The sequence below is a fragment of the Pan troglodytes genome, chromosome 6 (assembly GCF_028858775.2).
Source record: "Pan troglodytes isolate AG18354 chromosome 6, NHGRI_mPanTro3-v2.0_pri, whole genome shotgun sequence".
Taxonomy (NCBI): domain Eukaryota; kingdom Metazoa; phylum Chordata; class Mammalia; order Primates; family Hominidae; genus Pan; species Pan troglodytes.
The window spans coordinates 96668736-96957093 of record NC_072404.2 but is presented as its reverse complement, the minus strand read 5'-3'; the positions used below and the strand labels follow the sequence as shown (position 1 = coordinate 96957093).

The 288358-nt window shown below is 38.5% G+C and overlaps 3 protein-coding genes and 2 long non-coding RNA genes across 20 annotated transcripts in view; 4 read left to right on the top strand and 1 right to left on the bottom strand.

The window, feature by feature from the left end:
* The window catches only part of ABCB1 (ATP binding cassette subfamily B member 1), a 98956-nt gene extending 18162 nt beyond the window's left edge, over positions 1–80794 (top strand). For 2 of the 6 annotated variants that reach the window (XM_009453497.5, XM_063814645.1), the window contains 24 exons: positions 14357–14408; positions 17614–17805; positions 18349–18520; positions 23196–23320; positions 30653–30824; positions 33739–33852; positions 33999–34109; positions 34281–34406; positions 34524–34727; positions 35060–35230; positions 38594–38755; positions 39639–39815; positions 40362–40508; positions 43197–43304; positions 45330–45407; positions 48134–48217; positions 53178–53381; positions 63785–63885; positions 65197–65337; positions 67993–68149; positions 69232–69429; positions 75182–75388; positions 78608–78754; positions 80203–80794. In XM_009453497.5, the coding sequence (XP_009451772.3) occupies positions 14357–14408; positions 17614–17805; positions 18349–18520; positions 23196–23320; positions 30653–30824; positions 33739–33852; positions 33999–34109; positions 34281–34406; positions 34524–34727; positions 35060–35230; positions 38594–38755; positions 39639–39815; positions 40362–40508; positions 43197–43304; positions 45330–45407; positions 48134–48217; positions 53178–53381; positions 63785–63885; positions 65197–65337; positions 67993–68149; positions 69232–69429; positions 75182–75388; positions 78608–78754; positions 80203–80409 (3557 nt within the window). In that variant the 3' untranslated portion in view covers positions 80410–80794. Of the gene's footprint in view, positions 1–14356; positions 14409–17613; positions 17806–18348; positions 18521–23195; positions 23321–30652; positions 30825–33738; positions 33853–33998; positions 34110–34280; positions 34407–34523; positions 34728–35059; positions 35231–38593; positions 38756–39638; positions 39816–40361; positions 40509–42489; positions 42660–43196; positions 43305–45329; positions 45408–48133; positions 48218–53177; positions 53382–60083; positions 60250–63784; positions 63886–64291; positions 64505–65196; positions 65338–67992; positions 68150–69231; positions 69430–75181; positions 75389–78607; positions 78755–80202 lie in introns of those variants that run through there. The other 4 variants (XR_010158572.1, XM_063814646.1, XM_063814647.1 and 1 more) reach the window with 4 other exon arrangements.
* Positions 80795–108504: 27710 nt separating this feature from the next.
* On the top strand, positions 108505–194458 carry ABCB4 (ATP binding cassette subfamily B member 4). Of its 8 annotated transcripts, none has more exons than XM_016957668.4 (30): positions 108505–108711; positions 109011–109096; positions 111831–111885; positions 121600–121750; positions 129871–129928; positions 131338–131529; positions 132678–132849; positions 134391–134515; positions 137278–137449; positions 139480–139593; positions 140681–140791; positions 141010–141135; positions 144057–144260; positions 144622–144792; positions 152910–153071; positions 157525–157695; positions 160390–160536; positions 162217–162321; positions 164367–164444; positions 165818–165901; positions 166925–167128; positions 170734–170834; positions 172422–172562; positions 175065–175221; positions 176222–176419; positions 177988–178194; positions 181197–181343; positions 182172–182345; positions 182496–182641; positions 194317–194458. In XM_016957668.4, the coding sequence occupies exons 2-29, from the start codon at positions 109017–109019 to the stop codon at positions 182550–182552; spliced, it is 3864 nt and encodes a 1287-aa protein (XP_016813157.4). In that variant the 5' UTR covers positions 108505–108711; positions 109011–109016; the 3' UTR covers positions 182553–182641; positions 194317–194458. The 8 variants fall into 8 exon arrangements, with proteins under 8 accessions (XP_016813157.4, XP_063670719.1, XP_016813158.4 ...); XM_016957669.4 differs by lacking the exon at positions 108505–108711 and adding an exon at positions 108741–108848 and having other exon boundaries at positions 132755–132849; XM_001160982.8 differs by lacking the exon at positions 108505–108711 and adding an exon at positions 108746–108848.
* On the bottom strand, positions 184684–238921 carry CROT (carnitine O-octanoyltransferase). 4 transcript variants are annotated; one of them, XM_016957671.3, is made up of 19 exons: positions 238726–238854; positions 238043–238133; positions 235292–235427; positions 226886–226969; positions 225149–225273; positions 222908–223089; positions 222627–222751; positions 215001–215109; positions 208775–208868; positions 208547–208672; positions 207045–207146; positions 202505–202588; positions 202317–202424; positions 201955–202085; positions 192764–192887; positions 191834–191912; positions 191655–191748; positions 191411–191530; positions 184684–185954 (listed from the first exon to the last, which is right to left on the bottom strand). In XM_016957671.3, exons 3-19 carry the CDS (start codon positions 235404–235406, stop codon positions 185834–185836), a joined length of 1923 nt encoding a protein of 640 aa, XP_016813160.1. In that variant the 5' UTR covers positions 235407–235427; positions 238043–238133; positions 238726–238854; the 3' UTR covers positions 184684–185833. The 4 variants fall into 4 exon arrangements, with proteins under 4 accessions (XP_016813160.1, XP_519181.2, XP_054511884.1 ...); XM_519181.6 differs by lacking the exon at positions 226886–226969 and having other exon boundaries at positions 238726–238921; XM_016957670.3 differs by lacking the exons at positions 184684–185954; positions 226886–226969 and adding an exon at positions 186004–188562 and having other exon boundaries at positions 238726–238874.
* On the top strand, positions 215770–232886 carry LOC112209790 (uncharacterized). The gene is made up of 3 exons (XR_002944678.3): positions 215770–215852; positions 230794–230892; positions 232799–232886. It is a non-coding gene; the product is annotated as an uncharacterized LOC112209790 (long non-coding RNA).
* Positions 238922–254423: 15502 nt separating the features above from the next.
* On the top strand, positions 254424–259140 carry LOC746222 (uncharacterized). Its single transcript, XR_010158573.1, has 2 exons — positions 254424–254553; positions 259043–259140. It is a non-coding gene; the product is annotated as an uncharacterized LOC746222 (long non-coding RNA).
* The last annotated feature ends 29218 nt before the right edge of the window (positions 259141–288358 follow it).

The following is a 288358-nucleotide window of genomic DNA, read 5'->3' as shown; positions in this document are numbered from 1 at the left end:
AGAAAGGAGAAAGTGATGTTTGAATGAAAGATGGAAGAGATTTGCTGAGTGATATCCTTGAGAAAGAATGGAATCCAGTGCTGAGGAGGAAAACAGTAACAGGTGGGAAAAGTGAATTTGAGTGTCAGTACCCAGTGGTGGGTAGATGAGAAGGTGAGAATCTGTGGAATTTTTCTCCTGATAACTTTAGTTTTCTCAATGAAGTGGGAAGCAGGAGAATTGGCTGATAGAGACAGAGAAAACAGATGTAACACAGCTCTCAAGGAAAGTGGGAAAGTGAATAGACTACAGAAATAATCTGGGTGTAACATACATATTCTTTCCTCTCTCTCTGTCTCTCTCTCTCTCTTTCTCGATTGGGGAGGAATGGGTTGATATCTCTGAGTTTCCTAGGTTACCTCTGGTCAAGCCTAGATTGATTTAAACTGAGCTACTCAAAAACTTACAATCCAGTTTGCACTCAGGTGGTCAAATGTTGAAAATGCCTGTTTGAGAACATACTTGAAAATGTAGTGATACCACTTAGCTTACAAGGACCTTTCAACTTTTGAACTTTCAAATTTCTGATGAATGCAATGAATTGCTTCCCCAGAAACATGCACATGAATATTCATACCAATCTCGGGTATATACGGATCTTTTGATATTTGTCAGTGGGTCCTCAGAACCACTTCGTGATCCTAAAAAGTACATTGTTTACCCTGAGATAGAACTACTTCAATTCTGTGGATGCAGGTAATGAGCTGGGCCAGAAAAATTTTTGTATGTTTGAGCTATGTAAAATTCTTATGCTTTATTACATCCTTTCACGGCATTCAAAGGGACCTGCAGAAAGATGCTGCACCACCTCTGAACTGGTACCTTTCTTTTACACCATTCACCAGAGGAAGTCCTCAATGCTTTCTGAATTCATTAGTTCCTATACTTGCTATATTGGCCAATATTCTGTGGCGTTAGCTCTCTTACTGCTTCATAGTGGAAGAATCAAATACTTCATCACTCTCTGGTGGCTCAGCAGACCTAATGGGTACATCTCTGTCCATCCAGATCTTGCTCACTTTTTAATGACTTCCCAGCCTTCAGAACTGTGGGAAATAAATTTCTATTGTTTGTATGTTAATACATACAGTTTATGTATTTTGTTATATCATCCCAAATGGACTAAGACACACAGTAAACTCACTTACTTAATAGCATGCATGAGTTCCCAAACAGATGATGATCTAGTTGTGAAGACTAGCTCCTTTCTGGATAGGCCCATGTGTCTGTATGCCTATCAAAATCTCCTAGGTTAAACAGGGGCCACATCACCACAGCTTGCCAGCTGGTAATTTAGATTTCCATCTTCATAGATATCTAGTTTCTAGGTGAGGTTGTAATTCACATTGCAGTCCTTGCCAGTCATTCTCATTCAGCTCACTCTTCTAGTCTCGAGAACGGGAAAGAGAAAGCTTAGAGAAATATTTGAAAGTTTACTTTTGTTATTCTCTTAAGAGGTGGTATATTTAGTGGTTAGCGAACATACTCTGGAGTTGGACTGCCTGGCTCAAAAACCACACCCTTACCAATTTTTAATTTTGAGGTTTAGGGAATTTATTCATACTTTAGTTATTAAGTTGGATAACAATAGAACCTACTTCTCAGGATGGTTGTGATATTTAAGTGGATTCATTCATTGAAGAATCACAGAACAAAGTCTAGTCATAAGAAGTACTCAACAAATATTAGTTACTGTTATTATCAACAGGCTTTCATGTTCCTCACAAATGAAATTACATAACTTGCAATGATGATATGGTTCCTTATATAATTTCTTCTTTACAAAATTCTGTGATACTACCTCAATTTTCATAGTTGTTGAAAGTTTGGGACATACCCAAAGTTACTCAGTACCTATTATATGATGTGAATAATCATCCCTTTAAGTAGAATTTCCTTGGTTACCAGCCATGCCTTTCAGGGAAGGTAGGTATCCTCCAACTATGACCCCTGGGCTAATTTGGCCTGCTGCCTCTTTTTGTACAGGGTGTGAACTAAGAATGGATTTTACATTTTGAAATCATTGAAAAAAAATCAAAAGAAGAAATTATATTTTGTGACCCGTGGAAATTATGTGAAATTTAAATTTCAGTACCTGTAAATAAAGTTTAATGAAATGTAGCTACACCTATTCATTTACATTTTATGAATGTAAGCAGCCTATGGCTGCTTCTATGCCACAATGACACAGTAGAGTAGTTGTGCAAACCGTATGGTCTGCAGAGCCTAAGATATTTACTATCTGGCCCTTTATAGAAAAAGGTTGCCGATCTCTGAAGTAGGGTATTGAGTGAGGGGTTGTTATCTTCAGTCAATCCATCAATTAATTTGTATTAGAGCATTCTGTGTGCCAGTCACAGTACATGCCCTCATCATTCCCAACTCTTGAGGAGCTTAGTGTAGTGGGAGGGATGGACAAGGGTGAACCATAAATACAGTCGAATTTGATTAGTGATATAATACAGAGATAAATAAAATTCATTGGAAAAAGAGAGAAAGGACACCTGACTCCATATAGAGGAATCATGGGAGGCTTCCAAGAGGAGGTGATAACCAAATATGGTCAGCATCTATCTCCTACACAAAGTGTACCTATTCTGTGTAACAGATGAAACCATTTCAAAATAAAGATTAAATAAGTAAGATTAATATCCTTCCCTCACTGCCACTCCTTATTTCCACTCCCCTCACCATTATCTATCCTTCCACGCCTTTCCAAAGACAGCATGCTATCTTTACTGTGATTTTCACTTTAGGACGCTTACTACACTATCACTAATCTGCTTGTCTGCAGATTCAGACTGCCAGATACCCTCAAGTCTGCCTGGAAAACAGGGAATAGCATCAAAGGTTTTGATGCTTGTCCCAGAGATGAGGGCAAACATGCTCTGTCATGCCTGTGGAGGGAGAACCAGCCTACTAAATTCTTGGGGCCCGAGATACAGTCAGATCATTCTTTTTGCCCTTCCCTAGGCAGAACCTCATTATCTCTCCATGGGGGTGGACTAGATACCAGAGCCTCCTTATTGGAGAAGTAGTCCTTGCTTAAGGGGACTTGGACTTGCGGAGGCTCTTGAAAGCCTGGGGGTTTTTACAATAAACATAGGATCTAATTAGACAGCTCTAAAACCTTCTTCAGTAAGCAGATCCTTCTCTGTTGCTGCAATAGAACCCTTGTAAGTTTTCTCGTCCCAATACTTTGCCTTAATTAACAGACATCAGCTTTTGTTCTGCTGTTTTACTGTGGACCAGATTTCCTGACAGCCACTCCCATCTATCTCTGGTTTAATTATAGAATATGTGTAGCCTTTGCCTTAAAATCTCTGATGACTGGAGCCTAGGAAACTCTCTGATTCTGTCATATCGCTTTTTTTTTTTGTAAACAAAGCTTAATCACTGATGAATTTCTGTAGTATTCTGTGAATTCTCATCTTCCTAATGAGACTGGCCACTATCTGGAAATGATCCTAGATAAAGGCGATTGTGGTTTTAAATGTGTTGTGGTGAAGACGGCAGGTGGGGTGCATGTAAAATGACATCCAGGCAGTTGAAGAAATGACACTAAATCTTGGCATAAAGAACAGGACTAGAAGCTGGGTGTGGTGGTGTGTGCCTGCAGTACCAGCTATTGGAGAGGCTGAGGTGGGAGGATCACTTGAGGTCAGAAGTTCAAGGCTAGCCTGGGCAAGATAGTGAGAGTTTGTCTCTAATAAAACTTAAAAGGTTAAAAAATGATAAAATGTAAGGAGGAGGTGGAACAAGATAGCCAAACAAAGGCCTCCAGAAATCATCCCCCCCTCCCCCATCCCTACAGGAACACCAAATTGAACAACTATTCACAAAACAAAGCACCTTCATAAGAACTAAAAACCAGGTGAGCGACCACACTATTTGGTTTTAACATCATATTAAGGAAAGAGGCACTGAAGAAGGTAGGAAAGAGAGTCTTGAATTGCCTGCACCACTCTTCCCCTCCCTCACCAGCAGCACATACTGAAGAATCAATCACAGTCTCTTAATAGCAAAATTGATCAAGCAGAAGGAAGAATTAGTGAGCTTGAAGACAGGCTATTTGAAATACACACACTCAGAGGAGACAAAAGAAAAAAGAATAAAAAAGAATGAAGCATGCCCACAAGACCTACAAAATAGCCTTAAAAGGGTAAATCCAAGAGTTATTGGCCTTAAAGAGGAGGTAGACAGAGAGATTAGAGTAGAAAGTTTATTTAAAAGGGTAATAACACAGAATTTCCCAAGCCTACAGAAAGATACCAGTATTCAAGTACGAGAATGTTGTGGAACACCAAGCATATTTAACTCAAATAAGACTACCTCAAGATATTTAACAATCAAATTCCCAAAAGTCAAGGATAAAGAAAGGATCCTAAAAGGAGCAAGAGAAAAGGAACAAATAACATACAAAGGAGCTCCAACATGTCTGGAAGCAGACTTCTCAGTGGAAACTTTACAGGTCTGAAGAGAGTAGCGTGACATATTTAAAGTGCTGAAAGAAAAACACTTTTTATCCTAAAATAGTATATCCAATGAAAATATCCTTCAAACATGAAGGAGAAATAAATACTTTCCCAGATGAACAAAAGCTGAGGGATTTATTCAACACCAGACCTGTCTAGACAAGAAATGCTAAAGGGAGTTCTTTAATCAGAAAGAAAATGATGTTAATGAACAATAAGAAATCATCTGAAGGTACAAAACTCACTGGTAATAATAAGTACTCAGAAAAACACAGAATATTACAACACTGTAATTGTGGTGTATAACTTACTCATATCTTGAGTAGAAAGGCTAAAAAATGAACCTATCATAAATAATAACTACAATAACTGTTCAAGACACAGTCTAATAAGATATAAACAGATACACATATAAAAAGTAGGGAGCTGAAGTTAAAGTGTAGAGTTTGTATTAGTTTTCCCTTTGCTTGTTTGTGTATGTAATCAGCATTAAGTTGCCATCAGTTTAAAAATGAGTTATATGATATCATTGGCACACCTGATGGTAACCTCAAATAAAATAACATACAGCAGATACATAAAAAATTAAAAGCAAGACATTAAAACATACCACCAGAGAAGATCACCTTCACTAAAAGGAAGACAAGAAAGAAGGAAAGAAGGAAGAGAAGATCACAAAAAACAACAAACAAAATGGCAGGAGTAAGTCTTTACTTATCAATAATAACATTGAATCTAAATGGACTAAATTCTCTAATCAAAAGACATAGAGTGGCTGAATGGATTAAAAAAACACATTAAAATATTATTCAAGACCAAATGGGGTTTATCCCAGGGATGCAAGGATTGTTCATCGTATGCAAACTAATCAATGTGATATGTCATATCAATAGAATGAAGGATATAAAATATATGATAATTTCAGTTGATGATGAAAAGGCCTTTGATAAAATTCACCACCCTTCATGATAAAAACTGGGTATAGAAGGAACATTCATAAACAAAATAAAAGCCACATACAACAGACCCACAGCTAGTATCACAGCAAATGAGGAAAAACTGATCTGGAACAAGACAAGGATGCTCACTTTCACTAGTTATTCAGCATAATACTCAAAGTCCTAGCGAGGGCAATCAGACAAGAGAAAGAAAAAAAAAGGCATCTGAATTGGAAAGGAAGAAGTCAAATTATCCCTGTTGGCAGATGATACAATCTTATATTTGGAAAAACCTAAAGACTCCAACAAATAACTATTAGGAGTGATAAATGAATTCAGTTAAGTTGCAAGATACAAAATCAACATACAACAATCAGTAGCATTTCTACATGGTGACAGCAAACAATCTGAAAAGGTAATCAAGAAAGTAATCTCATTTACTATTGCTACAAATGAAATAAATACCTAGGAATAACTTTTACTCAATAAATGAGAGATCTCTACAATGAAAACTGTAAAACATTGATGTAAAAAATTGAAGAGGACACAAAAAATGGAAAGATACTCCATGTTCATTGATTGGAAGAATGGATATTTTTAAAATGTCCATACTACCAAAGCAATCTACAGACAGTGCAATCGCTATCAAAATACCAGTGACATTCTTCACAGAAATAGAAAAAAGAATCCTAAAATTTACATGGAACCACGAAAAAACCAGAATAGCCAAAGCTATCCTCAGCAAAAAGAACAAAACTGGAGAAATCACATTACCTGACTTCAAATTATACTACAGAGCTAGTAACCAAAACACCATGGTACAAAGAAAAGAGACACATAGACCAATGGAACAGAATAGAGAATGCAGACATAAATCCATAAATCTACAGTGAACTCATTTTCGACGAAGTTTCTAAGAATGTATATTGGGGAAAAGACCGTCTCTTCAAAAAATGGTGGTGGGAGAACTGGATATCCATATGCATAAAAATGAAACTAAATCCCTTTCTCTCACCATATACAAAAATAAAATCAATATGGATTAAAGACTTAAATCTATGACCTGAAACTATGAAACTACTAAAAGAAGACACTGGAGAAACTCTCTAGGACATTAGATTGGGCAAAGATTTCTTGAGTAATACCCGTACAAGCACAGGGAACCAAAACAAAAATGGACAAATGGATCACATCAAGTTAAAAACCTTCTGGACTGCAGAGGAAACAATCAGCAAAGTGAAGAGACAACCTGCAAAATGGGAGAAAGTATTTGCAAGCTATCCATCTGACATCAGATTAATAACCAGAATATATGAGGAACTCAAACAACTCAATAGGAAAAATCTCCAATTAACAAATGGGCAAAAGATCTGAATAGACATTTCTCAAAAGAAGCTATACAAATGGCAAACAGGTATATGAAAATATGCTCAACATCATTGATCACCAGAGAAATGCAAGTCAAAACTACAATGCGATATCATTTCACCCCAGTTAAAATGGCTTTTAGCCAAAGATAGGCAATAACAAATGCTGGCGAGGATGTGGAGAAAAGAAAACCCTTGTACACTGTTGTACAACTTGTACATTTTTGAGAATGTAAATTAGTACAACCATGATGGAGAACAGTATGGGGGTTCCTCAAAAAATGGAAAATTAAACTACCATATGATCCAGTTATCCCTCTGCTGGGGAAATACTCAAAAGAAAGGAAACCAGTATATCGAACCTGCACTCCCATGTTTCTTGCATCACTATTCACAATAGCCAGGATTTGGGAGCAACCTAAGTGTCCATCAGCAAGTAAATGGATGAAGAAATTATGATACATACACACAATGGAGTACTATTCATCCTTAAAAAAATGAGATCCTGTCATTTGCAACAATAAAAATGGAACCGGAGGAGATTATATTAAGTGAAATAAGCCAGGCACAGAAAGACGAACTTCACATTTCTCACTTATTTGTGGGAGCTAAAAAATTAAAACAATTGGACTTACAGAGATAGTAGAATGACATTTACCAGAGGCCGGGAAGTGTAGTGGGGTGGCAGAGGTAGAAGTGGAGATGGTTAAAGGATACAAAAATATATAGTTAGCTAGAATGAATATCATCTAGTATTTGATCACACAACAGGGTGACTACAGTCAACAACAATTTATTGCACATTTAAAAATAACTAAAAGGGTATAACTGGATTGTTTGTAACACAAAGAAAGGATAAATTTTTGAGGTGATAGATACCCCATTCACCCTAATGTGATTATTATCCATTGTATGCCTATGTCAAAATATCTCATACACCCTGTAAATATATACATCTACTATGTACCACCCAAATTAAAAATAAATTAAAATTAAAATTAAATAAATTTAAAAATAAAACTAAAAAAACCAGGACTATCAACTTGGCTTTCTTTAAGTTGAATGTGATGTTAAATCCTCTGGGATAGAATATGGAGAAAAGTAGAAAGAATGGGAGCCCCAAGCCTTGAGGAAGAACTCAACTGTTAGCAATAACTGAAGCCAACCCTCACTGAACATTTACTATTTGCTGGGTCTTGTTCTTAGAGCTTTACATGCAGTAACTCTTTTAATTCTTAAATACACATGAGATTAATACTATTATATATGTGTGTAAAAGTATCTATATATACTTACATATAATTATATTTTATATATAATATATACTTACACACACACTTATATATAGTGTGTGTGTATATGTATAGCTCTGTGAAACCATTTGCAAATTTTTTGAATAGGCTAAGTTATAGCAGATACAACAGGTTGGGCACTGGATATATAAAGATAAACAAAATATAGTACAGTTTTCTAAGACCATAATAATATATGGTATAATAGTATTTTTGGTTAAGGGTTTTCAAGCCAAAAAGTAGAATTAGTTACAATGTAATCTCTGCAATATATTAGAAAAACAGCAAAAAAAAAAAAAAAAAAGATCAATATACAGACAGTACCTAACCCATTCTAGGTGCTTAAGAAATTGGATGAATAAATAAAAGACTGAATAATAGAATTTTGTAGGTGAAAAGGGGCTTAGATGTTATCTAGCCTGAACCCATAATTTATAGACATACGTGCCCAGGAGGTTGAATTAATGTGGCCATAATGGAATTGCTTGTGGGTTGACAGAGCTGAATTCCTGGGCCAGGAATCCTACTTTTTAGTCTGGTATCTTTTCCACTCTGCTAGTGGTTTTCACACTCTGCCTAAATTGGAAGCAAATGCCAGCACTTGGTCTATTAAATCTCTTGGATGCTGCCCTGTAAGTTTGATTTTTAGTGTGTCAGGAAGGTCAGGCAAGAGGCACAGCTCTTCAGGCCAGAGGTATATAAACAGCTCACATAAAAAGACTGTAGTTCCTGGAATCATCTCTGTCACCTGCAGTAAGCCCAACTACACTGAGTCACAGGCTTCAGTTTGGGCCAATGCCATAGGGATTTATCATTTAGGCAAAAGATCCAAATTCCCCTTCCCTGTGGTTGATGGAGCTTTCTGCACAAGAAGAGTAGTTTATTGGTTTATTAGAGCTTCTTAAATGGGTAGAAAAGCTAAATGAAAAAAAAAACGGAAGTTCCTGGGAAAAACTGTGCTAAATAGGTCAGCAGTGTTACCCTGTCACCTGAAGTTTGAGGCCTAAAAGTGAAAGGATTTCTTACTTGAACAGAAATCCGATGATATTAGAGAAAGTGGCTCTCATTCTGGGTTTATCTTCAGTGTCTGGAATGATGCCTGGCATGAAGTCTCTGTGGAAGACAGTTTGAAAACCACCTTTTCAATGTAATTTCAGTTTACCAATTAGGGAATTATCAATGCATCATCAAAGGATAAGACTATACTAATGTATCCATGTTATATATTTTTTATTCATACTGTTGTTAAGTGTTCAGTTATTAAAGTTACTAAATGTACTGAAGTATTTAGGTCAAATAAAAAATCCCTAAATGGTACAGTCTTATTCTTTAAAGTCTTGCTTGGGTTTAGAAAAGGCTTTTCTTGCCAGGTAGAAAGGTCTAATGTATCTCTCTTTAATCTTAAAATATGTGAGACACTTGTATACAAAGTAGGAGAATGGTTGGATGGAATATTTTGATAAATGGTCTGGCTTGTGTAGTAGCTCTGTGAAACCACTCGTAAATTTTTTGAATATGCTAAGTTATAGCAGATACAACAGGTTGGGCACTGGATATATAAAGATAAACTAGATATAGTTCAGTTTTCTATGACCTCACACCAGTGGGAGTGGGAGGAGGAGATAGGTATAAATAGTCATACTTCTATTTTTGTATGACTTAGTAAGTTGAATCATCTGTCAATTACTACGGAGTTCTATTGCAAGATGAGTCACCCTGCTAGGGGTAAGATGATGTAATACTTTAGTTTATTCATGGAGGAAGAGTATATTCCAGGAGAAAAATTTTGATAAAGGGCATTCCAGTTAGAGAAAGCAGAATGGATAAAGCCTTGAAGGAAGCAAATAGGATAGTTAGGGAACAGTAAACTCTTCGGTGTGCTTACAGCCAGGGCTACACAGAAGTGAGGAAAGCTGGTGAAGATGGGGATCGGGGAGTGAAGTGAGTTGACGCTAGAAAGGGATGTAGCAAATGTAACTATTATTCCAGAATCCAAGTGTGCAAAAATCATAACTTTTATTTTGTATAACATAATTTCTATTTTGAGTCCCTCTTCAGTAAATGTGGCAAAAACCCAATCTCAGTTATTTTGGGGTAGCCCTCACCTTTCCCTGGGGTGTGTCTTGGAGGCCAACATAGTTTCAGATGAGTGAGAAGGCCAAGTGTTGTTCAGCATCATCATCTACACAGGCATTCCGTCAAGCTCTCTCGTCCTCCTCTCTTAGAAGCTTTGATGTCATTCTGTTCCTTCCGTGTCTCTCTAGGTCCAAGGAGATTCTTGGAAGCTGTTCTAAAGCCGTCCCTTCAACTCACTACATGTTTCCTTTTCTGAGGTCTTGCTCTAGGGTCTGCTTAGGTGGAAGGAGGCAGGCTTCTTTTACCTGGACCCTCCAGTGCCTATGTAGTCAGCAATTCTCAACTACTTATTTTCTTCTCAGCATGTGGAAAATATTTTTTCAGTCTAAAGGGTGGAGCTTAATCTCATGAAATTTAAACAAAATATTCTGTCATGCTCAGTTTCCTCTCCAACCCTCAAAGGCATAGGCTTTGGGAACATTATATATATATATATATCGTGTAGGTTTCTTCTTGGCTTTTATTACATATATAAATTTTTTTAATGCAGCAGCAGCCCTCTCTGAAGACAGTGACTGCACAGTGCTCTAGCTACTGAAATGAGGAGATAGGTGTGGGGGTAAAGGAAATATCTGGTAAATCATAGTTGGTACTTCAAACATATTTTCTTTCATGTGTATATTGTGGCAAGATTGCAAAAGAACTAATATGATGTATCATGGATCTTGATCTTTATCCTTTATGCAGTGGACTGTCATTGAAGGTTATCAATGGAAGCACTATGATTATACTTTTGCTTTCAAATATAAAATCTGGGGACAATATGAAGACCTAACTGGGGTAGAAAGATTAGTTACAGTAGTCTTGTTACAGGAGAGGTAAGAAATGATGGGGACTTGAACCAGAGCATTAACTGTGAAGAGGGAGAGGATTTGAATAGCTCTAGATATATTTTGGAGTCACTGAAGCTGTGGAAGTGGCTGAGGTCAGCCTGGAGCCTGCACAGAGTTCTGGGAAACATCAGTGTGTAGGAAAGAGGGAGAGCATAAGGGGTCAATAACTGAGACTAAGGGAGAAGCATCAGAGTGGTAGAAGTAGGAGAACCAGGATAATGAGGTCCTACAAACTGGTGACAACCTTCAATGACAGTCCACTGCATAAAGGATGATGGTTTTATTAATGGGAGTTCCCCTGCATGTGCCCTCTTGACTGTCGTCATGTAAGACATGCCTTTGCCCCTCCTTTGCCTTCTGCCATGATTGTGAGGCCTCCCCAGCCATGTGGAACTGTGAGTGCATTAAACCTCTTTTTCTTTATAAATTACCCGGTCTCAGGTATGTTTTTATCAGCAGCATACGAATAGACTAATATAGTTACATAGGTAAATGTGTGTCATGGGGTTTTTTTGTAGAGATTATTTCATCACCGAGGTATTAAGCCTAGTACCCACTAGTTATTTTTCCTGATTCTCTCCCTCCCCCCACCCTCCACACTCCAAAAGTCTCCAGTGTGTGTTGTTTCCCTCTGTGTGTCCATGTGTTCTCATCATTTAGATCCTACTTATAAGTGAAAACGTGGTATTTGGTTTTCTCTTCCTGTGTTAGTTTGCTAAGGATAATGGCCTCCAGCCCTCTCCCTGTCCCTGCAAAGGACATGATCTCATTCTTTTTTTATGGCTGCATAGTATTCCATGGCGTCTATGTACCACATTTTCTTTATCCAGTCTGTCATTGATTGGCATTTAGGTTTATTGCTTTTGTGAATAGTGCTACAATGAACATATGCATGCATGTGTCTTTATAATAGAATTATTTATACTTCTTTGTTGAATGCCCAATTTTTATTTTGACTGGTACACTTTGAAAGGTGAAGCACAAATAAAAGGAACTTGGTGCTAGACTTGTTTTCTATGTATTTTGATGGCTGAAGCTATAGGTATGGTGTAATTGGACATACAAACATAAAGGAGGCAATTTTGACCTTGAACAAAATTTTTTACTTTTTGAGCTATTTAGAAATGACTGTAGACTTAGAAGACATCATTGCTGAAGAACATTTATTTAAATTATCTTGGTTTCTTATCTTAAGAATTAAGAAAACTGGTAGAAACAATGAGTAGAAAACAGATATTTAGTTAGACTTGAAAACTGGTCTTCATTTGGTAGTGACATACTGGCAACAATTAATACTATATAGAGACATTTCCTGGTAAATACAGAAGATAGATAATGTAAGGTTTCCCAAGATTGATTTGGAGAAAAATCCTCACCTGACTATTCAATGTCCTGTTTCATTTTTGAAAACGTGGAGCAGAAGAAATCTCACAACTGATTTAAATAAAAATTCAATCTGAAAAAGTTTATTGTTGTATTGACATAAGGCAAAGCAGTCAAGAATCCCTCTTGCATGTTTTTCTAAGCTTCTGCATCTCTTTGTTTCTTCCTTACCTTCTGTCTTACCCTTTAATGGAGTTTTCTCCAGGATTCTGTGCTTGGCCTGCTGTTTTCTCCCTATCTGCTGGCCTGTCCTTATGGGTAAGGAGAGATGGATTTAGCTATGGCCTCTAGCACATGAATCCTAAATCTTTAGATCTGAACTGTCTCTAAAACTGGAAAGTTACAGTCTGAATACTTATTGGACATCTTCAATTGAATGTGCCAGGCACTGCAAAACAAAAATGTTCAAGACCAAACTAATAATCTCTCCTCTGACCAGGGTAGCTCTTTTTGCTGACTTCTTATTTCCCACCATGACACTAGCATTCTCCAAATGCTTAGGCTTGATGTTTTGATCATTTTTAAAATTTTTACTCTCTCTACTTCTATTCTATCAGTTGCTAAGTCCTGTAACTTCTTCCTCTATAAATCTCGTAAGTATTTGCTTTCTTTTCTATTCTCATTTAGACTCTCTTTCCCTACATAGTTATAGTAGCTCAAGTCCCTTAGTCTCTCCACATTCCAGTTAATCGTATACATTGCTGGTGGCTAAACTCTCGTAGAACATACTTCTAATTATATCCTATTTTGCTCAAAACTGTGGAACAACTGCTGGTCTGTTTTCTTGCACCATACCTGCAGGACCCAGATTATCTTTCCAGCTACATAACCACCTCCCTCCATCCACACAACACACTTCCTACCCCTGTCAAAAACAGACTTACCCATTCTTCAAACTTGCCGTTGACTTTTGTCCATATTGTTCACTTTGCTAGAAATAGTTTTTCCCCTCTTTTCCATACCTGTCGAAATCAGACTCAACTGAAACAAGCCCTTTCATTTTAACATAACTTTTTGCAGTCTCGATTGTGATAATTTATCCTAGAAAATATTTACTATTTGTACATTTATAACATATGTGTATAAGTATGTTTAACACAGCATTGCTTGTAACAGTAAAATATTGGAAACAAGTGAAATAGTTGCAACATTGAAAAAATAGATACACACATATATATACTGACAGGAAAAAATTTGGCTACTAAATGTAAACTATGACTCCATTGTTAAAAAATAAGTGTGTGTGCTTGTGTGTATATACATGCATACATAAAAGAAAATCTGAAAATGTACATATAAAAATGTTGAACTGTGCTCATGTGTGTATATGTGTCTGAGTGTGTGTGTGTGTCTGTGTGTTGGGGTAAAGTTATGAAATACTTTTATAATGTACTTTTTATCCAAAAATGTTAGCATTTGCTAATATTGGGTGATGAGCTCACCGGTGTTTATTACACTGTTCTTTGTATTTGATATTTTTAAATAAGAATAAAACTGGAAAAATGCTTAGATTTTAAATATATACCTTAGTACCAAGTACTCAATGGCATTTATCAGGACAAAAGATTTTTCTTTAGTGGGATCTTGGAGTGATATTCCAAAAAATATTTTAATTCAAGGACACTGATATTTCTGCTGACAGACTACCTCTTACCAAATGTGGGTTTCTTCTTGCAAATAAACATCACTGAGTTAGTGTATATGTGGTTGCACACAGTCAGCAGAGAAGTATTTGAATGAATGCCATAATGCTTACACACAATTAAAACTGAGTCAGTTCGACCTATTTTTATGTAAATCATTAAGTGAAATGAGTTTGATTCATTTTTACATGTTTATTTTTAATGGAGACTAAAGAGACATAAATGGTATGTTTGTTTTGTGGTGGTCTAGGTGATATCAATGATACAGGGTTCTTCATGAATCTGGAGGAAGACATGACCAGGTAATTAGACATTCTCCTTACTATTGTTAAGTTTTTCTATATTCATCAAGTTGTAGAAATGTTTAAAACTTTGCATTATCATCACAGAAATTTTAAGGAGAACAATACTCTTGATAGTTTTTAGAAGAGTATATGTAGACTTTTTAAGAAAAGAATTGGCTGCATAAAGTATACAAAAGTTAGAGTTAAGCTTAAAATGGACATATATGCATTGATCAATGTAGAATATCATATTAATATATAAGGAAATTAGAGGAGTTTAAGGTAGTCTTTTAAAATGCAGTTGAATTAAGAATCATTATTTTCTATAATATATATGTGCCAGGTGTGGTGGCACATAGCTACAGTCCTAGCTACTTGGGAGGCTGATGTGAGAGGATTGCTTGAGCCCAGGAGTTCAAAGCTGCAGTGAGCTATGATCACATCACTGCACTCCAGCCTGGGGGAAAGAGCAGGACCCTGTCCCCCACACCCCCCCACAAAAAAAGAGAGAGACAGAATAATTATTTTCAATGGCTTATAATTATTAATTTGTTTCCTGGATGTTTTCATACGACATGACAATGAAAGCAGCCAAAAGAAAATTTTTTTAAACTCAACATCTGATTCTGAACAATAAAATAAAACATCCCAGAAAAAATACAGTCTCTCTATTCTTAACTCACACTGGAGAAGCTTTTGGTTAATGATTTACATATCTTGAAGTTTATTCTCCAGAACAGCTTATAACAGATGTCCAAAGGTACGTGTAGGTGAATCAGAAGAAAATGATTTTACATTACTGTGTAAATGATCTGGGTACATTTGAAAAAAATAGATTTTTTTTTTTTTTTTGAGACAGAGTCTCACTCTGTCCCCCAGGCTGGAGTGCAGTGGTGCGATCTCGGCTCACTGCGACCTTCGATTCCTGGCTTCAAGCGATTCTTGTGTCTCAGCTTCCCAAGTGGCTGGGATTACAGGCGTGTGTCACTACACCCAGCTAATTTTTGTATTTTTAGTAGAGATGGGGTTTCACCATGTTACCCAGGCTGGCCTTGAACTTCTGACCTCAGGTGATCCACCCGCCTTGGCCTTCCAAAGTGCTGGGATTACGGGTGTGAGCCGCCATGCCCTGCCGAAAATGGAGACACTTTATCATATTTTGAAAGCTGAGGAGCAAATACCTCCAAATATTCCTGTGGAGAGGCATTGTTTTTTACATTGGGGAAAATGGAACAGAATGTCTTTTAATCATCATGTACATGCTTTTGAGTAAACATACACTGACAGTTTAAAATACATTAACTTATTCTCAAAGCATGAGTTCTCCTTGTGATGTGGGGTTTCTATTAGCTATCTCTTGCTATATAATGAACACTTAGATAGAATACTATCTCTTGTTGTATCATGAACACTTAGATAGTAATTAGTTATTGAGTTATCTGTTAACTAAAACTTAAGTGTTCTAATTACATCTTCCTTGATAAATGCATTGTAAGTTACAAGGTAGAGTTTGGGGAAAACTTGTTTCCCAAGATTCCTGATGGGCTGAGTGCTGAATTGTGAACAGCAATGTCAGAGACTGTCTGCTTGTTACCTAGCCATCTTTATAGCTTCTGCATGATTCAAACACACAGTTTAATTTGAAGATGGTAAGTAGTGAAGTTTAAAAAGTGGGAATATCGGAATACTGTATTTTATTTTAGAATGTTTGCCTTTAACCTAAAAATTAATTGTTTAGTGAAGCCCAAGAATTGTTTGCATTTTTTTTTTTTTTTGAGATGGAGTTTTGCTCTGTCACCCAGGTTGGAGTGTAGTGGCACGATCTCTGTGCACTGCAACTTCTGCCTTCAAGCGATTCTCGTGCCTCAGCCTCCTGAGTAGCTGGGATTACAGGTGTGCACCACCACACCCGGCTAATTTTATTATTATTATTATTATTATTATTATTATTATTATTGTCGTATTTTTAGTAGAGACGGGATTTCACCACTTTGGTCAGGCTGGTCTCGAACTCCTGACTTCGTGATCCGCCCACCTTGGCCTCCCGAAGTGCTGGGATTACAGGTGTGAATTGTTTGCTTTTTTTTTTTTTTTTTTGAGATGGAGTCTAGCTCTGTCGCCCAGGCTGGAGTGCAGTGGCACGATCTCGGCTCCCGGCAACCTCCGCTTCCTGGGCTCAAGCGATTCTTCTGCCTCAGCCTCCCAAGTAACCAAGTAGCTGGGACTACAGTCGCACGCCACCACGCTTGGCTAATTTTTTTGTATTGTTTGTAGAGACAGGGTTTCATCATATTGGCCAGGGTGGTCTCCAACTCCTGACCTTGTGATCTGTCTGCCTCGGCCTCCCAAAGTGCGGGGATTATAGGTGTGAGCCACCACACCTGGCCTGTTTGCTTTTTTAAATATGAAAACTCAGAGCAAGGAAACATTAATTCAGGATTTCTAGATTGATTAAGGGTCTATTTTTTAAGACAATACTCGTGTTTTTTAATGCTAGAATTTAAATTGGAAGGGCCACTATTTGATTCGTTAAGCATTTTAGGATAACTCACGGTGGCCAGTTGGGCAAATGAAATAAAACTACTTTTTAAAAATTTCATTTGTCTCTTGGCATCTAAACTCTACTAGATTAATAGCCCAAGGGATAATCCCTAGCCCAAAAGGCCAAGGGATTATTTCCATTTCTTGATCCCACTTTCTGACAAGTTCTGTCACTTCTTTTCATCCCCAATGTACAGAGACCAACCCAATGCACTTATCAACTGATGCTGATGTAATAAAAATATTACAGTGGTGGGTCTTACCTGATGCTGTGATTCCCCAATATACCACACCATCTTTCACAGTAACTGGCATTCTCTGAGTGCTTACTATGTGCTGGGCACTGGTCCAAGTATATTTCATGCATGAGTATTTTTATCTCTGTTTTACCAATTAGAAAACTGAGGCTTAGAAAAGTTAAGCAGCTTGCCTAAGATTACATAACAGTGAAGTGAAGAGCTGGGATTTGAGCCAAAGCAGAAATCATTCTTAACCATTCCACCATATTGGTGCAAACATAGTTGGATGGTGACTATCAACTCTGCTTGTTACAACCCCTTCTTATTTGTTAAGGATGGCGAGATACCCAGATAAGTGAAAAAATAGGAATGAGTGGTCTCTTTGGAAAAGGTACATTGATTAGGAAACAGAGAGCATGTGCAGTGTTCTTGTTGTTTTTCAGGTATGCCTATTATTACAGTGGAATTGGTGCTGGGGTGCTGGTTGCTGCTTACATTCAGGTTTCATTTTGGTGCCTGGCAGCTGGAAGACAAATACACAAAATTAGAAAACAGTTTTTTCATGCTATAATGCGACAGGAGATAGGCTGGTTTGATGTGCACGATGTTGGGGAGCTTAACACCCGACTTACAGAGTAAGTATTTAGTTTTATGTTGAACTTGGGTGTGGTTCTTATCCTTAGTAAAATGAAATAGATGTCATCACATCTGTTAGGAGGTGTTAGTGTATCATTCAAAGGTACTTATGAGACAAAATTCCTTCTAAGCACCAACAATGTCGTGTGCATCCTTTTGTTCCCAGTGCCTTGACAGGGTATGGGGGGACCTGCATGACTAGCATTAAATGAAGGACTGGGCTTTGCCAGAATGAAGAAATCCTCTGAGAATGTGCAGTAGAGTAAAACAAGATACTTTCTGAGGAAATTTCTGAGCAATTTGAAATTCCTAGGTTGAATACTTCTTGTGTACACGATGTCCATTTCCTGGGGCCATGTGGGCTATGGATTTTTGTTGTTAATGACAAATATCCTAGTAGAAACTTCTACCCTGCTAAATAAAACAAAGCATAGGCACAAAATACTCTAGCCATAAACTACCCTACACTCAAAACAGGCTTCACGAGAAAAGTTGATGTTTACAATTCTGACAATTATTTCTAACACTATCTGTTCTTTTAGTGATGTCTCCAAGATTAATGAAGGAATTGGTGACAAAATTGGAATGTTCTTTCAGTCAATGGCAACATTTTTCACTGGGTTTATAGTAGGATTTACACGTGGTTGGAAGCTAACCCTTGTGATTTTGGCCATCAGTCCTGTTCTTGGACTGTCAGCTGCTGTCTGGGCAAAGGTAGGTGAAGCCTGTGAATCCAGATTTTGAACTGCACCTTCTCCCTTCCTGCTCTCACCCTACGGAAAGGTCTTTTTACTACATGATGACTCTGATTCTGTACTTGTTACTTTTACGTTTTCTGTTCAAAATCAACTGGATAAGCATATCCAGCCTCACTGAGTACTACCCCTGCCAAGACTCCATGCTGTTCTTGGCCATGTGATTATTTGGGGAAGGGAAGAGAAAGAAGAATGTAGCTCTCATATCTACCTTCTGCCTTTGTAAGAAAACGAGCAAATAAACAAACAAAAACAAAAACAAAACAAAAAAAAAAACTTGAACTCCAAAGAACCATGCTCTCTAGTGGATGATGCCCCATTCACACGGCAAGTAGAGACTCAAGTTTAGTGAACAACAGATGTCCCATTCAATTAACATTTTTTTTTACTTTAATGTTTTTGGCTTTCTAGATTTTTGTTTAAGTTTTAAATTGATTTTACAGTTTTGTCAGCATTCAAACACAGTTAAATTTTTGGTTATAAAATAATTTAAGAAAACAGATACTTTCTAGTCCCTAAGGATGCATATAAATCCTTGGCCTTCAGCTCTCTCTCCTGTCATGAAGGCAGAGAGGTAGAAGTGGCCCTCTCTACCCCAGCACACGTTTCCAGTGATCTTTTAAAACTTATTTTCCATTTCAAGGTGAACATGGTGTTAATTTTAAACTGATTTGATATGAGTGTATTTTCAGTAGAGAAATTGGCCCAGTATGTAATTTTTGTGGAGTTCAACACAACTCAGATAAGGCAATATAAATTCATGTAGCAAAAGTAATGAATGGACAACCAAAACCAAGCATCATACAAAATAAGTCAGGTAGTAAGTATTAAGAAACTGTAGAAATTTTAACCTGTATAATGGATATTATTTTGTTTCTGCAAATAATAATTATCATTTATTGAGCATTTATTGTCACGCAAATGCCTGTGTTATCTTTCTGAAGTATAGGTATTATCTCACTTTACAGAGAAAGAAACTGAAGTTCTCAGGTCTCTGTTAATTTTTTGCTCAGAGTAACATAGAGTTCAAATAATGTTTCTGGGGATTATCAGTTAACTAAAATATTTGGCAAAAGCTTCTTGTCAATTGATTTTTCTGTATACTAGCATGTTAAGCAAGTTAGGTGGCAAACTCTTCACATCAGTATTTGTTGAAAAATTACTTAAAATGTTTTGATGTCTGTTTTAAGATTAAAAACAGACCATGAGTTAATCTTTTAATGATTAATTATGCATTGCTTCACATGTCATTTATTTAGTAAAAGGAGCCCCAGGCTGGCTGCTAGAGACCTAAGCTTTAATCCTCACTCAGCATTACACTTTTGATATCATTTCAAACAAATTTCTTAAATTCTTTGGATGTCAATCATATCAAAAAAGAAATGTAGTTCACTCTGTGTCTGGGAAGCCTCTTTGTGTCTGTGAGCCTGAGGCTCTACCTTCAAACCTAGAGACACAGAAGCAAATAGATATAGCAGAAAGGGACCCAATCACAGCAAGTGACCTGGCCCAGGAAGCCTCTTTTGTACTTTGTGCCCAAGACTGTCTTCCCAGCGCCCAGAGACACTGGGCCACTAGAGGGCATTGGTACAGGAAACCACCACACTCTTCCCGACCTGGCAGTCTGATCTTGAAAAACCACTTTCACTCCCTCAAGCAGCAGAAGCAGGGGCCAGTGGGAGCCCCAGAAGCTTCACATAAATCAAGCCGACCAAAATAATACTACAAACACTCTGAATATTAAACCGCTCCTGGAACCACAGCTCACAAAAGTAGGCCAATACTATCATGCTAAACTTCAATGGAACAACTGCCGGCTAGAGTAAGGCAGGTTTATTTTATTTTAACTTTTTAAAACTTTTATTTTAAGTTCAGGGGTGTAAGTGCAGGTCTGTTCCATAGGAAACTTGTGTCATGGGCATTTGTTATACAGATTATTTCATTACCCAAGTATTAAGCCTAGTACCCATTAGTTATTTTTAATGACTGTCTCCCTCCTCCCACTCTCCACCCTCTAATAGGCCCCAGTGTGTGTTGTTCCCCTCTATGTATCCATGTGTTCTCATCATTTAGCTCCCACTTATAAGTGAGAACATGCAGTATTTAGTTTTCTGTTCCTGAGTTAGTTTGCTAAGGATAATGGCCTCCAGCTCCATCCATGTCCCTGCAAAGGACATGATCTCATTTTTTTTATGGCTGCGTAGTATTCCATGGTGTCTATGTACCACATTTTTTTTTATCCAGTCTATCATAGATGGGCATTTAGGTTGATTCCATCCTAGTTTTGTGCCAGTTTTCAAGGGGAATGCTTCCAGCTTTTGCCCATTCAGTATAATGTTAGCTGTAAGTTTGTCATAGATGGCTTTTATTATTTTGAGGTGTGTTCCTTTAGTACCTTGTTTGTTGAGAGTTTTGATCATGAGTGGATGTTGCATTTTATTGAAAGACTTTTTGCATCTATTGAGATAAGCATGTGCTTTTGTTTATGTGATGAATCACATTTATTGATTTACATCTGTTGAGCCAAACTTGCATCCTGAGGATAAAGCCTACTTGATCATGGTAGATAAGCTTTTTGATGTGCTGCTGAATTCAGTTTGCCAGGATTTTGTTGAGGATATTTGTATCAATGTTCATCAAGGATACTGGCCCAAAGTTTTTTTGTTGTTGTATCTCTGCCAGGTTTTGGTATCAGGATTATTCTGGCCTCATAGAATGGGTCAGAGAGGAGTCCCTCCACCTAAATTTTTTGGAACATTTTCAGTAGGAATGGTATCAGCTCTTCTTTTTACATTTGGCAGAATTCAGCCATGAATTCATCTGGTCCTGGGCTTTTTTAGGGGGTGGTAAGCTATTATTACTGCCTCAATTTCAGAACTCTTTATTGGTCTGTTCAGGGATTCTATTTCTTCCTGGTTCAGTCTTGGGAGGATGTATGTGTTCAGTAATTTATCCATTTATTCTAGATTTTCTAGTTTATGTGCACAGAAGCATTCATAATATTCTCTGATGGGATCCTTGTGACTGAATTGTTCTGCGTCATGACTGTGTTGTGTACTACCATGTCCAGCTAGTTTTTAATTTTTTTGTAGAGATGGGGTTTCTATGTGTTGCCCAGGCTGGTCGTGAACTCTTGGCCACAAGTGATTCTCCCACTTGTCACCCCAAAGTCCTGGGACTATAGGTGTGAGTCATCACACCTGGCCTTTTCATATCCTTGATAATAGGATAGGTTAGAGGGTCTTTTTTTTTTTTTTCTTTTCACAGACATGATCTCCTGAAAAACACAACACTTAATGAAGATTCAACCATACTTTTGTCTGCTTATAATGATGGAAGGTCATAGAAGGAAAAGGGAGCTAGATTTGTAGAATTCATTGTGGTGTTTGATATATTAATAATAAATTAAAATAACATTTTTAAAAACTCCTAACTTTAAAGTATTTCTTTAAAGTATCACTTTGAAGTGATCTTCCTATTTTTGGTTGCCTCCATTGTGGCAATTGTTGTGGCACCATGAGGTTTCAGAAGGAGCAGAAAAACATTCCTAAAGCATGTTGTATGAGCCTCCTCTATTCTACAGATGTTTGTTAAGGGATGGCGCTGGCCACCCTATCTCAGACCTCCTACCGTGAATGGTTCTGCAAATATGGTGGGACAGCCCCAGGAAGATTGCTTTGAGAAGTCAGGAATGTCTAGTGAATCAATGGAATATTATTTTGGGTACTAAAGAGGCTAGGTACGTGCAGCACAATGTCTGCACTTAGAACATAACTAATCAATGTTCATTTGCCTTCATCCACCCATTCCTCTAGCTGTCATAGCTCCTTTTACTTTGACACACAGGAAAGGGAGAAATCCACTGTCAAAACCCAAACAACTTTGAGCTTTTTATGCCAAGAAGGGATAGATCAATGTTACTTACATAAATGAGTCCACAAGTGCCTATGAATTTTTTATTGAAAGAATATAATTCTATTTAATCAGAATTTTAAAAATAAATTGGTTTTGTGTAATTTTGGGGGAGGGGTGGGGAGGACAGGGTCTCACTCTGTTGCCCAGGCTGGACTGCAGTGGCACAACCACTGCTCACGGCAGCCTCGTCCTCCTAGGCTCAAACGATCCTCCCACCTCAGCCTCCTGAGTAGCTGAGACAATAGGCATGTGCCACCACACCTAGCTAATTTTTAAATTTTTTGTAGAGGCGGGGTCTTACCATGTTGCCCAGGCTGGTCTAGAATTCCTGGGCTCAAGCGATTATTCATCTTTGGCATCCTAAAATGTTAGGATTACAAGTGTGAGCCACCACACCTGGCCTGTCATGTGTAATCTTTATTTAGGTAGTTGACCACTTCAGCATTCTAGGTACAATAACGTTAGCCCTTTTCCCATTGCAATTGATCCAGCTTTCATAATAGGACCCTCTGGGACCCAAGTTCATGCATCAGTGGCTGGTTTCAGGGAGAGGTTTACTTCAGTGGCTGTTAATACAGACCAAAGCAAGTAAAAGACAGATTTTGCTCTACACACGCATTAATGTATAAGCAGCATTTATGTATACATTTATTTTTACTTTACAAAAGATAAAATTAACGTGTTTTTTTTTCATGATCCAAAATTGTATTTTTAAACAGATACTGTCTTCATTTACTGATAAAGAACTCTTAGCTTATGCAAAAGCTGGAGCAGTAGCTGAAGAGGTCTTGGCAGCAATTAGAACTGTGATTGCATTTGGAGGACAAAAGAAAGAACTTGAAAGGTTTGAGTTTCTTTTTTAAATGGATAGATATGTTAAATTCTGTCTTCTCAAATGCCCTTCAGATTGATAGTGTTAATTATAAGCATTTTCTCCCATATATATGTTTTCTTAAATAGCTTAATGGATATATTACAGCATAACTAATATTTTGGAGAAGTTGCAATTCTAATTGTACCTTTCTTTTATCTGCTAATTCAAAGAGTTTTCTAGATGGGCAATAACATAAAAATAGTTTCCTAAGACTGAAATGTATTTTATACCTCTGATTTTTTTCCTCTATCAAGTTAATTAGTGATTCTCTAAGATTGACTGAATATTTTGTGTAAGATCTATGGGGACATTTGAATCTGTGGTTCATTTTCCTTTCTGCCCCTATTCAGCTGACATATGCTACATGATTTGGAAGATAAAAATATAACCAAAAAGCACTTATGTGTACAAAAGTTCAAAATCTTTTATATTATGTGTTGTTTAGTATTATGCTTACAACTGTTCCCTTTTATTAGATTTCTGAAAGCATAGATGGTAATTTATTGAAATTTAGAATATAAATCAGATTACTGATTTCTAAGCAGCAACAGATTTTATGTAAAATTGAATATAAATTATAATATTCTGATGCTATAACACTTCAATCTTATGAATATACATATCTTTGAAAGTATGAAAAAGTAAACTGTATTGGTTAAGGGGGTTATACATTGTTTGGTACAGCCATAAGGAAAACCAAGGGAATTTTCAGAAATCAGAATAATGGTTAGCTCTGGGGAAGATGAGAAGTTGTGTAAGGAGAGCCGAACACACAGCAGGGGATTCTGTGGTTCTGGCAGTGTTCTGTTTCTTGATCTCAGGTATACTTACATGAGTATTCATTGCATAATTTTTTTAACTGTGCATATGTGTTTGGAGTACTTTTGTTCTATGGTATATTCACACATATAAATATATGTCTTCTGAGAATAATTTATAATGGTTAAGTGCCATAGTTCAAAGGAAAGCAATATCTATGTTCCATTTTGATTTTTGCTAAAGTCTTTGCTTTTGCTTTAAAAGATGTCTGGCTAATAAAATGAGGAGTCCTGCTTAATGACTGAGCAAATATTCAATGAAATAAATCCCCGGCTCTCATGGAGCTTAAATTCTAATGGGGGTGGTAAGGTTACAGACAACCACAAATAATCAAATAGGTAATACACCAGTTGGGGTAAATATTATTTGGGGAAATAAAATAAGAGAATCATGAGGATACTATTTAGATAAGTTATTCAGAAAAATATTTTCTGATTAGTTGATATTTGAGCAGAGACATAATGAAGTTTTGAGTTTGGAATTCTTTTCCAGTTTTCCTCAGAGAAAAGGTGGACCAGAAAAATAATATGCCCAACAGCCCAACAGCATTGGAAGACAGACAAAACTTAACAGCTTCTTCCTGGTTTCTCAGCTGGAGGAAAACATCTCCCCATAGAAGTTAGATTCTCAGGCCTGACTGCTATCTGCAGTTGGGGTCTGAATTTATACTACTCTGTGAACTAGGAAACAATCTCTCTCCAAAGCTGAGGATTTCACATTAAAAATGAGTCCTAATCCAGTGATACCAGAGTATCTGGTAGAAGAAATACAAAATTATTGAAAATTAAAGAACTAAACATCTAAATCAAGAAGTTAGAGAAAGAAAAATAAAATATTAGAAGGAAATAATAAGGGTAAGAGCAAAAATTAATTTAATAGAAAATAAAGGCAAAAGAGTGGAAGATTGACAAATCCATAAACTAATTCTTTAAAAAGACTTATAAATAACTATTTTATATGTTTAATCAGGAACAAAAAAAGAATGAATAGGGAAAACTTGTAACAGATTAAAAAATCTATTTTTAAATTGCAGCTTTATACCAATAAATTTAAAAACCCTCATGATATAGATAATGTGCTAGAAAAATGTAGGTTAAAACTCTCACTTAAGAAGGAGAAAATCTGAGTAAACCCATAATCGTTAAAAGAATTGAATTCAAAGTTAAAAATCTCCATTTTCCACTGCTTATCTCCCACAAGCAGAAATCACAAAACAAGTCTGGATAATTTTGTAGGCAAGTTCTACCACAACTTCAAGAAACAGATAACCCTATCTTACATAAATTGTTGTAGAAAATGGAAAAAAAAAGTTGTGAGTTCATTTTATGGGGCTAGTGTAACTTTGATACTATATTATCAGGCAGATATAATATGAGAAAGGAAAACTAAAGGACAGTTTCACCTAAAACATAGATGCAGAAATTATAAATAAATAAATAATTAGCTAAATAAATCCATGTGAAAAATACCAAATTGAAAACATCCTGAACATGTTGGCTTTATCCTATGAATGGAAAGATGGTTTTAACATTAGGAAATCTATTAATATAATTAACCATATTAATAGACTAAAAGAAAAAATTTGCTGTGATGTAAGGGGAAAAGCATGAATTATATATGATTCATGACAAAAACTCGTAAAACTAGGAATAAGAAACAACCTTCTTAATATATTAGAGACCCGCAGGAAACATTTAGTGGTGAAACATTAAAAATATTTTAACACTTAAAATAATGAATGAAATAAATACATACTATTTTGTCTGTCAATTTAAAAAATAAAAAACAAATAATGAATGAGGCAAATGTGTTTACTATCGTTTCTATGTACTGTTGTACTAGTACTAGATAATAAGACCAATAAAACAAATAAGAGTAAGAATGAAAAAAAGGAAACGAAAAAGAAAAACAGTAAGGATTGGAAAATAGGAAGAAAACTGTCATTATTCACAGACGATAAGATTGTCTACACAGAAATTCCAGTAGGTTTTATAAGCTAACAAAATACAATAAGATCTCTGGGTACCTATCATTATTCAGAATAAATGGCATTCCTGTAAACCAGGAATGAACAATTAGAAAATATATAGTATTTCATCCATTCAGAATGAATCCATCATCTCTGAAATTGAAATAAACCTAATAGTCAGTGCCATCTTAAATTTGCTATGGATCTGGATTGAAGTCCAATTCTATCAGGCAGGATTTATGTTTGCTTCTGCTATTCACCAAGGGCACTGCTAACCTGAGACCACCTTACATTAAATTATGTGTCTAGTTGTTTTTGGACAACACTGGTAGTGTGAATTCATGCTCAGACTTGCATGAGTCCTACTTTGTGGTCCAGATTCTCAGGGAGGTTTTTTTCCTTCCTTCACCTGGTTGGTGCCAAGATTGAGACATGCAAGTTCTGCTGTGTGTTGCTTAATATACTGAGGTATAGCCCTTTGAGTCCTAGCTGCATATGGAATGTTCTATTAAACTCATTTCTTAATGCTTTATAAAATGACAGAATACCAGTACTTGCTACAATTAAAGACATCTTAAATTTGAGGAACTGACAATATTTTTAAGGACATTATTAGCAACAAAAACTATAATGATGGATGGAATAAAACCTGAGAAGGAGGAAATGGACATTGTGGGAGTGAAGCCCAACATTTATAACTTAGATAAATCTGATATTTTAGTTCACTGAAAGTTTAAAGGAATTCAGATTTAATGGAGTGCTTTAATTAGTTAGATATGAAAATATTTTTCCCAGCAAAAATGATCAAATTTTAATTATAAGAATAAACAAATGGACTTACACAGCTGTATCCAGAGATTCCTATATTTGCTCTAAGTAGTATTTTACATGTGGAATCATTTCTTCAGAAAATATAAGTTACTTGAATGTATCTTTGAAAGGGCAGTCTCCTTCAGAGAACTGAAACTAATTTTGCTTGGAGATCAAGAGTTGACGTAAGACTACAAACTGATGGCCTAATGTCCTTCCCAAGTTGGCCATTTCTTTAAAGTTTATTTATTTGACAAATTTATTCAGCACCTACAACATGCCAGGCACTGTGCTAGGTTCTAGGTTTTCCTTTTCTTTTCTTTTTTATTTTATAAAGTTCTAAACAAAGCTAGGGCTCTAGGTTTTCAGCTGTGAATCAGAAACAGAGGATATTTTGTGATCTTCAGTCAAAATAGTAAAATGGATAAAAATGGAAGGAATGGAGAAAGGGAGGAAGAAATATAAGGAATCGTCAAAGAAAAAAATAAAAATATTGATTTAAAAATGTGATCTGAAAGAATCAAAGAGTGTGAGGATGATGAATGGTCAAGTTAACTTTAAATACGGTGGTTGGGGCAGGCCTCTTTGAGGAGGTTTCATCTCAGCTGAGACCTGAGGGATGAGAAAAAGCAAGCCATGGTGGGGACAGAGATGGGATGGGTTTGAAGAAGAGTCTTCCAAATTTCCTGGGGTGGCCAAGACTTTAGTATGTTCTAGGAAACGTCATAAGGCTTGCATGACTGAAGCTCAGTTGAATGAGGGGAGATTGGGGTGGGCAGGGGCCAGAATGTGGGGATGGTGGGCCATGATGAAGAGTTAGGATTGTATTCTAAGGGCACAGGGGAGTGGTTGAGGGTGTTAAAAAGAGGAATGACTATCCACGTTATGTTTTCAGATTGTTTGTCTGTAATGGGTCTCATGAATGGATGCGAGAAGTCAAAGGGTGGAAGCAGGGAGACCAGTGGGGAGGCTGGCAGAATGGTCCAGGCCAGAGCATCTCCCTGATCTGGAGCAGAGGCAGGAGAGGGGTGACAGGTACCTAGATTTGGGATATAACTTGGAAGTAGAATTGATGACTATTCTTAGACCAGACATAATCAGTTTTCTTTCCTGTTCTTCTCCTTCCCTTCTCTGCTTCTACATAAAGTAATTGAGGTCTTAATCTGGCTTTCTCTTCAAATTAGCAGTGCAGGAGGGAAGCTGGCTCTCTTTGAATGGAAATTTAACCAGAAGTTAAAATAAATTCCATTCAATCGTATAGAATAGTTTTGTTCCTTTTCACTTAAAAATATTTTTCTCTCTTTTATGTGCCTTGAAAATATATTTATCTATTAATATTTATTTCTGTTTGCTTAACCAAAATTGTTCCTTATTCTTAAAGTAGTTACGTGCATTATTGATGAATATTTTCACAATATTTAAGAAGAGTCATATTTCCTACATACCAATGGTTTTGTTATATAACTTTAGTCTCTTTTAGTCATTCCTACTTTCATGACCATTTCTGTACTAAAGCCTTTGATGAATGGATGATTTTAATATCTAGTTTTATGTATGGCATTTGTATGGAAAAACAACAAAGAGCTTATGGAAAAGGAGTATTGTTTATATCTCATTTCCCTTTGCCCCCTTCTTTCCTTTATTTCTCCTTTCTGATGTCTAAATGATTTTCTTCCTTGTGCTTCTGTGCAAATGTTTCCTCTGGCTGCATAGGACAACATCAGACTGGTTTCTACGTTAGTCTTGGTAAGCGAGAACTGAAATAAAGGAGATAACAGAGTATAGTACATATGTATTAAATGTCCTTAAATATATTCTTATGTAAGTTATGCCCAGTGGTAGCTTTTACCTCAGATCAACTCATAAAGTGAGAGATACGTATGTGTCTGTGTGTTGTGTGTGTGTGCATGTGTGTATATAAGTAATTGAAACGTTTCTCAAAAATAATTTTTCTGTTCAGATGATAACTGGCAAGTTGAGGATTTACATTTTGGGGGGTAGAAACTAATGATGTGTTGCTATGTTGTCACTATGAAGTTCTGTTTAAATTTCATCTTTAGTGAACATGGTAGTGATGTAAATTTCACTTGGCATGCTTTTGTAACTCTGTAATGTACCTAGTTAAAGTAGTCATGAAAGCAAGAAACAATGCATGTTCATATCTGGACAGTGCTTGAGCTCTGCTGTACATGTTAATGGAACAAGTTCTCCAAAGGAAATTAATATAATACTATATAATATTTATATAGTTGTGAATTTATGGATCAAAGACCTTAAAGTATGACTTTTATATGGAAGTAAGTTCATGAATTTCAACCATTATTAGCTCCTCCTCTATCCAAGGCAATGCTCTAGGTTCGGCAGGGAGTTGCGATTAAGAAAATACAGACGGATTTAAGGCAATCTGTCCTGTTTCTCTAATCCTTTTACCTTGGTTCTACATTTGCAAAATTCCTTATTTTTCTTTAACTCTGGGCTCCATTAGCTTATCTCCATAGCTATCCTCTTAAACAGAGTAGTCTTCTCTGTTCCTTTCAAATGAAGGTCGAGTTATAGACATCATCTCCTTTAACTTTACCGTCAAAAATTGACCACCCTCTGAGGGTTTAAAAAATATTTGAATTATCAGTTGGGAATAACCTGTAAGTCATTAGAACTGCAGAAATAAAATCTGTCAGTGACTCCAACATTGTTTTTTGATTTTTTTTATTTGCTCATTTTTGCCCCTTTTGTACAATTTCCTATATTTGCTCTAAGAAGTATTAATGGGTCCTCACCAGGTTTGGTTAATGTAGGGTAGGCCTTTGTGCTATGAATGGGTTCAGGGCTATAGATATGCTAATAATTTAATTTTTCTCAGCCCTTGAGTTAGCCAGAAGCCGTGGATGGCCCAAGCCACCAGGTCAGATCCTGTTAGTTCAGCAGCTGGCAGCTATGGCATGACAAGTGTTGGGAGCATTAATAGAGGGAAGGACACATAGTCAATATGTAGAAAGGAGAAGGAAGAGAGGGAATGCTGATGAATAATGATGTGCTTTTATAAACCTGTAAGCCAAATAATTTTTGTAGGTCAGTGATTTTTAAAATAAATGTCTACGGAAGTAAGATAAATTGTACAGCTTATTTAAATGTAAAAAGTATTACATGGCAATTCAGAACTCTCAAAATGCTCTCACACATGTAACCTCTCAGTTGGTCATTCCGACAGTCCTAGAGGAAGGCAGGACAGAGAGCAAACTGTCTCCAAACTTCCTTAATGTTCAGAGATTTAAATGACTGTCCCTTTTTTTTTTTTTTTTTAGTACTTTATAACATTATCTCTCCATTTTATTAATTAAAGAGGCATGCAGATTTTGAAGGAAAGACACAGGTTTTTTCCATGGCTTTTACTTTGTCTTGTGTATGAAACAATGTAAGTTTTAGAAGTTTGCTAAATATTGCTTCACTTATTTGCTATTGCTAAAGCCAGAGAAGGAAATTTTAGAAGACTCCCCCACAAATAAGTTAATCTCTATAAATGTCAGTTTCTTCTTCTGCAAAAAGGGAGTAAAACAGTACTACTATATAGGGTCAATGTATGAGCAGCAGGACAAAATGCATGTATATCACAGGACTGAACACATCCTAGCCACTCTGTAACTATCATGCTTTATCGACATGTTTTCATAAAATGTATATGTGATCATTTTTGTTCTTTTTCTCAGGTACAACAAAAATTTAGAAGAAGCTAAAAGAATTGGGATAAAGAAAGCTATTACAGCCAATATTTCTATAGGTGCTGCTTTCCTGCTGATCTATGCATCTTATGCTCTGGCCTTCTGGTATGGGACCACCTTGGTCCTGTCAGGGGAATATTCTATTGGACAAGTACTCACTGTAAGTGGTTTACATTGAGAAATGAACCATTATTATAAAATGCCAATGAAATCCAGTAATGTTGGCTTGACTTTAGAAGAATATATTTTGAACAACTGTTGAATACTACAGACATATGCACTACTAGGTTAAAAAGTGGAAGGCCAGGCACGGTGACTCACACCTGTAATCCCAGCACTTTGGGAGGCCGAGGTGGGCAGATCACGAGGTCAGGAGATCGAGACCATCCTGGCTAACATGGTGAAACCCCATCTCTACAAAAAATACAAAAAATTAGCCGGGCGTGGTGGCGGGCGTCTGTAGTCCCAGCTACTCAGGAGGCTGAGGCAAGAGAATGGCCTTAACCCGGGAGGCGGAGCTTGCAGTGACCCGAGATTGCGCTACTGCACCGCAGCCTGGGTGACACAGCTAGACTGTCTCAAAAAAAAAAAAAAAAAAAAAAGTGGAAAAAAATTAGATGTATCCGACAACCAGTTTTTTGTTTATTTGCTTGTTTGTTTTTGCAGATATCTTGCACAATTTATCCTGTAGCCTAAATAATATTAACATTAGCAATCTCAATAGCATGAACTTTTATTTGTTGAGATTATTTGTGCCAAACTTGTTGCTAAACACTTCACTTTTATTTTCTGATTTACTATTCACAAAAATGGCAAAATACACATTTTGACTTCTTTTCAAATTATTTCGAATGGCAGCTAATCCACCTCACAAATTATGGAAGTATAAATTGTTCCTCTTCCTAAAAGATTGTTTGGAAGTTTTCTGCATTATAGACCTTTGTGCAAGCACAGAAGTCTTGCCATTTAATGTTATCCTCTTTTATTTTAAAGACAATGAAATAATTTGCAAACCAAACTCAATTCATATCTGGATCTAATAAAATACACTGTTAGAAGAGTCACTTAGTTCCTTTTTCGTAGGCCAAGCAGAAATAGATTGAGGCAATGAGAGATGATATTTTGTAGAATCCCTTAAAACAGTTCCCTTTTTCAGGAGCCAGATTTGTAATATGGATTCAATAATCACTTCTTTTTTTTTTTTTTTCAAATTTGCCTTATCCAACATTGCTCAGTGGGGAATGGCTTTTCCCATGAAGTTTTTTTTTTTTTAGTATAGTGATGCTGTGGGTGATCCTTGGTTGTCATAACAGATGTTTTCTGTTTAACTGTGATTGAGATAAGCAGTTTAAATCCAGTGTTCACTGGGCATGAATATACTTCACAAACTGGAGGCATCCAAAATAGGGAGTGTGGGGTTTGATATCAGACCAACTTGATTCAAATGGCAGCTTTGTCACTTATTAGCTGTATGATTTGGGCAGCCAGCTAAACTTTTCAAGCCTCTGCTACCTCTTCTGTCAAATGATATGACAGGAATGAACCCTAACTTTCGGCGTGTTTTGAGGACTGAGATAATGAATATAGAATCACTTAGCAAAGTTCCTTCTGTGTAAATTATTGAGCAATATAATTCCATGTGATTTAGAAAAAATGAATAATGACATTAATTCTCATCAACCCCAAAGAGAAACACAGTTAAGTCTTTACCAATAAGAAACTGATTTGCACAAAACAAAAAAACAAAAGGCCTAAAGAGAACACGGCCTTGTGGCAAAAAAGACAACCTGATAAAGGATCAGTGCCTTAGGTGTGTGTGCTTTATAATTAACAAAAAATGTTCATATATGCTGTTTTATCATGATAGAACATCTCTATGATTGCTGGGTAGGGAGAACAGATAGAATCTTGCCTGTTTTTGCCAATGAAGAAATTGAAGCCAAAGATTCTAAGAGAATGGCCTAACAACATATAACTAGTTATTACTAATTTAGGATTCAGAACTGGGTCTTCTGACTCCTCTGCTAGCATTTATTTCCACTTTACCTTACTGATGATCTAAATAAAAAAAAAACTAGACATTGAAGAAATATAAAAATATCCTATTAATATTCTAGCCCTGTGAAATTTAAATCATTGTTTATTGAGCAAGTAAGACTAATTCTGCATTCTAAATTGAAAAGTATTTATATTTCCAAAATATTTTTAGTATGGGCAACATAGTGAGATCTCATCTCTATAATTTTTTTTTTTAATTAGCCAGATATGGTGGCACTTGTCTGTAGTCCCAGCTACTTCGGAGACTAAGGTGAGAGGGTTGTCTGAACCCAGAGGTTGAAGTTGCAGTGAGCCAAGATTGCACCACTGCAGTCCAGGCTGGGCAACAAAGCAAGACCTTGTCTTAAAATTTTTTTAAAAAAATTTTATGCTATTTTTAATTGACAAATCATAATTGCATTACACTTACGGAATACAATGTGATGTTTATGTATACACACACATACACACAAAATGTGGAGTGATCAGAGCAAGCTAATTAACATATCTATCACCTCACTTGACACCTTTTGAGGTGACACATTTGAAATTTACTCTTGGCTGGGTGTGGTGGCCCATGCCTGTGATCCCAGCACTTTTGCAGGCTGAGGCAGGAGGATTGCTTGAGGCCAGGAGACCAGGCTGGGACACGTAGCGAGACCCTGTCTCTAGAAAAAATAAAAAAAATTAGTCAGGTGTGATGGTGCATGCTTGTAGTCCTAGCTACTTGGGAGACTGAGGCAGGAGGATTGCTTGAGCCCAGGAGGTAGAGGTTATGACGAGCTATGATTGCACCACTGCACTCCATCCTGGGTGACAGAATGAGACCCTGTCTCTTAAAAAGGAAAAAAAATGAAAAAAGGAATTAAATGTACTGTTAGTTACAAACTTTTAAAATATTTTTAACACCTAGTATTTATATGTTGCCTCGCCATTTTAAATTTTAATTACCTATGTTAGAAAAAGACAGAAGAAGTATGAAAAAAAATTGCTATCACTATCTCAGTAGCCTGATGGTTTTTCTTCACATTCCTCAGGTATTCTTTTCTGTATTAATTGGGGCTTTTAGTGTTGGACAGGCATCTCCAAGCATTGAAGCATTTGCAAATGCAAGAGGAGCAGCTTATGAAATCTTCAAGATAATTGATAATGTAAGTCTGAGTTGGCCATCTATCCACCTATCTAAAAGATTGTCCAGTTAAGTCAATTTCTTTGTCACTTTATCCAGCTCTCCACAAAATATCACTAAAAGTAGTTATTGTAACCTAGTAATCTCTTAAAATTTGATTCTGTTTAGAAGCCAAGTATTGACAGCTATTCGAAGAGTGGGCACAAACCAGATAATATTAAGGGAAATTTGGAATTCAGAAATGTTCACTTCAGTTACCCATCTCGAAAACAAGTTAAGGTACAGTGATAAATGATTAATCAACAATTAATCTATTGAATGAAGAGTTTCTGATGTTTTCTTGTAGAGATTATAAAAAAGTGCATGTATATTTAAACCTAGTGAACAGTCAGTTCCTATATCCTGTGTCTGTGAATTGCCTTGAAGTTTTTTTCTCACTCGTCCTGGTAGATCTTGAAGGGCCTGAACCTGAAGGTGCAGAGTGGGCAGACGGTGGCCCTGGTTGGAAACAGTGGCTGTGGGAAGAGCACAACAGTCCAGCTGATGCAGAGGCTCTATGACCCCACAGAGGGGATGGTGAGATGACCCATGCTGAGCTAGACCCTGCGGTGATCAGCAGTCACATTGCACATCTTTCTGATGTTGCCCTTTCAATTACAAATGTATGAAAGTCACACTTACTTTTTATTCCAGGTCAGTGTTGATGGACAGGATATTAGGACCATAAACGTAAGGTTTCTACGGGAAATCATTGGTGTGGTGAGTCAGGAACCTGTATTGTTTGCCACCACGATAGCTGAAAACATTCGCTATGGCCGTGAAAATGTCACCATGGATGAGATTGAGAAAGCTGTCAAGGAAGCCAATGCCTATGACTTTATCATGAAACTGCCTCATGTAAGTTGTCCTTGCCCTTTGCCTTTCTAGAGGTGCAAAAAATAAAATGCAGGCCTACTATGCAGGAAGTTAGGAAACTACTATAAATCGGAGGAAGGGAAATCCTAAGAAGGGAAAGTAAGATTACTTCAGATTTGAAAGCTCTAGCAGTATCAACTGGTCGTAGATACATTTTTAAAAACTGAGGTTGGTTATTGTGTTAAATAAGATTTAAAGAACTGGACCTGTATTACTTGTGAGACTTGGGCTGTGTATAGGATTCCTTACCAATTTAAAATATGAGCTGAGATAGCTTGTCCTTATGCTAAATCATTCTGGGTTTTCTGTGGTAGAAATTTGACACCCTGGTTGGAGAGAGAGGGGCCCAGTTGAGTGGTGGGCAGAAGCAGAGGATCGCCATTGCACGTGCCCTGGTTCGCAACCCCAAGATCCTCCTGCTGGATGAGGCCACGTCAGCCTTGGACACAGAAAGCGAAGCAGTGGTTCAGGTGGCTCTGGATAAGGTCAGTGAGGCTTAGTTCAAACCAACCTGATTTATAAGCATAAGAACATTCTACTACTAATTCTTGTTAATATTGGTCTTAGAAAAGGAAATTTCTGATAGCTTCTAGGTGATTCCTTCAGCTATTAAAATAAAAGCATTGGGCCTCTTTGAAATCTTTTTCTATTTGTTTGTTTTATTGTTCAATTTCTATTTATTTCTCTGATCTTATTTTAAATGTTGATGAATACATTTTCATTTGAAGACACTTGCTAATCTTTTAAATTAAAAAATAGAAATATAGACACATGTGAAAGTTCATCTTCATTGTGATCTTCAAAACTTGACTATGTGAATAACCCTGTTATTTAGGTTTTGAGAGTTTGTAATATTGCCAAGAAGAGAAAAATACAACCTGAAGGTCCGTATATAATTTTCAAGGTGTTGAATGCCACTTGAAGACTCTATGGGAAATAAGAAACCTCTTATTTCCAGGAAAGGGGCAGATAGCCTGTGATACTGAAAACCTACCTAAGCCATGACAGGTTATTGACTATCAACAGAGTTTGACTGTCCTGCAATTCTGGAGTCCATATGACTCATTCACCAAATAGCATTTGAGTGTTTGCCGTGTGCCGGGCACTGTGCATTTGATCTCCAGCACGTGATAGTAACGGGGATAATTCTGTGAGGACCGAGAATGTGGAGATGGAGACATTATAACCAAAGGTGTTCCAAGTTGAGATGTCACAGTAGAATTCAAAGATGAACTCATATTTGTTTCAACTCTCCCTGTCTCTAATAAAACAACACTTGAATGTTCCTTAACATCCTGTCAATGTGCTTAATAAATTTTTGAGAGAGAAAAAAAGCAGCTTACTAAACATTCTGTGAACCAAAATAGAGGCAGATGGGATTCTGGTTACTATTTTTCCCCTCATTTTGCTTAATCTGTGATTTCACCTCTGTGTTTTTCTTTTTCTTTCTTTATTTCCTTCCTTCCTTCCTTCCTTCCTTCCCTCCCTCCCTCAATCCCTCCCTCTCTTGCTCTTCCTCTTCCTTTCCTTTCTTTCCTGACCTTCCCTTCCTTTCATTTCCTTTCCCTTCCCTTCCCTTCCCTTTCTTTCCCTTCCCTTCCCTTCCTTTCCCTTCCCTTCCCTTCCTTTCCCTTCCCTTCCCTTCCTTTCCCTTCCCTTCCCTTCCTTTCCCTTCCCTTCCCTTCCTTTCCCTTCCCTTCCCTTCCTTTCCCTTCCCTTCCCTTCCTTTCCCTTCCCTTCCCTTCCCTCCCCTTCCCTCCCCTCCCATCCCCTCCCCTCCCTTTTCTTTTTTCTCTTCTCTTCTCTTCTCTTCCTCTCCTCTCCTGTCTTTTCTTTTCTTATCTTATCTTTTCTTTTCTTGTTTCTTCTCTCACTCTGTCACCAGGCTGAAGTGCAGTTGTGCCATCATGGCCACTACAACCTCTGCTACCCAGTCTCAAGTGATCCTTCCACCTCAGCCTCACAAGTAGCTGGGACCACAGGTGTGTGCCACCATGCCAAGGTTTTTGTTTTTTTTTTTTTTTTGAGATGGAGTCTCGCTCTGTCGCCCAGGCTGGAGTGCAGTGGGACAATCTTGGCTCACTGCAACCTCTGCCTCCTGCCTCAGCCTCCTGAGTAGCTAGGATTACAGGCATGCACCGCCACACCTGGCTAATTTTTGTATTTTTAGTAAAGACAGGGTTTCGTCATGTGGCCCACGCTGGTCTTGAACTCCTGACCTCAGGTGATCCACCTGCCTCGGCCTCCCAAAGTGCTGGGATTACACGCGTGAGCTACCGTGCCCAGCCCCCAGCTATTTTTTGATATATTTGTAGAGATGAGGTCTCACTATCTTGCCCCGACTGGTCTCAGACTCCTGGGCTCAAGCAATCCTCCCGCCTCAGCCTCCCAAAGTGCTGGAATTATAGGAGTGAGCCACCGCTTACTGGTTTGCTTATCTGTGTTTCCTTATTAATCTATAGTGAAACTATGTATTAAATTATAAATAAAAACAATTTTAGAGGATTATATTTTAAAATACTTTAGGGTGTAAATTTTGAGGGGAAATTCCACATACCCCTTTTTTCTTAAAAAGATACAAAAATTGATCTATTTTCTTCTGTATTTTCTAGTTTCTACCACCTAATTTTTCCTTGTGTATTTTTTCTTTTTGAAGTTTTCCACTTCTACTTATCCTATGGATCCTGAAAATGTTGTGTGGTTTTGAGAATTGTATTGCTAGTTACTAGAGAGAAATATAGAGTAACAAAAATTATGAGCATTGGGAAAGTTACAAAGGTTAGAGAAGTCTCAGACAAGGCCTGGATATCTGGCTCTGTTCCTTTATGAAAATAAAAGAGACTTACGTGACTCTTCAATTTTTCCATAATTCTTCAACCTAGGAATAAGTATCACTAACTATGGATAAGGCCCAGTGTTGAGTACTTTATGTGCTTTATTTTATTTAGTCATCACAACTACACTAAGAAGTAAATACTATTATTATCCCCATTTTACATATGAATAAATTGAGTCTCACACAGTTTCCTTGGATAAAATATTTTATTGGATAAAATAAATTCATAAATTTATTTCAGGTCAGTGTGACACTGAGGTCTGGACTTTGCTGCCTCACATTTATTGTCTGTCTTGTTCATCCAGGGGGTCATGCGGGATAGGATATTATAATTCCTAGGGCTGATTACTTGCCGGTGTGTATCAGTACAGCACAATGGCCTGTGTTTGTTTTGATTGGCCAACGCCTGGGCTGTAGGAATTTGTTGGTTTGTACAAGCCCCTGATTATTATTTATTTTTTATTTTTTATTTTTTATTTTTGAGATGGAGTCTCACTCTGTCACCCAGGCTGGAGTGCAGTGGTGTGATCTTGGCTCACTGCAAGCTCCACCTCCCAAGTAGCGGGGACTACAGGCACCCGCCACCATGCCCAGCTAATTTTTTGTATTTTTAGTAGAGATGGGGTTTCACTGTGTTAGCCAGGATGGTCTTGATCTCCTGACCTTGTGATCCACCCACCTTGGCCTCCCAAAGTGCTGGGATTACAGGCGTGAGCCACCACGCCCGGCCCAAGCCCCTGATTATTACTGCAAATTTAGGTTAAATAAAATATTTGGGGGCTTACATAATATTAATATGTGACTGTTATATTTGTGTTTGTATTTATTACAAGGAAACATCATTTTTAACTATTGTCAATTGTCTATACATTTATTGAAGTCAGAGGCTATCTTATATAGATTTGATGGTTTTACAATGCCCACAGCATTGGTTCAGTAAATATATGTTGAACGGTTAAGTTTCTTCAGGTAATTGTTAATGTATTCAAAAACCAAATTTCTCTCTCTTTAGGCCAGAAAAGGTCGGACCACCATTGTGATAGCTCATCGTTTGTCTACAGTTCGTAATGCTGACGTCATCGCTGGTTTCGATGATGGAGTCATTGTGGAGAAAGGAAATCATGATGAACTCATGAAAGAGAAAGGCATTTACTTCAAACTTGTCACAATGCAGGTATAGTTTAACTTCAGAATTTTCCTAAGTCATCTCAGTGATAAACTGATTTTGCGTTTAATGCTAAAAATAAATATTATTTGATTTGATTACCTTACAAAGTAGGAAACAACACCTGGGGGATTCAGGATGAGACCAGTGTTTAAGATTTTTTTTCTCTCTTGAAAGAGGGGAAAATAAAGAAGGATAAACAGATAAAAAAATTAAAAGGTTTCAAGGTGAGTTATCCGTTATAGTAGTCAGTAGCCACATGTGCCTGTACAGCATTTAAACGGTAGTGAATCTGAATTGGAATGTTTTAAGTAGAGTGTGCACATCTTGTTCTGAAGACTTAGTACAAAAAATGCAAAATATCTCAATTTTTATATTGATTACATGTTGAAATGATATCATGGGATATCAATAATATATTGGATATATTAGGTGAAATAAAATATATAATTAAAATTAATTTCACTTCTTTCTTTTTACATTTGTTAACATGGCTTCTAGAAAATTTAAAATAACATGGCTCATAGCATGGCTTGCGCCATATTTCTGTTGAAAGCACTGATCCAGAGTAAACTTGATTGAGTCAAAACACCCACAAAAAATGGCGTGAGAAGATAAGATACATGGAATGAATGCCAGATTATTTCAGTATATGCAGTGGGAATTCTTCTTTGGTGGTTTTCGTTTTCAAATATCACACACACACACAGACACACACAGACACACACACACACACACAGACACACATAAAACAACACAGCAGATTAGCTTTATCCTTTTCTGCAGTTACTAAACAAATTACTGTTTTCCTTGATAGCTGACATTCAGTGATTAGCTTTCATTGGTTAACACACAGCCTAATGAGCTTTTGCATATTTCTTATTTATTTTAGACAGCAGGAAATGAAGTTGAATTAGAAAATGCAGCTGATGAATCCAAAAGTGAAATTGATGCCTTGGAAATGTCTTCAAATGATTCAAGATCCAGTCTAATAAGAAAAAGATCAACTCGTAGGAGTGTCCGTGGATCACAAGCCCAAGACAGAAAGCTTAGTACCAAAGAGGCTCTGGTATGAAGGGAGATGCGGAGTTTGTTTTAATCTCACTAACTGTGGTTCCCTAGTTTGGTGGGCTAGGGCTACGGTAGGAGTGGGAACAAGGAAGGTTATCCAGAATCCTCCTGTCCTATCCCCCAGAATGTCAACATTTTAGAATCAGGTTAGAATTTAAGAGTGTTAATTTACACAGCAGAATTTTATAATTAAAATTTATAGTGTAAAGAGACTATAGCGGGTCTTCAAATATCAAAATTTCCATTCTGTTTACTCCTGCTTATAAATACTCTTGTCAGGTTCTGAGTACCAAATAAAAGTAAGTGTTTGTGGAAACATCATTTATTTTTTAAAAAATAAAGGAGTGTTGTAGCAAAATCTGTCAGCATTTTTTTGAAGCTAAATAATAATCACTATGACATTTTTTAAAGCAAAATTGTCATCACTTATTCATTGATAAGGAATAAGGATAGGATATATTCCTTTACAAATTTTTGTGCGTATGTAAGAATTGTACATATAAAAGTTTTTAACTAGCCTGTTGTAATAATTTGTGTTTTCTAGGATGAAAGTATACCTCCAGTTTCCTTTTGGAGGATTATGAAGCTAAATTTAACTGAATGGCCTTATTTTGTTGTTGGTGTATTTTGTGCCATTATAAATGGAGGCCTGCAACCAGCATTTGCAATAATATTTTCAAAGATTATAGGGGTAAGTGTGATGCCCATTTGTGTGATTTACTTGTGAATCCTGACAGAAGAATGAACGAATAAAGTGCTTGTGTCTGAACTGGGATACAAAAGCAACAAAATCCATGTATCTCCATATGAAACTAATTGGCTTGTAGATGTAAGAATAGCAGTCTGGTTTGTGATAGGAGAGCTAACTTTGTGAACCTTCCTTTGTCATCACAGTTGGTTTCTAACCTGGGCAACTAAAGACCAGCTTCCTGAAATAGTCAATGAAAGTGATGAGATGACTTTCTCATACCTGCCAACATTTGGCTCTGAACAAATCTTGTGAACTTTCATTTCACCAATGTGCAAAGAGAGTTCCTCAAATGTTTGTCAGGCTGGCTTGAGAATGCACTGTTCTCTAACATACATACTTTCCAGGACATGAGTAAGCCTAGCATGCTTCTTTTGTAAGATGTAATTTTCATCCCACTTGCTAAGATTAAAACAAATAGGAATGGCTTCCTAAAGATTGAGGTTGACATGTGTTAGTTCCACCTCATCTTAATGGTGGCATTTTCAACAATAAAGTTACAATCTGAAAGGAATGCTCTCTGTTTAGTGACATATGTCCAAACATCAAGCTGAGGACACCCTTGCCATAACTGCTGAAAACATTGTGGAGAAAGAGATTGATCACCACAAGAAGCATAAGCTAAACACTGACTTTTGATTCTACAAAATATATATGACTATTCAGGTCTACTCATGCCTGGTTAGCTTATTTCAGTTTAATATATTCATTCATGAATTCATGTTTAATGACATTCATGCTTAATATTAAATATTTTATTCAAGAATTGTTATTATTTTTTGAGTCTCGCTCACTCTCGCCCAGGCTAGAGTGCAGTGGTGCGAACTCGGCTCACTGCAGCCTCTGCCTCCTGGGTTCAAGCGATTCTCCTGCCTCAGCTTCCTGTGTAGCTGGGATTATAGGCCTGCACCACCACGCCTGGCTAATTTTTGTATTTTTAGTAGAGATAGGACTTCACCATGTTGGCCAGGGTGGTCTCGAACTCCTAACCTCAAGTGATCCACCTGCCTCGGCCTCCCAAAGTGCTGGATTACTGGCATGAGCTGCCATGCCTGGCCTCTAGAATTATTTTTTGTGTCTGCTCTGTGCCAGATATTTTTCTAGTAGTTGAAAAAATTCTGAGAATGTGATCAAATGTCTGATTCTGTAGAGTATATGGTCCAGGGCAGGAGTCAGCAAACTTTTTCTATTAACAGTAAGATGGTAAATATTTTAGGCTTTGCATGCCACATGATTTCTGTTGCAGATACTCAACTCTGACCTAGTAGTACACAACGGCAATGTGGAAATGAATGAACACGACTGTGTTCCATTAAAACTTTATATAAACATTTGGCCAGTGGCCCATAGTTTGCTGAGCCTTGCACTAACATGTGTCTTGCAGGTTTTGGGGGTTGGCGGGGGGTAGACTGTGATGTCATCAGAGAAAAAAAAAAAGGAAATGGTTAAGTTAGGAATGGGTTTGGTTGTAACAAAACCTCAACTTATGATTTTATACTTTTCTCATTCTTCATATAACAATAAGTCTGGAGGTAAGTGACCCAGGGCTGGGATATTAGCTCTTAGATGTTGAGTAGGCAACCAGACATCTGCCTCATTGAAGATAGTGGGCTCTGCATCGGATTGCCTGGATTTATATCCTTGAGTCATCCCTTGCTGGCTGTGTTAACTTGAGCAAATTAATTACCTTCTCTGTACTTCAGTTTCTATCTGTGTAAAACCGTGATGATAATAAATCATACTTCTGGAGTTGGTTGCCAGGATTAGAGGAATAGTATATATGAATTTGCTTAGAATAATGCCTGGCATAGAGTAAGAATTTGGTAATTGTTATTATTTTTGTTGGACTGACTAGTCAAAAAAAATTATTTAATCTCTTCAAAAATCCTTGTTGTTGTTTTTATTTGTTTTTTTTTTTATGAAGGATAAAGTTGTCTGTCCTGGGCTAGGAATGTTACTATCTTACAAGACTGATTTTGGCCCACTGTGAAGGGAGATACGTGTTTTCTTTCCCTGAGGAATGGTTATTCTCTGTGTTCCTTGAGTCCAAAACATCCTATTAGCCCTTATAACTATCTCTGGAAAAAATTTCAGGTATGGTGCTAGGTCAGGTAGCTGTAGTTTCCAACTGGCTCTCTTAACTGGCCATCCTACCAAGAAGGCAGGCTCAAGGAAATTCCTTTCATTTTGAAAGGCCTGGGCTGAGTGAATGACCACCACTCTGTGGTTCACCAAAAAACCACATCAGGTTTTCCCCAGACACCTTGGGACAGTTTGAAATGTCCAAATAGTAAAGCAATGAACTGCCATAAATGTAGTTCCCCACCAAGGGAAGAGGAGAGTATTTGTTCTGATTTCAACTTTACACAGTTGAGGTGGCACTCATGACTCCAAGAGGGAATCCGAACAGAAAAAATACTGGATCAATTTATGAATGATAGACCTATCCTTGGCCTCCACAGAAGGGAGAATGCAGACACCTTTAAGGCTGGCAATAGGAAAGCCAACCCCAATTTCCAGCGTACTAAGGCTCTCCTGACCCCTGAATACTGGGCCAGATGGGAAATGGGTCAGGTCCAGGATGGGTTCTTCACTGATTGAACTAAAAATCCTTTAAATGTTTTCTCACAGGTTTTTACAAGAATTGATGATCCTGAAACAAAACGACAGAATAGTAACTTGTTTTCACTATTGTTTCTAGTCCTTGGAATTATTTCTTTTATTACATTTTTCCTTCAGGTAAATGTTTCCATTTTCACTATATTCATTTTGAGAAATGCATCATTATTCAACTGGGGGGATTTATAAACATCAGTGTAATTGGCCTTTTAGTAGAACTTCTCTATTAACATGGCTACTAACAGCCAAGTTTTTCTGACATAGCGAAAAAAGATGTTTGCCTCCTCTGGCTCCCTTGCTTACCTTCTCCTCTCCACCCTTACCTACCTTCTCCTCTCCACCCTTACCTCCCACAATGAAACCAGGGGGAACAGAGTGTTTGGCCTGATATGATGATTGGAGGCGAAAGGCAGGGACTTAAATATGGGGTGTGGGGGAGCCCTGGATGTAAGTTTGGATATAAGTATTGCCAGTAAATGTAAATACTCAAAGAAATGTCTTCCCGTGTTCTAAAAGCAACAAAAAACAAACAAAACCCCATAAGCGGGTCACATGGGTTTAAAAAGGGTTTGAAGAGTTTATCATTCAACTTTTGTTCAAGGAGAAAGAATCATTTCAGTGATGGAAGAATGTCAATCCTCCAACAAAAAATGTAGGAAACATTTGTAAAGAGTCAGATTTTTACAGCTTGAAAATCATTTGGCTGAAATGAAATGGCAAGGAATTAAGCACTCTAAAAGTTTAGTATGAGGGCCAGGTGTGGTGGCTTATGCCTGTAATCCCAGCACTTTGGGAGGCCGAGGTGAGTGGATCACCTGAGGTCAGGAGTTTGAGACCAGACTGGCCAACATGGCGGAACTCTGTCTCCGCTAAAAATACAAAAATTAACAGGGTGTGGTGGTCCACACCTGTAGTCTCAGCTACTCAGGAGGCTGAAGCAGGAAATGTCTCAGGAACCCAGGAGGCCAGGAGGAGGAGGTTGCTGTGAGCCATGATCGTGCCACTGCACTCCAGCCTGGGCAACAGAGTGAGTCTCTGTCTCTAAATAAATAAATAAATAAATAAATACTGTTTGGTATGGCAAGACAGTATTGGTTTTGGTTCAAGTGCTCCTTGTACCTGTTTCTGATTTTGTGTCCTTGGCCACATAAGTAAACTGTCTAAGCCTCTGTTTCCTTAGCTGTAAACTAGGGATACAGGTACCTGCCTCTTGATGATTAAAAGGATCATGTGACCAAGTGCTCAGGCCTGCATGAGGCAGTAGTAGGTAATCACTTATTAATTGAATGATTAGCCACCTGTAATTTTTAAAGATAAAACTGTGACTAGATCTCTTTATTTAACATGTAAGCATGTATTACATTTTTAAAAAATAGAATGTTTTTCTGGACATTATAAGAGGTGCAAAAGAAAAAACAGACTGAATTCTTTCTTTACTGAGTACTTACAGCCTGACCTTACTAGAATAAATGTGACACTCTAACTACTTATAGGATTGCCATACCAACTATTAATACCACAGGTGTTTGGAGGAGGTAAAGATTGCTCAATGTAAATTTGGTTAAGAAAGTTGGAGTGAGGTGGGCTTTGAGCTGGTCCCTTAAATGTTGACGATTTGAATTGGTGAAGCAAAAGAAGTTAGAGGACTACCTTCATAACATCATGGTGCTTGGGGGGACTGGAACCTAGCTTGCCTAGAAAACAGGTGAGAACAAAGTCTATGAGTTATAGGACCTTAGAAGTCTAGAGATAGCAAAATGCCTAAAGATGTTAGACCACCCAACTCCTCATCTTAGTAACATGGGGAGGGAGTCCAGTGGGTAATTAAAAGCTCAGGCTCTGGATTCCCATTCTGGCTAGGATTCTCATGGATCTGGATTAAGATTCCAACTCTGTGACCTTATAACTGTGGCCTGTGGATCTTATCAGGCTCTCTAAGCCTCAGTTTCTTCTGTAAAGTGGGCTTTTCTGTCTACACCACCCGTACAGCCTTGTGCCATGGCACACAGTCACAGAAACATAGCAAGCCCTTGAAATCAGGCTTTCTGACTTTGTCTAATCTCCTGCTTTAGCAAAGACATCAATTCTCCCTCCTTTTATTTAAATGGTGGCTGGGTCCCTGACAAGGTATGTTCCTGCCCACAGGGTTTCACATTTGGCAAAGCTGGAGAGATCCTCACCAAGCGGCTCCGATACATGGTTTTCCGATCCATGCTCAGACAGGTATGTCTATCGAGGGCTGTGCCCTGGGATGTGTAGAACTCCCCATGTGTGCCCCTTGGACTCAGACAGTGGGAGCTCTGTCATGTTTCCCAGGCCTAGCTCCTGTATTGGTTGTCCCTCAGTCTCACGTCAGAGATGCGGTTGAACCACCCACTAGGCACAGGCGAGGCTCTCCTGTCTGTCAGGTCTGGGTGGGCACAAGGAACTGGACCAGTTTGAGACAGAGCCTCCAGAGTGGATTCACCTCCAGCCTGTGTCTCAGCAGTGGTGGGCAGTGCAGGCAGAAGGCATCTTTGATACCCCTCATCCCTTTCCTCTCTTTCCTTCTTTCTCCTGGCAAACCCAGGGCACGAGTGTTTCTTCCCACCAAGAGATGCCCTCTGTACTCTTTCTTTCCGCAAATCAAAACTCATCCCTGTGTCCTATTCCTCACTGTCCATTTTCTTTTCTGAGGCTAGTCTGAAATACTAGTTCAAGCTGTAGTGTTACTGGCTGATAATGGGTTTAATGGAATGCTTCTCACATTTTGCAGCTTCAAAACCCTAACCATTGACACGTGTGAATGTTTTCCTGGGGAAATGGGGAAGGAAATTAGAGGAATGTAACTCAGAGCAGCCCGGTTCAAAGGGGAAAGTTCCTTTAACAATCATGAAAATTTTGTATGTGACCTAATAACTTTCCATTTTAAAAATCACTAATCACTTGCCATTGAGTAAAATGATGCTTTAGAAGTCTGCCCCAGATGTGCCAGGGGTACTCGAACCCTGGCTAAGAGGCATCAGTTTGGTGTGTTAGGCTTTCTAGAGGGCATTCACATTTTGCCAGCTGTCTCTGGTTCCTCAGTTCTTCCCCATTCCTCCCATCACCATTTAGAAAGAAAATGTATTTATGGGAATTGCTAGCTAGTGACTGACAGAGCCAGGACTGAATCTAAGTGAGAGAGCACAGTTTGATGGGAAACCCTGTCCTTGGACTGTCAGGTCGAACTGTATTTATAAGTCAGATTCCACTTAGGTCTACACTGACCTTGCTCCAGGGCCAAATTTCCCATTACCCAACCAGCCTCCAGGCCAACTGCTATGTCCATTATACTTTGGCAGCTGAGCTGATGGTTTGTGGAATGTCTCCTCCATAAATTGTTAAGTAGGGCAAGCATTTATAAAGTGCCTTCTGCTTACAAGGTCTAGTACTTAGTATTGTAAGGCATTCAAACCTGAATGGTCCCTGTGTTCAAGGAAGTTACATTCCTGTGTGGAGACACTTTTAACCACTTAAGAATATTGAAAAGCAAGTTGATACATACTATAATAAATTATAGCACTATTTTTTCTTAAATATTTTTGGGAAAAATGATAGATACTTTTTTAATGTAAATAACCAGTTTAGATAACTTCTTAGGGACCACAGTTATTTGTAAAACACATAAATTCATACTTCAAATTCACAATCATGTTAGTATCTGTGTATTTAAAAATATAAATGGTTTTACAAAGAAAATCTTATTTTATGTTGAATGTTATATTTTAATCTGGATTACTTTTGCTGATTTGTTTTTGACTCAAATCATTTATACTGCCCTGAGCTACATTTATCTAACTGCTTATTCAACCTCTCTATTGGATGTCTAATAAGAGTTTCACTGTTTAACATTTCCAAAATGGAGCTTTTGACTCTTCCCCTCCCCACCAGCCTTATTCCTTACCCACTCTTCCCCCATATCAGTAAGCGACAGCTCCGTTCTACTAGTTGTTTGGGCTAAAAACCTTGAAGCCATCTTTGACTCTTCTCTTTCTGTTAACATTGCAAAAGCTTCCTAACTGATCTCCCTACCTCCATTTTTATCCCAATCCTGTAGGTTCACCTAAAAACAGCCACAGTCATTTTTCTAAAATAGAAATCAAATCATATCCCACTGCCCAAACCTGCTGAAGGCTGCCTGTAGCTCTCAGGGTAAAGTCTGGAATCTTGACAGTCGCCTGTAAGACCATACACTATGTGGCCCCCACTCTCTCTCAAATCTCATCTCCTATAACCGCCTTTTTCCAACACACCGTCTACTCCATAAACAGTGGCTCACTGCCCAAGAATAGGGGAGGGGAGGATCAGAGGAGCCAAATCAGAACACAAATCTGTCCAGAGGAAAGGGGCGGCTTTTACAAATTCACACAAAGGTTCTTTTTAGGCTGCTGGCAGCCTTTAAGGCTTTCTTGCTGGTGTATGAACAGATTAGGTATGCCTTTGCCTCAGGGTCTTTGCACATGCTGTTTCTGCTTTCCCTGAGGTATTCTCATCCTTTCCTTCATTCAGGCCTCTGTTCAGATGTCCCCTTAGAAAGGCCTTCTGTTTCCCCTCCCCAGTCTCTAAAATAGCACCTCCCCTCACTTTTCTGTTCTTCTTACCCTGCTCAATTTTTCTTTTATTTGTACCTTCCATCTCTAGAATCTAAACTTCATGAAAGCAGCTACTTTGTCTTTTTTGTTCGTACAGGTCCAACACTTAGAAATCATGCGTAGGAGAAAGTAGGCACTCAGAAATTTTTCTGACAAATGAAATGATCTATTTATGTGTTTTTATATTAAGTTTCTTTCTTGTGTATTGAATGTCACATCCTGAGTACTAAATGCAGGGGGTATAAGTATAAACAAAACTGACCCCATCGCTGCCCTCTTGGAGCTGAGAGTCTCATAAACAGCTTTAAGGTAATAAAATCATTTTCTGTGCCACAGGATGTGAGTTGGTTTGATGACCCTAAAAACACCACTGGAGCATTGACTACGAGGCTCGCCAATGATGCTGCTCAAGTTAAAGGGGTACGTGCCTCCTTTCTACTGGTGTTTGTCTTAATTGGCCCTTTTGGACCCCAGCATGAAACTAATTTTCTCCTTACGGGTGTTAGTTATCATCATTAAGAAAATGTTGAATAAATATCTAACCTACGAATATATCACATGCTTTTTGTAGCAACATGTTAACTATTTAAACATTATATACTGTAGAGCATATAGATAACTTATAAACCATTTGCTATTGCTGTTATTCATGCTATTAACAAGATGCATATAGAATAGTTATTTAGAAAAGAGAGTATAAAGTGCTCAATCAACATAAAACAGTAATTGCTACTGAAGAAAGGATGTATTTAATTGCTGTAAGAAAGTTTAGAGTCACTATGGTTACAGAAGGGAGGGAAGACAATCCTCTAAAATATAGGTTGAAGGAAATGAAAAGCACATTAAAAAATTAAGGCAAGAATAGAATAACTTCAGTCTTTATCTTTAATAACTTTAAACTTTAATAATTTTAATAACTTAAATTTTGCTACTGTATGAATCTCTTGATATAACTAGATACTATTGAACCAGCAGGTTTTGATTTTTGGCTGAAGTGACAATTTCTTCTACAACTGTTTATGGCAAAAGTCCACAAAATGATGTAGAATTTGAAAAAATTCATGTAATCTCTGGTGTGTCTTTTCCCTTCTTGAACCTTATCCATCTTTATCTTTAAATCTTTTCTGTAAGATAGTACTATACTAACATTTCTTCTATCTAATATATGGGGCTTCTTTAAGAATAAATTAAGCTATAAATGAGGAAACACATAGAGTTATAACGTTGAAATATAAACCTTAGGAGTCCCTCTTTTTCTATTGTTTGGAATAGTTTCAGAAGGCATAGTACCAGCTCCTCTTTGTAATTGTTGTTTTAATACAAACTTCTTTGCCTAAAGCAAACAAAACAATAAAAATCAAGGTTTAGATCAAGTTGTATAGAATGTAATTATAGGTGCACGCCTGTAATCCCAGCTACTCGGGAGGCTGAGGTACGAGAATTACTTGAACTCAGGAGGTGGAGGTTGCAGAGCTGAGATTGCACCACTGCACTCCAGCCTGGGTGACAAAGCAAGACTATGTCTCAAAAAAAAAAAAATGCAAAGAAGACAGAGTGGCTGGAATAAAGTGAGTGAAAAGAAGAGTCATAAGTGTGTTAAGGTCAGCATTATATCCAGAAGTAGATGGAAAACCACTGTAGGGTTTTGAACACAGAAGTGACATGATCTGAAATTTTGAAAGGATCACTATAGAAACTGTGTGAATAGGCCGAAGGGGGCAAGCATAGAAGGAGTCTGTTGCAGTAATCCAGGAGGAGATGATAGTGTTTTAGACTAATTTGGTTATACAAAAGGCTATAAGATATAATTAATTCTGGATATATTTTAGATGTACAGCCAACAATGTGTTGGTTGGATTAGATGATGGATATGAGAGAAAGGGTATTTAAAGATGACTCCAAATTCTTTTACCTGCACAGTGGAAAAAAAAATGGAGTTGATTTTTTTTTTTTTTTTTTTAAAGAGACAGGGTCTCTCTTTGTAGCCCAGGCCAGACTGCAGTGGCATGATTACAGCTCACTATAACCTAGAACTCATGGGCTCAAGCAATCCTCCCTTCTCAGCCTTCCTGGTAGCTGGGACCACAGGTGTGCACCACCATGTCGAGCTAATTTTTAAATTTTTTGTAGAGGCAGGTTCTCCCTATGCTGCCCAGTCTGGTCTTGAACTCCTGGGCTCAAGTGATCCTCCCTGCCTCAGCCTCCCAAAGTGTTGAGATTACAGGTGTGAGCTGCCATGCCCAGCTGGAGTTGATCTTTATGAAATTCAGAAGCCTGTTGGAGAAGCAGGCTTGGGGGAGAATGGAGAGTTCTGTATGAGACATGGTAAGTTTGTGACGTCTGTATTAGACATCCATATGTAGATGTCAAGAAGGCTGAAGTTTGCACTGCTAACTTTAGTAAACTTTTTTTATAATTGGTTTACTAAATAAGTTTTACTATGCTTCTCCATTCATTTTGGTCCTCACAACTCTATAGACTCCTACTCTGTAGGAGGAATATACATGAGACAGTGAGCATTAGTCTTTGGAATAAAGGAACAGTAACCAGTGCAATGTGACATTGCACAATATGACACAGACCCTGTGGTATGGGCTCATGTGCTTTGATGGACAAATATCCCGCATCACATTTGACGTGGAAGACACAATTCTGGAGGCAACTCAGTCTTTTGCAGCAGAACCCAGAGCAGATGTATTCAGGGCATTCTGTATTGCAGTTTTTCTTCCTGCCTCTTAAATTCCTCTGGTGTTATGACCTGCCTTAGGCCACAGTGAGTTCCTATATTTGTAAAATTGGTGGTCACTTTTTCCCTCCATAGTGCTGTTTGTGAGGCCCTTTGCCATATTCACTGTCTCTAATTGCCTGCTGGGGTCAACCTTCTGCTTTTCACTTGTTTCCTCAAAGACACCTCGAACTTGGCCCTGCCAAGATGGCTGCACTCACCTTATATGAGCCACTCAAGCAAAACTGTTTTCCAGAACTTAAAACAGTGGCTAAAAAGGAAAGACCAGGGAAGAGGAAATGAGCAGGTTGGCAAACATTGTCAACCTAGGAAAGCCCAATGTAGCTGTTATCACAGATTGACTGAGAGAGGACTGTTGGATCTACTTTACACCACTAGCTGACCTGTTTTTGGCTGACAGGTTTTAGTTCCTCCCCTCAACCCTAGTCTTTACAATGAAAATTTTCTGGCTACTAATCTGTGCTCTTCCATTCATCTTAGTCCCCATATTTCTATAGACTCCTACTCTGTAGAAATAGATGTAGGACAGTGAGTGTTAATCTTCAGAATAAAGGAATAGTAATCAGTGTAATGTCTGAAGTGCTAAATCAAATGAAGCCGAGGGGTTAAATCTCCTTGCAGTTTAAGGTCTTAGACTTCTTAGTTACTCTTTTTGGTACATTAAAGAATTTGCCATCTTTGATCCATCTTATTTATTTCTGTGGCCCTTCACTACTATCCAAAGCTGCACATTTATATGTCTGAAAGGTTAAATAGCTAGGTAATTCCTCTGCCATGAACTCACACCTAGAAGTGATTCTAGGTGATATTCTAAGAGCTTCTCTCACAAGCCCATAAGTCAGTAGCTGCAGTGGGAAATGAGCTCTGAGTAGAACTTGTAGATACTGAGAACAGGAGCAACTTATATCATCCCTGTGCCACAGCCATTCTCCAGCTTGCATCCTTTGACCTTCAAACTAAAGATGTGAAATGCAGAGAGCTGGCTTTGAAAACCATTCCAGTCTGATTTATCCCAAATTTGGCAAATCATCCCTTTAATATAAGCTCAATGATTGCATCAACAAAATATACAGGTGTTCTATTATTTATGATACCTCTTTCAGCCCTGGTGCAGCTCCATGGTATGGAATTTAATGTATTTAAAGGCTACTGATAGTTATAGCACTCTTTTCCTAAGTACTAGTCTGGTGTTTATATCAGACAGGTGTTAAATGATTTTGTAGGGATTAATGTAGGGAATTATAAAGGATTCTATTGTTGCTAGAAAGGAGTCCCGATGCAGACCTTGAAAGAGGGTTCTTGGATCTTGTACAAGAAAGAATTCAAGGAGAATCCACAGAGTAAAGTGAAAGCAAGTTTATTAAGAAAGTGAAAAAATAAAGAATGGCTACTTCATAGGCAGAACAGCAGCATGGGATGCTCAGCTGCTTATACTTATTGTTACTTCTTGATTACATGCTAAACAAGGGGTGGATTATTCATGAGTTTCCCAGGAAAAGGGGTGGGCTCTTCTCAGAACTGAGGGTTCCTCCCATTTTTAGACCATATAGGGTAACGTTGCCATGGCATTTGTAAATTGTCATGGCGCTGGTGTGTCTTTGAGCATGCTAATACATTATAATTAGCGTATAATGAGCAGTGAGAACAACCAGAGGTCACTTTTGTCACCATCTTGATTTTGGTAGGATTTGGCTGGCTTCTTTACCACAGCTTGTTTTATCAGCAAGGTCTTAGCGACCTGTATCTTGTGCTGACCTCCTGTCACATCCTGTGACTTAGAATGCCTAACCTCCTGGGAATGTAGCCCAGTAGATCTCAGCCTTATTTTACCCAGCCCCTTTTCAGAAAAAGCAGATCTGGGGCCAGGGCAGGCATTTGGAATGGCTTGAGGGCACAGAATATTTCCAGGGTAGAGGAGATGTGCTGGACTAAATTATAGAGTGATGGACTAAACTGACTTTGTAGCTTGACTTTTGGTTTCAGAGTTGGAAATCTGGTTTACAGTTGGACATTATACAGTGGTGGATTAAATTCACTTTGCAGTTTGACTTCTGGCTTTAGAGCTGGAACTCAGTGCACACTAGTGAAAGTCATGCTTCAGACTCCCTCTGGAATTCAAGGGGAAGATAATAATGCGTGCTTACTATCTTAAATTAAATTCCATAATTTTCAGCTCTGTATTTTTTCCAAATTAAACATTATATCTCAAACAGACCCAGATGTATTTGAATATTATTAATGACAAACATTAGGCTTAAATTACAAATAATAATATACCTAACGTTGGAAATTTCCATCATTCCTAGTTTGTCAGACTCCTTTATCTTGCTAATTTGCAGATATTGCTTTAGTAATGTTGCCGTGATTAATGAAGGTTTTCTTGGTATTAAAAGATCCAAAGAGATAGGAATATATAATTGAACTCTAGATTGTTGATATTCTACTTTCAGCATTCTGAAGTCATGGAAATTCTTACTGTAGAAACTCAATAAACTTACAAGTAGACCTTTACTTTTTAGTTCATTACTGAGAAAATAATGAATATAGTCTCATGAAGGTGAGTTTTCAGAAAATAGAAGCATGAGTTGTGAAGATAATATTTTTAAAATTTCTCTAATTTGTTTTGTTTTGCAGGCTATAGGTTCCAGGCTTGCTGTAATTACCCAGAATATAGCAAATCTTGGGACAGGAATAATTATATCCTTCATCTATGGTTGGCAACTAACACTGTTACTCTTAGCAATTGTACCCATCATTGCAATAGCAGGAGTTGTTGAAATGAAAATGTTGTCTGGACAAGCACTGAAAGATAAGAAAGAACTAGAAGGTGCTGGGAAGGTGAGTCAAACTAAATATGATTGATTAATTAAGTAGAGTAAAGTATTCTAATCAGTGTTATTTTGTTACTCCCTACTGCTTACTATGCTCTAAGAATGTGTTTATAACCATTCCTCAAAGCAATCTTTTTCATGCTTATTCAGTAAATTAGAAACTTACAGAAAGTAGCAAAGCCAGTTCTTGGACTCAAAAACTGATAATTAACTTTAACAGACTTTTTCAGTTTTCAGGCCATTGTCTTCACACTGTTCTTCCTTCCTCCCCACTTTCCTCCTTCCCTTAGTTATTTTCTTCTTTCTTTTCTCTCACTTTCACTCTCTCTCCACTCCTTCCTTCCTTCTTTCCTTCCTTCCTTCTTTCCTTCTTTTCTTTCCTTTTTTCCTTCCTTCCCTTCTTCCTTCTTTTCTTTCCTTTCTTTCTTTCTTTCTTTCTTTCTTTCTTTCTTTCTTTCTTGCTTGCTTGCTTGCTTGCTTTCTTGCTTTCTTTCTTTTCTTTCAAGCTTAAATCCATTCCTTTATTGAGGAAAGTAAGCCCATTTTATTTGTACATGTGAGGGGGGAGATTAAATATGGAAAAATGCTAGGGGTATTTATTATATCTGTTTTAAATTACTACCACTCTTTCTTTTTTTTTTTTTGTCATGCTCCTCCCTTCATCCTATTTCTGTTTATCTTTACCCGTTTTTTACTTCTTTTTTTTCCCCTGCATACTTGTCTATTTTTTCCCATTATTTAACAAATGCTTATGTGGCATTTACTGTGTTTCCTGGCAAATGTCTTATTCCTTATAGCAACCATATGGGGTCTATTATCTCATTTTTCTAGTGGGGCTGAGGCACAGGCAGGTCATGGCTCTGGACTTTAGAGCTGATAGGTCTTGGAGCTGGGATTCAAACTCAGACAGTTGTGCTCCAAAGTTGTTTCTCTTTCTGTTATAAAACAAAGAGTTCCTCTGATGGCAGAATGCAGTCTGATATCACATGATCTGTATCATAGTGGAAATGAGAGGTCAGAGCAGGGCTGACTGCCGTAACTAACATTTAGGACAGGGATATATGTGTGATGAACATTCTGAGATTCCCAGGAGTTAGGGCAGGGACTCACACAGATCGGAGTGGCTCTGGTTGTCAGTAGGCCCAGCTACCTCACCAAGTGAATGATGAAGAAGGCCCCAGATGTTGGTCATTGCCACTAATGCTTTGTCCTTTACCACTCTGCTATCTCTTCAGACTCTTTATCCCATTTTTGGGGGGTTCCCTCTGGAAAATCTTTTGGGCCAGCTGTAGTACCTCCCCAGCCAGTGTCTGTAGGGGACAAACCTCATGCGAGGCATCCTATCAGGCTCCCGGAGGCCTATTTCTGGAGGTACATCAGGATGGTGCTGACCCACAGGGGTCTATTGTGGTCTGGCTCAAGTAACGTTGGCCCCTGCCAGGGAATACATTCTGTGCCAATGACTTCCTTTAATATTGTACTTTGGGGGTCTCCCCCATGGTGTTGACTCTTCCCCTGAGAAGATGGAAAAATCTAGGACAAAATATAAAAAAAGGAGAAAGCATTCTAGTTAACAGTGTCATTATTTAATGAGGTATTTGAAATGTCCCAGAAGGGAGTCTTAGATTGCTTTTAGGAAGAAGATGATACAATCTGATCCTAAGCTAATTCATGCAAACCACAGGTTAGCACCTTTGTAGTGACACATGAGATTTAAGACTCTTGGAGTTCTGTCAGAGGGGCCAAAGGAAGGGGAGCAGATGGAAATGAATTATGTGTGGATATGGCAGATTTTCTGAGCAAAGGTCAGGGATGTGATACATTTTCTAATTCAGGGGTGGCTCATGAGAGGGACAGAAGTAGGTAGGGAAAGTAGTGGATCTTCACCAACCAGTCCACATAATATTGAAAATCAACTTCCACCTGATCACAATTCTCAAGCTGCTATTTAGTCCTTCTTATATAACAAGTATCCTTCTAACAGCTCTAAATACTTGATCTAATTTAATGCTGTCAATAACCCTGTTGAATTATCCCTGTTGGATAGATAATGAAACCCAAGATTCAGAGAGATCAAGTAACTTGCTCACAGTCACACAGCAACAGCCTCCTAACCAATCTCCCTGCTTCAACTTCTTCCATTCTTGTCCAACTATAGTCTACATTCTTACAGAAGTCATTCTGACCTCTCATAAATAAAAATCTAATAATGCCAACCCTTACTTAAAACTCCCAAATGGCTTCTGATCACACTTGGAACAAAATCTAATCTTTTATCATGGATTATCAAACTCTGTATGATCTAACTCCTGATGACCTTTATGGCCTTATCTGGCATCACAGTCTCTTATGCCTGTGTGCCCTGGCCCAGTGGGCATTCTTGCAATTCCTGGAATGTTTTAAGCTGATTGCCTCTGATCTTCTCTTGGCTGACTTTACGTTATTCATATCCCAAAATTATTACCTCTTCAGAGAGGCCATTCCTGACACCTGAATTAATTCATGATACTTCGCAGCCCTTGATGTTTCTTTCCTATTTCTTTGTTTATTGGTTAATGGTGTACCATTTGTTTATTGATTAATGGTGTATGTGACATTAGAGCCCACACTTATTCTGACTGCATGATGTCAAAACCTGCTCATAACCTCTACCCTGCCTGTGATCTGTGCTCTGCAGTTTTTCAGCACATTATTGTGGACTAGTGAGCATCTTTATAAAATACAGGTGACCCTTGAACAGCACGGGTTTGAACTGAGTGGGTCCACTTATATGTAGGTTTTTTTCAATAAATGTATTGGAAAATTTTTTGAAGATTTGCAACAATTTGAAAAAACTCACAAGCCATGTAGCCTAGAAATATCAAAAAATTAAGAAAAAGTTAAGTATGTTATAAATGCATAAAATATATGTAGTTACTAGTCTTATTATTTACTACCATAAGATATACACAAACCTATTATAAAAAAAAGTTAAAAGTGATCAAATTTTATGCACACAAACACTTATAGACCATATAAGTCACCATTCACAGTCAAGACACATGTCAACAACTGTAAAGATACAGTGTTACATGTTTTGGCTCTGTGTCCTCATCCAAATCTCACCTTGAATGGTAATAATCTTCACATGTTATGGGAGGGTCCCAGTGGGAGGTAAATGAATCCTGGGAGTGGGTTTTTCCCATGCTATTCTCATGATAGTGAATAAGTCTCATGAGATCTGATGATTTTATAAAGGGGAGTTCCCCTGCATATGCTGTCTTGCCTGCTGCCATGTGAGATGTCCCTCTGCTCTTCCTTCATCTTCCGCCATGATTGTGAGGCCTCCCCAGCTATGTGGAACTGTGAGTCCATTAAACCTCTTTCCTTTATAAATTACCCAATCTTGGGCATGTCTTTATTAGCAGCATGAGAACAGACTAATACATAGTGTTAAATCATAAAATAAAACCATAGTATGTACTGTACTACCCCAGTAATTTTGTAGCCACTTCCTGTTGCTACTGCAGTGAGTTCAAGTGTTGTATCTGCTTAAAATGCAGTGACACTAATAATCTCAGCAGGAGCAGTTCATCTCTCCAGTAAACTGCATACTGCAATAAAAAGTGATCTCTCATGATTCTTGCGTATTTTAAAAATCATGTTTAGTGCAATATCATAAACATTAAATAACACCAGGGAACCCATATCAAGTGACACTAGTGTTGCTGGAAGTGCTCCCAACAAGCAGAGAAAAGTCATGACATTACAGGAAAAAGTTGAACTGCTTGATACATACTATAGATGTGAGGTCTGCAGCTGCAGTTAGTTGCCTGCCATTTCAAGATAAATGAATCTAGCATAAGAACCATTGTAAAAGAAAACAAAACAAAACAAAAACAAAATTCATAAAAGCCATCACTGCAGCTACAACAGCAGGTGCAAAAACCTTGCACTTTTTGTACAATACATTTATCTCATATTGAAAATGCAGCTTTCACATGGGTGCAGGATTGCTGTAAGAAAGGCATACCTATAGACTCTAATATGATTAGAGGAAAAGCAAAGTCAATTCAAATTAAAAGTAAGATGAAGGATCAGAGCTGGATCATTTAATGCCAGCAAAGGATGGTTTGATAATTTTAGAAAGATATTTGGCTTTAAAAAAACGTCAAGATAGCAGGAGAAGCAGCTTCTGCCAGTCAAGAGGCAGCAGAAATGTTCCTAGATGCTATTAAAAAAAATCATTGAGAAGAAAGGATATCTGCCTGAAAAGGTTTTTAATGCAGTTGAAAGTACCCTATTTTAGAAAAAAAAATGCCACAAAGGACTTTTATTAATAAGGAAGAGAAGCAAGTCCAAGGATTTATGTCAGAAAGGAGTAGGCTAACTCTACTGTTTTGTATAAATGCAATCCGGTTTAGGATGAGTCCATATCTATAGATATGCTCTTATGTGTAAAGCTGCTCATCCCTGATCCTTGAAGGGAAAAGATAAGCCTCAGCTGCCAGTATTTTGGTTGTACAAGAAGGCGTGGACAATGAGAGCACTTTTTCCGGATTGGTTACATTGATGCTTTCTTTGTTCTTGAAGTCAGAAAGTACTTAGACAGCAACGGACTGCCTTTTAAAGTTCTTTTGATATTAGACAATGCTCCTGGCCACCCAGAACCCATGAGTTTAACATCAAAGGTATTGAAGTGGTCTGCTTGCCTCCTAAACATGTCTCTAATTCAGCCTTTAGATGAGGGGGTTATAAGAATCTTTTTTTTTTAAATAAATTTTTTGTAGACATGAGGTCTCACTGTGTTGCCTGGGCTGGTCTCGAACTCCTGAGCTTAAGCGATCCTCCTGCCTTAGTCTCCCAAAGTGCTAGGATTACAGGTGTGAGCCACTGTGCCTCGCCACTCATAAGGATTTTTAAGGCTCATCACAAAGCACATGGTACTCTACAGAAAGGATTGTTAATGCTATGGTAGAGAGCCACCAGAGAGAAGAACATCATGCAAGTCTGTAATCCTAAAATGATAAATTTCTGCTGGAGAAAACTGTGTCTAGATGTACATGATTTCACAGGATTTATGACAGAGCCAATCAAGGAAACCACAAAAAGAAATAGGAGATATGAAAAAAAAAAAAGGTGGTGGGTGAAGGCTTTCAAGGTATAGATTTTGGAGAACTTCAAGAGCAAATAAACATCACACCAGAGGAATTAACAGAAGATGACTAGATAAAGATGAGTGTTTCCAAACCACTGCCAAACAATGCGGAAGAAGATATAGGAGAAGCAGTGCCAGAAAACTAACTTTACACAATCTGGCAAAAGAGTTTCAGTTATTCAGGACTGCTTTTAACTTCTTTTATGACATGGACCCTTCTGTGATACAGGCACTGAAACTGAAGCAAACAGTGGAGGAAGGATTGGTACCATATTGAAACATTTTTAGAGAAATGAAAAAGGAAAAAGTCAGACAGAGACCACAATGCATGTCAGTCACACCAGGTGTGCCTGCCTTTCCCGCCTCCCCTTCCACTTCCTCTGCCTCTTCCCCTCTGCCACCCCTGAGACAGCAAGACCAATCCCTCTTCTTCCTCCTTTTCCTTAGCCTATTCAATATAAAGATGATGAAGATAAAGACCTTTAAATGATCCACTTCCGCTTAATGAATAGTAAATATATTTTCTCTTCCTTGTGATTTTCTTAATAACATTTTCTTCCCTCTAGCTCACTTTATTATAAAAATACAAATATATATTACATATAACATACAAAATACATGTTAATTGACTGTTTATGTTATTGGTAAGACTTCTGGTTGACAGCAGGCTATCAGTAGTTAAGTTTCTGGGGATTCAGAAGCTATATGTGAATTTTCAACTGCACGAGGGGTCAGTCTCCCTAACCCCCATGTTGTCCAAGGCTCCATTGTAGATGCTTTTTTACTTTTCAGAAATAAAAGCCGTAAACTTGTTTATTTGAGGGTAGGAAGAGTAATGTCAGGAGGCTGTTTTTTCTTTCTAGAAACATACATTTTTATTTCTTCAAAATTATTTAGTACACAACAGTTTCCGAGGGAAACTCGATGCTATTTGTTCTTGGATTAGAAATTCTCTCTCCTGATGGTGATTACTGAGTCTCCATTTAAAACTCTTGGAATAAACGAAGCTGTGAGGATGCGGGGTGCTAATTAAGCCTTTTCCTAATTGCTTCATTGTGCGTCAAGATGAAGACAGTCCTGAAGTTATTATACTGTTTTACTCACCACTTTTAGGTCTGTGACTCAAACTCCCACTTTTATTGGGCTATATACACACTAAAAAGCAATGACATTTACAAACCAATCTCAGACAAGACACTCCTGCCTTAGAAAATGGTGCACAGAAAATATTTCTTAAAACCATTACACTGAAATATACAGTAAAATCTGCTTTTCAGCAGACATTGTTATAGTCTGTTGAATTTTCTTACTAATCTAGAAAACCTGTTTGTTAGAATTCCGATAATTAGAAATATTTCTTTTTTTTTTTTGCTTGTGAAACTTCAGCTTTTATTTTATTTTATTTTTTTATTTTTATTATACTTTAAGTTTTAGGATACATGTGCACAACGTGCAGGTTAGTTACATATGTATACATGTGCCATGTTGGGGTTCTGTACCCACCAACTTGTCATTTAACATTAGGTATATCTCCTAATGCTATCCCTCCCCCCTCCCTCTACCCCACAACAGGCCCCAGTGTGTGATGTTCCGCTTCCTGTGTCCATGTGTTCTCATTGTTCAGTTCCCACCTATGAGTGAGAACATGCGGTGTTTGGTTTTTTGTCCTTGCGATAGTTTGCTGAGAATGATGGTTCTAATGTGTCTGACAAAAGGATTGTCTTTGGGAATTTGAAGGTGAATTTTTTCTCCTCACCTTTTGCTTTCTGCACTTTTACGATTTTCTAAAGTGACTATATATCATTTTTATAATGTGTAAAAGAAGTTTATACAATATTTTAAAATAAACCTGCCATTTTCCTAATTTTCTAAGTATCTTATGGTAAACATAATTCAACCTTCTTGGCCTGTCAGTGTAAGAATAATATTTAAAATTTTATTTTTAAATAAGTTTTTGTTTCTAAGAATGTTACTAATTTTTTTTTTACTTCTAATAGATTTTGATATTAGTCTTCAAAACTGACTTAATGTCTTATGAAATGCTTGCTGTTATGTTTGAAGTTAGGTAATTTATGTAAGATTCAGTGAAGAATAAGTGGAATTTCATGTTTATGATTTTAAGCTATAAAACACTCTAAATTAAATGTGTCTTTATTAGAATCTGTTCTGACCAGTGCAGAGGCCAGAGAGAGGAAGAACATCTTAAACAATAAAGAGTCATTTCTCTTGGTGACTTATAATTCTGGAAATTATTTCTCTTAAAATCATAGCATTAAAAGGGACTTTAGAGACCCTCTAGTCCATCGTCCTCATTTTGCAAATGAGGAAAATGAGACAGCATGTTGGTTCAAGGTGGTGCGGCTGATGTAGGCTGAAATCTCATCTTGTACACTGGTGTTCTTTGCTTTTTCCATATCCCTTTACTCAGACTCCAGAGGTGCTGAAGGATGTATGTTTCCTAATCAAATTGCCTTGTTGGAAGTAACATTTGATTACAACATAATTGAATGATGGAAACTTTCTTTTTAAGATGGAGTCTCACTCTGTTGCCCAGGCTAGAGTGCAGTGACGCCATCTTGACTCACTGCAATCTCTGTCTCGCCAGTTCAAGCGCTTCCTCTGCCTCCCAGTAGCGTGGGATTAAGGCATGTGCCACCATGCCCAGCTAATTTTTGTATTTTTAGTAGAGATGGGGTTTCACCATGTTGATGGTGGCTGGTCTCAAACTCCTTACTTCAAATGATCCACCTGCCTCCATCTCCCAAACTGCTGGGATTACAGGCATGAGTCACCATACCCAGCCCAAAACTTTCTGGAAAACAGATTGATAGTATGTGCCACATTCCTTAAAAAATTAAAAAATTTAATTCAAGCCAGGTGTAGTGCCATGTGCTTGTAGTCTTAGCTACTTGGCAGACTGAGGCAGGAGGATTGCTTACCCAGGTGTGTGAGGCTGCAGTGAGCTATGATGATCACACCAGTGAATTGCCACTGCACTGCAGCCTGGGCAACAGAGCAAGACCCCGTTTCTAAAAAAAAAAGTTAGTTTTCTTTGACTTATTAATTTCACCTTAAGAAATTTTCCTAATAAACCAATTCAATATGGACAAATGTTTAGGTACAAAGATGTTTATCTCACCACTATTTTTAATAAAAAAGGAATTGAAAACCTGGCTCAACAATAAAGGAATACTTAATTGGTTATGATATTAAAGGACTCATTACACATCTCATTATTAATGTGTATTTAATGAACTTGGAAAATGCTTTTGATATGGAGGTAAAAAATAATGATATAGAGCTAAATATAGAGTTTCATTCCAATCTTTTTAAATATATTTATGCACTTAGGAAAAAAACAATGTGGAAATGTGTAAAATATACTTTTTTTTTTTATAAAAAGGACACATTTATTCAGCATCATGATTAGACTATTACATTTAACAATCAACAGCATGGGTGCCAAAAAAAATCTACATTAAAACCCTTTGTTGTAATGCTTTACACTTTCCACAGAACAGAAACTAAAAGAATCTGTTATACAATTAGTCACAAATATAGTCCTCGAGTTTTTTACCCATACACGTGAGTATTTGTCTAAAACATGTCTTCTTGTAGCAGTTAGGCCCTGCCACCACTGTGCTTGTCTGAGTTCACAAATCTGTTGTAAACTGTAGCTTCCCTGTCACTTCTCTGGCTCTTATCTCCCGCTAAGCTTTGTTTCCTGGCAGTAATTTAAAATCTTCTGCCACTGCTGTAGCTACTGCTGCTACTGGAACTGCCATAGCCACCTTGGTTTCATGGTTTGGCAAAGTACTGGCCTGTACCAGCATAGGGGCCAGAGCTTCTGCCTCCAAAGTTTCCTCCCTTCATGGGTCCAAAATGTAAAACTAATTGTTGTAATTGCCAAAATCATTACACCACCTCCAAAATTGCTTCCATCATTACCAAATCCATTATAGCCATCCCCACTGCCACTATATCCACCACCACCACAGCTGCCACCAAAGCCACCATGACCACTGAAGTTTCCTCCATGACCAAAGTTGTCATTCCCACCGAAACTACCTCCACGACCACCACCAAAGTTCCCAGAGCTGCTTTGCCTCTTTGGCTGGATGAAGCACTCACCATCTCTTGCTTTGACAGGGCTTTCCTAACTTCACAAGTGTGGCCATTCACAGTATGGGTATTTCTCAGTGACAGTCTTACCCATGGAGTCATGGTCGTCAAAAGTTACTAAAGCAAAGCCCCTTTTCTTATCACTGCCTTGGTCAGTCATGATTTCAATCACTTCAATTTTTCCATGCTATTCAAAATAATCTCCTAGGTGATGTTCTTCAGTGTCTTTAATGCCACCAACAAATATCTTTTTCGCAGTTGGGTGGGCATCTGGTCTTTGAGAATCTTCTCTTGAGACAGCTCTCTTTGGTTCCACAACTCTTCCATCCACCTTGTATGGCCTGCATTCATGGCTGCATCCACCTCCTCCACAGTGGCATATGTGACAAACCCAAAGTCCCTTGAGCGCTTGGTATTTGGATCTCTCATTACCACGCAATCCATGAGCATTCCCCATTGCTCAAAATGGCTCCTCAGGCTCTCATTGGTCAACCAATGTAGAGCTCAACCTCCAATGAAGAATTTCCTCAGCTGTTTGGGCTCATTAGGAGACTCTGACTTAGACATGACGGCAGGGGAAAGAGAGACTTTAAGGATGCTTCCTTGGTGGCGTCCACGGGCAGAAAGGGGTAAGCCTCCACAGGCAGAGAGGAGTAAGCCTTCGAATGTATCTAAAATTTACTTTTTATTGCCTGCATTCTTTCACTATTTTCCAAACATTCTTCAATTGTCACAAATGGCAATGATAAAGAGAAAAATATAAACATCACATTTTAAAAATAAGTGTAAAATAACTGTGAACTTAAAATGTGATCATCATAGAAGAAAGAGCACTGCAATAGAAGTACTGTGAGTTCTCTGGTTAATTTTGCGAAGCCACGTAAAGCTGTGTGGCTTTAAGCAATGCCTTAATCCATTTAAGTCTTAGCTTCTATTTCTGCAAAGGAGAAGTTTAAATTAGTCAATCTTCCTTCCAGATCCATAACTCAGTTTGATAAATTACTTAGTATCTTTTTCTACAGAGAAAATGCTCATACATAATAATAAATATGTAATCATAAAATTATTTTCATTAGTCTGTTTTATAGAATTCAAATTAATCACCACTATTTACTCTTGTGCCTCTTGGTGATCGGTGCTGTCTGTTACAGATCGCTTCTGAAGCAATAGAAAACTTCCGAACCGTTGTTTCTTTGACTCAGGAGCAGAAGTTTGAACATATGTATGCTCAGAGTTTGCAGGTACCATACAGGTAATAACCGCTGAAGAGTGGGAGGAGAGTGTGAATAATTTTTCAATCATCATATTTGTTTTCAGAGGGATTACTTTGGCTAGAAGGTAGGGAGCAAGTGGAGAAAGTGCTCGAAGGTAACCCATTGAGAAACAGTTGTAATTATGCAAGAGAGAAAGTACAAGACCCTGAACTAAGGCAGGGACATCTCTGAGGTAGAACCTGTAAGAATGGGTCACTGATGAGAAGGGAGGGAGACATGATGCTGAGAATGACTATCTGATGTCCAGATAGGATATGACCCTATAATTTGCTCTAGTTGAAAATGAGTTATTTATGGAACCTGAAATTTGAGGTACCTGTGGGACACAGAGAGGATGGTGCTTCCTGGATTTACCTGTCTTTCTGCTTTTTACCCCTTCTCCAGTGCAGACCTTCTTCCTTTAACACAGTCATCCCAGTGAAGGCTCTAATAAGTGGTGTGAACATAAGCAAGCCCAAGCTTTCTGAGTCTGTTTCTTATAATAAAAGGAGAGAGCTGGACCTTATTGATGGATTTTTAAGCTTTTATTTTAAAAAAATGATGGCAGAGCCTTTTTGTCTAAAAAAAAATTATTTGAAATCTTCATATGTGATGAAGGTAAAAGCAGAGTTGATCTGGTAGCAGGAGGGGTTGGAAGCCCAGGGCTGCCCACTTGCTAACCTGCCCCCACCCACACCTCCATATCACTGAGCTGGATCCATATCATGATTCTAGAATGTCAACCCCCTTTTAAAGCCTTCTCTAAGACCCCTGAAGAATTTAGTGCTTCTCCTTTCTTCCTATAACAGATTATTCATAAGGCACCTCTAATGCATAAATAGTAATTCAACTCAAGTCAGGTCTCCTAAGTCAAGAACATGCCTGTTTCCTCTATGTCAACCCATCATGGCCCCTTCACCTTGTAGGTGTTGGGTAACTGTGTGCGGAATGAATATTTACGTAGAGTACTTCCATACTATGTGTCCAAAAGTGGGGAGAAAGGGAGATAACTTTTACTTATCGATCCCTAACCGGCTCTTTACAGTCATTGGATTATTTTCTCTTTACATCAACACTTTGAGGTGTAGTTAATTCTACATTAAAGATAAAAACACTGAGTCTCAGAGGTTAGGCAGTTTCCCAAATTTGCACAACTGTTAAGTGTAAAGTGAGGACCAAACTTAGTTCTTTGGAAACGAAACTCATTTTTGTCGGTCATGCCTCTGTGCCCTACTGCCAACCTATCAAAAGTTACATTTTAAGGACTGAGAAATGAAAGTGGAATGAGTTTTCAAATGTCTTCTTTTCAGAAACTCTTTGAGGAAAGCACACATCTTTGGAATTACATTTTCCTTCACCCAGGCAATGATGTATTTTTCCTATGCTGGATGTTTCCGGTTTGGAGCCTACTTGGTGGCACATAAACTCATGAGCTTTGAGGATGTTCTGTTGTAAGTATTGGGCTATTATTTAGTTAAACTCTAAAAATAAAGCTGGGATGAACATGCTTCATGTCTAGATAGGAAACCCTACTGTGAAGCCTCATGAAGAGATTCTGGTGATTCCTAAATCGGCATTTTTGCCTCCGAGTCTTCATGTGCCACCATTGAAGCACCCCCTTTCATTTGGAGGAGCAGTAACTTCTTTCCTCATTGCTGGCTCACACATAGCTGACCTTTCCAAATCTGTGACTGAGTGGAGTGATTCCATTCGGAGATTTTGAGAAGGCCTTGGCATTTGGGAAGAAGCCTAGCCCTGAGCAAGGAGTCTGACTGGCTCCTTTTAAAGGACTTTCTTACAGAGCAAGTAAAATACAGATGTGTTGTACTAAGTTCTGCAAGCCTTTGGCAATTCCAGGATAGGTTTACTTTCCCTTGATAAGAGAGGAGTTGGAAGGTAAGGCCAAATGAATTCAGAAATGACAAAGGAAAAGTTATATTGGGATTTTTCTGCTACATTGTTCTGAATGTAGATAATTGTACCTCGGTCAGAGGAAGATAAGCCTGAAGCAATTATACTACAAAAGTACCCAAATATGCAATTTGGCGGTCAAAAGTATGTGTAATCTTTCTGAGCTTCTAGATTTGGAGGTGGGTAAGATTCTGCCTCTTGATAGCATAACGTAATTAGTAGCGATATAATTTTATATTTAAACCAGAATCATATAAGCCTGGCAGTATAATGTGTTAGTATAGTATTTCTGTCCTTTTTAAACATTGAGTTGTCCATGCATTACAGTTTGCTCAGGATGACCCCCAAAAAGACATCTAAATTTCCATTAAAGATGTACATTGGACAAATGATATGCAGGTGCTATTTGTGATTATGGCCTAGAGATCAAAACCAAGTATCACTGGCATTGGGGCTTTGATTAGATAATTATTTGATATATTGCTTTACTCCAAAAAATTGAATTGATGAAAGTTGCTGACATTGGGGCATTTAGGTTTGCAAAATCAACCTTCCAAGTTAAGGAAAAGGAAGACCTGTCTGAAGAACAGTGCATTAGAAAAAGGTCCCATAGGTTTAAATGATCACAAGTCCAAGATTAACTATCGGTGTTTTATTTAGTGCTAGTTAAACAAACAAACAAACAAAAACTAATGACACAATATGCTACACAAACATAGGCATAGAGTCCAGAGGAAAGAAAGCGATGAATTCCCTGTATTCTGGGAGGGTTCCCAAGTATTATGTCTGTTCCAGGCTTGTGTTTAAAAAAAGCATATTAATAAATGTGTCCAGAGAAGGGCAGTGAAAGGAGTTATCAAAGAAGCAAAGGAGTTTTTAGCAATATTTCAAGACTTGTAGGCCTGTCTTATGTAAAAGGAAGTAAATTTTTTCTTCAGTTTGAAAAAGAACTGTTTAACAATAGACAATCAAACATGCTACTTCCTAAAACAGAGGATGGAAGCCAATTTAGGGGAGGTGTCCAGGCACGAACATGGAGAGCTGGTCTTGATACCTGTAAGGTCCTTCCCAACTTTAAGTTGCTGTGATTCCCATGTCATAGATAAGAACGTCAGTGCATCTTAAGAGCAACATGATATCTGGCTCTGTAAGAAACTTTCTTTTTGTTGCACAATTCATAGGTTTTTAAGAATCTGATGTAATTCCAACATCACTGACTGTATCCGTTGTTGATTACCACAATAATGCTGTGTAACAATCAGCCACTAAACCTCAGAGACATACATATTTTTGCCCACAAACCTGTGGGTTAGCTGTGAAGTTCTACTGATCTGGATTAGGCATAGTGGATCTCAGCTGGACTTACTCATGTGTCTGTAGTGGATTGTGTCTGTAGCTGGTTGGTTGGGATTCAGACAGCTCTCCTCCATGTGTGCCTCATCCTCCAGCAGGCTATCCTGGGTTTGAGACAGTGGCAGAATTCTGAGAGAGAGAGAGAGAAAGAGAGAGAGAACACATGCATGCATGCTCACAAAGCATATAAGGCCCCCTGAGTCATAGGCTTGGAACTGGCAAAAGTGATTTCTACCATATCCTGTTGGCCAAAGCAAGTCACAAGGCCATCCCAGATTCAAAGAGTGCTGCAAAGGTCACAGTGCAAGAAGATGAGGATACAGAGAGAGGTATACAGAGGGAAAAAAATGGGCCATTTTGCAATCAATCTATCACATTGACATGAACTTATAAGGAAATGTGTTTGTTTTATTTTTAACATCTGTTTTATAACTATTAGAGGCAAAGCTCTCTGGTTATAGAAGTGTCAACTTTTGGCCAGGCATGGTGGCTCACACCTATAATCCCGGCACTTTTGGAGGCTGAAGCAGGAGGTTCACTTCAGCCCGGTAGTTCGAGACCAGCCTGGGCAATATAGGGAGACCCCCATCTCTACAAAAAATAAAAAATTAGCTGGTGTGGTCATGCACAGTTGTAGTCCCAGCTACTACAGAGGCTGAGGTGGGAAGATCGCTTAAGCCCTGGAGATCATATCTTTAGTGAGCTCTGATTGCACTACTGCACTCCAGCCTGGGCAACACAGGAAGACCCCACCTCAAAAAAAAAAAAAAAAAAAAGGAGTGTCAGCTTTCTAGCATTGTGATGGTAATGCTGTGCACATGTTTTGTGTTTGTGCTTTCCAGAGTATTTTCAGCTGTTGTCTTTGGTGCCATGGCCGTGGGGCAAGTCAGTTCATTTGCTCCTGACTATGCCAAAGCCAAAATATCAGCAGCCCACATCATCATGATCATTGAAAAAACCCCTTTGATTGACAGCTACAGCACGGAAGGCCTAACGCCGGTGAGTTTGATGTTTCAACTGTTTGATCTACTCCTGACTCCTGAATGAAAGTATTTTAAGTGGAAACTTAATAAAATTTGTACTTTCAAATATGCTGATGATAAAATAAAACTTCCTAGATCATAGATTCCTTTCAATAACTGCTAATAATATACATCAACATTCAGTACTTTTACATAGCAAAGGTTATAGGGAAATAGGAATACTGCTCACTTTATAAGCAAAATCTATTAATCAGATTTTTTAAAAACAATTTTTTTTAGAGACAGAGTCTTACTCTGTCATCCAGGCTGGAGTGCAGCAGTATGATCATAGCTCACTGCAGCCTTGATCTTCTGGGCTCAAGCGATCCTCCTGCCTCAGCCTCCCAAGTAACTGGGACTACAAGCGCGTGCCATCATGCCCAGCTAATTTTTTAATTATTTGTAGAGACAGGGTCTCGTTATGTTGCCCAGGCTGGTTATCAGATTTTATTGTATGTAAGTTACTGTATTCCTGAGGAACAGATTTGAGTTATTGTAGCTGTATTGCATATTCATATTGTCTTAACAACACATGCTATGAAAGCTTTTACTCTTTTAGATCTCATTTATTAAATTCTAGCAGTCTGAGGTCAAGCACAGTGGCTCATGCCTGTAATCCCAGCACTTTGGGAGGCCAAGGTGGGTGGATCACTTGAGGTCAGGAGTTCGAGACCAGCTTGGCCAATATGGTGAAACTCCATCTCAAATAAAAATTTAAAAAAAAGATTAGCTGGGTGTGGTGGCACACGCCTGTAATCCCAGCTACTTGGGAGGCTGAGGTACGATAATTGCTTGAACCTGGGGGGTGGAGGTTGCAGTGAGCTGAGATCATGCCACTGCACTCCAGCCTGGGTGACAGAGTGAGACTCTGTCTCAAAAAAATAAAAAATAAATAAATAATAAAATTAAAATAAAATAAATAAATTCTAGCAGTTTGAAGTGAAGCCAATTGTAACACAAATTAATTATCTTCTGACACCTGGTAATCGAGAGAGTTAGCTATACACTTTATTTTCAGTATTGCAGCATTCAAATTTACTGTTATTCTTCTCATTGCAGAACACATTGGAAGGAAATGTCACATTTGGTGAAGTTGTATTCAACTATCCCACCCGACCGGACATCCCAGTGCTTCAGGGACTGAGCCTGGAAGTGAAGAAGGGCCAGACGCTGGCTCTGGTGGGCAGCAGTGGCTGTGGGAAGAGCACAGTGGTCCAGCTCCTGGAGCGGTTCTACGACCCCTTGGCAGGGAAAGTGGTGAGCACACTTTCACATTTAGCTCAGTTCAGGTTTTCATCATCCAAATGTCTGAATGTATTTAATTCTCAACTATAAGCCATGTTTTTTCAAACCTTTAAACAACAGTCCCACTTGGATAAAGTCTGACAGCCTAAATATGGTCTCCAAGTGGTGTCATCTGTCCCAGCCAACTTCTCCAGGCTCCCCTCAACACTACCCCTCTACCCTCCTTTGCAAGCACCCTTTGTACCACCTGTCTCCCTTGCTGTACTTAGGTTTCAGCTGACTTGAGAAGAACCAACAAAAATGGAAGTAGCCAGAAAGATACAGGACAGGTGCTAGGAGTGAGATGAAAGCCAAGGATGGAGACTGTTTCAAAGATGGTGGTCAGCAATGACAGATGGTATAGAGAGATTGGGTAAGGAGGAGACTGAGAAGACATGATAGAATCTAGCAATGAATGGGCTATTTCTGACATTTTAAAATATTCTTAGTGAAGTAGTGATGGTAGGAAACAGTTAAGGGTGGCTGAAGTATGGTTAGGGGAAGAAATGGAGATGTAAGTGAGCATAGATTATCAAGAAGATGGAAAGTAAAAGAAAGGCAAATAAGGACAGCACTTGAGTGGGGAGGCAGAGTCCAGGGAAAATGTTTAGGGGTTGAACTCTTGAGCATTTTTATGACTGGGGATGAGACAAAATCATTGATGGAGAGAGGGCATTGAAACATCATCTGAGGAAAAAAAAGTAGAATCAACAAATTTGGGAAATGTAAAAAGAACATGGAAGTGTGCCCTTTTGTCTTAGTTGCTGGGGATGAGGGAGGTGTCTGGCAGGGAGTAGTGAGTTTAAACAACTATGATGGGGGATAGGAAAGAAGACAAACTAGGAAGGAATAGAATTAAGAGCAAGACATTTTCATTATGTAGGCACGTAATTAGTTGTACTGAGAAGTGATATTTAAAATTCTTAACAATGGGAACAGCATGGACACTGACCAATCAGAATGGATGCCTGCTAGTACAAGTCAGATGGATGCCCACCCGCTGTGTATGGACGCTAGTAGCATTTAATGACTCAAATGAAAAGAGAGTTTTCAATCTTTAGTCTAGGACTCTTTTTACTTCCTCACAGCGGTCACTCTTACTCATAAATGTTTGTTATTGTATTCAAAGACAGTTATGCCTTTATTCAGTTTACTCTTAAATCATTACAAGCTTGTTCCCTACTTTTACTCTCTTGCTTTATATTTTCTGTGAACTCTGATTGTGTCCTTCAATTTTTGTGGTGAGCTTAAAAACAGGACTCTAAATAAAGACGTCGCTGACAGCCAAAGCAATTAGAGGAGGAAATGTTAGCTCTCAGACACTGATTATGGCCCTCAACAGACAGTTATTAAGTGGTGTGTTAAAGATCATGCTATAATGAATTGTAGGGCATGATATCTGCCCTCAAATACTTTAACTGAGCAGATGGGGCATATACTTTTGTGAGTTAAAGGAGATAGGCCTAGAGCTAGTTCTTAAGAGATAAGGATTTGCATATGGGTGAACAGTAGGGATGACATTCAATGTAAGAGAAAATACAAGCTGCAATCAGTGATTTGTTCCCAATGCAGCAAATAGGACACTTTGGCTGAAATGGGAGTTTAGTTTGAGTAGTGGTTCTCAAACTTCTCTGATGAGAACTCATGTAGGAAAGATTTAAAAATGTCACCATCCACTAATGTACTCATAGTCACTTTCCAGTGGGAAAAACACTTGGTGATAACAAAATGTTGGAGTTGAAAACAACAATACAATACAGCACAATAATGATACAATAAGGAATAATTAATGATTATTCTGCAAGTATATAAACACAAGCAGAACATAATAAAACATGGACAGCATCAGTTACAGTTCAGAGTAGGAAACAGAAACTGCCCTAGGTATTTCAAGTAGATAAGTATTTAATAAAGGGAATTACATGCTTACAAAATCTTTGGAAGGGCTGGAAGAGTGAAAGAAAGGAGGCTATTTGCTCCCAGACTTCCAAATCACAGCACTGCAGCTGTGATTCTGTAACCAAGAAGCTGCAGAAAATTATGCCGATATCACAGCTGTTCCAAATTTAAAGACACGAGACTAGAATCTGGCTGTTGCAGAAATTCTTGTCTGCCAAAGATGAGTTAAGCCGTTAGCTTACCACAGCTGCTGAAGGAGAGCTGGTGTCTACCTCCCAGATTTTACATTGTGCATCTCCCTGGTAGACCCTGACTTACTTCCAGAACCAAGGGAAACTGGGAAATAGTTTTTAGCCTTCTAGTCCCTTGATGTATAAAAGGTCAGACACAGAAGTATATGAAAATGAATGCTGAGTGCATAGGACAGTAAGCATCCCAAGACATTATTGATAATGCACTGAAAACAAAGTGTCCTCATTTATTGCAGGAATATCCATTATCTTCTCCTGTGCATTTGCACTAGGGCTTGGAAATACTGCCAGATGGTGCACTGCAGCCAGACTTCTCAGCAGAAAGTGTCCACAATAAACTCTAGTAAATGTACAAAGTTTTGTTTATGGACATCAATGAGTAGCCCTGAATAACTCAGTGGATTACTACTAATTAGTTTTTATTGCCATGTAAAAATGAGTCTGTGGATTTGAGCATAAGAATTAAAGAAAGGATTGGACCCTAAGGACCCCCTGAAGTCATGAAATTCTCGTGACCATCAGTAGACCTTGAATCCCATGTTGAAAAACATTGACCTGAAGTGGTGGTTCTAAAGCTTCGGTGAATATTAGAATGGCCTCAAGAGCTAGTAAAAAACACAGCCGGCCTGGATTATTCAAGTAGGCTAGGGTTTGGCCTTTTATTTTTATAATATTCCGAGGTGATTCTGATGCCAACCATCATTCGAGAGCCACTGAACTGGTAAATTTGAAGAAAGATTTAGGTTAAATTGTGGAGAGTCTTGAATAATTAAGCTATGAAATTGTGAAGACGGGAGGATCCTCCAAGTTTTGAGGGACCTGAAGGTTATACAATTGTAGGGATTCAACTTAAAGTAAAAAAAAAAAATTTTTTTGAATGCTAAATTAGATACAAAAGTGGATATTTACTTCAAATGAAAAAAAAATCATAACCAAATACTGGAAGCTTAAAGATTTTGGTCCCTTTTCATTTTTAGGCAATTTATCATCAATACTTACAGGGAAGAGCTTCCTGACTACAGCCTTGCCTCCCTCCCACCCAGAAAACTGTTCGACTTCCCAGAATTTACATGTAATTGAGGGCTCTTGAAGCTTAACCTTCATCAGCGTCACTGTTAAATCACCCCTGCTTTGAGGCTTCCCCTTACCTTTCCTTTCTCCCCTTTCCAGTCTCTCCCATATACAGCAGTCAGAACCCCCTTTGGGATACAATTAGAAGCTGCTTGTCATTGTCTGGTTATAACCCAAGAAGTGCCTGAGGCAAGATGGGGGCATTCCCCTTTCAAGGGGGGACACAAAATATCTTTCAGTTGTGAGGTATTAGTGTTACCAAAACCCAATCTATAGTGTTTAGATCCAGTCTTGGTTTTCCCCCAATTACTAATTGTGTGACCTTGTATAAGTTACTTAACTTTGCTCATTTCCTTATCAGTAAAATGGGAATTAACATCACAGTGACCTTATAAGTGTTGCTATGAAGGTTAAACAAGAGACTGTATGAGACATGCTTATCACAGAACCTACAACGTTGTCAGTGCTTGATTTTTAAAAATCAATTATTATTTCACAGTAAATATGCATAGAAGAATACACATTTAACATTTACATTTTTGCGCTAATGAAAGCAAGCAATAGACTTAACAATCTACAATAGAGATAGCCAATCATTTTAATCTGGCCTTTCATTATTTCTTACCAATAGGTTTACTTTCCTAGTTATATTTTTATTTAGGCCAGGATTTTTTGAGCACTTCTCATAGATTCCCCAGAGTTCCTTGGTCTTTCCTCAGACCAACACCATTCCTCAGCCAAAGAAGCTCTGCTTCTTTGATCTGTTTTACATTCTAGGCATCTAAACTTGTTTTACTTAAAGAAAGAATTCTTCAGTCAACACAGGTTTTAAATAGTTTGGAATTCTAGGGTATTATGTGGGGACGAGGAGGCCCAAGAGTGTATTCAGTGTAATGAAGAAACTCGTTATAACTTGCTGAGATTATTCAGATTTGCCTGTGATTATATTAGTTAGGCAGTGTCTGTTTTCCTCCCAGGGGTGTAAACCTGGAAAATTACAACAAAAACAAAAGCAAAAACCAAACTCCTCCTTTCCTTAAATTTCCACTTCTCAAGTACAGTGTTTTATCTAACAAGATCTGCTGCTTAGCCACATCCTTGTTTGGCTTTCACTGTCTCTCTCCACCCTCTATTTTCCACCTTCATTTATTAACATTGTAAGGAAGCCTGGAGCATACATGTGTGGAATAGTCTCCATGGCAACTCAGCTTGGAACTAATAAGGTTATGGGAGAGCTTCCATCCCTGCACCTGCCAGTGTCACAAGCAGAAGCCATGTTCCTGTAGCAAAGATTGTACTCTACTGCTAGCCAGCTGTCCCCTTGAGCCACCCAGCCAGGCACATGGGATACAGAGAGTATATGGCTCAGCACGCACTAGTCACTACTATTAGAAAAGCTCAAAGCTGAGTCACTGGTGCCTTCTTCAGAAGGGATGAACAACTCTCTCACTTGAATGCCAGAAAATTATCTTGCAAAGCAGACCTATCTGGTAGACATATTTGCATCAGAGTAGGGCTTGTTATCAGCAAGGCTGTAAGGTGCCCTCCCCAGTCTTCTGCAGGATAATCCAGGGAGCCAGATTATAGAGAAAGGGCAGCCCTCTGTTCCTACTCATCTGGCTCAGTATTGAGGATCTCCATTCACCCTTTCCTACCCCTGTTCACCTATCCATCCCCTGTAGTTCCTGACCTGCAAAGCTATTATGTGGTCATAGTTGTTATTTATTTCCATGCTAATCCTGGGCACTGTGTCTCTGAAAAATGGAGATTTAAGAATAAGGCTGTCAGGATACATCTCAGAATTATTAGGCGTTGTATTAGTGTGGCTGCTATAACCACTTGCCACAAATTCAGTGGCTTAAAACAACACCAATTTATGACTTTACACTTCTGGAGGTCAGAAGTCTAAAATAGGTCTCAGTGGGCCCATATCAAGTGTCAGGAGGGCTGTGTTCCTTCTAGAGGCTCCAAAGGACGATCTGTTTTCTTGCTTGTGGCCCCTTCCTCCATTTTCAAAACGAGCAGTGGCTGGTTGAGTCTTTCTCACACTGCATTTGCTGATACTCTCCTCCCTCCTTCTTCTTCAGTTAAAAGCCCTTATGATTACATTAGGTTCACCAAGATAATTCAGGATAATCTTATTTTACAGTCAGCTGATTAGCAACCTTACATCTACTACTTTAGTTTCTTTTTGCCATGTAACATAACACATTCACAGGATCCAGGGATTAGGACACAGATGTCTTGTGGGAGAGGGAACATTATTCTGCCTACCACATGCATACATCAGAAACCATGGTTGAAACACAGGAAACATGACAGTTCCTCAAGGCATACAATTATGACCTTGTTGCGTTAACCTTAACTATCCAAATTTTAATCACACAAACTTTTCCTTGATCTCACAGTAACTTGGCAGTTTCAGTGTAAGAAATAATGATGTTAATTGTGCTACATTCAAAGTGTGCTGGTCCTGAAGTTGATCTGTGAACTCTTGTTTTCAGCTGCTTGATGGCAAAGAAATAAAGCGACTGAATGTTCAGTGGCTCCGAGCACACCTGGGCATCGTGTCCCAGGAGCCCATCCTGTTTGACTGCAGCATTGCTGAGAACATTGCCTATGGAGACAACAGCCGGGTGGTGTCACAGGAAGAGATCGTGAGGGCAGCCAAGGAGGCCAACATACATGCCTTCATTGAGTCACTGCCTAATGTAAGTCTCTCTTCAAATAAACAGCCTGGGAGCATGTGGCAGCCTCTCTGGCCTATAGTTTGATTAATAAGGGGCTGGTTTCCCAGAAGTGAAGAGAAATTAGCAACCAAATCACACCCTTACCTGTATACAAGCATCTGGCCACACTTCCTGTTTGGGTTAGTTGTTACCTTTACCTGATCACCTGACCCTCCTTGTGAGGAAGGGATGAAAGTGTTCGACCACTTCAGGTTTAGGAGAGAGGAACATTTCTGGGATAGGAGAACTGGAAAAATTGTCTCAATCCAAAGCTATAGGCTTGAGGCTCCACCTTTTTCAGCCTTAGGGGTAAGTACAATATCTGGAAAGCCTTTCACTTTAAGTCCAAGTACAGAGTCTGGGTCCCCACCTGCACATGCTGCTTCTGGCCTGCTGAGGAAGTAGGCATGATTGTCTCTCCCCATGTCTCTCCCCTATTTCTCTTCCTTCTTCCTCCTTGCAGCTCTCTCCCAAGCCTCAAAACTCACTGTGGAGTCAGTCCAGTCCAGAGGGCTGAACCCATGCCAGAAAGAGTGCTCTCTCTGAATAAGGGTTGAGCCATTAAAGTGACCATGGTATCATGTAATCTCTCATCATCATACATTTCATGGGCCCCAAACTTTGTTTACAGTGAATGGTTGAAATCTTTTCTAGGGCTCCCTGGGCTGTGGTCCTATGGGTGTCCTCTGAATTCCTCCTAGGAAGTTGGATAAATGGAACCTCTCATCCTCTCTCAAGCCCCCCTAGGTCCTGTGTATTAGTTTTTGCAAGTTGAATATTCCTTTTCCAAAATACTTGGGACCAGAAGTGTTTTGGATTTTGGAATATTTGCATATACATAATTCACTTATATTTCATGTATACCTTATACACATAGCCAGAAGGCAATTTTATACAAATTTTTAATAACTTTGAGCATGAAACAAAGTTTTGACTGTGTTTTGACTGTGACCTGTCACATGAGATCATGTGTGAAATTTTCCACTTGTGGCATCATGTTGGTGCTCAAAAAGTTTCAGAATTTCAGATTTTGAATTTTTTGGATTATGGATGTTCAACCTGTATTAAAAGTCCAAAATTAGATTTTTTCCAACCTTTATTTTAGACTTAGGGGGTACATGTACAGGTTTATTATACCTGGGTATATTGCATGATGCTGAGGTTTCAGGGTACAAATGATCCTGTCACCTAGGTACTGAGCACAGAACCCAATAGGTAGTTTTTCAACACTTACCCCCCTTCCCTCCCTACACTAATAGTCCTCAGTTTCTATTGTTGCCACTTTTCATCTATGAGTACCTGATGTTTAGCTGCCACTTATAAGTGAGAACATGCAGTATTTGGCTTTCTGTTCCTGCATTACTTTGCTTGGGATAATGGCCTCCAGCTGCATCCATGTTGCTGCAAAAGTTAGGTCCTATATTTTGAAGTGCTTCTCAACCTAGGTAATCTACCTCACCCATTATCACCAGTTATGCTCTTTATTCTAAGGAAGTGCCCCCTAAAACAAAGCTCAGGAGCCTCAACCCGGCAGGGAAGACAGTTTCCTCATGAGGCAGGCAAGCAACACCAGGTGGCTCTCTTTCCCAAGATTCCCTTCTTCCATAGGCTCTTCTTTGGATAACTGCTGACACCAATCTCATTAAGTCCCAGGGAGGTGGCCTTGTCTCCCACTCTCCTTTCACAGTCTAGCCCAACTAGATAATTGACCCTTCTCCAGGCTCAAACATTTAAAACAGAAAGCTCCAATCCCCTTTACTGATGAGAGGATAGTGGTTCTCAAGTATAGACACGGATCAGCATCACCTGGGAACCTGTTAGGACTGCAGATCCAGCAATCCACGTTTTAAGAGCCCAGGTAATACTGTTGCAGGCTCAAGTTGGGGAACCACTGGGCTAGGGGTTAATAAAACACAAACACAGAGAGTAACTATTATCTATCTTTTTAAATATACTTTGCCCCTCTGGCATTTGTCTACCACAGGACAAATCCTGGTCTCTAATCTGTCACACAGAACACACCTGTAGACACCATAATTCTCTTCCTCAGTGTCTAGACCAGGAGAGAAAAGGTAAAACCCCTAAGTCCTATTACCTAAGGATCCACTTCTCCTAAGTGATTAATACTAGGATTTACCTCACCCTGTAGGTGGCTGGTTTAGTTACCTCCTTGTAAGACTGCCGCACTGCCTTTATCTGCCTCAACAGGATCAGTACTATATCAAGAGTGCAACTAGTAAACCCTCCACTCACATGAGACACACTTCAGTGCTCCTGCCTTCTGAGACAGCCACAGCTCTGGGGTAGAGCCAGTCCCAAGCATCTGCCAAAACCTCATCTGGCGTCTTCTCCCTCTATTTACAGGGGGAAACCCAGGGCTGAGTGCCACAAAACTAGGGTTGCCAGATACAGCAAATAAAAATAGGCAACCCTGTACTAAAATTTCAGCCTGGCAAGGGCCTAGAAATAATAAGATAGTATTGTTTTCTAGGTTACAAGTGCAGTCACATCCTGTTTCTGCTCTCTCCTGAGTAACCTTTAACTGCTGTCCCTATCGTCATAGTGAATAGCTGGTGACAATTATCCATTGTGGGAAACAACACGGGAAGAATTTTGGGAGCACTCTAACAACAAAAATGTTTAAAAAGGAGATGTTCATTTTCAAAGTTAGATATCAAAATGGAATCCTTTAAGTAGCATCCATTAAAATTGTTTAAGTGTTGGAGATACTTTCATAAAAACAGACACTAAAAGGCTGATATCCCAAGAATGTCTTTCCTCAATTTAAAATCATGCAGAGAGTGTCACCTGCTGGTTACAAGTAAGATGAGCTTCAATTATTTTATTATGAATCCTTTGTTCAAATCAAATTTCCTTTCTCCTGCCAATCTTTGTCCCAAATATAATGAAACCAGAAGATGGAAGATACTAATGTTGCAACAATATTCTTCTTCATTAAAATGCTGACCTGTTTACACTAAAACATATCATCTTAAGGCCCAAACATTTATTTTCAAATAGATAGTAAACCTGCCATTTTGGGCTTTTTTACTGTTCTTTCCTTAATTATTCATGAACCATTCTTAGCTTCTGAACCTAAATTTTTGGAGTATATAGAATCGTCTATCCTACTTTCTATAAGCAAGCTGTTAGAACTTTACTTTCAGTTCTACTTTCATAACAACAAAACCTTATTTACAGAAATATAGCACTAGAGTAGGAGACAAAGGAACTCAGCTCTCTGGTGGCCAGAAACAACGCATTGCCATAGCTCGTGCCCTTGTTAGACAGCCTCATATTTTGCTTTTGGATGAAGCCACATCAGCTCTGGATACAGAAAGTGAAAAGGTAAGAATTTAAATTGGGTTCATCCATACTTGAATCAGTCATCCTTAAAAATGCTGTATTCTCCATAGTAAAGAACAAAATGTAGCCAGATTATTGACTGTTACTTACATCACCTTTCAGTAAAATGTAAACACTTTCTGTAGCTGTTATTCAGGAGAGTAAAGATGACACAAGGCAGATTAGTCTTACAGCACATATGCTTCACAAACCATCACTAGATCACTTTGCGTTGACCTAAGAAGCTGCTTTCAGGAGCCGTATTTCCTACTTCTACTGGCAGCATCTCTTCAGCAACCATAAGGAAAAGTGGTAGTGTAAGACAATGTTAAAATCTGGCTGTAACTTTTAAGATAAATATTAGCAATCATTTCTAGTCAGAGAAAACGTTAAAAATTCAGATTATCTGAAAGACGAACTCAGTATGAGGTATTCTCTACTTTACAATAAAAACATTCGGGAGTCTGTATTTGGCCTTTGCTCAGGCTTCTTGAATTTACTGTGAGCTGGATTTGAGGTCTGTTTTCAAGGATGTTGTAACATCCTTGAAACTAAGGTAAACACATTAGTAAATGTTTTTAAATGAGTCAGTGAACTGTATTTACTGCCTTAACTTTAAGAGTAGATGACTGCTGGCCGGCACCTACTGCCGTGGCTCACACCTGTGACCCCAACACTTTGGAAGGCTGAGGTGGGAGGATCACTTGAGCCCAGGAGTTTTGAGACCAGCCTGGGTAACACGGAGAGACATTGTCTCTACAAAAAATAAAATAATTAGCTAGGCATGGTGGTGGGAACTTGTAGTCCCAGCTACTCAGGAGGCTGAGGTGGAAGAATCACTTGAGCCCAGGAGGTTGAGGCTGCAGTAAGCCATGATTGTACCACTACACTCCACCCTGGTGACAGAGTGAGGCCCTGTTTCAAATAAAAAAAAAAGTTAGGGGTAGATAACTGCTGCCTTGGAACTAACCCAAATTAGGGTTCAGTCATCTGATATGACAAATCCTTTGTTTTCAAAAACCTGTTCTATTTCACTGACACCTTGTTAAGAAGGATCTATTGTTGTATTGTTGTGGAGCTTTTTTTTTTTTTTCTTGAGATGGAGTCTCGCTCTGTCACCCAGGCTGGAGCACAGTGGCGCAATCTTGGCTCCCTGCAAGCTCTGCCTCCTGGCTTCACACCATTCTCCTGCCTCAGCCTCCTGACTAGCTGGGACTACAGGCACCCACCACCAAGCCCGGCTCATTTTTTGTATTTTTGATAGAGACGGGGTTTCACCGTGTTAGCCAGGATGGTCTCGATCTGACCTTGTAATCTGCCCGCCTTGGCCTCCCAAAGTGCTGGGATTACAAGCGTGAGCCACCGTGCCCGTCCTACTGTGGAGCTTTTTATGGAAGAGGAATTAGGGAAAAGAACTATTATGAGAATTAATCTGTGTGATTATGAAATAGGTTGTCCAAGAAGCCCTGGACAAAGCCAGAGAAGGCCGCACCTGCATTGTGATTGCTCACCGCCTGTCCACCATCCAGAATGCAGACTTAATAGTGGTGTTTCAGAATGGCAGAGTCAAGGAGCATGGCACGCATCAGCAGCTGCTGGCACAGAAAGGCATCTATTTTTCAATGGTCAGTGTCCAGGCTGGAACAAAGCGCCAGTGAACTCTGACTGTATGAGACGTTAAATACTTTTTAATATTTGTTTAGATATTGCATTTATTCAAAGTTAAAAGCAAACACTTACAGAATTATGAAGAGGTATCTGTTTAACATTTCCTCAATCAAGTTCAGAGTCTTCAGAGACTTCGTAATTAAAGGAACAGAGTGAGAGACATCATCAAGTGGAGAGAAATCATAGTTTAAACTGCTTTATAAATTTTATAACAGAATTAAAGTAGATTTTAAAAGATAAAATGTGTAATTTTGTTTATATTTTCCCATTTGTACTGTAACTGACTGCCTTGCTTAAAGATTATAGAAGTAGCAAAAAGTATTGAAATGTTTGCATAAAGTGTCTATAATAAAACTAAAGTTTCATATGACCGGAGTCATCTTGTCCAAACTGCCTGTGAATATATCTTCTCTCAACTGGAATATTGTAGATAACTTCTGCTTTAAAAAAGTTTTCTTTAAATATACCTACTCATTTTTGTGGGAATGGTTAAGCAGTTTAAATAATTCCTGTTGTATATGTCTATTCACATTGGGTCTTACAGAACCATCTGGCTTCATTCTTCTTGGACTTGATCCTGCTGATTCCTGCATTTCCACATTAAGGTGGCTCTCAAACCCAAAACACAGATCAATATAAGATTTTAGGAGGTGGGGTGAGGCACAATTATGAAGTGCATATTATTCAGATGTATAGTAAATACTTTGCATTGCTTTTATAAAGGGTTCTTTAAGAATTTTTTAAGATTTTTACACTTCAAAGTACATTTACTTTTTGTCTTGATAATGAATCACTTTTGCCAGTAATTGGCCTCTTCCAAAAGTGATCCTTCTGACTTACAGATGTTTAAAATGTGCCATGAGTTTAACTACATCTTGATACAAACATGATAAAAAAAGAAAAAAATATATTCCAAAGGTTGGGAATCTGGATGACAAATTTTTAAAAATTAGCCAAAAAGCATTATTAACATTATAAACTGTATTTACTATAAACAATTGCTATCTTAAATAAGCAACTTCTAAAAATAAAAAAAAGAAGCCATCACCTCCAGGAAAAAAAAATTAGGAAAGGATATAATCAGGTAATTCTCAAAGAAGAAATGCATGAGAAAAATGTATACAGTTTCAACAATCAAATAAATGCAAATTAAAACAAAATATCATTTTTTTGCCTTGTAATTTAATGATGAATAAAAAAATCTAATGTGATATTCCTTATTAGTTGAATTGGTTGATATAAACTTCTTTGTTATTTGATAATGTAAGTAAAAAATGTAAATGTATATCCTTCAAGACAGCAATTGTAATTATAAGGATTTAAGAGATATGTAAAAGGATACTTTTAGTAGCATTACTTATAATATTGAAAATTGGAAAGTTCTAAATATTTAACAGTAAGAAATTATACATTAAGTTTTGGTGCATTCACAAAATGGAATACCATATAATCATTAGAAAATTAAGTTGAAGAATATTACAAAATATAATTTGTATAAAGAAAAAATGGTTGCCAAATGGCTTGAACAATATGGTGGCTTTTTTATATTATATATATAATATAAATCTATATTTAGGTATCTATAGTTATCTATATTTATGTATCTGTAACTATAGATACAGTTTATATATAATATATCTAATTTTATAATAATATATAATTATATATAAAATATATATATTTAAACTTCTGAGAGACAGTCCAAAATAAACCAGAATTAGAAACAATTTTATCTCCTAAGTTTTCAGCTTTTGTTTTAAAATTTTAAGGCTTTAAAAAGTGTGCTTAGTTTAGGAAATTTCGATAAATTTATGTGAATAGAAGCATAAAACCATGTCACTTGGTTTGACTTCTTAAAGATTTTTCCCTCAACCGTTTGTATGTCTGCTGTAAGGACACTTTCTTTTTTTTTTTTTTCTGAAGAAGAGTCTTGCTCTGTTGACCAGGCTAGACTAGAGTGCAGTGGTGATCTCGGCTCACTGCAACCTCCACCTCTGGGTTCAAGCGATTCTCCTGCCTCAGCCCCCTGAGTAGCTGGGATAAAAATTCTTAGATGTCTATAAAAAGAAAAATAAAAGTATTTTTTACTGTCATTTGCACAGTCTAGTTGCTGTAGTCGGTGACACTCGCTGGCTCTCTCTGAACCATGTTTCCCTATTCACTGTTTTGCCCTGGCTGGAGTTGCATGGAGGTGGAGCCCGTCCCAGGGCCTCCAGCTTTTTCTACTTGAGTATATTGCTGCCCCTTTAGCATTAAAGGCTGGCAGAGAGGGGGTGCTCTTTTTCACACCATTTATTTTCTCCAAATTTACCTCACAGGGTCAATTACCACATTCAACCAGCGATCTCAGATGCAACAAATGATTTTAGTACAAGCAAAGTCTCACATGAAGACATGTACACCATTATTTGTAACACTCTTATAATAACTCTGGTAAAAAGTAAGAGAAGCAGAAGTTCTTATGTTTAAGAAACATTTTCTTGAGTGACACAAAAGGTGATTACAGTAGTGAAGCTGTAGGACTATGTGATTAAGTACCAAACTGTGTCACACATCGTGGCTAATAGTTAAAAGCATGTGATATGGTTTGGCTCTGTGCCTCCACCCAAATCTCATGTTGAATTGTAATCCCCAGCGTTGGGGAATGGACATGGTGGGAGGTGATTGGATTGTGGCAGCAGAACAGCAAGCTCTCATGATAGTGAGTGAGTTCTCCGAAGATCTGATTGTTTAAAAGTGTGTAGCACTTCCTGCTTCCCTCTCTCTCTCTCCTGCCACCATGGGAAGATGTTCTTGCTTCCCCTTCACCCTTCTGCCATGATTATAAGCTTCCTGAGGCCTCCTCACCCATGCCTGCTGTACAGCCTGTGGAGTTGTGAGTCAATTAAACCTCTTTTCTTTATAAATGACCAAGTGTTGGTCTTCATAGCAGTGTGAGAATGGATGAATGCAGCAGAGTAGCGGGAGTGTGCATAGTGCAGAGGCTGCCTGGTGGGAAGGGACTGTGTTGTTTGTTGTGTTGTGTTTCATAGTCAGCTGTGTAAATTTGTCTCCTCAGCAGAGCCACATGCTCTGTGAAGGCTGGGTGACACTGTATTTATCTTGGTGTCCCCAAAAGCCTAGAAACAATGTCTTAGGCATAGTAGACACTCACTAAATGTCTGGTGAAGTAAGTTATGGGATGTTAGTGGGGTACCAAATTTAGGTGGGGCCAAATTGTGGTAAGCCTAGAATGCCAGGCAGAGGAATTCAGATTTGAAGAGAGAGAAAATGAAAAACCATTGATGACTCTGAATAGGAGCATAATGTGGTGAAAATACCAGTACCCACCCAGAGGGATTGGACAGGAAAAGCCCTGCAGTGAGTTGAATGGTGGCCTCCAAAAAGGCATCTCCGCATCCTAATCCTCAGAAACTATGAATGTGACTTTACTTGTAGAAAAGGTCTTTACAGATATAAAGATCTTGAGGAGATCATCCTGGATTATTCTGGTGAGCCCTAAATCCAAGGTCCAGTGTCCTTATAAAAGTGAGGCACAAGAAGTTTTGACACAGAAGAAGAGGAGGTGATGTGATCATGGGAGCAGAAATCGGAGTGATGCAGCCACAGGTAAAGAAATGCCAGCAGCCACCAAAAGCTGGAAGAGACAAAAAAATGGATTATCCCCTAGAGTCCATGAAGGAATTGTAGTCCTGCTGGATTTTGGATTTCTGGCTTCCAGAACTAGGAGAGGAGAATCTTCTGTTGTTTTAACCCACCATGCTTGTGGTAATTTGTCACAGTAGTCTCAGGAAACTAATACATGCCTCAAATCAATGAAGCTAAATAAGATGCTTTTATTTAAGAGAAAACATGCAAGCGACGAGGGTAATGTGGCTCTGAGTTGGGCTGGTAAAAGCAGAGAACAGGTAGCTATGAGAAACACTCACAGCCTAATAAGAGGGGGAGGGAGAATAGAGGCCGGCTGGGAAATGCTGTGACAGTGAGGGAGATGAGGAACTCTTTAGAAGGAGGAGGATTTGTTTGTATGGCTTGAAGATGACATCAAAGTAATAGATGTTTGAGGTGTGGCCCTCAAGATATAGGCAAAACACAGATGGATCCCAGCATGTGCGAGTTGTTTGAGTTCAATCCTTTTCTAGCCCAGGCTTCTTTATTTTCTTAGTTCCACCCCAGATTATCCAGTTATACCCAACTTTAACAATGGTGGTTCTTCTGTTTGGTTCACCAGAATCAACTCCTGATGTTGGGACAAAATGTGCTTCAGTCTCTTTCCTGACACATAATGCAGCCATTTGTCCCCAGGTCTCAATAAGAGGTCTTTTTTAGAAATGCGTTTTTCTTATATCTCAGCTTAAGGTTCATGCTCTGATGTGTGAACCCTTTGAGAGAGGACTGTCTTTGCGTCACTGTGTTCCGGTGTTTGGCAAAGTCCTTGGCATATAGCAGAGGCTCAATAAGTGTCTGTTCTTTTGCCAATTTTTTTTTTGTGTGTGAAAAAGTGTGTACTTTTTCTGGGTCAGTTTCATTTTTCACAAATTAATAACTAAAAAGGCTTTTGTTAATATAAAATATATAAAGAAGATTCCTATCTAAAGCCATGTAATTGTACATGAAAAATAGGGGAGCCCATCATTACAGTAACACCTGAGGACTGAGCCTTACCCACTATACAGAATAAAAGAGAAAAGACTTATGCAAATTGTGTGCTCTTAATTTTAGAAAAGAAAATATATATATATGAAAGTTGTAGTAGTACAGTAACAGTATTGTACCAATTTCAGTGTTCTGGATTTGATTTTGAACTACAGTCACTACATGTCATCATTGAAGAAAGTTGGGTGACAGGTACACAGGATGCTATGTAGGAGCCCCCTTCTCACCTCACCTCCCAGAAAGAAGTAAAGAACAAGCCTAGCGATGGGAGGAGGGGGAGGGGTAAGACATGGAGGAAGAGACATAACAGGGGGTGGGCAGGAGGGGAGGGAGTTTTTACTTCACTACCCTTGTTCAAAAAGCACAGCCATCAACAGCAGATGTCTGACACCCTTTAAGTCTGAACAATCAGATGATGTATATGAAAGTCATTTGTAAAAGTTTTAAGAGTTACATAATACAAGGAATGTTATACAACAGAGATATTTATTGAATCTCCCCTGCACAAAGAGAAGAGAGCACTTTTCAAGACAGCGTTTTCTTCCTGAATCTGTTCCAAAAGGAGCCTCAGTGACATTCCTCGAGGCCACTTAACACTTGCTCCAAGGTCAGAACTGGATGCAAGACCCTTCAAAGAAGCCTCCAAAACAAAGGCCTTCAAAGGCATCAACCGATTTTTACAACTTCTTTCCATGGGTGAACTTGGCCCTGCTGATTCACATGTAATGGAAAAGCCAGTGGCTGCTGGGCATACATCTGCTGATGCCCAGTTCAAAGTCGCCCTCCACTCTCCCAGGGCGCCAGGCTGTTCCATTCCTTGCCACCTCAAGATCCACTTCAGCCTGGGGAAAAACCACAGCCTCAGGTCCAAGTGTACCTGCTCACTTGCTCCAGCTTTCAAGGGACAACCAGCTTCTTTGCAGCCCCCACCTGAGGGCCCCGAGCTGGACGCATGGGTCACAGGACCAGGGGGGATCCTCCCGGTGAAGGTTCTGCTGCTCCTGTCCTGTGCCCACCATCTCCAGGGTCTCCCTCTGAGACCCCTGCTTGACAAAATAGGTTTCAGGGTATTTTAAGCCAAGGACCAGATCCTGAACTGTGATGATCCTGCACTGTCAGAGTCCAGTGACTATTCTATGAAAAGCCCATGTTACATGGGGTGACTATGTAACCTGACCTAGCCCACTGCCAGCATTAAGTGCCAGCCCCCAAGATGGACCCAATAAGCATCTGACCACAACCTCATGAGATGAGAACCCTCAGCAGAGCCCAGTCAATCTATACAACTAGAAGATATCATAAAAACCATTTGTTTTAAGCCAATTCATAACCAGAACAAGTAATAACCCTCCTAGTTCCAGAGCCTATCAAGGACTTTCAGTGACCTTAACTCTCTTGATCTTCAAAAAAATCCCTCTTAGCTGCAATATCATGGTGGGCACCTGGTTTATCATTGTATACATCAATACCTCTATCAATACTTGGCATATCAAAAGTCTTCAATAAAAATATTTGTTAAATGAAAAAAAATAAGAGATTTGTTGCTCTTGGGAAAAAACAAAGATTAAACACAAGATTTTCAGGGAGCACTTCCTGCAACTGTAGTCCTTTGTCCCAGCTGGAACTTCCCACACTGAGGTGAAAGACCTCTGCCCTTGCAGTTTGGAGAAATCAGAATAGCAAAGAGAAAAGCAGGAATGCTTACAGATATGTGCAAGGGCAAAGATATATGATGAAATATTTTTACCTGGGCTCTTTCAAAAGAGTCAGTTTGGGTCAAAAGGAAAAGTGACCTTTGAGTTGAAACCCAGTTTTCGCTTTCTCAACTGGGTGGCTAAATTTAAATGATTTCCTTCTCTACACAAGACGCTGTGTAAAGAGTATGATTATGCTTGGTGTATAGCCAAGCTCCTAGGCTCTCCAGTCAGAGAAACCTGGGCTTCTGTTCTGGCTGCCAGTTTGCTAAAATGTGTGGCTTCTTGGGCAAGTTACTTACTTTTTTTAAGCCCCTATTTCTGCATTGGAAAAAATGGAATTTCAATGTCTACCTCATTGAATTAGTTGAGCACTAAATACTGTAATGAAGTATTTAAGACAATACCCAATACGTAAGATATAAGCAAAAAAAAAGCTGATTGCCTTCATTTCATATTTTTCTTGCTCTTCAAAGCTACCACTTCTCTTGCATGAAAAGGAATTTTTGTATTTATCCATGTAGCAATTATTTTAAGTGCCTACTGGCCTAGATATTGGGAGCACAATGATTAGACAAGGAGCTTACAGCTTAGGAGACAGGACATAAGTTTAGTAATGTGCATTGATGCCATGATGCAAGATGGTGGGGTGTGGTAGTGGGGACCAAGAAAAGAGCAGTTACCTCTCTGGAGAGTGGTTTAAGGGCTAAAAAAATATTCCAGGGCAACGAAGATGTCCTTTGGAAGGTGAATAGATGAAAAACTGTGTTACATCAAGACAATGAAATATCACGCAATGCTAAAGAGAAATGAGCCATGAAAAGCCACAGAGGAAAATTAAATGCATATTACTAAGTGAAAGAACCCAATCTGAAAAGGTTCAAACTGTATAATTCCAACTACATCACATTCTGGAAAAGGCAAGACTATGGAGATAGTAAAAACATCAGTGGTTGCTAGAGATTGGGGGAGTGAGGGATGAAGCACAGATAATTTTTTAGGGCAGTAAAACTACTCTATAAGATACTACAGTGGTAGACACATATCATTATGCATTTGTCCAAACCCACTGAATGTACAATACCAAGAGTGAACCCTAAAATAAACTATTTGGACTTTGGGTGATGATGTGTCAGTGTAGAGGAATCATTGCAATAAATGTGCCACTCTGGTGGGAAGGCAATCAATGTGTAGAAATAGGAGGTACATGGGAAGTCTCTCTACCTTCCACTCAATTTTGCTGTGAATCTAAAAAATGCTCGAAAAAAGAAAGTCTATTAAATAAAAAGCTTCCTGGATAATGGAATAGATGCATGTCAGATGGACAATAGAGGAGGAGCGTGGATGTGGAGAGCAGTATAGAACAGTTTAGAAGGCTGGAACCAGAAGTGATTCAGTGCAGTCAGAGTTTTAAATGTTGGGTGTGAGGAAGGGTGGGTAGAGGCCCCAAGGAATGGGGCAGGGCCAGGCAGGACCTGAGCCTGAAGGATATTGTGTGCCAGAATAGCTTTTATTATTTTTATTTTTGTTGTGATTCTTTTGAAATAATGTGAGTGTTGAGATATGCCTCACTTTAGAGTGGCCTTATTCTTTCAAATGTACCTGTGCGGTGAAATTTTGTAAAATAAATCACATTTTACTTTTTCCATTTCCATTATAAAGATGAAAATATAACACTTTACAAATTCCATAAGTAAAGGGAAAAAAGGACCAACTTCAGACACCTGCCTTGTGACTCCTGAATGTGTGGGTAGACTGCAAGAGAGCTTTTGTATCTGTAGAATTTCAACCACAAGCATGGGGGTTGGTGCACACAGCATTCTAATATCATAGGCAGGGAATCACATTATTCTATTTGGGGATGGGGGGAAAGGCAAGGTGAGGGAAGGAATATATATGTATGTTTGTGTGTGTAAATATATATATTATATATATATAATTTTAAATCAAGAATAGAAAGACAAAACTAAACAATATTATCTAAGTCATAAATATAATATTTTAGTTATATATTCAAGCCAGTTTGCAGTTGAGGCTTTCTATTTCCATCAAGATTTTAGTACAAATTATTTTTTAATTTCCGAAAGAGTTCATTGTCCTTTGTCAACTCTCTCTTGTGCAAAACGTCTCGATCAGCATGGGCAATGATACCGTTATCCCAATTCTTCAGTTTAAACAGATGACTCATGCAGGACTTATCAGTGATTTTCCATGTTATTTTGGGATAGTGCCAGGTCTAGCCAAAATATGGCTGAGACTTCCCGAATTATTTGAAAAACCCCATGACCACAATATTCTACCTCTTTTAATTAAAGAATGGTATAAAGTTCTTTGGATTCAGAGAGTCCAGGTCAAGAACATATGCATATAGACAAAGCCTGGAGAGAAATATGCCAAAAAGGAAATAGGTTAAAGTTTATTTAAAACAATACTAAGGATTTCCTTTACGAGAACAAATATTTTTAGGACTGTTTAAAAGTGTCAGAGACTAAACACAAAATGCTGGTATTTCACCAAAAAATTAGCATTTATGAATTTGTGTTTATCATATACTTTACTTCAGAAAGCAACTTTTTTGAGTAGCTAAAATTTTGATTATGGATTATTTTTTGTTATAATAATGAAATTAAATTCATTCATTGATAGCTGAAATTAGATTTAAATACTTCTTTTAAAATTCTTGATATTTGCATTTATGCTAGAAAGGCTACCTTAGCCAACAATTTTATTGCATTGCCCATCAAGGCTAAAGTCATAAGTTAGCTATGAAAATTCTCTGCACTGAACTCCCTTATGCTTTCTGTATTTCTTTATGTTTCACTCTATATTTTAATTATTTCCTATTTTCACTCTGTTTATAGCTATTTTACATACCTAAGGGCTAGTCTCTATCTTACTATCTTTGTGTCTTCACTGTCTCAACACAATGTCTTGACACAATGGGTGCTGTCTTTCAAAGTGTTGCATAAAGCACTAGTCACTATAGCAAAGAAATGGAATCAATGGAGATGCCCATCAATGTTGGATTAGATAACAAAAATTTGGTGAATATATACTATGGAATACTATGCAGCCATAAAAAATGAAGTCATGTCCTTTGCAGCAACATGGATGCAGGTGGAAGCCCTTATCCTAAGCAAACTAACGCAGGAACAGAAAACCAAATACCGCATATTCTCACTTATAATTTGTAGCTAAGCATTGAATATACATGAACACAAAGATGGGAACAATAGACACTGGGGCCTACTTGAGAGGGAAAGGTGGGGGCATGTGTGCTTTGGAAGACTACCTATTGTGTACTATGCTCACTAGCTAGATGACAGGATCATTTGTACACCAAGCCTCAGCAACACACAATTTACCTATGTAGGAAATCTGCACATGTACCCCTGGATCCTAAAGTAAAAGTAGAGGAAGAAGGAAGGACAAAACAAATAAAAGTGTTGCATGAATCATGAACAGACATAGCTAGTCAGGAAATGGTAGAGTTAAAATACCTGCTGGCAGTTTCCAGATTCTTCAGCTTCAGACATGTGCCAGATATCTTCCTTTTGCCATTCCATATCTATTCTCCACCCTCCCCTCCACACTGCTGTTTACTTTAGGAAGTTGACTTCTGTGGGTTCAGCTGAAGGGGGGGCCTGGAGACAGTTGGGGTGGATCACTGCTCTTCTTGAAGCAGTTCTATCTACATGATGCTCAAAATGGCTTCTGGGAACTTCTCCTTTCCCTCATCCATGCTGGCCTAGGGAAGGCCATACACCTCCCCAATGTTTGTGGCCCCAAGATATTTTGCTATCTATTATGGTATATCCACTATGCCCTATGTTCTACTCCTACCTTTCTAAATAGTTCCTTCATTACATCCTCCTTGAATATCCTAATTTGAATATGCCATTTGTTTCATGCTGAGACCTTGACTGATACATGACAATTCAAATTATGGCAAAAGAATCCACCATTCTTGACCAGTATAATCATTGCTTTCTCAAATCCTCTCAATAAACTCTGAAAGTCTAAATTCCTCCTAGTTTTTAGCCTCTACTGTATCAAATCTCTTTTATATTCCACCATATCCTTATCTACTTTTTGACTCAGTCAAATTAACATCACACCTTCTTTATTCCATGTCTCCATTCTTCACCTGCATCTGTCTTTGGCATTGTTTCCCTGCTCTTGGAATTGTTAGGATTATTTCTCTTAGGAGTAGCTTTATGAATAAGTTTAAAGAAATTATTAATATTGTGCTTTCAGTGAGTATTTTGCAGTGTCAGGAAAGGGGGAAACACTGGAAACAAAGTTAAAAGACTTTTTTTTAACTATAGAGCTTCTCAGAATCTGTGATGTGCATTGTGATCTTCTGAGTGTGGTAAGCAGCATTTCTCAAACTTACTTCATCATGGAACACTCGTTATTACTAAGCACCTGTTGGCATTCCTCAGGTCACAGTTTGGAAAACCTTGCCTGTGGGTATGCTTTTCACTCCATCCTGCTCTTCCTCCATAAGTATTTATTGTACAAATGAATAAATATTGACAAAATTGGCCAGAACTCTAAAAGAGGGAAGTGGAAGACAGGGTACCGCAACCCTTCCTTCCAATCATTGGTGTCTGCATAAATCAGGATCTCCAAAGATGTATGGGGTCAGGTGAAAGGTGGCCAGCACCTCCTGCAAGATCCAGCTTGAAGGACTGATGGAGACCTACCTGGTTATTCATTCAGAGGTCTTCTTCAAGCCTTCAAGCCCAGATTAGTTGTGGATGTTTCTCCCCTGGTCTTTCTGCCTTAATTCCTGAACTAGCTGGTGGTGGAAAAGGGAGTGGGAAACAAGAGAAAGAAGAGCATTTATCAGGGGCTTGCAATGTTCCAGATAACCGATTTGGTTCATCCTCTTCCCTGAAGGAGCTCATTGTCAAATAGAAGAGTAAAGATGCAAAATAGGTATAACAAATGTAGTATAATATAATGTAACATCATATAATTAATGCAATTAGTGTAGTTAGTATATAAATTATGGCTACACAAATGAAGAGCACATCCTCTCATTTTTTAACATTGCCTATTGTCCTGCTATGGCGAGGTCTATAATTATTGGCATCTGATTTCATGTTTTACTGTGGAGTAAGCATGAGGCTGGACTGAGACAATGTCCACCCACCTTCATGTCTTATCTAGAAAAATACACAGATTTGTGTAAGTAGCTGAAATAGATAGGATGTTACTGAGAGGGTAAGAGAGTGAGAAGGAGGAAAATGAGCAGATGACTTAGATAAATCTTGTTATCTAATACTTTGCAGCCCTTCTTCTATTGATGAACAAACGCAAAGATTGGCTAATTTGATTTTAGAATATTCATCCTTTGCCTCTGTACCCTATTAGAGAAATGTGGATTTAAAAAATTAGGCAGCAACTTCTGGGAAAATGGAGTAGACATACTTTTTCCTATTTGTCCTACTAAGTACAATTAAAAACACTGAACATTATAAATAAAACAAACATAAGACAATGGAAATGTGGAGAGAATAAGACAGACTAGCTAAGGATCCTGGGATCTGAGGAATGACACATGGTGGTGAGTTTCTGGTTTGTTTGTTTGCCTCCTATATCTCAGACTTGGAGCAAAAGAAGGCAAAAATCCAAAAATGCCAATGTACACAGACAAAAATGTCCTGCCCTTCCTAGTAAAAGGACCCAGAAAGGGAGAGCCTAGCAAGAGAGAACACGTTGAAACAGCAGTCACTCTACTCTAGCCAAACATTGTAGAAAAAACTGTGACACCACCCAGACTCACTCCAGCAAAAGCAAAGTAGGGAGACTTGACTTCCTCCCTTGCCAGGCATGTCAACCTCACTCTCTGTCTACCCCCACCCCAGGGTAGTGTCAGACAAGGCCAAGTAGAGAGCAGATGTTTCATTCCCACCTTGTAGTAATGAGGCACCCCACCCACTTCCCTCTGGGGTAATGGAAGAGGAAGCCTAGTGGAGACTTAGGACTTACCACACTACCTGATGGTAACAGGATCATCTCCCCAACACCATAGAGGCCACGTGGGGGGACTAACAGTGCACTTCTACTCCTTCCAGCCAGAAAGACATCAGTAGAGGGCCAGTGGGGAATCAGAACTGTCACTTCTGCCCAGCAATAACAAGGACCACCTCCCTCAACCCCAAGTGTCATTGGAGATCATGCAAGAAACCTGAACTTCTACCCCTATCTGTGGAAATGAGGCAGTACACTTCTTTCACTGCTGAAGCAGTGTAAAAAAATCCATTTTGATTTATTTGTGGTGTTCTTTTTTTATTTTTTAATTTTGTGTGTACACAGTGGGGGTATAAATTTATTATTTTTTGATACAGACATGCAATATGTAATAATCCCATCAGGGTGAATGGGGAATCCATTCCCTCAAGCATTTATCTTTTGTGTTACAATAAAATTATACTCTTTTGTTATTTTAAAACGTACAATTAAATTATTTTGACTATAATCACCCTATTGTGCTATCAAATACTAGGTTTTATTTATTCTTTCTAACTGTCTTTATATATCCATTAACTGCCCCAGTTTCCCGTAACACTGTCTTCCACTACCCTTCATAGCCTCTGGTAGTCATCCTTCTACTTCCTACCTCCATGAGTTCAATTGTTACATTTTTTAGCTTCCTCAAATATGTGAGAACATGCGAAGTTTGTCTTTCTGTGCCTGGCTTATTTCATTCAATATGACAACCTCTAGTTCCATCCATGTTGTTACAAATGACAGAATCTCATTTTTTATGATTGAATAGTACTCCATTTTGTATATGTACCACAATTTCTTTATCCAGTCATCTGCTGATGGACACTTAGGTTGCTGCAATATCTTCGCTATTGTGAATTGTGCTGTAGTAAACTTGAAAGTGCAAATATCTCTTTGATATACTGATTTCCTTTCTTTTGGGTATATTCCTAGGAGTGGGATTGCTGGATTATATATTAGTTCTAATTTTAGTTTTCAGAGACACCTCCATACTGTTTTCCATAGTGGGTGTACTAATTCCCACCAACAGCATACAAGAGTTCCCTTTTCTCCACATCCTCACCAGCATTCATTATTACCTGTCATCTGGATAAAAGTCATTTTAACTGGGGTAAGATGATATCACATTGTAGTTTTTATTTGCTTTTCTCTGATGATCAATGATGCTCATATGTCTCTTTGCCATTTGTGTGCCTTCTTTTGAGAAATGTCTATTCAGATCTTTTGCCCATTTTTAAATCGGATTATGAGTTTTTTTTTCTATAGGTTTGTTTGAACTTCTTATATATTCTGGTTATTAATCCCTTGTCAGATGGATAGTTTGCAGATATTTTCTACCATTCTGTGGGTGTCTCATCACTTTTTAGATTGTTTCCTATGCTCTGGAGAAGCTTTTTAACTTGATGTGATCCCATTTATACATTTTTGCTTTGGTTGACTGTGCTTATGGAATATTACTGAAAAAAAATATTTGCCCAGTCCAGTGTCCTGGACAGTTTCCCCAATGCTTTCTTTTGGCAGTTTCTTAGTTTCATTCCTTAGATTTAAGTCTTTAGTCCACTTTGATTTGATTTTTGCATAAGGTGAGAGATAGAGGCCTTTATTCATTCTTCTGCGTATGGATATCCAGTTTTCCCAGACCATTTATTGAAAAGACTGTCCTTTCTCCAGTGTATATTCTTGGCATCTTTGCTGAAAATGAGTTCCCTGTAGATGTATGGATTTATTTTGGGGTTCTTTATTCTGTTCCAGTGCCGTATGGGGCCAGCTTTTATGACAGTACCATGTTGCTTTGGTTACTTTAGCTCTGTAGCATAATTTGAAGTCAGGTAATGTGATTCCTCCAGTTTTGTTCTTTTTGCTCAGGATAGCTTTGGCTATTCTAGGTCTTGTGTTTCCTTATGAATTTTAGGATTTTTTTTTTCTGCGAAGAATTTCACTGGTGTTTTGATATAGATTGCATTAAATCTGTAGATCACTTTAGATAGTATGGACATTTTAATAACATTGATTCTTCCAATCCATAAACATGGGGTATCTTTTCATTTTTTGGTGTCCTTTTCAATTTCTTGCATTGATGATTTATAACACTTATTTTAGAGATCTTTCCCTTCTTAAGTTACTTTTCAGGTGTTTGATTTTATTTGTAGCTATCGTAAATGGGATTGCTTTCTTGATTTCTTTTTCAGATTGTTTGCAGTTGGCATATAGAAATGTTACTGATTTTTGTATGTTGATTTTGTATGCTGCAACTTTACTGAATTTATCTATCAGTTTGAATAGTTTTTTGATGGACTCTTTAGGTTTTCCCAAATATAAAATCATACCATCTGCAAACAAGGATAATTTGACTTCTTCCTTTCCAATTTGGATGTCCTTTCTTTTCCTTGTCTGATTGCTCTAGCTAGGACTTACAGTCCTATGTTGAATAACAGTGGTGAAAGTGGGCATCCTTGTCTTGTTCCACATCTTAGAGGAAAGATTTTCAGTTTTTCACTATTCACTATGATACTAGCCATGCATCTGTCACATATGGCTTTTTTGTGTGTGTTGAGGTATGTTTCTTCTATACTCAGTGTTTTGATGGTTTTTGTCATGAAGGGATGTTGAAATTTGTCAAATGCTTTTTCTGTATCAATCAAAATGTTCATATAGCTTTTCTTCATTCTGTTGATATGATGTATCACATTGATTGATTTGTGTATGTTGAACCATCTTTCTTCCCTGGGAAAAATACCACTTGGTCATGATGAATGATCTTTTTAATGTGTTGTTAAAATAAGTTTGCTAGTATTTTGTTGAGGATTTTTTTCATCAATACTCATCAGTGATATTGGCTTGTAGTTTTTTCTTTTTTATGTGTCTTTTGTTTTGGTAGCAGGATAATACTGGCCTTGTAGAATGAGTATGGAAGTATTCCCTCCTCCTTATTTTTCAGGATAGTTTAAATAGAATTGGTATTAGTTATTCTTTAAATGCTTGGCAGAATTGAGCAGTGAAGCCATTGGGTCCCAAGATTTTCTTTGCTGAGAGACTTTTTATTACGGCTTTGATCTTGTTACTTATTATTGGTCTGTTCAGGTTTTGGATTTCTTTACGGTTCAGTCTTGGTAAGTTCTGTCTAGGAACTTATCTTTTTTTTTTTTTTTTAGATTTTCCAATTTATTGTCATGTAGTTGCTCCTAGTAGCCAGCAATGATCCTTTGAATTTCTATGGTATAGTTGTAATATTGCCCTTTTCATCTCTGATTTTGTTTGCTTGGATCTTCTTTTTTCTTAGTCTGGCTAAATGTTTGTCAATTTTGTTTATCTTTTCAAAAAACTAATTTTTGTCTTTCATTGATCTTTTTTCATTGTTTTCTTCATCTCTGTTTCATTTATTTTTGCTCTCATCTTTATTATCTCTTTTCTTCTACTAATTTTTGGTTTGGTGTGCTCTTGTTTCTCTAGTTCTTTAAGATGCACCATTAGGTTACTTATTTGAAGTTTTTCCTTTTTTTGATATGGGTACTTACAGCTTCAAACTTCCCTCTTAGTACTACTTTTGCTGTATTCCATAGGTTTTGGTGTGTTGTGTTTCCATTTTCATTTGTTTAATAAATTTTTCAATTTTCTTCTTAATTTCTTCATTGATCCATTAGTCTTTCAAGAGCATATTGTTTAATTTCTATGTGTTTGCACAGTTTCCAAAATTCCTGTTGTTATTGATTTCTAGTTTTATTCCATCATGGTCAGAGAAGATGCTTAATATTATTTCAATGTTTTTGAATGTTTTAAGACTTATTTTGTGATCTAACATATGGTCTATCCTTGAATGATCCATGTGCTGAGAAGAAGAATGTGTATTCTGCACCTGTTGGATGAAATGTTCTGTAACTATCTATCAGGTCCCTTTGGTCTATAGTGCAGATTAAGTCCAATGTTTCTTTGTTAATTTTCTGTCTGGAAGTTCTGTTCAATGCTGAAAGTGGGAAGTTGAAGTCTTCAAGTATTATTGTATTAGGATCTATCTCTCTCTTCAGTTCTAAAGATATGTGCTTTATATATCTGGATGCTCCAGTGTTGGGTGCATATATATTTAAAATTGTTATATCCTCTTGCTGAATCAACCCCTTTATCATTATATAGTAACCTTGTTTCTTCTTACAGTTTTCGTCTTGAAATCTATTTTGTCTGATACATGTATAGCTACTCCTCCTCTTTTTTTTTGTTTCCATTGGCATGGAATATCTTTTTCCATCCCTTAATTTTCAGTCTATGTGTATCTTTATGGATTAAGTGTGTTTCTTGTGGACAACAGATCATTCGGTCTTGTTTTGTATTGTTTTGTTTTGTTTTAATCCATTCAGTGACTCTATGACTTTTGATTGGAGAGTCTAGGCCATTTATATTCAATGTTATTATTGATAAGTAAAGACTTACTCCTGCCATTTTATTATTTGTTTTCTGGTTTTGTGATCTTCTCTTTTTTCTTTCCTGTCTTCCTTTTAGTGAAGGTAGTTTCTCTGAAGATACGTTTTAATTTCTTGCTTTATATCTTTTGTGTACCTGTTGTAGGTTTGTTGATTTGAGGTTACTCTGGGGCTTGTAAATACTATCTTATAACTGATTATTTTAAGCTGATAACAACTTAACACTGCACAAACAAGCAAAAAGAAAACTGAAAAAACCTTTACACCTTAAACTCATTCTCTGCTTTTTAATTTTTTATTGTTTCTATTTATATGTTATTGTGCTGCCTATGTCTTGAAAAAAGATTGGTTCACCTTTTAGTCTTTCTACTTAAGATAAGAGTAGTTTACACACCACAGTTACATTGTTAAAATAGTCTGTGTTCCATGTGCTTATTACTACCATGAGTTTTGTAGCTTCAGATGATCTTACTGCTCATTAACATCCCTTTCTTTCTGATTGTAGTACTCCCTTCAGCATTTCTTGTGGGACCGATCCAGTGTTGATGAAATCCCTCTTATGATTCCTTTGAATAAACTTTCTACCCCATCACTCTCTCTACCTCCTTTTTAAGGCCAATAACTATTAGATTTGCCCTTTTGATGCTATTTTCTAGATCTTATAGTTGTGTTTCATTTTTTAAATTCTTTTTGTGTGTGTAGTTTTTTGTATTCACTGTGTATTTTCAAATAACTCACTAATTCTTTCTTCTGCTTGATCAATTCTGCCATTAAAAGACCTCGATGCATTTTCAGTAAGTCAATTGCATTTTTCAACTCCAGAATTTCTGCTTGACTGTTTTAAATTATTTCAATCTCTTTGTCAACTTTATCTGATAGAAATCTGAATTCCTTCTCTGTGTTATCTTGACTTTCTTTGAGTTTTCTCAAAACAGCTATTTTATTTATTTATTTTTTACTTAAAGTTCTGGGAGATAAGTACAGAATGTGTAGGTTTGTTACACAGGTGTACGTATGCCATGGTGGTTTGCTGCACCTATCAATCCATCATTCTAGGTTTTAAGCCCTGCATGCATTAGCTATTTGTCCTAATACACTCCCTCTTCTTGCCCCCCCACCCCCAATTGGCTCTAGTGTGTGTTGTTCCCCTTCCTGTGTCCATGTGTTCTCATTGTTCAACTCCAACTTATGAGTGAGAATATGCAGTGTTTAGTTTTCTGTTCCTATGTTAGTTTGCTGAGAATGATGGCTTCCAGCTTCATCCATGTCCCTGCAAAGGACATGATCTCATTCCTTTTTATGGTTGCATAGTATTCCATGGTGCATATGTTCCACATTTTCTTTATCCAGTCTATTATTGATGGGCATTTGGGTTGGTTCCATGTCTTTGCTATTGTAAATAGTGCTGCAATAAACATATGTGTGCACGTGTCTTTATAGTAGAATGATTTATATTCCTTTGGGTGTATACCTAGTAATGGGATTGCTGGGTCAAATGGTATTTCTGGTTCTAGATCCTTGAGGAATCACCACACTGTCTTCCACAATGATTGAACTAACTTACATTCTCACCAACGGTGTAAAAGTGTTCCTATTTCTCCACAGCCTCACTAGCATCCACTGTCTCTTGACTTTTTAATGATCACTATTCAGACTGGCATGAGATGGTATCTCATTGTGGTTTTGATTTGCATTTCTCTAGTGATCAGTGATGTTGAGCTTCTTTTTATGTTTGTTGGCTGCATAAATGTCTTCTTTGGAGAAGTGTCTGTTCATATCCTTTGCCAACTTTTTTATGGGGTTATTTGTTTTTTCCTTGTAAATTTGTTTAAGTTCCTTGTAGATTCTGGATATTTGACCTTTGTCAGATTCTATAGGTTGCCTGTTAACTCTGATGATAGTTTCTTTTGCTGTGCAGAGCTCTTTAGTTTAATTAGATCCCATTGGTCAGTTTTGGCTTTTGTTGCAATTCCTTTTGGCATTTTCATCATGAAGTCTTTGCCCATTCCTATGTCCTGAATGGTATTGCCTAGGTTTTCTTCTAGTGTTTTATGGTTTTGGGTTTTAAGTCTTTAATCCATCTTGAGTTAACTTTTGTATAAGTTGTAAGGAAGGAGTCCACTTTCAGTTTTCTGCATATGGCTAGCCAGTTTTCCCAGCACTATTTATTGAATAGGAGATCCTTTCCCCCATTGCTTGTTTTTGTCAGGTTTGTCAAAGATCAGATGGTTGTAGATGTGCGATATTATTTCTGAGGTCTCTGTTCTGTTTCATTGGTCTATATGTCAAAAGAGCTATTTTGAATTCTCTGCCTGACAGGTCACATATCTCTTTCTTCAGTATTGTTCCCTGGTGACTTATTTAGTTCATTTGGTGAGGTCATGTTTTCCTGGATGGTATTGATACTTGTAGGTATCGGTCAGTATATGGGCATTGAAGTGTTAGGTATTTATTTTGGTCTTTGCAGCCTGAGCTTGTTTGTACCCATCTTTCTTGAGAAGGCTTTTCTAGGTGTTTGAAAGTACTTGGGTATTTTGATCTAAGCTGTATCTGCATTAGGGAGCACCCTAAGCCCAGTAACATTGTGGTTTCTTACAGACTTATAGAGGTACTGCCTTGATGGTCTTGGATAAGATCCAGAAAATTTCTTACCAGGCAGAGACTCTTGTTCTCTTCTTTTACTTTCTCCCAAACAAACAAATTCTCTCTCTCTCTCTCTCCCTCTCTCTTTTTCTGTGCTGGACATCCTGGAGCTTGGGGTGGGATGACACAAGTTCCTCTGTGGCTACACCACTGGGGCTGCACTAGGACAGACCTGAAATCAGCACAGTACTGCGTCTTGCTCAAGGCCTGATGTAACCACTACCTGGCTACCAATGTGTGCTCAAGACCTTGGGGCTCTATAATCAGCTGGTAGTAAATCTAGCCACGTTTGTGTCCTTCCCTTCAGGGTGGTGAGTTCCCCCAGGCCCTGGGTAGGTTGAGAGGTGTAGTCTGAGAGCCAGAGACTGGAGTCAGAATCCTTAGAAATCTACTTGGTGTGCAGTTTAGTTGGCACTCAAACCACTAGACACATTCTTCCCTCCCCTTTCCACAGGCAGGAGAGCCTTGCCCCCTGGCCTTCACCACCACAGGCCCAGGGGAGTACTTCCAGGCTACTGCCACGGTTCACTTAAGGCACAAAGGCTTTTCAATCAGCTTGTGGTGAATGCTGCCCGGCCTGGAACTCATTCTTTAGGGCAGTGGGCACCCTCTGCTCATGGCGGGTCCAGAAATGCCATAAAAGAGCCAAGGCCTGGATTCCAAGAGCCTGCTTGGTGCTTTGACCCTGTGGCCGAATTGGTACCTAAGGTGCAATACAAAGTCTCCTTTACTTTTCCACCTGCTTTTCTCAAGCAAAGAGTCTCTCACCACCGCCACCATAGCGGGTAATGTGCTGGATCTTACCTAAAGCCAGCACATCTCAGAGTCCTACCCAAGGTCCATGTCCATGGCATACTATCTGGGCATCACTGATGGTTATTCAGGGCCCAAAGGTCAGCAAGTAATGAGTCCTGCTAGGACTGGTTCCTTCCCTTCAAAGCAGTAGATTCCCTTCTTGTCCAGCGTATGTCTAGAAATGTCCAGGAGCTAGGGCCTGGGATGTGAGTCTCATGACTCTGACCAGTCCCCTATCCTACTGTGGCTAAGCTGGTAACCAAGATGCAAAATAAAGTCCTCTTTACTCTTCCCTTTCCTCTCCTCAAGCAGAAGGAACGAATCTCTTTTGGAGCCATGAGCTATGCTGCCTGGGGTTGGGGGAAGGGTGGTGCAAGCCATTTCCTTAGCTGCCCCAGCTGGTGTCTCCGTAGGTCATGTGCCTCCCCAAGTCCACTGGCTCTGAGCCCAGCTTAGCACTAGAAATCACCTAGGAGTTGCAGTCCTTGTGGCCTACACTGACTTGCAAGTTTATTTAGAGCCCCAAGGCATTTTAGCCCACAGTGATGAAGCTTGATGGAACTCAAGTTCCGACAGCTGGGATGGTGATTCCCCTCTGGCTAGGCCTGATCTAAATGCTCCCTCTGTGGGCAGGTGTCAACTGAGTTCAGCCCAGCTTTGCTTTATACTGTGACAGGGAAGCACTGAGTTCAATGCACAGTCTCACAATCTCTGTGCTCTCCCTCTCCAAAACACATAGCTTTTCTCTCCGCACAATGTGGCCACTGCTGGGAGGATGAAGGGTGGCATCAGCAATTCAAGACTGTCTTTCCTACCCTCTTCAATGCCTCTTTCAGCGATATGAAGTTAAAACTAGGAACTATGAGTGCTCATCTGATTTTTGGCTTTTATAAAGTTGCTTTTTGTGTATAGATAGTTGTTTAAATTTAGTGTTCTTGCAGAGAGGGACAATCAGTAGATCCTTCTATTCAGCCATCTTGCCCTGCCCTTCTTCTCTACCTGTGGTAGTCTTGACTATATCTATTTGTGTAGATTTTTTAGTGGTCCTCTGAGTATTGCATTATATATAAATAACTTATCATACTTTACTATTTTCATCATTTTACCTGTTTGAGTGAAGTGTAGAAATCTTATCTCCCTTATATCCCTTTACTCTCTCTCATTCACTTATAATTGTCTTATGTATTTCCCTTACTTATATTTAGAACCACATCAGACAGTGATATAATTTTTGCTTCACCCATAAAAAATAATTTAGAAAACTCAATAGGAAGAGGAAAGTTTCTTGTATTTACCAATATTTTTCTTGACCATGTTCTTTATTCTAGATATTCTAAGTTTCTCCTGTTTATAATTTTCTATTTAGAGAACTTCCTTTAGTCATTCTTTTATTTTGAAAAGCGTTAGCTTTAGAATAACTTTAAGAGTTAGTAAATGTCAATAACCTTAAGCCTAGTGACCCTACTCTTGCTTATCCATTTCATCGTTGGCCTTGGCACCTTGCAGCCCTCCCTGTCCACCCAGTGGTTCTCATTACTCTCACAGAACACAAGAATTTCATTAGGCAATGTGACCTTGGAACTCTCAATGTGCCCATTAATCCACGTTGGCAGAAATGATATAACATAGTGATTAATAGCAAATTCTTCTAACTACTTCTTGTCATGGTACCTTTGCAAGTCCACCCTAGTTTATGAAGGTATAAGGAAGAGTTTAGTGGAAAACAGAGAGAGAGAGAGCTGAATCAGTATTACCCTTGTCTTCAACATCTTTATGAGTGCCTTTGGGTGTGCTGGGCCGAATTAGATGAATTTTATAATGAACAAAAGAAGAATGAAACCAAAAGGAAATAATATTTTTAAGAGAAAGGTCAAAGGCAAAGCAAAAAATTTCTGAGTCAAGCAATGAGAAGAGTTTTTTAAAAAAGAAAAAATAACTTTGGGAGAAGTGTAAGATGTAACATGGGTTGAAGGAAGTAAAGGCAGGAAAAATTAAGATCTATAAACTCTGAGAAGGTAGTTTGAGAAGAAGTAAAAAACATTAGTGACCGAAAGTTTGGAAATGATTCAAGAGTAGTTAAGTGCAGCCAAGTGCAAACAGAATAGTCAAATTTTCACTATCTTCAGACATGAAAATTTGGAGAATTGTTAGATAGCCACAAATGCAATATAGTGGGGGAAAAGACCACAGAGCATATTTGTCAAGATATAAGTCAACAGGACAGAGAATAGAGTCCATCATAGCACCCTCTTTAGGAAAAATTGTTGCTAATTAATTTATATTTGAATATAATTTGAAAATACTTTGGTAGATGGAATTTGTTATTCTCTGTTGACTCTTACTTATAGGAAATTCTTTTTTTACAAACCGTTTTATGCTATAGTTCAAAAATATTGATCTATTCAATACACATTTACTGAGCCCACTGGTGCTGTGGGCACTAGAAATACAACAGGTAAGGCTTCTGTCTAACAGTGGTCTTCAATAGGAATACAGAATGAGAAGCTGAAGTCACATGGCCAGAGCTGGAAGCCTAATTCCATTGTTTACTAGCTGTGTAAAATTCACTTTGATATCCCCACCTCTAAACTGAGAATAATAGTTCCTCACTTGTTTACCTTGAACATGCTCCTTGTTTTGAGAATCAAATGAGATGATACATATGTGTGATAGGCTCTGTAAATTCATAAAATACTATATAATCTGAGTAACTTTTGCATTAGCCTTGTTTAAATCCTTCTTTATATGCCTAAAACTTTTTATCCTAAAACCTTAGCCCAGATCCTTGCACATAGTAAGTGTGGGCAGCAATTATTGGATATTCCAGCGAATGAAATGAAAACATATTAATATTTTTACTCTCATGGCTCTTACGTGCTACTAAGATGACAAGAGACAATAAGCATAATAAATTCTTTAATTATATAGTATACTAGAAGGTGATAAATGCTGTGGAAAAGAAAATCAAAGTAGGATAAGAGGAACTGAGAGTCCTGAGGGTACAAAATCCAACTTCTAATTGAGAAGAGATTTTTAGGAGGTGAGAGTGTCCTCCATGTCAGTATTTTGGGGAGGATAATTTTGGACAGGGGGAACAACTAGTACAAACACCCTGAGGTGGAGTGCTGCCTCTCTTGTTTGAGTAATATCCAAGAGGCCAGTGTGGCTGGAGTGGAGTTAGGCAAAGACAAAATAAATAAAAATGAGATCAGAGAGGTCACGGAGAGGGCACAGCATTATAGGCCATGACTGAGTGAATTGGGGGCCACCACAGAAATGTGAAGAGAAGAGTGACGTGATGTGACTCACATTTCAAAAGAATCATCCAGGCCATGCTTTTGACAATGGACAAAGGCAGAAGAGGAGGAAAGGACAGAGGCAGAGAGACAATTAACAAGCTATTATAGAAAATCAGGTGAGAGATGATAGTGGCTTGCATGATGGTGGTAGACCTGGAGGTGCAGGGCAAAGGTCAGATTCTGAATATATTTTGAAAGTAAAGGCAACAAGATTTCCTGACAGACTGATTATGGTGTGTCAAAGAAAGAGAGGAATGCAGGATGATTCCAGTGTTTTTGTTGACAACTGTAAGTCTGGAGCTGCCAACTGGATGCAGAAGTTCACTGGAGGGCCCAGCCTGGGGAAAGGATCAGGAGCAGGTTAGGCATGTTAAGCTTGAGATGTCTGTTAAACATCCAGATAGGAATGTCAAAGATGCACTTGTGTTTAAGAGTCAGGAATGCAAGAGGGAATTTTAGGCTAGAAACGAAAAGTTAGAAATTATTCGATACAGATGGTATTTAAAGCTGTGTGACTGACTGACATGACAGAAGTGGCGAGAATAGACTGAGAAGTCCAAGGAATGAGCCTTGGACCACTCCAGTGTTAGGTAAGTAGTTGAAAAAAAAAGAGAGAGAGAGAGAGAAGGCATCAGAGGAGACTGAGGAAGAGTGATCAGGAAAGCATAGGAAAATCCGAGAAACATATTGTGTCCTGGAATCTATATGAAAAAGGTATATTCAGAAAGACAGAGTGATAAATCTGTCAAATTATTGAATTTGTCAGGTAAAATAAGAACAGAGAATTGATCTTTGGACTTAGCAAAGCAGAGATTATCAGTGACTTTTATAAAAATAGTTTCGGTAGTGTGGAAAGATCAAACTTCTGTTTAGAGTGGGTTTCAGAGAGAACAACGGGAATTGAAGAAAGTAATAAACTTTGTTAAGCAGTTTAGCTCCAAAGGAAAAGAGGGAAATATGATGGTAGCTGGCAGGGGAAGTGTGGTCAAGAGAGGTTTTTTGTTTGTTTTTCAAGATGGAAGAAATAACAGTATGTATGTAAGCTCACAGGCGGGATCCAGCAGGGATGGGGAAATTGATGATATAGGACAGAAAGGGAAGAATGGCTCCCTGTGAAAGTGAAAGGGGATGGGATCTACAGGATGAACGTGCAAACAAAGACTGGCTGCAAAGAGAGGCATGAATAGTTCATTTACAGAAACAGCAAAGGCAGAGTGTTGGTACAGATGCTGGTAAGTGGGAAAATATCATGGTAGGAGGTTACGGAGTTCCATTCTAAACACTTCAATTTCATCAGTGAAATAAGCACGGTAATTTAGCAGAATGTGAAGATGTAAAAGAACAGAATTTGAGAAAACAGACGATATGAAGTAATTATTAGAAAAGCAGGTGAGTGAATGAACTAAGAAAACATCTTATGACTATTGGGCAGTAAACGTTGGGATACATAGTGAATTTTACAAAATCTTTGCCCTCATAAGTCTTTCATCCCACAGAGTGGGCAATAAATAATAAACATAAGTACATTATGTATACAGTATAGGGCCATGTAAGTTCATGGCGAGGCAAGTCAGATGACTTTGTATTTTTCTTCAGACATGTTCTGCTGCATGGTGTAGGTTCACAGTAGCTCAGTAACTTGAATTATCCAGGATTGTGGTTTTACTAAGCAAGCCTGATAAAGAGAGAGGGCTAGAGGGTTGTGGGTGTTTTCAGGCTGAGTTAAGAGAGAAGACATGAAGGAGGTGAGGAACAGTAAAAAGGTGGTAAGATCAGTGGACTGAAGGATGCATTAAAGAATGACTGTGTTTAACTCTCTGATACATCTGACGTATGTTCTCCATCTCCACTTCCCTGCTAGTCATAGTGGATAAGGATACTCCCTGGATTTGAAATCTAGTTCCATCAGTTATAAGATATTGATTCCGTTTTACTTTGTCTGTCTCATTCCAAAACACATATCCCTAATTACCATAGTTTGATAATGAGTTTTGATATTTATTTAGTAAGGCAAACCCATAAATAACTGATAATTTTTCAAGATAAAAGTGAAATAAATTTTCAGGGAAAAAAAGCTGAGAAAATTTGTCACAAACTAAAGAAAACAAGAAAGAGACAGTAGATGAAAGAGTGCTCATTAGGTGAAAGGAAAATGATCCAAGAGGGTAGCTTTGAGATGTAGGAAGAAACAAAAAGCAAGAAAATGATAAATGTCTTGATAAAGCTAAATAAGTATCAACTCATAAAGAAATAATATTCCCAGAAGAGTCATGAATATACAGAGAAAATTAAAGTACATGACAATGGCAATGTAAAAGTTAGGGGTGAATAAAAAAGAGACTTAAGAGTTCTAAAATGCTTGCATTGTCCTGGAAGAGGAAAAAGTACAATGATTAGTCAAAGATACATGTCATAATCCCTAGAAAGGAGATAATTATTAAATAGAAAATAAAAGAATACATCTTATAGAAAGGAAATCTAAATGATAATATTAAACAGATCTAAAATAAGGCAAAAGTGAGGATAAAAAAGAAAGATGGAACCAATGGGGCAAATAGAAAAAGTAAGATAGCGTGGTAGGGCATTAATTCCAGTCTTACATCAATGCGTAAGTATCTCAATATTCTACTGTAAAGGGAAAGTAAAGATTTCTTACAGCCTGAGTGTAATGGAGAAATCCGGTTTATCATAGTGCTTTAAATATTGTAAGTCTTCAACTTCTAGTTGATGAATAAATGATGGAATTCTCAGTGATACTGCATTGTTATCAAATAAATATAAAAGGAGCTCCTGGAATTGGATGTAATACAGGTAAAGAAGTAAACACAGCCATATAGGCATGGCTTCTTGCAGGGACAACTTTGTGAATCAGCTCAGACAGACAGACAGGCAAATACACCTCATTGCCTCATACATGTTATTTGCTTTAGTTTTTGTTCTGAACCTTCCTACTCCTTCAAGTATCTGCATTTACTTTATCAAATTCTCTTTTATTAGAGACTGAAGAAACTGTCATCTCCTTATGTGCTAATGAGTTTAATAATGTCCTCCAGTCACCACAAGCCTTCTTTCAAACTACACAATTCCAACTGCTTCAGTCTGAGTATCTTGAAATAATGATCTGACCGCCTGTTAGACCAGTGAAGGGAAGGAATTTGGGTTGATTTAAGAAGAGAATCCTCATGGTCATGGTAGACTGATATTGAGAGAAAACATTTTGAGGAAAAATACTCAGCTAAATTCATTTCTACTCCAGCATGCAGTTTCAAGTCAAGTTCCACCTTAGCTCCAGGTGGCAGGCAGAGCAGGATGCAGAGGCACGGCACAAGTAAGGGGTGAGTGCCGAAGCTGCTGGCTCCTGTTCCAGTCTTTCTTCCTTGGCCTCGCCTGAACTTTTACTATAATAATAGTCACCATTTATTAGGTGTCTCCTATGTGCAGGACACTTTACACACAGTATCCCTAATCCTAATAACACCCTTATTTTATAGATTCAATGACTGAGTCAAGAATTACATAACCTGGCCAGACAGCTGGTACATGGGAAAGGTGAGATTCACACCAGGGTCCACCCAGCATCTCTACTTATACCATGCTCTGCTTTAAGGTTCTCTGAGAACTCAGACAAGCCTTGGGCTAACAATTGTGTTAACAGGACATAGCAGGTGCAAGGACCCACTGGTCATCCTGCTACCTGATCAGAAGGAAGGAAAGTTGTATTTGTTGTTCACCTACTATGTTTTAGGCATAGTACTAGGTGCCTTTACCTAGTACTTAATTCACTTATCCTCAACTCATTTATTCCTCGCAATAACCTGATAAGGGAGATGTTTTTATCCTCATTTTACATATAAGGAAACAGGCCTAGAGAAATGAGCACAGTGTCCAAAGTCACATAGTTAATAAGATGTGAAGCTCTGAGTTTGAAAGTCTCTGGTTTCAAAGCCATGAAACTTATGGCTCGCCGTTTTAGACACTTCCTTTTGGGAAGAGTGTGGAGGAATTAATCAGAAAGAAGAAAGTCATACTCAAATAGGTGGTAGGAGTAGAGACAATTCAATACAGACAGAAGTCTCAGATGAGAGCAGTGAGCCAGGGCACTGGACTGGGACTCAGGAGGTCTCCCCTAGACTCTGGTTCCACCGATGCAGCCTCAGGCAAGACTTCACCTCTCTGGGCATCCGTTTCTTCATATGTTAAACATACGGGGTTTTAATTAGATGATCGCTGAAGACCCCTCTAGCCCTAAAGCTCTGTGTCTCTTAAGAGCTAAGAGGGCACCAACAGCGTTCCTCCTCCCCAAGGAGCATAATGTGATGGTTCCTGCCGGCCCTGGCTGACTCTCGCCGTCCTTGGAGATAACTGGGTTCAGTGCCACCTGGACCAGAACTGGGGATGCGGAAGCAAGAGGCGAGTCTATTGCTCTCTCTCGGTCCTGGGCCGCCCTGTGATTGTTGGGCGTCCGGAAACTGTCTCCCCTATGGGTTTAAAAACAAAACTGAGCGCCCAGGGGGTGTGACAGTCATCTGCAGGGGCTTGGGTGGCCCATCAGGCGAGGCTTTCTCGGCACCCGAGGCTCCAGGCTGATCTCGGTCTTATCCTGCGACCGGGCTGGTTCTGGCGGGTCGCCAGGGTGGGCGGCGGCCCCAGTCGGGCGCCCCGGCGGCAAGAGCGGCAGGCTGGGCCCCTGGCCCGCGCCTAGCCTGAGGAGAGAGCTGGGCGGGCGGCGGGAGCTGCTCTTGCGGGCCGCGGCCCTCGCCCTGGCTGCAACGGTAGGCGTTTCCCGGGCCGGACGCGCGTGGGGGGCGGGGGCGGGGGCGGGGGCGAGGCCGCGGCGAGCAAAGTCCAGGCCCCTCTTCTGCAGCGCCCGCGCGTCCAGAGGCCCTGCCAGACACGCGCGAGGTTCGAGGTGAGAGAGGTCCGGGCGCGTCTGGCCTCGAAGGGAGACCCGGGACGTGGGGCGCGGGGCGGGAGTGGCCGGACCTCCACCCAGTGCCCCCGGGCCCCGCGACTCGTGCGCCGGGCCGCCGGAGAGGGTGCACTTGGTTCTGAGGCTGTGGTTTCTCCTCAGGCTGAGATGGATCTTGAGGCGGCAAAGAACGGAACAGCCTGGCGCCCCACGAGCGCGGAGGGCGACTTTGAACTGGGCAACAGCAGGTACATCCCCAGCAGCCACTGGCTTTTCCGTTACACGCCAATCAGCAGGACCAAGTTCACCCTTGGAAAGAAGTTGTAAAAATCGGTTGATGCCTTTGAAGACCTTTGTTTTGGAGGCTTCTTTGAAGGGTCTTGCATCCGGTTCTGACATTGGAGCAAACGTGTTGTGTGGCCTCAAAGAATGTCACTGAGGCTCCTTTTGGAACAGATTCAGGAAGAAAAGGCTGTCTTGAAAAGTGCTCCCTTCCCTTTGTGCAGGGGGGATTCAATGAATATCTGCATTGTATAACATTCATTGTATTACGTAACTCTTGAAACTTTTACAAATGACTTTCATATACATCATCTGATTGTTCAGACTTAAAGGGTGTCAGACATCTGCTGTCGATGGCTGTGCTTTTTGAACAAGGGCAGTGAAGCAAAAACTCCCTCCCCTCCTGCCCATCCCCTGTTATGTCTCTTCCTCCTTGTCTTACCCCTCCCCCTTGTCTTACCCCTCCCCCTCCTCTCATCGCCAGGCTTATTTGTATTTCTCCTTTCTGGGAGGATAGGTGGGGAGGGGGAACTTCTGTACATCCGAATCAGTTTTGTTCAAGTGGTAGGGGGAAGCAGAGCTTCCTTTGCCTTCACGTCTTTCTCGGTTCCCCTGGCCCTTGTTAAACTCACTTCACAGGCTTTATGAGCGGGGCAGAAGTTCCCAGTCAATGGCGTGTGTCTTTGTTTCCTCTTTCACTGTGGGAATAGTGAATCATTTTCGCCTTTAGCCTGAAATAGTTTATGAGGCTATTACGGTCTCTGAGTTCATACCAGGCTACCCAGAAAAAATTGACCTGTGTCAAGTGATCACCCAGAGGGACAAATTTATCAGTTTCTGTAGTTTGTCCTCAAGCTGCTAGGGGCTTGATTAGCTAACTGAAAACATGCCTACCTGATGCTTAAACTGAAGCATTATTTTAGCCTGTTAATGTGGTTGTGCAGTAACCTTGCTGTATTTCTTCTAAGCACCATTGTATTTTTTCATAGAAAATTTAGTTTTGCCATGTAGAATTGAAAAAGTGATAGATGGTGTTACTTCCAACGGAAGTACTTATACACGCAATAGAAAAATATGGTTTTCATCAGCTGGCTGTTTAGGCAGGGATTGACTGTGAGTCTATTAATAGATGGCATTTTCATGAAGAAGTCTATTTATGTATTGCACTGGCTTAACATTTGATGCGTGTGCAAAGGAGCTATTCCTACAAAAGGTGTAGTAACACTTCAGAACCCAGGAAAGTCCTCAGAGGGGAAGCCCACAGCTTCTGCTGGAAAGAAGAAAGCAGCTCAAAAGAGAAATACAGAAAGTTAACAATAAGTTAAGACCACATGATTATGAAATCAAATGTAGTGAAACTAATTTTTATAAAAGCAGACCAAAGATAATATATTTAAAGGAAGTTAAGCCTGCTTCAATCAAGTTAGTTATATTCTTGTTCTAATTATGTTGCTATTGCCCATGGCACATTCTTTTGAACATATTTAGTGGCAGATGTTTGTCCAGTGATTTTAGTCAATACTTTACATAATTTGGAATCATCTTATGAGTAAAACTTTATCATTTACCTGGATAAATGCATCATATATATGTAAAAATCATCATATATATAAAAATCATCATACACACACACACACACACACACACACTCCCTCATAGAGTTTATATTATAGTACGGAGGACAGACATAAATAATGCACATACTAAATAAGTAAACCACAGCCAATGTTAGAAGGTAATTAATGCCGTGGAAAAAAGCATTAATCCAGGTTAAGGGGATCAGGAGTACAAAAGGGGAGTACTTTGTAATTTTAAGTAGGGTCGTTAGGGTAGATCTTATTTTAAAGGTAATATTTGAGCAAAGACTTGAAAGAAATGAGAGGAGACCGCTGTGTGGGTATCTAAGGGGAGAGCATTCCTGGAAAAGGTAACTGGCAATGCAAAGACCCTGAGTCAGGTACATGTTTGGTGAGTTCATGGAACAGCAGAGAGTCCAGGCTGGTTGGAGCAGAGTAAGCAGGTTTGGGAGTAGGGATGTGGTCAGAGAGGAAATAAGCAAACAGATCGTGTAGGACCTCAGAGGTTAATGCAAGGATTTTGGCTTTTATTGTAAGAAAAAGGAAAGCCATTGTAGGTTTTTGAGCAAAGAAGTAGTGTATGGCTTGGCATTTTGAAATAATTACTCTGACTGCTAGTTGAAGATAGACTGAAGCGGCATAGGTGGAAGTGGAGAGACTAGGCAGGAGGCTGCCCTACTGGTGACAGCAATGAAACTGGTGATAAGTGGTTAAATTCTAGATGTACTTTGAATGTATCACCAACAAGATTGCCTGACACCACTCTCCACAATCCTTCAGAAGAATAGACATTCCTAATTTTAAATCATGATTTTTTTTAATTTTAGAAAACAAATAACTTAATTGACTTAGCGACACTGTTAACATACTTATCTTTCCTGTGTATGTGAGCTCTGTAAGGCAGGCGACCATTTCTTATGTATCCATGTATCTTTGTAGTACCTTCGACAGTTACTTTTGTGCTTGCTATGTTTGTTGAACTGAATAATTTTGACATTTTGTGAACATCACTCTTATATTTGAAAATATAATAGTTGAATATTGTAACTAAACATATTTATGTTCAATTGATTGTAAAACATTTTGTAACAGTTTTAAATTGAAGCAATTCTATTTTTTACAGCAAACAAAAAAGGAAAAAAACGAAGACAGTGAAAATGATTGGAGTATTAACATTGGTAAGCTGTGAAATGTTAAATGTGAATAATCCTACCTTTTATTCAAATTTGAGGTATTGAATCAATTACCTTTAAAGCAAATACTTTAAGATTGTCTAGCTAGGCGAGCTGACTCATACTTGTAATCCCAGCACTTTGGGAGACTGAGGTGGGAGGGTTGCTTGAGCACAAGAGTTTGAGACCAGCCTGGACAACATAGTGAGATCTCATCTCTACAAAATAATAAAAATAAAAATCTTAAAAAATAGCATATGTCATGGCATGAACCTGTAGTCCCAGCTACTTGGGAGGCTGAGGCAGGAGGGTCTTAGGAGTCTGAGGCTGCAGTGAGTTATGATCACACCACTGCACTCCAGCCTGGGTGGCAGAGCAAGACCCTGTCTCAAAAACAACGACAACAAAAAACTGTCTGCAGGCAGCAATAAATTGTCCTTGCTGCACCTGTGCTGTCTAAGTTTGGCTTATTATAGTCAATGACCCACATTCTCAAGATGGATGAATTTTTAAAAAGTAGAGACAGGCTGGCGATGACACCGGACAGAGCAAACTGGTGTGCAAGGAAAGTGAAAATGGGAATTGTGTTAGTAGCACAATGCAAACTCAACAATTTCAGGAAAATGCATTTCTGCATTTGCTTCACAGACCCCCACCCCAAATTTAGCTTAAAATAAGCTTGCATTTCAAGAAAGTAATTGTTAAGTACATAAATTTTAATTTAAGGAATCTACATTCACATTTGGTTTCCAAAAAATTGGCTAAATAGGGGTAACTATTAGGGATTCTGATTATGCTTAAAACAGTTTTCGGTGCTTTTCTGTTGGTACAAGACAAGACAATATTTTTGGAAGAAGTCTCCTCATCTGGTTTTCATTTGAAATATGTCTTACAGAGGCAGCTCAAGAAAGCATTTGCCCATTTTTGGTAAATATGACGTGTTTCAAACTGTGACAGCCATTATTTGGTAGCAAAGAAGTTAGAATTAAGTGTCATGTCAGCTGAAATCCAACTTAGTAATTAAATGGATAAAAAGACACCAAAACATCCACACTCTCAAACACTGCTGCATACTTCTCATGTAACCAAAAGCCCCTATTCATTGTCTTCTCTCCTCTTTTTTTATTTGTTTAAAAAGCCTCAGTAAGGGCAATTTAAAAAAAAAATTAGCACTTTGGAGAATAAATTGTTTATCAAATGAAAGCTGGTTTTATTTATTTTTTTTTAGAAGTTTTTTTTTCTTTATTTTTTAAAATTTGTTTAAATTATACTTTAAGTTCTAGGGTACATGTGCATAACGTGCAGGTTTGTTACATATGTATACATGTGCCATGTTGGTGTGCTGCACCCATTAACTTGTCATTTACATTAGGTATATCTCCTAATGCTATCCCTCCCCCATCCCCCCACCCCACAATAGGCCCCGGTATGTGATGTTCCCTTTCCTGTGTCCAAGTGTTCTCATTGTTCAGTTCCCACCTGTGAGTGAGAACATGAGGTGTTTGGTTTTTTGTCCTTGTGATAGTTTGCTGAGGATGGTTTCCAGCTTCATCCATGTCCCTACAAAGGACATGAACTCATCATTTTTTATGGCTGCATAGTATTCCATGGTGTATATGTGCCACATTTTCTTAATCCAGTCTATCATTGTTGGACATTTGGGTTGGTTCCAAATCTTTGCTATTGTGAATAGTGCTGCAATAAACATACTTGTGCATGTGTCTGTATAGCAGCATGATTTATATTCCTTTGGGTATATACCCAGTAATGGGATGGCTGGGTCAAATGATATTTCTAGTTCTAGATCCTTGAGGAATCACCACACTGTCTTCCACAATGGTTGAACTAGTTTACAGTCCCACCAATAGTGTAAAAGTGTTCCTATTTCTCCACATCCTCTCTAGCACCTGTTGTTTCCTGACTTTTTAATGATTGCCATTCTAACTGGTGTGAGATGGTATCTCATTGTGGTTTTGATTTGCATTTCTCTGATGGCCAGTGATGATGAGCATTTTTTCATGTGTCTATTGGCTGCATAAATGTCTTCTTTTGAGAAGTGTCTGTTCATATCCTTCACCCACTTGTTGGTGGGGTTGTTTATTTCTTGTAAATTTGTTTGAGTTCTTTGTAGATTCTGGATACTAGCCCTTTGTCAGATGAGTAGATTGCAAAAATTTTCTCCCATTCTGTAGGTTGCCAGTTCACTCTAATGATAGTTTCTTTTGCTGTGCAGAAGTTCTTTAGTTTAATTAGATCCCATTTTTGTCACTTTTGGCTTTTGTTGCCTTTGCTTTTGGTGTTTTAGACATGAACTCCTTGACCATGCCTATGTCCTGAATGGTATTGCCTAGGTTTTCTTCTAGGGTTTTTATGGTTTTAGGTCTAACATGTAAGTCTTTAATCCATCTTGAATTAATGTTTGTATAAGGTGTAAGGAAGGGATCCAGTTTCAGCTTTCTACATATGGCTAGCCAGTTTTCCCAGCCCCATTTGTTAAATAGGGAATCCTTTTCCCATTTCTTGTTTTTGTCAGGTTTGTCAAAGATCAGACAGTTGCAGATGTATGGTATTATTTCTGAGGGCTCTGTTCTGTTCCATTGGTCTATATCTCTGTTTTGGTACCAGTACCATGCTGTTTTGGTTACTGTAGCCTTGTAGTATAGTTTGAAGTCAGGTAGCATGATGCCTCCAGCTTTGTTCTTTTAGCTTAGGATTGACTTGCCAATGCAGGCTCTTTTTTGGTTCCATATTAACTTTAAAGTAGTTTTTTCCAATTCTGTGAAGAAAGTCATTGGTAGCTTGATGGGGATGGCATCGAATCTGTAAATTACTTTGGGCAGTATGGCCATTTTCACGATATTGATTCTTCCTATCCATGAGCATGGAATGTTCTTCCATTTGTTTGTGTCCTCTTTTATTTCATTGAGCAGTGGTTTGTAGTTCTCCTTAAAGAGGTCCTTCACATCCCTTGTAAGTTGGATTCCTAGGTATTTTATTCTCTTTGAAGCAATTGTGAATGGGAGTTCACTCATGATTTGGCTCTCTGTCTGTTATTGATGTATAAGAATGCTTGTGATTTTTGCACATTGATTTTGTATCCTGAGACTTTGCTGAAGTTGCTTATCAGCTTAAGGAGGTTTTGGGCTGAGACAATGGGGTTTTCTAGATATACAGTCATGTCATCTGCAAACAGGGACAGTTTGACTTCCTCTTTTCCTAATTGAATACCCTTTCTTTCTTTCTCCTGCCTGATTGCCCTGGCCAGAACTTCCAACACTATGTTGAATAGGAGTGGTTAGAGAGGGCATCCTGTCTTTTGCCAATTTTCAAAGGGAATGCTTCCAATTTTTCCCGTTCAGTATGATATTGGCTATGGGTTTGTCATAAATAGCTCTTATTATGTTTAGATACCTCCCATCAATACGTAATTTATTGAGAGTTTTTAGCATGAAGGGCTGTTGAATTTTGTCAAAGGCCTTTTCTGCATCTATTGAGATAATAATGTGGTTTTTTTCTTTGGTTCTGTTTATATGCTGTATTACGTTTATTGATTTGTGTATGTTGAACCAGCCTTGCATCCCAGGGGTGAAGCCCACTTGATCATGGTGGATAAGCTTTTTGATGTGCTGCTGGATTCGGTTTGCCAGTATTTTATTTTATTTTGTTTTATTTATTTATTTATTTTTTGAGACGGAGTTGCGCTCTTTCGCCCAGGCCGGACTGTAGTGGCACTATCTGGGCTCACTGCAAGCTGCGCCTCCCGGGTTCACGCCATTCTCCTGCCTCAGCCTCTCGAGTAGCTGAGACTACAGGTGCCCACCACCACGCCCGGCTAGTTTTTGTATTTTTAGTAGAGACAGGGTTTCACCATGTTAGCCAGGATGGTCTTGATCTACTGACCTTGTGATCCGCCCGCCTCAGCCTCCCAAAATGGTGCGATTACAGGCATGAGCCACCACGCCCACGGTTTGCCAGTATTTTATTGAGGATTTTTGCATCGATGTTCGTCAGGGATATTGGTCTAAAATTCTCTTTTTTTGTTGTGACTCTGCCAGGCTTTGGTATCAGGATGATGCTGGCCTCATAAAATGAGTTAGGGAGGATTCCCTCTTTTTCTATTGATTGGAATAGTTTCAGAAGGAATGGTACCAGTTCCTCCTTGTACCTCTGGTAGAATTTGGCTGTGATTCTGTCTGGTCCTGGACTTTTTTTGGTTGGTAAGCTATTAATTATTGCCTCAATTTCAGAGCCCGTTATTGGTCTATTCAGAGATTCAACTTCTTCCTGGTTTAGTCTTGGGAGGGTGTATGTGTTGAGGAATTTATCCATTTCTTCTAGATTTTCTAGTTTATTTATGTAGGGGTGTTTATAGTATTCTCTGATGGTAGTTTGTATTTCTGTGATATCGGTGGTGATATCCCCTTTATCATTTTTTATTGCGTGTATTTGATTCTTCTCTCTTTTCTTCTTTATTGGTTTTGCTAGCAGTCAATCAATTTTGTTGATCTTTTCAAAAAACCAGCTCCTGGATTCATTGACTTTTTGAAGGGTTTTTTGTGTCTCTATCTACTTCAGTTCTGCTCTGATCTTAGTTATTTCTTGCCTTCTGCTAGCTTTTGAATGTGTTTGCTCATGCTTCTCTAGTTCTTTTAATTGTGATGTTAGGGTGTCAATTTTACACCTTTCCTGCTTTCTCTTGTGGGCATTTAGTGCTATAAATTTCCCTCTACCCACTGCTTTAAATGTGTCCCAGAGATTCTGGTATGTTGTGTCTTTGTTCTCGTTGGTTTCAAAGAACATCTTTATTTCTGCCTTCATTTCGTTATGTATCCAGTAGTTGTTCAGGAGCAGGTTGTTCAGTTTCCATGTAGTTGAGTGGTTTTGAGTGAGTTTCTTAATCCTCAGTTCTAGTTTGATTGCACTGTGGTCTGAGAGACAGTTTGTTATAATTTCTGTTCTTTTACATTTGCTGAGGAGAGCTTTACTTCCAACTATGTGGTCAATTTTGGAGTAAGTGCAGTGTGGTGCTGAGAAGAATGTATATTCTGTTGATTTGGGGTGGAGAGTTCTGTAGATGTCTCTTAGGTCCACTTGGTGCAGAGCTGAGTTCAATTCCTGGATATCCTTGTTAACATTCTGTCTCGTTGATCTGTCTAATGCTGACAGTGGGGTCTTAAAGTCTCCCATTATTATTGTGTGGGAGTCTCTTTGTAGGTATCTAAGGACTTGCTTTATGAATCTTGGTGCTCCTGTATTGGGTGCATATATATTTAGGATAGTTAGTTCTTCTTGTTGAATTGATCCCTTTACCATTATGTAATGGCCTTCTTTGTATCTTTTGATCTTTGTTGGTTTAAATTCTGTTTTATCAGAGACTAGGATTGCAATCCCTGCCTTTTTTTGTTCTCCATTTGCTTGGTAGATCTTCCTCCATCCCTTTCTTTTGAGCCTATGTGTGTCTCTGCACGTGAGATGGGTTTCCTGAATACAGCACACTGATGGGTCTTGACTCTTTATCCAGTTTGCCAGTATGTGTCTTTTAATTGGAGCATTTAGCCCATTTACATTTAAGGTTAATATAGTTATGTGTGGATTTGATCCTGTCATTATGATTTTAGCTGGTTATTTTGCTCATTAGTTGATGCAGTTTCTTCCTAGCCTTGATGGTCTTTACAATTTGGTATGTTTTTGCAGTGACTGGTACTGGCTGTTCCTTTCCACGTTTAGTGCTTCCTTCAGGACCTCTTTTAGGGCAGGCCTGGTGGTAACAAAATCTCTCAGCATTTGCTTGTCTGTAAAGTATTTTATTTCTCCTTCACTTATGAAGCTTAGTTTGGCTGGATGTGAAATTCTGGGTTGAAAATTCTTTTCTTTAAGAATGTTGAATATTGGCCCCCACTCTCTTCTGGCTTGTAGAGTTTCTGCCGAGAGATCAGCTGTTAGTCTGATGGGCTTCCCTTTGTGGGTAACCTGACCTTTCTCTCTGCATGCTCTTAACATTTTTTCCTTCATTTCAACTTTGGCGAATCTGACAATTATATTTCTTGGAGTTGCTGTTCTCGAGGAGTATCTTTGTGGTGTTCTCTGTATTTCCTGAATTTGAATGTTGGCCTGCCTTGCTAGATTGGGGAAGTTCTCCTGGATAATATCCTGCAGAATGTTTTCCAACTTGGTTCCATTAATCCTGTCACTTTCAGGTACACCAATCACACATAGATTTGGTCTTTTCACATAGTCCCATATTTCTTGGAGGCTTTGTTCATTTCTTTTTATTCTTTTTTCTCTAAACTCCTCTTCTTGTTTCATTTCATTCATTTAATCTTCAATCACTGATACCCTTTCTTCCAGTTGATCGAATTGGCTACTGAAGCTTGTGCTTTCATCACGTAGTTCTTGTGCCATGGTTTTCAGCTCCATCAGGTCCTTTAAGGACTTCTCTGCATTGGTTATTCTAGTTAGCCATTCATCTATTCTTTTTTCTAGGTTTTTAACTTCTTTGCCATGAGTTCGAACTTCCGTCTTTAGCTCAGAGAAGTTTGATCATCTGTAGCCTTCTTCTCTCAACTCATCAAAGTCATTCTCCGTCCTGCTTTGTTCCATTGCTGGTGAGGAGCTGCATTCCTTTGGAGGAGGAGAGGCGCTCTGATTTTTAGAATTTTCAGTTTTTCTGCTCTGTTTTTTCCCCATCTTTGTGGTTTTATCTACATTTGGTTTTTGATGATGGTGACGTACAGATGGGTTTTGGCATGGATGTCCTTTCTGTTTGTTAGTTTTCCTTCTAACAGTCAGGACCCTCAGCTGCAGGTCTGTTGGAGTTTGCTGGAGGTCCACTCCAGACCCTGTTTTCCTGGGTATCAGCAGCGGAGGCTGCAGAACAGCGAATATTGATGAACAGCGAATGTTGCTGCCTGATTGTTCCTCTGGAAGTTTCGTCTCAGAGGGCTGCCCGGCCATGTGAGGTGTCAGTCTGCCCCTACTGGGTGGTGCCTCCCAGTTAGGCTACTCGGGGGTCAGGGACCCACTTGAGAAGGCAGTCTGTCCATTCTCAGATCTCAAATGCTGTGCTGGGAGAACCACTACTCTCTTCAAACCTGTCAGACAGGGACATTTAAGTCTGCAGAGGTTTCTGCTGCCTTTTGTTCAGCTATGCCCTACCCCTAGAGGCAGAGTCTACAGAGGCAGGCAGGTCTCCTTGAGCTGTGGTGGGCTCCACCCAGTTCCTGGCCGCTTTGTTTACCTACTCAAGAGCTTCCTGGCCGCTTTGTTTACCTACTCAAGCCTCAGCTATGGAGGGCACCCTTCCCCCAGCCTCGCTGCCACCTTGCAGATTGATTTCAGACTGCTGTGCTAGCAATGAGCGAGGCTTCGTGGGTGTGGGACCCTCTGAGCCAGGCGTGGGATGTAATCTCCTGATGTGCCGTTTGCTAAGACCATTGGAAAAGCGCAGTATTAGGGTGAGAGTGACCCGATTTTCCAGGTGCCGTCTGTCACAGCTTTGCTTGGCTAGGAAAGGGAATTCCCTGACCTCTTGTGCTTCCCGGGTGAGGGGATGCTTCCCCCTGCTTTGGCTCATGCTCGGTGCGCTGCACCTACTGTCCTGCACCCACTGTCCGACAAGCCGCAGTGAGATGAACCTGGTACCTCAGTAGGAAATGCAGAAATCACCTGTTATCTGTGTCACTTGCACTGGGAGCTGTAGACTGGAGCTGTTCCTAATCAGCTATCTTGGAACCGCCTCTGAAAGCTGGTTTTAATGCATAGGTTTTAAATCTGCCTCCTACAGAAAATACAATCCTACAAACCTTAATGTAGGAACAGAAATTTTCATTTGAATTTAGAAGTTTTAGCTTAAGTTAAACTTAAATTTAATCTTTATTTTCACCTCTTACTAGATATCTTAATAGATATTTTTTGTCCTGAAAGAGGTTGAGGATAAAACTGTGCTCTAATAGGAGTTAGAAATATATTATTTTCTGGAAAATCACTGAAAACAAACCTAGGTTTACTTAGGATGTTGCTGTGAAATTCACCTCGTTTTAAATTTATGCTTAGAGGCTGTAAAATTGTATTCAATTAATATGAAAACATTTAAAATGCTTTTTAATGTTAACAACCTGACCCTGTGCTTTTAACTATAGCTGACAGACTCAAGTGTTCTGTTTTCCTTTTCCCAGAACCACTAAAAATGAACCTTTGGGACCCTGGTCCCTTTGTGACAATTTTAGGGACCCAGCTCCATTGGCTCTTGACTTTAGCTGCTCCCATTGTTTTATCCAAGCTCTGCCTGGTTTCTGACCCTTTGTCTCTTTTTGTTCTCTTGCTTGCCCTGTGTGTTTGATGATGGAGTTTGTCCCTGTCCCTGAAACCTTGCCTGAACTCCTGGAAATCTTTGAGAATGGTGTACACACATATCCACTTTCCACCATGTGCCTCTAACCTCAGCCTCACCCGGGTTATTGACCCAGTCTGACCTAGCTTCAGCCCTCAAAGGCTCCACTGTGCCAAGCCTGGCTCATCACCCTCTCTCCCAATAACTGTTCCTTGTCCCCAAAAGGGGCTGAGGTGGGGGGAATGGGCAGAATAAAGCATTTTAAAAGAGAGGAGAGAAAAAAAAGATAGGAAGCTATAGAAATGGAAATGTAAGAGGAGGAAAATGTAGTCTAGAAGGCAGAGGAGGAAAGAAGAACAAAGAGAAAGAGAGCCATAAATGGGTCAATCAAAAACAGAAAGAAAAGGTGAGAAATGGAAGAGGACTAATAAGACAGTAACAAAGTCCTTTGAAGTGTTAGAACACTGATCTGCTGGTTAGTTCTTGAGGGTTGTGCACTTCACTGTGACAACTGGTATCACCCTTCCCCTCTGTAGGTAGTACTGTGTCCAAGATTCTTGGTGTGGCCCACTAGCGCAGGCCTTCTATCTCTCTCCAACATCCTCTCCCACACTTTGTACTGTGCCCTTCAGGAATTCCACTGCCAGGGGTTACTTAAGCATTCCATGTAGTTTCTAGTTACCTTCTTATTCTAAGCCTAAATTCTTCCTACTTCTTCTACACTCGCCGATTCTTCTCCAGCGAACTCCCTCTTACCCTTCAAGGTTCTGCATACTTGGCAGGTGACACTGGTGAAAACTAAATTTTTAAAAAAGGTTCTGCATAAGGATCTCCATAGGCAAGACTTCCGTAAGGTGCATATATAGACACACTGTAATGTTTATTGTGCTTCACTACTGAGTTGCCTTTTTAAAGCTAACTTAAACCTTCTAAAGGGATCTTATCTCAAAACTCAGAGCATCTATTTTCCTCTATTTTAAATTCTCCCTCTGAAATATTCTGAATGCTTTTTTAAAGGATGTGGTGTGTGTGTGTGTGTGTGTGTGTGTGTGTTTAAACTTAATGTCTTTCCCTAGCCGTTCTTTATTACCACAGGAGCTCTGGGAGATCAAATAATATTTCTTAAACCTTTATCCCTTTTGATTGTATAGTAATTATTTATTCAAATCAGATACCAATTAAACATAATTAGATTGATTTCTTCACAGAATACAAAATAAACAGAATCATGAAATTAAGCTGTTAATGATTTGAAGGCCTCCTTTTCTAAGACATTCATTTACAACTCTTAAAAAAGTACTGACTTTAAATAAAAATCCAAAGAATATATAATTATGGAAGAGGAGAAATTCCATTCCACAGCTAAGTATTATTTTATTTCCTTTTTTTAGTTTCGATACTCCGATTGGCAGGATAAATTGTTTATGTCGCTGGGTACCATCATGGCCATAGCTCACGGATCAGGTCTCCCCCTCATGATGATAGTATTTGGAGAGATGACTGACAAATTTGTTGATACTGCAGGAAACTTCTCCTTTCCAGGTAAGCATTTCTTTACCTTTTAAAAAAATCCATAGCATTTCTTTAACTGGGTAAAAATTTGGGAGTTGATTTTGCTATTCATTACCATCTTATTTAATGATTTGGATATCTGGTTGACTCCAGATATCATAGAAGGAGTTGTAAAATTCTCAGAAAATTGTTCAAATACTCATTTAAATTTAAAGAAATACGTGTATTGTTGTTTGACTTTTAATACAGGTGAAGGAAATACACAGGAAGCTTCTAAATGAAGTAAGGAAGTCACTGTACTTGAGAACAGTGGAAATGTAATGAGAGTATCTCTATGCAGTATCCATCCCATTAGTAATTGCTGATGAGTTTCAAAGCACATCAGTTAAACATGGCAGTACTTCTTAGCTGTGTTTAGCTTGTAGATCTGTTTCTGGGTTTTCTTTTCTTCTCTCCCCTTCACCTTAAAAAAAATTATACCCATTTTCTGTCTCTAATTTTGGATCAACTAGATTGACTGGAACTTGAGATGGCATTTCACTAAAGAGTGAATGGATTCAATACATCCCTTGGAATTCACCCAAAGGACTATGATTACTGAAGAGCCAAAAGTGTCCCATAAGTTAATGTTATCAATACGAGAGGCCCTGACAATAGCATTAGAGTGGGGCTCCAATAGACATGGTTATTTTCATAGTAACGAAATTCAACATAGAAAGGAAAATTTTCATGCTTTCTACCAAGCCTGAAGCCTCTTTTCTCTAAGAGACCTTGTGGGCACTGGGCTGGAGAAGACTGAGTGAAGCTTTACTGTTGCACAGATGGTAGAATATTTTCAAAACACTGGTAAAGGAAAGGCAGCTTTCTTAGCAAAGATATGTAAGAAAAATTACTCTATCATTTAGACAGCATTGAATAAGAATTTACAGTGTTCACTGACTGAGAACTACATATTTAGTTACTATTGTAGGCCTTACGTGTAATTTCCTAAGAGAATAGGATTGTTTAATTAATACAGCAGAATATGTTTACATAAATATTGATATAATATTAATGCCTTTTAAAAATCCAGTAAAAGCATCCTTTGAATATTTAAAGCAAACTCCTATAAAAGTTTATTTATTTATTCTCAAGAAATATAGTTTCTGAAAAAAAACTCTTTATAATAAAAATAACAATAATGGTGATTTTTCATTGTGCTTACTATGTGCTAGGTCCTATGCTGAGCACTTTACATACATTATTCCACTTTACCCTCACAAGAACAATACTACACAGTAGGTAATGTTATCTTCTGTGATAGATGACAAAACCAAGGCTTGGAGAGGGCAAATAACTTTTCCATAGTTACACTGCTGGTCTTTCTGCCATCCAAACCATGCTTATTATCATATATAGTATAGTGTCAATATAGATGATTCAGAAAAAAAAGTGCTTGGGAAAGTTTTAAATGGATTGCTTATTTGTGACTAGTGACCATAACTTTAACATAAACATTGTGAAGTTGTGGTAGGACAGATAGTTTAAAAAGTCTTTAAAGAGGCTGGGTGTCGGTGGTTCACACCTGTAATCCCAGCACTTTGGGAGGCAATTAAGTTTTGAGTTTGGGAGTTCGAGACCAGCCTGACCATTGTGGAGAAACCCCATCTCTACTAAAAATACAAAATTAGCCAGGCATGGTGGCTCATGCCTGTAATCCCAGCTACTCTGGAGGCTGAGGCAGAGGAATCGCTTGAACCCAGGGGGCGGAGGTTGCCATTGCACTACAGCCTGGGCAACAAGAGCAAAACTCCGTCTCAAGAAAAAAAAAGTCTTTAAAGAAATGGGAGAGGTAGGAATTTTCTATTGTCTATTTGTTTTCCTAGAAAATCTACAGATCTACAACATATTAATTTTGTATACATATAGAGCAGGATGATGCCCATATTAAGACACCTCAGTTAAAAATCTATTTCTTATGGAATACTACACACCTATAAATAATACGAAATCACCAGCTACTTGGGAAGCTGAGGCTGGAGAGTTGCTTGAACCCAGGAGGTGGAGGTTGTAGTGAGCCGAGATGGCGCCACTGCACTCCAGCCTGGGCGACAGTGCAAGACCTTGTCTCAAAATAAATAAATATATACAAAATTGTGTCCTTTCCAGCAACATGGATACAGCTGGAGGCAATTATCCTAAGCAAATTAACACAAGAATAGAAAACCAAATACTGCATATTCTCACTTATAAGTGGGAGCTAAGCATTGGGTAACACATTGACATAAAGATGAGAACAATAGACACTGAGATCTACTAGAGAGGGGAGGGAGGGCAGCAAGTGTTGAAAAACCAAATACTAGGTATTATGCTCACTACCTGGGTGACAGGATCATTCATGTCCCAAACCTCAGCATCACACAGTATCCCCATGTAACAGAACTGCACATATACCCCCTGAATCTAAAATAAAAATTGAAATTATTTTAAAAAGAAAAGAAAAAAGAAATGCAGACTCCCAGGCCACATCCTGGACCCACTGAATTAGCAATGGTATTTTAGCAAGACATTTCCTTCCCCACAGTGAATCAGAGATGCATTTATGCACATTAATGCTCAAGGGTCTATTAAATGGTCTGACCTTCCAGATGCGGAGCTGGGTTTCTCACCCATCCCTTTAGTAGCAGGACAATGACTGTATAGGAACTTACACCAGCTGCCTTTGATTTCCATCTTATTTCATCTGGAAAAAAAAAATCAAAGAAACTACAAAGACGTTTCTCCAACTCCTGAATTGTCAGCACCATATCTCCACTGCCCCTACTTTGAAATTATCTTTGGGTTTCACATTTCCTGATCTTCAAACCATAAAGCACCATTTATTAGAGCACCAATGGAATATTTTTGTGGAATAAGACCCAACTTTATCTGTGCATGTATGGTCTAGCACCTCTTTTCAAGTGTCGCAGATATTATCTCTTGGTGACTCACATTAGCCTTCCAGCGAAGCACTTATATGTCCATAAAATATCTGTGAAATAATGTAGAGAAACTGATGATTACTTCTAGGGAGAGAAAGTGAGTGGCTTTGAAAATGGGTGGGTGTGATGTCTCCCTGTATTCTCGCTTGTAACTGTTGACGTATACACCTTTACCAAGAAAAAATAAATTTAAAGTAAAAAAAAAATTTTAAATGGCTTCTACACAGGGTTAAAAAATCAGATTAACAGATGAATGGAAAAATAAGATATGGTAGATACATACAATGGAATATTATTCAGCCTTTTGAAGGGAAATAACTTCTGACATATGCTACGTCATAGATGAACCTTGAGGACATGACGCTAAATGAAATGAGCCACTCAAAAAAAGATAAATACTGTTCGATTCTACTTTTATGAGGTATCTAGAGTAAAATTCATAAGAACGCAAGTGGAATGGTGGTTAATAGGGGTTGTGGGGAGGAGCAGTGGGGAGCTGTTGTTTAATGGGCATAGAATTTCAATTTTGCAAGATGAAAAAGTTCTGGAGGTTGGCTGGACAACAGTGTGAATATACTTAACAGTACTGAACTGTACACTTAAAAATAGTTAACATGGTAAACTTTATGTAAGGTATTTTATCACAATTAAAATTTTTAAAGTCAGATTAAAGCAATGCAATTCACTTATCACACATCATTTCTCTTTTGGACCAATTTTATTAGTTCTGTTTTTGTTTTTACTAATACCAGAATAATTCCCAACTTTCTTATTTGGAGCAGTTGGCTTTTTTTTTTTTTTTAACTTGTGCCTAATTATGAAACTGAATGGCTTTAAGCTGGACATGGCAGAGAGGTGCCAAATTCAAGGTCTCTCTGGGGAATGGCACAAGCAAGTCACTTACAGAACTGTGATTGACACAGAGATAAACTCGCGAGAGTTGCCAACTTTGTTTTGGTAGCCTCCGAATTATAAACACTCCTGTTATGATGCTTGGTACCCTGTAGCCATGTTTCTCATTAGGCTTACTGGATGCTGTGGAATATTTAGAATGGAAAGTTCCTCAAATGTTATGAATTTCCAGCATCCACTCTTTGGTCGTTTGTAAAAATAATATTCTCATACCTCTTAGAAGACAATGAAATCTTTAAAGGATACTCACTCTAAATCCAGACTGCTTATTGATGTGTTGAGAGTTGTAGAGTTTAACAAAAATCATGGGGGTTGGGAACAGATAGAGTGAGGTACTTAGCTGAAGTTCCAGCTTATCTCATAGAGATGTTTACTTAGTCTATTCTTTAGAATTGTTGGATGCTTGGACAACCAGACTTAATAGGAGCCAAATGAGAAAGGCATGTTAGAAGAAAAAAAGGTTTATATTACAAGAGGGTCTGACAATGACTTATTGTGAGCAAAGCTCGTCCTTGTCAACAGAATAAAGCCACTCCATGACAGGGTTGTTCCCTCACAATGAGTCAGTTGTGCAGAAAGTATGCACACAACATTCTGCATCCAAAACATTAAGGACAGAGTTGGAGAAAACAGTTTTTCTGCAGAGTGTCAAGGACTTGATATCTTTTATGCTGTCTCTGTGACTATAATAGTCTAGAAAATTCTGCGGGGAAATAGCTGCACCCTGATTGTCCTTGCATTGCCTCTTGGTTGAGGGGAAAAATGCCATTTTGAGCCCCCAAGATATCTTCATAACTGTCCATAGTGCGTAGGGTGCCTGAACAAACACCAGCTCTTTATTTTATAATGAATAGTTATATGTGTTAAAAGAAGTCCTAGGCAACATTTAAAAATAACTAAAAGCATATAATTGGATTGTTTGTAACACAAAGAAAGGAGAGATGCTTGAGGTGATGGATACCTCTCGTTCTTCCCCTTTGAAAAAAAAAGAAGTCTTGGGCAGAATCAGGGAAGGCAGACATTGATTTACTTTGAGACTCAAAAGTGAAAATGAAGACTATGTTTCCCTATCTAATCCTTAATGTATACACTGCTTATTCAGACCCTTCACCCATAAGCTGTGTGACCATGAGCAAGTCTCTTAACCTCTATAATCCTTACTGTTCTCACCTTTGAGAGGTAAGCATCAATTTACTGATAGAATTAAGTGAGATGATTTGTGTAAAGTGTCTGGAACATAGTAAATGATCAATAAATATTGGGAGAAACTAGCTATAAGAACTTGGAAATGAAACAACCCACTCTGTCTCTTCATCTGTAAAATGGATAGGTTATATAGGTACTCTCTAAAATGAACAGGCAGCTTCAGGAGTTCCCCAGTTCCTTACTACGGGAGGCATTCAGGTGGACTGGGGTGTAAGTTCTCCATCCTGGCATATTAGAATCAACCAGGGTACGTTTTCTTTTTTGAGACAGGGTCTTGCTCTGTTGCCCAGGCTAGAGTGCAGTGAAGTGATCATAGCTCACTCCAGCCTTGAGCTCCTGGGCTCAAGTAATCCTCCTGCTTCAGTCTCCTGAGTAGCTGGGACTACAGGCACCTGCCACCATGCCCGGCCAACTTTTTGTAAAGGTGGATTTCACCACATTGCCCAGGCTGGTCTCAAACTCCTGGCCTCAAGTGATCCTCCCGCTTCAGCCTCCCAAAGTGCTGTAATTATAGGTGTGAGCCACCAGGCCTGGCAGGGGACACTTTATAAAAATGTGATGCTCTGGACTCAACCAGAGATTCTGGCTGCATTGGGCTTGAGTGGAGCCTGAACATCTGTAATTCTTAAGCTCCCCATGTAATTCTAATGCACAGACAACGTTAAGTACCACCAAGCCAAATGACCATGTAGATATCGTTTATGAGACTGAAGCAGAATAGGTAGCATCTGACAAGACCAGGAGTAGGCTCTTTTCAGATCTAGCAGGCCATGACTTTTCAGGCAACACACCAACATACATTTAGTTCACCTTTGTCCCAGGCAGCAGAAACTCTGAGTTTCCCCGGGGACTCTGGAGCTCCTCAGGTTACTAACCCAGCACTAGATTTCCATTCTTGGGACTCTGAGAAAGGAGCGGGTCCAATCTGGAACGCTCATAGATTCTTTCCTAGGAGGGAGAGTCAATTTGAGTTGGTATCTGTGTTAGTCCATTTTGTGTTGCTAGGAAGGAATACCTGAGACTGGGTAATTTATGAAGAAAATATGTTTATTTGGCTCATGGTTCAGCAGGCTGTAAAAGTATGGTACCCACATCTGTTTGGGGCTTCTGGCAAAGCCTCAGGAAGCTTTTACTCAGTGAGGGAAGGTGAATGGGGAGCAGATGTGTCACATGGAGAGAGAGGGAGCAGGAGGGAGAGGCCAGGCTCTCTTTAACAACCAGCTGTCACATGAACTGAGTGAGAACTCGCTCATTATCTCAGGGAGGGCACCAAGCCATTCATGTGGGATCTGTCCCCTTGACCCAAACACCTCCCATCAGGCCCCACCTCCAACACTGAGGATCACATTTCAACGTGAGATTTGGAGGGAACAAACATCCAAACCATATCAGTATCCTTATTGAGAGAATTTAAAAGTTTGAGGTAGGTGTTGAAAGACAGGAAAAACTTATTTAAGATTTCACCCAATTTTTCAGTTCAGGGAAATAAAAAAACCACAATGATTTTTACAAATGCCACAGCTTTAGAATAGCTTGCCTGCCTCTAGTTCCAAATACTCTTCCAATTTGCCCTATTTAAAACTTCAGGATGGAAATGAACACACAGAAATGAACTGATAAGATGAAAAGTAAAATAGGGTATGAATCTTCAAGGTTCTGATAGCTTATAAAGAGCTAGATTAATAATCAGAAATTTCACTGTGAACATCAGTAGAAATTATAATCCTGGGGAAAAGATGATGCTGCAGTTGGGGCCAGATGCCTGGTAACTGATCCTGACAGTAGTTTGAGTTTTAAATAAGTTTCGACCTTATCTTTCTTTGGAAAAAGATAAGGAGGATACACAGCACCACGAAAACATGACCCCTGGGCTATTTACACATGGCAAAGGAACCAAGAGACCAATTTCTCTCCTAGGACCATGGAAAATGAGAAATGTGTACCCTGATGTGTTTTCTCAACAATGCTGTGGTGATATTTTATCCTATTATTTTGTGAATGCAGTAGATGTAGGCTGTTTCTTATTTTTTCATTTGTGTTTTCTAAAAAGTAAAAATAAGTCATTGTCACATGAATAAATCAGTATAGTATAGTGTTATGAGCATAGGCCAAATTGCCTGGGCTGACTTTCAGCTCTGCCACTTACTAGCTGTATGACATTGAGTAAGTTACTTTATTTATCTGTGCCTCCATTTCCTATTCTATAAAATGGGGTTTGTAAAATAGTCTCACCTCATAAGATAATTAAATGAATTAACACACCTAAAGTATTCAGAGCAGTGCCTGGTATTTAATAAATGCTCAATAAATATTAGCTATTATTAAAACATGGAAATCAGGAAAGATACATTGACATTTTATCAAATTAGCTCAAATTAATAGACAATAGATTTCTTTCCAATTAATACTGCTTCAAAAATACTAGAATACAGCAGTGCTGGTAAACAAGAGGTGGAATGCAGGATGTTCACTAATTGCCAGTGATCACTGACATGCCTTTGAGCAACTAAGTTATCTTCCCTGTCTAGTTTTTCCTCCTTTGCGATGGATGTAACTTAGCCTTTCCCTTACTTATGTCATATGAGACATGTCAAGAAAAAACACACAGATATAAAAATAAAATTTATTGAAGTATCTATAAAGTGCTTTGAGCCACCAAAAAAAAAAAATGCCTCTTAAATCCTGTGTTTTCTATTTTAAATATTTCTTATTCCCTCCTCTGTCTTCTGTGTGTTTTGTGGCTTCCTTGTCTCTTCAGTGGCTCCTCTGTGCCTCCTTAGAAGGCTGCTTTGCTAAAGGCTGAGACCGCCAGGATGGGGGAAAGACCTGGGAGGGCTTATCTTCCCCTTTCTTGGCCCTTAATGTCCAGTACCTAAATCCTTGGGCTCTTTACTTGAGTAAAGTGAAAAGAATGCACTTAAGTGTGCAAAGAAAAATGTTTTTTAAAGAGAAACTTAACAATAGCATCTTCTAGCTTTCATACATTTAAATTATTAACAGATTTTTTTAAACCTGGCAATGCCTATTAATAGTTTGATCTTTTAACATGTTTTATTTTATTTTTTAATTTAGTGAACTTTTCCTTGTCGCGGCTAAATCCAGGCAAAATTCTGGAAGAAGAAATGACTAGGTAACTCATATATATGGTGTACTTTTTAAAAGTTTCATTTGAAGATAATTTGCAATTACAGAGTTATAAGAATATACAAATAACGTGTACTCTTTACCCAGATTCACCTATTGTTATCATTTTTGCTCCCAAATCCCAATTTAAAGTAAGATGCACACATCATGGCCCTTTACTGCAGTGTGACTCCTAAGAATAAGGATATTTTCTTACATAATCACAGTACAGCTATTAGCTTCAGTAAATTTCAGTACTTTTATCTAATATAACATCTATATTCCAATTTTGTCATTTGATCCAATAATGTCATTTATGGCATTTTCTCCTCCTTCTAGTTTCTCAATAGAAATCTCTAAAGCCTGTAAGCATGATGTTTGTATGTCTGCATAGCAGTGTTGCTGATTGTAACGAGTGCTGTCTGTATGCTAAAAGGCCTGAAAGGTGTCTATCTGGAAGCAGTTTGTAAAATTAGATAATAAAAATTTGAAAGTATTGATATGTACTTATTATTTTTAAAAATACTAACTTTCTACTAATTTGGTAAAACATTCCAAATTCGTTCGAATTCATGACATTTTATCATATCTTTTTTTAAAATATTTCAAATTCTGACAAATAGGAACAAAGTTTTTTGGTTCTTTTTATAAAGAATGCGGAAAAATCAATATGGAAAGGGCGATTTCACATGTTCAATCTGCTTATTACTATATTTGCAATATGTAAATAGTAGTGAACTTTTCAGTACAATAAGATATACAAGTCTAGAATATAATTATTAAAGAGGAGTTAAATTGTATCCACAAGTTATCAATATCAGTTAAAAACAAATCATTAACTTTTTTGCAGTTAACAACAAAAATTTATCCATTTTCTTTGGCTAACAGTTCAAGTAAATAGATTTGCCATCATGGAGCTCATCACTTTATAATTTAAAAAAAGAAAAATGTAATGTCTGTTTGTTATAATGTCCTATACAGTTTTTGTTATAAGTTTAGTAAATTGATTAATTTCCAGTTCTGAAAATTTCTCCTGAAAGAGATGAATAAAGGATGGTAGGGTGGGGGCGGTGGCTCATGCTATAATCCCAGCACTTTGGGAGGCGGAGGTGAGCAGATCACCTGAGGTCAGGAGTTCGAGACCAGCCTGGCCAACATGGTGAAACCCCATCTCCACTAAAAATACAAAAATTAGCCAGGTATGGTGGTGCATGCCTGTAATCCCAGCTACTCGGGAGGCTGAGGCAGGAGAATCACTTGAATCCAGGAGGCGGAGGTTGCAGTGAGCTGAGATGGTGCCACTGCACTCTAGCCTGGGTGACAGAGTGAGACTCAGTTTCAGAAAAGAAAAGAAAAGAAAAGAAAAGAAAAAAGAAAAGAGAAGGTATTTAATAGAGCCTTTCTCTTTTTTTTCAGATATGCATATTACTACTCAGGATTGGGTGCTGGAGTTCTTGTTGCTGCCTATATACAAGTTTCATTTTGGACTTTGGCAGCTGGTCGACAGATCAGGAAAATTAGGCAGAAGTTTTTTCATGCTATTCTACGACAGGAAATAGGATGGTTTGACATCAACGACACCACTGAACTCAATACGCGGCTAACAGAGTAGGTACATTGTTAATGTCACACTTTCATATAGAAATTAATTACTGTGTGAAAATATGTCAAGGAAAGATTTTAAATGAAAAATGTTACTAGATTGAGCATCTGATCTATATTAGAAATCGATCATCTGGCAGCCATGTCTAGCAGCACCTATAGCCTATGCCATTGCATGTTGGCTTTCCCCCAAGGTGCATAGTAGGTTTATTTGAGGACTGAACTCACATCTTATACCTGTTTATTTCTCATGGAACTTTCTACTGCAGGACCTGACAGGTGCTAGACTGTCAGTAAAGATGGTTGAATCAATGAATAGATGATTGAATTAATTTACAAAGAGACTTGCTTTAGTAATTGTCGACTCTTCACTTATTCAACAAATATTTGAGGGTGTTTCATGTGTGAAGTACCATTCTGTGTGTTCGTAATATATCAGTGAACAAAGCACAGATCTCTGTCCTTTTGGTGCTTACATTCCAGTAGAGGGAGATAGATGATAAACTTTCCTGACTGGGAGTCCTGGCAAAGGCATCCTGAGCAAATAAGTCAAAAAAAAAAAAAAAAAAAGGGAAAAGCAAGACATTTAGGGCCTTGTAAACCTCCACAAAGACTTCAAGACTTCAGCTTTCACCCAGTGAAATGGCAGCCGCTGGAAGTTTCTGAGCTGAGGAGTAGCATGGTCAGACTTGCATTTTCAAAGCATCCCACTGGCTGCTGTGTTGAGAATAGACTTGGTTGAGAATAGGGGCAAGAGTAGAAGCAAAGATCTCTTCCCTATTACTTCCCTATAAGAAGAAATGCAGTAATACTTCCCTATTACTGTTGCTTATTATTGTTGCAATGTTCTTCTTAATTCTTGCTTTTAAACAGATACATTTGTATGCTCAAAATGTTAATGCTTCTCTCATAGGATTGACTCATTTAATAGTATCAACTTAATGGTACTAACTTATTAGAAGCATTGATTAATCCTGAATTTCTTCCTTTGTGCGGTGTTTAGGTGGGGAAGATGTTATTCAAGAGGCTAAGACTCTGAAAGAGGCTTGCAGTCAGTGAACAAATTTTACTTGTCTATGTGTTTGTTGGATGTCTACTTCATCTTTCTAACTGAAACCTCCTGCCTGTAACCACTTAGGTGTGATCTTTTTTAGTGACATCTCCAAAATCAGTGAAGGAATTGGTGACAAGGTTGGAATGTTCTTTCAAGCAGTAGCCACGTTTTTTGCAGGATTCATAGTGGGATTCATCAGAGGATGGAAGCTCACCCTTGTGATAATGGCCATCAGCCCTATTCTGGGACTCTCTGCAGCCGTTTGGGCAAAGGTATGTGAAAGCTGGGCCTTTTTATGTGTGTTAACCCCTGCACACGGTAATCTTTAATATGCAGAAGTCTCGTACTTGTACCTGTGCAGGTCTACATTAAATGTCAGTTGAAACTACATCCAGTAACATGGTGTTAATATGATGCTTTCATAAGGAAATTAATTTTTAACATAATTCAAAATGTCACAGGCTGGGTGTGGTGACTCATTCCTGTATCCCAGCACTTTGGGAGGCCAAGGTGCGTAAGTCACTTGAGGTCAGGAGTTCCAGACCAGCCTGGACAACATGGCAAAACTCTGTCTCTACTAAAAATATGAAAAACTAGCCTTGCATGGTGGTGCATGACTGTAATCCCAGCTACTTGGGAGGCTGAGACAGGAGAATCGCTGAACTCAGGAGGTGGAGGTCGCAGTGAGCCCAGATCATGCCACTTCACTCCAGCTTGGGTGACAGAGTGAGACTTCATCTCAAAAAAAAAAAAAAAAAATTCACAGTTCTTACTTCGATTACCCTTAGTTAAGGAAGTGCAACTTTAAAATATAACATTTCCCTCAAATTATTGCATGAACATAAAAATTTTAAATAGAGTTTGGATTTGTTCTATTTATTTTAATCATTACCTGTGATGGTTAAGTGGCACTCTGCCAGTTTTGCCTGGCAATAAAATACACAAAATGTATTCTGCTTTAGCCAACACTTCAGAGTTGAGAAATTTTACTGGCAATTTTTGCTCATCCTGGCGTTGATGATTTACACAGTGAACTACCTGTATCTCTTTTGTTTTGATTCTTCCTTTGCTTTTCTCCTGAAACATCTTGTTTGGCTATCTTATTATTCAGCAGAATGCCCATGAGGAGGTCTGGAAGTATTGTTTTTATAGTAATTAAAAATTGTGACACAAGTCCAAAGTGGGTGGATCACGAGGTCAGGAGATTGAGACCATCCTGGCTAACACAGTGAAACCCTGTCTCTACTAAAAATACAAATAATTAACCAGGCATGGTGGTGTGCACTTGTAGTCCCAGCTACTCGGGAGGCTGAGGCAGAAGAATCGCTTGAAACCGGGAGGTGGAGGTTACAGTGAGCCGAGATCGTGCCACTGCACTCCAGTCTGGGCAACAGAGTGAGACTCCGTCTCAAAAAAAAAAAAAAAAAAAAAAAAAAATTGTGACACAATAAAGTTAAGAATGGTAAATTCTTTCAAAGCAGTAAAGTTTTATTTTATTTTACCTTACAACTAACAAAGAAAAACAGTAGATGTGGAACTTGACAGTGTTCCCAAGAGTGCTATTTAGAGAATTATGTGTGGATTTTCTTTTTTCCTGAGTACTCTTGGGGAGCCTATCACCAGGATGGGTCAGATATAGCCTTTGAGGGATGTGGACGCAGCCATTGGATCCAGAACACTGGCATTTGCTACATGACTTTAATATTTGTTAAAGGAGAGGGTTTGGGAAGAAAAAGTAGGTTAAAGAGTTGACCAGAGTGCCTTTAAACTTTTCTCCCTATACAAAAGTGATCACTGTTTCTTTTCTGTCCAGATACTCTCGGCATTTAGTGACAAAGAACTAGCTGCTTATGCAAAAGCAGGCGCCGTGGCAGAAGAGGCTCTGGGGGCCATCAGGACTGTGATAGCTTTCGGGGGCCAGAACAAAGAGCTGGAAAGGTCAGGAAGGTTCTTTAGCCACTGGTTTAAAGAATGTGTTTTTACATTTTGTTGCTTCTTCTTTTGTGGTATGTGTTTTTTACCTTCCCTTTCCTAATATTAACCCTTCTCGCATAAATTATAAGCACCCTTTACTGATGGCTATAGTTGAATGTCAGACTCTAAAGCAAGATTCTTAATCTTTTATGCTCCATGGACTCTTTTGGCTATGTGATAATACAAATGGACTCCCTTGTTTTTAAATGCATAAACCAAAATATGCTAGCCCTTTGGGAAGCCAAGGCAGGAGGGTAGCTGGAATCCAGGAGTTCAAGACCAGCCTGGGCAATGTAGTAAGACCCTGGCTCTACAATTTTTTTTTTTAATAAGCTGAGTGTGGTGGTGTGCACCTGTGGTCCCAGCTACTCAGGAGGCTGAGGCAGGAGAATCCCTTGAGCCCAGAATGTCAAGGGTGCAGTGAGCTGAACTCCAGCCTGGATGATAGAGTGAGCCTCTATCACAAAAAAAGAGTAAACATTTTTTAAAAACCAAAAAATAAATAAATAAAAGCCCCCAAAAACAAAATAAGTAGGGTTACAAAGGAAAATAATTATATTAAAAATACTTATCAAAATATTTTTTATTTTATTTTACTCCCTTAATGACTATGAACTGGAATATAGAAGAGAAAAACCTGAGAAAACATCGACTTGCTAGTTATAGCCCAGAATTCTTTGTAGGGCCTTGTGGGTCCTCCATAACAATGAGGCAGGGCTTCCCACCCAGGCCTCTGGCTTTCAACTTTAATGATCCAGGATAAGCCTGGAAAATTGACCAGTATCTGGAGGCATGTTGCAAACTCTTCTCTGAAAAAATTATCAAGGCATGATTGACATATGAAAAGCTGTGTATACATCTTTAGTGTGTATATCTCAATGAGTTTGGGGATAAGAATACACCTATGAAAAAGGCTATTCTGCTCTACTTAAATGAAAATAATTACTTAGGGTTTTATTTAAATAACAATATCCCCTACTGTAGTTGAAGTATGATTCCATATAAAGTATTTTCTTTGGCTATTCTATGGGACTCTTGATACTCACAACTCTTGGATATAAAAATTCTCTGGAAATTCTCTAGCATTAAAGACAAAGTTTCCCTTATTCCCCCCATTTAATTTTCTACTTTTCTATTCCTTAATCCCTCTTCAAAGCCAACATGTTTCTGGTCCTCTAACCTCTTCCTTTTTTCTCTCTCACTGCTGCTTCCTGTACACAATAGTCCACACAGACCACACTAACCCTCAGTTGGACCTCAGGATGTCAGTGTAATCTGTGCCGCTCCATTAGCCCCGGTAAGCGAGCCACCTAAACAAAGGTAATTACAGTGTGTCCGCTGCTGTCACTGGAGCTGTGTGTCACACTGGGCAGACACAAGTCTTCCTGCCACGCCTTGAGGCTCAGCCACACAGGAGAAATCACAGCACTAGCTGTGGCCTGCTGGCTACCCCCAGAGATGCAGCTGTGCTCTATGAACGCAGCCCCCAACCAGAGGAAAGCACCCTGAAGACCTGGGTGCTTTACGCAATAAAAAAGACAAACCTTCTGATGGCAGAATATGTTTTTTAAAAGACTAATGAATTCTCATGTTTTATTTGGTTCAACACTAAAACTGGTGTTGCTGTGTTTTGTTTTTTGTTTTTTTTTTTGTCACAAAGAAAAATATCCTAGTTTGTGTGATATTTTCCCCTCGAAGTGTCATTGCATACCCATTGGATTTTTCTTTAAATTTCAGGGAGCCCAAATTAAATTTTACATACCCTCTGGGTCTAGTATGGAAAAGTAGATTTGATTTAACTTGATGAAAAAAAATTGTAATTTAACAGAATCATTCTAGATATTTTAAACTTTATATCAAATGCCAGCAGCCAGTAATAATGCATTTGAATTATGATTCAAAGATATGATAGTAATAGAATGAGCAAAACTCAGGAAGAGATAAAAGTTGAACACAATGATACTAATATAATAGTAAGAGAAATGATCAGGCTTGCTAACTATGAACCAGCTACTATACTACTTTCTACAATTATCTACCAACCTCACAATTATCTTGCAAATTAGGCATTATTAAATCCATTTTTCATATATGAAACTAAAGTCTGGAAAAATTGAATAAGAACTCATATTCCATAAGTAGTGACTACCTTATAACCTGTATCTAGCTTGACAGATGAAGGTCAGCCTGATTTTTAAAAAAGTCAAAGAGAGAAGCCTATGTTTATGTACAACAACATGAAAATTTTCATCCCTCACCCAGTGGACAATAGAGGGACGATTTTCTTTTCTCCAGAGAAGAGACATTGACCAGAGTTAAGAATCTAACTGTTTATGAGTTCCAGTGGCATTTACAATCAGTTCTGGTTTGGCTTGGTTTCTCTCATTCCCTCTTAACCCTGACTTGTGATATTGCCGTGAAGGTGATGGAGAAGCTCTTCCATATCCCAGGGTGAGCCCTCAATTCTGGAATAACCACAGGAATGTTGGTTGGCTTGGAATGGATGAAGGGAAATGGAACCGGGCCAGTAAAGAGAAGGCTTGGATCTGTTCTAGGCCTGGCTGATCCTGAATTAGTTCAATTCCCAAAGATCTGGGTCTCACCATGGGTTCATTACCTTGACTGACTTTGTTACTTAAACCTCCAACTATATAGGAGCCGAGTGTGACTCGGACTATGGATTGTTATTCTTAATTATAACGTTTTCCCTCTCATTTTTCTGGTAGGTATCAGAAACATTTAGAAAATGCCAAAGAGATTGGAATTAAAAAAGCTATTTCAGCAAACATTTCCATGGGTATTGCCTTCCTGTTAATATATGCATCATATGCACTGGCCTTCTGGTATGGATCCACTCTAGTCATATCAAAAGAATATACTATTGGAAATGCAATGACAGTAAGTAGTTCTCCTAACATTTATGAAGAATATGAAAATCTTATTTCTCCATCTACCTTCTCTTTTCTTTGATATCGCTCCTTTTTGAAAGATGAACATGATTATAGGTTTTTGTTTTTAGTGAATCTTTCCACTGTCCAGTGGGCAGAGCTGACTTTCTAGTATATACAAGTCATAATTATGAGTGTGGATAAGAAAATAGCATGTGGTTAGACCATTTGTGAAACATATACAATGTATAAAAGGAAATAAAAATGGGATGAATTTAGGAATAAACAAATATGGATGGGAGCCATCCTCCCTCTGCAGTTGAGTTTTATTGTATAAGAAAGTAAGCATCATTATTACAGAATAGGTCATTGCACAAGAAAATGTTACATTTATATCACTTAAAACAATCAGCTCTCTGAAATACAAGATGTTATGTTAGTTTGTTTTTATTTATCAAAATGAAGATAGCTTCATTTTATGATTGTTAAAATAATATATACTAATTTTACAAAGGATTAGGATACAGAATTTAAAATTACTTACAATCTAATAATTTATATTCTCTTGATGATAATTTTTGGCATATATCTTCCAGGTCATTTTCTGTATATATACACATTGTTTTCTTTCAAAACTGGGATCATACTATGTATATCTTTTTGTAACCACATTTATGAACTACCAATATTTTGTGACCATCTTTTCATGTCAGAGACTCAGAACAATATGTAACTATTTAAATAGAAATCTTTTAATATCTTGCTAAAATGAGGATACTGAGCATAATTTGGCCCTTTGATGATGACTTGGGGTCATTATGAAAGTGAATATTTTCAGAATGCTTTATGCAGTGGTATCTTCAGACTTCATTGAGAGGTCGTGGGTGTTCGACTTGGTGAGCCCTCATTAATGCTGAGTCTAATTTTTCTCACTTCCATCTTCTCTCTGGCAGTCGGTTTGGAAGCTTGCCACCCTTTCTTCACTTCCTCATTTACTATTGATGTTTTATGAAGAAGGGAGGTTGAATCCTGACAACCGTTCACCTTTGGTGATGAGTTTGTCCTCTCTGGCCTTAATTTCCTCATTTGTAGTATGTGGATAATGACACCTATCCGGTAGGGCTGAGAGTGCTATCCCCAGAGGGAGCCCAAGCAAAGCCCTCTGCATAAAGGGCAGGGACTGTATTGCATTAACCTTATGGCAACTATTTTGGTCAACATTATTTTTCTTTCTTACTGGTCCTTATCTGTATTGCAGATGGGGGATAGATATTTAACTGATATTTGAGTTATGGGTAACATGAAGTGTTGCTGTGTTTTGAGAAAAGCCAAATTATATGTAGAAGTTTTACCATGCCCTGAGAGAAAAAAATAATTTATCTTCACTTATGTTTTTCTCAGTTAAGTTATGCTAATAATCTGGATTCCTGAAGCTGTATTCTGAGCTTCTTTATATCAATTCATTTTCCTAGTGAAAAAATACTGTGAAGGGAAATGTGTTAAGTGTTGTATGCTACAGTACAGAATAACTGTGTAAAGGAATTGCTAACCAGTGCACACTGGAGTGATTTTATGTTTTATGATGTGCAAACTGTTACTTTTTATGTTAAAAATCTTTAAAAATATATGTGACATGGTGCTTTTTAGGAGCATTACATGGGGCCAAAATCTGCCATGTTTTATATCGAACCGTCTATGTAATTCCATGCATAGTTAGAGAAAATCATATAGGATGGAATAATAATACTGATTGAAAATGTTTCTTTCTGGTGGCATTTGTGAGTGAGTCAATGAAATAGGTTTGAAAAATCATTTTAACTCTGTATGTATTCAGGAGAACAACAGGTAGTTTGAGAAAATAGACCCACTCAGGCAATAAAATGCTATATTAGCCTTGCAAATGTTGCTCTTCTGCAAAAAAAAAGGAAAGGATAAACCTAAACTTAATCCTTTATGTAGTATGTTACATATACATCACATTTTAGATAATAATGAATGCCAGAATGTGACTTAAACTTTTCCTCATGTTATTTTGCTCAGGTTTTTTTTTCAATCCTAATTGGAGCTTTCAGTGTTGGTCAGGCTGCCCCATGTATTGATGCTTTTGCCAATGCAAGAGGAGCAGCATATGTGATCTTTGATATTATTGATAATGTAAGTCATTTATTATTTTAGTGCCAAAAGAAGTCTTTGAGCTTGTATAATTAAATCTGGCTTTAGTTTGCATATTTTTGAATCAACTACATTGAATAAGTTGTACTGACTAAAGTGACATTTAATTATATGAAATGAATGACCTGTTAGTAATAAATGAAAGAAAATACCTCTTATTAATATTTTTAAATGTATCTTTAGATAACATAATAATACTGATCTCATTTTGGAAAAGGACATCTGCACTAGTGCAGAGCAAAGACGTTTCTCTTCCTAGTTTTTATCTTTTTCACTTTCATGTTGTAGCCAGACTGAGAATCTTATGATTTCTATATGGGATGGGGGGTAGATAAATTATCGGTGGGACCAAAATTGACAGTATATTTTGCTGTGGGTTCCCCCTCTCCAAAAAATTATCACTGCATGTTTGGTATGATTTTAAATAAACTACATTAAATAAACTGACTACAGTGAAAAAGAAAAAGTTTTGACGTAAAAAAGTAAGTCACTGCATTCAAATATTGCAAGGTAGCTAAGTGAAATTTGATCATTTAATCTAAGCAATTTCCTTTTTCATTGATCCAAGTCGTGAGAAAAGTGCTCAGTTTCTGATTGTATTAAAAGTTTACATTATTTCTAAATAACTGCTATAATCAACCATTCAATCTTCTCAGTTCAATCTATTACATTTATTATTTAGGAATGAGCTAATTTTCACTAAATGCTGAAATACTTGGCTATAATATATATCAATTATAGCATATTTTTGTTATTGCACTTGTATAAATATGCATATCCGACCATTTAGAAAATTTATGAGGATATGCCAAAAACTTAAAGGGAAATATTATATGAAATGAGATGAATATCTCTTATGTACTTTTCAGGAAAACACTATTTTCTGAAAAGGAGTATTTCTTTAAACAGCACACATACATATACACACAATCTTCATCTTGGGTTTTTCTTATGTAAAGGGGATTGTGACATTCCAGGTTCTATTTTTGGAATTTGCTGAATCATATTCCTTAAAAATGCAACTTGTTTGTGCTATGATGGAATAGTCATTACATTTTGTTTTATTTAGAATCCTAAAATTGACAGTTTTTCAGAGAGAGGACACAAACCAGACAGCATTCAAGGGAATTTGGAGTTCAATGATGTTCACTTTTCTTACCCTTCTCGAGCTAACGTCAAGGTACTGTAAGTAATATTTATAGGAATTCCTAACTGAGGTTGATTGTTGAATCATTTTAAAGAATAAAGTCTCTATTATTTTGATACTTATGTGCCTTTTCCTTTGGGGGTTATATTCCCTTATTTGATACTTTTTTTTCAAATTTCAAACTGAATCGAATTATTCCCATTTTAGGGCTTTGTTGTGAAGTGTGTTCTTTTTTCTCATTTTCCTTACAGATCTTGAAGGGCCTCAACCTGAAGGTGCAGAGTGGGCAGACGGTGGCCCTGGTTGGAAGTAGTGGCTGTGGGAAGAGCACAACGGTCCAGCTGATACAGAGGCTCTATGACCCTGATGAGGGCACAGTAAGTGGGAAGAACCAAGCTTTCCAGAGTGGGAAGCTGGATACAAATTGGCCCTTTGAAATTGGTTTTTCAGTAACAAATTTGCATGTGAATCCAGTTTTGGTAAAAAGCCTACAAAATGGCAATGCCTATGGGTAATGCCTTCACAACCTTGGGCTGGTTTCACAAATGCATTAAATAAAAGTCATAAAAGCTGTGGAAGCTGGACAAAGCTCTCCTCTGTTCTGACTAAGCTTTCATAACACATTAAATTACTGCAAAGCAGTCTACAAACCACTGAGAGGATTACTTTCAATGAGTTAGAGTTTGGTCAAACATATTCCATATAGCAATTGTTGGCAACAATTGATGACAATTAGGGTCACCAGATATTTTAGGACAGCAATTAAATTCATCCAAGACAGTTGAGTTTTCTTAAACTTTGGAATATCTAAGGGAGAAAGTGGGATGGTCTCTTAAGAAACTAGTCTCTTGAGAAAATTCTAGAAACACAGGGACAGTAATAGCCTAGGGTATGTTTTTTTGCCATTTAAAAGTTTTGCTATAAATTTGACTTTACAGAAAATTATAACTAGAGAACTCACAGATCCTTCACCCAGATTTAGATTGTTTATATTTTGACCCACTTGCTTTATCATCTTCTCTTTCTCCGTGTGTGTGTGTATGTGTGTGTTTATGTGTGTGTGTGTGTATTATGTATACCCTTATACTTCAGAATACATTCCTAAAAAGGACATTCTCTTAGATTACCACAAAACAATGATAAAAATCAGTAAATTTAACATTAATGCAATATACAAGTCCATGAGCTATATTCAGAATTTCCTCAGTTGTCCCAATTTTAGAGCATTGAGTTTATCTGATATTAAAATGGATTATAATTCAATAATTGTGAAAACAGAAGATTATAAGGTAAAAAGTAAAAATAATGGCATGCCAAAACCAGAAATCATGAAAAGGCATTGGGACAGAACAGAGATCTCCAGAATTAATATATAATTTTCTACAATACATGGAACTATTTATTTAATTTAATAAAATTAATATTATTGGAAAAATCTGATATTACTATGGGGGAACATAGGCCCATTCTCATTTACTAAAGTAAACTCTGGGTTGGTTCAAGTGTAAATATTTTCTTTATTTTTTAAAAAGAACCTGGTAAAATACCAACCATTGAGAATTAAATTATTATTGAAACGATTGACATTTTTAAAGAAAGCATATGTTAACAGAAAAAAAAGATCTTCAGAAATTCTATAACTCAGAGATATTCACTGTTAACATCACGATTTAACAATTTTCTTACCACTGAAATAATAGAAAAAAATGCCCAGTGGCATAATTGATTAATTCAGTTGTTCCTTAAGCCTCTTTCCAATAAAAACCAATAAAACTATGATGAAAGAAAGCAATAAAGGCCTGACATGGTGGCTAATGCTTGTGATCTCAGCACTTTGGGAGATTGAGGTGGGAGGTTCACTCGAGGCCAGGAGTTTGAAATCATCCTGGGCAACTAATGAGAATCTGTCTCTACAAAATATTTTTTAAAATAGCCAGGCCTGGTGGTGTGCACCCATAGTCCTAGCTACTTGGGAGGCTGAGGCAGGAGGATCACTTGAGCCCAGGAGTTCAAGGCTGCAGTGAGCTATTGTTGCACCAATGGTTGCACCACTATGCTCCTCCAAAGCCTGGGTGACAGAATGAAACTCTGTCTCTAAATTGAAAAAAAAAAAAGGACAAAAATAAAGTAATGAATTGGAACAAAAGATTTATTATATATGGAAAAAGTATTATATTTATTATTAGAGAAGTTAATATGAATATATGAAGGTAACCCTGCTCATTATGAACATGCGACTCTCTGGAATATATAAAGATTTGTAAAAAGTTTCAAGAAATGGTCAACTTTATTTATAAATGTATACAAATGAAAACAGATATAAGCTATCACCTCATACCTATTAATTGGAAGAAAACAGATTAAAATGATAAAACCCAGTGCTAGTAAATTACAATGAAACAGATATATTTATATATTCCTGTTGACAATGTAAGTTATTAAAATGTTTTAAGATAATTATTTAGCCTTTTATTAACAAGCAACAAATGCCCAGCAAATCCAGTCATTGTATATGTAAGCAATTGTTGTCAAGGGAGAAAAAATAAATCATAATCTTCAACTTAGTAATTCTCTACTCTTGCAATAAATATTGAAGTAAGTCAAATATTTAAGAAGAAAGGAAGTAAATTAAGCATGTAAAAAATAGCAAAACATGGGCCGGGCGCAGTGGCTCACGCCTGTAATCCTGTAATCCCAGCACTTTGGGAGGCCAAGGCGGGCGGTCACGAGGTCAGGAGATCAAGATCATCCTGGCTAACATGGTGAAACACCGTCTCTACTAAAAAATACAGAAAATTAGCCGGGCATGGTGGTGGGCGCCTGTAGTCCCAGCTACTCTCGAGGCTGAGGCAGGAGAACAGTGTGAACCCGGGAGGTGGAGCTTGCAGTGAGTGGAGACGGGCCACTGCACTCCAGCCTGGGCGACAGAGCGAGACTCCATTTCAAAAAAAAAGCAGAACGCCATAAGCTATCAAAATTATATGTAGACCAGGAAGGTTAAGTGTGCATTTTTATTTAAATTTAATATTGGAACATAAAAATAATGGTATGCCAAAAACATAAAACCCAAAATTGTTTATGGCAAATAATCCTTCCATGAAAAAACTGTATATATGAAAATAAATATCAGGAGAGAGCATAAGTTTTTTATTTTTGTTCTTGCATATTGCTGTTTATTTCTAATTATTATTTCTAAACACTGAACCAAGTTAAATATTAGGTAGGATGTTTTTCATGAATGGTCCTGATACTTCAGCTATTAGATGGTTAAATACTTAATAGGAAATCTTTCTTTCAGATTAACATTGATGGGCAGGATATTAGGAACTTTAATGTAAACTATCTGAGGGAAATCATTGGTGTGGTGAGTCAGGAGCCGGTGCTGTTTTCCACCACAATTGCTGAAAATATTCGTTATGGCCGTGGAAATGTAACCATGGATGAGATAAAGAAAGCTGTCAAAGAGGCCAACGCCTATGAGTTTATCATGAAATTACCACAGGTAAAGCCTCTGATAAAGTAGCTGTCCTTGAAATTAGAATTTCACCTCATAGGACTGAGTTTATTCTTCAAAGGTTTAGCTAATAATGTTTGAGATGCAAGATTGTCCAACTTTGCTAGATAAGTCCCCTGAATGACTCAGTTAGGGGTTAAAGGATTATAGCCTGGTAGATGATTAATATAAAATTTTATACAGCATATGTCAGTTTTTTATAATTCAGAATTCATTTATCTTATCATACTTTATGATACATTAAAATAGTTAAGACAAAGCTCCATGTTGTCTTTATGTAGTTCTATAGAATTCCTAGCCTTTTAAAATTTAAGTTACTTCAAGAGCTGATCCATGTTTTCTGTGTTAGAAATTTGACACCCTGGTTGGAGAGAGAGGGGCCCAGCTGAGTGGTGGGCAGAAGCAGAGGATCGCCATTGCACGTGCCCTGGTTCGCAACCCCAAGATCCTCCTGCTGGATGAGGCCACGTCAGCATTGGACACAGAAAGTGAAGCTGAGGTACAGGCAGCTCTGGATAAGGTCAGTAGACTCTAAAAAGCTGAAGGACCACCACATTGAAACCTATTGAAAATTCTTGCCAGTGCTTCCGGAGTCTGGGCTGAGAAACAGAAACATAGCAAATGAAGCTACCTCATGGAGCTGTATTGATTTCTCCTTTCTGTCAGGTTACATTGTCTTCAGAGACAGGTGAAGGGTACTGACTTGTTTTGACCATGGTGCAGTGAGCCCAGATCCAGGTCTTTATAACAAGCCATTTAGCTTTGTTTATTTCTTGCACATGGGCTATTGCAAGACTACTTTTGACCAAAAGTAGTCATGTTAAAATATATATATATTTAAATCCGGTTACCCAGACACTGGTCCAGCTGAAAACTAATTCAGAATACTCATCCTATTTTGTAGGCAGTGACATCATCTTTATCTATTCATGTAGGTGACCAGGTGCTTTTCTGGAAATAAAGTTCAACTCTGTACTTGTCTAAGCATATAAATAAACAATTCATTTTAAGGGTGCTGAGTTCATCTGTCCAGCTCAGATATTTCTAAGTCTCTCATTAGCATTTTTACTAAGCTGAAGTGTCACAGGAAAGACCTTATCTTGGTACACTTTTGGGGGTAATGCTGATGTCATCTGTATTAACAACACAATGTAAATACCAGAGTCAGATGACACCATAGAAATTAGTTTCAAACACATAAATATCATAAATATATTTGATTTAAGACAGTTCAGTAATAACATGTGCAAGTTCCTTAAGGAATTCTATCTGAACCACCTCTTACAATTTAAGAGACAAGCTGCACGAACCTTATTTTCTCAGGAAAATTTATATCTGAATCCTAAGTTAACCTAACTCCCTTTTATGCTGTAAACTGTAGTTAATTAATGCCTCATGGTTTATCAGCTTAATATCTTGACTCTTTTTGTTGTTTTTTAAGACAGGGTCTTGCTCTGTCACCCAGGGTGGAGTGCAGTCGTGTGATCATGGCTCCCTGCAGCCTCCACCTCCTGGGCTCAAGCCATCCTTCCACCTCAGCCTCCTGAGTAGCTGGGACTGCAGGTGTGCGCCACCACACCTAGCTAATTTTTGTATTTTTGGTAGAGATGGGTTTTTGCCATGTTGCCCAGGCTGGTCTCAAACTCCTGAGTTCAAGTGATCATCCTGCCTCAACCTCCCAAAGTGCTAGGATTTATAGATGTGAGCCACTGCACCTAACCAATATCTTGACTTATTTTATATAATTTAATAATGATTAATAAGACAATAATAATTATTCCTTACAAATTCTTGCACTGAATTATACTGCTTTTGTGTATATTAAATCATGATATTAAGGAGTCAAAATATAATGCATATGAGACTGGTATATGGTTGGTTATTCTGAAGTTACTTAAAGCAGTACATCATAAAGTAATACATGCATAAGTTATTCTAACTTAAAAATATAATTAGACATTCATGTATTGGCATAGACTTTTTAGAGTAAAGTCGGGTAGAATGAGAGATATATTTACCAAAAAATCAAAAACAAAAAAGAGTCCTATTCAGCCCTGGGGTCTAGGTTCCAGGTCCATTTCCAGGATACAGATATTCAATATACAATATAGTTCTTGCTGTGCTAAAATAATAGAATTATTGGAGATGACCAGTATGTATTGTTTTTCATAATATGACCTCTGCCAGAAAAACTATGACCTTGCAAGTTTTAGTACGTATTTGGACAAGTCAATTCATTCAATTTTAGCTGTTTCTTCGTGTTCTATAGGATCACAGCACACTCCTCAGTTGATAACCTTTTTTATATTTACTTTAAAAATAGCTGATGAACTACTCATAATTTTTTAAAGTCTCCAGGAAAAGCCATTAGCAGCTTAGGGTGATGGTTAAGAGCACAGGCTTTGATGCTAGGCTGGGATTGGAGTCCTGGCTCTGTTCTTTTCTAGCTGTGTCCTTGGGCACATTAACTAACCTCTCTAAGCCTGAGACACCTCTGAAGTAATAGGGGAAGAGGGGACAGAAATAGTATCATAGGATTATTTAAAGAATAACCAAGATACTGCATGTAAAGTTATTAGCACATGCCTAGCACATATGAAACACTTGATATTGTTGGCTGCTGCTATTATTATGGTGATTACCATTACCAGGATTATTATTATTATTATTTTTTGGTTGCTAAATTGGTTACCTATTGCTATGTAAGAAACTATCTTGAGTCCACGCTTAAAACAATTCAGTGTATTGGCTGAGTAGATCCTCTGTTCTTTCCACCTGAGCACATGGCTGCATTTACCTGGAGGGCTGGCTTCATTAAAATGGTCCATGGTGGCCTCACTCACACGCTGGCTGTTGGCTGGCCATCTCAATTCTCCATGTGACTTCTCACACTCATACAATAGGCTAACCTGGCTTCCTTATATGAAAGTTTCAGGGCAGTGTACCCAGAGAGCAAAGACTAATGTGTGAAGTGTCCAGAGGATTAGACTCCAGAACTCATCTTGTTGGTCACAGCAAGTCATAGGCTAGCCCAGATTTGAGGAGATAACAGACTGTGCCTCTTAATGGGTGAGAAGTAAAAAATCTGTGACCATATTGAATCTTCTAAAGCATGCCCTCTGTCACAATTATTTACATTTCTTCCACATGCAAAAGAAGGTCACCTCTTCCTCAGACCCTCAAAATTTTCATACAGTGATAGCATCTGGCTCAAAGACCAGTATCTGAAGATCTGCATGTGGTCTAATACAGATGAGGGTCTTCATTTTCAGCTCATCTTGACCCACAGACCTATGAAAAAGACAAGTTATCATCAACACATACTCTCAACATAGAGTGGCGGTGCAGGGACAGGATAATCATAGCAGATACTCATTCAAAAAGGATGAGAACAGAAAGCTCATAGCAGTCCTTGGCCATAGCGATTCTGACATGCAGCCAATTACCCCACTACTCCAGGGAAATGGGATGTTTCTTGATTAAGGCCTGATTCTGCTCCCCAGGAGTGGGTTCCCTAGTCCATTGTTCTCTTTAGTTCCAGGGTCTTTTACCTTCCCTCTAAGAGGGCTTTCCTTTTTCATAAGAAATGATCTGTATCTCCAGCTGAGTGGATTTCTTTGCATGTTTCTGCCCATAGAAATTTGGGGCCCTTTTCATTTTGTATTTTTTTCAGTCTCTTTTAGACTAAGCTGAAGGACTGTCTTAAAGACTTTGTGAGTTTACTTAGAATCTAGCTGTCATTTACTCAAGCCCCAGAAGTTATGCCTATATATTTTATTTTGAGACAGGCTCCTCTCTTCTTTGGGCTGCAAGTGAACCTGCCATCAGAAAACTCTTAAATAGTTTTTAAGGCTTTTTTTTTTTTTTTTTTTGTAGCTGAAAGTGTCCACTAGGCTCTGCCTAAAATCTTTCAGAGATTTTTGCTAAAAATCTTACACCTACACACTCTGATTTTTGCCCTAATTTTATTGGATGACTAACAACTTCATTTTCCAGCTGAGTACTGGGGTCTGCTTTGTTGTCTTAAATTCTCCTTGTAACCAAGTAGCTCATTCTTTAGCTGATCATTCTCTTCCCAAACCTCATTGTACACAGCTAGGGGAATCCACTTGTCTCTCCTATAGTCTGTCTAGAGATGTCTGAAATCTCCTCAGCCAGATGTACAGGTTCATTAAGTAAAATGTCTTTCTTCCAAGTCACTGCAGGAAATATTTTTGTCAAATTTTCCAAGGTTACATAATGAAGGTACTCCTTTTCTATCCTCTAATAGCAATTTCTTTACTCTTGTTTCAGTCTCCACAAACAATATTATCACCTTCCTTTCAACCACCACCTACCACTCAATCCCAAAGCCAATGTCACATGTTTTAGGTTTTTGTTACAGCAGCATCTCAATCTAATTACTAATTTCCGTATCAGTTGTTTTAAGCCAAGAATTTAGTGACTTAAAATACAACTTTTATTGCCCACAAATTTGTGGGTTGGTAAAGTGGTTTTCCTGTTGGTTTTGCCTAGTCTTATTTCAGCTCAGGGTCACCTGGGCTGGAATATTCAAAGTGGCCTCACTCATGAGCCTGGCAGTTGGGGATGGCTGTTGCCTAAGGCAGGTTGCTTTTCCTCCCTGAAGCCAGTTATCCTTCAGGAGGCTAGAGAAACTTCCTTTCACCGCGGTTCCAGGGTAACATCCGAAGATGGCAAACAGACGAGCTGTGTGAGATCCCTTGAGGCCTGGGCTCCAGAAATTGTAGAAATCAATTTCTTTACATTTTCTTTGTCAAAACAAGTTACAGGGCCTGCCCAGATATGAGGAGGCAGAGAAATTGGCTCCACTTCTGTATAGGAGAAGCTGCAAAGTGTTTGTGGCCATATTAATCTGCCATAGTTACTATGAAAACAGTTTATAATCTGCACTAATTGGCTCCACACTGCAAGGTAATTATGCTAATATTTTTACAGACAATAAACCATACCTTTAAAGATAAACCCTTTATTACTATGTCCCCAAAGATGATACCAATCAATCAGTTAGCCAGTCACTCTAACTTACAATCCAACTCTCTTTTTAATGATGAAAAGTTGAATTTCATAAATTGTAGTCTTGCCTCTGAGGACCATAACGATGTATCACTATTATATCTACTGTTATTTCTACCCAATTACCCATCCTGGAAGAATAATATTTTTATTTTGTGGATCCTTTATACATTGATCAGGCCTTCCTTGTGTGGCAACAGCTTACTGTAGTTACCTACTTATTTTTATGCCTTCTCTTTCCTAGGAAGAATAAACCACTCCAGGAAGCAGAATTAATAAAAAGATTCATATTTGAATCTCTTCAACAGCCCAGTGCCTTGCACATAGTAGAGGCTAAATAAATATTTACTAAATTGAATATGATGGCCCAGCTCATTGAGAAAATATGTCTACATTAAAATAATTTTTTTTTTTGAGATGGAGTCTCGCTGTATCTCCAGGCTGGAGTGCAGTGGTGTGATCTTGGCTCACTGCAACCTCCGCTTCCCAGGTTCAGGCAATTCTCCTGCCTCAGCCTCCTGGGTATCTGGGACTACAGTCACATGCAACCACGCCCAGCTAATTTCTGTATTTTTAGTAGAGATGGGGTTTCCCCATGTTGGCCAGGATGGTCTCAATGTCTTGATCTCGTGATTCGCCTGCCTCGGCCTCCCAAAGTTCTGGGATTACAGGCGTGAGCCACCGCGCCCGGCCCTAAAATAAATTTTAATAGTGATGACCATATTAGCTTTTGACTCTACAGAGCAACTATTTGTCAAAATAAATAAAATGCTATTAAATATAAGATCTTGAAGAAAGATATAACAGCAGATTTTGTATTTTGACTCTTTTAAAGAAAGGCAATACAGTTTCATACCTACGTGCACACTCCTGATCATGGTGTTATCATAGAAGAACAGGAAAAGAAACAAAATGGTGGCCAGGTGTGGTGGCTCACGCCTGTAATCCCACAACTTTGGGATGCTGAGGCTGGCGGATCACGAGGTCAGGAGATTGAGACCATCCTGGCCAACATAGTGAAACCCTGTCTCTACTAAAATACAAAAAAAAAAAAAAAAAAAAAAAAAATTAGCCAGGTGTGGTGGTGGGCACTTGTAGTCCCAGCTACTGGGGAGGCTGAGGCAGGGTAATCACTTGATCCCAGGAGGTGGAGGTTGCATAAGCCAAGATCATGCCACTGCATTCCAGCCTGGCGACAGAGCAAGACTCCATCTCAAAAAAAAAAAAAAAAAAAAAAAGAACAAAAACGGTGATTCTATGGTGATTTTTATAAAAAGATTCCAAAAGGTTTCATTCTGATGCTGTTTTACCAAAGTTCCAGAAAGGCTAGTAGATTAGTCCTCCCTTTGTTTAGGCCCGCCTTTCATCCCTGAACATCCCAAATTAGTCAAAGGTCTAAATTTCATAATAGCTGGTGTCCCTAAATCTAGGATATTTATTTATCAATGTCCTGTCATCATCAGGGTGTCTGGGAGCTCTGAAAAACAAAACAAAACAAAACAATTTTTTGTGTCAAAGCTCTACTTTGGCCAACTTCTCTTGGTCAAAGGTGACAGTTTCTTACTTCTAAATTGATGAACACATACTTTATTTCTTTTACATAGCAATCATTCACTCATACATCTGATTCCAATTCCTTTGTGTATATATGTTGACATATCATCAACCTATTATCATCATCATGATAATATAGTCATTGTTAGCAATTTATTCATCACTGTTAGCATCATGAATATAATTACAGTAATCAAATTATTTTGTATATGCCTTATTATATATGGACTAAACCCAGCTTCCATATAAGTAAATATTTGTGAGTGCTTCTTTGGGGCTTATATACTAAAAATCAAAGAATAGTCTTAAATGTTGTCCAAGAGAGCTGTGTTCTAGCCTCTCTCTCTTTCCAGTGATGTTTCTCTTTTATATTTACTTAAAAACAATTGATTCATCTGGATTTATTTTAATGTAAGGACTAAAGTAGAAATACCACATTACTTTATTAAGTGGCTGCACAATTGTCCCAATACCATTTATTGTATAATTCACCTTTTCTTTACCAATAGGTAGTACCATATTTATTGTAATTAAATTCTTAGATGGTTTATGTCTACTTCTGGACTCTCCATTTGGTTCTATTGATCAAATTACCCATTCACGTGCTGGTTTTTCCTAGGTTTTACTATTTTAATTGCTGTAGCTTTTTATGTGCTAATATCTGTTAGAGATATTTCCTTCTCATTACTCCTCTCGTTAACTTCTTTTTCAGAATTTTCATGGCTATTTTTAAAAAATTGAGATACAAACACATGCCATAAAATTCACCCTTTAAAAATATACAATTCCGGGGTTTTTAGAATATTCACAAGGTTGTACAACCATCACTGCTATCGAATTCCAGAACATTTTCACCACCTCATTAAGAAACCAGTCACTCTGCATTCCACCCTCACTCTAGCCCTTGGCAACCATGAATCTACCTTCGGTCTCTATGAATTTGCCTACTCTTAGATATCTCATATAAATAAAATCATACCATGTGTCATCTTTTGTGACTGGCTTCTTTCACTTAGCACAATGTTTTCAAAGTTCATCTATGTTGTGATGTGAATCAAAATGCATTCTATTTTATGGCCTAACAATATTCCATTATATGGATATACCACATTTTAAATCTGTTTGCCAATTGATGAATATTTGGATTGTTTCCACTTTTTGCCTATTATGAATCTAGCCTCTCATTTTTAATTTATATGTTAACCACTTAGGTGAATTAGACTATTCTCTAATAACCATCCTAATGATGTGGTTTGATTGTCTCAGAGTAGGAGTGATCTTAAGCTATTGGGTAAAAGGGCTAATGAGTGTCAGAAAGAGTAGCCATTATTAATGACATAATATCAATACTTTTATTGGCATTATCCAGGGTTTAAATGCCCATTTATAAATCCACCAAGCAAACATATGAGGCCACTAAACTAGTTAGACAGGTGATTTGTAGATTTTAGCATGCATAAAAATCACCTAGGGCACTTGTTAAAGAGCAGATTTACTTGCCTTACTCTAGAGATTATGCTTTGGATGGCTTTTGAACCATAATTTTAATAGTCCTGATCCCAAGGTACATTTTCACCTAAACTGCCTGCTTTCAGTTCATCAGAATTAGTTAAGATCAGGCTCTTAAAAAGAGATCCTACAGCAGTGCTCTGGAAAAGGCTGTCACTTGGCAACAACTTCCCTAAAATATTTCTGGTGATGTCTCTAGCATTCCATATAACTTAGAGCTAGGGCTTCTCAGACAAGTGTGAAAACACTGAAGAAGGATCAAACCCTTATTTTCTTAAGTAAACACTGACACTACCATAGGTTTCTGGAGAAATCACCCATCCTCCTACTGAAGGGGTTAGCCAATTGTCTGGTCCCAAACTTGTCTGACTTTAATTTTTCATAAAGAGTGATGCCTTTGCCATAATCACACAGAGATCTGCAGTATAAACTACTCTCTAATCATCTACAAACAGCATTCATCCAAGTGCTTAACTGTGCATGTTAATTGACAGTGTGCCAATACTGTAACCCTGATGCACCACATTTTTGTTCTTTTAGGCCAGAGAAGGCCGGACCACCATTGTGATAGCACACCGACTGTCTACGGTCCGAAATGCAGATGTCATCGCTGGGTTTGAGGATGGAGTAATTGTGGAGCAAGGAAGCCACAGCGAACTGATGAAGAAGGAAGGGGTGTACTTCAAACTTGTCAACATGCAGGTACTTGCTTTTCAGGAATTTTTTCTGCTATTTGCTCCTCAATATAGTGTTCTTTAAATATTAAAATATGATCCGATGAATGCTATACTGAGCAAGAAGAAACTTCAACAAGATGCCTAAAAGTGTATATCTGAGACTTTAAATCAGAATCTGTAAAGAGGTAGCAGGTGAGAAAATAGGGGAAATTGCCAAAAGCATCATGGATATATTCCTTAGGACAGATTCCTAATTGCCTGGGGAATGTGGTCAAACTAAAAGGTCCTTTCTACCATAATGGGATGGTCAGAGTTTTGGGAGTCAGAGGACGAGAAAAGTGTTTCGCACTTGTCCGAGGAGCCCCGGCTCTGAGTTATATGGAATGCCAGAGACTTTACCAGAAACATTTTAGGGAAGTCATTGACAAGTGACAGCCTTTTCCAGAGCACTGCTGTAGGGTTCCTTTTGACCAGCCAGGATCTCTAGTGGTTGAGGGAGGTCTCATGTGATCTAAAATTGTTTCCCAGATGATCCTAATAAGACCATCATCAAAATTTGTGGCTCTAGGAAGTGAATAGTTTGTCTTTTAAAAGGAAAAAGCAGGCCAGGTGCAGTGGCTCATGCCTGTAATCCCAGCACTTTGGGAGGCTGAGGTGGGCAGATCACCTGAGGTCAGGAGTTCGAGACGAGCCTGGCCAACATTGTGAAACCCCATCTCTACTAAAAATACAAAAAATTAGCTGGGCATGGTGGTGCACGCCTGTAGTCCCAGCTACTTTGGAGGCTGAGGCAGGAGAATCACTTGAATCCAGGAGGTGGAGATTGCAATGACCTGAGACTACACCACTGCACTCCAGCCTGAGTGACAGAGCGAGACTCTGTCTCAGAGAAAAAAGAAAGAAAAGAGCACTCATTCATTCTAGTTCCTAAAACAGGTTATATTGATAACGACTGGTTTTTCATATTTTTAAGACATGTTATTATACTCAGTCACTTGAGCAACATTGCAGAATAAATAACCTAAGAATATTTTATTCTATGAACGATTCTATTTGTGAAAGTATATACATTTGCTTTGATACAACTGTAATTACCATGTACACACATATTTTTGTTCTTTTTTCTTAACATTTCAGATATACATCATCCACATACTATTATTTTAATGGGTGCTCAGAAGTTCATTTTATTAATGTGTGAAATTAGTCATTTTTCTAAAGTTAGATATTTGGTCTGTTTCCAGTATTTCTCTATTCTAAATATTGCCACTGTGAGCACAAGTAGATCAAAAAAGGTTGTCAAAATTTTGCCTTGCTTTCTGACAAGTAACTCTTCTGAGCCTTCGTTTCTACATTTGGAATACCAAACCTACCATGAGAGGTTGCTATAAGTTTAGAAAAATAAACATCTGAATACTTGTGTACTAAAAACAACCTACTGAAATGTTTAAAAGGGTGGATTTTGTGATATGTTAATTATATTTTTAAAAAGCTGTTTTTCTTTTTTTTTTTTAAAAAAAAGACCTGACACAAATTAGATGATGATAAATGGTGGTTACTAAAATTTGCAAATTCCCCCAAATGAAAATACCAAATGAAATGACGAAAAGTTTTATAACTCAGGCTTGCATGTGCCAGAGGGTGTTCTACAGTGGAGGGAATCAATGATAGTGTCTTTGCTGAATGCTACCATATGGCCTAGCCACCATAAAGGGTCTTTGTCATTTCACTAGTTAGGAATGCATAAAATGTTACTTTAAATCCATTTTAGTTTTAATTTCATGAGTGGTTACCAAGGGTCTGTGATTTTGCCCATAATGACATGTTGAATCCTCAAGTGAAATAACCACTTGGCTGTCCTATTGCCATAAGCTCTTGTAAGAATGACCTCTGCTTCCATCAGGACTTGGATTGGGAGACTGCTAAAGAGATGCAGACAGCTCTGACCTTTCTATATCAAATTCCCAAGCTTATTTTCTTAGGAAAAGTTGTACATTTGAAGACTGAACAGTCAGTGGTCTGGCATGATAGAAATCTGTCACCAACTAGGCAATAGCTTTGAGCAAGTCATTTAACCAAATTGGGTTTTGTTATCCTCACTTGATAAATGAGCAGGGGCTTCAGGTAAGATGACCTCTGATATTTCTACCAGCTCTGGCATTCTGTGATTCTCAGCCCCTTTGAATGGTTCTACCTGGGTACCCCCACATTTCCCATTTCTGATTTGAGTTTTGCCCTCCCACTTACTTGGTGAGGCTGGAGAGATGAGGGAAAGACCCATTGTGAGCCTGAGAGTCAGCAGATGCTCAAGCTAATGCAGTACTCTTTTCTCAAGTTTCAAAGACCAACCTGGTTTTCATTCAACCTTGTTTTGGTATTGTTTCTAACAAGTATCACTGCTTTTCCATTAGGTAGACTGTTGGCTCTTAGTTGTTTCTTTTAAATGTATCTTAATTTTTTTCTGATTATAAAGGTAATGAATTCTTTTTAAAAATCAAGCATTTTTTTAAAAAATCCAAACATTACATTCTAGAAACTTGAAAGTCATCATAAGCCAAATCCCTACAAACAGCCACTGATAGCTATTTCGTTTTTATTTTTCATCTTTGCCAGCTTAAAGAGTTAAACAGTATCTTCAAATTTAACTATTTATAAGATTGAGCTGATTTCCACATTTTTATTGGCCATTTGTATTTTTCTTCCTCTGTGAACGTATTTATTCCTGTATTAGGATATTTTTCTGTTGTGTTGTTCATAATATTCTCATTGATTTGTGAGAACTCTTTACATAAAAAGAAAATACACTCTTCTCTTGCATGTATTGGAGAGATTTCTTTTTTCCTGCTTTGTTCCTTTCAATTTCACTTTGTTGTATTTGGCTGCCATAAAGAAGCTTTAAAATGTATGTAATTAGGTTGTCAGTTTTTTCCTCCATGTCTTCAGGATTTGAGGTTGTTCTCCGAAAGGATATTTACCCCATTTCCTTTCAGCATTTTTTGTTCTGCTTTTTTACAATTAAATCTTTGAGACAACTGAAGTATATCTGTGTGGAAGAAATGAGGGCTATTGGTTTTAAATAGATACTTTTTAACACCTGGTGGAAAAGTGGCTATCTTGGCTTGGAGCTCAATGACCTTTCAGCTGAAGCACCCAACACCAACTGAGTGTTTTAGGTAAGGCACAGAAAAAATATTATGAAAGAGACAGGTAATGTTCATTTGGTCATAGAAGGAAGCTAAAATCTGAATGGGCTTATTGGAAGAACTGTCCATTGAGATGGACCTCTTGATAGCATGGATGAGATTACAAAAAGAGGAAAAGTTCTGGGGAGGTATTCATGAGAGGTGGTCTGGTTTGACTTGCCATGAGCTAGATTTTTGGGGATCCAGGCTTGGGCAGGTAGTGGGAAGCTGGGGATGATTTTGAGCTGCCCTTTAGGAAAATAAATCTGGTAGCAGTGTGGGAACAGATGGCAGTGAGAATGCAAGGGATCAATTACAAAGTCTGTAGCCTAGGTTGGTTTTTGTTGAGAGATGGTATAAAACTGATTCAGTAATGAGCAAATAAGGAAATCCACCAAGCAGAACATATCACTGCAATGTGGTTCAAGGCAATATATAAGCACATGGGCAGTGTTCTGTCAGATGTTGAATGAGCAACTGGAAAACTAAGAGATCATGATTGGCTATTGTATGTACAGTAAGGCACTAGCCAAAGGATTGGGTTCAGGGCAGGTCTTGAAGGGAGGAGCAAGAACAAGACACTACTACAAGGACTAAGACCCTGAACAAACTATTAAGATGTATAGTTGGACATGGAGGAAGCAAATAGGGAACCAGTCCAAAGTCCAACTCCAGCAGGGCTTGATGTTCCCTCACTCTTACTAGGCAGTGAACTAGAAGTCCTTAGATCACCACCCCCACCCCCATTCCCATTAAAAAGAGAACTGATCTCACAGCCAGCAATGAGGCTGAGCCTGCATGTTGGGTCTCGTTGTGTGCATGAGAGCAGGACTGTGAGGAAGGAAGATGACCATACTCAGCCAGTCGAGGAAGACAGTTTTACCTCCCGTGGGTAGTGACCAGGCCCTTTGATTCAGCTTTTCTTGTTTGTAGCTTTAAAAACAAGCCCTTGTTAGTGTTTCCATGTAGTCTTCTTCCCTTTCTTGGTGGCCATGACTTGTTCCCTGGATTATTGCATATTAAGTAAATTCCTATATACCTTCTGGATTACGAAAAATGTGTCCTTAAATTTTTAGAAAATATTCTTATACTCCGATTTTCTTATTGTTCAAATTGAATTTAACCTTTCTATACTTTATAGTTTTCTAGCTATCCTTGATTGAGAAGCAGTTAGGAAATCTGAAAATCTTGATACATGTTATATTCCAAATTGCTTTATGATTCTAAACTTGGAGGTTACATCCATTTGGAGACACACACACACACACACACTTTAATGTCTTGATATTCTTTCAGACATCAGGAAGCCAGATCCAGTCAGAGGAATTTGAACTAAATGATGAAAAGGCTGCCACTGGAATGGCCCCAAATGGCTGGAAATCTCGCCTATTTAGGCATTCTACTCAGAAAAACCTTAAAAATTCACAAATGTGTCAGAAGAGCCTTGATGTGGAAACCGATGGACTTGTAAGTTGTTTTTCACTTAAATTAAGTCTTTTACTTTGTAGTTTTGCTACAATTGTTGAAATTCTTAGCCTTGCAAATATTTTTCAGGCACAGATGACTGCTACTATGAGCCATACTCTTTGTAAAGAAAAAAATTTTTAAATTTTAAATGTATTTGACAATGAATTGAAGTCAGTTCCAATTACAAATGGATTTTCAAGGGAAAAAAATCCAGAAATGTAGTCTTTACGCTGAGATGCTTAATATTAAAATTAAATTTGACATTCATCTTTGAGGTCCAGAGGTAATAAGACTGGTCCAAAACGAGAGGCCCTGATATTTGCATACTCTATTGGGTAGGATTACATTTGATTATCTATATTAGGAAACCCAGAATAGCATCCGTTTAAGCAAATTAAGAGTTTTTATTTCTGTTTCACATGCCAAAATCTTAGAGGTGAAAAACCCAGGGCTAGAACAGTAGCTCCACAGTCCCCATAGACACAAGCTCCCTTCATCTTTATCTGCACTACCCTGGCATCAGGTTTCCATCCTCAGGGTCACTTATGATCTAAGGTGGCTCCTGAAGCCCTACCTATCACATCTGTGGTCCAAGCAACAGGAAGAAACAAAGAGGTTTTCCAGAATTCCCACACAATACTATTACTTATAAGTCATTGGTCATAATTCGATCACATGGCCATACTTAGCAATGAGTATGGAAAATTCAATTTTTTTTTTTTTGCTGTATGTATTGACATTCTAAATTAGATTGAAATTCTCTTACTTAGAAAAAGAGGAGAATGGTGAGAAATAGCAACGTTGGATTTAGGAGATTATTAATTCCAGTTAACAAATAATTTTATTTATTTATTTATTTTTAATTTTATTTTTTGAGACAGGGTCTTGCTGTGTTGCCCAGGCTGAAGTGCAGTGGTGCAATCTTGGCTCACTGCAACCTCCACTTCCCGGGCTCAACTGATTGTCCCACTTCAGCCTCCTGAGTAGCCGGGACTACAGGTGTGTGCCACCACACCTGGCTAATTTTTTTGTGCTTTTTGTAGAGGGGAGGTTTTACCATGTTGCCCAGGCTGGAACAAATAATTTTATTATACAGAGGGAATCCATTCCAAAAAAAGATTTCCTTATTTCAAGATATAGTTTTGATATATTTTGATGTTATTTGTTAATGAAGACTGAGTTTGTTTTTACTCTTTTGTTGGCCTGAGAAAACTAATTCTACCAATAATTCATTGCATCTGTTTTTATCTGTGCATGCTATTACTGCAGAAATTACAAGGACTCTCTTAGAGGTCTTAATCTTGGTATATTTATAGAAAGAAGAATAACAATTGTACCATTTTGGAGCGTCATTATTATAAGTCAGATAAGCAATTTCCCCTCTTTTGGCTATGAAATTATCCACTTTTCATTTCCTCATTTATTTTCAGAGTTATTTTGCTATCTCTTTAAACTCCAGTATTTTATAGGAGCACGTCTCTTGAAGAAATGCACAGAGAAGAGGGGGAGGCAGGAAATGCTGCAATCAACAAGATTGTCCCAAGTACCACCATAGGGAGAAAACAACATGCCAAAGGAGAGGGAGAGATTAAGTCTGATTAGAGGGACCTGTTTGTGTGCTGAAGAGCAGTAACCAAAGAAAAAGATTCATTCATTATGCTGGAGATAGGGACTTAAAGATAATATTAACTAGGGAGGAAAAAAAACCCTGAAATACAGAAAAAATTGGTAATTTGAAAGAAGGCTCAGTAGAACCTACTTCTATATTCTCTGTTTTATAGAGATATAAATATAACCTTTCTCAGTGACCTCAAGCTTTTGGGATTCCATAGTCACCTCTGTCTCAAGTTTAATGTTAAACTGCTTCTATCATCAAAACATTCTTTATGAGACCTAAATCCTGCATGCTTGGCCAGACATTTAATTAAACATTTGCTGAGAATCTTATATGTGCCAGGAATTGGACTACTTTCTAGGAATATAAAGACATAATCTTTACCTTAAAAAAAGTTACATACTAGAAATGGAAATATGTAAACAAAAAAATCACAAACAAGCTAAGCTATGAAATAAGAGAAGTCTGCACAGGGAAAAGTGTGATAAGAGAAAAGGAATGTAATTAATTTGGTTTTGTGAGTTGGAAATATGGTACAGAAAAGGCAAGGTTTTGTGGTTAGGAGGCCAAGCCCATGTTCTCCAGTTAGTAATGGTTTCCTACATTTGCAAAGATGTTTATCCATCTACTCAGGTGTATTGTCTCATGTGACCCAGATATCATCCCTGTTAGAGAGGCAGGACTGTATCATAATATATGAGAAAACTGCAGCTCGGCTTATGTGTTCCAGCCATGACTGTCACACCAACACAGTGTTGTGTAACTCCAGAGCTGGATGCCAAGGTATTTGTGCCCAGATCCTGCTACCTTGCAGTCTGCTGAGGCCAGAATAGGGACGGGCTAAGCATCCCATGAAGGTTATTTCTTGGCTGAACAACCCATACTCAGCTTATGATGTGTAATCAGTAAACATTGTTAACATGTTATAATATATTGTCCTACTCTCTAGTAGTTTGCTTGTCATTCTCTGCACCTAGTTTGCGAGTCCCTTGAGGGCAATGGCCATGCCTTTTCTATGTCTACAGACTCTGGTAACTGTTGTGTCATCACCAGTTTGCCCTGATGTTTATATGTTCTAGGAAGCAAATGTGCCACCAGTGTCCTTTCTGAAGGTCCTGAAACTGAATAAAACAGAATGGCCCTACTTTGTCGTGGGAACAGTATGTGCCATTGCCAATGGGGGGCTTCAGCCGGCATTTTCAGTCATATTCTCAGAGATCATAGCGGTAAGTTTGCAAACATCACATAACAGCCTGAATTAGATCAATTCATCAGCTGCTGCTTCTCCCAACCTCACTGACTGGCTCCATTCTGGGATTAAGCAGCCTTAAATTAAACTAAGCCAAAGTCCTTAAATCCCTTTTGAGAAAAGCTGTGAGGGAAAAGATAAGTAGCCTTTGAATCACTCTAAGTTATGATATTAATGAAATTATAAAATGTAAAATCAATGAAGAAGGCATTCTAATGAGCTCTCTTCATTTGGTGAAACTGGTGTCAGACAATGATCCCCAATCTGTTTGTGTAGAGAAGCTGGTACAAGTCACACAGTGAGGTGGAGAGAGAGTGGAGCAGGGAGGGGTTAAAGTCATAGAGTTTAATAAGAGTCCAGGCACTGGGTATAGACTGGCCTCACCACTCAGTAGCTCTCGGTACCTCAGTTTCTTCATCTATACAATAAATCTACCTCATAACATGGCTGAGGATTAAGAGATTATATAGGTAACTATCTGGAAAGCATTTAAGAGTGTGTGCCTTGTAGTAAGTATTCAAAAAGCGATAGCCACCCCATTTTAGCAATCCTTCCAAGGCTTGGGGAGTCCAAGACTAAGAAAGAAAACATACTAGCCCATCATTCAATTAATTGGAGGATATTTAAAGGAAGTTATCACAAATATAAAGCCTCCATCAATTCCATGAAATCCAGAATTCATATTCTACAATTTCAGTCAAGCTCTAATGTTATTGGAGAGACTTTGTTGTTGAGGATAAATAATTCTCCATCATGTTACGAGTTTATTATTTTTGTGATGTTGGACATCGATCCACAATTAAGACCACAAGCCAAAAAATAAATAAATTAGAAAAGATCCTCCTCCAAATCTTTTAAAGTTTCAAAACAAAGCAAGCTCTGGCTCTCTTGCAATTCAAGGCAATGTGGACTATATATTTTGGGGCATCTATCTGCCTAGTGCTGCTCCAGGCACTGGAGATACAGTGGTACACAAATAAACCAAGTTGTGCCCTCAAACAGCAGTTTCTGTCGGGGAAGACATGCAATGGACAAACAAAAAAATAACCCCACAAACATGTAACGTGTTGAGGGATAACAAGTGTTTTAAAAGATGGGTAGGGTAATAGAGAGGTGTTAGCTGGGGGTGCTGTTTCAGATAGGATGCTCAGGAAAGGCCCCTCTGGGTGGAAGCCTGATGGAATGAGAAGTGGAGGGCTGGGACAGGGAGGAGTCACAGGGAGCAAGGGACATATAGGAAGAGGAACAAATGCTAAAATGTGCAACCACTCACAGTCCATATGCAGTATGTCAACCTATGTTAACAACCATGCAGTCAGAAAGTAGAATAGAGATTACCAGGAGCTGGGAGGAGGAGGGAATGGGGAGTCTGTGTAATGGTATCAAGTTTGGGAAGTTTGGGAAGGCGAAAAGTTCTGTAGATGGATACTGGTGAAGGTTGCACAACAATGTGACTGTACTTAACGCCACTGAATTATACACTTAAAAATGGTTAAAATGGTAAATTTTGTGTTATGTATGTTTTACCACAATTACCAAAACCCTACATATTTGAAGCCTAGTTTTAAACATGTGACACTCAAGCCACTATTTATGAGAGGAATGAAGAAGGATCAGTTATGTAATCCAAGTGGGCGTTTTAAATATTCTTTTGTAGATTTTTGGACCAGGCGATGATGCAGTGAAGCAGCAGAAGTGCAACATATTCTCTTTGATTTTCTTATTTCTGGGAATTATTTCTTTTTTTACTTTCTTCCTTCAGGTAGGTACCCATGATTTGCCTTTCTCGTCAAGTTTATAATTTAATTAGAGAAATTAAATTAAACCTAATGGAGCTTCCAAATTCTTACAGTGAAATAAATTGCAAACATGATTGGCATAAGGCTCTGCTGGAGGGTAGACTCCTTATCAGGGGGAAGTGTGACTTCCCTGTGTCCTAACTTATATTACATTACAAGTTTGCCCTTAGCAGACATTCATTACCAAGGACAAGAGACCTCAGTTTACTGCAGAACATAAGAGTAACTTAAATTCAACAGGTTGGGAACTGGGAAAGTACAGTCCAATAGCATTCTCTTTTCTGTTGTTACTCTTTATAGAATATCAAGTAACTTCTCTGATCTTTTCCTACTTAATTGATGAACTATTTGAAAGAACATAATATTTTGCATTCTAACGTTGTAGACCTGGCCAAAATAAACTAGTCAAACTCTCTAATTGTACTTTTCTACCCAGTTAGACTTCTCTGTAATTTCTTTTGTCTCTTTAACCCAGTGGGCACCACATAGGCCTTTCGAATATAATACAATCCATCAAGTCAGCAAAATAGTGTTTCCTAGTCATGCCAGCATGCTTCTCTTTTATTATTGTTGAACCAATGGCAAAGTAAACCAAGTTTTTTATTTAGAAATCATTGCCCTACTAGACACAACTCAATGAGCTGATCCAGCCCCAGTCCCTGGCATGCTAGGGAGTGCAGCTAGAAAATGTGTTTCAGGGGCCTCAGGAACAGTGGGCTGATGCATAGAACCTGTAGCAATCCGTCAGCAAATGGAGCGGGAGGGAAGTCTGGTCCTGGACAAGGAACACCTGGGGCCGATTCACTGGGTGCACTGATCATCCATCCCCCTGGCTTAGTAAACAGTTCTGATGTGCACTCCCCCGTGTGCCCTCGGCACGGCTACCCCAACACTCACACTGTGGCTGGAGACTCACACGTCCCAGAAGTAAGCCCACTTCTGGACATCTGGACTCCTCTCCAGTTTGGATGTGGTAATTAGAAAGTAGGAAATTGTCCCAAAGAGGCTGGGGAAGGAAGAGTACCCTGATTGTTCCCCAATCTGAGTGTAGGTGGAGCTGTGACCAGGAACCAGCATACTCATTTGGATCTTGTTTCTAAGGTCATCCTTCCTTTACACTGCATGAGCCAAAATGAATTCGTGTGTAGGACTTTGTTACTTCTGTATTTAACTGGTTTATTGGAAGTAGTAGGAACACACTGAATTTTGTAGTTAAACACAGTATCTTTGTCACTGAGATGTTGTCCTTCAAAGTTTTGAAAAATAAACCTATTTAGAATGGTTTAGAAGCCAGAACTGGACACCTTTAAGATTTTTGGCCTTTGATTCTAATGCATACTGATGATTTTGCAGTACATGAATTTGACGTGGGGGCTTTGAATTCGTATTTGGTCCTGGACTTTTGTTATTTAAATAGTTAACATACAAATAATGTAAAATCAATGTGAATATAGGCACCTGTGTCAGAATACTAGCAACTGTTACCCACACAACGGGCAGGTTTGGTCACTTGGTGGGTTTCAACCCAATGACCACATCAAGGAGGATTTAGCAAAGGAATTTTATAACTTGTCACAAGTGAGAAGCTCACAGAGCTTAGTTCCCAAAGCAGTATCTCCCCAAGCTGGAGGCTGGGTCAGGTTTTATAAGCGTATGGTAATGAAGTGTGATCTGATTGGATCTTGCAATGAAGTGATGCTGGGAAGCACCATCTGACTGGATCCTGCCATGGGGTGGTGTCAGAGCTCAATCTGATTGAATCCTGCATCCTGCCATGTGGTGTCTGCTTCTTAATTCAGTCCCTGATTCTTGTTTCGGAGCACTTAGGTTCCTGCTATGGTTGCATGCTTGATTCATCTGGGGCTGCTCAGGTTATTAACATGACTTGAGGATCCGTGGCAACTGTAAAACAACTCATAACTTTGCTACATAAAAGTTGAACATGATTGGTCTGGTGCAATTACATACATAAAGATCAAAAGAGACCATAGGCTTTTTTCTCAACCAGGGTTTCACGTTTGGGAAAGCTGGCGAGATCCTCACCAGAAGACTGCGGTCAATGGCTTTTAAAGCAATGCTAAGACAGGTAGGAGTGTACGCTGGAGAATGCCTTCTGATCTTTCACATTTCTTCCATATTAAGCTTCTTACTGTTCTTATTGTTATGTCGATATGCATGTTTTCCCCCCAGGGTATTCACGCAAGGATGGGGCAGAGTCCTGCAAATTGTCCTGGTCCTTCAAGAGCTAAAGACTTCTCATGTTTTTTTTGTTTTTTTTGTTTTTTTTTTTCATAGAAATAGGCTTTATTTGGGTAGCTTTGGCTTATTCTGTAAATATCTCTCTCCATGTAGACACTATCATTTCGAAGACCTGTATCTCTTTTCTGGATCCTGTGCAGGCCCTGGTGAGTCCATTGAGACTCCAGGATGTCTTTAAACCAAGAAAAACCTAGTTGATAGCATTTAATCTCATGTACCACAATCTACCATACTAACTGTAGGTATCCTCAAATGTTAATAATTGAGTTTTGTTTATTTCTTATTTGAGGTCTATTTTCACATTAATTCACTTGTTTGTTTATTCAAACATTACTTATCATGTACCAGACACTGTGCTGGTGGCTGGTACTGTACAATCCATTATTTGCTCTCCTCGTAAGTTCACATTCTAGTGCCTGACATAGGAAAATATGCAAACATGAATTATCTATTTTTATAGAAAATGCCTAAGAGAGGGCCAGAATATTATCCATTCAATTGACAGGAACTGATTACATTTCTGTTCACAAATGGGCACATAGTAGGTAGTATATTCTGATTAAATCTGTTTACAAATCCTATTTCAGTATCCCCTAAACTCTTGCTATGCAGGAAAAATTATTTTATGTGAAGGTAAAAGATGCCATGGATGAGTAGCTTACAATTAAAATTAAGTCTCAGACATGCTTCTTTTTTTTATCCCTGTGGCTAACTGGAGATCAGACACACTTTTAATCAGTATTTAACAAAAAATCAAACAAAAGCTTGGTGAGAAACCAGTGCTTATTTTCTCCTGCCTAGAATCTATCAGAACAACATGTCCAAGACAGCTCCACCACCCTTTATGAGAGACAACACCATATCAGGGCAGAAGTGTCCATAGTGAAAGACCTGATGATTGGGTGAATGGAATGCCTACCAGCCTCCCAGCCTTGGGAGGAGCTGGCAAGGAGCATGGCAGCCATCTGGGTGAGCCCTGCCCCACTAGACCAGAGATGCCCTCCCTGCTACCACAGAGCAGTCAGGAAGCTGGGTTCTGCTAGATTCTGGGGGTGTGTACTCAGAGCAAGGCCAGGGACTCTACACTGCATATGAGGTCTCCCCTAAATTTCCTCAGCATTGGAGCTTTGGGAGGCTTTGTCTGGTTTTCTTTGCTTGTTTTAATTTTGAACTAACATAAAGGTGTATTTTATGCCATAGGACATGAGCTGGTTTGATGACCATAAAAACAGTACTGGTGCACTTTCTACAAGACTTGCCACAGATGCTGCCCAAGTCCAAGGAGTAGGTAGACTGCACTCTACTTGTATTTTTTTACATAACATGGTTTTAGATAAGCATGTAGCATACCCACACTTGTTAAGATGCTTCCAGCTAGAAATAGCAGAAAGCTCAAATCAAAACTGCTGTAAACAATAAGCAGAAGATTAAACTTCAAGGTTGATTGACCCACTGCCCCCTCCAGATTTAATCCAGAATCCAGGTTCCCATCATTGGCTTTCGCTTTATCCCAAGGCTGATTCCCTGCAGTCACAGGATGGCTGCTAATAGTAATTAGAACTACAGGCTTCCTTATTTCCCATCCAGTGAAAGAGAGCACACACCTCTACCTCAACCACCAAACAAAAACCCTTTGCTGAAATCTAATTTGGGCTAATTTGGGTCACATGCCCCACCCTGAACCACTGTCTCCAGGGGATGGTGGTGTTCTGAGTGGCCTACGTCCCCCACCCCTTTAGCTGAGGTGGGTTACTTTGCAGCTCACTGCTTCCACACAACAGGAGAAGGAGGAATGGATGCAGAGAGCTGACTGCAATGTTGCTACAGCCACCTTTGTTTTCTGAGTGGTACAACACTAATTCATCCTTATACGTGCTTTGTGGTGGATTGTCTCTTAGGACACGTACCCTTTGTAACAACAGATGGTCTCTTTCCCTTTTACACTTTTGAATTAAATGGTCTTTAAAATTACCCAGGTACATTGGAGTTAGTTTCCTCTTTGAACATTGCATCTGTGAAAAAATACATGCACCCCCACTGCCCATCCACAAAGCAGAGAAGTTGATTACTTGGTTCTAGAATGTTGGTTCAGGTGGGCAGGAGAGGAATGAGAGTGTAAAGGCACAATGAAGAAAAGTCTGCAGAGCCTCATGAGTTAAGCACAGGTGTTGTGGGTTTATTGTAATGAAAGTAAGCCAATGTAGCTCAGGCACAGAACCCACTCATCATTCTGACCAAGGGGCTAAGGCTGGAGCGCATGCATTTGGAGCTTAAAACTACAGTTGCTTTGTGCTTTTTCTCTCCCAGGCCACAGGAACCAGGTTGGCTTTAATTGCACAGAATATAGCTAACCTTGGAACTGGTATTATCATATCATTTATCTACGGTTGGCAGTTAACCCTATTGCTATTAGCAGTTGTTCCAATTATTGCTGTGTCAGGAATTGTTGAAATGAAATTGTTGGCTGGAAATGCCAAAAGAGATAAAAAAGAACTGGAAGCTGCTGGAAAGGTAGGTCAAATAAGGTTTCAATTGGTGTTAAGTGTTGTTTTTAGACATGTGTTTTATTTGAATTATTTATCATGCTATGCAGGCTTTAATAATTAAATGTTTGTGCCCACTACAACTAATAATTGTCAATTGTGTATGAAATATTTTACTGTATTAATGTCTAGAACTTAAATATAAGGTGATTAACATAAAACGTTTAGCCTATAGAAAGCACTTAACATAGTTATGATAAAGAACTTCTGAATATTCAAAGTGCATTTCATTTTACTTCATGTCCAAATGCTACTGTTTGGACAAATGTCATCCCTGTTTCACAAACCTTCATGCAGAAGACTGTAAGGGACTTGTTCAGGGTCGGACATGTGCTGGCATTTAAGAGATCCTCTTCTTCTTGGCTGTGATTTCTATAATTAAGATGGCAGCCACCAGATGGCAGTAATGCCTCAATTTTGTGGTTCTCACTATAATGGCAATTGGGCTTAACATTTACTTGAGCCTTACTACGTGCCAGTTACTGTGCTACATATTTATATGCACCAATTTATTACATCTTCACAATAATCCTATAATGCAGGCACTATTGTTATCCCAATTTCAGAAATGCAGAACCTGAAATTCAAACAGAAGTTAGAGATTTGGCTGGGATTTAAGTTCAGGTCTAGTTTCAAAGCTCTTACCTCTACTATATGGTCTCTTTATATGTGTTTAAGTGTCTAAATCTACACATAAACATTTTATTTACACGTACATGCACTGAAATGTTCACATGTAGATTATAACCATGAACATTTTTAGTCTTATTTATGTAATTATTATCCTTTATTGAAACATGAGGAAGTGAAGCAGATAATAAATATAAATTGTGATATAGGTTTTATAGCATTGCACTTTACAAAGCCCTTTTACAAGCATTACTGCAACTGACCTTAACTAGTTATGAGAAGTGGAACAGACAGTATCTCTATAGGGAAGAAGGCATCAGAGACTGGGTGAGTGACTAGCTTCAGAGGCACCATATTAAGAGGGAAGATTAACATTCGGACCAACCATGTTTCCACTAAACCAATTATGTCTGGTGAAATCCTTTCTTGTCCTCTTGTAATCAGCATCAGCTGCCGCTGCATGCAGCGTTAGGTATAATAGTATCTCCAGGTTTCCATCAGAATTCACTCTCCTCATTTTCACGCTGCATCCTCTCCAGGACTTGGAGCTTGCTAGGACAATATGTGGTTCCCAGGACTTGGGAACCCCTGGGTGTCTAGAGTTCTTGAAGATTCTCTTGGCTGCTGGCTGTGGGTACTTTAGGGCATCATTTCCTTGACTTCTGAGTGTCTCAACTAACTGCTGAAGAAACACTGTGTAGCTCTGTTTCCTCCCCTGCCCCTCAATCCTGCTTCTTTCCACATTTCATATGGGAGAATGGTCAGTTGGACGGAATGAAAATAAACTTTTCTTAGACAAGTTACATGATAGAAAACACCTTGAATCTAGTTAATAGTCTTAGCTCCATTAATTGTTAGAATTTTGTCAGAGTAGAGCAGGTAGAATTGAGCAGTATTGAAACAAAACAAAATCTTGGGTTATTAGCTTTGGTCTTGCTACTCACAGTGTGTGAGGCTGGAGAAGATCCCCAACTTCTCTAGTCCTCACGTCCTACCTTAGTAAAATGAGAAATTGTACCAGATACTGCCCCAAGTTCCTTCCAGCTAAAATCCTGTTATTCTAAGCATCAGAGATTGAATAACTCAGACTGGCCAGTTTAAATTTTTTTAGTAGCTACTTTAACCTAATAGGGTTATGAAATATGAAAGATTAAATATGAAATATGAAAGATTTTAAATATGAAAGATTAAAAATTTTTTAAATGTTAATATCAGCAGTTCAATCATAGTTCAATATTGTTTACTCAGTCAGCACTTGCTTGAGAATAAGAGTCGGAAAGAAGGTTCTAGAAAAACCCCAAATCACTGTTTATTTAAAAAGAAACACTCTCATTTACCTGGGTACAGTTTCATCATCGTTAAAGTACAACAGGGTTTGAGGTATTCCCATCCCAATTTTCCAAAAAGGGATTGGTAGTGAGGGTGTTGGTTACTGGGCAGGGAGTGGGGAGGGAAGACTGCCTCATAACCATCTTGACCCAGGGCTTGTCTGGTCACTGAGATTAAGGGCCCTCTGTGCCACAGCTTACCCGCAAGGGAGTTGACCCATGACTAGAATGTCAAGAGGAGTGTCAAGTCATTACTGGTTTCTCCTTGTGTAAATTACACAGCAGGGGTAGCAGAATAGCATTATGGCTTAGGAACATGGACTCCACATCAGATAGTCTCAGTTGGAATTCTTGCTTTGCTACTTATTAACTTTAGAACTTAAGGCAATTCAGTTAACTTCTCTGTGCCTCGGTTCTCTCATCTGTGTAAATAGGAATACTATTTCCCTTTCAAGGTTGTGAGGCTAAATGAGATCATATTGGTGAATGAGGTAATACTTGGACATAGTAAAAGTTCAGTAATTTTTCTCTATTCTTGTAATTGCTATCTGTTATATCTTTATTACAAATGAAAAATCTATGGTTATTCAGTCTCAAGCATCACATATCTTCCTTTCAGCTCATTGCAGAAGCTAAGAACTGAGGTAAAAAAAAAATGTCTTAAAGCTGTTAAAAACCTAAAATTAAGATCTTATGCTCCATGTGCTGTTGGTTTAGATGACTCAACTGCAGAACTAAGATTTAGACTAAATAGCTAAGTCACAGACAATGAACATTTGTCAAGGGTGGTTTGGCTATAAGAATCAGAGAACTGCTCTGGCTGGTTTGGGTAAAAGCGATTTGATATAAGGACACTCCAAAGTGCAAGAAATACAGGCAGTTTGTGTGTAACTGGCTCTTACAGCCACAGGCTCTAATATCTGAGTCTTCCTATACATCTATTCCATTCCTTGGATGCTGTATATTCAGACCAGCTTCTTACACATACCCAATGTGACATCAGCCTCTGAAGCCACAGGGCCTCACGGTTCAAACTTGTGTCCAGGGCCAGGAAACCAAATCTGATTGACCCAGATTAGTCAGATGTCTGCCTCTGATTTAATCACGGATTTAAAGCATGCTCATGTTGTTGACAATTGGGATCTCCTTCCCATTGTGGGTGGACAGCTTTTATAAGAAGTTATACTCAGGGAGGAAATAATTGGCAGCTCCAGTAGGCCCTTAGAAATCACAGCCTAATCCTTTCTTTTAGGACTCTGCCTTGTGAAGAAAGCCAGGCCACAAAGGGGTTGTGACTAAGGCCAGTCATGTAACTGCCTGGTGGCAGGCTGGGAATAGAACCAGGCCCTTGGTTCCCAGGCCACAGTTCTTGCCCTTAGCTGATCAGCCTTCCTGAGCATACAAAGACTTGCCTACCATACTTAGCACAGCCAGAAGTACCAGTTTTGTCATAAAGCTAGTCTTGAACAGATTATGCCTTTGGTTTTTAATTTAAAGGAAATTAAAGCCTATCAACGTAACCTTCAGGATACTTTTGACAGAGCCCTAGGGCTTATTTTTCATTATTTCAGAAGTGAAAACACCACTTCTAATGAAGGTCTATTCTGTGTTACAGATTGCAACAGAGGCAATAGAAAATATTAGGACAGTTGTGTCTTTGACCCAGGAAAGAAAATTTGAATCAATGTATGTTGAAAAATTGTATGGACCTTACAGGTAATGAACCATATGATTCCTGCTAAGAACCTAGTGCTTTCCTAAGGCTGAATTATTGTCCCCAAAAGATAATAAAAGCTCTGCTGCTCCAAACAATGATATGACTATAAGGGTGGCCTTTTTTCAACAATTCTGTCACTGAAAATAAGTAGCTTTTTGATGTGACTAGGACACAGAATTATATTTTTTACATCTTATGCAAACAACAAGAATAGGTCTCCAAGACATAAAAGATATAGAGAATTGCACAGTCTTTGGTTATCAGTGCAGGCAACATAAATAACCTATCTGGGTGACTTAAGACAAACATTCCTTTAAGGAATTGCTCAAACCTTTCTTTGCAGTGTGTAGACTGAACCAAAAGTGAGACTTGCTATTGGGTATGTTCCAGAGGAAAGTATTTCATTTGTTCTCTGAATGAGGACCAGATCCAACCTACTCTGAAGATAAAGAAACACAGACTATTTCAGTGGTTTATAGTTGAGCAATTCAAGAAACTCCTAATGGCACCATTTGCCACTCATTTCCACTGCAGCCTGATTTTATAAATGAGTATGTTTTAACACAAAGTTGAACACAACTTAGATTACAATTTTGCAGACTGGAACAGTAGTTTTGAACACTTGCAAATTTGAACAGATATCTTTGAAAGTCTCAATTTATGCCATCTCCTCAGTTATGCACACTTCATATGATACTAAATAACATGCAGCTACACCTTTGTGTCCATTTGTTGTTTGACATAAAACATGTATGCACCATTAATGATGACCTATTTTTAACTTCAAGGAGGGTTAAGGAAGAATAGAAAGGTGAAGCTAATTATGAACTTGGTTATAATTTAAAGATTCAATAGCTTCACAGAATGCTCAAGTTTTGTAACACCATGTTCACAGCACATAAGTTAAACCATCCAAATTAGTAATACTTTGAATTTTTCCTTTTGCCAAAAACGCCCTCATATTTGAGAGTAACTCAATTATAGTTCTTTTAGAGGATTCAGAAGCCAATAAAGTATAGCATGAAGTCAAATTAGAAACTGTACAAAATAAATTATATACAGGGGCGGCTGGCAGGATCTAGCTTGGGAAAGGACTTCTGGTGTATATCTATGTAAACTTCAGGGACTCAACTTTTGTGAATCTGAAACATGAATTTTAACCTAACAGAGTACAATTAGTTACAGGAAACAACATAATAGTAGTAAATCACATTCAGATAATTCAAACTTAAATTCAGATCCTGACATTTTAGGTATTTTTGAAACAACAACTATGCTTAATAGGAGTTGAACATTGGAGTCATCAGATATTAATATGTAATAATATCAGTTATCATTTGAGGAACCACTATGAACTAGGCACTGTGCTAGACATTTATATGGTTTTTAATTATCAAAACAATTCTGCATTACAGTGATTATTTCCATGGTATAAATGTTTAGAGAAGTTATCATTTACCCAAACTAATATAACTGGAGGTGGAACTTAAACCCACTCGGCCAGACTTAGAAGCCGTGCTCTTTCCACTACACAGCGCTAAGGGAGGCTGAAGAGATGGTTACAAGTATACTGATTTGCTTTTCAGGAATTCTGTGCAGAAGGCACACATCTATGGAATTACTTTTAGTATCTCACAAGCATTTATGTATTTTTCCTATGCCGGTTGTTTTCGATTTGGTGCGTATCTCATTGTGAATGGACATATGCGCTTCAGAGATGTTATTCTGTAAGTAGCTTTAGAAATATTAAGATTATTCTATAATAAGGTTTTAGTAGGTTTATGCAAAAGTCTAGAGTAGGAAAAAAATGACTCCTGTGTCCAAAGATGAGGTCAGGGATTTAAATTTACCACAATTTCCATCCTGGCAGGCACAGAGATCTGATCTTGTTAATACTCCAAGTGCAGTTTCATTTTGCGGGCTACAATTAAGCTTATGAAAATGATCAGAAAGCACAGTTTTAGTTGTACATATAATCCTGGTCAGGATGATGCAAATTTTCTCATTATAGAATATAGGCAGAAAAAATCGTAATTAGAAAGTTGCTGGTGACCATGGACTCAAAACAGGGTTATATAGCTTACTATTATCTACAACCAAAACATGGCCTGGAAAATGAGATGGGAATAGTTGTTGGAAGTCTGGCAAAGGCACTCTCTCCCTAACCAGGCCTGAGATGAGACAGCCCTGCCAACATTTGCCTCTCAGCCTCTCCTTTTTCCTTGGTTTCCAAGGCGAACTACTGGTCTTTCTGTTTGATGCCTTCTTTCATAATGTGCTCAGCACATTCCATTAGGTTGCAATCTAGGCTTGAAAGAGGGAAGCAACTCTTTTTAAGATCATTTGGTATGTTTCTGCTCTGGTGGGATGATTTTAAAGCAGTGGTGAACAGCCATTTTTGAAACAGGGTCAAGACAAAAAAGCGAAAGTGTGTAAGAGCTGGGTTTTTTTTTTTTCATCCAAAATTAAAATTACCATGAAAAAATGTATCTATATAATCTTTGTATCAGGATCCCAGCAGGAAACAAATGGCACAGCAAATGGGTTAATTGATGAGTTTGCTAAAGGGTCTATTTACAAAGGCCTGGAAAGTGTTAAGGTAAGCAGTACCCAAGAAGGAAGTTAACACCCCAGCAATACCCAGCTAGAAACTGCTACCACCCTAAGCCTAAAGGCAAGAGAAGGGAAAGATAGCCAGAACTCAGCATAGGTGCTTTCTGTGGTCTTTGATGGAGGGACAGCAACTGCACAAGCAATCTGACAAGAAAGAAGCCAAAGAAACAAATACCTTGGCCTCACTCCCTTCCAGCCTCCCTATCCTCTGCTGTGCCTTCCATTGGCCAAATCCTATGAAACCAGAGGACAAGAAAACCTTTTGATTCAGTTCATGATAGTTGGAATCCCCAGACATGGAGTAGGGGGATAGAAGGTAGAGATGGGTAAAAAGTGAGGAGTGATTTTGGGGGACAAATGGAACTAGCAGCTGGGGATTACAACTTAGAGTACAACTATTTATTGTATAAAAAATATTGAGAACATTTCTGAAAGTGAAAACCGTTGGAAAGTTACATTATTCCTGCTTCCTTTCTTTTTAAAAATCATTGAAATGTTAAATTATGGAAACCTAGAAGACAGCTTTAGGCAGTACAGGGAAGCTATGCAGCCACATGTGGGTTGTTCATCACTATTTTAAAACTTAGTTTTTGGCAACTCACCTTTTCGTCAAGCATTTAAAGGAAAGTTTTACTATACCTCTCATCCCAGCCCCTAGGTATTAAAACCCATTTTTAATATCTTAGCTTTAGAAGTTTGGAGGTGAAAACTTAAAGTTCTCCATTATTAGTAGAGAACTCCCACTCCTTTCTCTGGGGTAGTGCTGGTATCAGAAGTAAATTGCTTTGTGAAGTTGTAGATCTCAGGATCTTTAGCCCTTCCTAAAAGTTGTCATAATCAATATCCATCTTTAAAGAGCATATAATTAGAAAATAGAACTTTAGTTTAAGGTGACTTTTTTTTCCAGAGTGCTGTCAATAGTTATTTTAACTTTTATTTTAGGTTCAGGGGTACATATGCATGTTCGTTAATACAGGCAAACTCATGTCATGGGGGTTTGGTGTACAGACCATGTCATCACCCAGATACTAAGCATAATAACTGATAGCATAGTTATTTTAATTGTAAATAAAAAGCTATTTCTAGTAAAGGCTTATTTTCCCTAATAAAAATTATTTACAGTGATGATGATGATCATTTGTGTGGTAGTATAGAAGAAACCACAAACTGGAAGTCAGGGCCGGAGCTTTATCAGAAAAAGCTTACTTGGAACCGATCAAGGCCCTTACACACTTTGTGCTTCAATTCCCTCAACTCTAAAAAGAGTATAACCAGCAACTAAAATTAGCTGAGCTCACAGATCAGATTCAGTTATAAGCCTCTTCTTGAAAGTAAAAACCTTTGGGAAGTCACAGTAGTCCTAAGAAATTAGGGGCTACTATGCAAAGGGAAGTCAGAAAGCAAGTCGAGAAAAGGTAAACCCTCAGGAATTGGATCTTGCCCCTCTCCTAGATTTCTCTTGTTACTAGAATTTTATGAAAATGTATGTCGGGGGAGAAAGGGGATGATTAAGGAGTAAAGGGAAAAAATACTGGTAAGCACTATACCTTTAGACTTTCAAACATCATGGAGTTAATTATAAAAGCTAATTTTTGAATTCCTCTACCTCTGTCTAGGGTGTTTTCTGCAATTGTATTTGGTGCAGTGGCTCTAGGACATGCCAGTTCATTTGCTCCAGACTATGCTAAAGCTAAGCTGTCTGCAGCCCACTTATTCATGCTGTTTGAAAGACAACCTCTGATTGACAGCTACAGTGAAGAGGGGCTGAAGCCTGTAAGTTCTCTGATGCCTGATGATGCTTGATCAATTTTTCCCTAAGGTTTGCTGTCTGCTAGATTATAGCTACAGGATAAGTTTGTGATGATTACATCAACATGTGTTTCATTTAATTTGTAATATTTATATAGCTAATATTTGGGCAACTTGACTGGCATTTAAAAATTTTATAGGTGGTTTCAAGGATCCTGAAGTTTAGCACATCAAAATTAAAAAAAAGGGAAAACCAGATATATTAGAACTGAATAGTTTCCACAAAAATTTAGTCATTTCTACATAAAGGTATAATTCTGCCATGTTAATGCAATTAGTAATTTGACTTTAATCACTTTTTATAATAGTTAAGATGTAATTGGTAAGAAGGGCAGTTCGTTCACAATGAGAGTAATAATCCTGTGCTTTATTATCTATAAAGGTAACTTAAACTCACATCTGAGTGTTCTTTGTATGACACAAGATGCTACACATTGTAATATACAAGCAGCTGTGTAGGTAAAGAGGCTAGGACTTAACACAGTCTTTCCAGGACTTTCCCAGGTATTTCATGTTCTGATAAAATTGCTGTGCCCAGTGAGTGAGATAAAGAAAGTGAACTTAAGAAACTGCCAGGGTTTGCCATCAGGGCTGCCCACTGAAACTTTGGGTAGAAACTGTTGCTAAATTTCCAAGCCTTTAGAGTCTTTTGGACACTGGCTTGATTCCAGCTTCAGAATAAGCAGTTGGGAAAGCTAAATGAATATCTTAAAGAAATCAGAAACTAAGTTAGATAACAACTCATGGTAATGACTTTTTGTCTAATCTCACCTATACCCCTATCTCTCACCTTCATTTCACACCATAATAACTTGCTATCAATATTAACTGGCACCAGAACTATACCAAATATGAATTTTATGTTTCTCTACTACAGTCTTTGGTAAAGTTTCCTTGAAATAATATTTCTTATTCCAATAATTATCAGGCCAATTATAATAGCAACATTTAAACATTTATTCAGGATAAATTTGAAGGAAACATAACATTTAATGAAGTCGTGTTCAACTATCCCACCCGAGCAAACGTGCCAGTGCTTCAGGGGCTGAGCCTGGAGGTGAAGAAAGGCCAGACACTAGCCCTGGTGGGCAGCAGTGGCTGTGGGAAGAGCACGGTGGTCCAGCTCCTGGAGAGGTTCTACGACCCCTTGGCGGGGACAGTGGTGAGCACATTTCCTTATAACTTGATTGAAGGCTATATTTTAATTGGCCCAACCAATATTGTCATAATGAAAAATATTGGACAAATGTAGACCTAGAATCCTGTTTGATACAATGACCACATTCTATAAACCCCAACTGGCACCATATCTGGGAAATATATGGGGACAATAGGACAGAATGTCTGGAATTCAGTCTAGCTCAGAAAATACTGAATATAAGTTTAATTTTTACCCTGTCATGGGCCTTTCCAGTCAGTCTGATTGTTCTAAGCAAATACTGACTTACTGGCTTATAAAGGTGAACTACAGACTCCTGCCCAAATTCAAAGCTGACTTCCAAAACAGGGTGCTACCTGCTTATTGCCTCCCCACCGCTTTCAGTTTTGCTGCCTTCTCTTACCTTGAATTCTAGGCTCTCGAACTTTGACTTTGATCCTCAACCTCCAGCCCTTTCATATTTGGCTTTTGTCATTGATTTTCTAGCATGTAGCCCCGTGGCTCTCTTCCTTGAGTGAAGACCAACTCTTACTGATAATGCTTGTATCTGCCATAACCTTGGGACAGCACCCATGACAGAGCCCTGGGAGCCTGTCCCCATTAGACAGTCGCCAAAGTGTTAAGCCTTGTTTCTTTTATTAATAGTTGTTAAGCCTAAATCAGCCTTGTTAAGCCTAATTTAGTTGTTTCTCTCTGGAAATCTTCTGCTTTGCTATTATAACTATTCTGCAGGTAACATAGGCAAACCAGCTCACCACAACTCTGTAAATATGGTGTGCTGATACTATGGTGGGAATTTTTTTCTTTATTGAGATCAAGACTAGCTGGACTTGTGTCTATTCCTTTGCCTGTAACCTTTACCTTACACAAGGCTGTATTTTCAAGTACGTATTACAACACTTCCCTAGAAGCACCATGCCTCCTGCCTATAGCAAGTAAAACAAAAACAAAACCATCACTGCCAGCAAAAATAATCCTCCCAAAGACACTGCCCTTTGTAACTTGTTCCTTTTCCATGGGATTCTTGTCCTTAGTGCTATCAGAGAGGTGAGGGAAAGTTAAGGCTAGTAGTTTTCAGGGAAAGTTAAGGCTAGTAGTTTTCAGGGAAAAGAGAGGTAGAGGTAGGACCAGAGTCAACCAGCTTTTGGGGCCCTGCTTCTGATCAGCTTTTTCACTGCTGTGCATGGGGGAAGGGGAAATCAAGTCAAGGTGAAGGGTTAGGATTATTCTGGGGACAGCAGATCTGAGTGGGACACCTTGATGCAGGCTTCTTTAACGCAGAGTAGGACACAGATGGCTAGAGGAGGGCAGACAAGGACAAAGAGAAGTGTGAAAAAAGAGGGTCAAATGTGCTACCATTTTGCCAATTAGACCAGGATAGGGATGGCTTAATCACCATAAAAATCATCATGTTGGCCATGCTGGCCTCAATGGTATAAGTCTTGGAGGGTTGTTGTTTTGCAGCTGCTGATACCCTCATGCAACAATCCTCCAAATGGACAATCTAGTAACTTTTTAGGTTTTTTTTCTTTTTTATACCCTTCTTATAGTTTGTGGACTTTGGTTTTCAGCTTCTCGATGGTCAAGAAGCAAAGAAACTCAATGTCCAGTGGCTCAGAGCTCAACTCGGAATCGTGTCTCAGGAGCCTATCCTATTTGACTGCAGCATTGCCGAGAATATTGCCTATGGAGACAACAGCCGGGTTGTATCACAGGATGAAATTGTAAGTGCAGCCAAAGCTGCCAACATACATCCTTTCATCGAGACGTTACCCCACGTAAGTTAACAAGTAGCTGAAATCAGAAGAGACTATTTTTTATCCCCCAAACAATTACCAAAGTTATGCCAACAAAATCTTGTAACAAAATATGTTGATTTATTAACATTAACAACTTGGACAAGGCACTTCAGGATACCAAGCTTCCTTATTTGTAAATGGGAATACATTATGCCTACCTCATACAAATGTAGTGAGAAGCTCAAAACCACCATACTTCAGGTTACAGACTGGTGGTTGAGGGCTGCATTTAGACTGCAGTCATGTTTGGTTTAGCCCTATGGTACTTTTAAAACAATTATAGTTTTTATTTTGAGATAATTATGGATTTACATGTAATTGTAAGGAATACAGAGATCTTATGTACCCTTTACCTAGTTTCTGCCAATAACAATATCTTGCAAAACTAGTATACAGTATCACAAGCAGGATACTGATATTGATACACTCCACTCATCTTATTCAGACTTCCCTTGTTTTACTTGCATTCATTTGCATATGGATTTAGTTCTGTGCAGCTGTATTGCAGATGGGGATTCATAGATCCACTAATTAAGAACACTGGCCAGGCACGGTGGCTCACACCTGTAACCTCAGCACTTTGGGAGGCCAAGGTGGGTGGATTACGAGGTCAGGAGATTGAGACCATCCTGGCCAACATGGTGAAACCCTGTCTCTACTAAAAACACAAAAATCAACCAGGCGTCGTGGTGGGCACCTGTAGTTGCAGCTACTCAGGAGGCTGAGGCGGGAGAATCGCTTGAACCTGAGAAACGGAGGTTAAAGTGATCCAAGATCACACCATTGCACTCCAGCCTGGGTGACAGAGTGAGACTCCGTCTCAAAAAAAAAAAAAAAAAAGATACAGAACATTCTCATCTCCATAAAGATCCCTCATATTGCCCTTTTAGAGCCATGCATATATCCCTTCCTCCCACCCTCATTCCTCTCAAACTCTGGCAAACATGAATCTGTTCTCCGTTTGTATAATTTTATGTTTTAAAAATGTTTTATAAAAATATATACAGTATGTAAACTTTTGGGATTAACTTTTGTCTTTCAGCTAATTCCCTGAAGTTGTGTGTATTCATAGGCATTGCTTTTTATTACTGAGTGATATTCCACAGTGTGGATGTACCACAGTTTAACCATTCACCTGTTGAAGGATAGCTGGGTTATTTCCTGTTTCTGGCTATTGCAAATAAAGCTGCTGTAAATACTTGTATACAGGTTTCTGTATGAATTCAAGTTTTTATTTCTTTGGGATAAACACCCAGGACTAGAATTGTGGAGCAGTATGGCAATTTCATGTTTAGTTTATAAGCCACTGCTAAACTGTTTTCCAGAGTGGCCATCCCATTTTACATTCCTACCAGCAATGTGTAAGTGATGTAGTTTCTCTGAATCTTTGCCAGCATTTACTGTTGTCATTAGTTTTTATTTTTACCACTCTGATAAGAGTGTAGTGATACATCACTGTGGCTTTAATATGCATTTCCCAATGGCAAATGATGTTGAACATAGTTTTTTATATGCTTATTTACCATCTATATATCCTCTTGGTGAAATGTCTCCATGTTGTTTGCCCATATTCTAATTGGATTTTTATCTTTTACTGCTGAGTTTTCAGAAGTTTTTTTGTTTGTTTAACATATTGTAATTACTGTTGGATATGTAGTTTGTAAATGTTTTCTCCCAGTCTGTAGCTTGTTTATTCATCCTATAAGAAGGTCTTTGCAAAGCAAAAGTTTTACTTTTGATGAGGTCCAATTTACCAATTCTTCCTTTTATGGATTATGCTTTCAGTGTCAAGTCTAAGAACTTGTTGCCTAGCCCTAGGCCCAAAATATTTTCTACATGTTTTTTTCTAAAAGTTTTATAGCTTTACATTTTAAATTTCAGTCCATGATCCATTTTTAGTTCACTTTAAACATGTGTAGCCCTGGAAGGATGGCTTGAGGTCCCTAAAAGTGATGGTAGGGACAATTCATTTTATGGCATTCTTCCAGCATTCGGGGTTCCACTGGGTTACACTGACGTAGAGCTTAATTATTTTTGCTTTTATTTTCTGCTATAGTTAGAAATCACTCACACCCACAAATAAAATTTTAAAAACCTTTCATTTTGGTTAGCCTTACCAACTTTTAATGCACATTGACCTGAATCAAATATTGGATTTGACTGTGAATAGAAAAATGTACAGCTTCAGCTCTTAATATAAGTGACCACTGGACCTTAGGAAATTAATTCACATGATATACATCACTGCATAAGCCCTGCAAACTGAACTGACTCAATTTACATCTCTATTCATATGCTCTTTCTCAGCCTAGAATGCTCTCTCAAAATCTAGCTCCCCAAACTTCTCTAAAAAGATTTCTTTCATTTATTTCCCCTTTTTTCTCCTTCTACCCTGTCTCCACAACAGCTTCTATCTCCTTCTTCTGATCTTTCATAGTGTGCTGTGTATACTACTACAGTCCTGTGTTACATAACAACATTTTGGTCAATGACAGACTGCGTATACCACAGTGGTTCCCATAAGATTATAATGGAACTGAAAAATTCCTATTGCCTAGTGACATAGCTGTCATAATATCATAGTGCAACACAAAATTCATGTATTTGTGGTGATGCTGGCATAACAAAGCGACTGCACTGCCAGTTGTATAAGAGTATAGCACATACTACTATGTACAGTGCATAATACTTGATAATGACAACAAATGACTTATTGATTCATATATCCGTTATAGCATTTGTTATTTTAGAGTATACTCCTCCTATTTTAAAGAAAGTTAATTATAAGATAGCCTATTGTAGAATACCATTGAGAATTAAAGTCACTAGTTTTCTAGTTTGATTTTGAAAATAAACACTCTGTTAAGTTGAAACAACGTTATAGAAACTGTTATTGACTCTAAATGTTTTTCTTGTAAATAGAACTGTCAACTGTTAAGCAACAGTTCATTCAACATATTTATAACTTGGTTAACTTGCAGAAATATGAAACAAGAGTGGGAGATAAGGGGACTCAGCTCTCAGGAGGTCAAAAACAGAGGATTGCTATTGCCCGAGCCCTCATCAGACAACCTCAAATCCTCCTGTTGGATGAAGCTACATCAGCTCTGGATACTGAAAGTGAAAAGGTGTGTGTGGCCTCCCAACTTATGTCTTATTTAATTTATGAAATAGAAGGGATTTTGCTGTCAACCATGAAAAACACACACACAAGCACAGGGGGAAAAACACAGAACGTTAGATAGTGGTTTTTATTTTTATTTTTTTGAGACGGGGTCTCGTTGTTGCCTAGGCTGTAGTGCAGTGGCGCAATCCAGCTCACTGCAACCTCTGCCTCCAGGGTTCAAGCGATTCTCTTGCCTCAACCTCCTGAGTTGCTGGGACTACAGGTGCCTGCCACTATGCCCAGCTAATTTTTGTATTTTTAGTAGAGACAGGGTTTCATTATGTTGGCCAGGCTGGTCTCGAATCCTGACCTTGTGATCTGCCTGCCTCGGCCTCCCAAAGTGCTGGGATTACAGGCGTAAGCCACCTTGCCCGGCTGATAGTAGTTATTTTGAAGTAATGGAATATTTTATTCTAAATTTTCTAAAATGATTATATATTTTATAAAGTAAAGCATTCAAAAGAAAAAAGCTGCACAAATTACATTTTTAGCACATTAGGAATGAAAAACTGGAAAATAAAAGGGAACTAGTTAAACAGAAGATTAGAAAATTTAAATACTTATGAATTTTTTTACAGCATGGGAACCCATTTGTGTTATATTTAAAAAGCAGAACATAACTATGTAGATTAAATGTTGATTATACAAAATACACATGCATAAAGTTCAAAGATTCTAAGATACTAGAAATTAAAAGTTGATTAGAAAGGTAACATTTTCAAATTTACTTGAATGTTAAAACTAATTTATACAATTTTTGGGATAAGGTGTCTGTCTGATTTATCAATAGGTTGTCCAAGAAGCCCTGGACAAAGCCAGAGAAGGCCGCACCTGCATTGTGATTGCTCACCGCCTGTCCACCATCCAGAATGCAGACTTAATAGTGGTGTTTCAGAATGGGAGAGTCAAGGAGCATGGCACGCATCAGCAGCTGCTGGCACAGAAAGGCATCTATTTTTCAATGGTCAGTGTCCAGGCTGGGACACAGAACTTATGAACTTTTGCTACAGTATATTTTTAAAATAAATTCAAATTATTCTACCATTTTACCTGACTTGTAAAATAAGTTTCTGGTTTGTCATCATAAAACATAGCTATATCTATCTCATTCTAGATCAATTTAGAAGACCCAATTTGGGGTTTATTACGGCATTTGAAATTTGAGAGTTAGAAGTGACACCTGTCTTGATGAAGTATTGAAACAACAGGCTAGCTCTCCCTAAGTTATTAGAAACATCCAGAAAAAGAACAAAATTCAAGGTAAGTACAGGTGTAGAAATATAGAAGCCACAGACATAGGGAAATGGTCTTATGGTCCTGAATGGGTTGGGTAGACAGGAAAGTTTGGGAATAATTTTCCCAAGTACAAAAGAAAAAGAAATTGTTCAATAGCCTCATCTCTCTTGGTAATTTTCTAAATCATTCTATTGTGGAATCAAAGTTTTTTAAATGAATGAATTTCCAGCTTTATCATCCAACATCAAGAGAAAATGAAATTGCCCTACCTAGCTAACTCTGAAAGCACATATCGGTTCCATAAAGCAAGAAAGAGCCCTATCATTAAGTATTTTTTTAAAGTTTTAAACTCATTAATTTAAAATGTACAATTATCAGTATAATTTCAAACATCAAACATCAATGATACATGCTGAGTTTCTATAGCAACTGCGTTCTCTTTTATAAATAGACTACTTTTCCCAGAAAATCCGTTTTTCCTACAAGGAAAGGTATGTTTAGATGGAAAGCAAAAAATATAGACAACCCCTAGAAGCTAACCACACTGAAATGTTTCAATAATTTTCCCTTTGTTTTCTCCACAATTTTCTGCAACAAATTAGTTCTTAGCGCTCTATCAGGTTGTTAAATTCAGTAAATCATCCAAAGTTCTTCTAACTGTAATAAGCCATATTACTAAAGAATTTTTCAAATGTGACCACTGTGTGAGTGGATCAAGTTTCAGATTAACCAAGATAAAAGTGGGGCAAAAAGTACGTTACTGCAGTGACCCAAAGTAGTGTTTGACCTATTCCTGTATAATGATACCCAAACTTGCCTGATCAGAATCATGGGGCATCTATTCATAAACAAAATAATTGATTCAGTAGGTCTGGGTTGAGGCCCAGGAATCTGTTTTTTAAAATACACTCTAGGTGATTATTCACATCAGGCAAGTTAGGAAAAGTGGTGAAGTGTGAGTGAGAGGAGGTTTCTGTGCAGGTGATGCAGTTTCCAAAATACGCAACTCATTACACATTATAGGTTGAGTATTCTTATCTAAAATGCTTGGGATCAGAAGTGTTTCATATTTCAGAATAGTTGCATTATACTCACTGGCTGAGCATCCCAAGTCCAGAAATCCTAAATGTTCCAATGAGCATTTCCTTATGTCAGCACTCAAAATGTTTTGGATTTTGGAGCATTTCTGGTGTTCAGATTTGGGATGTTCAACCTGTATTTATAAACCAACCAAATGATTCTAAATGCCCTCGCTATCTAGTTTAAAACCCTGCACTAGAATGAGGGGAAAAGGTTCTTAGTTCAGATCTCATCTTCCTTTTCTATACCAACTGTGAAGAAATGTATCAAATGCTACTGAAGCCAACTCTGAATGTTTTCACAGAGAAATAGTACTGATGCTTTTCAGGACAGAGGCTGGCACAGTGTAAAGGGCTTAATTGTTAGTAATAAACCAGTCTTATCAAATTCAGAGCATACATGTTTTTTAAAAGGGATGTATAGAATCAGTACCCTAAGTATGATGTAATCTTTACATATATTAAAATGTCTGGCAGATTGCTATAGTACCCATAATCATGCCCTCTGTGCCCACTCTTTTACAAAGTGACTTACTCTTATCAAGATATTACTTTTCCCCCACTCCTTGAATCTGGACTTCTCTTGTGACTTGGTTTAATCAACAAAATGCAGCCAGGTGATGGCATGTGACTTCAGGGCCTAGGCCTCAAGGGACCTTCACCTCTCAGAACACTCTCACTACCAAGTAAGGAAGCTCAATTCTGAATACTAGATGATCAGAGACCATGTCAGGAGAAACAGTCCCAGCCACCAAATTTACAGATAGTTGGTGAGGTGATCTTAAACTTTCCAGCCTCAGTCCTGGCTGCCTGATGATTATAGCTGTACAAATAAACACAGGCAAGATGAGCAGAAGAAAGAACTGTCTAGCTGTTATCAATCAACTGACAAAGTAATGAGAAACAATAAACTGATTCAAGACACTAAGTTTTGGATGGTTAATTACACAGCAATATATAACTGAGGTCAAAAAGCACCAGAAAAGCAAACAGGAATGAATCATTTATTCAAACAAAACAAAAAGCTATATAATTTTGAGAATTTCATTTTTTGAGAGTAAAAACTACAAAATTGAACAGCGAGGAGGAAAAAATTCTGACAATGTGATTCAACATTAATCCTTTAAAAGTCACTGTAACAAATTTAAACATAAGTGCTTTATTTTTCTGTTCACAAAACTAATTATAATACACCACAATGAATTTTGTTACGGTTTTATGTGTGTAATAGAGGGTATACATCTCCATACTACTAGCTAATTTGTCTGTTTGTTCAAAAGAGTTATTTTTCTCTTTTTTTCTTCTTTGAGACAGGGTCTCACGCTCTTGCCCAGGCTATAGCATAAGGGCACATCACAGCTCACTGCAGCCACAACCTCCTGGGCTCAACCGATCCTCCTGTCTCAGCCTTCAAGTAGCTTGGACTACAGGCACACATGCACCACCATACCCGGCTAAGTTTTTGATCTTGTAGAGACAGGACCTTACCCTGTTGCCCAGGCTGGTCTCAAACTCCTAGCTTCAAGCAATCCTCCTACCTTGGCCTCCCAAAGTGCTAAGATTATAGGCATGAGCCACTGCACCCAGCCCAAAAAAGTTATTTTAGATCACCATTAGATTGTAGTGGTCTTTCCCATCAAACATAACAGGCTTTTATCCCTGTGGTGAACATAGAAGGCATTGATTTCAGGGAAATTAGCATACAATAATGTAATTCATACCCTTTGGCAGCTAAAAAAATTAAAGTGCTTGAAAGATGGACTCTACATTGATGTCCAGAGAGAGGATTTATAACCCATGTAAGTACCAACAAAAATACTTAAAAATTAGAGTAAGACTTGCATTGTTAAAGTTTGTAGATTTGGATTGTTGAGGCTTAAATACTGCATAGTTCTATATTCACTATGTCATAATTTGCATTGCTGCTGCATCAGAGGAGCTTAAAAATATTTCTACCTTCTATGGCAGAATAAATTTAGAGAGCATGATTCTACTAATTTCTACATTTAACAAGTTTTCTTAACTTGTTAAAGGAATGTTAGCAAGTCAACATTCCTTCCCATCTCATATTACCAACTCACTCCCAGCACTCAGTTTAATGATATGTTTTGGTAAGTGCTTAATAGATGATTCATCTCTAAAGATGAGTAGAGTTCATCAGCTGTATCATATCATGAAAAGCACAAAAAGTCAGCTGAACTAGCTTTTCCGCATCAGTCTCGGGACAGGATTTCCAGGCTGAACAGGCCACAACAAACCTGTGAAGCATAAATAATGATTAATGATTACACAAAAGGCTCCAAATAGTGATGGTGAATACAATCAGGACTTTATTTCATCTGGATATTCATACATGAAATGTGAAGTCTTGCTGACATTAGGTAAATGTAACCTGACACAATTGAAGGTAAAGCCATATCTGTAGATAATGCTAAGGAACACCTCATTCATTAGATGACTAGCACCTAGGGACAAAGGGGAACAAATTAGCTAGAGCCCTAGAGTGCTCTGAAGCTAGGTCTTACTACGTTTACAACAGAACAAAAAACCTCCTTCCTAGAAAAGTCCTTCCTAAAGTGCTACTGGAATGAGTTGGAATATGAATTCATGCTACAGTTTTTAATGAAATTTAAACTGTTTTTAAAGAGTACTTGAAGAAAGTTTGGAAAAAAAAAAGGCAGAGAAGGATGATAGGTGAGAAAGGCTATTTCTAGGAGTCAAAAAGAGAAACTCTTGGGATCAAGTCATGCCTTCCACCATCTTTCTCGAGATACTCCTAATAAGAAATCCCAGATCTGGCAAGTGAGAAAAGTGGCCCTGGGAAGCTGAAATAAATAGGAGAGAAGCCTGACTTAGAGCTAGTCTTCCACTTTACAGACAGAAGTTTCTATAGCGAAATATGAATTAGGCTCAAAATTAAAATGTGCAATGTAATGCTTCTGGAAAACCATGCAATTTTCACATCACTTAAAAAAAAGAGTAAATTATGTCTTCAACATGTGCTTTAAGTTAAACAAAAAGAAATAAAAATAAGAACATGCTCTAGCCCAGTATATAATGATGAAACCAATGTCTGAGTGGATTATACTTGCAGAAAAGTAATACAGAAACCTTTAGGAAGTCCTGCCTTGTTTTCACCTAGTGATTCATGATCACGAATCATTCTCCAGCTACACTGGGCATGGAATTCCCAGATATTTAGCAGCATCTAAACATGTTTCTCTCCACAGATTAACCATTCTTATTCAAGTGTCAATTTTTAAAAAAAATTTCAGTTATCTTTCTAAAGAACAGCCTTTCCTACATGTACAGACAATTCATGAAATAAACACAATGCCAAAAACAATGAAAACATGTTTTACTTCATAGGTAAACAAGTAATTTATGTTATTTTTTGCCTGTCAAATGGGTAAAGAGTTTTTTTTTTTTTTGAGAAAGAGTCTCACTCTGTTGCCCAGACTGGAGTGCAGTGGCATGATCTCAGCTCACTGCAACCTCCATCTCCCAGTGTGAAGCAATTCTCGTGCCTCAGGTTCCCAAGTAACTCAGACTACAGGTGTGTGCCACCACACCAGCTAATTTTTGTATTTTTAGTAGAAATGGGGTTTCACCATGTTGGCCAGACTGGTCTTGAACTCCTGGCCTCAAGTGATCTAGTGTAATCCCTCCCAAAGTGCTGGGATTACAGGCGTGAGCCACCATGCCTAGCCTACAGAATTTTTATAATAACTAGAGTTGGCAATGGTGTGATGAAATGAGAAAGGATACATTTATAACCTTATACATTATTTGTAATGATGGAAAAACAAAATAGTAGAGAAGCAGTTAGATAAATCATAGGAATCCTAAGACTGGAAATTATACAACCATCAAAATATCTCAAAGCATACTTAATGGCATTGTAAACTGCTTGAAATAATAAGCAAGAATGAAATTCACAAAAAAGGACACAAATATTTACAGTGTAAATATACAGTCTACATACATTATAGGTTGGGAGCATCATATAATTATAGTCTTATGCCATGTAATGGAAATGTAGATAACTTTGTTCTTATGTAGTTTTTATATTTAACAACTTTTTTTTTTTTACAATCAGCATGTAATACATTTAAAATGCAGTGGTCTAGTCTTGGGGTAGAAGAGATGAAAGAAGAGGCAGGGGAGGCTGGCACACTCAGTGTAACTTTATGTAAATACATTGTAATTTCTATCTTTTTGCTTTTTCATTTCTCTAAAAATGTTTCTATACTGTACCAACCCTTGCCCCACTTGCTTTAGTTTCAATGCTCCTATCATAGAAGGGTCCAGTGCATGTCATAATAGCCATCAAAAACAGTCTTGAATAATCAGAACGCTTCTGTGAGATTATCTAACATCAGTTCTGGCACTGCTTCTACTATGTCTTCCTCCTCGTCATTTGGCTCTGGTTCAGAAGCACTCATCTCCTTCAAGTCACCTTCTGTTAATTCCTCTGGTGTGGTGACTATTAGTGCGTGATTTTTCAAATTTTTTAATAGAGATGAGGTCTTACTATATTGCTCAGGATGGTCTCAAACTCCTGGCCTCAAGCAATCTTCCCACCTTGGCCTTCCAAACTGCTGGAAACACAGGCATGAGCCACTGAAACTGGCCCAACATCCATACCTTGAAATCCTTCACCCTCCACTTTTTTTTGCCATATCGACAATCTCTTTCATGATTTCCTAGACTGGCTCTGTCGTAAATCCTGTGAAATCATGTACATCTGGACATAGTTTTCTCTAGTAGAAATTTATTCTTTTGGGCTTGACTGCTTTCATGACTTCTTCTTAACAACAATGGCATCTTCAATGGTGTAATCCTTCCAGACTTTCATGATGTTCTCTTCCATTGGGGTAAAAGACAATCCTTGGTGACAATCCTTTCTATTGAGTCCTGCATGTAATGAGCCTTAAAGGTCCTTATAACCCCCGATCTAGAGCCTGAATTAGAGACATGTCTGGGGGCAAGTAGACCATTTTGACACCCTGGGTGTTTAAATCATGGGGTTCTGGGTGGCCAGGGTCACTGTCCAAAATCAAAACAACTTTAAAAGGCTAGGTACTTCCTGACTTCAGTGACAAAACATCAAAGAAACCAGTCCAGAAAAAAAGGTTATCATTGGTCCAGGCCTTCTTGTAAACTAGCAGCTGATGTTTATCTTTTCCCTTCAAGGCTCAAAGTTAACAGCTTTACAGACAAAGGCAGTCCTGATCATAAACCCTACTGCATTTGCACAAAACAGTAGTGTTGGCCTATCCCTTTCTGCCTTAAAGCCTGATGCTTGCTTCTTGTGATGGTTAATACTGAGTGTCAACTTGGTTTGATTGAAGGATGCAAAGTATTGATCCTGGGTGTGTCTGAGACAGTGTTGCCAAAGGAGATTAACATTTGAGTCAGTGGGCTGGGAAAGTCAGACCCACCGTTAATCTGGGAGGGCACCATCTAATCAGCTGCCAGCACAGCCAGAATATAAAGCAGGCAGAAAAACGTGAAAAGACTAGACTGGCTTAGCCTCCCAGCCTACATCTTTCTCCTGTGCTAGATGCTTCCTGGCCTTGAACGTTGGACTCTAACTTCTTCAGCTGTGGGACTCAAACTGGCTTTCTTGCTCCTCAGCTTGCAGCTGGCCTATTGTGGGACCTTGTGATCGTGTGAGTTAATGCTTCTTATATACTTCTTAAATATCCTATTAGTTCTGTCCCTGTAGAGAACCCTGACTAATACACTTCTCTTCCTTACTAACAAATGTCCTTTGTGGCATTTTTTTTTCAGAATAGGGCACATTTGTCTGCATTAAAAACCTGTTCAGGCAGATATCCTTTGTCCTCAGTGATTTTCTTGATGGTGTCTGGGAACTTGTCTGCTGCCTCTACTTCTCCTGTTATCTTGACATTTTTAAAGCCAAACCTCTTTCTAAAATTATCAAACTATCCTTTGCTGGCATTAAATTCTCCAGCTTTAGATCCTTCACCTTCCTATAAAGTTGTCATATAATAACTTCGCTTTTTCTAGAATCATAGTAGAGTCTATAGGTATGCCTTTTTATAGCAAGAAAGGCATTTTTTTTGCTATAAAAAATATAGCACCCACCAAAAAGCTGCATTTTTAATTGGAGATCAAAAGGCATTTTGCAAAAGGCAAAGTTTTAATGCCTGCCAGTGTAGCTGCAGCAATAGCTTCACAAATTTCCTTTTTTTTTTTAATAGTACTTATACTAGATTTATTTATGTTGAAATGATGGGCAAATGCAGCTACAGATCTCAATCTATGATACTTATCAAGCAAATCAACTCTTTCTTGTAATGTCATGACTTTTCTCTGCTTCTTGGGAGCACTTGCAGTATCACTAGAAGCACTACATATGGGTCCCATGGTATTATTCAATGTTTACAATACTGTACTACCCACAATGAAAAATACATGAGAATAGAACCACGAAAGATCACTTTTTGTGATCTGCTAAAGAGACAAACTGCTTCTGCAGAGATGATTAGCATTATATGACATCTTAAGGAGATACTTGCAACTCTTTAGCTCACCACAGTAGCAACATGAGGTAGCTACAAAATTATTATAGTAGTACAGTGTGTACCACAGTTAATTTAATGCAATTATGATTGAAAACTGCATCTTTACATTTGTTTACATTTCTCTTGACTGCAAATGGCACCATATAAAGTCTGTAAGGGCTTATGTTCATATATTTTGATAAATTTCAACTTTGTATAGTAGATTTGTATATATTTTATGGTAGTAAATGATGAAATAGACTAGTATCTGTATATATTTTATGCATTCATGAATACTTTAGTTTTTGAATATTTCTACACTACACAGTTTTGAGTTTTTTCAAATTGTCTCAATCTCCAAAAAATTTTCTCATTTATTTAAAATCTGCATGTAAGTGTGCCCATGCAGTTCAAACCCATGTTGTTCGAGGGTCAGTTGTATTAGAAACTGAAATATGTCATGCATATTACTATTCCAATTTTTCACATTCTATCTGAAGTGCCTCCAAGCCTGCCCTCTTCTTATTCTCATAGTGCTAAATGTAGTCACGTAATTTTTACGAAGCCAACTATGCTTTGAAAGGCCCCTGTAAAGAGACTGCCAGACTGTAGATAAGGACCTTACAAGCCTTGCTATCACTTTCATTTTATCTTGTTCTCCACTACTCTTTTTTATACCAGGTTTTGATCTTTTCTTTCTCATTCTTTCCATAAACATAAGTCAAACTCCACACAGCCCAAGTGAACTGCATCTGAATTGGTAAAACATGTTTTAAAAAGTATAATTTACCCAATCTCTTTTCTCTATCTCATTAATACTGTCTATGACTACATGAACCACCATATATTTAAACATTTTATCTGAGCTTATTATAAAATACCTTGTACAAACCAAATATGTTCATGGGTGTACTGATTTTGAGGATGATGATATGATTGCCGAATTGACTTGAAACAGTGTTCTGCATAAAGACACCTAAGGGACTAATCTGACAAGTGTCTCAAAAGCAGGACAGAGAAACATGAATATGCATTAAATGCCTAAGTGGAAAAAAATAGTTACTTATGTAGCAAGTGACAGATGGCAATATAAGAATCACAGTGTAGGAAAGGCATTTAAAAACAAAAGTAATACCTTTCCTACTCTATAGCACAGAAAGAATAAAAAAGAGAAGCCTCACCTGTCATCTCTGATATGGTAGAAAAATCCATAACCATTGTGTACCATGGGAACTACCACTCCCTGGACTCGTAAATAGCCAACCAGACTTGTTGAGAGAACAAAATTTCCACCTCCTCCGCTGTGTGGCACAATAAAAGAACATTTTACTAGGCCTACAGATGCTTATATTGTTTCTAAAACCCATTTAATATACAAAAAGAAGAAGCCAATTGATGAAGTTGTAAAACACTACACTATATTACCTTTTGGAAAAAAGTGGGTCCGTAAAGAGTTCTGGAACAGGAAGACCTTCCTCTTTTGCTATGAGTAAGAGACCTAAAAGGTGACGATCAAATCCTGCAATGAAACCCCAAATCTGAGGTTAGAAAAAAATTTTTCACCATGAGAGATTTTTAAGTCAGAAAAATTTTAACATAAGTACCTTTTCCAGCTGAACAATCTTTCATCATTTTATTATGCTTTGCAAAAGCTTGTAACATCTTTTGCTGCTGCTCATGAAGCTGTATTAAAAATCGAGAGACACTTCAATAACACACTGTGCAAAACCCAACTAGAAAAAAATCCTAAGCTCATTGTAATTAGGATTGGGGTAATTTGGGAGAGGAAAGATTTCTAGGAAGATCTATAACACATACTCCTATATCTTTCCATCAGTTATTCTATCGCCTATTCTTCCTGTATATCCTGCTTCTTATTTCTTTCCTGGAATAGGAAACTATGAACTTGTGGGCAGCACTGAAGTGACATTAACAAGTATAAAGATAAAAGCAACCGATATTTCAAAAATGAAAGCATAACTAAAAATGACAATAAAGCAGTTCTATAAAATTAAGATACAGGCACTCATATATAACCACATCTAGCAAAACTAAAGAAACAAATATAATACTAAAATAACAGTGAGAAGGAAATTTGCTGTTGTCTAAATGCTTCAAAAAAAAGAGTATGAAACAAAGCACACAACTGTCCTGGTTCCACTATATGAAACAAGAATCTGTCATTTCAAAAACATTCAACCACATCAAGAAACCTTCCTTTTAAAGGCACCTTGGGATTTCTGCACTTTGCTGGTGTTGTTCTAAAGGTAGATTAGAAGTCCTGAAATACCTAAAGTACTGAAGACCCTTTGCCTAGAAAATAACACAAATGGGATCCTTTTCCCGCCTTCCCTGTTTCCAATTACACATTTCACTGGTGAATGAACAAATGCTTTAAAAACCTCAGAAAAGATGTCTCAAAGTATTTTAATGATCCAGGAAAACTGAAGCAAAGAAGTTAGTTACTCAAAGACCATGGTTCCTTTAGAACAATTAAACAAATCTTGTGAGTTTTTTTCCTTTCCAATACTCACATTGACAGAAGGATCCTGCATGGACTGGCACCACCTCACTGCTTCAACTGTGCATGATCGCATAGTCTCTGTACGGCCATGATAAAAATGTCTTGTCATAGCTGTTTCATAGCAACAACCAGGGCTACAAGAAAAAATTAAAAGAGTGTATCATAAGAAAGAAAATGCTCTAATATCATTACAGATATAGTTGCCTAATAAAGCTAGCTTTGTTCAGAGACTAAGCCCTTTAACACAGATAGGTTGGAGACTTTCAACAAAAAAGAGCCTATTTCCAATACCAAAGAGCAAAAAATACTCTGATAATGTGGGCTGTTTCAAAGGCGTGGCTGCTGTCAGATCATATACATTACAGCCTCTAAGATGGCCCCCGTGATTCCTGCCTCCTGCTATTTATGCTCTGCTGTAACCCCTCACTTTTGAGTGCAGGCTAGACAGTGACTTGCATCTAATGGGGAGAGTACAGCACAAGTGATGGGATATCACATCTGAAATTAGGTTACAAAGAGAGCTCTCTCTTGTTCTCTTATTTCTCATCTGAAGAAAGCCAGCTGCCATGCTGAGGGCTGCCCGATGGAGAGGCCCTAGCGGCAGAAAACTGAGGGTGACCCTCTGGACAACAGCTAGGGAGGAACTGAATGCTACTAGTTCCCGTGGGTGAGCTGAGAAGTGGACCTACCCTCAGGAGAGCAGATGAAAACAGCCTTGGCTGATACTGACTACAACCTCATGAAAAACCTTTATTAAGTCAGAATTATTCAACTAAGCTGCATCACAAAAAATGACCCACAAAATTGTGATATAAAATTACTGACCCACAAAATATGTGATATAAAATTACTGACCCATAAAATGTGTGATATAAAAAAGTATGTGTTTTAAGCCACTACGTTTTGGGGTAATTTATTACACAGAAATAGGTAATACAGAGTCCTTGACCTTTAGTGCCTCCATATAGAACATGAAGGACTAGAATAAAGTAGAAGTATAATTTAAGAAGTTCCCCAGAGTGATATCTGTTTTCCTGGGTTGGAGAATGATATAGCAATTTTAGGTATAAAACTCTCTTACTTTCTTATTGGTTAGAATTTAGAGTCAAAGAGATCAAATAAAGTGAGAGTGAAAAGTCTCTGAATGTGGGTACTAGGAGGGCTCAAACAGTTTTCAAGCCTCTTCTGTTCAGTGTTTCTGTCTCTCTGGAGTGAAATGGTATCCCTCTAAAGTGTGAAGGAGAAAGTGTGAATAATATTTTTAAATATCACTAAAATAACATTCTTTCAGGAAAACAAAAATAAAAGCAGTAAAAATGAGTAATAAAATATTACCACTGTAACCTCAAATGAAATAATGAATCTTAGCAATGATCTTCAATGACTACTGAAACGGTAGGTAAAAAATTCAGGGAGTAAACTTTTTATAATAGATGCTGGCTGACAAGTAAACACACTCTTAATCTTAAAAGATGGAGTAGAAAGCAAAGAGCATTAACTATTGGATTTATTATTGTAAAACATAACCAAAATAGGAACTGATGCATATTTTCAATCCTCTAGCTCTAACTACCAGTTTACAAGACAAACAGGAGACTGAGCAACATGTTAAATATCACCATGGGAATACAATCAGGAAAATTCAGAAAACTCTACAGGATAAATGACCCAGTTTCTTCATCAAATCAAATACAATAAGAGAAAGGTAGGAAAAAGATTCCCATATTTAAAAAAGACTTATGAGGTATATCAATCAAATGCAATGTGTAAAATTTATTTGGAACCTGATTTGAACATATCTTCTGTATAAAAAAAAAATACCGCGTGAAATTTCCAATGCCAGCTATGATGAGCTAGCTTCTGGCAAGCCAGTCTTAATGCTAGGAACAACAACAAAAACTGGATTTAAAAAACATCTATTTGAAGGCTTTGCAGAATTTTTTTTTATTATACTTTAAAGTTCTGGGATACATGTGCAGAATGTGCAGGTTTATTACATAGGTATACATGTGCCATGATGGTTTGCTGCACCCATCAACCCGTCATCTACATTAGGCATTTCTCCTAATGCTATCCCTCACCTAGCCCCCCACCCCATGACAGCCCCCGGTGTGTGATGTTCCCTTCCTGTGTCCATGTATTCTCATTGTTCAACTCCCACTTATGAGTGAGAACATGTGGTGTTTGGTTTTCTGTTCCTGTGTTAGTTTGTTGAGAATGATGGTTTCCAGCTTCATCCATGTCCCTGCAAAGGACATGAACTCATCCTCTTTTATGGCTGCATAGTATTCCATGGTGTATATGTGCCACATTTTCTTTATCTAGTCTATCATTGATGGGCACTTAGGTTGGTTCCAAGTCTTTGCTATTGTGAACAGGGCTGCAATATACATATGTGTGCATGTATCTTTATAGTAGAAAGATTTATAATCCTTTGGGTATATATCTAGCAATGGGATCGCTGGATCAAATGGTATTTCTGGTTCTAGATCCTTGAGGAATCACCACACTATCTTCTGCAATGGTTGAACTAATTTACACTCCCACCAACAGTGTAAAAGCATTCCTATTTCTCCACATCCTCTCTAGCATCTGTTGTTTCCTGACTTTTTAATGATCGCCATTCTAACTGGCATAAGATGGTATCTCATTGTGATTTTGATTTGCATTTCTCTAATGACTAGTGATGATGAGCTTTTTTTCATTTGTTTGTTGGCCACATAAATGTCTTCTTTTGAGAAGTGTCTGTTCACATCTTTTGCCCACTTTTTGATGGGGTTGTTTTTTTCTTGTACATTTGTTTAAGTTCCTTGTAGATTCTGGATATTAGCCCTTTGTCAGGTGGTTAGATTGCAAAAATTTTCTCCCATTCTGTAGGTTGCCTGTTCACTCTGATGATAGTTTCATTTGCTGTGCAGAAGCTCTTTAGTTTAATTAGATCCCATTTCTCAATTTTGGCTTTTGTTGCCATTGATTTTGTTGTTTTAGTCATGAAGTCTTTGCCCATGCCTATGTCCTGAATGATATTGCCTAGGTTTTCTTCTAGAGTTTTTATGGGTTTAGGTCTTATGTTTAAGTCTTTAATCCATCTTGAGTTAATTTTTGTATAAGGTATAAGGAAGGGGTCCAGTTTCAGTTTTCTGCAAATGGCTAGCCAGTTTTCCCAACATCATTTATTAAATAGGGAATCCTTTCCCCATTGCTTGTTTTTCTCAGGTTTGTTACAGATCAGATGGTTGTAGATATGTGGTGTTATTTCTAAGGCCTCTGTTCTGTTCCATTGGTCTATATATCTGTGTTGGTACCAGTAACATGCTGTTTTGGTTACTGTAGCCTTGTAGTATAGTTTGAAGTCAGGTAGCATGATACCTCCAGTTTTTTTCTTTTTGCTTAGGATTGTTTTGGCTATACAGGCTCTTTTTTGGTTCCATATGAAATTTAAAGTAGTTTTTTTTTAATTTTGTGAAGAAAGTCAGTAGTAGCTTGATGGAGACAGCATTGAATCTATAAATTACTTTGGGCAACTGTTAGAGCAGCCAGGATATGAGGGTCAAGATCTGGAGAGAAGAGCAGCTCTTTGAAGTGAGGTACCTTGGAGTCTTGGCTCCAGGCCTGTTTCTCTGTGCAGTCTTGGAGGAAGTCCCATCTGTCTAGGGACCTGGAAGGTATCACACCCACCTGCTCCCCAGTAATAGACCCACCAAAACTGTGCATTTGACTGTGGACACAGAAGCAGCCCTTTAACCCAGCTCCAGTCCTACTCAATGGTGCCAAAGTCTTGCTCTGTCGCCCAGGCTGGAGTGCAGTGGCATGATCTTGGGTCACTGCAACCTCTACCTCCTGGGTTCAAGCAATTCTCCTATCTCAGCCTCCTGAGTAGCTGGAATTACAGGCATGCACCACAATACCCAGCTAATTTTTGTATTTTCCATAGAGATGGGGTTTTACCATGTTGGCCAGGCTAGTCTCGAACTCCTGACCTCAAGTGATCTGCCTGCCTCAGCCTCCCAAAGTGCTGGGTTTACAGGTGTGAGCCACCATGCCCAGCCTCCTTATGATTTTTCTTAACGAAAATTTCCTTTCTCTAGTTTACTTTATTGTAAGAATACAATATATAATACATATACAAAATGTGTGTTAATTGTTTATGTTATTGGTAAGACTTCTGGTCACACACTTGGATTTTCTAATGCACTGGGGGCTTGGGGACCCCTAACCTCCATGATGTTGAAGGGTGAACTGTACAAAAAAAAAAAGTATAGCTCATGTTGGAAATAAAATGAAGCAATTTTTTTAAAGCTCTAAAAATTCAAAAGAAAAAGAAAAAAGTACAGATGGGATAACTAGAAAATAAAGAGCAAGATGGTAGACTTAAACACAAATTTACTGATAATTATACTGAATTTAATTATCTAAATAACATATTTAAAGACAGATATTCTCAGACTAGATAAAAAAGCAAAACTGAGAGGAGTCATGTTACCATAATGGCAGAGTAGAAGCAATCTGGCTTCACTCTTCCCCACAGAAAACCAAAACAACTATCTAGTACCAATTATCCTCAGGAGTATCCCAGAAACCAAAATGGAGGCTGTGATGATCCCAGAGGCCAGAGAGAAGCAAAAATCTTCAAGCAGAAGGTAAGAGAAACAGACCACTCTATCCACAACACCCCGCCCTCAAGCTGCCAGGCCGCATGTGGAAAAACTCCCATGGACTCACAATACTACACTGAAAGAAGTGAGATCAAGGCAGACAGACACCCTTATCTCCATGCTGGGTTCCTTCACAGAAAAATCATTCCTGCTTCAACCTAAGGGAAGCATCTTTGCCTATAGGGTAAAAAAATCCTAAAGGCAGCCAGAGACAATGGGTAGAGATGGGGTTAGCAATCCCCAATGAACAAAACTCAGTGATCACTCTTCATCTCAGCCAAAAAAGACACCAAATCAAAGAGGTTGTTCAGCAGTATTACGGTGTAGGAAGCAAGCTCCATGAGTCCATGAGGCTATAAAGCCCTAGCCAGCCTTCCCACACAGCCAGGGTATCCTTTCATTGTAGACACTCCAAGTCCACAACAGTAAGCAATCTGAACTTTTACAAGAGCTCCAAAAGTTAATTTTTTGACAAGATAAACAATATTGACAAATCTGTAGGTAGAATAAGGAAAAAGGAAAAGACTCAAATAAATAAATTCAGAGATGAAAGGAGATATGGTAACCAATACCACAGAAATATAAAGGATCATTAGACACTATTATGAGTAACTATATGCCAACAAATTGGAAAACCTAGAAGGAATGGATAAATTCCTGGACACATACAACCTGAGATTGAAACATAAAGACATAGAAAACCCAAACAGACCAATAACAAGTAATATGATTCAAGCAATAAAAAGTCTCCCATTAAGCAAAAGCTTAGGACCTGATGGCTTCACTGCTGAATTCTAATAAACCTTTAAAAAAAGAACTAATACCAATTATACTCAAACTATTCCAAAAAATTGAAGAGGGCAGAATATTTTCAATCTCATTCTATGAAGACAGCATTATCCTAATACCAAAACCAGAAAAGGACACAACTAAAGAAGTAAACTACAGAGCAGTATCCCAGATGAACACAGATGCAGAAATCCTCAACAAAATATTAGCAAACTGAACTCAACAGCACATTAAAAAGATCACTCACCATGATTAAGTGGGATTCAGATGGTTCAACATATGCAAATTAATAAGCATGATACATCACATCAACAGAATAAAGGACAAAAACCCTATAATCATTTCAATAGATGCTGAAAAGCATTTGATAAAATTAAACATACCTTCATGATAAAAAAAATTTTCAACAAACTCAGTAAAGAAGAAATATACATCAAAACAATAAAAGCCACATATGACAAATCCAGAGCTAACATCATACTGAACATGGAAAAATTGCAAGACTTTCCTCTAAGTTCTAGAACATGACAAAGATGCCTACTTTCACCACTTTTATGCAACATAGTATTGGAAGTCCTAGCCAAAGCAATTAGAAAAGAGAATGAAATAAAGAGCACTCAAATTGCAAAGGAAAAAGTCAAATTGTCCTGTCTGCAGATGACATGATCTAATACTTAAGACACCAACAAATAGCCATTAGAGTGATAAACAAATTCAGTAAAGTTGCAAGATATAAAATCAACATATTAAAATCAGTAGCATTTCTATATGCAAAAAGCAAACAATCTGAAAAACAAATCAAGAAAGCAATCCCATTTACAATAGCTACAAAGAATATAAAATACCTAGGAATCAACTGAACCAAAAAAGTAAAAAAATCAATACAAGGAAGACTATAAGACACTGATGAAAGTGAGAGAACACCAAAAAATGGAAAGACAGCCCATGTTCATTAATTAGAAGAATTAATATTGTTAAAATGTCCATCCTACCCAAAGCAATCTACATATTCAATGCAATTCCTATCAAAATACCAACAATATTCTTCACAAAAATGGGAAAAAAAAATCCAAAAATTCATATGGAACCACAAAAGACCCAGAATAGCCAATGCAATACCAGGAAAAAAAAAAAAAAAAAAAAAAAAGCTTGAGGTATCACATTACCGAACTTCAAAATATACCACAAAACTATAGTAACCAAAACAGCATGTTACTGGCATAAAAACAGACATACAGACCAATGGAACAGAATAGAGAACCCAGAAATAAATCCGTGTATTTACAGGCATCTCCTTTTCAGCAAAGGAAAGGACAGGCTCTTCAATAAATGGCTCCATGAAAACTGAATATCCATATGCAGAAGAATGAAACTGGACCACTATCTCTTACCGTGTACAAAATTCAAATCAAAATGGATTAAAGGCTTAAATATAAGACCTGAAACTATAAAACTACTAAAAGAAAACATTGAGGAAGCTCTGTAAGACACTGAACTGGGCAAATATTTCTTGAGTAATACCCTACAAGCATGGAAGCCAAAGCAGAAATGGACGAATGGGATCATATGAAGTTAAAAAGCTTCTGCACTGCAGAGGAAACAATCAGCAAAGTGAAGAGGCAGCCCACAGAATGGGAGAAAATATCTGCAAACTATCCATCTCCCAAGAAATTAATAATCAGAATATATAAGGAACTTAAAAAACTCAATAGCAACACACAAATTTATCTGATCTAAAATGGACAAATAATCTTTTTTGTTGTTGTTAGACAGCGTCTTGCTCTGTCGCCCAGGCTGGAGTGCAGTGGCACGATCTCAGCTCACTGCAACCTCTGCCTCCCAGGTTCAAGGGATTCTCGTGCCTCAGCCTCCTGAGTAGGTAGAGGTACAGATATGTGCCCCCACATCAGGCTAATTTTTGTATTTTTAGTAGAGACAGGGTTTCGCTATGTTGGCCAGGCTGGTCTCAAACTCCTGACCTCAGGTGATCTGCCCACCTCGGCCTCCCAAATTGCTGGGACTACAGGTGTGAGCCATGCGCCCAGTGACAAATGATCTTAATAGACATTTCTCAAAAGAAGACATACAAACAGCGAACAAGTATATGAAAAATGCTCAACATCACTAATCATCAGGAAATGCAAATTAAAACTACAATGAGACATCACCTCACCCTAGTTAAAAATCACTTTTATCAAAAAGATAGGCAATAACAGATGCTAGCAAAGATGTGGAGAAAAGGGAACCCTCATACATTGTTGGTGGAAATGTAAATTAGTACAGCCACTATGTCAAACAGTCTGAAAGTGCCCACAAAACTAAAAAAAAAAAGAACTACCCTACAATCTGATGATCCCACTGCTAGGTATATATCCAAGAGAAAGGAAATCAATATATCAAAGAGATAGCCACACTCCAATGTTTATTGCAGCACTATTTACAATAGTCAAGATATAGAATCAACCTAAGTGTCCAGCAGATGTATGGATAAAGAAAATGTGGGCCGGGCGTGGTGGCTCACACCTCTAATCCCAGCACTTTGGGAGGCCAAGGCACGCAGATCACCTGAGCTCAGGAGTTAGAGACCAGCCTGGCCAACACGACGAAACCCCATCTCTACTAAAACTATAAAAATTAGCCAGGCCTGGTGGCAGGCACCTGTAATCCCAGCTACTCAGGAGGCTGAGGCAGGGAGAATTGCTTGAACCCAGGAGGTGGAGGTTGCAGGGAACCAAGACCATGCCACTGCACTCCAACCTGGGCGACAGAGCAAGACTCTGACTCAAAAAAAAAAAAAAATGTGATATACATACACAATGGAATATTACTCAGCCAAAATAAAAAAAAAAAAAGAATGAAATCCCTTCATTTGCAGCAACATGGGTAAGGCTGGATAACTTTTTGTTAAGTGAAATAAGCCAGAAATAGAAAGACAAATACTGCAGGTTCTCACCTATATACGGGAGTTAAAAAAAATTGATCTCGTGGAAGTAGACAGTAAAATGGTGGTTAACAGAGATTGGGATGAGTAGGGGGGAGAGGAGAATGAAGAGAAGTTAGCTAATGGGTATAATGGTACAGTTAGATGGAATAACTTCTAGTGTTCGATAGCACAGTAGGTTGACTATAGTTAACAATAATTTGTTGTATATTTCAAAATACCAAGAAGAGAAGACTTGGAACATACCCCACACGAAGACATAATAAATTGTTGAGGCAGTGGACATCCCAATTACCGTGATTTGACCATTACACATTTTATGCATGTATCAAAAAAATCACATGTACCTGATAAATATGTTCAATTATAACTTATTTATCAATGAAAAAGCAACATTGAGGGACTTCTACTTCTTCTTAGGATGTATTAAGTCACAAAATTAATGTCGCTCCTATTCTAAAAATGAGTAAAGGCTGGATAATTTATAAAATCACAACTTTTCATGAACCCATCAGAAAACTGACGTTGCAAGAAAACCAAGCGATCTGAATGCCAAAGATGACCAATCCTCTTTCAGATGAGAATAGACACGTCAAAAGTTATCAAGTGGATACTGTGATAAAGTAACAAGGAAAAACTGTGAAACCACCACAGATCAGAAATCTAATACTCTATTGATGGAAGTACAAATAGGACACAGTACCAGCTGGGAAAAAAGTGAGCAAAAATACTGAGGAGTTAGGATGAAATAGCTATAAAAAAAGATATACCCTTGGACTTCAAGACTGTGAAAATAGAAACTGAAATGGTCCTTACTGTCCATGAAGTCTGTAATAGGCCAGCTGAAGTGCAAGCTGAATAAACGTATCCGGGTGAAGCATCTTGTTCTTGGTTAGCTTTTTGCCAAAAGATGTAAAGGCATAAGCCGCAATCTGTAGATCAGATGCCTAACAAGAAGAATTAAATGAGAACGGTGAAAAATCACCTAAGGAGAATACACCAAAGAGAACCAAATTATCACCTGCATTAAAGTAATCACCAGACATAAAGAATTAAAGGTGTTAAAGGCATAATTTTAAAATGTTTTGTGCAGACATGCTTGGATGACAGCCAAATTTTTACATATGGTTGTTAAAAGAAAAAATCATTATTATTTAAGAGAAAAGTGAAAAATATACCTCCCTGAGATACTGGGCTTTAGCTTGGTTGATGTCATTTAAAACTTTCTCATCCACAATGAAAATGAGCTCTTCTGGAAGTGGTATATCTCGTACCTTCTCTGAACCCTGAAAATAGGGAAGACTTAAAAATATTTTATCTATAAAATTATTAGGAGAAAAAAGATGAAATATTTATTCAAACATACCTTCCATCTTCCTTCATTCTGAAAAATTTTCTCATCCACATAATAACTGATGTTCACCATAATCATTGCATCAAAAGGAGCATGCTAAAATGAGAACACACAAGATTTCTGAATACTTTATGTCAACTTAAAACTTGACCCAATATTTTATTTTCACTTTGTGTCCATTCTTAACAGATAATAAAGCATAGAGTCTTCAAATGCCTCACCTCTTGATGATATGATAAGATATAAGATTCCCTACAGTTCAGTAACTGCTATATTTTATTTTTGGAAAAAAAGTTGTTTAAATTTGGAAGCACCTAGTAGGGCTTCTGGTGGGGCTTGGGGTCATGAGGGTGTATAAAATAACATATAAACAATCTAGATAAATTAATTGCTATTTTTACTAGAAGTCAAAGCAAGTGTATATATGCAACACGAAGATGTTCTGGAATTGTAAGAACAGGGTGGAAAAGCAGATGGGGATGGCAACCTATCTGAAAGCATTTGGGATGGGCATGAACTTCTTTAGGTAAGGACTTAGGCCACTTAGTGAATATTAGAAAGCATAACCATTTTGTGTTTCTTATACATATGAATGTCCCAATGTGATAATTCTCAGTTTAAGAAATGTGGGAAAGATAGGCTGGGTGTTACGGGGCTGTTTCAGGTTTGCCAGGTGTATTTAGAGAAAGAAATTGCAGTTAGTGAATTTTCCCATCATCTATTTTGAAGAACAAAGTTTTTGCCCACATTTTCCCCATGTTCCTTAGATAAGAGTTACACCAGACGGTTCCTTGTGACTGTCACCACTTTACATTAGACACAGATATCATTCATGATCTGAACGTGACACTGCGAGCTTGGGAGGGAAAGAAGGGAAGTATCAAGATATGGGCCCAGTTTCAGAGGAGTAATTAGGTGTCTTAAATGTCACCCTAACACTATAGCTCTGTAGCCTGTATCATGGCCCAGTGGAGCCCATAAACAGGATTTATTGTTACCAACCAGGCAACAACTACATCAGGAAAGGCTCTTGAGGGAGGTCAGGATAAGATGCCTGAGCAGTTTATCTGCCAACAGCAGCACACATGACAAGACTCACAGGTCGCTGACAAACCCATTTTCTAACAGTATCTCACAACTGTGTGGTACTTTACAATTTTACAAAGAATTTTCAGATATTATCAAATATATTGTTTCATTTAGGACAAACAGCATCAGTTTCCAACTATTTTACTGGAGCCAGTAGGAAATAGCAAGAGTGAAGGATGTCTCTTTGAGCTATAATTCTAAGCACCCATCTCCTAATGGAAAGCTAATAATGTCAAAGAAGGTAGAAAATATGTAAAATTCCAATGCTATCCTGATGCTTTATTTGTTCATATAATTTTTACCTTTCATTTATTGCACTTACACAGAGGCAATATGTATTTACATAGTGTTTAAGAATGTAGGCTTTGGTTCTGAGTTCAAACTACTTCCTAGCTGGGCAATAGTAAAAAAGTTACTTTGCTTTCTAATTAAACTGCCTCATTTCCCTGTAGAGATAATGCATACATACATACAGATGCTGTGAAAAATGATTTTTATACCACTTACACAGTACTTACCAAGGATCTGGCTCACAGCAATAATTAGTAACTATTGTTATTATTAACTAAAGTTTTTACATGCTTCCTATGCACCCTCTGCAAAGCCTTACAATAAAGCCTATAATATAGAGAAGACAATATAGTTGACTTCAGGTTTATAAAATAGGAGGGAAATGGAATTAATATAATCACAAAAGAACATATTCAAACAATTATAATTATGGACCAGCAACATGGCTTTAGGGTAAAATAAGCTTTATTTTACAGTACATATGCTTATTTTTCTTCTTATTATTATTTTTGGGACAGGGTCTTGTTCTGTTGCCTGGGTGGGAGTGCAGTGGTACAACCATGGCTCACTGCAACCTGGACCTCCTAGGCTCAAGTGATCCTCCCACCTCAGCCTCCCAAGTAGTTGGGAATATAGGTATGCATTACCATGCCCAACTAATTTTTTATTTTTTGTAGAGATGAGGGTCTCACTATGTTGCCCAAGCTGGTGCTGAACTGCTGGAATCAAATCCTCCCACCTTCGTCTCCCAAAGTGCTGGGATTATAGGCATGAGCTCCCATGTTTGGCCTACAGCATATGTATTTCACTAATGATGATTTACAAAGGTTAAACTGCACCCTCTATAATCATCTTAGGTTAGAAGGGAAACCTCCATGGAATTTAATGCAAATTATCAGGTGGAGATAATCAGATCAATTTTATGAATATATGCATGTTAATGCACACACATAAAACATGTCCACACACTATAAAATGCAGTTCAGTTATGCTGAGAGATATGCTCATTATGAGCCCAATATTCTTTATTCAGAGACAGACAAGATTATCAAAATTATTTTCATCTTGAATTTGTGTGAACAGCAGGATACTGGTGCTATTAGTAAAAATCAGTTTAGCAAAAGGTGTTTTTTGATGGTCTTGGGGATGAGGGACGGAAAGCAAGATGAGTTATTCTTGATGAGATTGACTTACTCTTATATAACAATATAACATCCAATTTGAACAATTTAACATATAATGAAACACAACTCTCAAATGAGAATAATAGGTAAAAGCTAGAAAAGTATAGCTGCAAGTTACATATATAACAATAGGTCAATAAAGTGGTCAGAGGGGGAAAAGTGTGATGAATATTAAGGTCAGTTTCAGAATCAGTAGAGAGGAAAATACTGTTAAGAGGAAAGAGGCAGTGTCAAAATATGTATGCAGAGGGTAACCAACTGCAGCAGACAGGTCAAAGAGAAATCAAGGGAAGAAGCCAGGGGGCAGTTAACCACCTTACAAAGGGTAGTTTGCAAGGAATGATAAGGACATAAACCAGACTGAGGAAGGTCAAGGAGAATCAAATGAGGAGCTGAAGAGAAGAAAACTGAGGCAATTAACAAGAACTATTCTGTCAACAGTAGACTCAAAGGAAGAGTAAAGAGAACATCTTCAAAATGACTTGTGGCAACCTTTCACTGTAGCTCTGATGAGATACTCCAATAGACATTTACTTTCAGTGCCTATTAACCAATCCACCTTGTTCTGAAATAACAGCTACTTTACTGTTCTTTAGGCAACCAAGCACCACTTTGTAGTGGTTTGAATGAGACTGATTCTACCCACTAGATTCCAAGGTTGGGCATGTGACCCAGGCCAAGCTCATCCAAGCACCTGATTCCCCAGGATGGGGACATGAATCACACAGGCCAATCACAACCGATGAGGATTATTCCAGGACTTTTGCTGTAACCATTGGAAACAAAGAAGCTGGCTATTTCCTTTGGGAGTCTATGAAGAAAGCTATGAAGATATGAGACTGTTGGTACAACAATCACATTGGGCAGTCTACCTAAATATGAGGCCAAACAAAGGAAAGCAGTACCAAAAAATGGGGAGAGATTTCTAATGAAAGCATTTGAACATTGAAGTCAGCTTTACCCAAATTTAGCTAACTCCTTGCCAACAAATATCTTCTTACGCTAACGCTAGTTTGATTTAGGTTTCTATCACCTAAACCTGAATACGGATTAATACAACTACTGAACCCTTTTTTTTTTTTTTTTTTTGGAGTCAGAGTCTCAGTCTGTTTTGCCAGGCTGAAGTGCACTGGCCCAAACACCGTTCACTGCACCCTCAACCTCCCAGGTTCAAGCGATCCTCCTAGACCTCAGCCTCCCAAGTAGCTGGGATCACAGGCGCACAACACCATGTGAGGCTAATTTTTGTATTTTTTGTAGAGACGGGGTTTCATGCCATTGCCCAGACCAGTCTCCATCTCCTGGGCTCAAGTGATTCACCTGCCTTGGCCTCCCAAAGTGCTGGGATTACAGGTATCAGCCATCATACCCAGCCCTAAACCCCTTTATAAAAAATTTTCTTGGTTCATAGACCTCCTGAATGCCTATCAGACAGTTAGTAGACAGCTAGTGAAGATGTCCATGGGAGGGGAACAGAGGAGAAGCAAGAAAAGTTGTTCATTTTTTATGAAAATGGTCAAAATGGTAGTAACTGCCATTTTAATATCCACAGCCTAAATAGTGTTCCAAAGATCATGTGTCATTTTAGGAAAATAGTTACCTAGTTACTAGGTGAATCTTGAACTCTATAAATATATCCATATGCATTGCTCTGTGCATAGAACACATACATAATGCCATATAATACCTTTTGAAATAGGTATTCTCAGCAAGCAGATAATACTGGGTTTTAAGAGCTTATATTACATAAATATTATATGCAAATCCCATTTTGCAGATATAGTACACAACAAACTGTTGGCCTTACTACAGAAGAAAATAACTTGTCCTATACTTTCAATGAGAATTCATAACTAAACTTTTCACCACAGTGCCATAAAACTAAATTACTATTCACTTACACTGTTCCCCAGCACAAGTATTTATGGTTTATTGTCATTAATTTAACCTAAAAGATCAAAAGAGAAAAATTTCAGTAGTTTACTTACATCACAATTACAGCCAAATACTCCATTAGAAAAGGAAATCAAGTTATAGGATTTGTCACCCCAGCGTACTGTTGGATCTCCAATAAGGATGGCTGCAATAATCTAAATAATAAAATAAATTTAATTTTTCTAAATTAAAAGGGTTTAATATTGGTTTGTAAGAATTTACATCTTAAACACATATATCATCTCACCATTCCTCTTCAGGTCAACCAAATTTAATAAAATCATAATATAGTTATGATCAGCAACACTGATATGTGATATGCAAAGTCAAGAGAGAGTAATTCTGGCCCTGACTTTAGGGGCTTCTCAAAATCTCAAGTTAAGAAAATCCTACCAGAAAAGAAAATGCTGGTACAATATTCATGAATGTTTACAGAACATAGAATTGAGAGGATAAGGGTTTTGTAACTTGAATAGGATAAAAGATCTTGATAAAAGTTTAGTCATTAAAGTCTAGTTAGGAGGAAATATTTTAAGAATTCGTTTCCTACTAAACCTGTTTTTCAAACTGTATACTTTGGCCTATTAATGGATCATGAAATTAACTCAGTGCATCATAATCAATATTCCTTACAAAAAAGGAGAATAAAATAGACTGGAAATGTCAGTGTACCTCACAGACAATAAAAGTAATTAGTGCTCTGTGAAACTCCTATTTTATATATGTGTTTGCATGCATATACACATGTATATATAGTGGGCTGCAATGTAAATGTATTTGTAACTAAAAATTGTGGTCAAAAAACTTTGAACAACACTGCATTAAAATACATTCTTCCTTAAAAAGAAGTCTGGTGATTCTCAAAAAAAAAAAAAAACTCTCTCCTTGCTACAAGGTTTTTCAATCCTTGATATTTTTTCCTATTATTTAATACCGATGAATTCACTATAAAATAATTGAGTATTTTCAAAAGACTATGAGATTTCTAATACAATTACTATCTTTTATTATTTCCTGGGACACAAATGTCACCCTGGGGGTGGCAGGGGAGCATAAAATAAGGCCATATTTACCCTTAACGTCACTGACATCAATGTGTTCAGCAATTAACCAAATGATAAAATAAATGACTTACAAGGGTGACATAATTCTTAGGAGACACAGTCCCAACTATGGTGTCAAGATACACTAGTGCAGGTTATGATTAGGTTCTCATTTCACCTTTGGCAAGAAAAGTTCATTAACCTAGTGCTCTGTGTAAATTTTCTGAGTAGGCAAGCAATGAAAAGGTTGAGCAACACTGATATGTGATATGCAAAGTCATACTTCTTTAAACAAAGTATAATATATAGCTAAACAAACTTAAACAATGTGGCAAGGATTTACCAATTTACTATCTACTTTATAAGCTTCAATTTGGCACAAGTATATTGTATAACTAAGAAAAAGTTTCAAGAGCCTAAATGTAGAAAAAGAAAAAAACCTTCCATGTTCAATAAATATGAGTCTTCCAGAAAAATCTGCAATAAAAAAAAAAGAGAAGGTAGTTAAGTACCTCAGAATAATCCTCTGGTGTTACATGTGGACTGCTATCCTCCATGGAATATACCAGTAAACTACTCTGAATTTTTTCTAACAAAGCCAAGTTCTCTGGATCAAGACCAATCAGATATTCTCGTGCCTAAAGGGCAAGGAGATGATGATCAAATATTACAACTGAAATACAATACATCAAAAGAGTTTGTTAGAGAAAAGCTTCGTTAAGAAAAGTGTAAATCAGAACCTTAGCCCATCGAGTTCGCTCCTCACTAGTTAATGCTGCAATCCCAGGTCCATCAGGTTCACTATGGCACTTCTTGTGGATATATGTCAGTTGTCTTATGGAAGATGAAAAGAAGATTCAAAAAGAGTACAGGCAGAAAGTAACTACTTTGGCCTTTAAAAGGTCATAACATTGATCAATATTTAAATGTTTGGATATATTACCCAAAGAAACCACTTATGATGCCAATAGATTTCCTACATCACATATTTTTTTAAGTGATTGTGTTCTATTAACACCAAAAGCATATTTGACAATAATTTAATTTCAGTAAATAAATTTAGTTATTGGCTAAATTTAGTTTGGCTGATATATACTTTGGAAATGTGCATGCACTTCTAGGTTACAAGTAAATATCCTTTTTACTGTAAATATCCTTACAATGGAGAACTTGAAAAATATCCTGGTAATCAATTTCACAAATATAATGTACATCTTATCTAACTAAAATCTATGTGTGTATATATTTAACCAGAGGACTTACTGTATACTCAATTAATATTTGTGTTTTACCAAAAAAAAACAGAAATACCATATAATCAGTTTTAAGTATTTTCATATGTGCCACTTTGTTACTTCTAATCATTATATTTTTAAAGACTCTATTAGCTAAGGATAAACTACTCCCCCTCCAAAGTATTTTATGCTCCTAGATTGGTGAATTTCATGTATCTTTAAACATACAGCAGATAAATAACCGGGTTCTCCCATAAAGAAATTTTCATCAGTCAAAAATCCAGAGCTTTAATTTACCTCAATTTCATGGCACATGTTAAGAAATTACTTCAATTTAAAAGCTTTCAAGGCTTTCTCAGGAAGTGAGCTAATGTAGCTTAATAAATGGTCAAAAAATGCTACTAGTAGCCATCAGTTCTGACTTCATCATTCAAAATTGGAATTCATCATTTATCTACTGATTTGCATACTCTCCTCTGTTTGTTCATTATATCTGTAACACTGATAAAGAAATACATTTCTTGCTGAAAAATTCCCCCCTTTTTATTTGCAAATTAATGGTGTCCTGAGGAACAGAATAAGGGTTTCTTCACCAATCTGCATCTATAGCGAGAGCAACTTGCCTTGCCTCTCTTCCTGCTTACTTTCTTTAGTAACTACTGATTTTGCTCCAATTATAAGTAAAGCTTTTGCAGTTGTGGTTACTAGCATAAACTCTGAATTTCTAAATAAAATCAACCTGTTTCTCTCCATATGGTACTTGTTGCTACCTTTCCCTTACCAACTACCTCAAAGCACGAGTTTTGACTATGAAACTTTTACTTCCTCCCTGAAATGATCATTTTCATGTTCGTTTTACAAGGTGGTCATTATTAGGGAGAAATTACAAAGGAAAGTGTGTTAAACCTGAAATGACATTTTAAGTTGGATAATAAAAGGTCACATAACTGCCCAAATCGCCACCATTAAGAGATACAGATTTGGTAACAAGATAATCCCTCTTTTCCTTTAACTTGGCTAACTATGCACCTGTTTTTCAGCTACACATCTAATTTTTTATATTTCAAATCACAAAGATTTGTATTAAAAATATCTGCATTACAGAATCATATATTTTTTAAAATATTCTATACCCCACACAGTCTGGCTTCTGCTTCATTGCTTTCCATTCACTCTTTAATTTACTGTCCTCGATTTTTGTTCTCCAGTGATTATCTTGAAAGTCACCAATAATGTCCCATTAAGGAAACCTAGTAGCTTTATTTAAGTCTAATTTTCCTCATTATAGAATGTTTGACACTCAGGTATGAATGTTAAAATTATCTTCTTACTTGATTTTTTCACATGGTCCCATTGTCGTCTCCGTACATCACTGAAGTCTTTTTCATTGACCATTTGTTCTCCTTACACTGCTGAATGTGTCTTTTCCCAAATTTCTGTCACTGGCCTTTCCAAGCTCCTCTTATAAGTTTCTCCCTTGGTAATCTCGTCTACTTCTTTAATAGTTTCAATGATCACCTTTATGTAAGAGGCAACCAACTCTCTAACTTCAACACCATTTTTTCTCTCAATCTCTGTTACCAAAGTTCCAAAAGCTTGTTGGATATCTCTACTTCGATTCCTGCCAACATTTCCAACTAAATGTATATTTAAACATTATCTCCCCCTTCCCACAATTTTTTAAAAAAGATCTTAAAAGATAGTATACGTGTAAATCTTCATGTCCTCAGATTAGGCAATGGTTTCTTAGATACAATTCCAAAAGCACATGTAACAACAAAAAAAGAGATAAAATTGGATTTTGTCAAAATGAAAAATATTGTGCATCAAAAGAGGCCATCAAGAAAGTGAAAAGCCAAGCCTAGGAGATATAATTTGCAAATTATATATCTGTAAAAAGACTTATATCTAAAGAACGATTACAATTCAATAATAAAAAAACAAACTAATTTAAAAATTGGCCAAGTATCTGATTAGACATCTCTCCAAGGAAGATATATACAAATGGCCAAAATGCATGTGAAAAAATCTTTAACATCATTATCAAATATAAACTACCACGAGATCCCACTTTACCCTTACTAGCATCGCTACAATAAAAAAGGCAGACAATAAGTGTTGGTGAAAATGTGGAGAAACTGGAACCCTAATATACTGCGCCATTTTGGAAAACTCTCTGGTAGTTTCTCAATAGTTAAACATAGAATTACCATATGACCTGGCAATTCTACCCCTAAAATATACCCAAGAGAAATGAAAACATATGTTTACATGAAAACCTGTATACAATATTCATGGCAGCATTATGAATAATTTACTATTTGTCTATTATTCATAATAGACAAAAAGTAGAAACAACTCAAATGTCCATCAACTGATGAATAGTTAATAAAATGTGGCATATCTGTAAAATAGAATGTTATTCAGCAATAAAAAGGAATAAAGTATTCATACATGCTAAAACACGGATGAACCTTGAAAACATTATGCTAAGTGAAAGAAGCTACACACAAAAGGCTACATGTTGTAAGATGCCATTCCTACATTAATAAAATGTATAAAATAGGCACATTTATAGAGGCAGAAAGTAGATTGGTAGTTGTCAGAACTTTTGGGTTTTTTTCAAGGCAAAAACAGAAATCCAGATGTTTATGTAAATTTTCCTGATTTTTAAATAGTGATTCAAATTCTGCTATCCAAGCAAAATAGGTCACAGGCTGAATGCAGCCCATGAAGCACATGTGTTTAATTTCTGGAAGAGTGGCTTTGAATAATCCAATTAATAAGCCTGATCTAATAATTATATGTCAAATTTAAAACACACTAACTAAAACATGTAATGGGAAGACACACAAATATTATCCAAGATACAAAAGCAAATGATTAAAAAGATAAATTTGCCTAAATCAAAATTAAGATTGGACAATTTCCAAAATTTGTTTCAAGTTAACTGGAAGAAAATGTTTGCATAATGTATAAAAGATTAATGTAGAGACTATATAAATAATTGCTATAAATCAATAAGGATAAAGTAAAATAGCCAACAGAAAAATAGGCAAAAGTAACTCACAGAAAACACAAATAAATGGCGTATAAACCATATAAAAATGCTCAACCTCACTTGTAATGAGGGATATGCCAATTCGAACAACAATGAAAACCATTTTTCACCTGTCAGTTGACTAGATATAGCTTTTTTTTGTTTTTTTTGTTTTTTTTTTGAGACAGCATCTTGCTCTGTCACCCAGGCTGGAGTGCAGTGGCGTAATCACAGCTCACTGCAGCCTCGACCTCCTGGGCTCAAGTGATCCTCCCACCCCAGCCTTCCAAGTAGCTGGGAGCACTCCCAAGTAGCACTATCATGTCCAGCTAATTTTTTAACTTTTTATAGAGACAGGGTCCCCCTATGTTGCCCAGGCTGGTCTTCAACTCTTGGCCTTAAGTGATCCTCCAGCTTCAGCCTCCCAAAATGTTGCAATTACAGGCATGAGCCACTGTGTCCCCCACTCACCAGATATGTTTTAAGTTTAATAGTACCATGTCAACAATGATTAGGAGAAGTGGGTGTCCTCACATAATACTGGCAGAAAAAACAATGCCACTGTGGATGACAATTTGACTTAGTCAAAAATTTTAAATGTATACATCAGATGATGTGAACATTTCACTTCTAATAACAAACCATAGATATTTTATCCAAATACACAAAGGGGCATGTTTGAAAATGTTAATTATTTGTTATAGCAACAAATGGAAACAACTTTAATGTCATATCATAAAGAAATGGTCACATCAACTATAATATATCCATTTGATGGAATTCTATGTAATAGTTTAAAAGAATAAGGTAGATGTATTTGTACTAATATGGAAAGATTACATTTATTGTTGATTAAAAGAAGCTAACTATAAAAATAACACTATTTTTTAAATGTGCAACTACCCCGTGCCTCATGTCAAACAAAAAAATCAATTAACTCTAGGAAGACTATAAATACAAACGTAAAAGTCAACACAAAATTCTAGAACATAGGAAATTATCTTCTTGGCACTGAGTTAAGGAAAAATTTTTTAAAACAGAACACAAAATGTATAATCTGTATGGTAAAGATTAAAAGATTAATAAACTGGAGTTCATTCAATTAAGAACTTCTGTTCATCAGGAAGATGTGTTTAATAGAACAAAAGATCAATTATAAACATCTTCTACTCTGTGTATTGCAACACACACAACCAAGTAAGAACTCTTACCCAGAATGTATAAGGAACTCCTACAACACTCACACACTAGTAGACATAACTACTTTGGAAAACTGGCATTATCTATTGAAGCTGAACATACACATATCCTATGACTCAGCAAATTCTCTCCTGTGTGTGTTCCAGATAGAAATACATGCATGTGTACATCAAAAGACTTACACAAGGATTTTCACAGCAGCCTTTTTCAAATAATAATGCAAACTGTAAACAACCTAAATGACTGCCCCTGGGAAGGAGTGAAAGTCTGGAAGAGGGATGATGGGAATCTTTGGAGTATTAGAAATGTTCTAATTTTTGACGTGGGTGCAGGTTACATGAATATTTAGTTGTACATTTCTGTGTGCAGTTTTGTACATGTTTGCAATATTTAATAAAACTAATTTAAGTTATAAATAGATATATATACCCAACAATTAGAAAACAATTAGAACAACTGATTCTCTGTTAATGATATTAAAACACTGTTTATTTGGCTGGGTGTGGTGGCTCATGCCTGTAATCCCAGCACTTTGGGAGGCCAAGGCAGGCGGATTATTTAAGGCCAGGAGTTCAAGACCAGCTTGGCCAACACGGCAAAACCTCATCCCTACTAAAAATACAATAATTAGCTGGCCATGGTGGTGCGCACCTATAATCCTAGCTACTTGGGAGGCTGAGGCAGAAGAATCACTTGAACCTGGAATGTGGAGGGTGCAGTGAGCCGAGATTGTGCCTCTGCACTCCAGCCTGGACACAAAGCAAGACTCTGTCTCAAAAAAAAAATTATTTTTTAGAAGTCATTAGGTATGATAATGGTACTAAATGTGTATTTTAAGAGTCCTTCTATTTTAGAGATGTATACTGAAATATCTGTAGTGAAAGGATATTATGTCAGATTATCTTCAGAATAATCCATGGGAAAGTGAGGGAAAAGGCAAAAGAGGTATAGTTGAAACAGCATTGACTATGAGTTTATAACTGTTGATGCTAGGAGTTGGTAACTGTTGAAGTTAGGAGATGGGTACACGGGAGTTATCATTATATAATCCCCTATACATTTTGAAATTTTCCATAATATACTTTAAAACATATACATAGAAAATGTATACCATATATATGTATATACATATATAATACATATTATATATTATATATATTTTTAAGCTAGGTATGCATGTAAATTCATTGCAACAGGTATGGAACAATGGAACACACTAAACTAGTAAGAGTGATTAATTCTGGGGCAGGGAATGGAATTGGTAATATATGTAATGTTTTCCTTTTCTCCAAGTGAACATATTTATATATGTCTAGTAAAATTTAAAAATAATTTAAATAAAAAATACAAATAGATTTTTTTAAAAAAAAGCATGCATAAAATTCTTATTTTTCAGCTTACTATCACCTTGAAAGGCAATTCTAAACATGTATATTTTAATTCAAGCAACACCATAAGACCTAATGAAACTCAAGAAAGTAGTCTGAAAACCTGAGAAGCTCTGGCGGGGTGACCAAACATCCTTCATGTATTACATCAAAGACAAAAGCTCGGCCTCGACACAGCACTACAATGTGGTTTGGGGAACGCCCTTCACTCTCTGGAAACAGAAACAGAAAACACAAGACTCAAATCTAAGGTTAAACAGGAGTAAAGATGCATATATCCAATAGAAGAAAAGTAGGCATTCTTCCAGTATTTTATTTATCATATAGGCATCAAATATATCACATAACAAAAATAATGTATTAATGGAATTGCAGTTACTATGATATAAATACATACTCCTGACACTTGTTCCACGTGAGACATCTAGAAATCCATGAGTTTCAAATACCCTGAAAACCACATAAATCCCAAACTACTACAGACCTTTCTAATTTTACTTAGGAACAGAAATGGGAAGGGGAGAAGGAGACCAGTGGAATCTTGGAGGACAGCCATTTGAATTAACAGGTTTCTCTTTTGGATTATTTTAATGTTAATTACTCATCAGGTAATTTAATTGCAGTAATATCTAGCTATGATAACTCAATAAAATAATTTTCCGTAGAAAAGGATACAGTATGCCAGTGGCAAAGGAAAAGAATTTTGTCCAGTCTGGTAACACCTGGTAAGCCACTGACAATGGATTATCTCTGATTTCTTTGGCACACCTTAACTCCCCAAGAACTGTTTGTTTGCTGTAAACCTCAGACTATTCTGATATAACCCCATCTTTAGGTACTTGTCCTTTTGCCAAGGATCTTCTTATGTGATCCCTGCCCCTGCCTTCTAAGAAAAGAAAATGGAAAAAGAGGAAGAAAGAGAAGACATACACTGCCGCTTGAAGGAAATATAGTGGTGGGTATTATTTACGGGTCAGTATTAAGTGCTTTACATACATTATCTTATGAAATCTTTTCATCAACTATGAGGAAGAACAGTCTCCTGATAACAATACTCTTTTTTCTCTTATACCTTATTTCCTCAAGACCTAGGGGATGAGATATGTATTTTCCTTGTTCCTCATGGCTACCTCCAAACCATTTCTTCTTTCTTCCCCTTCAAAAACCTCCAGATCCTTTTACCTCTACGACCACTACTCTTTTATTGCTCTCATCTCCTGACCACACCCCTTTCAAAGTTTAGGGCTGGAAAAGAAAAAAGAAAATAAACCTGATGCCAAATTAATCAATAAATGGTTGGAAAGGGTGAGGGTGGCAGAAGGGTGCTACCTCACAATAAACCTGGCGGATATTTGAGCAGAAAACTGAATGGAGTGAGAAAGTACGCCATGTAAATACCCGCAGAAGTGTTTCAGGCAGAGGAAACAGCAAACACAAAGGCATTAGAATAAACATGGGTTGATCTGCTTAAAGGAAAACAAGGTCAGTGCAGCTGCGGCAGAGAGAAAAGGGTATAGTGGTAGATAAGGTTGAGACCCGATTATACTGGCCTCAGAAAGTGGTTTCCAGTATGATGGGAAGGAAACCAATGGACGGTTTTAAGCAAGGGAGTGATAATGTGGTCTCACTAAAAAGATCCCTCCAGCTGTTACATGGAGAACAGATTACAAGGGTGAAGAGAAGGTATGCCAAGTTAGGAGGTGACTAAAGTTGTCCAGGTGAGAACAATCTAAGAGAGATGGGATGATGGCTTTGACTGGGGCCTGATACTTGAAGGAGACAAGAGGTGAATTGTTTTCCTTTTAAGATGGAAGATATTACAGACTGGAACAATCAAGTAAAGAAAAAAAACTGATAAGCAGCAGAGAGAGAGGATAATGCAAAAGCAAGTTTCTTGACTAAGCAAGAGGAAGCGGGACTCAGCGCAGATATAGAAGAGTTGACCTTAGGAGTCAGAGGAGTTCATCTGTATTTTAAAAAGAAAAGAAAAGTATATGAATTTGCAGTAACATATTGCAAGGGGGTAGAGAATGGGCAAATATTTGAATCAGTATATTTTCACTGGTTGCAAAAACAAATTACTACTGACTTGGTAGCTTAAAACAACACAAATTTATTATCTTACAGGTCTAAGGACCAGAAATCTGAAATGTGTCTTACTGGGCTAAAACGAAGGTGCCATCAGGGCTATGTTCCTTCTAGAGGCTCTAGAAGAAAATTGGTTTCCTTCCTTTTTCCAGCTTTTAGAGGCTATCCACATTCCTTGGGCTCATGAACCCCTTCTTCCATCTTCAAAGCCATCAAGGGAAGATCATAACCTTCTCATACTGCCATCTCTTTGGTTCTCTCCTTTGCCTCCCTCTTCCATGAATAAGGACCCTTGTGATTATATACTTTGGGCACATGTGAATAATCCAGGATAACATCCCCATTTCAAGGTCAACTGACTAGCAACCTTAATTCCTCTTTACCATGTAACCTAACATATTAACAATTTCAGGGATTAGAAAGTAGACATCTATGGGGGACCATTATTCTGCCCATCACTGAAAGGCTGGTAAATGTCATGATGGGAAGATTGCTCATATCTGTTGTGAAAAACAAGAGTTTGTTAGCTAACAAGAAGGAGAGCGAAAGGCATAAAACAGTCTTCTCTGGAAGTGAAAGAATAAGCTAACCAAGGAAGAGAGCACCGTAGTGCTGGGGGCCAACTTGAGATTTAACTGAGATCATTAAGTAAGTTTTATGGTTTTCTCTGGCCAAGTAAATTGCTAGAGTAGGTATCTTTGATATGTAGAGAAAAGACAAATTAAATTTTAAACGATGTTTAGGTTTTACCACATCAGTACTGGGGAGAGGTAGCAAAGATTTGAATGTGTATGCCTGGGAGTAATGATGGTGAAGAACCAGAAAGAAGTGAAGACGGGGAAGTAGGAATGGAGCCATGAAGAGAGCAGTAGCATCATTAAACTGTAAATCACAATGTGGCCAAAGGAACAGCTGAGTTGGAGTACTGAAAGATGTAGTTTCCTAGAGCTATAAACTGAAGGAAATGAGAGCCTATGGATCGTCTACAATTGAAAGCTAAAATCATCAAGAATATGACTGAGGTAGTAATGGAAAGAAAGACAGGCACTGGAGCTAAAGCAATCAATAGATGAAGGGGAATGGGCAGGAGGAAAGTCACTGCAACAATGTAGTGGTGATATAACCTGAAGGCATTTTTTTTTCCCCAAAAAGGCTAAAATTGTTAAGGAAGAAGGGAAAACAGAAAGGGCAAAGGGAAACAAAAAGGATACCAACACCTCCCACAGGTCCTGTAGTGCTATATAAAAGAAAAAAAAAATTCCCCCTTGAGAGGGTACAGGGGAAGTAGTAAGCTTAATGAATAATCAAGCTTTAGTAACATCTTTTAGAGAAAAGGTTGAGGATATAATGGATTTTGCTGATCGTGAGCTCCAGAAAGTACAGCAGAAGGGTTTGGGGAAGTCGTGAGGGTAGATCAGAGCAATGGGAAATTTGGATCAAATTAGACCATGCACAAATCCGTGAATCCAGCTGACAAGGGATAACATGAGCAGTCTGGGCTTTTTGTGTAAATGTGGTAAACAGGGATGAAAGGTATGACTGAATTAGTCTTAATGCTCTCCTAGGGGGTAGGTAAAAACAAATAAATAAATAACAGGCCAGGTGCTGTGGCTCACACGTGTAATCCCAACACTTTGGGGGCTGAGGCGGGCAGATTGCTTGAGCTCAGGAGTTCAAGACCAGCCCGGGCAACATGGCAAAACTCGGTCTCTACAAAAAATACAAAAATTAGCCAGGTGTGGTGGCATGTGCCTGGTCCCAGCTACTCAGGAGGCGGAAGTGGGAGGACTGCTAGAGCCCAGGAGGTCGAGGTTGCAGTGAGCTGTGATCACACCACAGCATTCCACCCTAGGTGACAGACCAAAAAAAAAAAAAAAGACAAACAAAAAACAAAAAACTAGTTCTAATTATAGCCTCCTTATTGAGACTAACCTCAGTGGCTTAAATTCTGCCCATCCCATCAACACACATCATTTTTTCAATTTTCTCTCTCTCTTTTTTTTTTTTTTTTTGAGATGGAGTCTCACTCTGCCGCCCAGGCCGGAGTGCAGTGGCATGATCTCGGCTCACTGCAGCCTCCCACTCATAAGCTCAAGTGATTCTCCTGCCTCAGCTTCCCGCGTAGCTGGGATTACAGGTGCGAGCCACTGTGCCCAGCTAAATTTTTGTATTTTTAGTAGAGATGGGGTTTCACCATGTTGGCCAGGCTGGTCTCAAATTCCTGACCTCAGGTGATCTGCCCACCTAGGCCTCCCAAAGTGCTGGGATTACAGGCATGAGCCACCAGGCCTGGCCCAATTTTCACTTTACGCATGATAGATTCAATGGCCCCAGATTATTTCTCCCTTACAAAAACTTTAATCCTTCAGCCCCTCTTCCTTTGCACCTGCCCCTCCTACCCCTCACTGATGCTGAAGAAAAAAACACAGCATGTCATCTCGTCTAATTTTAAATGCATGAACACACATCTCAAATGGGCACTCAGCAGTGTTCAGTAACTCCATTATTTCCACAGCATGTTTGTTTTTTCCACTTTCCAAAAAGACTATTTCAAACCTCCTTTCTCCTCAAATCATCCACCCCAGTGGATGACCTCAGTTCTTATTTCACTAAAAACATAAGCAATAAAAAGTACCTCCTCATCTTCCTACAACAAAACTGGCCAATCTGTTTGCTTCTAGATTCACACTTTCTGCATTCCCTCCTAATTGCCTCTCTTCTTTGATCCTGTCAAAGACCAACCCCTCCACCTTTCTGCTCTTGATCCTCTTGGCTTTTACCTTCTCAATGACTTTGGCTCCTTATCTTCTCCCCTGCAAGATTATTTTTCCTCCTCTCCTGTAACAATGCCTATGATGTAATATCACAATCTTTAAAAAATTATTTTTGATCTCCCAGTGCACATCAAAACTTTTCTTGCAAGCATTATTTCCAAATGTTACCACCACTTCATCAATCTGCTTTCATCTCTTCCAGCTGGGGTTCCCTCTTCAACTTTCATTAAAACTGCTCTTGTCAAGGGCAACCTCTGTCCACATCATGTTTACATATCCAATGGTCACATTTTTACCTCATTTGACTTCTCAGAAGCATTAAACACTTCCTTCTCTTGGCCTCTGGGAGACCACTGTCCTTGTTTTCCTCCTACTTCCCTTGGTCTCCTTTGCTGCCTCCTCCTCCTCTGATTGGAAAATACAGTATTGAACCTGTGATAAGGATCAGCACTGATCATCTTTACATATGTCCCAAAAGTAACCTTGGCTACTCTTATGGATTTACAATTGCTTTCTATGCCTGGTAGTGATGACTCCTAAGTCTGTAATTTGCAGTCCTGAGCTATTCCCAAAACTACAAATCTTGAATCCAACTGCCTACGTACATTTCCACTTAGATGTCTAAAAGGCATCTTAAATTCAAGACGGTTTAAAGACCACTTGCTTCTCCTCCCTAAATCATCTCCTCCCAATATTTCCCACCTCATGAATCTACCTACGTACCCACCTACCCTGTTAGCTGCTCAAGCCAAATATGTTGAAGTAATCTCATTCCTATTTTTCTCTTATATCTTACAACCAATATATGAATATTCCTGCTAACCCAAAATCCAAAATACATCCAGAGTATAACTTCTCACCACTCCAATGCCATAATCCTAGTACAAGCCATTATCATGACTTACTTGGAATACAAGAACAACTTTCTAATTGACCTCCCTGCTTATAAACTTATCTCACCTCTAAAAGTCTACTCTTCAAACAGTAGGTAGAATGATCTTTTTTAAAGCATAAATCTGGTCACATCATTCTTTTTATCAAAACTCACTAATAGTTTCTGTTCACATTTTAAATGCAAGCCAAAAACCTTACCTTGTTTTATAAAGTACTATATGATCTACCTTCTAGTCACCTTTCCAATCTGGCCATCCAGCTCCCTCCTGTGTACTCTGCTCCATCCATACTGCCCTTTGAACCTGCCAAGTTTATTCCTGCCCAGAGCATTCTGCTCTCAACACGCACAAAAAGTAACAACAACAACAAAAGTGAACTAAACAAAAGAAAGCCAAAAAACTCTGCAGGTTCATCTTATCATTCAGATCCTTGGAGAGGCCTTCCCTGACTATCTAATATAAAATAGCCATGTAGTTACTAATCTTATTTGAACTCTCTGTATATTATTTGCCATGAATTCTGATTTTTTCATGTCTACCTCACACTTTATCCCTATCTCTACATGTCTTCACATGTAAGCCCCAAAATATAATAACTATGTCAGCTTCAATCACCATATCAAGAGATGCATTATTAATGAATCCCCATTTTACAAACTATAACCCAAAAGAGTTACCTTATCTAAGGATATACCTACTAAGCGATAAAGACAATTCAAAAGCAGGTCTATTGATATTAGTTCTCAACTGATATGCATATTTTCTCTTTTTGCTATTGCTCTTCTTACATTAATTTTATCTTGTTCATTTTTTCCATTCATATTTGCACATTAAACTTTAGACCATGCATAACTCAGTTTCCCTAATCTTTTAATTGTTTCACTGGTAACATCAAGGTAAATATATGTGGGCTTGAGGACATTAACTATCTCAAGCATGTAAAGAAGTTTACAAAGAAGAGTTGAGTTCTACATGAAAGTAAGCTCATACCCCTCATACTATGAGCATGATTGGCTATAAATATTTTACTTTTAAATAACATTTTATGTAAGAAAAAAATCCATTCACAATTATACTCTTCAGTAAGTGTAAACTGTGAAAAAAACAGTTACCACAGCAGAATTTTCCATTTCAAGATAAGCTAGGACACCAAGCAGAAACTGCCATTAAACTGCCAGTTTAAAAAAAAAATTGATGAGTCAATCTGAACTCATGTGTCTCTAAGAAGAGTGACTCCAAGCTGGGCATGGTGGCCCATGCCTGTAATCTCAGCACTTCTGGAGGCTGAGGCGGACAGACTGCTTGAGCCCAGTAGTTCGAGACTAGCCTGGGCATCATGGTGAAACTCCATCTCTATAAAAAATACACAATTAGCCAGGTATGGCAGTGCCTGCCTATAGTCCCAGCCACTCAGGAGGCTGAGGCAGGAGGACCACTTGTGCCCAGGAGGTGGAGGTTGCAGTGAGCTGAGATCGCAACCTGGGCAACAGAGTGAGACCCTGTCTCAAACAAAATGAAAAAAAAAAAAAGGAAGAGTGACTCCAGGCTTTTACCTCATATAAGGTGGAGGGACAAGCAGACTCACAGGGAGACTGTGGCATGATAAGCACATATAAGCAAACACTCAAAAAGACAATTCAGGTAATAAAAAATGAGGGTAGAAAGAGAAGCATCCAGATCATATGTTTCAGGATTTTCTTAATACTCTGATTCTACTCTTCAAGTAAACTTTAAACTTTCAAATGATGAAATATAAGCATCAGGTTTGTGTTGAACCATGTAAGATACATTTAGAAAATCCGTTCCCATAAATTACATCTAATCAGAATGATTCAAATATAAGGCTCACAGAAAACCTTTCTTTGTCAAAGTCCTAAAAGTAATATTCTTCAAAAGTGTATGTTCCATCATGTCATAGTAGGCTACCCAAATTCCAGTGCCTTTACTAAAAACGATATCTGCATTTTTACTTACCAGTCCTAAAATAATTCATAATGGAGTCTCTAGTAATTCCTGGAACCTTGCAGGTAGAAAATAGCATTCGGAATTGATTCATATCTAGAGGAGTATTTCCAACTTTATGAACAGGCACTTTTTCTCTATTAAAAAAAGGATTTTGATCAAAAAGTCATTATAAAATTTAAAAACCAGCCACAACTGAAGTGTTCATCCCCAAATAAGTAAATTAAGCTTCTCAACATTTTGCTACCTGAGACTTCAGGTAAGCCTGTTACTAAATTCACATGTGTCCTTACTTTCTTAATAGCTGCCAGTAGTTCAAGTTATGCCAAAGAGTTATACTTCCTCTTTCTAATTGAGTCCCTTCCTTTGGAGGCCAGTAGTGTTCAAAATGAGCTGCAGGACCCGCAAAGTTGACATTCAATTGTGATGGTATACGAACATCCAGATAGGCAACATTCAGCCACCACTCTTCCAGCTAAAAGAAATTGAGAACATCAGCTTAATGTTCTTCATAATACATGAATGTGTAACTACTGGGAATTTTAAAAAGCAAGCTATATTTGTTCTTTAATTATTCTTCAACATTTAAAAACATGTTTTTTGGCTGGGCAAGGTGACTCACACCTATAATCCCAGCACTTTGGGAGGCCAAGGTGGGAGGATCACTTGAGTCCAGGACCTAGAGGCCAGCCTGGGCAACATAGAAAGACCCTGTCTCTACAAAAAAAAAAAAATTAATTAGCTGGGCCTGCATGTAGTCTTAGCTACTCAAGAGGCTGAGGCAGGAGGATCACCTGAGCCCAGGAGTTCAAGGCTGCAGTGAGCTATGATTGCACCACTGCACTCCAGCCTTGGTGACAGAGAAAGACCCTGTCTCAAAAATAAATAAATAAAAACATGTTTTCTTGTTTTAAATCATCATAGATATTGAGAAATGTTATTGTGATAATTTCTTTTCAGCGGGGAGCTATAGGATCTTAGGGATTATTTGTTTTAACTACACTATCAAAAACGAGTATCAAGAAAGCACCAAAAGATACCTTCAGAAATATCATTGTATTGTAGTCACAAGTATGCAATAAAGTACATAGGTGTTTCTTCAGAGTACTTGGGGCATAATAGATAATCAATAAATCCTTACCTAATAATAACAGTTATTAAGGCATTAACAATTTTCCTTTTCCAAACAAAAACTGCAATACTAAATCAGAAATATAAAAACTGGCTGGGCATAGTGGCTCACACCTGTAATCCCAGCACTTTGGGAGGCGGAGGCAGGCAGATCACTTGAGGCCAGGAATTTGAGACCAGCCTGGCCAACATGGCAAAACCCTATCTCTACAAAAAATACAAAAATCAGTTGGGTGTGGTGGTGCGCACCTGCAATTCCAGGTGCATGGGAGACTGAGGCATGAGAATAGCTTGAACCCAGGAGGCAGAGGTTGCAGTGAGCCGAGACTGCACCACTGCACTTAAGCCTGGGCAACAGAGCAAGACTCTGTCTCCAAAAAATAAATAAATAAAACAAATAAATAAAAGTTTTCAGTAGGCTTCAAAGTAATTTAGATTTTTCACAGACACTGTTTTCTATGTGTCCCTCTTTCACAATATGCAATTGAATTCCATGCATAAGTAAGCACATCTTATCAAATTACCTGGAGTCTTGTTGGAAGAAAGTGATGTTATAAACTATAATTAGTAATTCAGAAAGAGACATAAACAAAAAAGATACAGATAAAACAACAACTTCTTTACCTTTACCCCTCTTTAATTAAAACAACTCAAGGCTCAAAATTGAGAACAAAGGAATCCGGAAGTGTGAAATTTTATTATTCCATCACAGATATAAATGGTTCATCAAAAAAAATCAGCTTGCTTTTTATTTCTAAAACTAAATGATAGGTACAATAATTATTTCTAGACTAAGGCAATGCTTTTGAATTATACAACCTCATCCTCTGATTCATAGTAGAGAAGTACAGAAATGGTTGAGCTGAAGAAGTTAAAGAACTTTGTGGAAAATTATTGAGACCTTCAATAATTATTATACTAGCTTCCTCAATTTATCTAACTGAAATATACAATATACATAACCATTCTCCACTCTGATTTTTAATGATTCCCTTTCTCCATTGTACTACGAAAATATTTCTATGCCACCTATGTGACATGTCTATTTTAGTGTTTCTGATTTTTCAAGCTAGTCACCTGGACAAAATGTTTTCCTTCAGCATGGTCTACAGATTACCTGCAGCCAAACCACATGAAGTGATTGTTAAAATAAGAATCTCTGGGCCTCATTCCAGCCATGTGAATCAGAATCACTTATCCCAGCAAATCTGCATTTTAACAAGTTCCCGAATCCACCCACTGAAAACTCCCAAAGTTAAGTGATTCATTCCTTCTTTTGGATTATGAAAATAACAATAATAACTGTAAAAATTTTTACAGCAATAATTTAAAAATAAAAACTATGCACTTTTTATTTATCATTCTTTAAACATCATCAATTATTCAATTATAACAACAAATACCCAATTTCTTTTTCCTTTTGCTCTTTCGAGCAATTTCTGGTGCAATTTTTCTCCAATCCCACTTTGAAATTTTTGAACGATTTCTTCAGTTTTCTTATATTCTTCTTGATTTGCAAATGGTTTCACTAGAAAGGAAAAATACGTATTAAGGTATTTAGACCAAGTACCACCAACTCACCTCTATTATTACTAACTTATGCAAATCTTAAGACTCAGATATGTAAAACACAGTACTGTATTAAATATCAGAGCAGAACAATAAAATTAAGAGTTGACAACATGAAAGTGGCGGAAAAGAAACAAAAGATTTGGAAATCCTTGCTTGAGAGAATGGGATTAGCAAGTCGGGAGGGAGCCAGGGAGATGGGCAAAGGACTGTATTTTTCATCACAAGCCTATTTACACTATCTGGCTTTTCAAACTCTGGAAAAATTAACATAAAGAGAGAAAAAAAGTTGGATATTTTAAGGACATGGTTGACTCGAACAACACGAGTTTGAACTGCACAGGTCCATTCATACCTAATAAAAGTTGATAACGAGTGTGCTTGCCTCTCCTGTCCCTACTTCCACCTCCTCTACCACCTCTGAGACAGCAAGACCAGTCCCTCCTCTTCCTCCACCTACTCAACATGAAAACCATCAGGATGAAGATTTTTATGATGATCTACTTCCACTTAATGGATAATAAATATATTTTTCTCTTCCTTATCATTTTTTAATAACATTTGCTTTACTCTAACTTAAATAATTCAGAAAATAATACATATAACATAAAAATATCTGTTAATCAACTGTTTACGTTATAAAGTTGTACTTGAATTTCCTTTCTTTTTTTTTTTTTTTTTGAGATGGAGTCTCGCTCTGTCGCCCAGGCTGGAGTGCAGTGGCGTAATCTCAGCTCACTGCAAGCTCCGCCTCCCGGGTTCACACCATTCTCCTGCCTCAGCCTCCCGAGTAGCTGGGAATACAGGCACCCGCCACCACTCCCAGCTCTTTTTTTTTCTGTATTTTTAGTAGAGACGGGGTTTCACTGTGTTAGCCAGGATGGTCTCGATCTCCTGACCTCGTGATCTGCCCGCCTCTGCCTCCCAAAGTGCTAGGATTACAGGCGTGAGGCACTGCGCACGGCCTGTACTTGGATTTTCTAATACACATGGGTCAGCACCACCAGCTCTGCTTTGTTCAAGAGTCACCTATACTTTATTACAAGTCTAGATAAAGAAGCAATTAAACCTTCAACTTCTAACAGTGTTGTTAAGGAAGCAGGAGCTTAGGAGAGCCAGAGTAATGCCGTTTTAATTTCAGCTCCATCTGGAGACTAACAAGGCACAATTCCTTGCTGGTCATGACCCACATTAAGAAGATATTTACAGTTGAGTGAACAGCCTATAGATACCTACAAGGACACACTCCTAAGCAGCAGAAAGTCCAGGTATCCCAATACCCATAACAATATATGTTTTCAAGATAATTACAGTTATGTTTGGATGTATTTACACACTAAAATGTCAAGGATAGTTTTATTTAAATCAATAGAATAATAAATTGTGTCATGTTGTCTGCTCACCCACATGTAGACGTAGCTTAGTTTAGTCTTTATATAGATAAAGGCTCTATATAAGAAAAACTTAAAATAAGGATGGTGCCTTCCTTTGCTTGCCCTCTGAGGACGCTCTACTCTGCAATGGAGTAGCTTTCAATAAGCTGTCTCTTCTCACTGCACTCTGCAACTCACCTTGAATTCCTTCCCGCGTGAGATCCAAGAACCCTCTCTTAGCGTCTGGATCAAGACCCCTTATCTGGTAGCATGTTCTGGTGACTACAAAGGGACATTAGGATGAGATCCCATGCCGAGGAGATTCAGCCTGCACAGCACTAATTGGCCACCTCTGATAAATGGGGTCTGTCTTGGCATCCTATCAAGGATAGTATTTCTAGCCCAATGGGGTTAGAGTCTCTAGGGTATAATATTTGGGTTAGAGTCCCAGCCCAATGGGGTGAGAGTCCCTGGGGTATAATAAAAATTAAAGTAGCCTTGCAAGATGTATGCCAGTATATGCTTTGGACTAATCCACTTTGTCCCCTTTGCCAGATATGGGAAAGCTATACTTCTCATCATTTCCCAACTTGTTGCCTTTGCTTTACTGCAGCTTTACAGTGGCCCCTATGGCCAGCCCAGAGGTTTACTGCATTCACTTTCCACACTTGCCTTCTGACTGTCACCTTTTCGTTTGCTTTGTCATGTCTCAGGATAGCATGGGGAACCTGAGGACTTACAAGATTTGTTCTTGATATATATATTTTGAGACAGAGTCTCGCTCTATCGCCCAGGCTGGAGTGCAATGGTGCAATCTTGGCTCACAGCAACCTCCGCCTCCCAGGTTCAGGCGATTCTCCTGCCTCAGCCTCCCAAGTAGCTAGAATTACAGGCACCCACCACCACGCCCAGCTAATTTTTGTATTTTTAGTAGAGACAAGGTTTCACCATCTTGGCCAAGCTGGTCTTGAATCCTGACCTCAGGTGATCTGCCCACTTTGGCCTCCCAAAGTACTGGGATTACAGACATGAGCCACTGTGCCCAGCCTGTTCTTGCTATATCTTAAACATTGCAGGACTCAGATGCTTTTACACCCCACGTTAAAACAGGCAGAAATCTTTATCTGCTTGCCCCCTGTGGAAACCTGGAGTCTCATTCTCTTATCTGAAGTTTCAGCCTGTTATCATTCTGGTGGTTACTTTTGCCCTGCAACTATGAAATTAAACAGAGTCTTCTAAAGCTCTCTATTTTTCTCTTCTTTTCTGCCTGATTTGAATCTGTTATTATTAGTCTACTAGTATTGAAATAAAACTTGATGTTTAGGTTACTTAGAGATTTTGTTTTTCTTGTACAGTTCAACCAGAACTGTAAAAGAAATGTACATGTTAGAAACTCATTTGAAACTGAAAAACAAAATGTGAAAAGGCAAAACAAACAAACAAAAACAAAAATAAAAAACCCTCAAACTTTCATGAAGACTACTTTACCCAAAATTTTGGTCTATGGCTTTCCTGGCATGACTCACTGGATGTCTGGGTCATTTCCAATTAAGAAATGTTTATAATATGGGAAACATGTTTCTAAAATGTTGGCAGCCTGGGCAACATGGTGAAACCCCATCTCTACAAAAGATACAAAAATTAGCAGGGCATGGTGGCACCTGCCTGCAGTCCCAGCTACTCAGGAGGCTGAGGTTGGAGGATCACCTGAGCTGGGGAGGTCAAGGCTGCAGTGACCTGTGACTACACCACTGCACTCCAGCCTGGGTAACAGTGAGATCTCATCTCAGAAAAATAAAATAAAATAAAATTGTGGAATGATTTTATCTATAAAATGCTAACATCTGACAAATAGTTCTAGGTTTCTTGCTTCCTAAGTTTTTGGATTCATGTATAGGTGAGTGCTCTTTGTTGTCTCTTCCTTTCCCTTTGTTGTCCCTTTTCCTTTCTGCAATATACTTTGCAATATACTCAGCCTTCTAAGCCCCAGGAGACACAGGAATACTCATATTCCCCAGGTTGAGGTTAGAGGCCCTACCCAGAGTTGGATAACCTATTTGAGTCTCAGAGTTGTATTTGTCAGTACCTACTGTTTCTTAATCGGCTGTTATTTGCTGTCTGTGTCTCACTAGTGACACATGTCGCCCTGTGCTTGCATGCCCTAAAGTTTACACCTGTCATTTTTTTCTGGTCTTGATGATTTTCATTCTTTGGGTTATTTAATTCAGCATCTCTCAATTGAGGGAAGTGAACATTCTCCAAGTTGAAAAATAATAATGATTTTATATAATTTAGAGCTTATTTAAAATTTACCTATGAAAGAAGGTAAAAAGGAACAAGTAGGGAGAGATGTGAAGAAAGTTATGAATATAAAAATGTATTTTTGGCCGGGCCCAGTGGCTCATGTCTGTAACACCAGCACGTTGGGAGGCCAAGGCAGGTGGATTGCTTCAGGGCAGGAGTTCAAGACCAGCCTGGGCAACATGGCAAAGCTCCATTTCTACAAAAAATACAAAAATTAGCCTGGTGTGGTGGTACATGTCTATAATCCCAGCTACTTGGGAGGCTGAGGTGGGAGGATCACTTGAGCCTGGGCTGTCAAGGCTGCAATGAGCCGTGAATTTGCCACTGCACTCTAGCCTGGGCAAGAGAGCGAGGCCCTATCTCAAAAAAAAAAAAAAAATACATATTTTTGGTAAGAAAGGTTATACAGAAGGGAATACTTTTGTATGAAAAAGTATCTTGTATGGTAAATTTTTGTCCTAAAGTAAAATGACTGATTATTTAGGAAAGAGAGAAGTTTAGAACAAGTCAGAAAGTCCAAGCATGTCATAGACGGTTTGTGTAAGTCATGATAAGATTTGTGAAGGGGAATTCATGAAAGGAATTTTGTATGTGATTAAATTGGTTACAGTGAAAAGAAAATCATTTATAAATAAGTCTTTCTAAATTTTGGTCCCCGATGTTAAAACAAGATTTTTTTATGGTATTAATCTGCTCTTAATAAAATTACAAGAAATTTTACTTTTACTTTTATAAACTGTTTCTTTTAAAAAGTCTCAGAATCATATCCCAGAAGTTCAACTTTTACTGTGTCTCACTGCTTTTTGCTTTTTTGAGGTCTGAGATAATTCTTTCCTTCAGCTTTCTCATCAACTTTTTTTTTCTCCAGTTCTAATTTTACTGTTGTTATGAGCTAACGCTAAAATATTTTATCTTGAAGGTCTAGAAAAGCAATGTTTACCTCTAGTATAACTTGATTCTGTACTTTTGGCTTTTAAAATACATCTAAATTGTCAATGTAATCAAAAAACTAATGCTGTTCCTAAGAGTGAGGTAATCCTCTGCTATACTCATAACCTTGAATATACTCTTCCTAGGTCCAGTTAAATCCAAGCACTTTTTTCATCAGGTTTGATGTCCAGGTTATCTAAATGGGCTTCCCATAAGGAGAAGTAGTCACACTGCAGAATTTTTCTTTGCCTTTTTGGTAACTGTCTTAAGAAACAAGATTGTATAATTCCTATGCTGTCTTTATTAGGTTTTTTTGGTTGCCAAAACTAAGATTTAAAAGGCTTAAGGTTTTTACATCATGTAACCTTCTGTATTGCCTCTAAAGCATTTTCATTATCACTTTGGCTAAATGAGTAACTATTATTTTACAATGACCTCTGCTTCTGTTTTGATCAAATGTTTTCAGCCTTTTAACATGTTTAATAAACAGCCTCAAAATCAAAATCCTAAATTAAGTCTCTGACTTAGCCTTATTGCTGGGATTTATTAAAGTTATAAAAATTAATCACTACAAGACTGTAGAATCTTTTTACAGCTTTTAGTCACACCATGAACTCCATTATCACCATAATATAGTTTGGATGTCCCCTCCAAATCTCATGTTGAAATGTAACGCCCAGTGTTGGAGGTGGGGCCTGGTGGGAGGTGGCTGAATCATGGGAGCAGAGCCCTCAAGAATGGCTTGGGCTGTCTCCTTGGTGACAAGTGAGCCCTCACTCTGATTTCACACCAGATCTGGTTGTTTAAAAGTGTGTGGCACCTCTTCCTCACTGTCACTCTCTCTTTCTTGCTCTTGTTTTCACCATGTGAAGTGTGTGCTCCTGCTTCACCTTCTGCCATGATTGTAAGGTTCCTGAGGACTTTCCAGAAGCAGATACCAGCACTATGCTTCCTGTATAGCCTGCAGAACTGTGAGCCAATTAAACTTCTTTTTTGAAAATAAATTACCCAGTCTCAGGTATTTCTTTATATCAATGCAAAAATGGCCTAACACATACCACCTCCACCCTGATAATTATATATACTAGAAAAGAATCAGTTAAAGGGCCAGGCGTAGTGGCTCACACCTGTAATCCCAGCATGTTGGGAACTGGAGGCGGGCGGATCACTTGAGGTCAGGAGTTTGAGACTAGCCTGGCCAACTTGACAAAACCCCATCTCTACTAAAACTACAAAAAGTTAGCTGGGCATGGTGGTGCATGACTGTAATCCCAGCTACTCAGGATGCTAAGTTGAGAGAATTGCTTAAACCCAGGGAGCAGAGGTTGCAGTGAGCTGAGATTGCACCAATGCACTCCAGCCTGGGCAACGGAACGAGACCATGTTTCAAAATAAAAATAAAAATAAAAGAAAAAAAGTCCGTTAAAGGACTCCCTCTAGTTCCTTAAAAGGGTCCTTATCAAGTGTTATTAACTAATCCTTGTGCCTTACAGTTACAGGGCTTTGACTCCTGAGTACATATAGCTCATCTAAAGAAGGCACTGACTCCTGCCAGTATCTGATAGCAAGCTGAAGCTAATCAAAGCCTTGTCTTTAGACCTGGACAATCAAAGTAAACTATTTTCATGAGACCTACAGACAGAGACATAGGGACAGGCCTGTATTCAAAACATTAAGATTTATTTAATAATTTTGCCTATATCTGAATATAATTTTCTATGCCTTGATATTAAATAATTTAAGTATTTGGCTACATATGGGCTTCTTTTCATGTCATTCTCATAACTAGGTAGGGCTTATGACATTTTTGTTTAAAACATTAATTCCTTATGTTTTGTTTTCCTCCATAATTTGAAACTATTTAGTCCTTCCAGGCCCAGAGACTACCACATGAGATTGTAAGGGCTTGTTCTGGTGAATAAAATCAATTCAGACCCTCCAAATCAAGGTCAGGCAAACTGCCTCTATAGCTGAACAAAATGTTGTATTTTATATGGCTAATTTCTACAAGTCAAGATTAAAATAGCTTAATGTATAGAATTTATAAATAAGTAAATTTTATAACCCTGCCATTTGGCTTTTGGCTCTTATGTTGCTTAAAAGGGGTTTTAAGGTTAAGGAGTGCCTGCCCACCTCCATTCCCATCTGGCCTAGAAAGTTTAATTGGCCATAAGTCTTTTGTTTAAGTCCCTTGGCCCTAGCGGTCCCACCAAGGGACATGATGGATCCAGGGCAGGTAGCACACCACCCTGACATCAATATTGGACAAAATAAGAGCTTGGCCATTGATGGCATACCTTAACAAAAAAAAGGGGAACTATAAACTAAAATAAATAAGTTTTTAAAAGTTCTAAGCCCTTTCCCAACAAAATGGACCCTCTTCTTGGCCAAAGGGCATCCAAAACACCTGAAAACTAATTCAGGCCATGAGGGGAAGCAGGGAGATTGGACATGACTTGCCATATCTTTCCTCTTCTTGGAATTCAGTCACAACTGACTAGCTTAGCATTAAAATAGAAATCATAAGATTGACAAAACAGACTCTTTATGGCAATAAAATACCAAATTATAAATAGAATCTAAGATCACGTAAGGCAAGGGTTAAGTCTCTATCGCAGGGTAAACAGTCATATGTTACATGCACGTTTGTTCAATATTCATGTGTCAGAACCACCTCCATAAATAGTCATAACTCTGCTGTTCAACCAGGTGACTTAGTCATATTAAAGACTTGGAAAGAAGGACCTCCTATAGACAACTTTCTCCAAAGTGGAAAGGACCCTATCGAGTGCTTCTAAGTACCTCTAGTGGAGTAAGGGAATAAACACTTGGGTACACTCATCCAAAATTAAACCTGCCTCTCATAAACTCCCACAGGCATTCAACGTGGTGACCACTGTTCCAGCATACTCTTGTGAGCCAATAAAGAATCCTGTGGCTTCTCTTCAAAAAAAGAATCCATCCAGTGGATAAGTACTACTCTCAAAATGAAATTACTAGTTTTAATATTAAACTTGATCTATTATAATATTGGAGCTAATTTGTTTACAGAATGGGCACAAACTACGGCCTCCCTTCTAAACCAGAAAAACTGTTGGGTACGCAGTGAATTACCTCTTTCATCAACCTCAGGCTTACCTTGGCATATCAAATAGGCTAATTTAAGCCATTCCAATTCCAATGAATGGTTTATAAGAGATAAATGCTTTTCTTTTCTTTTTTTTTTTTTTTTTTTTTTTTTTTGAGATGGAGTTTCGCTCTGTTGTCCAGGCTGGAATGCAATGGCACAATCGTGGCTCGCTGCAAGCTCCGCCTCCTGGGTTCACGCCATTCTCCTGTCTCAGGCTCCTGAGTAGCTGGGACTACAAGGGCCCGCCACCACGCCTGGCTAATTTTTTTGCATTTTTAGTAGAGACGGGGTTTCACCGTGTTAGCCAGGATGGTCTCGATCTCCTGATCCCGTGATCAACCCGCCTCAGTCTCCCAAAGTGCTGGGATTACAGGTGTGAGCTACCATGCCTAGCCAATACTTTGCTTTTCTAATATATCAAAAAGACACCAGCCACTATCCTTCCCTTCCTCTACTGAAACAAACAAAAAAAAACACCTTTTTCAATTATTCTGTAGATAACTAAATAACATCACCCCTTTAGGCTATACCATTTTTGATGGGCTTAGTTGATTAATGGCTACCCAAATTCAGGTGACAGGTAAAGTACTCTTATGCCTTGAGAGACATGACACCAGCCACTTCCAGGCTGAAACCTACAACATGGGGTGGTTGCCACCCAACAATGCAATCAGACCCTGGTCTTAACTAATCAAAGTGGACAGAATGGCAAAATAAATCTCTAAGATTGCATGCTCATCCTTCTCCTTGGGGATGGTCATGGGCACATGGGTCTCACAATTGGCTATACCTACCTTACAACTGGACTGGACAATGTACTAGGGGTCATCATTACTTTCTACGACATATTGTTATACATCTAAATTCCTTCCTCACCAACTGAAAAATAGTCAAGGCCCACCATAGTTGATGACAAAACAGGCTTCTTGGTGGTTTTATCCTATGGCCATATTCTCTCCTCAAGCAGCAGCTATAGACATTGAATTACAAATAAAAGCTCTAGCAAAACATACTGGTGCAGCTTTCAATGACACTCATCAGGCTATCACACTTCTGACAGGAGAAACTTCCCAAATAAGACCAGTGGGCTTGCAAAACCATATGGCTTTATACATTTTTTAACTGCAGCCAAGGGAGGAACTTGTGTCTTGAACAAAACTGAATATTATGTTCCTGATTACTGCCATAATATATCCCAGGACATGAGTTCTCTAGAAACTTGTATTTTAGCTATGGATTCCCGGTCTTATGACCCCATAACAGCATAGTTTCATGAGCTTTCCAGCACTTGGAAAGCATTTCTTTTCAGTATGCTTGGTATTATAATATTCATTGTTATTAGTTATTGTGCTTTTATTTCTGTTGTGCTTATTGTATAGGGTTGCAAGATAGAATAGCTTAGCAGCTGTTTCACCTTTCTATTTACTAACCTAGTATATTAACTTTCTAGAAACAATTGGGACATCATGCAAGCAAGGAGCTCCCTTACTCCCTGAAGAGGCTCACTGCACACTATTATGAGAAGACCCTGTCCCAACCATCAACATCTACTGCCTCCAGGAAGGAGTTACAAAAGAACAACCTTCACCCTTTATCTCCCCTTAAGGTTAAGGGTTCTCTCATAAGTAGAGGGGGAAATGTTGGGGAAGCAGGAGCTCAGGAGAGCCAGAGTAACACCATTTTAAATTCAGCTCCATCTTGAGACTAGGAAGGCACGTTCCTTGCCAGTCATGACCCAGTCATAAGATATTTACAGTTGAGGAAACAACCTAAAGATACTTACAACGACACACTCCTACAACAGTGGAAAGTCCAGATGTCTCAATACCCATAACAATATATGTTTTTGAGATGATTAACATAATTCTTTGATGTATTCATGCACTAAAATGTCAAGGATTGTTTTCTTTAAATCAACGGAATAATAAATTTTGTCATGCTGTCTGCTCACCCTCACATAGACACAGCTTAGTCTTTACATCGATAAGACCCCTATGTAAGAAAAACTTAAAGACAGTCTGCTTGCTTTCTGAGGATGTCCTACTCTATAATGGAGAAGCTTTCAATAAACTGTCTCTTCTCACTGCACTCTGCAACTCACCTTGAATTCCTTCCTGCAAGAGATCCAAGAACTCTAACTCTCTCTTAGAGTCTGGATCGAGACCCCTTCTCCAGCAACAGTATCACAGTTTTCTAAGTTACTAATAATATTAATATATACTAAAAGATTATTAACATACCTGATTCAAGGTATTTTTTTAATGATTCTTCAAGTGAAGGAACAGGCAGTGATGGAAGAGAATCCTGGTACTGAAATGTTCGTTCTTCAGTTGATTTAGCCAATTGATTTTCCATGATAAAATCACAATAGGAAACCTAAAGAAAAGAGAGACAGCCCTCACAACTTCAATCTTATAGATAGTGTTACGTATCCTAGGTACAATTCACAATTCACTAAACCAGTATTTAGGGACCACAGCATATCTAGGACTTGGTACCAGCTTTTATGAAATTTATAAATCTGTCAGATAGAGAAAACCAACTTAAAAAGAATGTGTAGACACAAAGTGCTAGAAGTAAAGAGTGATCGATGGGACTGGTATAATTAGTTACCATTTATTGAACACCTAGCATTTGCCAGGTACTCCAGTTTGCATTACAGAAAACATGTGTTAGCTCTCTAACTTTTATGTTATCTCTGAAAGGTGGCATTCTTTGCAATTTTACATATGAATATATCAAAACTCAGAAATTTAGTAACTTACCTAATGTCAAACACAGGACCCAAACACAGATCTGTTAAGACTACAATCTTTCCCCTATACAAAACAACATGATAGAAGGTGAGGGAACCTGCAGTAAATCTTAGTGGGTAGATAGTATTTGATGTATAGAAAAGGATTATGCGTTGATATTGCATTGATATAGAAAACTTTGGAGCACAAAGTACAAAGAGGTGTGGAAGTGTCCAACTGTAGAATTAAAGATTATTATAGAATACATAAATCATATGACAAGCTGCTTTAATTGTACAGGTGGTATGAGGTCTACACAGAATGGTCTCAAGTGTTCCAAAGCAATCTTGAACATACTGACACGTGTATTAATTGCTATCAAAGAAATCTAACTCAAAATGTGAATAAGGTATACAAATGCTAAATAAAAATGAGATTTCTCAAAGCCTTTGTAAATTATCATATATTAATTATATTAAATAATGTAATATATTAAATGTAATTATATATTAAAATAGCAACTGAGAAATCAAAGAACATTAATATTGAATTTGAACTTCCTATTCTCTCAAAAACTACTTTTTAAAACTGATAGCAACGCTAAACAAAGTATTCCACTCATAGGTTACAGAATCGAACACTATCAAAAACATGGACACAGAAGAGACTATTTTCAGCTAATACCTGTTTTCCTCTGCTTTAACAGAATCCTGAGTTGTAGCTGTGCATACAGCCCCCAGTTTTATCTTTCCTACCCTCTCTTGGAGCTCAGTGTGGCTTTGTGATGACCTTGTGTGTGTCACTTCCAGGTCATGCTCCCAAAAAGGAATGCATGTGTTCTCCCTGCACTTTCCCTCCTTTTTACTACCTGCTAGGTAGTGACGAACTAAACAGCACCATGGCCTCATTTATGGAAGTCATATATGCAGGATTGCAGAATCTCCCTACTAGTCCTGGACTCCTACCTCTAGATGTATGGAAAAAAAAAACTTCTATTTTATTCATACCATTGTATTTTGGGCTTTCTATTGTAGGGAGAAGAGCTTAGCCTGTACCACTAATATAAAGAGATAATTTGAAAATGGGAAATAATAATTAACTCAAAGTTCTTTAGCTTCTTTCTATCTATTGACTTTGGCTGCACACCATTTTGACCATCCATAAAAATGGGTTTGTACCTAATGGAAATGTAGATCTGGATCCAAGTACAGACTCTGCCACTTTCTAGCCATGTGCCCCTAGGGCAACCAACTTTAAGTGAATTTCCTTATCTTAGAGTGGTTAATCATACAATTCAATAAAGTCAGAATTTGTTTTCAATGCCTGTGAAAGCACATCATAAAAACAAAATAATCCTGCCTGAAAACACCATATTGTGGTAGGCACAATTACTATGAATGGCCCCCAAGATTCCACCCCTGCTAATCCCCAGAACCTGCGAATATGGTGAGATCATTACTCCTGTGATTGTGATATTCTCTACAGAATTGACCTTAAAATAGGGATATTATCAAATTGGAACTAATCTAATCACTTGAGTCCATAAGAGCAAAGAGCTTTCTCTGGCCAGTGGCAGACAAGTAAGACTGCTTTAATGCTTGAGAAGGATTTGTGGTGTCTTTGAAGATGCAGATGGCCTTAAAGAACTGAAAGAGGCTCAGGCTGACAAACAGTAAGGATATAGAAATGTCAGTGTGAATTCTACCAACAATCTGAAATAGCCTGGAGGTGGATTCTCCCCTAGAGCCTCCAGAAAAGAATCCAAATCTACAGAAACCTTGGTTTCGGTTTTGTGAAATTCTAAGCCAAGTACTCAGCTAAGCCCACCCAAACTTCACATTTACAGAAGCTATGAGATAATACATTTGTGTTGTTTTAATTGTTGCATTTGTGTAATTGGCTAAGGCAGCAATAGAAGACTAGTACACACATACAGAGAAGATAAGCTATTCTGTTTACCTCTGTGCCACTTAATAGACTCTAGAAAACTGGAAGCAAGAGTATTAGTTACATATCCACTATAGTGCTTAACCCACCAACCGGTACACATTAAATATATAAATTATCGGATTCTTTCTTGAAGAGTTTTCTTGAATTCTCAACCACAAAGATTAAGTTAAATAAGATGGTTCCAATAGCACTAAGAAAATGATTATGCTAGATTTAATTAGAATTGACTTTCTGGGGGCAATTAGATATGAATTCACAGAAAGTGGAAAAGAACCACGAACAATACGTGAAGGAATTGTCACATACCAGTACACCAAGAAGATGAACTGCTTGAGACTGCCAGGAGCCTGCTGCAACAATTATTTTGAGATCACAGGGAACTGGACTAAGTCGGTGACTGTGGGAAGAAAGAAACAAGCTTAACAAACATTTAAGAGGGAAAAAGAAATGAACAAGCTAGTGAAAGAAGGTGGAATGCAGACAATCTAGGAGTTGGGAGTTCCCAAGACAAACTTTTCGTGAATCACTGCAAACACACGCAAATAGTCCACCTGCTAGAGAGCAGGAGTAAATGATCATACAATTAAGTAGGTTTCAGACAAGTACACCTTCCATTAGACGGGTTCAAAGGGTAGAGGATACGTTTTCAGTGGTTGGGTAACAGGTTCGTCGCAGAGTGGCAAGGGGTAGAAGCAGGAGCAGAGGGCAATGAGAGCTCGGAGGCTCTTCCCACCAACCCAAGAGCAACTCTGCCCTCAAGAGGCCATCAAGTGAGAGAAATCTAAGCACTACAACGGAGCAGCCCCGCGGCCCAACCTTGGGGGTACCCCTCAGACCCCAGCAGGCGAGATGCTTGATGACACTACTCCCCCACCAAATCCAGGCACCTTTGCGGTTCTGCACGACTTATCCCTGTTCTGCACGACTTAACTTTCCCCCGCCCCCGAGTTGAAGGATTAGGGGAGGGAGGGAATGCTGCTTCAACGGACCTGTCCGTCCTCACCGCCCGCGCCTCGCCGCCTCTGCCGCAGCCTCAGCCTGCAGCAGCACCGGCTCGCTCCCCCTTGGGCCTCAAAGGTGCGGGAATTGGACTGAAGGCCGCTAGGGTCCCGCCCCGCATTCGCCGGGGAACAGGATTGGATAGAAAGCCGCGAGGGTCCCGCCCCTCACTTTCCGGGGAACGGGACTGGATGGACAGCTGCAAGGGTCCCACCCCGTGCCTGACGTCGGGGGCGAGCCGGGCCTGCGCGGTAGTGGGACCCGACCCTGTCTCCAGTGGGCGTCTTGGGCCCCGGCTCTATTCTGGGCTGCGGGCCTGGGAAGGGCTCGCCGGGTGCCAAATGAGCTGTCCTAACTCTGCGGGGCTGCAGCTTCCTGCATGATGCTGGGGAGCTTGGCGCCTGACCCAGGATCTAGAAGGCACTCTGGGCAGGCCGCGCTCCGCCCACGAAGGTACCCAACCCTCTGGGATAGATGCAGGAAGCGATGGTTAAGACCCATTTTCACCCAACTTCTCGCCGCAGGTCTGGCTTACCACACGCTCCTCCCCATTCCCAGTGAGCCGCTTTTTGCAGCACCAGGCGAACACTTACACCAGTGCTTTGTAAAGGAATCTTATTGTCCACCCCGTGTCTTGGCAAAAGAACAGTGATCACACAGATTCCTACTTGGGCTCTTTCCTTTAATCTTCGGAGGCTGAGTTTGCCCAACTCAGGTATGCCGCAGCACACTACATCATCTCGGGTCTCCTTGCTCTTCTGCAGCTCTTCATTGCTACCCAAGTTATTTGAATACCCCAGGGATGCTTACCCTGCAAGCTTGGGGGCCTATCTGATGTCTTTTACTGTTGTGCCAAGAAATGGAATCTTTAACCAGAGTGGAGCTACCCAAGTTCTAGAAGATCATAATGTGATTGACTTAGTTTCACAGATTAATTCATTTTGCTTTTACCTTCTGAAATAAAATATACTGAGTTTCATTTTTAATTTTAAATACAGTTTCATTTTTTTGTGGAAGGAAAGACCAAATGTTTACACTGGCTCTGAACTAGTTATCAAAGATAAAGATTTAGATTTCAAATTAACATGTCATGACAGGCCCCATTCCTTTGTCTGTCGTTTCTAACTCCTTTAGCAGTAAAGTTTGACCTGAAGGGAAGTGAGGCTATGTGTAACTGAATGTTCCCTTTGTGTAAATATTCATAAGTTTTCTACAGAAATATTGTGTTTGATTACAGTACAGCTTGCTGGAAGTGTTTCATAATATATGGCAGACGTACTATTTTAAGAAAAGTTGTGAATTTTGAAACATATCTAGCCAAAAAGATTTTAAATAAGGGATTAGGAATTTGTAGTTGTAATTTCTGAAGGTGTGATAAAGAACTTTTTCTTTCATATATAAGTGCGATGCTCTGCATGATGTTAAAGTTTGCTTACAAGATAAAGTTTTTAAATTGAGTAACTAAAAACTACTCAGAAACCTTCGTTGTATTTTTTTCTCCTTTTTAGTGAGTCTTGGCATCTCTTTAAAAGTTTATGCATGCTTAATGCCTGTTGGTGCATAGAATTTAGAACCATTTCGCTTCACTCTTTTTCCTACTCTTGTTGTTTATTTCAATGGAAACAAGATGTTTCTGTAAAGATTCCTGAATTATTGGATAGACAAAAAGTGTGGGAGTGAAAAAATGAATGGAACACAGATTTGAGTATGTAGAAAAAAATCTTTTAAAATATGTTATACTGATAAGCATATGTACCCCAAATCACCAAAAACAGGTATTTTAAAATATGTTTGGCTTCAAAATGTGTGATATATATTTTAATGAAAGATTCCAAATTATGTTGCATTCAGGTTAAACTTGAACGAGTTTGCATTTCTTAGAGTGGAGCGGGAGATATTGGCTGGTAAGGAAGATGTTTTAGGCACTTGAAGTATTTCTGATAGCAAGAAGTTGTTCCAAGATTAAAAATTGACTATGAGTCAAAGTAACTTTTTGGAGGAAAATTTGTAAGTAGTACAAGTGGTGATAATTTTTTAAGTTGCCATTAAAAAAATCTTTTATTTTTGTTCTTCTGTAGTTCTTACTCAGCATACCACAAATTGCAAAAGACTTTATAGATAAGTCTAGATAAATTTCACCATTAAAAAGTATTAAAATGCTAGACTAAGAAGTTCATGTTTCAATCTGCATAACTGGCTTCCTGCTAAGATTTGTGACTCTAATAAGTAAGGAGATATGGTAAATAGCCCTAATCTATGGGAGACCTGTAACCTCCTTTCATCCTGATGTATAAAATGAACATGTTGAAGAAATAATTTTGTGATGTTTCTTCTTTTTAATGGGGGGGCAGTAGAAATATGGTCATTTTGGGAAGCAGCCAACAGCAAATTAAAGTACACTGGACGCAAAGAGGGCAATGTAGCATTAAAAATGAACTCCACTGCCAACTGCAGATGAACAGTGTTTGATACAAAAGATCTCTTTTTAGTACTAATCATTGATTTGGGGTTGCTTTTGATGATATTTACAGTATATGAAAAGTTGCCACCAAAATCTGAGGGGAAGAGTTAAGATAACTATGATGTTTTTGCATCTCAGAAAAAAATACCTTCTTACTAAACAAAATATAACATTTAAAAATTTTGTTAACATCTTTGTTGAAATATAATTTACATACCATAAAGTTCGGCCATTTAAAGTCCACAAATCAATGGTTTTACTATATTCACAGGGTTATGCAGTCACCATAATCTAATTTTAGAACATTTGGTTCAAATATTTAAAAAGATTATTTTCTACATACTCAAATCTCTGTTCCACTCATTTTTTTCAGTCCCACAACTTTTTCTATATCCAAAAATCCAGGCATCTTTACAGGAACATTTTGTTTCCATTGAAATAAATAACAAGACTGGGAAAAGAGTGAAGCAAAGTGGCTCTAAATTCTGTGCTACCAACAGGCATTAAACATGATTCATCAACTGACTGATGAATGTATGAACCACTTTTTGTTTGTCCATTCATCAGTTCATGGACATTTAGGTTGTTTCTACCTTTTGTCTATTTAAATAATGGTACTATAAACATTTGTGTACAAGCTTTGTGTGAACAGGCTTTCAATTAGTATTTTAGGAGTGGAGTTGTGGGGTCATATGTTAACTCTATGTTTAACATTTTCAAAAACCGTCAAACTGATTTCCAAAGGAACTGTACCGTTTTTACATATCTGCCAGCAATATGAGTTTCAATTTCTCTGTGCCTTTAGTTACAATAACAATATAACAGCCCTTGCTATTGTCTTTTAAAAAAAATACAGCCACTCTAATGAATGTGAAGTGGTGTCTTGTGGTTTTGATTTACATTTTTTTGTGAAGACTAAGAGTGTTGAGTATTTTTTCATGTGCTTATTGGCCATTTATATGTCCTCTTTGGAGAAATGTTTATTAAGATCCTTTTCCCATTTTTTAATTAATGCACACATTTTAAAATTATATTAAAATTAGGCAATGGTCTGACCATAAAAAGGCTGCTTATGGAATACTGTTATGTTAAACTTCACTTACAGGATGTTAAATCCTTAGAACTGAGGTTTTCCCCAGAAAAAGATTAATGGAAACATCAGTTGCTTTTCAGACTTGATTCTGCTTCAAAAGATGATTTTACACAAATAATTAAAAAAAACTTTAGTACACAACGAATCACTTTTAGTTTGGTATGCATCCACATTTCAGCATTTAGTAGTGGTCCTGAACAGAAAGTGAAAAACACAGCAATTTTTCCAGGAGGTCAAGTCTGCCAATTTCAGGGATCTGCTGTGTACCCCAATTTCTTTCTTAATCCCTGCTGAGGATCTTGAGAAGCAGGAGCAGCACCAAAACCAAGGCATGCACTGGATCCAAGGTTCTTTTTGTTCCAGTTGTGAGATTCCAAACTAGACCCCAGTGGATTGCAAGGATGACCAAATGAGAGCCCTGCTTAAAACTTCTTCAATTTTTAAAAGCGAAAGCAATTACAAGAAAATGAAACAATGCAGAGGGATCATATGTGCTTTCAAGTGTCTTCATGTGCTCTTTCTCCAGGTTTAACCACCAAGGACTCTGAGAGCTGGCAGGTCTGAGTAACCCTGGTAACAATTCTCTTCACCTTATCAGAACCTGAGCTAAAACCAATACATCAGCTGATGATGACAGCAGAGAGTGGCAGGGCTGAGGACCCAAAGTCATTTCCCAGGCTGGCGGAGAGTGAGTAAATGAGATTCTAAAACTAAACAAGGGAGGTCAGAGACTCTTTCCAACCTTACCTGATGGCTTCTCGCCAAAGCAAGGAAGTGTCTTGGAAGGTGTTGGTTGGTGATGGTGCGAAAAGACACTTGAGAAGGAGGGAAGAAAAAGCAGCGCCCCTTGATAAAGGTGGGGGAGAGAAGATATGGGGAAAGCCCTGAATTCCTCATCAAAGGCCAATCTCAGAGAGTAGCAGAGGGGTTACAATCTATGCTTTGGCCAAGGGCGGGAGTGGAGGAGTGGGGGTTAGGATGATGGCTTGGAGCGGGCATCATTTAAGACTTAAAGAAACCATGGGTGCAGGCAAAGCACCCCACACACTAAGAAGTAGTCCCACAGGCTGCGACCTGAAACCTTCACATCTACTCTTAACAAGCCCCCATGGCTAGAGGGCTATTGCAAGGGGAGAAGGCAGAGACCCCAGACCATGTAATCAACAGCAAGGTGATTGTGTGATGTGTCTTTTCCCATATTTAGGAGGGTGAGTTTTATGAATGACTTTAAATATTATGCACTTAATGGTTATGTTTATTACTTCGTACAAAATATTTCTGAGGGCCAGGCACAGTGGCTTATGCCTGTAATCCCAGCACTTTGGGAGCCCAAGGTGGGTGGATCGCTTGAGCCCAGGAATTCAAGACCAGCCTGGGCAACATGGCAAAACCTTGTCTCTGAAAAAATTTTTTTAAAAATTAGCCTGGTATGGTGGTGCACACCAGTAGCCCAGCTATTTGGAAGGCTGATGTGGGAGGGTCACTTGAGCCTAGGAGGTCAAGGCTGCAGCAAGCCATGATCATGCCACTGCACTCCCACCTGGGTGACAGAGTGAAACTCAGTCTCAAAAATAATAGTAATGTTTGAGGAACCATTCAATTTAAGCAGGTACTAAAGAAGAAATTAAGGGCTCTTCCTTACTGAAAGTTTTTCCCTGAGAAATAGGAACTTGGCAACTTTATGCAAAACTTCAAATGACTTACTATTAGGTCAATAAAAATAAAATAATGTTGAAGCGCTAAGATTGTTAAAGAAGCTTAAAGATATTGTTATCATATCAGTGTTTACACAATAATGTGTCAACTTTTATTCAACATTATCTCCTTGCTTTTTGAGGCAAATATATTTTGTATAAAGTTTTGAGAATGTCTGAGGTGTTTCCTGTACCTCTTCTGGGCTCTCAGTCTTATCTTGGTATATAAAACCATTCAGGCTTTAGGGGCATCGTTTTTTTCGAGATAGAATTTTCCAGATGAGCCTATAATATTCTGGAATAAATAACAAACCATTGTTTATAAAATTTAGAACAACCTTGATAAGCCTCAAGATTCCATAGCAGGATCATTGCAATTCAGATAATTGGATGAGGCACGGTAACATACAGTGCTGAAGGGGAGGTCTAGAAACTTAATTCTGTTGCTAAAAGACATGTGGTCTTGGGCTAATCATTTAAACCCTACTAGTTAGACCTCAGCATTCTCTTGGAAATAAAATTATTGCTCTCTGTTCTCCAGAATCCCTACCTATTTTATAGCTCTCAGAAACTCCCAGTGAGCTTCACAAGGTATCTCCAAGCAGAGTTCAGTATGGCAATGTCTCCTGCAGGGCAGAAATCCCATGAGAAAGTGGAGTAGTCATGACAAGTGTGTGATTTACAATCCACCACAGGAAACTTGTAGGATTCCTTAGAAAACAAAGTGGGTTCCACCATCTCTTGGGTCTGTTATTCCCTCTTAAGAAACCTTTCTTATTATTCTCCCTTTTTTCCTCTTCTTGGCCCTTCACTAGCAACCCAGGCCAACTACACAACCTGTTTCCTCAAAGATCGTTTCCACTGCCTGTCTTTTTCACAACCATTATGACCTCTTCACAGCTGCAGTTTCACCCTGAGGCCTTGTGCAACTGAAGTTGTCTAACCAGGACAGTTAACTGTGCCTGGGCAACTTGATACACTTAGCACAGGCTGCCTAATATTGTTTTCTTTTTAGCATTTTAACTACTTTGGACTCTGCTTTGGATTGCACAAGGTTCACTTCTTTTTCTTTTTGTTTAATAGAAGCTGTTGTGTGATTAAAGAGGTAAAAGGCTATACAAATAAGTATTTATTGAACACTGTTCCTTGCCCAGCATTATGTTAAATACAGATACAAATCAATAAGACAATTCTGAATTTTCCAGTTTTCTGTTTCCATGGATATTACAACTCATAGAAGGTGAGAGTCCTTAGGTATACTTCATTGTATTTTATGGTGAAGCAAGGATACTGTGAAAAATAATCATAAACTGTCCAAGTATGTAACTTCTATACACAGTGCATTTGACATTCTGCTTGTATAAATATAAGTACTGCACTTATGTATCTTTTCATTACTTACACTGTTCTCAATGCTATCCCTTGCATTAATATTTGCTTTTGAATAAAAATCCAACATATGGCACATATCATTTTATTAGCCATACATTGTGTGTCTCTAAGACAATGCCAAGCCAAAATGGATGCAGCTTGAATTTTTATGTGTTAAAAAAGCACACTGGATAAGAGCTTTTACCTCTGAGTTATAAGAATATAGGATATTTTTATTTCTTTATACTCTCCTGCATTTTCCAATGGCCTAACATGAATAATAATAATTTTATATAAATATATATGTATCTATGTATACATATAATTGTATGTTTGTGAATATGTATATCCATATATCTAATGGACCTCAGGATATCATAAATTTCTGCATCCTGCCTTCAAAAGTGTTATGTGCCATTATCTCTATAAGAGGTCAATCATCAGAAGCCCAGTAATATTAAATGACTTATCAAGAATTATTTAAGCAGGAAGTGATGGAAGAGAGATCAGAACCAAGATTTATCTAACTACTAGTCTTGTACTTTTCCTGTTTAAATGCAAATGACAGGTGGAATTTGGGACTACCCTGTCCTCCAGCATTATAGATGTGTGCTGCTTACTTTAGGTTAAAACTAGCATTCCAGAACTTAAAGTGTGTAATCCAAGTTTGTGTGTTTGTGTGTCTACTGTCCTTAGTCAATTTAAACATTTTTATCTTTTTTTGTATACCGAAGAATGTCTTACAGAGTAAAATGCTTATATTAGACTCAGTAATAATACCTTAAAGAAAATCATAACAAAAAAACATTAGCAGTGGTTGCTTCTGGGTTATTGGGTAATATTTGTCTTCTCATTTACACTTTCGTATGTTTTTTCTTATTTTCTATAATGACTACTTCATAGTTTACCAAGTCATCAAAATTGATTTATTTATAAAAAGGATATTGATATTTCTGAGTTCATGCTTTTTTCTTTTTCTTTAAGTAAGGAAAAAGTTTTATTCAACAAAGCCAAATATATATATTTATGGTAAATATTTAACATTATATAGTGTTGCTTTTAAGAAAATTCTATCACAGACTCCTTTAATAATCTGTTGGAAGTTATGAAACCTTTCCTTAGAAAAATACAAATAGATGTAAAGCCACAAAATGTTTTGAAGAATTTCTGGAGGTTCACAGACCCCTGAAGCTCATTCATTTAAACCTTCAGTATTGCTGAAAGGATGGGCTATGATTTTTATCAGAATACTTGGGATGTTTGTATTAAATGCAGATTTCCAGCATTGCCCTGACTGCCTGAATTGGATGGGAGGAGTGGGGCCCAGGAATCTGCCCCCTTAATAAGATAGTCCTTCCCTACCCTCTAAGCAAGTGGAATGCAAAGCAAGTGAGAAAATCTCAGGACCTACATGTCTAGAGAGCTCGTATTAAGAATCCTAAGTAAGAATAACACAAACTAAAATAATAGAGAATGTCCAGTGCCAGTCCTTGAAATTAGGATTCTGAGCAGGAGTTTGTTAGGTAGAGAATGGGAAAAGGGTGTGTCCAGCTGAGGAAAGGGCAGAGTTGAACAGGTGGAAGCATGGGCACAGTAGGAAGTATGGACTAATAACAAGTTTGCCTGGGAACCAGAAATAATTAAATAAAGGCAGCTGGAAAGGCTCATGCTTAATCACAATCCTACAGGAATGGCATATAATAGTCATGAGGCCAAAAATAGTGATGCCAGACTCAGGTTTGTATTGTCTTGGGAAAATAATACTTAAAGCAGCCTCAATAACATGTAGCTCTGTTAAGTTTCTCATTGTGAGAGTGGAATGGGATCCCATGGACAAGTATAGAAATAGTATTTACCTGGAGAAAAGATAGAGGCACTCATGAGAACTTCGGACTATTCCAGAATTATAAAATGTTAAAAATAGAAGAGACTTTATTTTTTATCTCTTTCAACTTTCTCAATTAAAAAAGTAAAATTCTTTGGAGTTTATCAAATCTTGTTTATTACTATTTGAGTTGTTAATTCTGTAAAGTAAGATAACAATACAGCCACCAAAAAGAACAAGATCATGTCCAAGATCATGTCCTTTGCAGGGACATGGATAGAGCTGGAGGCCATTATCCTTAGCAAATTAACACAGGAACAGAAAACCAAATACCGCATGTTCTCACTTATAAGTGGGAGCTAAATGATGAGAACATATGGACACATAGAGGGGAACAACACATTCTAGGGCCTTTTGGAGAATGGCGGGGGGTGGCAGGGGGAGGATCAGGAATAATAACTAATGATATTAGGCTTAATACCTGTGTGATGAAATAATCTCTACAACAAACCCACATGACACAAGTTTACCCATGTAACATACCTGAACATGTACCCCTGAACTTAAAATAAAAGCATAAAAAAGTTATTATAATGCATATTTCCTTATTTTATGGTTGAAATGGCAAATAATGATGTGATTTCCCTCCAGGTCACACACTGGCAGAGCTGAGTTTGGAAACAGTTTTATTACTTAATTGCTTCTTTTCAAAAACATTTTAGAGGCAGGGCCTTGCTCTGTCACCAGGCTAGAATGCAGTGGCACAAACATAGCTCACTGCAGCCTTGAACTTCTGGCTCAAGTGATCCTCTCACCTCAGCCTCTTGAGTAGCTAGGACTATAGGCATGTGCCACCATACCTAGTTAATTAAAAAAAAAATTGTAGAGACGTGGTCTATGTCATCCACACTGTTCTTGAATCCCTAGACTTAAGCAATCCTCCCACCTCAGCCTCCCAAGGAGCTGAGATTACTGGCATGAGCCACTATGTCTGGCTAGATTACTTCTTAAATTACACAATGCCCAACCCAGAACAGCAATAATTGTGTGTTTGTACATTGTACTATGTATCCATAAGCAATCTTTGTTCAGATGTATGACAGTGAGAATGAGCGTTGGGAAAGCTATAACAACAGGCGGAAGCCTAGTACCTGGCACCAGGAACCAGATAAACACCATGGTAGTGCTTTGGAACACCGAAATTTGGTAGCTCTTGAGGAAAAAAGGAGTAATAGTATACAGAACCATAAGTGTTTTCAGAAAATATGAAATCAATGAGTTGTATCATATTTGTGGTAAGTGAAACCTAGACTTTGGAAATGACATTCAGGCATTAGGAATATTAGTAGTTCTAGATAAATGTCACAAGCCCATAAGCAAGTGAAAGTTTTTGTCCTGGTTAAATACCCTAATATAGTACATTTTAATTTTCTTGTTTGTTCACCCATTCAACAATAATTACTGTTGCCATCATGGTACTAAGTGCAGGAAATAAATTAAGAGAATAAGACTGATATGCTTTCTAGTCTCATGGAACTCACAGGCTAGACAGGGAGATAGCCATTAAAAAATGAAATACATTAATTTAAAATCAAAATGTTTAACATGCTCTTCCATCTATTTCAAGGACACTTCCCACCATCTCCACCTGGCAACACTTATTTATCCTTCAGATCTCAGCTTATATATTATCTCTTTAGTCTTCCTTTACCACCAAATATAAATTAATATTTTATTTCACCTAACAAACATTTTTAAATGACTTTTACCCAAAAGAAAGGCAATAACCAATGCTGGCAAGGATGTGGAGAAAATGGAACTCTTGTACCTTGTTGGTGGGAATGTCAATTAGTACAGCCACAATGGAGAATAGTATGGAGGTTCCTCAAATTAAAAACAGAAATACCATATGATCCAGCAATCCCACTGCTAGGTATATACTCAAAAGAAAGGAAATCAGTATATCAAAGAGATGTCTGCATCCAATGTTTATTGCAGCACTATTCACAATAGCTAAGATTTGGAAGCAACTTAAATTGCTTCCTAAGTGCCCATCAACAGATGAATGGATTGAAAAATGTGGTACACAATGAAGTACTATTTAGCCATAAAAAAGAATAGGATCCCATCATCTGCAACAACACGGATGGAATTGGAATTGGAGGTCATTATATTAAGGGAAATAAGCCTGGCACAGAAAGACAAACTTCCCATATTTTCACTTATTCATGGGAGCTGAAGATTATAACAGTTGAACTTATGGAGATAGAAAGTAGAAGGATGGTTATCAGAGGCAGGTAAGGATAGTAGGGGTGAGGGGGTAGTGGGGATGGTTAATGGGTACAAACACAGACAGGATGAATAATATCTAGTATTTGATAACACAACAAGGTTACTACAGTCAACAAATAATATATCATACATTAAAAAATAAGAGTATAATTGGAATGTTTGTAACACAAAAAAATGATAAATGCTTGAGGTGATGGATACCCCAGTTACCCCGATGTAATTTTTAGGCGTTGAATGCCTGTATCAAAATTTCTCATGTATGCTATAAATTATATGCACCTACCCACAAAAATTAAAAATAAAAAAATACCTACACAGTGGGAAAATATATATTTTCTAATGATATATAAAATAAGACAGGGGTCTCCAACCCCAAAGCCATGGACCAGTATCTGTCCATGGCCCATTAGGACCTTGGCCACACTGCAGGAGGTAAGCAGTGGAGCAAGTATTACTGCCTGAGCTCTGCCTCGTGGCAGAACAGTGGTTGTTTTAGATTCTTATAGGAGTGCAAACCCTATTGTGAACTGTGCATGCAAGGGGTCTAGGTTGTGCACTCCTTATGAGAGAGAATCTAATGCCTGATGATCTGAGGTGGAGCAGTTTCATCCTGAAACCATCCTCCCCAGCCCCAACCCATGGAAAAATTGTCTTCCACGAAACCAGTTCTTGGTTCCCACAAGGTTGAGGACCACTGAAATAAGGCTCTAATATCTAGAATATATGAAAAGAAACTCTTACAAATCAACAGCAAAAATATAAAAATTGATTATAAAAATTGGCAAAGGACTTGAAAAGACATTTCTCTAAAGAAGATAGACAAATGTCCAACAAGCAGATGACAGATGAGCAATGTCATTTGTCACTAAGGGACTGCAAATCCAAACCACAATGAGATACTGCTTCATACCTAGGATGGGTATTAGAAAAAGTAAAGTAAGTGTTAGAGAGGATGGTCTAGTTATAGATGTGAAGAAATTGGAATCCTTATATATTGCTGGTGGGAAGTAAAATGGTGCAGCTTCTATGGAGAAAATGGGCAATTCCTCAAAATGTTAATGTAGAATGTATGGCCCAGCAATTCCACTCCTAGGTCTGTACACTCAAGGAATTCAACAGGCACTCATACAAATACTTGTACAGAAATATCCACTGCAGTACTAGTCACAATAGGCAACAGGTAGAAACAACCCAAATGACCATAAACAGATAGATAAACAAATTTTGGTATATCCATACAATGGAACATTATTCAGTCACAAAAGGGAGCAAAGTATTGATACATGCTACAACACACATTTACCTTGTAAATAATACAATAAGTAAAAGAAGCCAAACTCAAAAAGTCACATTGTAAGATTCCATTTCTATGAAACATCTAAAGTAAGTAAATCCATAGGAACAGAAAACTGAGAGGAGAGTGGAATGGTGAGTGATTGCTAATGAGTATGCCGTTTCTTTCTGGATTAATTAAAATATTCCAGAATTAGATATTAGTGACTATTGGCCAAATTTGTGAATATATTTTTAAAACTACTGAATGTATAACCAAGAGGGTAAATGCTATGATGTGTAAATTATATCTTAATTTCATAATGAAAAAATATTAAATATAGGCATCTGCAAAATTTTTGTTTCTGTTTCTCACAACATTCTTATTTTTTAGTTTTAAAAATACAAGATAAAATAATTTCAAATTTAAATGGGCTAATTTCCAAACCCATATTTATAAACAATCTGAATTTATAGAAGGATGCAATTTCAACAGTCAATTTAATTTTATGGAAAAGAGAAAACTTTTAGGAGAATAAAAGGATGTTCAAAAAATAGAAAAAAAGCAGCCTACATATCTTAAAGAAAAAAGATAAGCCACATTTGACAGATTTTGAATCTGTAAAATACAGGTTTTGAATATTCTTGATTCGAGAGTTAACTAATTAATAAAAATTTTTTTGTTAATTTTTTTTGAGACAGTCTTGTTCTATTGCCCAGGCTCAAGTGCAGTGGCACCACATACCTCACTGTAGCCTCAAACTCCGTGGCCCCACCTGGGACCATACATATGCAAAACCACACACAGCTAATTTTATAAATTCATTTTTTTTAAACTTGCTTGCAGGACAAAATAAAAATTTTAAAAATATATTTTTTGTAGAAACCAGGTTTCCCTATGTTGCCCAGGCTTGTCTCAAACTCCTGGGCCCAAGTGATCCTCCTGCCTCAGCTTCCCAGTGCTGGGATTACAGGTGTGAGTCACAGTGCCTGGCCTTAACAGAAATTTCTAAAACATCAAAAGATGCTTCTAAAACCAGTCATTCATGAGCAGTTTTGCTGAACCTTTAGAATCCATGTTGGAACAAATTTTCATTTCAAAAGGAAGTTTAAATATAGAAGCAGCCAAGTCATTTTACCAAATATTCGTCTGAAAGAGTATAGAAATCCTATTTCTAGGGAAACAGAATACTGAACTTAAATAAACATTTGTGTTCCAAAGGGCAGTCGTAACTTAATGATTCTCCTTAAATGATTAACAAGAACATTTAATTTAAAGTCAACCTGTTTACAACAGAGCCTTGAAATACATGGTTTTTTTTAACAGAACAGGGAAAAAATGTTCACATAAATACTAACCTGAGCTGCCATTACTGTCTGGCGATAGAACAGAATTCAAATGAGTTACCATTGGTAGCCTAGTGAATTATGTGAGAGAAAAAGTCCTCCCACATCTCCTGAAGAAGGGGAGCTTCAACAAACTTCACTAATTTGAATGAGAAAGACTAGAGAGATTTGTATCATTTATCTCCGTATATAACATTAATAGAAAAACACTAGCAACATATAGTCAGTTACTTGAAATAGCCTATTTCTGTAACCATCCAACAGGTTCTTTCTGCCCACCGCACAAACAAAATCAACTCACAGAGACCATGGCATTACAGTAAAGAAGGACTTTGATGCTGGTGATGCCATGTCGGAGACAGAGTTATTACTCAAATCAATCTCATTCAAGGCTTTTAGGTGAGGGCTTTTCAAAGGTAGTTTGGTGGGCAGGGGGCTAGGGTATAGGGAGTGCTGATTAGTTGGGTTGGAGATGAAATCATAGGGAGCAGAAGCTGTCCTTTTGCTCTGTGTCCCTTCTGAGTGGGGCCACAGGAGTAGTTGGCTGATCCAGGTGGAGCCACTTGTCGATAGACTTGCCAAAAATCCTGGAAAAAAAATCTCAAAAGGCCAAACTTAGGTTCTACAATAGTGATGTTCTCTGCAGGAATAATTGGGGAAGTTGCATATTTTGTGACCTCCAGAATAATGGCTGGTTTATGTCTACACCTTAGCAGAATTCAGGCACCTCTGTCCTCCTAGTCTGGTGTTCTCTCATTAGCTTTAAGGCAGTTGCATTTTGGAGAAGGGCTATTATCATTTAAACTATAAACTGTCTCTCAAAGTTATCTTGACCTAAGCCCAGTAATAATTAAGGGCAGCTAAAAGTAAGTTGGGGGTTGGTTAAATCAGATCTCTTTCACTGCCATAATTTTCTCACTGCTATAATTTTTGCAAAAGTGGTTCATTTTGACTTTCATCTAATTATTGAGCCTTATATCATAAATATATTAAACATTAGTGATTTCTGACAGCATGATGATCATCAACATCTTGGTCCTCAAATGTCAGTGAGACTAAATAATGCTTCAATCCTGTTGGTGTCACTGAGATTGAAGAAAGGAAGAAACCAGTCAGACAGGCAGTTAGGGCGGGTCCTTGGTTGAATTCTTTCACACAAAAGAACAGCCTGCAGGCTCAGATAAGGGAACTTACACAGGAGGGGCTTGCCTAAGACGTGCCCACAGCTGCACAGATAAGAAAGGCTAAACAGGTGACTTGCCCAGACAAGCCCACAATGGAAAATTCCATCCCCTAACACAGGCACAGTAAGGGGAACAAAGCAATATGGAGTAACTCAAGCTAAGGGCCCGCATGTGCACTAGGAGGACAGGGTGGAGCTACCAGAAATTCATGCCTTATGCAGATGAGATATCCAGCTATCATCAGTTTCTTATAAAAGCCTTTGCATTCAACTGTAAAAACAGCAACCCTCTTCCAGGCCCCCTCTTGGTGGTGGAGAGCTGTCTTCTTTTGCTTATTAAACTTTTGCTCCAACCTCACCCTTTGTGTCCATGCTCGTTAATTCTCTTGATCCTGAGACAAAGAGTTCTGGGTGATACCTCACAGTGAGAGACTTCTACATTGTGGTGCATTGGCAAGGCTAACATTTTGGTGCATTGGCTGGGAAAGGAAAGATCAGAAGAATGAGTAGGAGTGGACCTCCAACTCTACTTTCATTTCTGAGGCTTTTCACCCTCATTTAAAAAAGTTAAACAAAACACTGGGCCCCTGTCAGCCAGTTAAAAGCTTTTAGAGTGGCTGCCAGCCTTACAAGACTCAGGGGACAGGCTTGCTTTAGAGGACTTTGTCAATCCCCGATTGCCCTCATGTGGTGGGAATGTTGGCTCTGTTCCAATCCAGTTTCCTTTCACAGAGGACCTAGCCATCTATGGGATTGGAAGTGAGAGACAGGACTAGCTGGATTTCCTAGGCTGACTAAGAATTCCTAAGTGTAGCTGGGGAAGGTGACCACACCCACCTTTAAACATGGGTCTTGTAACTCAGCTCACACCCAACCAATCAGGTAGTAAAGAGAGCTCACTAAAATACCAATTAGGCTAAAAGCAGGAGGTAAAGAAATAATCAAATCATCTACCACCTGAGAGCACAGGGGAAAGGACAATGATCAGGATATAAACCCAGGCACTCAAGCTGGATTGGGCAACCCCCTTTACGTCCCCTCCCGTTGTATCAGAGCTCTCTCTGTTTTCACTCTATTAAATCTTGCAACTGCACATTCTTCTCATCTGTGTTTGTTCCAGCTCAAGCTAAGCTATTGCTCACCATCACAGGCTAGCCGCTGACTTCCACCCCTCTGGATCCAGCAGGGTGTCTGCTGCACTTCTGATCCAGTGAGGCGCCCATTGCCACTCCCAACTGGGCTAGAGGCTCGCCATTGTTCCTGCCCGGCCAAGTGCCCAGGTTTGTCCTAACACTAGTCGCTGGGTTCCATAGTTCTCTTCCATGATCCATGGCTTCTAATAGAGCTATAACACTCACCACATGGCCCAAGGTTCCATTCTTTGGAATCTATGAGGCCAAGAACCCCAGGACAGAGAACAAAAGGCTTGCCGCCATCTTGGGAGTGCCCCCCTCCATCTTGGGAGCGCCCCCCTCCATCTTGGGAGCTGCCCACCACCATCTTGGGAGCTCTAAGAACAAAGACCCCCCAAGTAACAGAAGGAGACCCTGGGGCAACTGAAGACATCTGGTTGGGCTACACCTCGGTGTTACCTGAAGACCCCTGGATTAACTCTGGCCCCCAACAGCCCATCAGGGTATCGGCATCAGGACTTCCAGACTTTTCTATCGCATTGCCTTCCTTTCTTTTCATGGCTATCATATCTGCTATCCCTTCTTCGCATGCTGTGTTAAGGGACTTTTTAAAGCCTGGGGAGATAATCTTGTTGGGTAAAGTTAGCAAGTGCCTTCGTAACCAGGAATGTAACTCAAAAAAATTGCTGCTTCTGTGATTTCCTTGAGATGGGGGAATTTCAATATTTCAGTCTAGACTTTCACCTATTAAAGGCTTTCTTGTCCTCTAATAATAAGCATTCATGGCACTGTGTGGGAGGATATTTTACCCTGAGTGAATACCCTCCTCTTCATTTGGGTTGTTTTTTCTCAGTGTAAGAGCTCAGAACCGTCCAGTGAGTTTAAGCAGTTCCTTTATAAGACAAGTTAAGTTTTTCTTGCTAGGAGGCATATTATGGGGACAGCCTATTAAGCCCCAAACCTCTCTTTCTAACCTCTGCTTGGAAAGTCAGTTTTTCCCTAACATTTCAAACCCTACGGCACCACCTAGTGGGATGGGATTTTTCTCTGTGGGGAGCCTTGTCAGCCCTTTGCCCCAAAACTCTAGTTCCCTGATTCCTTTCCCTCTTACATCCCTCTCCCAGTAATCAGTCCCTATGGCCTATTTGTAATCAGAAAAACTCCCCTTTCAGCAGCCAGGAGAAAGCTACTCTAGCAAGACAGATTTTAGCCTCAGTGCTAAAATCATCAGAGGGAGGATGGCCAGTCAATTCTTATGTTATTTTGAGGCATCTATTCTGCATCCAGCTATATTGGCATCTAAGTGAGAAAGGGATCTTATGTTTAGAAGTCAATTTGTCCCATTCTCTAGGAATTTATAACTTTGCCTGGGTGGTAGTAAGAGGATGTAAGGGATAGATTTAAGACACTCCCCCCTTTAAAGGGCCTTGCCCAAATTCAACTACCATACAGTCTCTTCTGAGCCCCTGGGGTACCCTCGGAGCCTTATGGGCCAACTGGATCTAGGAAATTAGCAGGGCAGAGAGCTAGGGTATCACACAGGTAAACATGGCTACTCCTGCTGACTAGCTCCTCCAGATCCATGGGTGAAGGTCATGCTTGCATTCATGCGTGGCACCTATGATGGTTGCCAGGACCCAGAGGAGACAGGAGGGAAGAGGAGAATGGGGATGTCCTTTTTGTCTTTCTCGCCACTCTGGGTCACTCCGAAAGGAGGAAGGAGACTTCTTCTCCCCTCTTTCCTAGATAGGTAACAACCCATCTTCAAGCCTGCACTCCCCTCGAGTGCAGCCTGGATCTTCTTTAAACCTTAGACCCTAAAGTTCACTCTGGGAAAGCCCCAACATCACTCACATATAGAGGCCTTCCAGGATTTATCCCAAGTATTTAAAGTCTCCTGGAAGGATGTGATGTACTCTTAAATCAAACCCTAACTGCTGCTGAGAAACAGGCAGCCCTACAGGTAGCAGAGAAATTCAGAGACAAACAGCATGTCTCCTATAGCCAGTCAAAAAGGAAAGCCAGTCAAAAAGGGAAAGGTTGAGAAAGAGACAGAATCCCCATTCCTAGTAGGAAGAGAGGCAGTGTCTCTTAAACAACCTAATTGAGACCCCAGTGATACCTTAGATGAGTGCAAATTAAAACATTTTCAAATGTGCATATTAGAGGGCTTATGGAGGACCAGAGCCAAGCCTCTTAATTACTCCAAACTTTCCATGATAGATCAATAACTAGATGAAAATCCCTTAGCCTTTTTGGAAAGGCTGAGAGAGTCTTTAGTGAAACACACCTCCCTGTCTCCTGATTCAATTGAGGGAAAAGGTAGAGAGAGGGGTATCTTAGAATGGAATGCAGGCTTGGGACTCCATAAGCTTGCAGTTCAATCTAGCCTGGTAAACTGGTCAGTTACAAGCTTTGCTGCAGGACTCCATCTTGTTTTACATTTTGACCTATAACCACATGGCAGTACTTTGTTTTAGACTCTGCCATTTTACAATGGCAGCCCAGGTTCAATCCTGGCTTGGGGAATGAATACTTGCAAGTTAATAGCTGTGTGACTTTTGCCATTTGCTCATTCTCTTCCCCTCCATGAACAACTTCTAGCTCCTTTCTTAAATCTTCCTTCTCTGAGTTTCCTTTAAAGGTTCTAGATTTTGTAAAAGTGTAACCACACAATGGGTTCACCCTGCCCGCTGCCTAGACAGAGCTGATTTATCAGGACGGGGAAATTGCAGTGGAGAGGGGGTGATTCATGTGGGACTGGCTGTGCAGGAGATGGAGTTCTGTTATTGCTTGGGTCTCTCTCCCTGAGAATTTGTGGAGCAGAGTTTTTGAGGATGGCTGGTTGATAGAGGGAGGCCAGTGAGCTGGGAGTGCTGATAGGTCAAATCAGAGATAAAATCACAGGGAGTTGAGGCTACCTTCTTGTGCTGAGTCAGTTCCTGGTTTGGGGTCACAAGATCAGATGAGCCAGTTTATCATTCTGAGTGGTGCCAGCTGATCCATCAAGTGCAGGGTCTGCAGAATATCTGAAATGCTGATCTTAGGAGCAGTTTAGGGAGGGTCAGAATCTGTGGCCTCTAGCTACATGACTCCTAACCCATAGTTTCTAATCTTGTGGCTGGTTTCTTGGTTCTACAAAAGCATTCTGGTCCCCCAGGCAAGAAGGAGGTTTGTTTTGGGAAAGGGCTATTATTGTTTTTGTTTTGGACTATAAACTATAAGTTCCTCCCAGAGTTGGTTCAGCCTATGCCCAGGAATGAACAAGGACAGCTTGGAGGCTAGAAGCAAGATGGAGTTGGTTAGGTCAGATTTCTTTTACTGTCTCAGTTACAATTTTGCAATGGTGGTTTCAAAAGCTGCTTACCACCCCTTTGAAAGTACCTTGTACACTCATGGTTAAATCATAACCTTAATTGAGGCTTCTTGATTTCACCTGTTAGGTTACTTTTGGTAAAGTTCAAAAACCAGAAATGTTAATTATTTGATGTGGCTAAAATTAGGTAACATGAGATTTAAAAGGATTTTCTTAAAGAGTGCTCAGCTTAATTAAAACTGGATATCCAATCTACAGGTATATGTACAAGGCCTTTATGTTTATCTCTTCTTGGATCTTGTTTTTCTGGAACAGGTTTTTTTCTCAGTCAACTGAATTCTTTTTCTCCACTTTGTTTTGCCACTCTTAATGCATGCATGAGAGGCCCTAAGATAATTTCTGATGGCCTGGGACTCCTTGGGAAAAAAATGAAAAGGCACCACAGGTTCCATTTTGGGAGAAACCTCCATTTTCCTCATGAAACCACAGGAATTAGAGGCAGGTAGATCCCTCTCAAAATCTGTTTTTGTCCTCTAGCATACCTGTTTATTAGACCCTAGAAACTGCATGCTTTCCTAGCCCTGCTCTTAAACAGCACCACCCAGAGGCCAATAATTCAATTAGGAGATTGATGAACAAAAATATCTGATAAATACTGGATCTGCTTCTGTTTGCTTGTGTAGTTATATATGTATTGTGTGTGATGCCTATAAAAAGAGCTCTAATTGATTGGCTTAAAGAAAAATAAGTGCTTAAATCAAATTTTTTAAAGGAAATATAAAAGCTGTAATGCCTTTTAGTTCACATAACTTTAATCTTTAAGAAATAAAAATAGTTTTAAAAATAATTGGTAAAATGCAGATGTCAAAATGTAAATAGGTGGCCTAAATCATGTAAGTCAGATACTAGGTTTCCTAAATGTTTCAAGGTTGTAAACTGCCTGCTTTACAAGTTGGTAAGGCCTGGGTACATACAAGATTAACCCCACCCCTAACTATGCTGGAAAAAGTCAGACCTTATCTGGGCCTAGTACATAATTAAAACAATGTACCAGTTTTACATTAAAGTTAAAAATTGCCAAGAGTTACCATTATAACATGTAAATGAGACTACGAAAAATAGATTTACATGAAAGGTGTGTAAGAACAGTAAAATGTGTTTGTGGTAAAAGATTGTAAAAAGACATAGAAATGTAAATCTTGCCTAGGGATAAAGGATTGTTTTAAAACCAATGTAAGAGTAAAATTTGGCTTTCTCTCCCTTGCACAAGATTTTCATGTAATAGTGAAGGATAATGAAAATTTTTTATTTGCCTTGCAGATAAACTGCCAGGGAGAAGAATGAGAAGACAGGAGACAAACTGTTTGGAAAGCTAAATCTTCCCTCTTAATGAATAAAGGTTTTTGCCTTGTCTTAAAGTTTCTGAGTCCTAATTTTGGCAAAGTAAATAACTTATGGTAATCTGGAATTGTATTTTGTAATATTAAGTGTTTTGAACCTCTAACATTTACTTCCCAAAATCAAACTTCAGTTTCAAAATTGTCTCTCTTGACCCCTAGCTTTTGGATGCTACAGAAGGCCCCTGAAGCATCCAGAAGAGAGGTAAACAGGATTATTTAACATGTTTAGGTACGTGGGATTGGCCAAATGGTGTTTAATGATCTTCAGGTTATATTTTAGTGAATAATATTAATATATTTTCCAAAATTGTATGGGATTTCTAAAATTCTAATGTCTGAGTATATGCTAGAAATCATAATTAAGGTTATTATGTTAAGTTATTGTAAAACACAGAAATAATAAAATTTGTCAGTCATGTTCTTGACTAACTACCTTGGACATTTCACCATTCAAAATCGTCTTGTTTTAATCCTCTTTAAAGGATGGTTTATAATCAGCTATAGGACTTTGACACATGCTCTCAAATGCAAGTTTCTGATAACTTTGGAGATTACGACATTGGAATAAAGGAAAAATGTACAGGACTCATGAAGAGCTAAAATATTCATGAATATCAAGCAAAACCAGAGTTAACAAAATGGACTTTTTAACCTTTTTGCTTAAAATGTTGCTGATCCTTATTTTGTTTTTCAGAGTCAAGGAAACTTATTTTAAGCTATTTATAGCCTCTAATAATTATGTAAGGTATACTTCTGTAAATAAAATTCAGAGCATATTTATTTGTTTCTCTCTGGTTCCTCTAGAACTTGGAAAGTATTTGTGAGTATTCTTAACTCATGGCAATATAATTATTTGCATCAGCACAATGAGAATCATTTTCTTTTACAAGAGGACACAATTGGAGAAACTGGTTGTTTTCTCAAGGTTTTGACTAAAGGCTGTGCTTCCCTTTAAGGAATCAAGCTTGACTTGCAGAGCCAATAAAAGCCCCCTGGGAAAACTGCCTCATACTTTGTCTACACAGCCCCCGAACAGGGTTCCTAACCTGTGGTGAGTAAAGAATATCACTTTCTACAGGCCGAGGAACACCATGTTCTTAGGACCTCAAGGAGAGAGGAATTCACCCAACTCATAGGTATTTGAGGGTACAAACCCATGGCTGGGCTCAGCTTTAAAAAGTTCTGAGATTCCTGTGGAACGGTTTCATCAAAGATAATATAAAAACCTATGTAAAAATAATTATTCTTGCTGTGCTTTGTACAAATAATCAGGCCAAGTATAAAACTAAAGTTGATTTTGCAAACAACTCAGTCCTATCATGATTTGTTTTTTAACAAAAATGAGTAGAGAGAGAAAAATTATGTTTCAAAACATATCATATGCTTGTCATTAATTCTAATCTCATTGATTGTTTTTAAGTTTTTGCCTACATTTTAAACTAATCCTGCTTATTCCTATAAGCCAACCAGCAATCTCTGGCTGCAGCTCAGAAAGTGCAAAAAGGGATGGGTGATGTACAAATCTGAATATTCTAGTTCTTGGCAATTATCCTACAAATCCTGTCAGGTGATGGGAGTAAATAGGGTACCCATAACCCAGAGGTTTCTTTGGGAAAATAAAACCAAGGAAGTTAACCAAAGCCAAGCCCCTTGCACTCAAATCTTAGTGGGCATAACTGTGGCCACCAGTTATCTGTACATGTCAGCAGCCTTGGGATTTTTAAGCTGTGCTTATCCCCTGCTTGTTTCCTCTAATAACCCAAATTGTTTCTTCTTGCCTAAAGACTATCAAACTCCAAATGGTAATGCAAATGAAACAATACATGGATAAGCCTTTCTTCCAGGAATCCTTAGACCAGCCCCAGGAGAAAACCTAGCTGCTGTTCCCCACACAGTGCCCCTTTCCAGTAGGAAGTAGCTAGAAGAATCATCACCCCATTCCCCCTAAGAGCAGTTAGGGTCTCCACCCCTGAGGAGGGAAATAAGATAGGAGAAAGGAAGAAACAGGTCAGGCAGGCAGTTAAAATGGGTCATTGGTTGAATTCTTTCAAACAAAAGAACAACCTGAAGGCACATATAAGGGAACTTGCACAGGGCGGCTTGCCTAAGACATGGCCACAGCCACACAGATAAGAAAGGCTTCACAGGTGACTTGTCCAGACATGCTCAGCAAAATTCTGCCCCCCTGACACATACTTTGGGGAACAAAGCAATTTGGAGTACCTCAAGCTAAGGGCCCACATGTACACTAGGAGGACAGGGTGGAGCTAGCAGAAATTCATGCTTTATGCAGATGAAATGCCCAGCTATCATCAGTTTCTTATAAAAGCTTTTGCATTCAACTGTAAAAATGGCAACTCTCTTCCAGGCCCCTTCTCAGTGGTGGAGAGCTTTCTTCTTTGCTTATTAAACTTTATTAAACTTTTGCTCCAACCTCACCCTTTGTGTCCATGCTTCTTAATTTTCTTAGTCCTGAGACAAAGAGCTCTGGGTGATACCTCAAAATGAGAGATTGCTACATGGTGGTGCACTGGCAAGACTGTAACATCCCTTAAAGGCAAAAAGAAAAAAAATAAAGAAAAGAATGCAATTTTTCAAGAGATAGTGATAAGAAAGAAGGATATGGAAGAAATGAAAATGAGTGGATGGAATGCCAGCAGCACTTTTCTTAAATGCCACTGAAGGGAAAATGCACAGAGAACCACCACCTAGCAACTTTTAAGTATCCCCATTAAACCACTTTATGAAAAAACACCTCAAAAAACATACTTCAGAATATTAACAATGATGATTACTGAGTGGTAAAACCATGTGTGATATCTTTCTTTCTACATGTTCATATTCTCCATGTTTTCAATAATAAGACATTTTATAAGTTAAAGCTATCAACAGATTGGGTAATTTTTTTCTTTTTTTTTTTATTTTGAGACAGAGTCTCACTCTGCCGCCCAGGCTGGAGTGCAGTGGTGCGATCTCGGATCACTGCAAGCTCCACCTCCTTGGTTCACGCCATTATCCTGCCTCAGACTCCTGAGTAGCTGGGACTACAGGCACCTGCCACCATGCCCAGCTAATTTTTTGTATTTTTTAGTAGAGAGAGGGTTTCACTGTGTTAGCCAGGATGGTCTTGATCTCCTGACCTCATGATCCACCCATCTCATCTTTTTTTAAATTATACGTTAAGTTCTGGGGTACCTGTGCAGGACGTGCAGGTTTGTTACATAGCTATACACATCCCATGGTGGTTTGCTGTACCCATCAACCCATCATCTACATTAGGTATTTCTCCTAATGCTATCCCTACCCTAGCCCCCCATCCCCCAACAGGCCCCAGTGTGTGATGTTCCCCTCCCTGTATCCATGTGTTCTCATTGTTCAACACCCACTTATGAGTAAGAACATGAGGTGTTTGGTTTTCTGTTCCTGTGTTAGTTTGCTGAGAATGATGGTTTCCAACTTCATCCATGTCCCTGCAAAGGACATGAACTCATCCGTTTTTATGGCTGCATAGTATTCCATGGTGTATATGTGCCACATTTTCTTTATCTGGTCTATCATTGATGGGCATTTGGGTTGGTTCCAAGTCTTTGCTGTTATAAACAGTGCTGCAATAAACATACATGTGCATATGTCTTTATAGTAGAATGTTTTATAATCCTTTGCGTATAAACCCAGTAATGGGATTGCTGGGTCAAATGGTATTTCTGGTTCTACATCCTTGAGGAATTGCCACACTGTCTTCCACAATGGATTAACTAATTTACACTCCCACCAACAGTGTAAACGCATTCCTATTTCTCTATATCCTCTCCAGCATCTGTTGTTTCCTGACTTTTTAATGATTGCCATTCTAACTGGAGTGAGATGATATCTCATTGTGGTTTTGATTTACATTACTCTAATGACCAGTGATGATGAGCTTCTTTTTATATGTTTGTTGGATGCATAAAAGTCTTATTTTGAGAAGTATCTGTTCATATCCTTCACCCATTTTTTGATGGTTTTTTTTTTTCTTGTAAATTTGTTTAAGTTCTTTGTAGATTCTGGATATTAGCCCTTTGTCAGATAAATAGATTGTAAACATTTTCTTCCATTCTGTAGGTTGCCTATTCACTCTGGTGATAGCTTCTTTTGCTGTGCAGAAGCTCTTTAGTTTGATTAGATCTCTTTTGTAAATTTTAGCTTTTGTTGCCATTGGTTTTAGTGTTTTAGTCATGAAGTCTTTGTCCCTGCCTATGTCCTGAATGGTATTGCCTAGGTTTTCTCCTAGGGTTTTTATGGTTTTAGGTCTTATATTTAGTTCTTTAATCCATCTTGAGTTAATTTGTATGTAAGATGTAAGGAAAAGGTCCAGTTTCAATTTTCTGAATATGGCTAGCCAGTTTTCCCAGCACAATTTATTAAATAGGGAATCCTTTCCCCATTGCTTGTTTTTGTCAAGTTTGTCAAAGATCAGATGGTTGAAGATGTGTGGTGTTATTTCTGAGGCCTCTGTTCTGTTCTATTAATATATATATCTGTTTTGGTACCAGTACCATGCTGTGTTGGTTACTGTAGCCTTGTAGTATAGTTTGCAGTCAGGTAGCATGATGCCTCCAACTTTGTTCTTTTTGCTTAGGATTGTCTTGGCTCTGTGGGCTCTTTTTCGGTTCCATATGAAATTTAAAGTAATTTTTTGTAATTCTGTGAAGAAAGTCAAGGTAGCTTGATGGGGATAGCACTGAATCTATAAATTGCTTTGGGCAGTATGGCCATTTTCACAATATTGATTCTTCCTATCCATGAGCATGGAATGTTTTTCTATTTGTGTCCTCTCTTACTTCCTTGAACACTGGTTTGTAGTTCTGCTTGAATAGGTCCTTCACATCCCTTGAAAGTTGTATTCCTAGCTATTTTATTTTCTTTGTAGCAATTGTGAATGGGAGTTCACTCATGATTTGGCTCTCTGTTGGTCTATTATTTGTGTATAGGAATGCTTGTGATTTTTGCACATTGATTTTATATCCTGATACTTTGCTGAAGTTGTTTATCAGCTTAAGGAGATTTTTGACTGAGACGATGGGGTTTTGTAAATATACAATCATGTCATCCGCAAACAGAGAAAATTTGACTTCCACTTTTCCTATTTGAATACCCTTTATTTCTTTCTCTTGCCTGATTGCCCTGGCCAGAACTTTCAATACTATATTGAATATAAGCTGTGAGAGAGGGCATCCTTGTCTTGTGGCGGTTTTCAAAGGGAATGCTTCCAGCTTTTGCCCATTCAGTATGATATTGGCTGTGGGTTTGTCATAAACAGCTCTTCTATTTTGAGATACGTTCCCTCAATACCTAGTTTATTGAGAGTTTTTAGTGTGAAGGGGTGTTGAATTTTATTGAAGGCCTTTTCTGCATCTATTGAGATAATCATGTGGTTTTTGTCATTGATTCTGTTTATGTGATGGATTACGTTTATTGATTTGTGTATGTTGAACCAGCCTTTCATCCCAGGGATGAAGCCGACTTGATCATGGTGGATAAGATATTGATGTGCTGCTGGATTTGGTTTGCCAGTATTTTATTGAGGATTTTCGCATCAATATTTATCAGGGACATTGGCTTGAAGTTTTCTTTTTTTGTTGTGTCTCTGCCAGGTTTTGGTATCAGGATGATGCTGGCCTCATAAAATGCATTAGGGAGGAGTCCCTTTTTCTCTATTGTTTGAAATAGTTTCAGAAGGAACAGTACCGGCTCCTCTTTGTACCTCTGGTAGAATTCAGCTGTGAATACATCTGGTCCTGCTAGCTGCAGGAGTTTCTTTCATATCCCAGTGTCACCTAGAACACCAGCAAGACAGAACCATTCACTCCCCTGGAAAGGGGGCTGAAGCCAGGGAGTCAGTGGTCTAGCTAAGCAGATCCCACCCCCATGGAGCCCAGCAAGCTAAGACCCACTGGCTTGAAATTCTCACCGCGAGCACAGCAGTGTGGGGTCGACCTGGGACGTTGGAGCTTTGTGGCAGGAGAAGCGTCCACCATTACTGAAGCTTGAGTAGGCGGTTTTCTCCTCACAGTGTAAACAAAGCCGCCAGGAAGTTTGAACTGGGTGGAGCCCACTGCAGCTTGGCAAAGCTGCTGTGGCCAGACTGCCTCTCTAGATTCCTCCTCTCTGGGCAGGGCATCTCTGAAAACAAGGCAGCAGCCTCAGTCAGGGGCTTATAGATCAAACTCCCATCTCCCTAGGACAGAGCACCTGGGGGAAGGGGCAGCTGTGGGTACAGCTTCAGTAGATTTAAATGTCCCTGCATGCTTGCTCTGTGCAGCAGATCTCCCAGCACATTGCTCCACCTCTGCTAAGGGTCAGACTGCTTCCTCAAGTGGATGTCTGACCCCGTGTCTCCTGACTGGGAGACACTTCACAGCAGGGGCCAACAGACACCTCATATAGGAGAGCTCCAGATGGCATCTGATGAATGCCAATCTGGGATAAAGCTTCCAGAGGAAGAAACAGGCAGCAATTTTTTTGCTGTTGTGCAGCCTCTGCTGGTGATACAAGCAAACAGGGTCTGGAGTGGACCTCCAGCAAACTCCAGCAGACCTGCAGCAGAGGAGCCTGGCTGTTAGAAGAAAAACTAACAAACAGAAAGGAATAGCATCAACATCAACCAAAAGGACATCCACTCAGAAACCCCATCCAAAGATCACCAACATCAAAGACCAAAGGTAGATAAATCCACAAAGATGGGGAGAAACCGGTGCAAAAAGGCTGAAAATTCCAAAAACCAGAACGCCTCTTCTCCTCCAAAGGATCACAACACCTCGCCAGCAAGGAAAAAACTGGATGGAGAATAAATTGGACGAATTGACGGAAGTAGGCTTCAGAAGGTGAGTAACAATAAAAAGCAAAAAACATGCTAAAGGAGCATGTTCAAACCCAATGCAAGAAAGCTAATAACCTTGAAAAAAGGTTAGAGGAATTGCTAACTAGAATAACCAAAAAATAAATTTGTACTAAAAATAATTTGTTGGTTATATCTGAAATTCAGATTTAACTATGTGTCCTATAGTTTTGTTGTCAAAATCTTGCAATTCTAGTTATGAACAACATTGAAGTGTAGGTGAATAATCCTAATTTCACAGTTGATGAAACCGAATGAAACAAAGAGATAAATTCCCCAAAGTCACATAATTGAAAAAGGGGCAGAGACATGATCTGAACCCAGATTTGATTCATTGTCACCTCTTCAGTCTCAGCAACCATGAGCAATGTTGAGAAAATGATAGCAAGGAGATGGAGGCATAATTTGTGGACCTGAGGATGGCACTAGCCACCCCCATATTACATCTACAAATATAAGTGGGCACTACAGAGGCACCCTGCTCACCCCTGCCCAGGCTTCCCCAACACATCTGTGAGTCTCCTCTGCATGAAAAAACCAGCTCCATACTTGACTTCATGTTTGTGTTGGTTTTTGAACTTGCTGAGACCTGTCTGACACATCACTTGCCTTTCATTGTGGCTGTGTTCTCTGAGGTCTTAAATCCAGCCTGCCCTTTAGATCTCAATACCTGGCAGGCCACCTCCACCCAAGCTTCTTGATAGCACGGGAAGAGGGAGGTAAATGAGAGACCCCAAGACTGGGCTAGCTGGCTGCTGGCTGTTGAGACATTCCTAGCAGAGATTAATAGTATGAATACTAATACAAAGAATAGCTACCATTCATTAATACTTGATAGTATTAATACAATCAGCAGCTTCCCCATCCTTGCACTGCTGAATCTTTTATGTACATTATCACATGTAATCCTCTCAGTAGTCCTAGCAGATGATACTATTATCCCCATTGTACAGGTTTAGGAAAGTGAGCAACTTGCCCCAAATCATCCATCAGAGCTAAAATTCCTGTCTAATTTGGCCTGCCCCCAAGTCTCTGCTCCTACCTTTGATGTACAGCTTTGTCAGCTGTCCCAGAATGTCAGGAAACAACCCAGAGGCTGTGGCTGCTGCTGCTTGCAGCTACTCCAGCTTCCTTGTACTTCAGAGAGCACAAGGAAAGTCAGGAATTTAAATGAGCTCCTCTCTGCCTGGGCTTGCCATCCCTGCATGTGAAGAGGTTGTGAAAGAGAAGCCGTCCTCACTCGTGTCATTGCAATTTTTTCTTTCTTTTCTAATTAACCATAGGTGCCATGAGTAGAAAGGCACCTCTTTTTAAAAACCATCCACCAGTTTCCAAAGTATCCTGTCCTCTAGGATAGGCTTTGTGCCTCTTGCTGCCCCCAGGGTGAATGAATAGGATCTTATTATTTGGATTTTTACTTAGTGAGTAAAGTAAATACAATTTACTTATAAACAAGTGCTGCAGCTAACTCTTTGGCAATCAAAGCACAAGATGAAACTTGAGTTCTGTCATGCCAAGGACTCCAGGACGAGTCACTCTAACTCCATATCAAATCAGGAAATAAGCATAAACATTGTATTAAGAATGCAAAAAGAATTTAATTAGATTCATCCTCTTATTTAAGAAGTTGGAAACTTTTCATCAGAAGAGCGCCATGGAAAGGAAAGTCCAAGGAATAAAGGATAGTGTTCAAAGATAGTTACTGATACTGACATAAGACTTCCTAGAATTTATAGCTGTATTTTGAGGGAGTGTTTAGGAATAAATCTTTCCATTTATGAATGTTTGTTGTCATGGTTAAATTTATAAAGTGTCAAAAACCCATTTTAGAAAATGCTGGTCCAGACCCTTGCTACTCACTGTGGTCCAGGAACAAGTAGTATTGATGTCACCTGGGAACTTATTAGACTCTAGGGCCTCACCCCAGAACTACTGAATCAGAATCTTCAGTTTCACAAAATCCCCAGGTGATTTCTATGTAGTGGTCTAGACTGGCAAATAATAGCAGCTGGGAGTTTTGGTGGTCAGTGGAACCTAAAGTGATACTGAGGCCCATCCTGAAAGAAGTCACTGGGCCGGCAAGGGGAGCAGGTGGACTTTCCGTGGAGTGAATGGCCTGCAGCAAAAGGGTAGGTGGCACTTCCAGCTGGGCAGGGGACTCATATCTGTGGCAGCAACGCTTCCTTTTATTGAGTCCATTATGCCTAGTGAGGGAAGCCTGCTGAAATAATTTAACCAACTTCTGCAGATTCACTGCCCCATATGGTCCACTAACAAAACCTTTCTATATTTTTCAGAACTGCTACAGATTTTGTGTGTGTATGTGTGTATACATGTACATACATGTGTACGCGTGTGTGCATATATATGTAAAATAATTGCAATATTGTGGTTGTGAGAAAGGTGCCGATTTGCCTTTTTAAAGCCACACTTTCAGCCAATAAAACAAAAACTTCCCTGAAACATTTCAACCCAAAATTTCGTTTTCAGAAACCAGATACCTATCTAAGTTATAGAACTGACATTTAGAAGTGCTTATAAATGAGCTTCTAAATGAAAAATAATGTGGAGTAATGGAAAATCTGGAATCCTTTATTTAAATTCAGCATCTTCTTCTGGGAAATAGGGATAATGACACTTACTGGTGGGTTGTAGTAAGATGCATAGTGAGATACATGGTATGTTGCTGTTGCTGTTGTTGTTGTTGTTTTGGAGATGGAGTCTCGCTCTGTCACCCAGACTGCAATGCAGTGGCACAATCTTGGCTCACTGCAGCCTCCACCTCCCGGGTTCAAGTAATTCTCCTGCCTCAGCCTCCCAAGTAGCTGAGACTATAGGCATCCACCATCATGCCCGGCTAATTTTTGTATATTAGTAGAGCCGGGGTTTCACTGTGTTGCCCAGGCTGGTCTCGAACTCCTGAGCTCAGGCAATCCACCCACCTTAGCCTCCCAAAGTGCTGGGATTACAGGCATGAGCCACCACGCCTGGCCAATACAAGTTATGTTTTCTAAACTGATAAAATTATTAGAATCAGCATTCATTTACACCAGTGTAAACACAGCATTAGCCTCACTGACTATCTACATACGAAACCAGTGAGAATCGAGGTTCCAGGCAAGGTACATCTGACTCTTGAAAGCAGCAGAGCTTGACTCAACGTTAAGTTCTCAACTGTATGAACTTCAAAGCTTATTTGTGACCATATATGATAAGGAGAGTTAAAAATGAATGACTACAGAGGATATAAGTGAGAGACCCCTTTTATAAAAGGGACAGTTGTCACCCATCTTGCCAGGAATGATGACAAGGAAGGATGGAAATTGTCATGATCCTAACAATTCACTGCACCCAGGGTCAACCCAAGCCAATAATACCAGAATTTCTTCATATTGTCCTGCCAAAGAGGATATTTTAGATGAAAATAGAGCAGGCCCAGCCCAGACCTATTGCTCTGCATAACAAGCTTTATATAGCCCAAGAGCTGTCTCCTCAGCTCCCCACCGTGGCCCCCTCCCAAACTGTTTAGTTACCTTTTGCTGCATAACAAACTACCCTACACTTAGTGGCTTACCAGAGCAAGTCATTATTTCTCATCAATCTATGGTTGGAGTGGGCCCTTCCAGACAATCCCATTATCCAGGTTGTCTTTTCTTTTCTTTACTTTCTCCCTTCCTTTCTTTCTTTCTTTGTTTTATTTTATTTTATTTTTTGATGTAGTCTCACTCTGTTGCCCAGGCTTGAGTGTAGTGGCACGATCTGGGCTCACTGTAACCTTGACCTCCTGGGTTCAAGCAATTCTCCTGCCTCAGCCTCCCAAGTAGCTGGGATTATAGGTGCCTGCCACCATGCCCGGGTAATTTTTGTATTTTTAGTAAAGGCAGAGTTTCACCATGTTGGCCAGGCTGGTATCGAACTCCTGGCCTCAGGAGTTTATATATATATATATATATATGCCTTGGCCTCTCAAAGTGCTGGGATTACAGGTGTGAGCCACCGTGCCCAGCCTCAAGGTCAGTTTTTGTTTTTGTTTTTTGAGATGGAGTTTCACCCTTGTAGCCTAGTCTGGAGTGCAATGGCACGATCTTGGCTCACTGCAACCTCCCCCTCCTGGGTTCAAGTGATTCTCCTGCCTCAGCCTCCCAAGTAGCTGGGATTACAGGCGTGAGCCATCACTCCTGTCTAATTTTGTATTTTTGGTAGAGATGGGGTTTTTCCATGTTGGTCAGGCTGGTCTCGAACTCCCAACCTCAAGTGATCCACCCGCCTCAGCCTCTCAAAGTGCTGGGATTACAGGCATGAGCCACCACACCTGGCCTGGGTCAGTTTTTTAGTACTAGAGCTGCTATCTGATCTCCACTTGTCCTTTTATAGTGCTTCATTTCTGGGGTGGTCAGAATTTCAGAGGCAATGATAATATAACCAACAAAAGACTGTGTAATCTGTAACCAACTTTACTAAAGAGCCATGAGTGACTAGAGGAAATGTCAATAGAGGGGGAAATAAACTTAAGTTGTATATTAATTATAAATGTTCCTACTATAGATTTTTAAAAAATAGTTAAGGCTTTCCCTGGACACAATCCATCTCCCTTCAGCAAAAGGGTAGGTGGCACTTACTACCTTCTTCAGAAAGGTCTTGGTGTCCACTCTCTTCAGAAAGAGAATAAATGGAGTTTCTTCAGTGTCGCACAGTAGAAATCAAACCCTATCCTTCAGGAAACCCCTTAACAGAGATAAATGTATTTCCCATCCCTTCTCCAAGAGGCATCTTAAGACAATAACTTGCCATAAACAATTTCCCAAATCTTAACATAGAGCGAGGAGAGGAGCTTTGCCAGATTGGCCCCACTGGGACTTTGACACTCCAAGTCTCCTGGTATCCTTTGAGAAATCTCTACAGGTATGAAATGAGGTTGTGTCTCTTCTCATCCTTCCTGCAAGCTCCTAATGGATGTCTTCTCCCAGCCCCACATATACACCCTTTAAGGATAAACAATCAGAGATGGAAGAGTCTAAGTTCATATGAGGAATGAGAACTATTTCTCTAAGTTCAACCTCTCCAGCATATTTCTCTTCCCTCAACTGAGAGAGTGCTTCACTTTTGCAGATCAAGATCCATTCTTCTTTGTTGATTTTCTGTTTCCAGGCCTTACCCAGAAACCTATTGTTTATATATATATATATTTAAAATCAGACCCATTAGAGTGTCTTTCCAACAATAGGTAGTATAAATCTGATGGCTGCTTTTTAGCAACATAAACTCCAAGCAGAAGCACTGATTGTCAGTTTGCCTTTACTTTGAACAAAATGAAATTCTTGGAGATTAGTCTTTATAAGCAGTAGATGAGCAGTTTAAAGAATTAACTTCTGTCTGTCCAGAGCACACCCCAGAAGGGCTGGGTTGAGGAGGTGTGTTTTTCTTTCTGCACGTATAACTCTGTATTTATGAAGGCCATTCATTATGATCATTTTCCCCCAGTGGAAGAGAATAATCTAAGGAAAGGTGTGCAATATACCTAGAGAGCAGTCAAATACACCTTTAGAGCCTATTTCCTGCCTACCTCTGTGCACTATTGTCCTCCCCCATCAGATCACCTAGTGAAGGCAGTCAATCTCCATGGCTCCAGTCTCTGAAGCAGTCCCTTAAATGCCAAGTGTTGGCTTTACTTTTTCAAAACATTTTGACAGATTTCTTCTTGGAGACTAGATCTCTAGAACAACTTTATCCTGAGAGAAAGCAAGACATACATTGCCCCCCACTCCCACTTTGAAAAGTTCCTAGCATAAACACACACTTTACTAAGAATCTTAAAATACCTGACTGTAAGATAAATTAATTTTAAAACGACCTCAATAATTTAATCATAATTTGAATAGCTGATCATGTCTTCTCTGGGTAATGACATGAGGAAAATACACAATTGGCCACAGCTGGCTAACTACTTGGTCTTAGATTTAAAAGAAATGAATTTAGTGAGGAGCAGGGCTTTCTTTCCAGTACCAGCTGTGATGGAGCGACACCTTCTGGCACACATGGAGTACTGCATGCTAGCGGGCTCCTCTGCTAGGAGGCCCTCTTCAAGAGATCTCAATCAACTCCACTGACCCAAGTTCGGTTCCATCAAAAGGGTCAAAGATAGGTGACAGTGTTGGCTAGACAGTTAATAATTTCCATTGCTGTCTTTACACATCATTCCTGGCTGGCCATTGGCCTTTTAGAAAAAAAACAAAGCAGCCTAAAGTACCAAGATCATCTAACATTATTAGAAATATTGGCCACATCCTCCCCACTCTTCACTCCATGTCCCACCCAAAAGGAAACTTCATATGACCAAAAAGTCAACGGAATCTTTGCAACAATGATCAGTCCAGAGCTCATTTTGGGTGATACAGGTAACAAACCAGTTGTTAAAAGGCATTTCATCTCATGTTATTCTGGTGGGCCCCAAGGCAATGGTGGCTGGGGGTGGAATGGAGGGGCGTGGAGAACACAAACACAATAATGGAATTCCTAATTTCAGAGGAGAAAAGCAGTGTATGGACACTTAACTGTGTTAGTTTTCTAGGGCTGCCATTACAAAGTACCACAAACTAGGTGGCTTAAACAGTAGAAATGTCTTGTCTGACAGTCCTGGAGGCTAGAAGCCCCAGATTAAGGTGTCAATAGGGTTTTTCCCTCAGAGGGCTGTGCAGAAGAACCTGTTCCATGTCTCTTTGCCAATTTCTAGTGGTTTTCTGGAAATCTTTGGTGTTTCTTGGCTTGTACGGATTTTTGCCTTCATCCTCCCTGTGTGTGTCTGTCTCAGTCATGGCATTCTTTTATAAAGACACCAGTCATATTGGATTAAGGGCCCACCCTACTCTAGTATGACCTCATCTCATCTAAGTATATCTGCAATGACAGATATATTCCAAATAAAGTAACATTTGGAGGTACTGGGGGTTAGGACTTTCATATATGAGTTTTGCGGGAGACACAATTCAACTCATAACATTAAAGAAATATTTTCTTGTTTAATCTCTTCTCCAAAAAGTACAATAACTGTCTATGAGAAATATGCATGTGCTTATTCTAATAGGTCTCATGCTTAAACAACATGATGATAAGCCAACAGGTTATACTGGAGATAATATTGAGAAGCAAATCAGGACACAAGACCATAGTAGTCCTCAATACCAAGAGCAGCAGTGACAGTTGCCTGCTCCTGCAGTACAAGCTGAGTACAGCATTGCTAAAAGCCTAGCCACATCCCTGGGACCCCTCCAGACTGAATGATACAGACTTGGGTGGAGTACACAGTTGGAATGAGAATGGATTGAGGACTTATGACTGTTCCCTGTGGGTAGAGGCTGGCTGCTTGAGGGAGATGGTTGGGATTGATCTGGAAAGACCATGGACCAGGCTTTTTGTGTTGGGGGATACATAAGAGAAGGGCCCTCCAGGCTCTGATGCTGTACCTGCAGGACTCTGGCAAAGTCCCAGTTAGAAAGGACTTTGTCCCTGTTTCCATGATGTTAATCCCTTTGAAAATTTCCCTAACCTTTCAAAGAAAACGTGCCTCAATGAGACAGAAGGAATCAGAAGGTCAGGGAAGGAGAGGCTGGAATTCCTCATTTTATCCCTAGCTCCAACCGAGAAGGGATATTAGCTGGTTAAGAGGACTATTTAATGCATGGTGAGAAGTGCAGCCAGCAGTGACCCAGTAAGAGCAGTGGGGAAAACCATCTGATCCCACAGTGTGCTCAAGCCAAGAGGGACTGTGACACTATAATGTAGATCTGCTTATGCATACACATTAGAGAAAACTGGGAAAAAGGGTAGACATCTGAGTTATAATTACAAGGGGAGTCTAGCTTGGAATAAATTACTGCCTTTTCCTGGAATCCTTATTTTGTAAAAGGTAGAGGGCCTCTTTCTTTTTTTTTCTTTTTTTTTATTATTATACTTTAAGTTCCAAGATACATATGTAGAACGTGCCGTTTTGTTACATAGGTATACACGTGCCATGGTGGTTTGCTGAACCCATCAACCCATCGTCTACATTAGGTATTTATCCTAATGCTATCCCTCCCCTGGCCCCTACCCCCTGAAAGGCCCTGGTGTGTGATGTTCCCCTCCCTGTGTCCATGTGTTCTCATTGTTCAACTCCCACTTACAAGTGAGATCATGAGATATTTGGTTTTCTGTTCCTGTGTTAGTTTGCTGAGAATGATGGTTTCCAGCTTCATCCATGTCCCTGCAAAGGACATGAACTCATCCTTCTCTATAGCTGCATAGTATTCCATAGTGTATATGTGCCACATTTTCTTTATCCAGTCGATCATTGACGGGCATTTGAGTTGGTTCCAAGTCTTTGCTATTGTGAACAGTGCTGCAGTAAACATACGTGTGCATGTGTCTTTATAGTAGAATGATTTATAATCCTTTGGATATATACCCAGTTATGGAATTGCTGGGTCAAATTTATTTCTGGTTCTGGATCCTTGATCTAAATCCCTGTCTTCCACAATAGTTGAACTAATTTACAATCCCAGCATGAGTGTAAAAGCATTCCTATTTCTCCACATCCTCTCCAGCATCTGTTGTTTCCTGACTTTTTAATGATTGCCATTCTAACTGGCATGAGATAGTATCTCATTGTGGTATGATTGGCATTTATCTAATGACCAGTGATGATGAGTTTTTTTCATGTTTGTTGGCTGCATAAATGTCTTATTTTGAGAAGTGTCTGTTCATATCCTTTGCCCAGTTTTTGATGGGGTTGTTTGTTTTCTTGTAAATTTGTTTAAGTTCCTTGCAGATTCTGGATATTAGCCCTTTGTTAGATGGATAGATTACAAACATTTTCTTCCATTCTGTAGGTTGCCTGTTCACTCTGATGATAGTTTCTTTTGCTGTGTAGAAACTCTTTAGTATAATTAGGTCCCATTTGTCAATTTTGGCTTTTGTTGCTATTGCTTTTGGTGTTTTAGTCATGAAGTCTTTGCCCACGCCTATGTCCTGAATGGTATTGCCTACGTTTTCTTCTATGGTTTTTATGGTTTTACATCTTATGTTTTATTCTTTAATCCATCTTGAGTTAATTTTTGTATAAGGTGTAAGGAAAAGGTCCAGTTTCAGTTTTCTGCATATGGCTAGCCAGTTTTCTCCACACCATTTATTAAATAGGGAATCCTTTCCCCATTGCTTTTGTCAGGTTTGTTAAAGGTCGGATGGTTGTAGCTGTGTGGCATTATTTCTGAGGCCTCCGTTCTGTTCCATTGGTCTATATGTCTGTTTTGGTACAAGTACCGTGCTGTTTTTGTTACTTTAGCCTTGTAGTATAGTTGGAAGTCAGGTGGCATAATGCCTCCAGCTTTGTTCTTTTTGCTTAGGATGGTCTTGGCTATGCGGGCTCTTTTTTGGTTCCATATGAAGTTTAAAGTAGTTTTTTCCAATTTTGTGAAGAAAGTCAGTGGTAGCTTAATGGGGATAGCATTGAATCTATAAATTACTGTGGGCAGTATGGCCATTTTCACGATATTGATTCTTCCTATCCATAAGCATGGAATGTTTTTCTATTTGTTTGTGTCCTCTCTTATTTCCTTGATCAATGGGTTTGTAGTTCTCCCTGAAGAGGTCCTTCACATCCTTTGAAAGTTGTATTCCTAACTATTTTATTCTCTTTGTAGCAATTGTAAATGGGAGTTCACCCATTATTTGGTTCTCTGTTTGTGTGTTATTGGTGTATAGGAATGCTTGTGATTTTTGCACATTGATTTTGTATCCTGATACTTTGCTGAAGTTGTTTATCAGCTTAAGGAGATTTTGGACTGAGATGATGGGGTTTTGTAAATATACAATCATGTCATCTGCAAACAGAGAAAATTTGACTTCCTCTCTTCTTATTTGAATATGCTTTATTTCTTTCTCTTGCCTGATTGCCCTGTCCAGAACTTCCAATACTATGTTGAATAGGAGTAGTGAGAGAGGGCATCCTTGCCTTGTGCTGGTTTTCAAAGGGACTGCTTCCAACAGTTGCCCATTCAGTATGATATTGGCTGTGAGCTTGTCATAAATAGCTCTTATTATTTTGAGATACGTTCCCTCAATACCTAGTATATTGAGAGTTTTCAGCGTGAAGGGTGTTGAATTTTATTGAAGGCCTTTTCTGCATCTATTGAGATAATCATGTGGTTTTTGTCATTGGTTCTGCTTATGTGATGGATTATGTTTATTGATTTGTGTATGTTGAACCAACCTTTCATCCCAGAGATGAAGCCTACTTGATCTTTGTGGATAAGCTTTTTGATGTGCTGCTGGAATTGGTTTACCAGTATTTTATTGAGGATTTTCGCATCAATGTTAACCAGGTATATTGGCCTGAAATTTTCTTTTTTGTTGTGTCTCTGCCAGGTTTTAGTATCAAATGATACTGGCCTCATAAAATGAGTTAGGAAGGAGTCCCTCTTTTTCTATTGTTTGGAGTAGTTTCAGAAGGAATGATACCAGCTCCTCTTTGTACCTCTGGTAGAATTCAGCTGCGAATACATCTGGTCCTGGGTTTCTTTGGTTAGTAGGCTATTAATTACTGCCTCAATTTCAGAACTTGTTATTGGTCTATTCAGGGATTCGACTTCTTCCTAGTTTAGTTTTGGGAGGGTGTATGTGTCCAGGAATTTATCTGTTTCTTCTAGATTTTCTAGTTTATTCATGTGGAGGTGTTTATAGCATTCTGTGATGGTAGTTTGTATTTCTGTGGGATCAGTGGTATCCCCTTTATCATTTTTATTGAGTCAATTTGATTCTTCTCTCTTTTCTTCTTTATTAATCTGGCTAGCAGTCTATCTATCCTGTTGATCTTTAAAAACAAACAAACAAACAAACAAAAAAACAGCTCCTGGATTCATTGATTTTTTTAAAGGTTTTTTTTTGTGTCTTTACCTCCTTCAGGTCTGCTCTGATCTTAGTTATTTCTTGTCTTCTGCTAGCTTTTGAATTTGTTTGCTCTTGCTTCTCTAGTTCTTTTCATTGTGATGTTAGGATGTCGATTTTAGATCTTTCCTGCCTTCTCTTGTGGGCATTTAGTGCTATAAATTCCCCTCTAGACACTGCTTTAAATGTGTCCCAGAGATTCTGGTACGTTGTGTCTTTGTTCTCATTGGTTTCAAAGAACTTACTTATTTCGTTATTCATTTCGTTATTTACCCAGTAGTCACTCATGAGCAAGTTGTTCAGTTTCCATGTAGTTGTGCAGTTTTGAGTGAGTTTCTTAATCCTGAGTGCTAATTTGATTACACTGTGGTCTGACAGACAGTTTGTTGTGATTTCTGTTCTTTTACATTTGCTGAGGAGTGTTTTACTTCCAATTATGTGGTCAATTTTAGAATAAGTGTGATGTGGTGCTGAGAAGAATGTATATTCTGTTGATTTGGGGTGGAGAGTTCTGTAGATGTCTATTAGGTCCACTTGGTCAAGAGCTGAGTTCAAGTCCTGAATATCCTTGTGAATTTTCTGTCTGATTGATCTGTTTAATGTTGACAGTGGGGTGTTAAAGTCTCCCACTATTATTGTGTGGGAGTTTAAGTCTCTTTGTAGGTCTCTAAGAACTTACTTTATGAATCTGGGTGCTCCTGTATTGGGTGCATATATATTTAGGATAGTTAGCTCTTCTTGTTGCATTGATCCCCCTACCATTATGTAATGCCCTTCTTTGTCTCTTTTGATCTTTGTTGGTTTAAAGTCTGTTTTATCAGAGATTAGGATTGCAACCCCTGCTTTTTTTTTTTTTTTTTTTTTTTTTGCTTTCCATTTGCTTGGTAAGTATTCCTCCATCCCTTTATTTTGAGCCTATGTGTGTCTTTGCACGTGAGATGGAGCTCCTTAATACAGCATACTGATGGGTCTTGACTGTTTATCCAATTTGCCAGTCTGTGTCTTTTAACTGGGGCATTTAGCCCGTTTACATTTAAGGTTAATATTATGTGTGAATTTAATTTTGTCATTATGATGCTAGCTGGTTGTTTTGCCCATTAGTTAATGCGGTTTCTTCATAGTGTTGATATTCTTTGCAATTTGGTATGTTTTTGCAGTGGCTGGTACTGGCTGTTCCTTTCCATGTTTAGTACTTCCTTCAGGAGCTCTTGTAAGGCAGGTCTGGTGGTGCGAAAATCTCTCAGCATTTGCTTGTCTGTAAAGGATTTTATTTCTCCTTCGCTTATGAAGCTTAGTTTGGCTGGATATGAAATTCTGGGTTGAAAATTCTTTTAAGAATGTCGAATATTGGCCCCCATTGTTTTCTGGCTTATAGGGTTTCTGCAGAGAGGTCATCTGTTAGTCTGATGGGCTTCTCTTTGTGGGTAACTCAACCTTTCTCTTTGGCTGCCCTTAACATTTCTTCCTTCACTTTAACCTTGGTGAATCTGAAGATTATGTGTCTTGGGGTTGCTCTTCTCGAGGAGTATCTTTGTGGTGTTCTCTGTATTTCCTGAATTTGAATGTTGGCCTGTCTTGCTAGATTGGGGAAGTTCTCCTGGATAATATCCTGAAGAGTGTTTTCCAACTTGGTTCCATTCTCCCCATCACTTTCAGGTACACCAATCAAACATAGGTTTGGTCTTTTCACATAGTCCCATATTTTTTGGAGCCTTTGTTCATTTCTTTTTATTCTTTTATCTCAAAACTTGTCTTCACACTTTATTTAGTCAAATTGATCTTCAATCTCTGATATCCTTTCTTCCACTTGATCGATTTGGCTATTGATACTCTTGTATGTTTCACGAAGTTCTCATGCTGTGTTTTTCAGTTCCATCAGGTCATTTATGTTCTTCTCTAAACTGGTTATTCTAGTTAGCAATTCCTCTAACCTTTTTTCAAGGTTTTTACCTTCCTTGCTTTGGGTTAGAACATGCTCCTTTAGCTCAGAGGAGTTTGTTATTACCCACCTTCTGGAGCCTACTTCTGTCAATTCATCAAACTCATTCTCCATCCAGTTTTGCTCCCTTGCTGGCGAGGAGTTGTGATCCTTTGGAGAAGAGGCATTCTGGTTTTTGGAATTTTCAGCCTTTTTGCGCTGGTTTTTCCTCATCTTTGTGGATTTATCTACCTTAGGTCTTTGATGTTGGTGAGGTTCAGATGGAGTTTCTGTGTGGACGTCCTTTTGGTTGATGTTGATGCTGTTACTTTCTGTGAGTTAGTTTTTCTTCTAACAGTCAGGCCCCTCTGCTGCAGGTCTGCTGGAGTTTGCTGGAGGTCCACTCCAGACCCTGTTGGTCTGTGTCACCAGCAGAGGCTGCACAACAGCAAAGATTGTTGCCTGTTCTTCCTCTGGAAGCTTCGTCCCAGAGGGACACCCACAGATACCATCTGGAGCTCTCCTGTATGAGGTGTCTGTTGGCCCCTGCTGTGAGGTGTCTCCCAGTCAGTAGGCACAGGGGTCAGGGACCCACTTGAGGAGGCAGTCTGTCCCTTAGCAGAGGTTGAAAGCTGTGCCGGGAAATCCACTGCTCTTTTCAGAGCTGGCAGGCAGGAACGTTTAAGTCTGCTGAAGCTGTGCCCACAGCCACCCCTTCCCCCAGGTGCTCTGTCCCAGGGAGATGGGAGTTTGATCTATAAGCCCCTGACTGGGGCTGCTGCCTTTTTTTCAGAGATGCCCTGCCCAGAGAGGAGGAATCTAGAGAGGCAGTCTGGCCACCGTGGCTTTGCCCAGCTGCGGTGGGCTCCATCCATTTCGAACTTCCTGGCAGCTTTTTTTACACTGTGAGGGGAAAACCTCCTACTCAAGCCTCAGTAATGGCGGACACTTGTACCCCAACCAAGCTCAAATGTCCCAGGTAGACTGCAGACTGCTGTACTGGCATTGAGAATTTCAAGCCAGTGGGTCTTAGCTTGCTGGGCCCCATGGGGGTGGGATCCGCTGAGCTAGACCACTTGGCTCCCTGGCTTCAGCCCCCTTTCCAGGGGAGTGAATGGTTCTGTCTTGCTGGTGTTCCAGGTGCCACTGGGTTATGAAAAAAAACTCCTGCAGCTAGCGAGTATCTGCCCAAATGGCCACCCAGTTTTGTGCTTGAAACCCAGGGCCATGTTGGCATAGGCACCGGAGGGAATCTCCTGGTCTAGAGGTTGTGAAGGCTGTGGGAGAAGCGTAGTATCCGGGCCAGAGTACACTGTTCCTCACAGCACAGTTCCTCATGGCTTCCCTTGGCTAGAAGAGGGATTTCCCTGACCCCTTGTGCTTCCTGGGTGAGGCAACACTCCAGCCTGCACTCACCCTCCATGCTCTGCAACCACTGTCTAATCATTCCCAATGAGATGACCCGTGTACCTCAGTTGGAAATACAGAAATCACCTGCCTTCTGCATTGATCTTGCTGGGAGCTACAAACTGGAGTTGTTCCTGTTTGGCCATCTTGCCAGCCACCAAGACTGAGGGTAGCTTTCTAAATAGGAGATATATGCCTTTCTGTTTATAAAAGGAAATAAGGCTTCTTCTGCATATTTTGTGGATGCCTCTTTCTAACTCGAATTTCTTTGTAATTTTAAAGTTAGAAAATGATTTCAGAAGGAAAAGACTCACTGACTTTTGCAAAAATGTTTTCAAGTTCATCTTTGACAAAAGATTCCTCAAATTAGCACCTTTCTCATTAAAGAACAATAGTAAAAAAAAGTCATAGAAATCATTTCTGGCAGTTTAGTCTTGTTTTTGTACAGGGGCATTAAGTTCATAATTGTTGGTTTCAGTAAAGGAATTAATGGAAGACAAACACTTTTTTTTTAGAGGAAAACCTTTTTATGATATAATAAAACAATGCCAAACAAACAGACAAACAAAAAGCTCAACAAGTATGGAGCTCCACAGGTAAAACATGCAGATAGATGCAGCTGCCTCAGCTGGCTCGGGTTCTAAGAATGGGGCATTAGGACACCTCACCCTCCACAATAACAAGTGGTTTCATTTGAAAAGATCCCCAGATGAAAGCTGGAGGATTCTGAGGAAGGATGAGATGAAAGAACAAGTCCTATGACCTGAACCAACTCTGTACAGCACCTTAAATTATGGAGACGTCATCTTCTAGTCCCAATCTTCCAGGTCTGACCCTTCAGTGCCCAAATAACAACCAACACCTGCCTGGCTGGGACATGTGGGCAGCAACATGGAGTGATAGTGCACAAGCACGCTGGACACTGGAGAGCAGACACCAGGCGGTAGTCTTTAGGCTCAGCCTGTCACACATGTGCATTCTCAGAGCTCCCCAGAGAGCACCCTGCTGCTTTAAGGCAAACACATCTTAGCAGTTCTGGGTAATGGATGGAAGGTAATGTAGAGCGTATTTGAAATTGAACATCTAGAAAATGTCAATAAAAGCATTACTGCCTCAACCATTCTCTTAATATATCCTTTCAAATCAAATGTTACATTTCCAAATCAAATTTCACACAATTACAAAATTTGACTCTTGGAAGTGTCTTTAGCAAACATTTCTGGTCTCCTTATTTTGCAGATGAGGAAAAAGGCTCAAAGAGAAGGGTTTGGCCTACATTCTGCCTCTAATTACTGGCTGCTTTAGTTAATGTCTCTAGAGCAGTGGTTCCTAAATATTAAGTGCATGAGAATCACCTGTAGGGCTTGTTAAAAATGCAGACTGCTAGGTCTCAACCCCAGAGTTTCTGGTTTAGTAGGTTTTGTATAAGAATGAAGAATTTACATCCCAGGCAATGTTGATGCTGCAGGTCTGGGGTGCCCAGTTTAAGAACTGCTGGCCCAGAAATTGCAAGCATGAAGAAAAAGAAAATGGAAATTAAAGCTTTAGATTTTTTATTGTGTTGGATAGTCTCTTTGGGTTATAAGGACAGAAACTGGAAAGTTAACTTAGTTAATAAAAGCCTCTTGTGGAAGTCAGTGTGGCGATTCCTCAGGGATCTAGAACTAGAAATACCATTTGACCCAGCCATCCCATTACTGGGTATATACCCAAATGACTATAAATCATGCTGCTATAAAGACACATGCACACGTATGTTTATTGCGGCATTATTCACAATAGCAAAGACTTGGAACCAACCCAAATGTCCAACAATGATAGACTGGATTAAGAAAATGTGGCACATATACACCATGGAATACTATGCAGCCATAAAAAATGATGAGTTCATGTCCTTTGTAGGGACATGGATGAAATTGGAAATCATCATTCTCAGTAAAGTATCGCAAGAACAAAAAACCAAACACCGCATATTCTCACTCATAGGTGGGAATTGAACAATGAGATCACATGGACACAGGAAGGGGAATATCACACTCTGGGAACTGTGGTGGGGAGGGGGGAGGGGGGAGGGATAGCATTGGGAGATATACCTAACGCTAGATGACGAGTTAGTGGGTGCAGCGCACCAGCATGGCACATGTATACATATGTAACTAACCTGCACAATGTGCACATGTACCCTAAAACTTAAAGTATAAAAAAAAAAAAAGCCTCTTGTGAAGCTGTAGAATATCATATGAACTTAAGATATTTTGAGGCTATAAGTAGACATTTCCTTTTTTTTTTTTTTAAGACAGAGTCTCACCATGTTGCCCAGGCTGGTCTTGAACTCCTAGGCTCAAGCAGTCTTCTCATCTCAGCCAGGGAGATATTTTTAAAAGGCAGAGGATGTGAACACAAAGACAGCCCTGGAAAAACAAGTACTGCAGCTCAGCTAGGCTTCAAAATGTACTGTAGGTTAGAGCATAAAGTTTAATCATTCAGAATCCAATGAATGATTTAGTTGACACTTTGCTCCCAGTGGATGAATAAAGTGCGTTTGCCATAATGAAATGGAAACTTTGACTACACAGTGAAGCCACCTGGGAAACTTAAACAAACAAACAAACAAAGAAAAACAACCTGAAGCCTGGATCCTATGCCAGTGGTTCTGAAATAATTGACTTGTTGTATGGCCTGGACATTGGTATTTTTTAAAGCTCCCCAGGTGATTTTAATGTGCTTCACCATTAAAGTGACTCATCGCCTCTCTCTCATTCTGTGACACCCCAAAAGAATATAATAATTCTCCAGTAACACAGTCCAATGAAAAAGAAATTCATGAAGTGCCTGAAAAAGAATCCAAAATAATGATATTAAAGAAGCTCAGTGAGATATAAGAGAACACAAAAAAAATAATACAAAGAAATCAGAAAAACAAGTAAGGATATAAATAAGAAACTAACCAGAGAGATAGATATATAATAAGAAAGAACCAAACAGAGATTCTGAAACTAAGTAATTTAATGAAAGAAATAAAAAATACATTTATTTGATTCAGAAATGTAATCTCTGATTTGAAAGGATATATTAAGAGAATGATTGAGGCAGTAATGCTTTTATTGACATTTTTTAGATGTTCTTAATAAAGAACTTCAATAATAGACTAGCTCAAACAAGAAAAATTTCAGAATTTGAAGACAGTTCTTTTGAAATAACCCAGTCAGACAGATAAAAAAGAAATAAAGAATAAAAGAGAGAGGGTGGGAGAGAGGTGAAGGTTGAAAAATTACCTATTTGGTACAATGTTCACTATTTGGGTGATGGGTACACCAGAAGCCTGGTCCCCACCATTATGCAATATATCCATGTTACAAAGGTGCATGTGTATCTCTTGAATCTATAAAAATTTTAAAAATTAGAAAAAGCATGCTTACATTTGCCTTTTGTAGCTGCATATGTAAAACCATGTTATATGAAGAAATATAGACAGAAACATGTTCTAATAACATCCTCTTTTTAAATACTTTTCAAATTTTATTTTAGTTTCAGGGGTACACGTGCAGGTTTGTTATATAGGTAAACTGCATATCACAGGGGTTTGGTGTACAGATAATTACATCACTCAGGTAATAAGCATAGTACCCAATAGGTATTTTTTTCTGATCCTCTCCTTCCTCCTTCCCTCTACACTCAAGTAGGCCCCAGTGTCTATTGTTCCCTCCTAGCATATGTGTGTTCTCATTGTTTAGCTCCCACTTATAAATGAGAACATGTGGCATTTGTTTTTTCTGCTTCTGTTTTAGTTTGCTTAGGATAATGGCCTCCAGCTCCATCCATGTTACTGCAAAGGACATGATCTCATTCAATCTCATTCTTTTTTATGGCTGCATAGTATTCCATGGTGTATGTGTACCATATTTACTTTATGCAGTATACTGTTGATCGGCATTTAGGTTAATTTTGTCTTTGCTATTGTGAACAGGGCTGTAATAAACATACACATGCATGTGTCTTTATGGTGGAACAATTTATATTCCTTTGAGTATATACCCAATAATGGGATTGCTGGGTCGAATGGTAATTATGTTTTTAGCTCTTTGAGGAATTGCCACACTGCTTTCCACAAAGGCTGAACTAATTTACACACTCACCAGCAGTCTAAGCTTTTCATTTTTTTCCACAACCTTGCAAGCATCTGTTATTTTTTGACTTTTTAATAATAGTCATTCTGACTGGTGTGAGACAGTTATCTCATTGTGGTTTTGATTTGCATTTCTGTAATGATTAGTGATGTTGAACATTCTTTCATATGCTTGTTGGCCACATGTATGTCTTCTTTTGAAAAGTGTCTGTTCATGTTCTTTACCTTGTTTTTAATGGAGTTGGATTTTTTTTTTGCTTATAAATCTCTTTAACTTCCTTATAAATTCTGAATATTAGCCTTTTATCAAATGCCTAGGTTGCAGATATTTTCTCCCATTCTGTAGGTTGTCTGTTTACTCTGTTGATAGTTTATTTTGCTGTGCAGAAGCTTTTTCATTTAATGGGCTCACATTTGTCAATTCCTGTTTTTGTCGCAATTGCTTTTGTTTCCTTCATTATGAAATCTTTGCCAAGTTCTATGTCCAGAATGGTATTTCCTAGGTGATTGATACGATTTGGCTCTGTGTTTCCACCCAAATCTCATCTTGAATTTTACTTCCATATTCCCAGGTATTGTGGGATGGTCCTGGTGAGAGATAATTGAGTCATGGGCGTGGTTTCTCCCATACTGTTCTCATAGTAGTGAATAAGTCTCACGAGAACTAATGGTTTTATAAGGAGAAACCCCTTTCACTTGGCTCTCATTCTCTCTCTTGCTGCCACCATGTAAGAAGTATCTTTTGCCTTCCACCATGATTGTGAGGCCTTCCCAGCTACATGGAACTGTAAGTCCATTAAAGCTCTTTCTTTTGTAAATTGCCCAGTCTCAGGTATGTCTTTATCAGCAGCATGAAAATGGACTAATACAGTAAATTGGTACCAGGAGTGGGGCACTGCTGAAAAGATACCTGAAAATGTGGAAGCGACTTTGGAACTGGGTAACAGGCCGAGGTTGGAACAGTTTAGAGGACTCAGAAGAAGACAGGTAAATGTGGGAAAGTTTGGAACTTTCCAGGGACTTGTTGAATGGCTTTGCCCAAAATGCTGATAGTGATATGGACAATAATATCCAGGCTGAGGTGGTCTCAGGTGGAGATAAGGAACTTGTTGGGAACTGGAGCAAAGGTGACTCTTGTTATGTTTTAGCAAAGAGACTGGCAGCATTTTGCCCCTGCCCTAGAGATTTGTGGAACTTTGAACTTGGGAGAGATGATTTAGGGTGTCTGGCAGAAGAAATTTCTAAGCAGCAAAGCATTCAAGAGGTGACTTGGCTACTCTTAAAGGCACTCAGTTTTAAAAAGGAAATGGAGTGTAAAAGTTTGGAAAATTCATAGCCTGAAAATGTGATGGAAAAGCAAATCCCATTTTCTGGGGAGAAATTCAAGATGGCTGCAGAAATTTGCAAAAGTAATGAGGAGCCTAACATTAATCCCCAAGACAACAGGAGACATGTCTCCAGAGCATGTCAGAGGTCTTCACAGCAGCCACTCCCATCTCAGGCCCGGAGACCTAGGAGGAAAAGATGGTTTCATGGGTCGAACCCAGGACTCCCTGCTTTGTGCAGCCTAGGGACTTGGTACCCTGTGTTCCAGCAACTCCAACCATGGCTAAAAGGGGCCAAAGTATGGCTCAGGCTGCTGCTTCAGAGGGTGGAAGCCGCAAGCCTTGGCAGCTTTCATGTGGTGTTGAGCCGGTGAGTGCACAGAAGTCAAGAATTGAGGTTTGGGAACCTCTGCCTAGATTTCAGATGATGTATGGAAACACCTGGATGCCTAGACAGAAGTTTGCTGCAGGGCTGGGGCCCTCATGTAGAAGCTCTGCTAGGGCAGTGCAGAAGGGAAATGTGAGGTGGAAGCCCCCAGACAGAGTTCCTACTGGGGCACCACCTAGTGGAGCTGTGAGAAGAGGGCCACCGTCTTCCAGGGCCCAGAATGGTAGATCCACCAACAGCTTGCACCATTTGCCTGGAAAAGCCACAGACATCCAATGCCAGCTTGTAAAAGCAGCCAGGAGCAGGGCTCTAACCTGCAAAGCCACAGGGCTGGAGCTGCCCAAGACCATGGGAGTCCACCTCTTGCATCAGCATGACCTGGATGTGAGACATGGACTCAAAGGACATCATTTTGGAGCTTTAAGATTTGACTACCCTGCTGGATTTCAGACTTGCATGGGGCCTGTAGCCTCTTTGTTTTGGTCAATTTCTCCCATTTGGAACAGCTGTATTAACCCGATGTCTGTACCTTCGTTGTATCTCGGAAGTAACTAACTTGCTTTTGCTTTTACAGGCTCATAGGTGGAAGGAACATGCTTTGTCTCAGATGAGACTGTGGACTGTGGACTTTTGAGTTAATGCTGAAATGAGTTAAGACTCTGGGGGACTGTAGGGAAGGCATGATTGGTTTTGAAATGTGAGGACATGAGATTTGGGAGGAGCCAGGTGTGGAATGATATGGTTTGGCTCTGTGTACCCACCCAAATATCATCTTGAATTCCCATCTATAATTCCCACGTGTTGTGGGAGGGACCCAGTGGGAGATAATTGAATCATGGGAGTAACTGTTCTCATGGTAATGAATAAGTCTCAAGAGATCTAATGGTTTTATAAAGGGAAATCCCTTTTTCTTGGCTCTCATTCTGTGTTGCTGCTGCCATGTAAGGAGTGCCTTTTGCCTTCTGCCATAACTTTGAGGCCTTCCCAGCCAAATGGAACTATAAGTCTATTTAAGCTCTTTCTTTTGTAAATTGCCCGGTCTTGGGGATGGCTTTATCAGCAGCATGAAAACGGACTAATATAGTTATCTTCTAGAGTATTTTTTGAAATGGTTTTAGCTTTTATATTTAAGTCTTAAATCCATCTTGAGCTGATTTTTATATGCGGTTTAAGGTAGGGGTCCAATTTCAATCTTCTGCATATGGCCAGTCAGTGATCCCAGCACCATTTATTGAATGAGATGTCTTTTCCCTATGGCTTGTTTTTGTCAACTTTGTCAAAGATCAGATGATTTTAGGTGTGTGGCATTATTTCTGAGATCTCTATTCTGTTCCATTGGTCTATGTATCTGTTTTTGCATCAGTACTATGCTGTTTAGGTTACTGTACCTCTGTAGTATAGTTTGAAGTTGGGTAATGTAACACTTCCTGCTTTTTTCTTTTTATTTAGAATTGCCTTGGGTATTTGGGCTCTTTTTACATTCCATGTAAAATTTAAAATCTTTTTTTCTAATTCTTTGAATAATGTCATTGGTAGTTTAAAAGGAATAGCATTGAATTTGTAAATCACTTTGGGCACTATGGCTATTTTAACAATGTTGATTCTTCCTAAACATGAGCATGGAATGTTTTTTCATTTGTTTGTGTTGTCTCTGGTTTCTTTGAGCAGTGTTTTGTAATTACTGTTGTAGAGATCATTCACTCTCCTGGTTAGCTGTATTAGGTTTTTTTTTTTTCATGGCAGTTGTGAATGGAATTGTAATCCTGATTTGGCTCTCAGCTTGGATGTTGTTTGTGTACAGGAATGTTACTGATATTTGAATGTTGATTTTGCTTCCTGAAACTTTGCTAAAGTTGTTTTTCAGATCAAGGAGCTTTTGGGAAGAGACTGAAATCATCTTTGCAAAATTTTGGCAGTGATATGTATGGCTCTGTGTCCCCACCCAAATCTCATCTTGAATTGTAACTCCCGCAGTTCCCACATGTAATGAGAAGAGCCTGGTGGGAGGTGATTGAATTATAGGGGTGTGTCTTTCCTGCACTGCCCTCATGATAGTGACTGAGTCTCAAAGATCTAATGGTTTTAAAAAAAGAAAGTTTGCCTGCAGAAGCTCTCTCTTTGCCTGCCACCATCCATGTAAGATGTGACTTGCTCCTCCTTGTCTTCCACCATGATTGTGAGGCTTCCCCAGCCACATGGAACTGTGAGTTATCCATTAAACCTTTTTCCTTAATAAATTGCCCAGTATCGGGTATGTCTTTATCAGCAGCATGTAAAT

Bases quoted from the DNA above. Each gene is read 5' to 3' on its own strand.
- ABCB4 (XM_016957668.4), top strand. From the start codon at position 109,017: ATGGATCTTGAGGCGGCAAAGAACGGAACAGCCTGGCGCCCCACGAGC. The intron at 141,136-144,056 runs GTAAGTGGGAAG...TCTTTCTTTCAG, and splicing joins ATGACCCTGATGAGGGCACA to ATTAACATTGATGGGCAGGA. The intron at 167,129-170,733 runs GTAGGTCAAATA...TCTGTGTTACAG, and splicing joins AACTGGAAGCTGCTGGAAAG to ATTGCAACAGAGGCAATAGA.
- CROT (XM_016957671.3), bottom strand. From the start codon at position 235,406: ATGGAAAATCAATTGGCTAAATCAACTGAAGAACGAACATTTCAGTAC. The intron at 223,090-225,148 runs GTATTTGTTGTT...AATTTCTTTTAG, and splicing joins CAAAAGGAAAAAGAAATTGG to CTGGAAGAGTGGTGGCTGAA. The intron at 208,673-208,774 runs GTTCTGATTTAC...CTTGCCCTTTAG, and splicing joins AGCGAACTCGATGGGCTAAG to GCACGAGAATATCTGATTGG.